Raw genomic sequence first — 236890 nt, forward strand, 5'->3', positions numbered from 1 at the left:
GTTGTGAAGACATCTAAGAAATGCCTAAACAAGAAGTGGTCGGTTTAAAGAAAAACAGTCGCACTTGGTGATTGGAGGTATGTAGACAAAACAACCAATTGAATTGAATCATTCTCTTTTCTGTAGGATGGAGTGGCTTTGAAGTTGGGCAACCACGAGTTTACATCTTAACTCTGCTGTTTACTAGCTGTGTGATCTTGAACAGGCTTTGTTTTGCCTCTCTGAGCCTCAGTTTCCTCATCTGCGAAATGGGGATAATGGTAGACCCTATCTCACAGGATGATTGAGAGAATGAATGGGATTACACATTTTCAACGTGAAGTAACACCTTAATAATTAGGAGTTGTTACCGTCATCATTAGCATCATCATCTTTATCACCATTAGCATCATCATTATCATTTTCATCCAATAAAGAGAAGGCTCTTGTAATACCTGCCATGACTCTTGAGCTTCATGGTGTAGGGGAAAGACCATGAGTTTGGATTCAGGTAGCTCTCTAATCTGTGCCACTTATAATGTATGCAACCTCAGGCAAGTCATTATATTTCTTTCCTTATTTGTAAGGAATTTTCAGGGGGATGTTGGGAATGTGACAAGGGATGCGGGTCATGCCTGGCATGGAGCTAGCCATGTGAGCCATGTTGATTCTCCATCTCGAATATCCAGTCCCATCCGCTCAACAGATTGCTTTGGTGGTGGTGTAGCTCAGGCATGTATAGAATATAAAAGCAAGAATCTCCAGGTTTCAAATCACAGCCTTCACTCAGAGGCTTTTCTGTGCTGCCTCCTGCAAGGCCCGTGTCCCACTGTCATGACCTTAGTTGCCGGGAAGTGTTTCTGCCATCTGTGTACACAGAAGAGATAGTAGAGCTCATCAAATATTCCATGTGGTCCCCTGAATTTCCCAGCCTCCCTCGCAGTTGGAGTGAGGCCGTGTGACTCCTTCTGACCAGTAGACTGTGAGCAGAAATATGTCACTTCCGTTTGGAGGCAATTAAAGAGCGGTGGCTGGGAAACCACATGTAGAGATAACAAAACTGCAAGATGGAAGTTACCAAATCATCAAGTCACTGCAGGGAGGACAGCTGTCCTGGAGAGCAGTGGAATCCCTGTTGGACTTGTGTGAGTGGAAAGTAAACCATTGTTGCATTAAGCTACTGGAAGTTTGAGGCTTCTTTGTTACAGCAACATAACCTAGCTTATGCTGATTAATACAGTGATGGGTCTCTGCCATGAAATCCACTTTTTTGTTTGTGCCTCTTGCTCTGAATGCACTAATGGCTTGTTGGCTATTGGCCATTCTCAGACTGACTGATGCGCCTTTTTTCCAGAACTGATTTTAGGTAGACTGGAGGGGAACTGGGGCTTCTAAGTTCAGAGATTTGCCATAACGCTCATGCCCATCGATGCAGCCTACAGCTGGCCCCTCACTGTTCGGACAGCACAGGTGACTGGGAGAAACAAACATGGAAAACTCAAAATAACAGGGTCCTTGCATGGGTCATTCATAGCCGCATAGACTCCTGCCCATACTGGGGTGCCTAATGGAATTGATATGTCAGATATCATGGGCATCTAGTGTTTCCCCTGACCAGAATTCACGCCCATCTTTATTTTGGTATCAACACTTAGTGTTTTTTTTTGAGACCCACTCATCAGATTCCGGCTTGGTGGGCTTGTCAATCCAGAGGCTTTACCCTCTTCTGTCCAAGAAGTGGGCACATGACCCAACCTCGGTAGTGATTCATACCAAGTGCAGCCTCTTTAAAGGACTCGGGAGAGTCCCAGCTTCCTAGGTCCTTAGAACTGCTGTGATGCTGTCCTCAGACCTGCTTTCCCAACTCTTCTTTGGTCTGTGAGATACTCCTATTCTTCTGACAAAGCTCTCCCACCTTTTTCTGGATGAATTTAGCCAGAATCAGCTCCTTTTCATCAAAGAGTGTTAAGTAATACATAATAATGAATTCCATCCAATATTGACAAAGCCCCTGTCATGTGCTGGGTACCATGCTGGACTCTGTTGCCCTATTACTCTAAGTTTGGAATGACGTTTATGATTGATGGCCTAAGATAACAAAACTCCGAGGTTAAGTAAAACACAGACTTTTAAAAAATAATTAATTTATTTATTTTTGGCTGCATTGGGTCTTTGTTGCTGCGTGTGGGCTTTCTCTAGTTGCAGAGAGCCGGGGCTAGTCTTCATTGCAGTGTGCAGGCTTCTCATTGCGGTGGCTTCTCTTGTTGCGGAGCACGGGCTATAAGCGTGTGGGCTTCAGTAGCTGTGGCACGTGGGCTCAGTAGCTGTGGCTTGCGGGCTCTAGAGCACAGGCTCAGTAGTTGTGGCACATGGGCCTAGCTGTTCCATGGCATGTGGGATCTTCCCGGACCAGGGCTCAAACCCATGTACCCTGCACTGGCAGGTGGATTCTTAACCACTGCACCACCAGGGAAGTCCCAGTAAAATGAAAACTTATTTATTCATTCAACAAACATACTGTGAGTGCCAATTATGGGCAAATGAACATCTAGGTGCTGGGGATACAGGACTGGAAAAAACAGACCAAAATTTTGTTTTGTTTTGAGAACCACTCATCAGATGCAGGCTTGGTAGGCTTGTCAATCAAAAGGCTTTACCCTCCTGGGCTTCCCTGGAGGGGAAGCAGCAAGGAGGACTCAACGCAGGCAAAAAAAAAAAAAAAAAAAAAGGCTTTACCCTCTTCTGTCCAAGAGGTGGTCACGTGACCCAACCCGGGTAGTGATTCATATCAAGTTCAGCCTCTTTAAAGGACTTGGGAGGGTCCCAGCTTCCTAGATCCCCAGAACTGCTGTGATGCTGTCCTCAGACCTGCTTTCCCAGCTCTCCTTTGTGAGACTGATATTCTGTTTGGAGGAGGCAGGTGTAAATAACACAGACAATAAAAATATAGAGTAATCAGATGCTCAGAAGTAGTATATGGAGAAATAAAGCGGTACAGGAGGATGGGTAGCATGTGGTGTCAGGGGTGGGATAAAGAGGGCTTTCAATTTAAAACTCTGGTCAGGGAAGACTTCACTGAGATTTGAGCAAAACCTGGAAAATGGAAACGTGCGTTCTCTTGTTCTTGTATTCCAAAGTCCATTTTGCAGGTGACTTGGTTTATAGGGCTGTTGTGGAGACAGGACTTGACACTTAAAATGCACACAATAAACATCAGCTGGAAAACAAGTACAAAGAAGCCATTTGGATGCCAAGTCAGCACTGTGTGTGGGGAGCACCAGCACTCATGCTCCAATCCTAAACCATCACCCTAGGGATGCTGCATCCCAGCCCTGAAAACTGCTGAGGCTGTGGCCTCACAGGGTGGTTTGTAATCACCAGTCCCCTTCCCCCATCCCAGCTCCCATGCTGCTCTAATTAGGGACCTCGGGCAGCCCCAGCTGCCGGCTGTTTCTGCTGCTCCCAGCCACTGCTCCAGAGAACTGGGGGTGGGGGAAGAAGGGAGAGAGACAGAGGCGGGGAGGCAGGGAAGGAGAGAGATACAGACAGAGACACACACAGAGAGAAAGAGAGAGACAGAGGGAGGGAGGGCAGGACGGCGGGAGAAGAAGAAGAGAAAACAAGGAACAGAGAGGGAGGGAAATGCATTACCCAAGCCTGAGAGAGGCAGATGGAACTCCTCTGCAGTGAGCTTGTCCTGGGTGGCCAGGGTACTTCTAACATCTGCAGTTCCTCCCAGCTGCCCCACCCTGCCTACATTCAAGAAATACTCAAGGGCATAGGCTCTGGACACTGGGTTCAGATGGACCTGGGTTCAAATCCTGTCTCTGCCATTGCCTGGACGTGGGAACACAGGCCGTCTCACAAGTATCTGAGTCTCAGTTTCATAATGCCAACTTCATAGGTTAGAGAGAGGATTCTGATGTGAAGCGTGGAAAGCACCTAGCCGCCTGCCGTGCACACAGTGCAGGGATCTTGGCTCAGTCCTGGCTCTGGGTCCTTGGACTCCGCCCGCAGGAGACCCTGGTCCCACACATTCACACAGAACCGTGATTGGGACTCTGAGAACCCTGAGCCCAGTGGCTCTTTTCCCGGCTGCACCCTGGGATCACCTGGGGAGCTTTAAAGAACACAGATGCCCGAGTTCTCTCCCCGAGAGAGTCTGATGTAACTCACTTGGGACGCAGCCTGGGCATCAGAATCTGTGAAAGCTCCCAGGTGATCGCAAGGTGCAGCGAAGGTTGAAAGGCACTGCTTTGTCTCAGGGTGTTGATTTAACCCCCCCCCCCCATTTATTCCCAAAGAATGAGAGACACTCAGACAACCTCTCAGACCAGCTGCTTCTTCCTTTTCTAATTTGGTTCGACAAGCATTTATTGAGCATCTATCTGTGCTCCTGGCACACTGTTAAAATCAAGCACTGTTCCTGTCCTCCAACAGCGTGGTGTCTGGGTGACCATATCCTGCTACGCTTGAGGGGACCATGGGAAAAACTGGGAGGAGAATATCTCACCCAGATTGCGGGATGGGTGGGGAAGGAGGGAGGTTACGGGATCAGACCTAAACTGTGACTTGAAAAACTGAGTAGCAGCTGGCCCAGCAGAGATGTGGAAAGAAGAAGGGTAACCCAGGTGGCTGGAACAGTACGATGTGTGAACCATCAAGGGGAGAGGGACAGAATGAGGAGGGGAATTACCTCCAGGCAGGTCTATGAGACAGGAGGACAAAGGGCAGGAGTGGAAGACAGCAGAAGCTTTACAGCCATGCCAAGACCCCTGGCCTTCACATTATTGGCACTAGGGAGCCGTGGCAGGCTCTAGGTTATGAGGCAGTTTTGATCCCGTGCACAAGTATTGAGAGTGCGGCTGCCTCTGAGTGCTGGGGGGTGGCGCCTCCAGAAGAGGAAATAGCCTTTGTTTGGCAATTTTTCCACAAGCAATTTTATTCCATTCCCTTCCATCCTGTAGAAACATGAAGTTATCCAGAGAACATCACTGCCATGGTAACGGTAAGAGAAACAATGCACCCATTTGTGTAAAACTGTCCATAAAGCCTGTTTATTTTTCATACCATTATTTTAATAGATGGGGATGGCAGTGATGGGATGGGGAACAGCAGGCTTTAGTGGTGCCGCTAACGTCGCCTTTTCTTGAAACAACTTGAAATGCTCACAGGCATTCAGACATTGGCACTCAGATCATGTCTCCGGCTAGGAACTCCCGCTGCTTTAGAATCTTACGGCTGGGAAGCATCCCCTGTTCCCGGAACTGAAAGGCAGTATGGTCAAGTGGTTATAGCCTCCCTCCTTGGGTTTGAGTTCCCGTTCTGTCACTGGTTGGTGACTGTTGGCAGATTTCATTACCCCTCTGAGCCTCCGTTTATTCACCTGCATCATTCATCCCCCTTAGAATCTAGGGGGAGAACACAGATTAGTACACCTGGAAACACATGAGGAAATAAGAAAGATGATTTTAGAGAGTGATACGTGCTTAAAAGGATTTAAAACTGAGGAAGTTCTCTCCAAGGGGGTGCCGTTCTGGCTGACCACAGGATGAGAATGAGCCACGTGTGTACCTATCAGGAGGAAAGACCTCCCAGGCAGGGGATCAGCAATCACAAAGAATAAGAGACAGACCTGAATTTGGAATGTTTGCAGCTGGACCTTCGTAAAGGGAAGCACAAGAAGAGGTCAGAGAGGGCAAAGGGGCCAGATCTGGAGGACCCTGTAGGCTAGGGTAGGAGTTTGGGTTACAATGATACAAACTCCTAGGGTGGTTGCAAGGATTAAATGAGATATTGAACAGTAAACTCCAAAGCAGCTGCTTGAAAACGTCAGCTTATCTTCTCACCAGGATACCTGCAGCCCATCATCTCTTGGGTGTGGAAGCTACTACCACAGAATGATCGAACTGCAGACCTGGGAGGGCTTTCAGAGATCACTTTTCCTAATTATTTTCCTTTTTCCTATGTGTGAATTAAGGATCAGAGAGGGCAAGGGACTTACAGACATCGCACAGGAGTCAGTGGGACAGCCTCTGGGCTCTCCGACTTCTGCCCACTCTCCCTTGGGCTCCTGGACTCAAGTCCATCCATGATCTCTAAAGAGAAATCCCTTGGTCTCTGTTCCTGCTGGTGCCAGGTGGTTTTCTTCCTGGGGAACAGTGTGGGGTAATGGAAAAACACAGAGCCTCAGAGGGTTATCAGACATTAGTCCTCTTCTCCCGCCCTCTTGTCCTCCTGGGAACAAAGGCTGGGCTTTGGCTGGGGAGCTGGAAGACAGGTCAGGTAATGGGTCAGCAGGGACCTGACAGAGCCTGGTATTTCAATATTCCATTATGAAGAGAATGGTGAGATAGGAGAGGAAGGCGAAGGGCTAGAGGATGTTTCTGCAGCTGAACAGAGCAGTACCGCCTTGCTTAATTTCAAGTGAGGCGAGTCACATGGAAAATGAGTTAGATTGGCTAAGTCCCTGATGGGCTTGGGTGTTTTACTGATTCTAAACCCTTAACCCCAGCTGGACTTTCCTCTGGTTCTAGGCATACAGAAATACACTTAACAAATCCTGTTAGAGAAGAGCTTTTTATGGCATTTGGGCCATGTCTTTTCACTTACAATCTGTATAATACATGATAATTCCTCCCGCTTACTGAGCACCTACTACAGCGTGGGTACATGGTTCAGCACTGAACATGCATCCTGTCTCTTACTATTACAAAACCTCGGAAGTAGTTCCTAACATCCCTTGCTTCGTATAGACAAGGAAACTGAAGTTCAGAGGTGACACACACAGGAGGGAGTTCTGACTCCCTCAAACTCAGACATGTCTGACTCCAGGTAAACCTGCTGATTCCAAAGGACTCAGGTGCTCATAGGGTCACCAAATATGAAAGTCTTAGAATAGCGCACAGGTGTGTACTTCTGTGCAGCTATAGGCTGTTCTTCATGGTCTGAAAAATGCGTGTCGCCGTTTATAGTGCCAGCAGAGTATATAGATATACACAGTACCTTTTGTTGGTTTTGTTTTCTCACCTTTGAGACTCAAAAACCTAAACCCGGGGAAATCTGCCGGCTGGGTTTGCAGGAACTTGACCGTGGGGGCCCCATCAGATCCTATATGTTTGTCCCTCTCCTTCAGCCTCCTTCCTGTTTCTAACAGTTTTTCCTGGTTTTCCTTCTTGTCTGGCCAGACAGGCCTCTGGAGAATGCACATCCATCTTGCAGGCTCACTTTGTATTCTGTAAACTTTCAGTTTGAAAATAAAGGCAAATCTCTGCTGTGCAATGGGCATTTCTCAAGAGCCAGCACAGGTGATAGAGACAGATCCAGCATTTTCAGGAAAATCAAATAGGCATAATTGCTTCTTTCCAGGTAATGCAGATGCACTGGATGGGGGCGGCTGTGTCACAGTTGATCATTCCCTTGTTAGCATCTGACCAGAGTGATGTGATAGCCACGGGCTTTCTGCCTGGGGGCTGCACAGGCTCAGCTTATGAAGATCGGGTTGAAAACACATGATGAGAAGATGCTGGTTTGATGCTTTGCCTGCTTTTCAAAGACCCAGGGTGGATTTGTCTCCTGGACTTTACTCTTGCTGGGTTTTTTTTTTTTTTTTTCCTTTTTACTAGCTCCCTCTCTTTCAGTATGTCTCCTTTATATTCCATTTTTACTCTAAGACAGAAGATTTTTTCTCTTTTTTATTTTCCTCCAGTGATAAAGACGTTTCCAATTCCGGATGTTCCTAGGGGGAGAAATTGATGCTGGGTTTGGGCGGGGCAGGACTGTGAATAAAAATGGACACTTCCTATATTGTATGTTGATGGGGAGAGTAATTACTGAGTATAGACTACCTGGCACACTCACAGTCAAGCCCCTGGTTAATTATGATCTGCGTAGACAGAAAAATGGCATCAGAGAAATATGACGACAATGGCTAGCATTTATCGCCACAGCCCTTTTTCAATCTCAGAGCCTTGCACTTGCTGTGTCCTCTACTTAGAACATACTCTTCCCCAGATCTTCATCTGGTTACCTTTTTTGCACCATTCACTCCTCTGCTTAAATGTCTCCTAGCCTGGGAGGCCATCCCTGATCACTCAAAAGGAATGTGCCTCGTCTACTCTCAACTCATCTTGTTTTATCTTCCTCATAGAGCTTTCTGAAATTCTTATCGAGGTTTTACCGTCTATCCCTCACCTGACATGGTAAGCTCCAGAGAGCAGGGACTTTGTTTTATTCATTTATGTATCCCCAGTGCCGAAAATGGTATCTGGCACGTAGAAGCTGCTCAAAAAATATTTGTTGAAAGGATGGATAGATGGATGGATAGAAGGATAGATGGAGGGATGGGTGGACAGATGAATGGAGAGTTTACTACATGCTACGTGCATTATCCTAAGTGCTTTATAATGATTGTCTCATTTAATCTTAAATGACAACCTTTCATTGAAGCAGCTTCAGAGAGGTTAAGACAGTTGTTAAAGGTCACACAGCTGTGTGTAGGAGAGAAATAATTCAAATTCAGTTCTGTCAGGTTTCAAAGCCCACTTTTAACCACTCTGCTTCCCCTGGCATAGAACATTAATCTTGAAAAGGATCTGGGCACTCAGGTTACCAGACTTCACTAGACTATCAGCTCTAGAGAGCAAGAGATGGAGTCTGCTGTATCCACAGCACCTTGCATAGAGTTTGGCACCTAGTAGTCACTCAATAAATAGTAGATGCTCAAACAATATTTGCAGATAGATGGGATAGATAGATGGAATAGATGGATGAGTGGGTGGGTGAGTGGGTGAGTGGGTGGCTGGCTGGCTGGCTGGATGGACAGATAGGTGGATGGGTGGATAAGGAAACAGAGTCCCAGAGAAGCTGGCGACTCACCTAAAATCACACAGCATATCAGCAGGAAAGAGATCGGAACTCAGGACTCCTATCCCAGTACTGTCTGGCTCACAACACCAAACATTTGAGGATGAAATTGAGTGTTTTCCTGGTTTGCACTGGGCTAAATGCTCTAGTTTATTGGTTCAAGGGATGCTCTCTGTAACCCTATAAACTAAGTGCTATTGTATCTCCTCATGTCACAGTGATATTATCCACTTGTGTCAGTCACCTCACATGGTAAGTGTTATTTTTATCCCTACTCCTCAGAAGAGGAATATAAGGCTCAGAGAGGTTAAATAACTTGCCCTTCTTATCCAGCAGGAAGAGGTGAGGCTAGAATCAAACTCTTTGTCTCCACTGGACCAATATTAGCTGCGTAAGAGCTGATTTATCAAGTGGCAACATATAAAGTAGACAGAGTTGTGAGCACACGTCATCTGCTCTGCAGAGAATCTGGGATTCTAGGCAGCAGTGGGTAGCAGGAAGTCCACCCTGACGCCAGAATCGAGGCCAGAAGTGCCCTATGGTAATAGAGCATAAGGCTGAACAAAAGGTAGACCAAGTACATGATATTGAGGGGGTCATTTTGCCTTCCTGAACCTCAGTTTCCTCATCTGTGATATGGGTATTGAAATTGTGCTCGGGGAAGATTTTCATCTGCACGCTGCTCTGGTTCCTTGTAGAATTCTATCCCTATCATGGTATTTCTTCTTGGGGGAAAAAAAAAAAAGTCAATATTGCTCTTAGAGAATCCCCTTATATTCCCACCATCCAATTTCAGATTACTGGGTCTGTGTCCCATTCTCTCAGGACTTTGTGCCATGTTTCAGCTGGCAAATGGAATGAATAAATCCCTGCCCATGTGTTCAATGAGTTAAGGGTTTGCAATGTCATTTCTGCCACATAAGACACCTGCATGCAAGCAACTGATCTTCGAGAGGCCCCGTGACTTTACCAAAAGGAGTGTCTCTGATGGTAGACTTTTATTCACTCTGGTCTCCTGGTAACAAGGAGGTGTGGAAGCACCAGGGAACATCCATGGAATCATAGCATAGAGGTAGCCATCAAATACCTGGGAAATAGCATATTGAGATGCAGTGGGTTCTAACTCTGGACTCAGGCCTGGCATTGAATCCTGTCCAAGTGACCTAAGCTGGGTTGTGCCGCTCTCTAGGGCTCAGGTACTCGTCTGTCAGATGGAGACAATCACACCTCACTGGCAGGATCATTGTGAAATTATATCATTATAGCACCTGGCAAACAGTAGCTGCTTATAAACATTAGTTTCCTTGCTTCCATGTGTGGAGCTGGCCTATCTCTGTTTTCCTCTCCCTTGCTTTCTCCCTTTTCCTTTTCCTCCGTCTTTCTTGCTTGTTTATGTTTCCATTCAACAAGTATTACTGTGAGCCTGCTGGATGCTAGCACTGTGTCAGCACTGAGCGGATGGTGATGAGCAAGACAGGCAAGGCCACACCTTACAGAGCCCCCACCCAACCCAGCAAAGCAACGGAGATGCTTCATCTTCCCCAAAGGAGAAATCAGCTCTTGGGCACCGTGTGCCTCAGCCTCCCCCTTTTTTTCTTTTTCTTTTTTGAGGTACGCGGGCCTCTCACTGTTGTGGCCTCTCCCGTTGCGGAGCACAGGCTCCGGACGCGCAGGCCCAGTGGCCATGGCTGACGGGCCCAGCCGCTCCGTGGCATGTGGGATCCTCCTGGACCGGGGCACGAACCCGCGTCCCCTGCATTGGCAGGCAGACTCTCAACCACTGCGCCACCAGGGAAGCCCTCAGCCTTCCTCTTTATCAAAACTGATTGGCTTTACTGCCAGGAATGGAAACTTCTTGCAGCCACTGATGGGGTTTTATTGGGGGCTCTCTACCCCCCAGAACCTGATGCAGATCTGGACCTGTAGTGAGGACCCTGTAAAAGAACACTGAATGCGTGAGTGAGTGGGGAGGCTTTGGGTGTGGAGGGTCTTTTGGAAACCTGGACCAGACTGCTCCCTCCCCCCTCCTTCCTCCTCCACCCAGTCAGCAACTCCCCCACCCATTCTTTATAGGGACTCCCAGCTCCTCCACTCTGCTGAAGGCATATTCCTCCCCGCTGCTGCCTGCAACCTTCTCTCCATCTGCTCCTCTGCCTGCTCAGGCTGCAACGTGGGGATAGTGTGGCAAGGTGGAGTGGAGGGAGGGAGAAGGAGGGCTTTCTAAATTGGGGTGACAGGCCTGGGAAGCTGGCTGGGTCTGCAGAAGTAGTCCACACAGTGAGTCTCCAGGAGTGGGTGCAAGCTTGTCCCCGTTCCAGCCACTGCCTGTGCCCAAGCATCTGCCTGTGCCCCCCCATCACCCCTATTTGTGGAGAAGAGACAAGTTGCTGAGAATCAGGACTGGGCAAGAGCAAAGCGGATGAGAGTAGGCCTTGAACTCCAGCTCAGATGGGGGAAGGGAGTACAGCAGGGCTAAAGGACTGAGCTGAGAGGAAGCCTTGGTGAGCTCTGGTGCCCCGTTAACAATGGAAATGTGAGAAACGGTGCTCAGATTAGAACATGGATAAATTTTCAGGTTGGGCTTCAGGGGTGTACAAAGCCCCCGGGTATTGGATGCACAGTTTTGTGGCCATTTGTATCCTTCTAGGGAGATTGACAGCTCCCATCAGATCCACAGAGTTTGAGACTTTCTAGGTTATGGGGACTCACTTTGGAAATGCGGAGGGCTGTCAGGGAAGAGGCTGGCTGGGGCCGAGAGAGCTGAAGTTGGGATCTCTCCGAAAGGCTGAGCAATGGAAAGCTCTAGGCTGCGCACAGGCTGAGGGCTGCGCTCGGTTTTGAGGCCTCCATCTCACCTTCCGGAAAATGGTCAGGACGCTCTCCAGCCTCGCCTCGCCGGCGCAGGGCTGCAGTGAGCATCCGCCAAGAGGAAACGCTCGGCCCACAGGACGCGAGGGGAATCGGCGTTAAACTTTGCAGGGCCGACGGGCCAGCGGCCAGAGGAGGAGGCTGGCACCCCGGGCGCGGCCGGCCCCTCGCGCTCGCTGCCCGCCCGCCCCCTCCCTTCCTCCCCGCACTGGCTCGGCACAGACTCGGCCCCAGCCCCCTCCCTCCTCCCGCTCGCGCCTCGCTCGTTCGCTCGCTCGCCGGCTCCTCCTCACTCGCCCGCCCGCGCCCGGCGCAGCTTGGCCAGAGCGTTCGCGGGGCTGAACGCGCGTCCGCCCGGGGGGCTCCGGCGGCTGACCCCGGCCCGCGGCCCCCTCCCCGGCTCCCGCCTTCCCTTCCTCGCTCGCTGCCTCTCTCCTTCCCCGGCTCCCGCGCCGTCCGCCCGCCCCGCAGCCCGCGGCTCCGCGCCCCCCGCAGCCAAGATGCCCGCGGCCCGGCCGCCCGCCGCGGGACTCGGCCGGATCGCGCTGCTCCTCGCTCTGCTCCTGGGAAGCCCCGCGGCCGCCCCGGCAGAAGGTAAGCGCCCAGAGGGGCGGGGCGGGGGAGGGGGCAAAGTTGCCGCGAGTGCGGGGCGGCTGGGGGTCCTAGCCGACCCAGACGACTCGCTCCACGTCTGCCGGGATGTGGAGCGGGGGCGGCTGCCCAAATTCGGGACTAGGAATCGCGTCCCCTTGGCCCGGGCTGCTGGGAGTGTGGAGGTGGGGATGTGTCTGAAGGACTCGGGCGCTTTCCTGCCTCGGCCGCGGGCTCCCTTTCTTCCTTCCCGGCTGTGCGGCTGACTCCCCTGTGCAGCCCCAGAGAATCTCCTTGGAGCGGGGTCGCCTCCAGACCCCAGATTCCCGGAGCTCTCTGCAGCCGCACCCGGGGCCGGTTGCCAGGTAATTCTCACCCTTTCGGGGAGAGGACGAGAAGCGGGGGCAGCTGACCCGCCGTGCAAGTGAGGACTAGACTCGAACAGTGCGTCTGGGGGCCGTCGCAGTGCCGCGTCCTCCCACGCTAGGACCCCTTGCTTCCTTTTGGTTCAGGCTGCCCCGAGGGACCGGGTCCCTGGACAGATCCCAACCAAGTGTCTGGAAGCCGAACTTGGGTGTGGCTTTCGCCTGGAGGCCAGTGGAGGGGGCTCCGGGTTCTCAGAACTTAGCGGGGGAGGGAGAGGAGATCTTAGGTCACAGGCGGGAACCTGAGCGGACTCCCCCCTTTCTTCTCTCTTCAACAGCCGGGTGTCTCTTAACACTACTCTGAATTGGGGGCGGGGCGGGGGGTTGCTAGTTTCACCCGGCACGTGCTAGCCGGTTGGGAAGAAGGCGGGGTGGGGGGGGGGTGTCCAAGTTTAGCGGAGGATGGCGGCTCCTTCTTCCCAGACCTGGAGCCGCACCCTCTCCTCCACCCCGCTGAGGTTCCCCAGGGAAAATTGTGGAGGGTGGTCAGGTGTGTGGGGCTTTGAGATGGAAAGGGGAGTATGGCGCCGAACTCATCCAAAACTAACCCGGAGAGCTTCGAGGGTTTGATGAGGCCACTAGGAGACCCCAGAGTGGTGGGAAGCGTTCGTAGACCTCGCCTTTTGAAAGGTCCAACTCCTGTTCCCAGTAACTCGCCCCTCACGTGGGAAAAAGCAGGCAGTGCAGGGTCTCCCCAGGCTGAAGACAACCCGGAGGGCACACACTCTGTCCATCTGGAGCCCCGTGTTTGGCTTGGACCGTCTTGACCCCGAGCTAGGGGACCGACGGTGTCCCTTCTCCCTGGGGAATTCTGGACCCCTGGCGCGCGCACCTGCTTTCAGCACCGAAGACCGCGGACAGCTCTCCGCTCGGGGGCACTGGCCCTGGGTCTCCTTCTCTTCAACTCTTCCCCACGGCCTGGAGTGCCCTCCTCAGCATAAATCAGGCATTTTATCCCCCACCCCTTTCTCTTTAAATGTGGAGCCCAGAGTACAGAGCAAAGGAAATAACTCATCACCTTTTGTTTAACAAAGCATATCGTTAAAGAACCCCCCTTTTATGAGGCAGTAATATTCACAATTTACACCAGGTCTGGACAGTTTCTCTGGGAAAGATGGGAGAAGAGAATCGGCTTAAATAAGTCGTCTCCACCACAGCATGCCCTTTCTTAATTAGCTGTCTTTTCCAACAATGGCTTGGTGGCCTTGAACAGAGTCCAGATCTCCCTCCCTCACCCCCTTTTTGAATCTGAAAGCTACCCAGTGGCTTGCTGGCTTTTCTAAAGTGATTCTACCTCTGAGGACGGCACTCTCCGATATACCACCCTCCAGGAAAAATGTCTTAACGGCACATATTGAATTGTCATCCAAGACAAGGATTTCATATCCTGCTTCCTCCCCTGGCTTCAAACACAAAATGTGTGTGTGTGTGTTTTAATTTTTAAGACATTTTACATTATTTTTTCCAACTGCTCGACTCTGTAGCTAGCCAGCATATATTTTTAATTAACTTCAGGTCATTGCCAAATTAAAGTCAACCGGTGTACTACTTCAGAAGGTTCATTAATAACGGTGTGGTTCTGACTCCAAGACTGTGAGTCATAAGGAGGGAGTAAGGATAGCCTATGAGCATTTGGAAACAATTGACCTTCCACAGTATATTCTGTTTTTAACGTGGAGCCCAACTTCCACTAATATCAGATGGAGACCCATTCGTCTCATGCCGTGTTGCAAGCCGGTCCTTCTGTTTGTGGTGCGGTGAGGAGATTTGTAAATACAGTACTTGAAAGAGACTTGTTGCTAAAGTCTTAAGTAGGTCACGTGATTCTCTGGGCCATTTTGCCGTAAGGCATGAATAAGTATAAAGTATAACTTGTTTTTGAAGAGGCTTCTTCTTGTCTAAGATATGCACATGGGGTATAGCTGTAACTACATGCCAAGACTGCAGAACCTGAGTGTAATTTCTTTTCTTTTTCCTTGAATTAATAAAGTAAATTCAGTATTGCTTAATAAGACTCAAATGTGCGGCTTCCTCCAGTCTCTAATGTACCCCGTCGTTAGATTCACTTAAGGACTATTTTCATGATGGATCGGCTTTTTTTTTTTTTGAGCTGTGGAGTTTTAGCCGCCCCTGCTGGGGCCACCTTATCAAAGCCTGAGGGATTCTTGGGTTCGCAGGTCTCAGCTGGACATTAGGAAAATAATGTTATATTCCTTTCCTTCCTCTTCCCAGGCAAAAGGATGTTTCCTGATCAGAACGGTTTGTTTTCTAGTTTTGCTTACAAGTTCATTCCTGCTATTCAAAAAGCGATTCGAAAGGGCTCCATTTACAGGTCCTCATATTCGGTCCACATTCTGCAACATGCCATTGGCACAGACCTCCACTAGGGGCGCTCAAGCTACGGTTGGTGATTGAGGGCAGAAGAGGTGAATTCTGACCTTTGGAACCACCAGGTGTGTGCAATGCCAAAGGTCAGTGAAATGGAGCTCTCCTATTTCTAAGAGAAAAATTACTTGATGGTGCTTGATATACGCAGTGAAAAAGAGGAAGGAAAGGTGAAAAGAGGGAGGGGGGATGCCCCAAGGAAGGCATCATTAGAATACAGAGTCTAACTGCCCTTTTTTTTAATACCAGTTTGTGGTTTCTTTCATGGAGCCAGATTGCAAAACACCAAAGAGGCCATGGCAAGGCTGTTCTGAGGAGTTTGACTCAGCTGGCCACTGGGATTAGATTCCAGAAAAGAAGTATGTGGTTTTGGAATCGGAGCGACCTGGGTCAGGCCCAGCTGCGTTGTTTATGAACGTGTGACCTTTGTCAGGTCGATCTTCTCTGGGCCACCATTTCACTACCTGTGGGATGGGGATGGAGGTGGGGTGGGGATTAATGGTCCCAGTCTGGAAGGATGGTTGCAGTGATTACATAGCACTTATACCTGTAAGGCACCTGGCATGTAATAGATGCTCAAGTAATGTTTTCTCCCTTTTCTTCCCTACTTTCCAAAGAGCAAATTGCCCCTCCTGGTAGTCACCTGGAAAGCAGATCCTTGAAGTTGGTGTTGGAGATGTTGGAATAAATATCTGGATAATTTAGGCCCAAGTCGAAGGGTTGGAGGTAGGGTAACGAGTAGCCCAGGCGAGAAATTTTCATGACCTGATGCAGACTCCCTTTCTTTTCAAACTCTCATACTGTATCTCTTTGAACCTCAATATTACCACCAGAAAGCAGAGTTCACCGTACCAGAGATATAGGATAGCAGGATAGTGGTTGGAAGGAAGACCTAAGAAGAGAGTCTTCTGGAAAAAACAGTGATCCATTCATTCATTTAACATTTACTAAGCACTTCGTATGCATGCAGCGGGCCCTGTATTGGGTGCTGGAGACACAGAATAATACGATGAGGTCCTTATCCCGGTAATGGCAGCCTAGCAAGAAAGACACTGGTAAATCACCAGTGTCTACACCATGGGATACGTGTTGGGAGGGGGTGATTGTAGTCAGAGTGCAGGGATCTCACAGGTGGGTGTGTTTAATTCTGGCCGGAGGTAGTCAGTGAAGGCTTCCCTGAGTTGATAGCATCTGAGCTGGCCCTAAAGGGATGTGACAGGTACCAGCGGCCACGGGAGATTTCTTCTTTGGGGCAGTGATGATCCTGAAGAAGGCTTCACTTTCGGAACACATCACACACCTGTGGAATTGGGGAAACAGGAGCGAGTGGGCAGGGAAGGGAGGCAGTCACGCACGCACACACGTGAGAAGGATGGAAGGATCCTGGGATCTGCCCACCCTTTTGGCGTTCCCCTGGGTTGCATGGGCCGCTGAGGAGGTGAGAGCTGGAGCAAAGGCCTGTGAGCCGCGGTGTTCACTGTTATCCACTAGAGGTTGTGATGACACTGATGGAATCCTCTCCGAAGACAGCCGAGCCCAGATACTGAGTATAGACAGCAGTGCACAGCCCTGGGTGAACATTGCTTTACAGGATTTGCATATTTGCATAATCCTCTGGTTACTGTAGTTCCTCTGAAACCCTTTGGTGGTGGTGGAGGGTGGGGATTGGGCAGAGAACAGGGCTGCTTTCAGGGGAGGTTAAAAGGGTGATGCATTGGGCTGAGGTCAGTGGACCCCTGTGACGTAATTTACTAGACCATGGCTGGGACCGTGTCAGCGATGAAAACAGCATTTATTGAGTGTTGATTTCATTCCAAGCCTCGTGATGAGTGGTTTATATATATTTGTTCAGAGCATCCTCACAACAGCCCCGTGAGGTAGATGCTGTTATTTTCCTAATTTTATGGTCGGGGAAATCGAGGCACAGAGAGGTTAAGCAATGTGTTGAAAGTCACAAAGCCAAGAAGCGGTTTCAGTCTGGCATCAAACCCAGGCCTGAGCCAGACTCCTTTAGAGCCATGCCCCACTACTGCCTCCTCCTTGCAGCATTCCCCAGGCTCATGTGCAGATTCTGCAGACCCCTGGGTGGGTTGGGGGCAATAAATACTTGTCAGGTGTGTGTTGGATGTGTCTCCTGTGTCTACACAGTTCCTGGCACATCGTAAGCACTCAAGTGAAACTGGTCAAATTGAAGTGAGTCATAAAGGGAAGTAGGCTACAATTAAAGTGTAGGCAATTGACTCATAATCATTATATCTAACGAGTACTTAATATATATTCAGCCCTCACATGGGATATTTAATCTCCACCATTTCTCTGCATTGTGTGGATGAGGGGCTGTTGTCCGTTCAGGAAGCTCACAGTTGTTAGCCAGGAGGTTGCAGAGGTAGGATTTGAATCCAGGTAGCCTAGCTGCTGCGTTTGTGAACTTGACTGCTGGGCACAGCGCCTTCCAAGCTGGGTCCTGCTGTGTTTCCAAGTGAAATGTGTACAAAGCATGCTTTCACCGTTAGTGTGCAGCCCGGCGGGGTGGGTCCAAACCCCAGCTCACCCAACTCCAAAGACTGACAGGACAGAAACCAAAATCAACTAGGATTTTCCCAAGCTCTTAATAGCTCTCAAAAAAAAAAAAAAAAAAAGAAAAAGCATAGGGGTTATTCTTCCCAGGCAGGGAAAGGAGACTTCATGAAAGAAGGTGGGAGATACAGCTAGTTCATTGGTTGATTTTGAAGCTGTGGCTGTTTGTAATTTCTCATGTTCCCAGGCCACTCAACCATCCATGGAGAACTCACAGTGTAGCTTGGTTTCTGTAAGCCCCTGAGTTCAGGACCTAAGCTCAGCCATCTCCTAGCCATGAGCCTCAATTTTCCCATCTGTAAAATGGATCACAGTAACCACTACCCCGTACACAAAGCTCTCCTCACAGAGCTGGGATGAGACCCAGGAGTCAGGATGCTTTATGCATGCCGGGAGTTCAAGCTTCAGGGAGATGGGTGCTGGCACGGAAAGCTGAAGACCCCAGACACCCACCATGTGTTTCTTCCTGGGCTTGTTATGAGAGAATTACAAACTATAACGTGCTATTTGACACTGAGCGTGCGCTACTCTGTGCCACAGGACCGTCCACGTGCTTACTCTGTATTCACTCATCTGATCCTCACCCAACCCTATCAGATGATGTCACTAACTACATGTTACTGATGAGGAAGCTGAGTCCTAGAAACATACAGGTGTCATGGCAATGAATGATGGAGTTGCTTAAGGTGTCATGGGCAAGCAATGATGGAGTCAGGATTCAAACCCGAGACTGGTTGATTCCAAAGCCCAGGTTTGTACTACATGCTAGAGTATGAGCATATAGGTGTCACATAGCAATGGCTAAATGAAGAGCTGATGCAAATCCAGAAATCAAGGCGGTTTGACTGGCCTCCAGGAGGGGAGATGTCTCACCCAGTGGCAGATGCCAGGTATCTCACAGCAGATCACAAAGAGGAGAAAGAGTTCGTACCCACCCTGATGGCTTCTGGGTGAAGCACCCTTCTTGTCTTCTCATGCTGTTCCTTCATCCTGGACTGTCATCCTAGGAGGCTGAAGGAGTTCAGAGAGGACCAGATTAAATTCCCAGATAGCTGATTTAGCATCATGATCTTGAGCTATTTGCCTTAGCATTCTGAACCTATTCTGGCCTGGTATATAAAATGGGAGGGTCGTGTCTCCCTTGAAAGACTGTCAAGAATGTATGTAGCTATGTGTAGCCCGTAGCAAGCACTCAATAAAAAGTTGCCATTATTGCTAGTATTGTTCACCTGGTGAACTTCTATTCATCCTTCAAAACCTAGTCCCTAATTGTCTCTTTCTATAAGACCTTCCCTTGCCTCTCTCCTCCTTATACCAGTTATGAATGATCTTCTATCTCCCCGCTCAACGTGCTCTATTCCCCTATTATGCGTAACTCACACACTGATGTGTTACCAGTTTACATGCCTCCCTCCCACTAGACAATGAACTTTCCAAAAACCTCAGCTGAATCATACTCGTCCATAGCTCTCTTAGCCTGTATCTAACCCAGTGTAAGTGGTTACGTTTACTCTGTTAAATGACCTTTCATCTTAATCTTAGCGGTGAGGTGGTAGAGTCCTGAGATCTGCATTTCATTCCCGACTCCTCCTCCTACATCTGTGTGGTCTTAGGCAGCGGGTATGAGCCTTGGTTCCTCATCTGAAAAATGAGACTAAAAATAGAGTCCTACCTCATAGGATTGCCATGAGGAAAATCAATGAGATAATAGATGTGAACTCACTGAAGAATTCTACAAATAGGAAAAGGAGAAAGGAAAATTAGAAGATGAGGGAGGAGAGAAATTTTGTAAAGAGAAAAAACCCACCTTTGTGCAGACACGTGGCCACAAGATGGACCATTCATTGAGTGCTTGCTGAGGGCATCTTTCTTTCCAAGGGGAATATTGGTTGCAATTATTTACCCTGTGGCTTAGCTCACTTAATTTTAGGAACTTTCTGGACACCACACTGGTTGTTGTAGACTCTGCCTTCTCTTGGCTCCCTGGCAGCTGCAGAAACAGCAAATGCCCAGCTGAAAACTGGGAAAGAATAGCAAAGTGAATGAAAACCCAGGCTCTAGAGTCAGAACAATCTGAGTGTAACTCTTGCTTTTCATTAGATGTGTGACCTTGGACAAGCTGCTTTGTCACTCTGAGCCAGCATTGGGCCTCATTTGGGGGTAATGGTCTATTCTCTGCCCACTTCCCAGGGATCATGGGATGGAGGGGGGCTTGGTATAGAGATGCTCTGCCACAAAAATAAACAAGCTGCCCTTCCTGGGATCTGTACTATTCATCAGACAGTAGCAGTTCTTCAGGCTCCCCACCTGCCTCAACCCTCCCCCGATATTTTCATTTTATTGAGGAAAGAGACCCAAAGATGAGAAGGGACTGACTTACTCAAAATCCCACCGCAAGTGAGTGGCAGAGCCAGGACTGGAACCTCTGACTTGTGTCTTCTCACTTCCATTCTAAAGTGACTGCCTCCTCTTTAAGACAGCCGTAGAATCCCAGCTGTCCTCAAGCGTATGTTCTGAGACCCAAGGAGATGTGGCAATGAAAGCCTTAAGGGCATCTGTCTCCGTTAAACCAGTGGCATCCCTTACCCACATTGGATATTTACATTATGTGGCCATGGCGGAGTGGCTGCATTAAAGGAGCTTCAGCAGAAGCTGAAATCAAGCTCTCCCTCCCTCCTGTGCTGACTTGGCACCTGAATCTTCGAGGCATCAGTGGACCAGCTTGCACCTGGGAATGGAGCCATCCGAGCAGATGGCTCGAGTCAAGCAAGCAAGAGTAAAGCCAGGGAGGCTCAGAGAGGTGCAGGTCCCAGGCCAGGTGCACCTCCCGGGCTTCCTTGCCCTCACCGTGGGTTGTAGAGAGTGGCTGATTGAGAAACCCAGCGTGGGGCGTGGGGTGTAGAGAGCCAGGGAGGGGTCGCAGGAGGCATAGATGGTGTGGTCAGGACCAGCTTTGGGCAGAAAGGACACCAGGGATGATCCAGGGGCTGGAGGTGAGGGCAAGGTGAGTGGATACAGTCTAATACATGGGATCTGGAGCTTGGGATAAGTCATAGAAGGAAGAAGGGTGGGTTTGATCCATTGGGTGACAGCTTCCTTGTCTCACCCGTTCCCAGCTTGGGGGTAGGCACGTGCCAAAGCTTAGCTCCTAAATCAGTGAGTTCAGGATGCTGAAACGAAGCATTGCCCCAAGATCAGGAGCGCCACTGGGCAAGGCGGTGTAGTGTATTAAAGAGCACAGACTCCAGAATCAGAGATGTCCATTGCAGCCTGTGTGATCTTAGGCAAGTCACTTCACTCTGAGATGGTGGTGATGATTCGTTGCTGCTGCTGTCGTTGCTCTGAGCTGATTCTCAAATTCCCAAATCCGTGCTGGCTCCCAAGGGAGGAACCACGATTTCTTTGGGCTGTACCGAACAAAACTTGCTCAGGCTAGCTCGAGAATAAGAAGGCTTGCTCAAAGGATACCTCAAATATTGGACCAAGGCTGTTCCAGGGCCTGGCTCCTCTCTGCATTTCTCTTTCATGGCGTCTGCTTCTCTCTGTGCATCTGTTGCCTCTGACTCCCTCTCCTCTGCCTGTGCCCCCTTCTGCTCACTCACTGTGCATCTCCCTCATCACCTCCACTGACATGTGGGCCATTGTGGCTTCACAGTGGAGCCATCCGAGCAGATGGCTCGAGTCAAGCAAGAGTAAAGCCAAGGAGGCTCAGAGAGGTGCAGGTCCCAGGCCAGGTGCACCTCCCGGGCTTCCTTGCCCCCACCATGGGTTGTAGAGAGTGGCTGATTGAGAAACCCAGCGTGGGGCGTGGGGTGTAGAGAGCCAGGGAGGGGTCGCAGGAGGCATAGATGGTGTGGTCAGGGCCAGCTTTGGGCGGAAAAGACACCAGGGATGATCCAGGGTCTGGAGGTGAGGGCAAGATGGGTGGATACAGGGGCTCCTACCCACCCTTCTTCCAGCTCAGACTCTACAGGTGTGCCGCCTTCTGTGGCAAACACTAGTCACGTGTGGCTATTTAATTGTAGATTTGAATTCATTAAATCAAATTAGAATTTGAGTGCCTCAGTCCCACTAGCCACATTTCAAGTACTCAGTAGCCCTGTGTGGCCAGCGGCTGCCATATTGGACAGCATGGAGAAAGAAGGTTTCCATCTTGACAGAAAGCTCTATTGGATGGTACTGCTCTGGACCACGGCAGTCCAGACACACCTCCCGACACTCAGCCTCTTCATGTTTCCTGGTTCAGGTTCCTAAGAGGAACATGGCTTGTCCTGCTCAGGCAGAAGTTTGGCCGTTTGTGTTTGATCCAATCATGTGCGGCTGGGATGGTAAGCATGCATGGGGCATAACATGGGGCCGTTCAGGTCTATACTGTGGGTTGAGTAATCACCGCTAATGACATTTCACACACTTGCTCCGCTGCCCTCCACAGTTGCTTCCTCAGCCCTTCTCACTGCGAGGATGTGGCTCTGGAACTCGTTTTCCAGTACATCCATATTCATCAAGCTGTGACCTCACGGATAAACACATCCGAGGGAGCTGGAAGGAATCACAGTGTGTTGTAAGTGTCTGTTGATTGGGTTGACTCTTATTATCTCTCTATGCTCAGCTGTTTTGTTGAGTGGATGCGTGAGAGGAGGGAAGGAAGGAAAGGAGGAAGGGAGGGAGAAAGGAAGGAAGAGAGAAAGGGAGAAAGAAAGAGAGAAAGGAGAGAAAGAAAGGCATTCTTTGGCCATGAATGGCTCAGATTTGGGGGGCATAGGAAAAAGCATATGTAGGAAATATACAATCTTTACATCATGTGGGTAAACTTAGGAAAAAACAATGTAGGGCGGGAGTTGATGAGAGGGGTCCTCTTAAACTGGTGTATTTAGGCATTTCAAGGTGATCCATCATCTCTGAAAATCAAGCTAGGGTAGAAAGTGAAGAGAAACTTCAAGATAGGGTCCCAGGAGCCCTCCCCATCCTTGTGAAAGGGTCTTCCGGAATGACAACAATGTCTTTAGAAGCAGTGATGGAGGCCAGTGGGAAAGCAGGGTGTGCTTTTTCAAACATGTTGTTCTATGGGTGGTTTTATTAACACGGCTATTATATAAGGTTGTGATTTCTCCAAAGCTTTAACATTATGGAAACGGGGAGGAGGTGTTTAAAAGAACGTACTCAGAGTGAACTTTCTGAGAGTGGTGAACTCAGCCCTGGGTTAGGACTGAGACAGGCGTGAATGTGGATCCCAGCTCTGGCATTTATGTGCTGTGTGATGCTGGAGGAAGTCCTCTCATCAGCTCAGTTCCCTGGTTTCCATCTGCAAAACGAGAATAGAGTACTTCCTCAGCCTCCCTCCACAGGGTAGCTTGTGAGAATGCAATGCGTGTGGTCACTTCCATGCACAGCTGCAGGAGGCGCTATTCATACTGTAGTGTCTGTGAAAGGCTCCCCTGAAGTTAAGCAGTGCACAGCGTATGCAACTGTACGTGGCAGCCCTGAATGTGGAAGGGCACCACTAAACTATAAAGCGATTTGCACAGGGAGAGGGCCAGTGCTTCTCCCACTTCTCATTCCCTAAAGCCTGCTGATCAGGCCTGCACCTCTGTGCCCCTCTTTAGAGCAGGTTTACTGAGTTGTAAAGCTAACTGGGGGCCAACCACCTTGGAAATGCATGCAAAATATGTGGAATCAGGCCTTATTTTCCAGGGCTTTGGAAGGGAAATTTGCCTTCTTTATGGCATAAATAAAAAATGATGTGCTGGAGCTAATTTGCATACTGTTACTTGCACTGGCATTAGAAACAACATTTTCTTGTGGTTGTTTTTAAAGAAAACCTCAGACCTCTCTTGTTAATTCAACTGTGTAAGTTTAGGCAAGTTATTTAACCTCTCTAGGTTTCAGTTTCCTCAACTGTGAAGTGAGCATGACAGATGGACCCATATCATAGGATTGTAGCAAGGAGCCATGAGTTAATCCTATAAAACTTGTAGAACAGTGGTTGGTACCCATAGTAGGAACTCAATAAGCATAGGAACATATACGATATAACATACATCATCGTCACCCTCCTCATTAATTAAACATGTATCTAGACCTGCGGTTGATGTCCCAGGAAAGTCAGAAGGATGCGCTATCAGTGTGTACCCACACGGAGTGATTTCGAGTTCGGGACCTAGACTTGCGCCAGGACGTAGCAGGTGTCGGTTACGGGATGCACGATCAACGGATTATCATCATCATTAATCACTTCCCACAGATGCAGGCATTGGAAAGCCCTTCTCCCCTTCAGGACAATGGGGTCCTCCAAGGCAGGGAATAGATCGCATTTCTTCCTCAGTCCCCACCTCGCAACAGTCCATCTCCAGAAAACAGAAGCTCAGTAAATGCACAGTTGTTGGTTGAATGGCCGCTGAGGTGTCGTCGCTCTTAATTAGTGCTCAGGAAGTGCTTAATATCCGCACGCCTGCTAAGGCGTGATGTCTTCTTCCCAGACTAAGAACTCCTCAAGCCCGTGTCGCCAACATCTGGCTCAGAGCATGGCACGTCGTGCAGTCAGCAGGTGCTCGTTGGGTGTAGGGCAGTGGCCGAGAGCTCGGAGTTTAGGGCCGCAGAGACCAGAGTCTGAAAGCCAGCTTCATCACTTACTAGCTGCATAACCTTGGCAGGTTGTTTGTGCCTTGTGGAAAAAGCATGGGCAGGGAAAATAACTGTACCTTTTTCATCTATTTGAAATAAAGAAAGAATTGTTCATCAAGAGCTAGCACGGTGCCTGACACAAATTAGGTACTCGATATAGATACAGCTATGAATAAATGAATGAATGACCTTTCCCAAGAGTCTCGACAGAGGAAGAGGGACTTGGTGTATAATTCACCTTACCAGTGGGGACAGAATTCACAATTGCATGAACCCCACAGATAAAACGGTGTGTTGGAATTCGCAGAGGTGTACTGACTTTACAGCACACACTTCTAAACTATGCTTCCTGATTTAAGGTATTTTATTATCTTACTTAATAAAATTGAGGTTCTAAGCAGAATGCAGGGATCTGGGTGGATGAAGCCGTCACTCCCTGGCCAGTTTTTTATGAGCAAGGTTCATCTCACACCAGCCACAAAAGCCCAAACAAGGAACAACTTGGGTGTGGCCTGGTCCTCTGTGAGGCCTCTTGCTGTCAGGAGCTTCCAGAGGGCAAAGTCTGGGTCTTATCTGTCTGTCTCTCTGCTGTGCCCCTGCCCTGTTTCCAAAGAAAGTAGACCTCTGGAAAGGCTGAGAAGGAAACAAGCTCCTATAATGCCCTAGAATCCCTGCTCTGGCTTCATTTGTAGGATTTTGCTTAATTATTAGCAGAACTTGAAAGGTGACTGTTACAGCCATTTAGTTATAGGTTAGGAAGCTGACTGAGGCTCAGATGGCTAAATGGTGGTGGATTAGGATTCATTCATTCATTCATTCAAGACCACTTTCTCATCCTTCAAGACCTTCTACTCTGTATCAGGTACTTGGCACGGGCTAGAGCTAGATGAATAAAACGTATCCTTGTCCTGAAAGAACTTAACAGCTAACCATTCTTTTCTGTTTTGTTTTGAATTAATTTATTTTATTTTATTGTTTATTTTTGGCTGCATTGGGTCTTTGTTGCTGTGTGCAGGCTTTCTCTTGTTGCAGAGCACGGGCTCTAGGTGCCCGGGCTTCCGGAGTTGTGGCTCGCGGGCTCTGGAGCACAGGTTCAGTAGTTGTGGCGCACAGGCTTAGTCGCTCTGCGGCATTTGGGATCTTCCCGGACCAGGGCTCGAACCCGTGTCCCCTGCATTGGCAGGTGGATTCTTAACCACTGTGCCACCAGGGAAGTCCCAACAGCTAATCATTCTTCAAACTCAAGTGTGAGTCAAAAATGCAAGTTTTTCTTCTCTCCTCCATCCTGTCTTGTGTTACCCTGATGATTTCCAGGCAAGCGGGCAGCTCTCTCCAAGGGATCAGGGCTGGGAGCCGCCAATTCCCAGAGCACTGCCTGCGGTCCTGGCTAATATCTACACAAAGCAAACTGGCTTGGTCTCACCCACCCTCATTTCTAGAAGAAGAAAAAAAATTAGTAGGTGCTCTTTCATGGGCCACATAAGTGTGCCACTTGAAGAAAACCTTCAAGAACCATTCCGGACTTCATAGACACAGACAAGAGAGCTCCGTCAGGGCCTGCTGAGAGCAATGTCACTGATTTCACTTATGGCAACTATGTTGGTGCTGCATTCTCTTAGGCATGTGGGAAAATACACCCTGAATTGCAGAGAATTATATAGATGTACCTGGGTGTGTGTATATATGTAAATTACGTACCCACTATGTCCATAAAGCATAAACTTGGACAATCAGTTGATGAGGTTTGGCCACAAGCAAATGACCTCTTTCAGGTCCTGGAGTAGTTTTATTCTAAGTAGTAATAAAAATAGTCGTTTACTTGTGTGCATGTGGCAGAGGGTGCCCGTTATTGTAGTAGATGGTCACGAACAACTTTGAGAGGCTAGTGATATTGAAAATGAGTCCTGGGCTTCCCTGGTGGCACAGTGGTCAAGAAGTCCCAGCATATACACTTTGAATTCTTACAGCCTGGTACCATGCTCTCCATATTGGTCCGTAACTTGCTTTTCTATTTCTTGGGCCTCTTTTCTGTGACTGGAACAAGGCCCAGAATTAACCCAAGTCAGGCTGTCTTCACTGGTTCCCTCCCCAGTCTCCAATACCGTGTACCCACTTCCGGGTTCCCTTCCCTAATGCGTCCCCTCCCCCTCCCTCTCCCTGTGCTGGCCCCAAGGCCCCAGACTGGCACCCCTGCTGTAGTAATAAGCCTATACTAGTCTCAGTTTTTATTTAAGCATCTGTCTTTCCCAGGAGGGTGCTGGAAATTCACTGATTCCACCACAAACAGCAAATATTTAATGAGTGTCTACTGTGTAGGCTCTGCTCCAGGCCCTGAAACAAACACCAGTGCCAGCCCTCAAGGAACTTACTCTCGGTGATTTTTCATTTATTCACTGATTCAGCACATTCATTGATCCATCAAATATCCATCCATGTGCTGGGTGGGCTGCATCCCCCGCAGCCATCACTCGTTATTTGCATAGTGGGGTAAAAGTGATGGCCCAGCCCTGCAACAGGAGAGAAAGGGTTCAGCTTGTCAGTGTGTGATAATAAACAACATAAAGAGTTTCCGAAGAACTTCAGATATTCTCCTGGGGCGCTGTGTACATGAAGAGGTTAAAAAGGGAGCTGGGGACCCTGAGAGTATTTATAACCTCTGAAGAGTATGAGCTGAGTACGTGAGCGCAGCCCTCACACTGCCCACGGGGGCTTAGCCAGAGCCAGGCACCTTGGTTTAACCTAACTCCTTGGCATGGACTAGCAGAAAGACCACCCAACCAGGGGTCAGACATCTGCATTCTGGAGCTGTGTGTGTGTGGAGATGTGCTGTGTGACCTTGGGCCCATCGCTGTCCCTCTCTGGGCCTCAGTTTCTCCATCTCTAAATTTAGCGTCCTGGACTGAATCAGTAGTTTTCAAAATGGACTTAAGAGGGAGTTAAAATTCCTTGGGGAGCCTTTAAAGACACAAATACTTGGGCTACACGCCTGCCTACTGCCTCGGAAGCTCTACCCACTGTACCTGGAGATTTCTGATGCATCGATAAAGTGTACCTGGATTATTTGACCCCTAAACCATGACCTTTTATGATTCCTTTGTTCATGATAATTATGCTTACCGTTTATATGCCAGACACACGCTACGCCCTTTACTCCCATTTAAGCCCCCATCATGTCCAGCGGGTTAGAGACTATCATGCCCATTTGACAGCAGTCACCACTGGGGCTTGGACAGGGTCAGGGATTTGCTCAAGGTCGCACAGCTCTGGAAAGACTCTGAGCTGGGATTTCTATTTGAGTCTGAGGGACTTTAAAAGAATCCACTGCCTCTCTGTGGTATATGGGTGCGGTGGGAGTCTACTCTGTTCCCTCCCCAGGGGCAGTCCCTGTCTCCCAGCTCTTCTCTTCCTGGAAATCTAGTTAACTCCCTTAATGAGCCAAATAAATGTGCCCCGTGAAGCATGGGATCGATCACACCCAGCCTCCTGCCCACCAGCCCAGGTTTGCCGTGCACAGGGCCGGCCTCCCTGACTTGGATTATCCCTGCCATCAGCCCTCTCCCCCACCTTTGCTGTTGCAGGGGCCAGGCTGAGCCAGGGATGTGTTAGCCGCCAGGATCTCGCTCTGGCCTTGGCCAGGGTAAGTCGCCAGAGTTTGGGGCATTCAAAGAACTAACGGAAAGCCGTTGTGGTCAGAGTGTTGAGAACTGAGAAGAAAGTGGGCATGATGACATTAAGAGGTGGTGGAGCCAGATCCCGTAGGGCAGGGAGGGCTGCCAGGAGACACTGGGAGTTTGTTCTCTTGTGCTTAGAAGCCATGTGAGCTGGAGAGTGGCCTGATCTGTTTTGGAAAGCTGTTGATGAAGTGGAGGAGGGTTATTTAGGAAGCCCTTGCTGGTAGGACTTGAAGGAATTTATCCCACCCCCTCACGCCCCTACCATGAGACAGGCCCACCTGTCTCCTGCCTCTCTGGAAGGTCTGGAACCATTTGAATTCCATTCAGCCCAGCCCACCCCTCCTGGCACAATCTCTCCAAGCACAATGGAAGTGAGGCTGATGCTCTGAGTCTGCTCAGAAGTCCATGGATTCCCAGCCCTTGACCCTTCAGCAGTGTTTCAGACCTCCAACCAATCCACACACTTGCCTCCTCAAACCTGGTCAGGTGCTTTGGAAGGCTTTCTTTGTCCTCCCTGCAGTGGCTAGAACACAGAAAAAGCAGAGAGCAGAGGAAAAGAATATAAATTTGGACAAATGATGATTAAATGCCCCCCTCCCCTCCTTTCAGTCCCTGATCAAACTGTCCAATAAAGATCTTATATGTATTATCATTGGCTCTTGGTTTCATGGAGGCCTGACATTGCAGGGTAAATTAAATGACATAATATAGCTTAACTATAAAAAATGTGCTTGGGGCAGAAATTAGACATACCAGGACTTTTCCAGCAAAAGACATTTTTATAAGTGCGTGAGCACCTGAACAAATTTGGAGGCTCTGTCATTTTGATTTAAAGCCGGGGAAGTGGGGCTGATCCCTAAAGAGGAGAAACAATTATTCAGGTGAGAAAAGATTTAAAAATCCTGGTTCTTGTCACTTATCCGCCTTGGACTCAAAAGCATCATGTAGAGAAGAGGCTTGACTCGTGTGAGAGCCAGGGCCCTTTCATGCCAGCATCACCCATAAATCCGGTATGCCTTCACATGCTGTCTCTTCTGGGAAGCCATCCCCACCCCTTGAAGCTGGGTTAGGAACATCTCACTGGAGCACTGACATCACTTTGTTTCAGTTACCTATCGCTGCATAAAAAACCACCCCCCAATCTTAGTGGCTGAAAATAGCAACCATCTATTATCTCAAACGATTCAGTGGTTTAACAGGGCTCAGCTTGGAGATTCTTCTGGTCCATGTACTGTTGGACAGAGCCATGGTCATCAGGCAGCTTGACTGGTCTGGAAGGTCTAAGGGGCTCATCCGTATTTTGGGCAACTTGAGCTTCGTATCACCAGAGCACCTTAGTTTTTCCCTCACGTGGCCTCTCCATGTGGCTTGGGCTTCCCCCAGCATGGCAGCTGGATTCTAAGCAGGAGTGTTCCAAGAGCAAAGGCAAAAGCTAAAGATCTTGCAAGGGCTGGCTTTCTGTTGGTCAAAACAAGTCACAAGGCTAGCTCAGATTCAAGGGGAGGGGAAACCAACCTCATTCTTGATGGCAGAGTCTTGGCCGCCTTCTTTAATCTACCTCTCGTACTCATTCACGATATAGAATTTATTGTGCAATTGCCATGTGCTTGGGAACTGCTATGCTAGGTACTCACCTCTCTATACTCAGTTTATGTCTGTATCTCCTCATGCCAGGCGACCCTTGTTAAATTCATTTCAGGTACAAAGGAGGTGCTATTGGTTCAGGTTCGATAGAGAGGCCACAATTCTGGGTGTTCATTTCAAGTGTGGTCACTCTTAAATTTTTTTTTTTTTTTTTTTTTTTTTTTTTGCGGTACGTGGGCCTCTCACTGTTGTGGCCTCTCCCGTTGCGGAGCACAGGCTCCGGATGCGCAGGCTCAGCGGCCATGGGTCATGGGCCCAGCCACTCTGCGGCATGTGGGATCCTCCCGGACCTGGGCACGAACCCGTGTCCCCTGCATCGGCGGGCAGACCCTCAACCACTGCGCCACCAGGGAAGCCCAAGTGTGGTCACTCTTAATCCAGGAGGTTATCGTGAAATATTGCAGGAACCTAAGGACTAATATTATATTCTTTTATATAGTAGCAGCAGCAATAATAATAACAGTAGTCATAATGATGATTAATGTACCAAGTATTAACAATAGTATAATTCCTACTGCCCTAGAAGTAATAGCTGTACCTTACACTTAAGTAGCATTTGGCCCCTTAAAAGGCATTTTTATTTCTGTTATCTTACTACTCTATCCAGCAACCTTGAGAAATACCCCAGGAGGACTCCTGTTATAATCCGTAGTTTATATGTGAGGAAACTGAGCCCGAGAAGGGATGGAAAACTTACCATTGGCCAATCATAATGGATATAATTTATCAACGACCTACTATATGCTGGACACTTTATACAAACCATTTAATTTCCTTCTCGTAGCAATGGTGTGCGGTAGATACTATTATTGCCATCATTTTACACATGAGGAAACTGAGGCTCAGAGAGGCAAACTCCTTTACCTGTCAGTTTCATGGCTGGGATTTGCTTCTAGATGAGTCTAACTCATGAGTCAGTGACTCCACAGTGCTACACTTGAGTGCCTCCCAGATTGCCATTTTCTAAATTACTTTAAGCTGAGAAGATAGATGACGTTCATGTAAAAATAGTGTGCAAAATCAGAGTGAGGGATTCTTCCATGGATAACTTCCGCCAGCTTTGGCGCCCACCCTTTGCCATGTTTTTTACTGTAAGCTTTCATTTTTCACTCGTTCTTAGTTCTTAGCAGCTTCCACTTAGCTGAGGCTACCAGGAAGTAAAGTTCCAGAAAAGTGAGTTGTCGTATGTATGAAATGACTTGAGGTCATTCAGTCCAATTCACCGAGGATTAAGTCACTTTGAAGCTGTAAACTAAGCACTTAATGGGAGCAAACATATATTTTTTTCAGCATCTATGATAAAACCCATCAACTGGTATTTTCGGAAGACAGAGTATACACCAAATATTAAAGGCAGGATATTGCAGGATTAGGCATGCTGTCTTGAAATCAGGCCACCTGGGTTCAAGTTGCATCTCTGACATTTATCAGCTCTGCAATCTCAGGCAAGTTATTGAATCTCTCCATGCCTCAGTTTCCTCATCTTTAAAAGAGATTTATAAGGGTACCTATTTCACAGGGTGGTAGAGAGGATTAAGTAGGCTAATATATGTGTATACCATATAGTCAGACTTGGTTTATGTGCTCACCTTTGAACCAATGACTGGAGCTGGAGTGATGTAGGACCTGATTGGCCAGGGCTGAGCTCCCCCAACACATGGATTAAGAGGGAGGAATGGAGGCCTCCCAAAGGAAAATCAAAATGCTGTCACCAAGAGAAAAGTCACAGACAAGTCCAGTATGTTGGGAGACCAAGAGCTTCTTTTTTTCCTACCATGTTTCAACTGATACCTGAAGGACTCGGGAAGGGACAGAGTATGTGCTAAGAATAAGATGGCATGAGCATGAATCAAGCAGAGGTGTTTCTCCTGAGCAGAGTCTACAAAGTAGACTCTGTTGTGTAGACACAACACTGCCATTCACCATTCTGCCTTTTTCAGGAGACAGCAGGGAAAGTGTGCAGGAAGGATTGTGGGGCTTGGCGAGACAGAGACCTGTCAGTTTAGCAGCAAGTTGCCATCAGCTGTGAAACACTATCCTATAAATACGTAGGGTGCCTGAGAAATAGGCGTGTGCCAGGTCTCTCCAAGTGGCAAACATTTAAATAACAACCTCCTGCTTGATTAGAATAAAGGAAATGTGCCATCAGCTGAGTCTCTTCCTTTCTCTGACCCTCAGTTTTTTCATCTGTAGGATGAGCAGGTTGTACTAGGTGATCTCTCGGGACCCTTCCCGTCCTTGTGCTTGAGGAACTGTGACTAAATTTAAATGGCTTTAATAACAGCTTGAAAGTGAGGAATCAGGGCACATCCACTAACTCACTGAGAGATATTGGGCAGGTAACTTCATCCATCCATCTATCTGTCTGTCCATCCACCTGTCCTACCAACCATCCACCCGTCCATCCACCTATCCATCCATCCTTGTCCACCCATTCATCAACCCATCGATTTATCTGTCCATCCATCCACCTATCTGTTCATCTGTCCTTATATACAGCTGTCCATTCATCCAACCATCTTTTCATCCATTCACCTGTTGATGAATCCATCCATTCATCTGTCTTTCCATCCATGCATCCATTCATTTGTCTTTTCATCTATCAACTTGTCCATTCATCAGCTCATCCTATGGAAGGCCATTTTAAGACCTTGGTTTGCCCTAAGAAGTCTTATTTTGGAGCCCCAAACTCACATCGCATCATACAAATTAAATGCATTTTTTATTATTTATTTTAATTAATTAATTAATTAATTTTTGGCTGTGTTGGGTCTTCATTGCTGTGCATGGGCCCTCTCTAGCTGCAGCGAGTGGGGGCCACTCCTCATCGTGGTGCGTGGGCCTCTCACTGTAGTGGCCTCTCTCATTGCAGAGCACAGACTCTAGGCACGTGGGCTTCAGCAGTTGTGGCTCACGGGCTCTAGAGCGCAGGCTCAGCAGCTGTGGCGCACGGGCCTAGCTGCTCTGCGGCATGTGGGATCTTCCCTGACCAGGGCTCGAACCTGTGTCCCTGCATTGGCAGGTGGATTCTTAACCACTGCGCTGCCAGGGAAGCCCTTAAATGCATTTTTATTATAACATTTTAAAGGAAATATTAAAGTTATACTTTTGGAATTATTTTGTTACCACAGTAACTCTCTCAATTTACGTTTGTCTGTAATTTCTTGAAAAAATCATCACACATACTCACATTTCTTATGAAATGAGACTTGAACCCATCAGCTCTTTTCAAATTTAATGAAACTTTGTGACACGAAATTTAAAAAATACTAAGATTGACATAATGGTATGGTTATGGAGCCGTTTCAGTTGAGCCTTTATTAATTTTGCTTGTGCAGTTTTATTACTTTGGAGCCAATATATTATTTTTAGCTCCCAGATGTTTTCATGGGCTCTTAAAAAGCTTGTAGGCCTCAGGCCTTAATGGGTAAAATAGGCCCATTTCCCAAGTCCTCTATTATGCCTCCTATATTTTTTGTTTCCTAGTTGAATGAAAGGAAGGGGTGGTCATACAAATGAGCTATCTGGTCAACCCAAAATAATGTGATTTGTGAAAGAAACACAAAATGAAGCATAAACGTCACACCAAAGAGATTTCTTCACGTTCACCCTCCACCCCTTTAGGCATTCCTGTCCTAAATAGAAATAATAATTCTGGACAGATGAAAGAGGACAATAAAAGCAGTTTTCAGCCCTCGCCATAAATTGTAATCAGTACCTACCTAGTAGGGAGCATTTTGATTACTTTCTGAAATGTGAAATAGCAGATTTATCTCCTGTGGTCACATCAGGAACAGTTTTTTTCCATATAAAAAGTGGTTTCAAGAATTGCTGAAAGCTTTAGGATAATGAAGGCAAATTGCTCTTACAACAGCAGGGAATTGTGAGCAGTTTTGTGCGTCTTTGAACACGGAAAAATGAGACAGTTCCCCAGGGGAAAAAAAAACCCTTTCATTTGTCACCAGAAAATCCATGTGAAAAAAACATGGCTCGATGCCTGAGGAATGTATATGCATCAGAGCACTTGGTGAATACCCTGGTCCATCTCCCTTACTTAAAGATGAAGCATGTAGGACCCAGAGAGGGCAGATAACTTACGCAAGGTCACAAAGCGAGTTTGTGTCAAGGCCAAGAGCTCACCCTGGCCTGATGTTTTTCTTCAATCCTGTTATTTTACATTGTCCTAAAATAGTGGGAAATGCATGAACAAAAAAGGTACTATTTTTACAGTTTGTTTTTTTTCTTCATTTGACATTTTTGAACATTGAGGAGATGTGTAGAGAAAATTGGTTATTCCATTCCCACCCCACCATGGCATTAGACTGACTTGCCATGGCGTTCATTTTGCTCAGTTCCCTGTGGCTGTTTGATTCAAATTCTCCCAGGAATAATAACCGTGCTGGAGATTATGGTGCTGTGTGTACAGTGCACCCGTGCTGGGTGTTTCTTGAGTGTCAGGAACCGTGCTGGCTGTTGAAGGAAAGAAGTTGTCTAGGACAGAATCCTTGCCCTCAAGAGTCTCAGAGGCTGATGGGGAGGTTGGATGTATAAGCAGACAATTTTGACACATAGCAGTGTGTCCCAGGATAGAAATAAGCCCCAGAGCTCCAGGGATGCACGTGACCCAGACTAGGGTTTGAAGGCAGGCGGGCCTCCCAGAGGAGGCAAGCCCTGAGCTGAGTCCTGGAGGATGAGTAAAACTCAGCAGAGACAGGAGAGGGAAGGGCATTGCAGACTCAGAGAAGAGCAAACTCAAAGGCTGGAGGTGAGAACTCTGGGACTAAAAGCAATCTTAGATGCAACTAGACCCTATTCCTGAAATTCCTATTTCACAGATGGGAAAAGCAAGGCATTTTTGAGGTTAGGGGGCTTTTATACAGGCTAGCTCATTCTGTTGACCTTCTTGGCCTTTAGAAGACAGTGGTATTGTCAAAGATGATTATCTTTGATATAACTGGATCTTTGTTATAACTAGTGCATCTTGAAGCAAAGGAGATGTGGATTAAATGTGTATGTGACTGTCTCTCCCCACCCCTGAGTTCAGAGAGCCTTACCTTACCCTCACTGGTTGACGAGCTTGGACTGCACATCCATTGTCTGTGATCCACAGTACCTGTTTCATCTTGGCCATTTCATGGTATTTGGGAATCTGCATATGAATCTACCATTGGGCAATGCAATAGGTCTTTAGAAAAGGGTTGGGGGCTCATGGGATGGGGGTATTCCTGATGGTATAGGAAAGAGAATTCTGGATCTTTACCTACCTCAGTGGGAACCCCAGATCCACCACTTACAGGCTGTGCAACTTGGAGCAGACCCCTGTCTCTCTCCATCTTCTCACCTGTAAAATGGGGATAGGAAGAGTTCCCACCTGAAAGGACTTTGGGTGGATACAAATCCATGTAAGGATCTTCACTGAGGGCTCAGAACATCCGAACAAAGAGCTGTTTGCATTATCTTACTTTAATCCAAACCAAGTTCCCTCCGCCTGCAGAACTGTTTAGGGCCAGCTACTTCCACCGACATATTCTTTTTCATCAAGGTTTGTGCTGGGCATAAAGCAATAGGGAGATGCTCCGTTCTGCAGAGCATCTCAAATGTCCTGCAAAGCCTCCCACGCACAATCGGGGGTGACTCGGTGAGGGGAGTTATTTTCATTCGCCCTTTGTCTGCTCTGCTCTGGTTGTTCAGATAACTGAACTTTGCCTGACTTTACAAGACTGGCCAGACTGAGCTCACCTGAAATGCCATCTCAGACTCTCAAGCTACCTTTGCTAGGCCTGCTGCCTATGGGTGAAATATTCCTCATACAGCAGAGTAGGGAAGGGTGAAAAAAGCATCATAAAACTCCTCAAGGTATTAGGAATTCTATAGTGATTGAAAAGTCCAGCTTTGGGAGTCAGAGTAAGCTGAGTTCTAATTTCAGCCTAGCCACTGATTGCCTGGCTGTGTGACCTTGGTCCTATCAGCTCTTCTCTCTGAACCTCAGTTTACCATCTCTAAAATGGGGATAGTAACACCCATCTCATTGGGTTATCATTGAAGATTAAATGAGATTCTATGTTAAGTGCTTGGCATTGTGCTTGGGAAGTTGTAAGCACTCAGCAAATTCTAGCTATTTTATTATGTTATATTCATTCACTTAGAAAATATAAATATCTAAACACTGTCTATATATGCCGTGCTCCAGGACAGATGCTGGTGACATTGTTGGAACCAAATAGATGTGGTCTCCGCCCTCATGAAGCTCAGTCTATAAGAGGAGAAAAACAACAAGCAAGTTAAGTATATATATTTATACACACACACACTGTTACCGAATCGGGTCCAGCTGCACGCTGCTCAAAAATCAGTACTTGAGAGAGAGAGACAGATGTTCGTAGAAAGGAAAGTTCCTTTTATTTATTTATTTATTTTTGCAGTATGCGGGCCTCTCACTGCTGTGGCCTCTCCCGTTGCGGAGCACAGGCTCTGGACGCGCAGGCTCAGAGTCCATGGCTCACGGGCCCAGCCGCTCCGCAGCATGTGGGATCTTCCCGGACCGGGGCACAAACCCGTGTCCCCTGCATCAGCAGGCGGACCCTCAACCACTGCGCCACCAGGGAAGCCCGGAAAGTTCCTTTTAATAAGAATGCCGGCAATCTGGGGAGATGGTGGACTCAGTGTCCCCCACAAACCTGCTCCAAAGATTATGCTCAGGCATGAAAGTTTTTAAAGAGAAAAAAGGACATAGTCTAAGTTAATCATTCAGATAGGGGGTCAGAATCATTGCTGTACCCCACTGTGTGCAGGCTTGTCGACTTCTTCTGATTCTTTTTTTTTAAATATACTTATTTATTTATTTTTGGCTGCGTTGGGTTTTCGTTGCTGCGCGCAGGCTTTCTCTAGTTGCAGCGAGCGGGGGCTACTCTTCGTTGTGGTGCACTGGCTTCTCATTGCAGTGGCTTCTCTTGTTGCGGAGCATGGGCTCTAGGTGCACGGGCTTCAGTAGTTGTGGCACACGGGCTCAGTAGTTGTGGCTCATGGGCTCAATAGTTGTGGCGCACAGGCTTAGTTGCTCTGCAGCATGTGGGATCTTCCCGGACCAGGGCTCAAACTCGTGTCCCCTGCATTGGCAGGCAGATTGTTAACCACTGCACCACCAGGGAAGTCCCCTGTTTTTAAATCAAAGTCAATAGATTTGTTGGATAAATGTGGGAAAAGGGGAGAAAACAGAATCAAAGTGTCCCCCAGGTTACTGCTTGAGTGACTGGCTGGATCGGATGATACCATTTACAGGGATAGGAAAGATTTCTGAGATTGAACAAGAGCAGCTCTAGAGCTCTTGTCATGCTGTCACTGAATGGAAGATATCTGTCAGCCTCAACCCGGTGTGTCCAGAATGTGGACACATCTCATAGATGGATAAATTTAGGTGGGTGCATACAGATAGCTGTAGATATAGATACACCCCCTCCTACATGTACACTAGGCTCTTTCTATTACGTCCCCTTATTTTATTTCCTTCAAAGCACTTATGAGAAACAGAAGCAGCTTGTTTATTTCTTTCTTTCCATAGGTACCATCTCTCTCCCCAACTAGAATGTAGGTTCATCAGGGTGGGGCATTTGATGATTTTGTTTACTGCCGATCCCCGGTACCTAGCACTGGGTCTGGCACCCAGTAGGTGCTCCGTGAATTCCTGTTAAAAATGTAAGTGTGTACGCTGATGTGGCAATGTGCATTTAACTTCTTTTGCTCGCCAGGTGTTCAATTTCATGTAGCTAAAGTGACCAAATGGAGTCTCAATAGATTCTGTCCATGGGCCGGGGAAAGCCTGAGGCTGGCCTTACTAGGTAAGCTGCACACTGTCACCTATGCAGTTCTGGTGGAAAGAGAGCCAGGAGGGGTCCTGGTGTAAGGACAGATGAATGTCATGAGCTTTCTGTTATGGAAAATAGGGTGGCTGATGGCCTTCCAGGAAGACTCAACAATGTCAATTGACTGCAGGAAGAGTTAATAAGTCCTCCTAGCCCAGCCAACTTGGCTCAGTTGCTAAGCAACCACCTCCCTGGAGTTATATAATGTGTAAGAGAAACTTTTTTTTTGGCAAATGGAACGCAGGCTTTCTAGATGACAGGGGCTTTTCACCGTAATGTTTCTGATCTGCAGTTGGCTCGGGCAAGTTAGACAGGAGAGTGGCCTTGCAGTGGCTTTCAAGCCCCTCTGACTAAAGAGAATGCCTTCATCTGATAAGGGATAGATTTGGAGAGAAGGGTAAAAGGGCCGTCTTTCCTCGCATGGAATTCCTGGGGAATTCTGGCATGGTCCAGCCTCCCTCTGTGGATACTCCAGAGGGCTTTGGTGACTTCGGATTTCCCCCGAAGCTTGCACCAGACTCGCAGCTGGATTTGGGCAAATAGGGAGAAGCTCCTGGTCCACCCAGGGTTTCATTAGCTCATGGAATTATCCATCTCTTTGGTCTTTGAGACTACAAACGTGTATTGAATAAACGAAGAGATGACTCATTTCAGTAATCACAATGCAGTATTAGAGAAGCAGAGGGGTTCAGGAGTGAATCACAAGCTTTGAAATCAGACCAAACTTAGTTCAAATCTGGGCTCCCACTGGGGAAATTATTTAACCACTCTGAGCCTCAGTTTTCTCACCTGTAAAATGGAGGTGATGATGATGGTAAAACCAGCCCTAAGTGCTTTGCAGTGCTGTGGCCAAGATCTAGTGGGATGATATATATGAAAGTGCTCCAGAAAGCCCATAAAACTAAGCCATAAGACGTTACGGAAAAAAAACCAAACGAACTTTTTGGCCAACCCAATATGTAGGTATTAGTTATCACTGGAATCAGGCTGAGACTGTAACTTAGACTCAGGGGTTCCTCCGGAAGCTCATGCTGTGAACAGTGATAGCCGGAACAAGCATGTATACAGAGATGATGGGGGAAAAAACAAAAGAGAAACAGAAAGGGATTGCAAGGTAAGGACAACTCATCCTAAAGGTGTGGCTGTATTAGCACGATAGGCAAATCAGGAATTGATTTATAGAAAGCTCTCCCCCTAGATTCCTTTAATTCAGTGGTTCTCAACTACTCAAGGAACTGGGAAAGTTTTATTTTACTTTATTTTTTTGGCCATGCCACGCGACTTGTGGGATCCTAGTTCCCTAACCAGGGATCAACCCATGCACTACCCACCTCCCCATGTCCCCCCTCTCCCCCGCAGTGGAACGCAGAGTTCCAACCACTGGGCCACCAGGGAGTTCCCTTGGAAAGCTTTAAAATGCATAGATACCAAGACCCCACTCGAGACCAGTGGAGCCAGAATCTGTGCTGGTGGATTCTGGGACATTTGTTTTTTCACTTCCCAGATAATTCCATGGAATATTTATGGAGTGCTTTACTACAGTGCTAGGTACCAAGCTAAGGACTTTGCATTCAGGTCTCAATTAATCTTCACAAGAATCTTGTGAGATGAATACAAACACCTCCACTTTGTAAATGAAGAATATGGAGGTATAGAGATGCTAAGTAACTTGCCCAAGGCCACACAGATAGCAATAGAGCTGAACTTCACTTCTAACTCCCAAATCCTACTCTTGACTACCCCAACATACTGCTTCTCTGAGCACTTTGAAAATGTGATTGAAGGCACAATAATTCCATTTACTCACACATTTCCACAATCTTATTATTGGGTAAAGCAAGACTCACCTCTACAGGCTGCATAAGTTATTAATAATATTGGGTCAACTGCTATGTCAGAGGGATCAAAATATACCTGTGGCTTAATTAAGACAGGACTCTGTTTCTCTATCAGTGTGGATGGTCCAGAGATAACAAGACAGATCTGGAATCTCCAGGGACCCCAGGCTCCTTCCAACTCAGAGGATGCTCTGGCATCCTCAGCTTGGACCTTCCTTCACATCTTCAAAGACAGCTGTTCCAGCTCCTGTCCTTATACCACCTTCCAGGCAATGGGAAGGGGTAAAAATAGGGAGTGGTGGACACTTCTTTCTGAGGGCTTTCAGCGGAGTCATACCTATCACTTCCCATTGGCCAGAACATAGCCCCATGGCCATGCCCAGCTGCAAGTGAGGCTGAGAATTGTAGTATTCAATATAGCCTAGATGGCCTATCTGCAGCTAAAATGTGGAGATTTTATAATTAAAGAAGAAGGAGGAAAAATCTACTGAGGGAAACGAGTTTCAGCTTCCCAAGTCCTAGGGGAGTTATGCTCAAGAACCTGGAAGGACACTGGAGTGATCAGAGAGTCATTGGAAATTTCATAGCAAGTCTAGACTATTGAAGACAATTTAGAGATTATCAGCTCTGGACGGGTCCTTAAAATCAGAGTTGTCTGACCACTGGGAAATGAGAAAACGGATTCCCAGAGAATGGACAACACTGGCCCAAAGCACTTGCAAATTAGTGATGGAGAAAACCAACCCATTGCCTATCTCCAGCCAACCTTTTGTACCAATCACTGTATTAGAGCCTGTGATTTAAAAAAAAAATGTAGATGGAGAACCGCACCCAGGTCTCAAGTTGCTTGGGATCTGATGCTGAGCAGGGGCTGTGGTAGCTACCACCATCCCGCTAGTGTTCACCCTCTGGGCTAAGCTCAAACCTGCTGTCTCCAGAATAGACAGCCTGGGAGGGAGGGGATGTCTGGGAACTGATTTAATTTGTGTCTATTCATCCGAGAGGAAACCCGCAGTGTGATGACATGGGGAGCCACTTTGCACAAAATGATAACTTAAAAGAGGGGCAGAACCATTCCCTTTAATTACCTTGGCTTGATTCGTCTACCTGATGCTTTTGGGGAAAGGTTAATTTAATTGATTCTCTTATGTGCAGTCCCATTACCTCTGAATAGTTCCAAAACATGTTTATGCGGCAAAACTTAAGCGAAGAGTGGTACATCCAGGGCCCGAGGCAAGGATTAATTTCAAACTGTCAGTGCGGCTTTTTAGCAGTTTGGTGAATCCTCTTCTGCTAATTTGTACTTAGCCATTGGGTAGAGTCCTCCTACAGCATGGCAAGAATGGAAGTTGTGTAGCGTCAGCCCCCATGGGTCTTTAGACTTAACTAAACCCGTGAAGATAAGGAAGGAGAGCTGGCAGCTACGGGGGACCGCTCGCACACCTGTGAGCCTGACACTTCTTGTACGTTACCACTTTTATTTGTTTTGTTTTGTTATTTTGCGGTATGTGGGCCTCTCACTGCCGTGGCCTCTCCCGTTGCGGAGCACAGGCTCCGGACGCGCAGGCTCAGCGGCCATGGCTCACGGGCCCAGCCGCTCCGCGGCATGTGGGATCTTCCCGGACCAGGGCACGAACCCATGTCCCCTGCATCGGCAGGTGGACTCTCAACCACTGCGCCACCAGGAAAGCCCGGCAGGCGGATTCTTAACCACTGCGCCGCCAGGGAAGCCCTGTTACCACTTTTAATCTGTGCTTATCATGAGCTCGGTCCTGGGCCAAGCACCTCATCTGGATGGATTCCTTGAAATTTCACGACAGTCCTCTGAACGTGGTACTGTTATTGTTATTTCCGTTTCATGGATGAGGAACTAAGACCCAGTGGTTAAGTTCCTTAGCCAAGATCTCATTGATAGGAAGTGGTGGGGTGAGATGGAAATCTAGGACCTAGAACATTGTGGGTACAGGAATATGTCCCACAGACATTTGTTGAGGAATAAATCAAGCTGACACTCAACTTGCTTTCTCTCATCTCCATGCCATACACCTTTGCCTGGAATGCCCTTTCCCATCTCTCACCTTCACCTGGGTGGCCTGTCCTTACATCTCTGTGGAGCCTTTCCTGGAACCCTCCAGATTCACTTAGGTGAGACCTTTATGCTCCTTTAGTCCCAGGTATCTCCCTTCTTGATAGCAGCCATGATGCATGTTGTGACTATTAGCTTATATCTCTGTTTCTCCCACTAGTCTCTGAGCCCCTCAAGGTGAAGGCTGTATCTTGTTCATGTCTTTGACAAGCAGTAGGCAACAGAAGGGTTGGTACAAGCCTCTTGAATGGATGCATCAAATCACTCGTTTTTGTCCTTTGTCACAACCCTTCCTTTCCTGGGATTAGTTCCTCTGTGTAAAATAAGGATGTAATAACCACAGGAACACTTACTAACCACATACTGCATGCCAGGCAGCACTTTATCATCTCAACTTGTCAACAACTCTAGGATATGGACACTTTATCACCTCCGTGCTATGATGTGGAAACAAAGGTCCAAAGAGGACTTGACCAGGGTCCCGTGGCTAGCCGGGATTGGAAGCCAGGTATGTTTCACTAGAGACCTGAACCATCGCAGCATCCTGCCTGCCCCGCCTCCAGGTGAGGGCCAGGCTGGGCTGTCTGCATGATGTAGAGGCCAGGAGCTGAGGGGGAACAGAACTGGAGAGAGGGAGAGCATAAAACGATGTTTCAACCTCTCTTTCTGATTTTTGACAAGGAGGGCATTGTGATTATGAGGCAAGAAGGGTTTTACTGCCAGGATTTGAGTGGAGAATTTAAAAATTTCCAAAATGCCTCCCCAAAGGTTCCAAATTTTAAGGCACCTTAATTCTAGAACCGACTCTGCAATCCTAGTACCCACTCCCTCTGTGGCCTTGGGAAAGTACTTTCCATCCCTATGTGTCATTGCTTTCTCATCTGCAGCATGAAGATTTGGTTAGATACACTCATCCAATACATATTTTTTAGTATCTAGTATGTGCAGGGATTGGAATCACAGCGGGACACAATGCAGACGTGGTCCCTCTTGGGGTCTTTAATCTACGTGGGGGTCAGCCATGACATAGTTGCTCACACACATAATGATTACTACCATTGTGACAAGAACACAATGCTTGGGAAAAAAGTAGTCCAGAGGGCTCTAACATAGCTGTGTCACCAATGTAGCATTTGCTATGTGCTAGTCATTGTTCTAAGCACTTTACATGCCCTAACTCAATTAATAATCACATTAAATTATGAAGCACATGCTATTAATATCATCCCCATTGTATAGATGAGGAAACTGAGGCTCTGAGAGGTTAAGGCATTTTCCCAAGGTCACACAGCAGCTAAGTGGCATAACCTAAATCTAGGCAGTTTAGCTCCAGAGCCTGTGTTCTTAACCACCTGGGTTTATTGCTTGGAGGGCATCTAAAATGGGCATCTAATCCAGTCTGGGAGTTGGGAAAAGCTTCCTTGAGGAAGTATCTTTCTACTGAGAGTAGAAGGATGTGAAGCAGTTTACTAGGTGGAGGGTGGAAGAGTGTTCTGCCAGAGGGAACAGTATATGAGAAGGCTTCAGGCAGGTGGAGCTCATCAAGTTTGCCAGAGACTGAAGCAGAGATGCTCTAATGAGCTGTAGTTCCAGGATCTTACCTTCTGGATCCATTTTCTGGACCTTCTAATAGCTTTCTTAAGAAGCTTCACAGAAATGCCTGTGGTTCTGTGTCCTGCCCCTTCCCAGCTCTCTCTCTCTCTCTCTGGTAAAAGGTCCCACTTTAAACCAGCGTGACTCGTGAGCTTCCAAGCGAACAGACTCGTATCATGTAACCAAGAGATCTCTGAACCACCAGACCTGACTCCCTCTTGCCTTCGTTTGCCCCCCCATTATTCCTTTCCATCGGTATAATTGGCAGAGCTAACTCAGTGTCAGATCTAAAGAGAGGTGGAACTCCATTTATTTGGTGGATTTCACAGCCTCTCCTTGTTCAAGAATATATGGCTGTTGGGCTTCCCTGGTGGCGCAGTGGTTGAGAGTCTGCCTGCCAATGCAGGGGACACGGGTTCGAGCCCTGTTCCGGGAAGATCCCACATGCCGCGGAGCAACTGGGCCCGTGAGCCACAATTACTGAGCCTGCGCGTCTGGAGCCTGTGCTCCGCAGAGAACAAGAGAGGCAGCGGTGGTGAGAAGCCCGCACACCGTGATGAAGAGTGGCCCCCGCTTGCCACAACTAGAGAAAGCCCTCGCACAGAAACGAAGACCCAACACAGCCATAAATAAATAAATTAATTAAAAATATATATATATATATGGCTGTCGTTGGCACCTCCCGTCCGCTACCACCACTGCTTACCTAGCATTCAAGCTTCTTTCAAGTCTGGTTTCTTTTTGCCCTTCAAGGTTATCCTCAATGAGTTAACATCTGCCAGGATGGTCTTCTCGTTGCTGGTAAATTCCTCACCTGAATGTGTTCCCCACTCCTCCTCTCCCCCTTTAATAGTCAGCTCACAAGTGACTTTCTTCCTGAAGTGTTCCCTGATTGCCTAACCCACAAAGCCCTTGCTTCAATTTAGTCTTGTATGGCTTTCTAACTGCACCCTGACTGTCACTCTGCTTTCCCTAAATCCGTTTTTCTCAAAGTGGGAGGTCTGGGTCCCCTCCCTCAGATTCACCTGGGGCACCTACTAAAAATGTGGTTAATGGTTTCCCATCGTAGCCTTCCTGCACCAGAATCTTTGAGGGAGGGGACCTGGAATTTGTATTTTAACAACTCCTCCAAACCAATCACACTGACGTTTAAGAACCATGGCTCGAACCAAATTGCTTTCTTCTTGAATTAATTTTAATTCTCCTGAGAGTCCTTTCAGAAATCAATTTAGCAGAATCTCTTCCTCTTCAGGAGAATGAATCAAGCCTTCTTTCTCTTCAGGTATTTTTCGGCGACTAGTTAGTCGTCTCTGGAGTGATTTTAAAGTCCATCCTTTCTCCTTCCCCCTCCACGGCCACTACCCTGTTCAGGTCACCATCCTCGCTCTTGGGAACCATCATGCCAGACCTTTCAGACTTCTTCAGGCCTCCTCGTTATGCCTCTGGAATGCATCCTCCACCCTCTTGCCGGAGTGCTTTCCCCCAGAGAGCCTACAGCGTGTCCCTGTCGGCCTTCGGCATCTTGGCAGCCTCTCCTGTAGAATGGGTGCTCAAATCCTTCACTGCACAAATAGGCCCGCTCACAGCCTCATCATAACATAAGTGTCCAGTTTTCTTCCCATCATTCCAGACAGTGTTCTACCACAGAAGCCTTTGAAAATGTTCTTACTACTCTGGAATCATCTTTCCACTCAACCCACTTAGAAAACTACCATTCACCCTTTAGAACTCAACCCAAGTTGTCCCTCCCCTGAGAAAATGTACAGGACCATCTCCTTTTCTCTCAATTCCTACCCCAGGCCAGAGATAGTAGCTCTTTCCTCTACCTATGGCGCAACAGTTCTGCATAGCGTACAATTGTTTTAAACTTTTAATGAAGTGTGTCCTATATGCCAGCCACTTTATGTCTTTTACATCCATTATCTCCCCTAAGCTTCCAAAAGTCCTATGCAGTCGGTACTGTTATTATTGTCTGCACTTTGAAAATGAGAAAACAAAAACCCAGAAAGGGAAAATTACTTGGCCAAAGTTACACAGCTAATGAGATGGAGAGTCAAGATTCAGAACTACAGCCATCTGACTAGCACTAAGCAGCCACCAATAACACGCAAAAACTCAGCAACCCAGAGAGAACAGGCTGAACACTGTCTGTGTCAAGACAGTGAGATGGTCCAGCATCCACACTGTATTGTCTTTATGGTAAATGAGGGTATGGTAAATGAGGGTAATCAGTACGCATTTGAGGTGCTGTCACATAACCTAGAGAAACTTGTTTTAAGCTAAACTATCAGAGAAAGATAGAAGAACCCAGAGAAACTGAGCCATCTCTTTGTGAACAGAAAATTGAAAATGGCACTGAAGCATTGGATTTAGAGCTAATCTCCGATGCCTGATGAAGCCACAATAATTTATTTTGAAAACTCCAGGGACAGTTTATTCCTAATAGGTATCTATGGAATGAATCCAGTGTTTTTTGAACCGTGACAACCCTTATTTCCTTCTTAATGCATCTAAAATTTTGTTTAAAGCAAAAAGCATAAACTTTAATATTAGCTCTACGAGGGGGTGTTATATGAGGTCACTCACTGAAGGTAGATGTTGGGACAGGTATTTTCTCTTATGCTGCTCTTTTCCTGTTGTTTTTTCAAGTCACTTATACCCACTGTAATTGTCATGAGGTAGTAGGAAGGAAGAGGCAATGCAGCACTCCGTTTTTCTTGCTCTGACACCACAGTACTGATAACCACCCTAGAGGAAGAATGCTATAGAACTATCAGAAGCTTTGCAGTTAGACCTAACATCTTGGTTCTATTAACATCACACTTTAGGCAAGACATTTAATCTCCCTGACCCTTGATTCCTTCATCACCATGAAATTGACTGTTTCTCCCACAAAGTTGTTATTAGGACCAGATTAAATAATGCAGATAAGTCACCCGGCACATAGTAGGTCCACAGTAAATGGTGCCTGTCGTCATATTAACATTTAAGGTATGTGTTGACGTGGGTGAATTTGAATCTTCTGTTTTAGTAGCTTTATTTGTTTGTTTTTTTTCTCTTTGTTTTTCCTTCCTCTGTTCCTCCTTAGACTAAAAGTTTTTCTTGGAGTTTTGGCTTTCCCAAGTAGCACTGACTTCACCCTGCTCTAAAGCTAAAAGCCACAAAAGCAAACAATTGAACCCTTGTTTATTTTACTTCTTTCAAGTTTTGACTCTCTTACAAGTCTGTGTATTTTTGTTTACCTTCCAGCGGCTCTGGAGTTTATAGGTGTTACCTGAGGGAGGGTCAGTTATCCAACATCATCACTATATTATTACATTTTTTAAAGTTTTCTAGTCTTCGATCTTTGAAGGATCATTCTTGGGCTCTGACTTAAAGAAGGGTACTGTGTATGAGCCACAGTAGCACGCGTGTGTGTGTGTGTGTGTGTGTGTGTTTAACCCACAATCTTTGACACTGATATTTTTATCTCTATTTAAAGATGAGTAATGAAGCCACATGGGCTGGAAATTGGGGTGAATTGAGTTCCAGCCTGACCCCAGGACAGGACTGAGTGGATTTCTGAAAGAATGCCTGGGCATTCTTTGCTATAATCACTTTGTCAATGAAGGCTAGGTAAACATCTGCTTGTGCAGAAATGGCCCAGGTAACTGAAATTGTTATGAGTCGTGCGTGTTGGGAAGATGGGAGTTGAGGTGTTTACTTCTTCAGCTGACCAAATCATTGCCTCAGTTTGAATTGCCTTGTCTATGAACAGGTAATGCTCCACATAGAAAAGTCACACCTTATATCCATGGTCGAGGCTCTAAGGTCGGCTTATAAGGTTAAAAAAAATTACATAGCATGGAGCCACACTGGAGAACCACACATCTCCTCCCTATCTGTCCAGTATGGCTGGATTTTAATCCAGTTTTGCCACAGATGATCAGTTCTTCGTTTGGTGAAAGAGCTGATATACTAGTTAGGGTAGGTAATGCAAGATGCTATAATAAACCCCAAAATTGTGTACTTAGAGCCTTAAAAGTTTATCTTGCTTATAAAATGTCTATTGAAGACATTCCAAGTCAACAAGTAGCCTTCCTCATGGACATTCAGGCATGTAAATTCCTTCTCTCGTGGGGCTCTACCGAGAACCTTGGGTCTTGAGTTCCTTGATGAGTCCTCAGCATCCACCTGGAAGAGAAGTGAGTAATACGGAGGATGACACAGGGGCTTTTAATGCGTTGGGTCTGGAAGTGACGCAACCACAGGCAGGACTCACTCAGTACCTAACTGTAAGGGAGGCTGGGATGTGGAGTCTAGCTTTATGCGCAGGAGGAACAGGAAATGAGTTTTAGTGAAAACCCACAGTCCTCCACCACACTTTTCTAACATTGAGATCTAAAATCACTGCCTCTTTGCAAGAGGCTCACACTTGGAGAGGTGCAAGAGGGTGGAGACTAAGAGAGTGGCAGATATTCGTGACCTATTGCTTAGTCAGTAGTCATCTTGTAGAACGTTAAGCCAAGTTGCCCAAATTATTTAACTTTCTTTCTGTATCTGAGCTCATGTAGATGGATTCATGTCACTTAACTGTGCAGCTGATGTGATTGAATTAGGTGTATCTTATCCCTTCTGCCCAGCACAGTGCCAGAGAGGGAGAGAATGCTCAGTAAATGTTTACTGAATGAAGGAGTGGATGGAGAAAGAGGAAGGGGAAGGAAAGGGAAGGGAAGGAAAGGAAAGAGGGAGGGAGGGAAGGAGGGAAGGAGGTCAGTCAGTGGAAAAATACATCCTGTGAAGCTGCAGATACCATGCACCTATTTAGCAAAAAATATCATTCATTTGTGAACCAAGGTGGGAGCATAACACAGTCCCACCACCTGGAAAGCCTCTCAGTAAATATAAACCATTACCCTACCCCCACCCTCCGCCCCAATGCACACACCACATATTTCCATTGGTTCTCCTCTGAGATCTGTCAGGTCAATTTCTGTTGGAGGAAAGACAAAGCAATAATAAAACAAACAAACAAAACTTTTGCGTGAACTAATCAAAAGCCTTAGTCAATTCTCCCTGTTTCCTTCTCTCCCCCAGAGAGGAAGAGGGAGGGCTCCCATTCAGAGCACTCATTTTCCTCAGTGGATTCTGATCAAGGACAGAACATTAGGTTTCTTTCCTTTAAGAGAACATAGCACTCCTTTTAAATTCATTGAGACATTTTGGAACACAAACAGCAACCGTGGAAGGCACTCCAGTGGTGATAATTGAATGCCATTCCCATGTCAGTGACACACCGTGATGGCCTAGTCAGCTTCCCTGGAAGCAGTTTCTTTTGTGTCTTGCCTGGGAGAGTGGGTGTCCGTACACTCATACGCCAGCCCAGCGCCCTCACCCACATTTCCTCTTTTCCCATCCCCTTTCTCACCGTTCAAAGGACTCCTGGGGAGGCAAAGGAAGTTGGACTTTTTTCCAAGCTTCTAATCAGATGAGGGAGTCTACAAGCCAAAACTAACCCACATGCATTTTTAGCTTTGGCCAGGAAATATTTTACATTTTCAATGAATTATTCCAGCATTTAACATGGAAGACGTTTGCATGAAAAATCGCAAGTTCAGGCATCCCTAGAAAAATCAGAAGAGTTCACAACCCAGGACCCACATTCCCGTGCTGTGAATAGGCGAGCATGCCCCTTAATTTGGCATGGGTTTTTCCCCTGATATGCCATACTGTCCACTTCACTCATACGCATTTTCTCTCAGTTTTTATAGGCATCTAACCTTATGAACACTGCCCGTAAGCTTCGTTATCCCCCAAGCTCTGATCTCCCCCATAGATTTGCCCGGGTTTTTCCATTTCTTGGAGAAGAGAACCACAGAAGCTAACCGGAGCTGTACTGTTGTAATGGAAATTTCCACCCCATGAAAGGAAAGACTAGTTCAAGATTTTTCATTTTTTCATTCAAGAGGTTTTGCTACAGTCAACTTTCAGTCCTGCCAAGGCATTTAGTTGATGGAGTCGGTTGGAATGAGATTGGGCTGTTAGTGGTGTTGGCCAAAGTCTTTGCCATTTCACTGAAGAGCAGTGTCATCGGAAACAAGGCTATGGACAAGAATGTCACCCAACCCCCCTCCTGCCCTAGATCCTGAGCTGGGCCCAGAAGATAAAGTCTAAAGGAAGGAAGACCCACTCTGCCTACCTGCCCGTCCTATTTCATTGTATATGCACTAGGACTGCAGAGTTCTCGAAAGCTTCGGGCTCAAAAAATACAAGTGATTCAGTCCAGGGGTTTTTCCATCAGGATCCGGTGGAAATTGGAGAAGTCAATGGTCAGCCCAGGGGGCTTCTGAGCTTCCCACCACATTCAGGCTTTCATAAAATATTCATCAAAGCTATTTTGTGACGGGTAGACAGTGGTGAGCAAAAGTAGACAGAATCCATGCCCTCAGAAAGAAAGTCAGACATAAAAGAGGGGGGAAGGGCACTGGGGCCATGCATTCGTATGTCAGAGAATCCAGTCTGGGTTTGGTGGCTGGGCTTGGTGGCTTCCTGGTTAAGTGATAAAATCCAAAGGACAAATGGAAACTAACGAGGTGAAGGGGAGCAGGTAGGGAGCGCTTCAGAGAAAGAGGATGGCGGTTTCAAGAGCTTGGGGTGGAGGGAACCTGAGTCGTGTAAGGAATTAGAAGCAGGTCAGTGACTGAGATAAAACAGGGAAATGGGAAGGTTTCAGGCCATGCAGGGCTTTTCAGATCATGGTATGGGCCCTGGGCTTTATCCTAAGAAAAATTTAAAGGTTTCATAGCCCCCGTGGAGTCAGCCAGAAAATCCCATTTTTATCATCTTTCTATGCTGCGATTCATGATCTCACTGAAATAGTGGATTCTGTAGTTTAAAGCAGTTGGAAAAACCATTGCTCCGGCCACCGCTTTATTTGTTTTTTATTAAAAAAATAAATATATATTTTTTATTTTAAAAAAAATTCTTTCTTTATTATTTTTTGGCTGCATTGGGTTTTTGTTGCTGGGCACAGGCTTTCTCTAGTTGCGGCGAGCGGGGGCTACTCTTCGTTGAGGTGCGCGGGCTTCTGATTGCGGTGGCTTCTCTTGTCGCGGAGCAAGGGCTCTAGGCGCGCGGGCTTCAGTAGTTGTGGCTCACAGGCTCAGTAGTTGTGGCGCACCGGCTTAGTTGATCCGTGGCATGTGGGATCTTCCCGGACCAGGGATTGAACCCGTGTCCCCTGCGTTGGCAGGCGGATTCCCAACCACTGCACCACCAGGGAAGTCTCCAGCCACCGCTTTTAGAAGTGAGGAACCAGGCTCAGAATGGGACATAACCAGGCACAGCCCGAGAAGATAGGGGGCTTTGAAGCAGATGGTCCCCCTGGAGAGAGAGAGAGGTGGCAGGTGGGGTGCGGCTGGAGATGAGAGGAAAGGCAAAATACAGTGCCTGGAGAGGAAGATTGCAGATGGTGGCCAAGTATCAGGGTGAGATTAGAGCAGGAAGCTGGACCCCAGCCTTGGGTTCAGCACTCTGGTCCTTGAGACAGGGATTGGCAAGACTAAGCAGAATTGATAAGACATGGGCTGAGCCTGGGTCAGAGGCAGAAGCCCTGTTGCCAGAACCAAAGCCCAATGCAGTATTAGTCATCTGAGAACCCAGGAGGACTGGGTCCTAAATCCCAGAGTGGGGGTGGGCTGAGGGGCCTTAAGCCCCTCCCACCAGTGGTCAGAAGTACTTGCAATGAATTGTGTGACTGCGATGAGGCTTAATTTGTCCACATAACCCTCTCCTTGACCCCCAGTTTGTTTTTAAAGCAAAATAGCTGTTTCGTCACGGGGAAATGGTCTTTCACTTATCCCTGGCTGATTGCAATTCCAAAAGAGAACAGCAGAAACCTAATACGAGGAAGTAAGGAAACGGATTCAGTTCCTGGCGGTCGGCACAGGCTGGATGGCCCTGGACATGTCTCTTTACCCTGCTGGGTATCAGCTTTCCCGTCTGCAGGGTGGAAACAATGATGCATTCCACTTTATCTTGAACTTCATGGGAACTGTCATAACACATGTGATTTGTATCTGTTTAGAGGACCATAACCAACTGAAAGGGATGGACACCATCACCCCAAAATGCACACACCCTACACCACTGGGCATATAATTTAGTTGGTTCACAGACCACATCCCCCCAAAGCCTATCCCTGCAGCCCAGGTTAAGAACTCCTATTTACTTTTTCTTTGTTTTCTTCCGTGAGAGCAGAGCTTCAACTTCCCTTTCTCTTCCTAGCACCCAGCACACAGCTGGACTCAGTCTAAGTTCCTGAGTTAGGGGGGAATTGAATAACTCAGGCAATAGCATGGATTGGGCCCATGTGACGTGTCCAATGTTGTGCAAGGCCCAGAGGCAATGCAGGGGCTACACGATGCCATTTTCTGCCCACACTTTGCTTGGAATTTAGTTGTACCCACAGCACTATCGTGAGGACCAAAAAAGAAACTGCAAGAGAAATGGATGACTTTTGGGGGTCAGCGACCTCCTAAAGCATTGAAGGAGGGGGAAGTTGTAAAGTCTGGTGGTTAAGAAAGAGGCTTTGGAGCAAACTTTATTTGAAACCTAGCTGTGTGTCCTTGGGCAGGTCCCTTCACCTCTCTGAGGCCATCTGAAAAATGGAAACAGTGATAGAGCCTGTCGCACAGAGCCGTTCTGCGGATGAAATGTGCTGATGTGCATGAAGTACTTAAGGTAGGGCCTGGCACATGGAAAGAGGCAATAAATGTTCGCCATTCTTAGCTATTCACATCGAGACCTGTTTGCCCAGATATGCTGCAGGACCCAGGATTCAAGGTTATAGATTCTGTGATGAAAAAGAAGAGGGAGCTAAAACCTGGAACTATACAAAGCAGGAATATCATTTGGAGGATGACGTATGAGAATTTGCTGGCTGGAGCTCAGAGGGAATTTCAGGGAGGAAGCAGCTTGCCCAGAGGAAAGGTGTGAACAGACAGTAACACCTTGTTTTTAACAAACCTCAACAAAAGGAATTTGGAGCCAGTTGGCTCAGATTTGGAAGGGAGGGAAAGAAGAGTGGGCAGCTTACACTTAGAAAGAGAGAAAGGAGAGATAAAAGTAAAACATAGAATCGTGGTTTGGGGGACAGATAGGGGCCGGTTGGAAATTGAACTCTTAACATTGATGAACAAAATCATATGCCTGGAGGTCATGTGTCTGGATCCTGGTCCCACTTTTCTCTCAATATTTTGCTGCTAGCCCTTTGGCCGGTCATTTGGAAGAGGAAGGGTTTAAAGTAGGTGACCTACAAGGTTATTTTGCTAGATTTCCACAAATCTAACCATCCAGACAGGACTAGCTCTAACAATTTAGGCAAGATCTGTTGACCTCAGGGCCCCAGGGGTGGACACAGAGTTGGGGGACTGAGGGCCTGGGGCTGTGCAGGAAGAGGATGTGAGCTTGAATCCTGGCTCTGTCACATGCTGGCTATGTGGCTTCACTGTCTGAGCCTCGGTTTCCTCCACTGTAAAATATTTCATCAACTCTAAGATGGCATTGGTTATAAGATACCTAATATTTTATGGGTCACTAAGGAATTTTAAAATGTAGCCAATGGGACAAAGACATACTGTGTGTCCAGATTTCAGAGATGTGTCTCATCTCAGATGTTAAATTGTCAATCAATGTGGACCTGAGAATCGGTGAAATACAGTAACACCTACTTCATGGGGTTGCATGGGTGATAAATGAGATGACGCGTTTAGAGTGCCTGGCATATAAGTGCTGAAAGTGAATGACGAGGTATAAATTAGGCAGGCCCTCAGTATGTGTTTATTGAACTAAAGAAGTGGTTTCCTCAAAGGAGGAGAGCAAAATGGTTCAAGAGAAACATTTCCCAGAACCGAACTTCTATCAATTTTTACATGGGTGGTATTTGGTTAGAACTGCATTATATATGTGTAAATACCTATTGTAATTTTTTTTAATTTTAAAAATTAGAATGTTAAATGAGATCATTGTATGGTTCAATTTTGGCCTTAGATACAGTTTTGCATATCCAGGTAAGGCCCTGATTTTCTTTTCCTCTGCCTGGAGACCTTTCTTGATGGACTACTCCTGCCATCTTGGATTGGCGAACCAACACGGCAAAGGCAATTCCTCTTGTTCTCAAAAGAAAATTGGCCCCTAATGGAGACACAGGAAGAGATAAGAGAAAGGAAGAGAAGGAGAGACTCCATTCAAAAGGGAATTGGAGAGCAAAGCTGTGAGAGCTAGGGAGAAACCCCATAAAGAAGTGAGTGATCCTAAAGATGCTACCAGAAAACTACTAGAGCTAATGAATGAATTTGGTAAAGTAGCAGGATACAAAATTAATGCACAGAAATCTCTGGCATTCTTATACACTAATGATGAAAAATCTGAAATAGAAATTAAGAAAACACTCCCATTTACCACTGCAACAAAAAGAATAAAATATCTAGGAATAAACCTACCTGAGGAGACAAAAGACCTGTATGCAGAAAATTATAAGACACTGATGAAAGAAATTAAAGAGGTACAAATAGATGGAGAGATATACCATGTTCTTGGATTGGAAGAATCAGCATTGTGAAAATGACTCTACTACCCAAAGCAATCTACAGATTCAATGCAATCCCTATCAAACTACCACTGGCATTTTTCACAGAACTAGAACAAAAAATTTCACAATTTGTATGGAAACACAAAAGACCCCGAATAGACAAAGCAATCTTGAGAACGAAAAATGGAGCTGGAGGAATTAGGCTCCCTGACTTCAGACTCTACTACAAAGCTACAGTAATCAAGACAGTATGGTACTGGCACAAAAACAGAAAGATAGATCAATGGAACAGGATAGAAAGCCCAGAGATAAACCCCCACACATATGGTCACCTTATCTTTGATAAAGGAGGCAGGAGTATGCAGTGGAGAAAAGACAGCCTCTTCAATAAGTGGTGCTGGGAAAACTGGACAGGTACATGTAAAAGTATGAAATTAGAACACTCCCTAACACCATACACAAAAATAAACTCAAAATAGATTAAAGACCTAAATGTAGGGCCAGACACTATCAAACTCTTAGAGGAAAACATAGGCAGAACACTCTATGACATAAATCACAGCAAGATCCTTTTTGACCTACCTCCTAGAGAAATGGAAATAAAAACAAAAATAAACAAATGGGACCTAATGAAACTTAAAAGCTTTTGCACAGCAAAGGAAACCGTAAACAAGACCAAAAGACAACCCTCAGAATGGGAGAAAATATTTGCAAATGAAGCAACTGACAAAGGATTAATCTCCAAAATACACAAGCAGCTCATGCAGCTCAATAACAAACAACCCAATCCAAAAATGGGCAGAAGACCTAAATAGACATTTCTCCAAAGAAGACATACAGACTGCCAACAAACACATGAAAGAATGCTCAACATCATTAATCATTAGAGAAATGCAAATCAAAACTACAATGAGATATCATCTCACACCAGTCAGAATGGCCATCATCAAAAAATCTAGAAACAATAAATGCTGGGGAGGGTGTGGAGAAGAGGGAACCCTCTTGCACTGTTGGTGGGAATGTAAATTGATACAGCCACTATGGAGAACAGTATGGAGGTTCCTTAAAAAACTAAAAATAGAACTGCCATACGACCCAGCAATCCCACTACTGGGCATACACCCTGAGAAAACCATAACTCAAAAAGATTCATGTACCACAATGTTCATTGCAGCTCTATTTACAATAGCCAGGATATGGAAGCAACCTAAGTGTCCATCAACAGATGAATGGATAAAGAAGATGTGGCACATCTGTACAATGGAATATTACTCAGCCATAAAAGGGAACGAAATTGAGTTATTTGTAGTGAGGTGGATGGACCTGGAGTCTGTCATACAGAGTGAAGTAAGTCAGAAAGAGAAAGACAAATACCGTATGCTAACACATATATATGGAATCTAAAAAAAAAAAAAAAAATGTCATGAAGAACCTAGGGGTAAGACAGGAATAAAGACACAGACCTACTACAGAATGGACTTGAGGATATGGGGAGGGGGAAGGGTAAGCTGGGACAAAGTGAGAGAGTGGCATGGACATATATACACTACCAAACGTAAAATAGATAGCTAGTGGGAAGCAGCCGCATAGCACAGGGAGATCAGCTCGGTGCTTTGTGAACACCTAGAGAGGTGGGATAGGGAGGGTGGGAGGGAGGGAGATGCAAGAGGGAAGAGATACGGGAACCTATGTGTATGTATAACTGATTCACTTTGTTATAAAGCAGAAACTAGCACACCATTGTAAAGCAATTATACTCCAATAAAGATGTTAAAAAAAAAGAAGTAAGTGAATGGATAAAAGGAATTCCTTAGGCCTTCATTTCACAGCCTGAAGTTTAGGCCCCTGCAGCCTGTATTGGGCTTAGGATCAAGTTTTCATTTCCAGTGCCTTGTCAGGGATCATTTCAAATATGTTCACCTCTAAAGAAGGGCCATTCATTCGGCTGCTGGCGGTGAGCAAGGATCTGAGGAAAGATGGAGGGCAGCTTGTCTGATTAGCTGGGCCTTATCTGCAGAGCCAGATACCATGAGCGAGCTTTGCAAGGTGCTAAACCATCCCGACTTCTCTCTGACACCAGCAAAGCTGAGGTCCCAGCTTCTCCTTATCAAGTGACAGGAGCACTTGGTGAAGCCACAGAAAGTGGATTTGAGTGATTCCCATCCTCCTGTCTCCCTGCCCCCAACCTAGAGCATTCTGATCAGCCCGCTAGTTAAAGGGACAGTTCCTTTTGGGAGCAGTGCCCAGAGAGGAAGAAACAGAGAACCCTGGAAAGCCGGGGCCTTGCCAAGGCCACACGATCAACTGGTGGAGGGGCTGGGAAAGGAATCCAGTTCTTCTGGCTACATCAGTCTTTCCCTTGTCTTAGAATTTTTCCCAAGAAATCACTCAACACCTGACGGTACAGCTGACCCATCCCCAAGGTTCTGGATATTGCATTTATTGTTCTAAGAAATGATCTAGGAGGTAGAGGCATTGCCCTTAATGCAAATAGAACTTGACCACAATAATAATAATAGTGGCCATAACTTATCAGACATTAAGCTGCTAATTTTCATTAAATTCATACAACGACCCCATGAAGTAGTTCCCATTATTGTACCCAGTTTGCAAATGGGAAAACTGAGGCTTGGAGAGGAAAGGTCACTTGCTGAAGGCCATGCAACTAGGAGGTCAGTGGCAGGGTTTGGCCTGGATCCCAGGTTTCTGGTGGCAAAGCCAGAGCTCTTAATCAATGGGCTCTTCTGCCTGCCCAGAGGGGTACATGAGCAGAATCAGGATTTGAACCCAGGACTCCTGACTCTTAGCTCTTTTGACTAGTGATGACTATAGTAACTTGTTAATTACTATCTCATTTACTCAGCAACCTCAAGAACCGGTGTGATGACCTGCAGTCACCCAGGGTCACACCACTAGTCAGCAGGGCTGGGACTCAAAAACTCCCCTACTCCTCTCCCCCAAGCACCACAGGGATATTTTAAAACCCCCAACCTAATTGTGTCAGCCTTCTGCTCACAACCCTCCTTGAAACCAAACCCAGACTCCTCCTCGGGACTTCAAAACATGCATGATCCAACCCCTGTTTCTGTCTCCAACTGCATTGCTAACATCCTCCCTTCACTCTGTTTGCTTTGACCATGCTGACTCCTCCCACCGCAGGGCCTTTGCACCTGCTGTTCTCTCTTCCTAAACATTCCCTTCATATGCTCCTCCCTGCCTTTTGGCCTCGTTAACGTCTCCTCCAGATCTCAACCTGTCACTTCCACAGAGAGCTCTCTCTCTTACGCTGGGGTATCCATCCTTTTGTGATTCCACATTAATGATGGGATTATTTAATTGTGTAATTAGTTAAGTTCCCACCCAACCAGTTCCTATTTGTGCAGCCATGAGCCCGTCCTTTCCCCTTTCTGGCCCTCACTCTCTTAATCTGTAAAACAGATGACAAGCCTGCAAGGGCTGGTCCGAGATGGGCTCCCGGGGCCCTGAGTGGGCCTGGCAAACGTGCTTCTATGGGAAATCTCCTCCCCAAGGGATTTCCACTTAGACTTGCCATAGAACAGCTTCTAAAATCCCTTTGTCACCTGTTGCGATAGAAGGCGAGGAGCCTGGCTTTTTCTCTAAGAGGTGAATTGAATCCTGAACGTGGGAGGCATTCTGAGGCAGGTGCTGACAAGAAATGAACACAGACGTTCATTTCACTGCTCATTCTACAAACAGTTCCTGGAGATCAGTCAGTCTCCTGGATGCTGGGGCACAGAGGTAAATTAGACATGCTCCCTGCCTTTTATAAACACGCAGTTGAGTAGGGAAACAGATGCACTGGTGCAAATAACCATCAAGTAGGAGAGGAAACTGAGGTCTCCCCTTTGTTGAGGGCATGTATGTTTCAGGCAGTGCTAAGTGCTTTATAAATACCATTTCATTGTCCCTTTTCAACTCCAACCAAAGCCCTCTGAAGTACTAGTAATATCCCCATTTCACAGATGCAGCAACCGAGGCTCAAAGAGGTGAAGTAAGTATCCAGGCCCTGCGAAGAGCAGTGGGCTTTGTTCTGTTTCTTTGCCAAAGATGACTCCCTGGCCACAGCCAGAATTCTCACATGTTTTGATGGGGGCAGCATGCTATAATATTGGAAAAGTCCTGGATTCAAGTCCTGGTTCTGGCACCAACAAGCACATAACTTTTCTAAGCTGACAGAGTAGGGATCCCATCACCTTTCTCGCAGGGTGGGTTTTTTGGTTTTGTTCTGTTTTGTTTAAACTCTTTTTTTTTAATTTATTTTTTAAATTCTGATAAAATATACACAACATAAAAGTTGCCATTTTAACCATTTTTTAAAACATCTTTATTGGAGTATAATTGCTTTACAATGTTGTGTTAATTTCTGCTGTATAACAAAGTGAATCAGCTATATGTATACATATATCCCCATATCTCCTCTCTCTCTTGCGTCTCCCTCCCACCCTCCCTATCCCACCCCTCTAGGTGGTCACAAAGCACGGGGCTGATCTCCCTGTGTGATGCAGCTGCTTCCCACTAGCTATCTGTTTTACATTTGGTAGTGTATGTATGTCAATGCTACTCTCCCACTTCGTCCCAGCTTACCCTTCCCCCTCCCCGTGTCCCCAAGTCCATTCTCTACATCTGTGTGTTTATTCCTGTCCTGCCCCAGGCTCTTCAGAACCTTTTTTTTTTTTTTTTTTTAGATTCCATATATATGTGTTAGCATACAGTATTTGTTTTCCTCTTTCTGACTTACTTCACTCTGTATTGACAGACTCTAGGTCCATCCACCTCACTACAAATAGTTCAATTTCATTCCTTTTTATGGCTGAGTAATATTCCATTGTATATATGTGCCACATCTTCATCCATTCATCTGTCAATGGACACTTAGGTTCACAGGGTGGTTTTAATGTTTAAGTGAAGCAAATCTTGTGAACGTTTCCAGTTTCTCTTCATAGAAGACGGGGAAAAAAGTGTAAGTTTTCCTCACTCCTGGCAAACGTCAGTGGGAAAGCAGGTAGGATGTGGATAGCATCACAGTGGAAACATAAACAAGATAGAGTCCTGTGTGCCTTTTTTACAGAATCTGTTCTATATAAGGCCAATTTGAAAGAATTAAGCAATTAGAACTTGTCATTGAGCAAATGACTTGCTGCTTTGTTTTCCATATGAACTCTCGTCTCTGATGTCAACAACCTTTCCCTTGTGAATCTGTCTTCTGAGCCCAGGGAACCTACATAAGCCGGGAAATCCGCCACTTTCTAAAAGCATTTTTTCTTAATCCCATGCCATGAGAAAAACCAATAAAAAGAATTAGGCAGAAGCCCAAGGGGTACTCATTAAAGCTTCTGGCTGTGGGAATAGGGCAAATTTGTCCTTGGCAATGAAGAGGGACATGCAATGCCCAGTGACAGCAATGACAATGATTAGAACAATGTCCGTCCACCAGGGCACCATGTAGGTGCCGAGGAGGCTGGGCGAGTGATACCATTGAGTTTTGGTGGTACAGTTAAGCCTCACAGCAAGTGGAAAGCGCATGAATGCTGGCGTCTAATGGCTCTAGTGAGAACCCTGGGTCCACCACCTACTTGCTGTGGGACTGTGGATGCGTGCCTCCATTCTTTCTGGCCACAGATGCCATATCTGCCAGATGGAAATCATCATACACTCATTCGTTCATTCAACAAATATTTACTGAGCACCTGGTATGTACCAGGCACTGTTCTAGGTACTAGGGCCGCAGTGCTGAACAAGACTGGCAAACCACCACCAGTGGAGCTGACATTTGCATAGAATCTTAAGTCAGAGATAGTAATAATAACGAACCTTCACTGACCCTGTCCTCTTCAATCCCCTCCACATCTCTTTGAGGCAGTCAGAGCAGCTGTTGTGTCTTCACTGAACAGATGAGGAAACCCCCAGCATTAGGGTGTGTCCTCCCAGCTCTTTCCACTCTACCAGTTGTCTTGGGGGGAACCAGATCTTATTGCCAGGTGAGATCACGGGACAGACACTATGCAGGCTTCTTCCTCAACCTGAAATTCATCCCTGGGATGTCACCCTATGTAGCGTGTGCAGAATCTGTGATGGGAATTGGCATGTAGTCCCACAATCCCCTGCCTCTCTCTCCCCCATCAGATTGTGAGGTCTTCCAGGGCAGGGACCATTGTATCCCCAGGGCTTAGCATGAAGTCTGGCACCCAGTAAATGCTCAGGGAATACATGTTGAAATAGAAGAAGGGATGAAGGAGGAAGAAAGGAAGAGAGGGAAGGGAAGAAGGAAAAGAAGAGGAATTTCTGGCTTATATCACACAATAAATATTAGACTGATGGATTGATGACTGGATGGATGGATAGATAGAAGGAAGGCAGGATGGATGGGTGGATACATGGATGGATAGAGGATGGATGGATGGATGGATGGATAGAGGGTGGATGGATAGGTGGATGAATAGATAAATGGATGGAAGGAAGGAAGGAAGGAAGGGAGGCAGCATGGATGGATAGATGGATGGATGTATAGACAGGTGGAAGGATAGATGGATGGAAGGAAACGTGGGTGGGTGGGTGGATGGATGGATGGATGGATGGATAGATAGGTGGATGGATAGATAGATAGATCCATGGGTGGAAGGAAGGAAGGGAGGCTGCCTGGCTAGCTGGATGATAGCAGAAAGAGAGGAAAGAAAAGAAGGGAGGGACTTCCCTGCTGGTCCAGCGGTTAAGACTCCACACTCCCAGTGCATGGGGCCCGGGTTTGATCCCTCGTCCGGGAACTAGATCCCACATGCTGCAGCTAAAAGATCCTGCGTGCCATAACTAAGACCTGGCACAGCCAAATAAATAAATAAATGTTTTTTAAAAAAGAAATAGAAGGGGAAAATGAAAGGAGTAAGAATGGAGAGAGTGAGGAATAGGTGAGCTTCCTTTGGAAGAGTCCATGAATGTTGAACAAATAAAGAATGAAATGCAACTCAAATTCCTTCTGTCACTCCCACAGCTGACCCCCTGCCCTTGCCCATCTGATTCTCCCCACAGCCTTCAAGGCCCCATTAAATCTTCCCTCTGCTGTCTGTTCCAGCCCACAGAGACTGGTCTTTTTTCTAACACGGTGTGTTCCCATTGTCTAACTGCCGGCGATCATCTTGATTACCCAGTGTCACTTGCCCTGATTGAAACCAGCCATAGTGCTTGTTAGCATTGGGCAGTGGTTAATCATGGGGCTGTAGGAAGAATTCTGGCTCTGCCACTTCCTAACAAAATGACAGAAAGTTATTCCAACTCCTGAAGCCTCCGCTGTCCTGTATGTGAAATAGAGACACTGTCACTGCCCCGTAGAGGTGTCAGGAAGACTGCCCATGAGAAAGTGTGCAGCGAGCTTCCTGAGAGACTCAGGGCATAGCGAGCCCTCGCTCAGGTTAATGGCCACCGGTATTATTGTTGTGATCTGTGAACATCTCTTCAACCCAACAACATTGTGAGGTTTTAAAAGACAACTACCATCTCTCCTCCGCAGGACACACACACACACCCACCTAGCACAGGGCTAAGAATCCACAATGCTCGTTGGTTGATGTCTGCTTGGACCCAAGTCCAGGAGGTTTCGTTTCTAAAGATCTATGTTAGGTGAGGTTCGCTTTGCCAAGAATTTTATCCAGGCCAACTTTTCAGAAACGAGTGTATTGCAGAAAAGAACGAAAAATCAGTGCACGTTCTCAACAAGTTTGTGGAGCCTCTGATGCTCTTGGGTTATCAGTAGGTGATGATAGGATTTCCCAGAGCGTGGGCCCAGAACCCCTTCCATCAGAACTCCCTAAATCAGAAACACTTAAGCGCTGGGCCTGGGAACCTGCATTTTAATCCGTTGCTTAGGTGATTCTAGTGCATGCTTACTTAGGGAACTACTGCCATGCACAGCTTTGTAGAAACCTACAGTTCAGAGCTTGGGGCCCTTTGAGAGTTTCTAGTCTAACTTCTTCACTTTACAGATTGGGGAAAGTGAGGCCCAGAGAGGGTAAGTGACCTATGCAAGGTCACACAGCAAGACTGTGACAGGGCCAGGACACACACCAAGAGCTCCAGTTTCACTGCCCCACTAGCTTTCCTTCATTGCACCACTTACCTCTTCCTCTGGAAGGAGTCCTTGCTGGCTCAAGGGGAAGAAGGAAATTAGCATTTATTGAACCTTTACTGTATACCAGGCACTTGACATAGCACTTTCCAGCAGTCCTTAGGGCTAGGTATTATGCCTGTCATTCTAGAGAAGGAAGCTGTGAACTGGAGAGAGAAACCATCATATTTGCTGAGAAACAAAACCTGCTGGTGTGTAAGAACAATTCCAATATTACAGGGGAAATTGAGGGGAGCCTTCTCATCATACATGTGGTGAAAATGATTTTAAAATGGCTTAATAGGAAAAAAATATTTTTTCATTCATGGAAACAGAATATACTACATATTGAAACCCAGTAGGAATCCCTAATAACACTAGCACATGACATGCTGTTGCCATTATAATTTTATTCGTAGCAGTGGTTCTCAGCTGGGGGCAATTTTGCCCCCCGGAAACATGCAGCAATGTCTAGAGACATTTTTGGTTGTCACAACTGGGCAGCGACCACTGGCATCTAGTGGGTAGAGGCCAGGGATGCTGCTAAACTTCCTGTGGTGCCTAGGATTGTCTCCCAAACCAAGAACTGCCAGTCCAAAATGCCAGTAGTGCCAAGGCTGAGAAACCCTGATCTGTAAGATGTGAAGTTCTTCCTTTGGTTGTGATGTCGTTTGTAGTTGTCTCTACCATTAGGAGGCAGTACAGCCTCTGGTCCTGGCGGCTCACCCCAGACGTGATAGGCTTTCAACTCTTCCCTTGGATGTTTCATCTTCTATCCACAAAATGAGTCTGTTAGGGTGGTGTGAGATGAGGTGTGTGGAAAAAGAGAGAAAATAGGTTATATGTGAATGAAGTCTCCTGGCAGAGATTATGCAACTGCTAAGAAGTTAGATGTCAACCCCAGGTCTGTCTAAATCCAAAGGTAATGATATTTCAAGTACTGTCTTTTGCCTTATAGCTGAAATTCTCACAAAGCGAGATGTTGCAACATAAGCCACAGTAATTCCTTTGTATCAAACACAATCTATTTTTTTTCATAATATATATATATATATTTTTTACATCTTTATTGGAGTATAATTGCTTTACAATGGTGTGTTAGTTTCTGCTTTATAACAAAGTGAATCAGTTATACATATGTTCCCATATCTCTTCCCTCTTGCATCTCCCTCCCTCCCACCCTCCCTATCCGCCCCCCTAGGTGGTCACAAAGCACAGAGTTGATCTCCCTGTGCTATGCGGCTGCTTCCCACTAGCTATCTATTTTACGTTTGGTAGTGTATATATGTCCATGCCACTCTCTCACTTTGTCCCAGCTTACCCTTCCCCCTCCCCATATCCTCAAGTCCATTCTGTAGTAGGTCTGTGTCTTTATTCCTGTCTTACCCCTAGGTTCTTCATGACATTTTTTTTCTTAAATTCCATATTTATGTGTTAGCATGTGGTATTTGTCTTTCTCTTTCTGACTGACTTCACTCTGTATTTTTAATTACATTGTAGAGTAACTTGAGTTTCTCAAGTTGAATTTCAAGCATAATTTATGACACAGAATATCTGCTTCTCAGCCTCTCCTTCAGTGGGAGGAAGTGTTGCTTAGGGACGGAGAATGCAGATTTTATGCTCAGCCCGAGTCTGAATCGTGGCCCTGATGATTCTTAGCTATGTGACCTTGGGACAATCCCTTCATTTCTCTGGGGCTAATAATAGAATCCACATGAAAAGATTATTGTGAGTTTTAATTCAGATAATTCAGGTAAAGTGCTTAGTATAGTGTTTGGTACATGGAAAATAATCAATGTTGACAGTAATAATTATTATCGTTGTCCTCATTGTTGCCATAATTAAGTCCCCAGGATAGAGAGAAGGTGGGAAATTGAGAGTCTGGGGCATAGCCGGCATTTGTAAAGCAAAGCTGGTACTGTCTGGGTCTGATAATTCATAGCTCATTAAATCTGACCTGTCATCTCTGCTTTTAATGAAAATATATTCAATATCAGAATTAATTACTATTCAAGTGGCCTTGTTATTAAGCACTGAGGGATCAGTGGCAAACCCAGTGGGTTATCATCATTGAGAAAAACATCTCAAGGAAAAAGAAAAAAAAAAAAAAGCTGACTTAATGCACCATCCTGAATCCAACTGGAAAATCCCTAACAACACAGGCTGCTGCTGACAATTAATGTAAGGAGGCCGTAAATCGTGAGAGAGCTTTTGGAGGCAGAAACTGAGGTGGGAGGGAAATGAGGAAGAAGCCGACTTATCTTCACTGTCTTGGATGTTTCTAAATTGGCAATTCTGCAACCAAGGAGGAGTTAGGGAGGTTTGAGCACACTTGTTACCCTGATGAGCAGTTACTCTCTGGAGCAGAAGGAGAACTGGACTGGGAGTCGGGATGGCGGGCCCTGCCCCATCTCTGTTCTCTGTAACTAGGGGTGACAGAGAAAGAGAAACAGGCAGTATTGGAGAGGCAGGCAGGGACAGATCACCTCGTGCCTTCAAAGCCATGGCAAAGAGATTGAGTTTTTTTCTAAGTGCAGTGGGAAGTCTCTGTTGGGTTTAGAGCAGCGGGTGATTTAATATGATTGTTTAAAACTCACTTTGGCCACTGGCTGGAGAATAGACTGAAGAAGGGTAAAGTGGGAGAAGTAGGAAGTTACCACTATCATCCGGATAAGAGTTTAGAGATGTTTGACATAGGATTAAGGTGGTGGCAGCGGTGATGGAGAAAGCACACAGATGCAAGGTATGTTTGCCTCCCCTAGATTAGGGATTAAGTAGCTAGATGGATGTCAATACGTGTATCAGTCAGCTGTTGCCTTGATAATGCTGCATAACAAATCACCCCCCCCCCAACTCAGGTGGGTCTGCAGTCATCTGAAAATCAGCTAGGCTCTAAGAAATCTGTTTTAGGGGACTTCCCTGGTGGCACAGTGGTTAAGAATCCACCTGCCAATGCAGGGGACACAGGTTCAAGCCCTGGTCCAGGAAGATCCTACATGCTGTGGAGTAACTAAGCCCATGCACCACAACTACTGAGCCCACGTGCCACAACTACTGAAGCATGTGCACCTAGAGCCCATGCTCTGCAACAAGAGAAGCCACCACTATGAGAAGCCCGCGCACCGCACCATAGAGTAGCCCCTGCTCACAACTAGAGAAAGCCCATGCTCAGCAACGAAGACCCAACGCAGCCAAAAAATAAATAAATTAATAAACAAATTTCAAAAAAATCTGTTTTAGATATGCCATTAACTATTACTGCAAAAGTTCTACAATGAACACGTTTCACTTTGAGATCTGAAAAGAACTTACTAAAACAAATACGCTACTCTAAACAAAGGGGACAAATCAATGCTTTGAAGAGTTTGTGGTGGAATGACTCTAAAGCTGCTTGAAAAGGTTTGTCCCAGCCATCCTACAATTCAGGGCATCAGAGGATGCTCCGATTTATCCCAGACTCAAGCAATTTCAGTTTTCTGATTAGCAGGAACTTTGCATGGCTAGCAGTAACTTTGTGGGATAGATAGCTTTTCACGCCAAACACAGGACGAGCCTGTCGCTGGTCAGGAAGCTGACTCAGTCAGAGAGATTAGCTTGCTTCCCCTAATCAATGCCATCCACATAACAATAAGAATCACAACCACTGCCAAGCCAGTGCGTGCCCCTACATTACTGGTTTCGAACAGTGGGATCACTCAGCCTGTCAGAAGCCATTAGACTCCGGGGTTGGCTGATTTTGAGAAGGAGGGTGAGGGGTCTTTTCAAGGACAAGCTGAACATATAAAAGGAGAAATAGACAGTGACCCTGGTCCAGCATCCACGGCTAAGGTATTAAGTGACTCCAGGAAGGAAGAGAACCAACAAAGTGTTGCTTTTAGCCATGTTGGGGTAATGCATCAGGAGAAAGAGGGATTAGGGATGCCCTCGAGGAAAATTATTGCCATCCTAAGTGGCAATTTGCAATCTGGACAGAAAGTAAGTAAATGGGACTCAACAAGAACCCTGAAGCAGCTGCCTTTAGGAACAAACGGGGCTAAGTGTGGCTGCCTGAAAGGTGAAAGATTTGCAAAGAAAGGATGGCTTCTAATTCTAACGCAGTACCAACCCTTCACTCGGCCCACACTCCTCAAGCCACTGTTCCCCCCCACCCCGCTCCATGCCACAGACCTGGTCCTCTCTCTCTAGTGTTTGCTGGCTTAGTGAATGGTGCTGCCATATGTGCGCTTGAGCAAGACAAAAACTTGGAAGTCATCTATTACTCCTTGCTCTCCCTCATTCCCCTTATCCAATCCATTTCCAAGTCCTGTCCTTTTTGCCTCCTAAATATTTCTCCAAGCTGCTCACTTTTTCTCCATCCCTGCTGCCATCCTCTGAGTTGTAGCCACCATCAGCTCTCACACAGCCAATGGCAACAGTCCCCTTGCTGGTCTTCTGGTTTCCAACTTTCAATCCATTCTCCACGCTGCTGCCACAGCCATCTTTGCAAAACACAGATCTGCCAACGCCACCTGCCTGTTTTAAAACCCTTCTGTGGCTCCCCATTGCTTTCAGAATAAAGACTAAAATTATGAATATAATCTACTCTTCCCAGTAGGGTCTGGGTCCCTGCCCACCTCTCACTGCTGCAAAAGCTGTCCCGTCAGCCTGGAACATACTTCCCTCCTACCTTCACCAAGTTCACACAGTCGTCCTTCAAATTCCAGCTCAAGCATCAATTCTGCAAAGCAACTGTGTGCCCTTTGCCTTTGAAATCAGAAACTTAAATATACTCAGAGCATCATATTTCATTCTTTCAGAGCCCTTACCTCAGCTAGTAAATGCACCATCATTTTTTTCTGTGATTATTCCGTTAAAATCAGCCTGAACTCTGTGGCTGAAACTATCGACGGATTTACCCAACACTGAGCCCACTCCTGTCCTCTCTAGCCATTCTCTGCTATGGTTGAATTCCCAGAATTCCTTGCAGGTAGAAATGGCCATGTGACACTGTCTGGCCAATGAGATGCAAGCAGAAGGTGCTGTTGAGACTTCCAGAAAAGATTCTCCAAAGAGGACAGATTCAACTTGGATGCCATTTGCCCTTTTGCCTCTTCCTGTTGTCCCTGGCTAGAGTACAAACCCAGTGAGGACTGCTGCAGCAGTCATCTTTCAGCCATGAAGGGTGGAGTCACACAAAGACGGGAGAGCAGAAGGAGAAGGAGCTGGGGTTCCTTGTTGCCACTGTGAGGTGGCTGGATCAGCCCTGGTCCACTTACCACTGACCTCTTATTGCCATGGGCTGTGGCTTCGTGCGACTAGCGGTAGCTGAGTTAATTCCATAGGACTTGCACCTTATTCCCTAAGATTCTAACTGATACAAGCTCCGTAAAGACATGAACTGTGAATATTTTTGCTCTGCACACATCCCTAGCATGGAGCCTGGCACATACACTCAGCAATGTGTACTGAATGTGGATGGAGAGAGCACTATCCTTGGAGTCCAATAGATCCAGGCTCTGATTGCTGCTCCATTGTTGATGGCTGTGTGGCCACTTAACCTCTCTGAGCCCCAGTTTCCTCAAGTGGAAAACCAGGGAAATAACATCATCCTCATCTGTGGGTCTAATGAGGTGATGTGTAGAAAGTACCAGAAGTTCAATAAATGGGAGTTGATGGTATTATGATTATGAGTGATTGCCTCTGTCACATCCACCTGCCACTCTGAGTGCTGACTATATACAAGACTGTGATAGGCACTCGGGCCAAGGTCTGCAGGGTGGCTTCTGCCCTCCAGGATTTGACAGCTTGGTTGGTGAGAAAAGATTCAAATGAACATGTGGTGAAGTTGAAGTGCCAATGACCAGGGGAGGGGCAGAGACCTCAGACTTACTGGGAGCGGAGAACAGGGAACAATCAGATGCATTGGTAAAGTCGTTCCTGGGTACAGCGTGGGGGCGGGGAGCCGGCTTCCTCTCTGCTCACTTGGTTAACAAGCTCGTATTGGTGCTCCCACCGTGGGGCTAAGCGCTAGGATAACACAGGCACGCTCCCGCAGAGGTGCAGACGTGATTACATGCAGATTCTTGCCTGTCTGAACAATGGACTAAGCGAGCAAAAGCACAAACAAATGAACTTCTGAAGAGAAACGAATGAGCTAGAAAATAGATGTAGGTGTTCCCGAGGAAGTAACCACGTTCCGAAAAAAGTAAGCGTCTGGGGAGATGGAGGGCCAGGCTTGCAGGCTTGTGACCCAAACCAGAGATGGGGAATGTGGTCAGGAGAGAAGGTGAATGAAGGTGTGGGCGGAGTCAGGGAGGAAAGATAAAGCTTTACAACACCCCACCCCCACCTCAGTGTCTCGTAAGTGCTGGCCAGCATGCCATTTGTCACTTCACCCATTTTTATTGAAAGCCAGGTACACGCCAGCATGGTACCAGGCCCTGGGCACCCAATGGAGAAGACAAGACCACTCAGCCGTTTGCACCCCTCACCCTTCCCAAGTATCTCTCTCCTTTCCAGTTCTGCCCCCTCCTCTCAGCCCGCCATGAGAGTGGAGGTGATGGTGGGTCTAATATTAATGACGGTGCTGATGGGGGGCTTACTTTCAGCAAGGTGCTCTCCAAACATCTCCTTCAATGCTCCCAATAACATTGTGCATTGGGGACCATCACAATGAAGAAATTGAGCCTCAGAGGGGAGGCAAGTGCCCTGGAGTCCCACAGCTGGTACATGGCAGCACCAGAACAGGAACCCAACTCTCTCAGAAGCCAGACTCTGCCCTCTTAATTACTGTGCTCACCTGCTTGAGTTTTTCTTCTGAACCAGTAAAATTCAAAGTTTAATGTGCATACGCAGAGACCTCTGGGGAAAATGTATAGGTCCACTATCTTGACTGTAGTGGTGGTTTCACAGATGTAGGTGTATCAGAACGTAGCAAACTGTACTCTTTAAATATGTAGTTTATTGTATGTCAGTTACACCACAATAAAACTGTTTTAAAAAAGCAATCAAAACAATGAATGTGCGTAACCATCACCCTGCTTATTAGAAGATGTAGACTCTTGGACCCCACCCGCCACCCACAGAGATTTTGATGCAGCAGGTCTGGGGTGATGCACAGTAATCTGTGATTTAACAAGCATCCTCCAGGTGATCCTGACTCAGCTGCCTCAACGTAGGTAACCAGTGGTCCTAAACTGCAGCTATGCCTCAGCATCACCTGGGGAGCTCTTACCAAACATGAAGGTCTGGTTCCCACCCCAGATCAGTTGAGACAGACTCTCTGGCAATGGGGAATGAGGGATGGCGAGGTTCTGCAGGTCATTCAAATGTGCTGCCAGGACAGAGAAGGTAAGAAGCCCTTTCATCGCCACCAGACTGGGGCTGTACAAAGCCAGGTGCAGGTGCTTATCAATGCCCACTGCTCCACCAGGATAGGCAAGTCAGGCCTGCAGATGCTCCAGAAGATGACAGAAGCCCAAAGAAACCTCACTAAATTAAGCCCTCCTTCTCTGCCCTGGACTTGTTCTTCTTTATTTTTTTATAAATTTATTTCTTTTATTTATTTTTGGCTGCATTGGGCCTTTGTTGCTACGCGCGGGCTTTCTCTAGTTGCAGCAAGCGGGGGCTACTCTTCGTTGCGGTGCATGGGCTTCTCATTGCGGTGGCTTCTCTTGTTGCGGAGCACGGGCTCTAGGCGCCTGGGCTTCATGGGTTGTGGCACACGGGCTCAGTAGTTGTGGCTCGCGGGCTCTAGAGCGCGGGCTCAGTAGTTGTGGCACACAGGCTTAGTTGCTCCACAGCATGTGGGATCTTCCTGGACTAGGGCTCAAACCCGAACCCGTGTCCCCTGCATTGGCAGGCAGATTCTTAACCGCTGCACCACCAGGGAAGCCCTGCACTCGTTCTTAATGCACACAGTATCGCTTTTGGCCATAAGCTGCCAGGCGCAGTCCCTGACAAGCCATGTACAAAGCCCTCGGCTGCCGTGAAGATGTGTGCCACATAGGAGCCAGGCTGAGCTGTGGCCCTGGCATTGGCATCCCCAGAGCAGGCAGTCCTCCACTTCAGCCCACAGGCTACAGCACCAAGGATGACTAAGGCAAGAACCTGCTGTTTCAAAGATTCCAGAATCAGAGCTGGTGGCCCATGAGAATAGTGTCACCAAGCCCCTGCTTGCGACTGGGGAAACTGAGTGAGGAGGAAGGTAACCACTTGAGGGTTTTCCTTGATCATAAAGGTAGAAGAGACAGAAAAGGGTTTCTACCCCATGCAGCTGGCCCTGATTATACCACCTCTCATGTGCTGTGGGAGCTTGGGTAGGTCATGCATTCATTCAACAGATATTTATCGAACACTACTCTGTGCCAGGCCTGGGGCTGGGGGCTGGGATGACAGGGGTGAGGAAGATGGGCAAGATATCGGTCTTTGTGGCCCTTCTATTATAATGGAATAAGTCAGATAAGAAACATGAAACATACAGCTAGAGGAATAGAAAGTGCAACTGGAATGAGGACTTTGAAGAAAATCCTTCAGTAAAAGTGAAATGGAAACTGATCGGAGTGACCAGTGACCAGAGTGGCCAGGAGAGGCTCCAGAGAGACATTAAAGCAGAGGCCTGAGTAAAGAGAGGGAGGAAGCCCCGGAAAGAACTGGGGAGGATATTCTAGGGAAGGGAGCCGTGAAAACAAAGGTCTTAAGAAAGGGACAAGTTTGGGGTGTTCGAGGAACCTGGGGGGACCAGTCACCCCCAGGCCAGGCTAGGAGTTAGTAGTGATTGATTGGCGTATAGCTGATTTACAATGTTATGTTAGTTTCAGGTGTACAGCAAAGTGATTCAGTTATACATATACATATTATTTTTCAGATTCTTCTCCTTATAGGTTATTACAAAATATTGAGTATAGTTTCCTGTGCTATACAGTGGGTCCTCGTTGATTATCTGTTCTATATATCGGAGTATGTATATTTTAATCCCAAATTCCTAATTTATCCCTTTCCCCTTTGGTAACCATGTTTGTTTTCTATGTCTGTGGGTCTATTTCTGTTCTGTAAATAAGTTCATTTGTGTCTTTTTTTTTAGATTCCACAGGAGTTAGTTCTATCTCCAGTGCGCTGGGAAAGCTATGCAGGGTTTTCTGTTTTAAGGGGCCCCTCTGTCTGACCAGCAGTCATTGTCTAGCGTGAGTTTGCACTACGGGTGCAGTTTCTACTCCACTAAAGAATGGCCCTAGAGGTCGATTCGTTGCCCAAATTGGTTCTCTTCACCCCTCAGTGTTGCCTTAAAGCTAATGGCTCCAGAGCAGGCCATCCATCACCCCCACCCCCCGCCTCCCATCTCTGCATCTTGGTGGAGACAGAAACCATTCTAGGCTCCCCTGCTCTCATGGGGCAGAAGGTCCAGCCCCTGTGGCTAAGCAAGTGGCCGCCAGTCAAGGTCAATTCCAAGCCCAGCTTTGGCCCTTAGCCCTTACCTGAGCAGGTGTGGGGGAGATGGAAGACCCTGGGAGCCAGCTTGGTGTCCTGTGCCCTGGGGGACACATGTATGGGGAGGAGGGCTGCCTGCCAGAAGGTCCCCAGACAGCACTCCACGAAGCACTCGGACAGACCTGGGGTTGAATCCCAGCTCTGCCACCTCCTTACTCTGTCACCTTAAGCAATGACTTAGCCTCTCTGAGCCTCAGTTTCCTCAGCTGTCAAATGGGCTCATGGTGCCTTCCTCCTAATGGCATGGATGAGGAGATCAATGGGAAGCCTTAGCAAGGTGCCTGGCACCTAGTAGGCACTCGTTCAATCAGAATTCCTGAAATCCTTCTAGCATCAATTGGGCAAGTTCCCAGGAAAATTCCTTCCCTCAGTCAAGCCTCAGTTTCCCCATCTATGAAAGGAGGTGGCCCTGTCAGCTGACCTCTGAGATCCCTCCTGCCCTAAAAGACATTAAGTCACATGCATGTGCCCACACATACACACACACACACACACACACACACACACACACACACACACACACACACACACACACACACACACACACACACACCTGTGCATATGCCAGGAGCTCAGACTCTAGAAAGAGAGAGACGTGAGTTCACATCTCAGCCTGCTCTGCCCTGAATGTATCACCTTGCCCAAACTACTGCATCCTGTGAGCCTTAGTCTCCCCGTCTGTAAAATGGGGATGTGGCCATGTCAGGTAGTGGTCTGGCACTTCAGAGGGATACAGCAGGTTCGTTCTCAGCACAGGGGTTTTAGAAACGGTGTCTAAATATCAGCCGTTAGGCTCTGTCCTCCCCCACGCACCCCCCTCATGGACTCATTGGCGCTCTGCCACAGGTTAATCTAAGATGGGAACAGAAACACAAATTTTCCATTCCAAACCCACAGACCATTTTTGTTCCGTAATAGATTTAAACAAGGTTTTCTCTCACAGCAATCTTCCCTAATCTCCGATTGTTCCCTTTTTAGAGATGCAGTGTCCTTTTGCGTCGAGTGGAGAATACAAATTAGAGATTGTCTGAAATCTCCCCTTGTCTCTCACGGGGTTTCTTCATCAGGGCCGTCTCGCTCACTCTCTTCAGATGCAGACTCTTCTGGGAGCTGCCTCATCCTGTCGTGTGGAGCGATTCTCCCCAGAACATCCTTGCAGATGGAAGGTGGATGCTTATCTAGGATTGGGAGCTCAGAGGGTCCTGTAGTAACTTCCCAGGTCCATCTACCAACCGCTCACAACCAAAGAAGAAATACTACTACTAATAAAGGGGGCTATCATATATTAAGAGCACTCCTTATGCTCAGCCCCATGCCTTCCAACACCATGGGGAAGGGAAGTTTATTATGCCCATTTTATAGATGAGCAACCTGAGGCTCAGAGAAGTTAAGTACTTGGACCAATGTCACACAGCTTTTCTCCAAGATTGGGGTGAATGTGCCAGATCAGACGCCCCTTCCTCATTGCACCTGTATTTCCTGAGTGCTTAGTACATACAAGTCTCTGATCTAAACACGGGATGCAGATGACAAACGAGTAAAGCCACAAATAAGCGGGGTGATTTCAGACTGTGACCACTACAAAACAAGTGGGTTGTAATCATGAGCGTCGGGGGCATGTATGTGTGATATCTGACAAAGGTGGTCTGGAGCCCCTCTTAGAAGGTGCTCTTTGAGCTGAGACCTGGGCAATGAGGGGCAGCCGGCTGCACAGGGATCTGGGAGAAGAGGGTTCCAGGAAGGAGGACCAGGCTTGGGAATGAGGATAGGAATGCAGGAGGCAGGGCTGAGAAGCTGGGAGGAGCCATCCACATGGGGCTCTGAGGCCAGTGAAGGAGTTTGATCTTATTCTCAGTGCAACCAGAGGCCACGAGGGGGGCACAGGGCCACCATTTGACATTTTAAGAACCCCCTCCAACCACCTTGGGCAGCCTGGGTGTCAGGACCCAGGAGCAGGGAAGCCTCCCCAGCCTGGGAGGCACCAAGCAAAGACAGGCTGGCTAGCGGGGGAGGGGAGGTGGAAAGAAAGGAGGCAGGACCAGAAGGGAGCCCAGTCATCCAGGGGCAAGCACCCCAGTACGCTCGGTGCCCTGGGAAGAAGCTCGGGGGTGGGGGACGGGCCTCGACGCTGGTCAGTCCCGACTCTGGGGAGTACAGCCCCCAGTTACTAATCAGACAGGAGAGGGGTGGTGGTACCTCGTGCAGGAGGGAAGTGTGGGATGGGTGGGTGCCTTGTACAGTGTTACATAGGGTCAGGAGCTGTGTGGGAGAGTGGTGAGTTTAGGGAAACCGACTCCCCTGTTCTCCTCAGGTGTCTCTCTCTGTCTCTCCCTGTCCCTTCCTCCCTTTCCCTGCCCCCACCTCTGTCAACAATGTGGATGCATCTCAAAAACCATTATACTGAGTGAAAGAAGCCAGAGCAAAAAAAATAGACTACACACTACATGATTCCATTTATAGAAAATGGTAGAAAATGCAAACTAATGCATAGTAACAGGAAGCAGAGCCATGATAGTCTGGGGAAGCTGGTGGGGTGGAGAGTGATGGGAGGAAGGAATTCCAAAAGACATGCGCGTGCGCTCTCTCCCTGTCTCTCTCTCTCTCTCTCTCTCTCTCTCTCTCTCTCTCTCTCTCTCTCTCTCTCTCTCTGTGTGTGTGTGTGTGTGTGTGTGTGTGTGTGTGTTTCTCCCTCTCTTGTTCTCGCTATCTCTGTCTCTCTCTCACCTTATGGACGATATGACAGATAACATGACCCACTGGGAGCGGAGGGCAGACTGGCCTGGCGATCGAGAAGTGGGACTTCTTAGTCACCACCTCCTGGCTTTGAGTCCCAGCTCCACCACTTACTAGCTGGGTGATCCTGTGCAAGTGACCTAACCTCTCTGAGTCTCGGTTTATCCTATAAAATAGGAGTAAAATACCATTGCTTTACTCCTCATAGGTTTTTTTTTTTTTTTTTGCTAGATTTATTGAAGTATAACTGGCATTCAATAAACTGCACATGTTTAAAATGTATACTTTGATAAGTTTCAAGATACACATACACCCATAAAACCATCCCCACAATCAAGATAATGAGCACATCGATCCCCCTAAAAAGTTTTCATACCTTTTGTAAAAAATTCCTCCCTCTAATCCTTCCCCTCATCTTCTCCAGGCTGCCACTGTCACTATATATTAGTTTGCATTTTCTAGAGTTTTCTATAGATGGAATCATGTGATATGTACTCTGATTTTTTAATCTGTCTTCTTTCACTCGGTATCGTGTTTTTTGAGATTCATCCATGTTTTTGTGGGTATCAAGAGATCATCCCTTTTCCTTGACCCACAGTTTGTTTATCCATTCACACGTGGATGGATAGTTGGGTCATTTCTAGTTTGGGACTATTATGAATAGAGCTGCTGTGGACAAGTGTATAGGTCTTTATATGGACATAGGTTTTCATTTTTCTTAGATAAACACCTAAGAGTAGAACTTCTTAATCACATGGTAGGTATATATTTATCTTTTTAAAAAATTTTCTGTTTTCCAGAGTGGTACTGTTTTACATCCCACCACATACATGTGAGAGTTCCAGGTGCTTCTTTTCCTTGTCAACACTTGCTACTATCTGTCTTTATTTTTAGCCATTCTGGTAGGTGTGTCAGGGTGTCCATTGTGATTTTAATTTGCATTTCACGAATGACTAATGTGTTGAGCATCATTTCATGAGTTTATTTGCCATCCATGTATTTTTTGGGTGCCACAGTGCCTGTTCAAATATTTTTCCCCCTTTGGGGGATTACTTATTTTATTACTATAGAGTTTTGAGAATCATTTTTATATTCTGGTTATAATTCTTTATCAGATATGAGATCTGCAGATAGTTTCTCCCCATCTGTGGCTTGTCTTCATTTTCTTAATGGTGTCTATCAGAGAGCAGAAGTTCTTAATTTTAATGAGGTTCAGTTTATCCATTTTCCCTTTTATGGGTATTTTTTTCCTCACAAGGTGTTAAGATAATTCAGTGCCTGGCACATTAGCAAGCACTTAACAAATGTTAGATGCCATTGTTATAACTATGAAAGGGAAAATGCAGGATACTGAGTGAGGCCCAGGGGCCCAGCACCTCTCACCCCTCTTTGTGTGGCCCAGCTAAGCTCTCTTCCCCTCTCTGAGCCTCAGTTTCCTCTTGTGTACAGTGGAGGAGTTGCATGGCTCAGTGATGTTTGAGAGCCCTTTATCTTGGACAGATCAGAGTGTTAATATTCTCTAAAGGTTGGAAGGGAATATTGAGGGAGAAGGATTGGGGATTGGGAGCTAGGATGGGGAGGCTCCTTTCCAGGGATCAGAAGTCCTGCCTCCCTTTTGAGCTAAAAGCATCCCGTAGGTGGTTTCAGATCCTCTGTGGCTACTTGGGAGATGCTGGCATGGAGGGCAATGGAGAACCTTTCACCACAAAGGCCTCAGTGCTTTCCAGAACTGCTAAGATATTAGGATTCTATAGGTGAGGAAAGGAAGGTGCAGAGAGACATGGTTAAGAAGTGGCAGAGCCAGAATTCAAACCCCAAAGCCCATGCTCCCTCGGCTCCCACCAGGCTGGACCCTGGTGAAATGGGAAATGATGGGGCAGGCAGAGAGAGGAGAACTTCAGCCAAAGAAATGTTCCATCTGAAAGTCACAGTACATTCCCTCCCAAGCAGCTGCGAGTAAAAAATAGAGTGGGTCGGAATTAGAAGACCTTTTTTTTTTCTCCTTTTTAATTTATAGTTTGTTAGTTGACAGGCTCATTGGGAGAACGTCTTGGTCTCTGGCTTGGCAGCCAAGTCAATGACAAAGTAGTGACAGCCCAGAACAGCCTTCCTCTTCTGTGACCTGTCATGACTGGGGGTGGATCTCACCTGTACCCTTGGACATCTCAGCGGTGGTCGTCCTTACACAGGCCTCTCCCAGGTTCCAGAAGGCAGGGAAACCCCACTGTTGGCTTGAAGGCTGCAATAGTTCTGTTCTGATATTCATTTCCCCAAACATTTAGTAAACCACTCGTTATTCTCCAGGAACCAGAAAAATAAAGGCAATTAGGACACAGACCCTGTCCTCAGGCTGGAGGGGAGACAGTCATGTATACAAATAATTACAGGATGGTCCAATGGAAACTGCAGCAGCAGAGAGAAGGGGCAGACTGAGCCTGGGTTGGGACATCAGGGAAGGCTACTTGGAGGTGGTGATATTTAAGCTGGATTTTGAAGGATAAGTAGGAGTTTGACAGGGTAGAGCTACCCACAGTGCCTGATGCTAGGGTGTGTTCAATAAATGTTTCTGTCCTATTCTTTTTTCCAGTGGTTGCTCAGATGTTGCTCTTACGTGATTTGCCAGATTATAAACTTACTAGGGGCAGGGATTGTGCTTTTGCCTTCTTTCCCATTACCTACAGCAGTGGATGCAGGACCTGACACACAGCAGAATTTCTCAACCTCAGAGCTATTGGCATTTTGGGTTGGATAATTCTTTATATGGGGCAAGAAGGGGGCTGGGGGCATGTCCTGTGCATTGTAAGATATTTAATAGCCTCCCTGGTCCCTCTCCCCCTGCTCCCCACAGTCATGACAGACAAAAAAAGAAGTCTCCAGACATTGCCAAATGTCCCCTGCAGGCAAACACACTGGAGAATCACTGTCATGGAAACTCCATGTAGTCATTCATTCATTTAATTTTTCATTCATGCATTCAACAGACCTTTACTGAATACTTACCACGGTAGGCATTAGGAACACAAGAACGTGTAAGACACAGCCATGGCCACTGTCCTCGGGGAGTTGTCAGGCCAGAGAGGGAGAGATACAAACCAATAGCTATGATGGGAGAGCACAGAGGCTATGGGAGCATGGGGGGGGGGTGTATTCAAGGAAAGCTCCCTGGAAGAGATGACAGCTGTACTGAATTTTAAAGATAAATAGAAATTAGCCAGGTGAAAGGGAGAGAAGGCATTCTAAACCAAGAACATGGGTTAAGCAAAGCCCTCGAGGATGGGGAAACCTGGCCCCTTTGGGGGAGTACAGCAATTCTGCATATGTGGGGCATAGATCTTGCCCTGCCCTCCAGGTTCCCTTCGCAGAGGAGACATTTCGGTCTCCCCCTACCTCTCAATGGCTCTGTCTCCATGTCATCCTCGCCACGCTCTGCAAAGGCCACCTTGCGGTCCAGCAGTTTCTCCGTTATGACAGTCCCTCCGGGTTGACATAGGGAAAAGTTTAAGCTACCTCTGCTTTTAGACCTGTCATCCAGCCCCTGACTGTGTTTGGAGTTTGAAGACAGACTGGGATATGGTACGAGGCTCATCTCCGGAGAGTCACAGCTGCCAGCCCCTTAGGTCTCTGGAGCTGAACAGAGAGGCTGACCCTCTAATTGCTTGAGAACTTTGGTGTCATTGAAACTTCCTCATGCCTGAATGATGTATGATCTTCCCAGTGTGGCCCCGGCGTTTCTAGCAGCTCTCCAAAAGAGACGACCTTTTTTTTTTTTGAAGTATAGTTGATTTACAATGCTTTGTACAGCAGAGTGACTCAATTATATACATAGAGACATTCTTTTTTTTCATATTCTTTTCCATTATGGTATATCACAGGATATTGAATATAGTTCCCTGTGCCATACAGTAGGACCTTGTTGTTTATCCATCCTATACATAACAGTTTGGATCTACTAATCCCAAATGCCCGATCCATCCCTCCCCCACCCCCCTCCCCCTTGGCAACCACAAGTCTGTTCTCTATGTCTGTGAGTCTGTTTCTGTTGTGTTTTTTTTTAACATCTTTATTGGAGTATAATTGCTTTACAGTGTTGTGTTAGTTTCTGCTGTATAAAAAAGTGAATCAGCTATATACATACATATATCCCCATATCCCCTCCCTCTTGCATCTCCCTCCTACCCTCCTTATCCCACCTCTCTAGGTGGTCGCAAAGCAACAAGCTCATCTCCCTGTGCCATGCGGCTGCTTCCCACTAGCTAGCTATTTTACATTTGGTAGTGTATGTATGTCAATGCTACTCTCTCACTTCGTCCCAGCTTACCCTTCCCCCTCTGAAGTCCTCAAGTCCATTCTCTACATCTGTGTCTTTATTCCTGTCCAGCCCCTAGGTTCATCAGAACCTTTTTTTTTTTTTTAAAGATTCTATATATATGTGTTAGCATACAGTATTTGTTTTATGCTTTCTAACTTACTTCACTCTGTATAACAGACTCTAGGTCCTTCCACCTCACTACAAATAACTCAATTTCGTTCCTTTTTATGGCTGAGTAATATTCCATTGTATAGATGTGCCACATCTTCTTTATCCATTCATCTGTTGATGGACACTTAGGTTGCTTCCATGTCCTGGCTATTGTAAACAGAGCTGCAATGAACATTGTGGTACATGAATCTTTTTGAGTTATGGTTTTCTCAGGGTATATGCCCAGTAGTGGGATTGCTGGGTTGTATGGTAGTTCCATTTTTAGTTTTTTAAAGAACCTCCATACTGTTCTCCATAGTGGCTGTATCAATTTACATTCCCACCAACAGTGCAAGAGGGTTCCCTTTTCTCCACACCCTCTCCAGCATTTATTGTTTCTAGATTTTTTTGATGATGGCCATTCTGACAGGTGTGAGGTGATACCTCATTGTAGTTTTGATTTGCATTTCTCTAATGTTTAGTGATGTTGAGCATTCTTTCATGTGTTTGTTGGCAATCTGTATGTCTTCTTTGGAGAAATATCTGTTTAGGTCTTCTGCCCATTTTTGGATTGGGTTGTTTGTTTCCTTTAATATTGAGCTGCATGAGCTGCTTGTGTATTTTGGAGATTAATTTGTCAGTTGCTTCATTTGCAAATATTTTCTCCTATTCTGAGGGTTGGCTTTTTGTCTTGTTTATGGTTTCCTTTGCTGTGCAAAAGCTTTTAAATTTCATTAGGTCCCATTTGTTTATTTTTATTTTTATTTTTATTTCCGTTTCCCTAGGAGGTGGGTCAAAAAGGATCTTGCTGTGATTTATGTCATAGAGTGTTCTGCCTATGTTTTCCTCTAAGAGTTTGATAGTGTCTGGCCTTACATTTAGGTCTTTAATCCATTTTGAGTTTATTTTTGCGTACTGTTTTAGGGAGTGTTCTAATTTCATTCTTTTACATGTAGCTGTCCAGTTTTCCCAGCACCACTTATTGAAGACGCTATCTTTTCTCCATTGTATATTCTTGCCTCCTTTATCAAAGATAAGGTGACCATAGATGCGTGGGTTTATCTCTGGGCTTTCTATCCTGTTCCATTGATCTATATTTCTGTTTTTGTGCCAGTACCATACTGTCTTGATTACTGTAGCTTTATAGTATAGTCTGATGTCCAGGAGCCTCATTCCTCCAGCTCCATTTTCCTTTCTCCAGATTGTTTTCGCAATTCGGGGTCTTTTGTGTTTCCATACAAATTGTGAAATTTTTTGTTCTATTTCTGTGAAAAATGCCATTGGGAGGCTTCCCTGGTGGCGCAGTGGTTGAGAGTCCACCTGCCGATACCGGGGACATGGGTTCATGCCCCAGTTCGGGAAGATCCCACATGCCGCGGAGTGGCTGGGCCCGTGAGCCATGGCTGCTGAGCCTGCACGTCCGGAGCCTGTGCTCCGCAACAGAAGAGGCCACAATGGTGAGAGGCCCGCGTACAGCAAAAAAAAAAAAAAAAAAAAAAATGCCATTGGTAGTTTGATAGGGATTGCATTGAATCTGTAGATTGCTTTGGGTAGTATAGTCATTTTCACAGTGTTGAATCTTCCAATCCAAGAACATGGTATATCTTCCATCTGTTTGTATCATCTTTAATTTCTTTCATCAGTGTCTTTTAGTTTTCTGCATACAGGTCTTTTTACCCTTAGGTAGGTTTATTCCTAGGTATTTTGTTCTTTTTGTTGCAGTGGTAAATGGGAGTGTTTCCTTAATTTCTCTTTCAGATTTTTCATCATTAGTGTATAGGAATGCAAGAGATTTCTGTGCGTTAATTTTGTATCCTGCTACTCTACCATATTCACTGATTAGCTCTAGTAGTTTTCTGGTAGCATCTTTAGGATTCTCTATGTATAGTATCATGTCATCTGCAAACAGTGACAGTTTTACTTCTTCTTTTCCAATTTGGATGCCTTTTATTTCTTTTTCATCTCTGATTGCTGTGGCTAAAACTTCCAAAACTATGTTGAATAATAGTGTGAGAGTAGGCAACCGTGTCTTCTTCCTGATCTTAGAGGAAATGGTTTCAGTTTTTCACCATTGAGAACGATGTTGGCTGTGGGTTTGTCATATATGCCCTTTATTATGTTGAGGTAGTTTCCCTCTATGCCTACTTTCTGGAGAGTCTTTATCATAAATGGGTGTTGAATTTTGTCAGAAGCTTTTTCTGCATGTATTGAGATTGTCATATGGCTTTTACCCTTCAGATTGTTAATGTGGTGTATCACATTGATTGATTTGTGTATATTGAAGAATCCTTGCATTCCTAGGATAAACCCCACTTGATCATGGTATATGATCCTTTTAATGTGCTGCTGGATTCTGTTTGCTAGTATTTTGTTGAAGATTTTTGCATCTATGTTGATCAGTGATATTGGCCTGTAGTTTTCTTTTTTTGTGACATCTATGTCTGGTTTTGGTATCAGGGTGATGGTGGCCTTGTAGAATGAGTTGGGGAGTGTTGCTTCCTCTGCTGTATTTTGGAAGAGTTTGAGAAGGATGGGTGTTAGCTCTTCTCTAAATGTTTGATAGAATTTGCCTGTGAAGCCATCTGGTCCTGGGCTTTTGTTTGTTGGAAGATTTTTAATCACAGTTTCAATTTCAGTGCTTGTGATTGGTCTGTTTATATTTTCTATTTCTTCCTGGTTCAGTCTCGAAGGTTGTGCATTTCTAAGAATTTGTCCATTTCTTTCAGGTTATCCATTTATTGGCATATAGTTGCTTGTAGTAGTCTCTCATGATCCTTTGTATTTCTGCAGTGTCGTTACTTCTGCTTTTTCATTTCTAATTCTGTTGACTTGAGTTTTCTCCCTTTTTTTCTTGATGAGTCTGGCTAATGGTTTATCAATTTTGTTTATCTTTTTAAAGAACCAGCTTTTAGTTTAATTGATCTTTGCTATTGTTTCCTTCATTTCTTTTTCATTTATTTCTGATCAGATCTGTATGATTTCTTTCCTTCTGCTAACTTTGTTTTTTTTTAATTAATTAATTAATTTTATTATTGGCTGCGTTGGGTCTTCGTTGCTGCGCGCAGGCTTTCTCTAGTGCGGCAAGCAGGGGCTACACTTCATTGCGGTGCTCGGACTTCTCATTGCGTTGGCTTCTCTTGTTGAGGAGCATGGGCTCTAGGCACTCGAGTTTCAGTGGCATGTGGGCTCAGTAGTTGTGGCTTGCGGGCTCTAGAGCACAGGCTTAGTAGTTGTGGCGCGCGGGCTTAGTTGCTCTGCAGCATGTGGGATCTCCCCAGATCAGGGATGGAACCCGTATCCCCTGCATTGGCAGGCGAATTCTTAACCACTGTGCCACCAGGCAGTCCCACTTTGGTGTTTTTTTGTTCTTTTCTCTAATTGCTTTAGGTGTAAGGTTAGGTTGTTTATTTGAGATTTTTCTTGTTTCTTGAGGTAGGATTGTATTGCTATAAACTTCCCTCTTAGAATTGCTTTTGCTGCATCCCATAGGTTATGCGCCGTTGTGTTTTCATTGTCATTTGTTTCTAGGTATTTTTTAATTTCCTCTTTGATTTCTTCAGTGATCACTGGTTATTTAGTAGCATATTGTTTAGCCTCCATGTGTTTGTATTTTTTACATTTTTTTCCCTATAATTGATATCTAGTCTCATAACGTTGTGGTTGGAAAAGATACTTGATACAATTTCAGTTTTCTTAAATTTACCAAGGCTTGATTTGTGACCCAAGGTATGATCTATCCTGGAGAATGTTCCATGGGCACGTGAGAAGAAAGTGTATTCTGTTGTTTTTGGATGGACTGTACTATAAATATCAATTAAGTCCATCTTAATTGGAGGGGTTGGGGTGGGGTGGTGGTGTGATGAATTGGGAGATTGGCATTGACATATATACACTAATATGTATAAAATGGCTAACTAATAGGAACCTGCTGTATAAAAAAATAAAATTAAATTTTAAAAAAATTTTAGGGCTTCCCTGGTGGTGCAGTGGTTGAGAGTCCGCCTGCCGATGCAGGGGACACGGGTTCGTGCCCCGATCCGGGAAGATCCCACATGCCGCGGAGTGGTTAGGCCCGTGAGCCATGGCCGCTGAGCCTGTGCGTCCGGAGCCTGTGCTCCGCAACGGAAGAGGCCACAACAGTGAGATGCCCGTGTACTGCAAAAAAAAAAAAAAAAAAATTAAAAAAAAGAGGAAAAAAGAAAAGAAAAAAAAATCCTTGTCTGTGGGGGTGGAGTTTGGGGGGGGCGTGGGGGGGGAGGGTAGAACTTAGGCAGGGGCGGGGTTTAGGGTGGGGCGGGACCTAGGCAGGTTGGGGGTGATGTTTGAGCATGGGGCGGGGCCTAGGTGGGGCAACGTTCAAGCATGGGCGGGGCCTCTGCTTAGGACCTGCGCAGAAGGGGAGAGACAGCACATGGAAAGGAGGGCGTCTGGAGTGTGGAGTTCTGGAGTTTAGAGGTAGGGCCCTGAGTGAGGGTGTGTGGGTGGGGTTTAGGCCCAGGGGTTGGAGGGGGTCTCTGATTGTAGAGGTGGGGCCCTGGGTGGGGGTGTAGGGGCGGGACTTGGGATATGCGCGGCAGAAGGGAGGCTCCGAGGGCAGAGGATTAGACCTGGGAGCCCAACAGTCTCCCCGGTGCCTAAGCGGACAGGGAAAGCACTGGCCCCGTTCGCTTCTGTTCCTTCGCGCCCCTCCCCCAGGGCCTCCCCTGCCGCCACTGAACCCCCGAACCGTGGGTGGGTACCGCTGGGTGTAGGAACTCCTTCCCTCCCCCAACCCCTCAGGGGCGCCAGTCCCGTCCCGCCTCCACTTATCCTCCCCCTTCACTCCCCCCCACACCCCATGTCCTACCCGGTCACTGGGAGTTCCTCCCGTCCCCTTAAGTGTCAGTGGTTCGCTACCAGTGCCTGGTAGGTGCCCCAGTTGTGAGGAGACGTGAATTCCGTGTCCTCCTAGTACGCCATCTTGACTCCGCCCCTCTGTTTCTGTTTTGTATATAGATTCATTTGTGCCCTATCTTAGATTCCACATATAGGTGATAGCATATGGTATTTTTTTTTTTTTTAGTTTAGTTTATTTTTGGCTGCGTTGGGTCTTTGTTGGTGCACGCGGGCTTTCTCTAGTTGGCGGCGAGCAGCGGCTGCTCTTCGTTGCGGTGCCCGGGCTTCTCATTGCGGTGGCTTCTCTTGTTGTGGAGCACGGGCTCTAGGCGCGCGGACTCCGTTGTTGTGGCTCAAGGGCTCTAGAGCGCAGGCTCAGTAGTTGTGGTGCACGGGCCTAGTTGCTCCGTGGCATGTGGGATCTTCCCAGACAAGGGCTTGAACCTGTGTCCCCTGCATTGGCAGGCAGATTCTTAATGACTGTGCCACCAGGGAAGTCCCTGTCTTTTCTTCCTGACTTACTTCATTTACTATGATAATCTCTAGTTGAGTCCATGTTGCTGCAAATGGCATTATTTTGTTCTTTTTTATGGCTGAGAAGTATTCCCTTGTATATATGTATCACATCTTCTTTATTTATTCATCTGTCGATGGACATTTAGGTTGTTTCCATGTTTTGGCTATTGTGAATACTGCTGCTATGAACACAGGGGTGCATTTATCTTTTTGAGTTATAGTTTTGTCTGGGTGTATGCCCAGGAGTGGGATTGCTGGATCATATGGTAGTTCGATTTTTAGTTTTCTGAGGAACCTCCACACTGTTCTCCATAGTGGCTGCACCAACTTACATTCCCACCAGCAGTGTAGGAGGGTTCCCTTTTCTCCACACCCTCTCCAGCATTTGTTATTTGTAGACTTTTTAATGACAGCCATTCTGACCCGTGTGAGGTGGTACCTCATTGTAGTTTGGATTTGCCTTTCTCTAATAATTATAGATGACTTTAAAAAGAAACCATTTATTTATATATTTGATATATATACATATATATTATGATATGCCTAGGAAGGGAAACATTAAATATTAGGAATGGGATTGGGATGGGGGGGGTCAAACCTTTTGAGCTTGTGGACTTGATTAATTCCAGTTGTGACATTTCAAACAGGCCACTCAAAAAGGTATCAGCTAAACCGCCAGTTTCCGGGCTGGGGTCCCCAGATCCTAATGGTCTTTGAAAAGAGTGATGGGGGAGGGTCTGAGAAAAAGGGTAAGGGTTTTGAAAACCCTGCTGGGGATTCCATGCTTAGCAAAACTAAGGCTGAATCAGGTTATTCGAGTTTAAAATTTGTCAGTACTGTCTGCAGGATGACAGCCTAACTTTGACCTCTGAGGCTCAGCTTGGTATGGGCACTGCCAGGCTCTAGGACCTCACTGCCACCATGTCCCTTCCAGCCTCACTCTGCTCTCTTCTCATCGCTTCTTGGCCTTTTGGCTAAGATCAAGTGCTCTCTTCTCTGCCACACAGAAGCCCATACACACCGGATCCGCACACTCACCAGCCCCCCCCTAAACACCCCCTCCTACACGCCAGCCCCCCATACACACCAGCCTCTCTCACATCCAGATTCTGCTGGAGACCCTTCCCTGCTCCCCGTTCATCATCTGCCTCACCCAGTTCTCAGCTCACCATCCTGCCTTCCAGAAGCTTCTACTGACCTTCTAGACCCGTGTCCCGGGGACCCTCTAGGGAGTGGGATCTTGAGTTACACAGACCTGGCTTCAAATCCCAGCTCAGCCACTTCCCTGAAGCATGAACGCAGCTCTCTGGGCCTCCGTTTCCCCACATGTCAAACAAGGATAATAATGTTTCTACCTCACAGGGTTGTCACGGGGATCTAATGGAATTGTGAAGGCTCTCAGCACTGACTTGCCTCTGAGATAGTACTCTTCATGTCAGCTGTGGCTTCCTGTCTTTGTTTACAAGTCTGCTTTCCCCACAGCATCCTCAAGGGGACAGGGACCAGGTCTTGGATCGTTGTCCTCAGATTCTGGTGCAACACCTCACAAATAGGAGACTCCCAGTACATGTTTGCATGAAGATGTCCAAAGACATCAAGGAGGGAGCCGGAACCACTTACCAGATGGGTGAACCCAGGCAGGTTATTTTCTCTCTCTGTGCTTCAGTTTCCTCATCTGTAAAGTGGGTATCACGATAATAGTACCTACCTTGTAGGGTTGCTGGGAGGATGAAATGAGTTAATACATGTAAAGTGCTTGGCACAAAGCAAACAGTATTTAAGTGTTACTCTTATTATTTGAGTAATAAAACCAGGGAACTGAATGACTTATTACTTCACCAAAGCACTGTGGAAGACAAAACATATTTCATAGTATACAGTGGGGTGAGGGGGCCATTAATGTTCAAATGTTTGTGGCTCTTAAGGGGGTCCCATCTCTCCCCTAACCTGTCCCTCCCACTCCCCGGCCTCCAAGCCAAGCCAGTGACTGCGGGGAATAAGGATTTGGGATTTCTTTTTTAATCAGCAGAGTGAGGGTGTGCTATTTCACACACCACCTGTTTAAGTGTATACCTAGTTACAGCTGACTGCATTGGATGATTGGTTGAGGGGGCCGAGTTCCTGTTTGTCCCCAGTCAATCTGGAAACTGAAAAGCGGCCAGAATATTCATTTTCCACCATCAGGCCGCAGCCTGGGATTATTCTGGATGGAGGAGCTGTTCGACCCAAGGTCTTGAGAGGAGGGTCAAGGGCTGTGGGGTCTTCCCGATAACACAGGACGGTAGGTAGATGGACAGAGGCGGGGGCTTGAGCAAACCATGTCCCCGTTATTAATTAAGGGGCAGGCACCAGTCAAAGGGGCAGGAGGGCTAACTAAGGTGGCTTAGGTGTGGCTTGGAGCCCTGTACTGTTGATGTCAAGGTTATATCCTTGACACAGTGTAGCCCAAGGTAAAGCCCAGGCATGTAGGCTGGTATTTCATAGGCACCTACTGTGAGTTTCCACTGGGCAAAGCACCCAAGAGAGGAAACACAGACGCAAGCGTCAGAGCTAAAAATACGAGTTCCATCTGGAAGAATGGAGAAGTCGGGGAACTGTGCTTATAAAGATGGTCCCACGACAAGATGGCTTTCATTCAATCACTCCTTCGTTTACTTCGAAACTTGGCACCTTACGAAGAGGCGGGCACGGTTCTGATGAGTTGCAGATTGTAGAGGGGAGTAAAACTCAGGCCTTGCTTCCCCGGGAGGCAGCTGCGTAAGAAGCGAGATCGAGAAAGTGCACACAACAACCACGACGAATACAATCAGAGCAAAAGTAGTGGCCGTTGATCGGGTGCTGACAGTAAGCCGGGCTCCGCGCACTTACTTCATTTATTCTCACAATAGCTGCGTGAGATAGGTCCTGTTTTCACCCTCGGTGTGCGAATGGTGAACCTGGAGCTCTGAGGGGGGTGTGTGCCTCAATGGAGGCCCAGGCAGCCAGGAAAGAATCACGAGTCAAACCAGCCCCATCTGACCCCAAACCACTAGGTTAGCCTGCCTCTCAAAATAACTGGAGCATGTCATTCGGTTCTTGTTTTTAGAACACATCGTTTTAACTGCTGAGTAGGAACTACAGAAAGCATGCACCCAGTTTGGGGGTGGGGTGGGGTGAGCCCTTGGCAGTGGCTTTAGCACCCCGTCCCCAGCACACACCCTAGTGTCTTGCACATTGACTGACACGTTCATTCAAAGCCTTTCTGAGCACCATCAGGCAGGCGTCTGCCCCCTGTTTCTTTAATGTTCACAGAGCATCATTTTGTCCATCCAGTCCACGAGGAGGGACCGTGCTAACCCTCACTTTGTAGAGGAGGAAACAGAGGCTTGTGAACCCAAGCCCCCAGGACTCCGGAGCCCAAGTTCTTTGACTTTGCATCCACTAGAGGGATGGATTCAAGACAAGACCAGCCCCCAGCCCCCAAATCCTTCCAGTTCCACGTGCTGCCTCTTCCTCAGACCCAAGGGGCAGTTGATCCCACTTGGGTGTCTTATCAACATGAAACCACCGTGGTGTCTGATGCCTGAGCCACGGAGGTCATAAAACATTCTCTCGTGTCACTTTGCACATTGGAGAAATGCACCTGAAACCTGCCGGCTTGACCTTGGGCTGCTGCATGCAGACCCAAGCAGGAAGCCATTCATTTCAATGTCATCCTCTTCCCTCTCCGACCTCCCACAGCGCCCCCTCGGGCCCCCACCTGCAGCTCAGCCTCAGCTTAACTCAGGGAGGGCGGCTTCCCTCCACCAGCCAGGGGCTGGGGCTTCTTGAGCTACAAATATCATTGAATCATGGGATTTATTTTGTTCCTTCCTTATCATTCACTGGTGTCTCTCAGGCTCTGTTTCTCCCCCTGGCAGGGGTGGGTCTCCTTGGGGAGCCCTCACTGTACCTTCCACAGGGCGGGGCCCAGAGTAGACGCATGAGAAATGCGTCTGGCTTGACGCCCATGCCTTTGCTCACGCTGTTCACTGTGTCTCTTGTGCCCTCTCCCCTTCTCGCGTGTTTGACTCCTCCTTGCAAAGGCTGCAACAACCCACCCCTCCTCCTTGGTGGAAGGGAAGTCCCATTCATCAGGGGCCTTCTCTGTTTGGGCAACTGGTAGACAGGGCTGGCCCTGAAAAGGGGACTTGGAACTCAGGACAGAGTGATGTGGAATCAGCCCCTGCCTCTTGACAGTTGTGTGAATGTGGGCACGTTGTCTGTCTTCCCTGAGCTCCATCAAATGGGGTGATAACGGTACCTGCCTTACTTGGTTGTTGGGAGGAGTGGGAAGGTGATTCATGTAGAAGCATCTGGTCCTGTGCCTGGCAGGCGGCAGGCACTTAATGTAACACTTTGAGCAATTTAAATACTAACTTTCATGCTGCCATTTACAGAGCCGCTGCTGTGTCATGGGCCCTAGGGTAGATATTCCAGAGGCATCATTTAGTCCAGAGGAACCAGGCACTTACTATGCGCCGGGCACTGTTTCAGGCACTTGGAATTCATCAGAGAAAGAAAAATACAGATGATAAAGCCTCGCCCTCACTGGGGACTGGGAGGTGGTCAGGGAAGGTCTCATGAAGGTGTGATGTTTGCTGTCCGTGTCCACCAGTTCCCCAGCACCAAGGACCTTGCCACGTGCAGACAGAGGAGGGTGACTGTTGCAGCAGACCGTTGAGGAAGTGAGTCACGTGGACACTTCAGAGATGGGCATCCCCGGCTGTTCATTCATTTCATCCCCACGAGCTCTGTCGGGGTATTATGATCCCTGTTCGAGAGTTGATGAGGCTGACGCTCAGAGAGGCTGAAGATCACAGAGCTAGCAGGGGACATCCTGGTAGCTCCAAAGTCAAAATATAAGACCTTGTTATGAGCCAGAGGTTAGTGCCCCAGGGCACTCTTGCGCCCCTCCTGTGCTGCCCCAGCCGGTTCCCAGCTCCTATCAGCTCTGCTTCCGGGAATCAAGCACAGGTGTGTCACACGCCCGTGGCTTTGTCTTATGCCCTCCAAGGGGCCCGGCACTGGATGGAGCAGAAAGAAAGGGAAACATCACCTTCTTGCTCTGGGCTTGCCTCCTCCATCTTCGAAAGCGAGTCTCAGAACATCTGCTCAACCAAGCCCCAGCATATTAAACAGCCGCCGAGAATGTATTGTTACCTCCTTCAATACATAGCAATTACATGGCGTGGTTTGCTCATTAGCGAGAAATTGACACAGACGCAATCCTGCTTTTGAAATTGCCACTAATCTTACTGCACCTATTTGGGAAGAAGGCGGGAGGAGGAGAAAAAAAAAAGTTGGTAATAACCATTTCATGATATTTTAAAAACAAACACTTCCAGACTCCCTTAAAAATAGCTTTTGGGGCTTTCAGGCTCCTGTTTTATTTTAAGAGGAGGCCCTTTGCCTCATGCCACAGGCTGGCGTTACTCTCTGTCAACGTCATGGGCTCAAAAGTCATATGTACCCAGGCACAAGGAACAAGGGAGCCCCGGGGTCCAAGCCTGGCTTCCTCGAGGCTATTAAAAGTGAGATGCTGGGCTTCCCTGGTGGCGCAGTGCTTGAGAGTCCGCCTGCCGATGCAGGGGACACGGGTTCGTGCCCCGGTCCGGGAGGATCCCACATGTTGTGGAGCGGCTGGGCCCGTGAGCCATGGCTGCTGAGCCTGCGCGTCCGGAGCCTGTGCTCCGCAACGGGAGAGGCCATGACAGTGAGAGGACTGCGTACCGCAAAAAGAAAAAAAAAAAAAAAAAAGTGAGATGCTGTGATTAGTCAGGTGTTACGGGATTGGTGTACACATCAATGACAACCATCATACCTAAGAGGCTTGTGGAAAACTGACTTTTGGGGGGTTGATGGGGGGATGCAGATGCCTTCACTGGTGTCCCCAGGGCTCAGAGAGGGGGAGTCAGTTGCCCAAATCACACAGCTCTCCCTGAAGCTGGCATTCAGACTTGCTGCCCAGACTGGCTGCTAGGACCACAGTGCTACATTTCCCACCTCTGTCTCAGTCCACAGGGCCATGTGCCATGCCCAGCACAGAGGCTCACTGCACAGAGTGGGCACTCAATAAACATCCTAACGCTGCCTCCCGAGGCTCTCCTTTGCCGATACCCTCCAGGCCTTGGGTCTGTCTCATTCTGTTTTTGTTTTTTTCGCTGCACCGCGTGGCACGCGGGATCTTAGTTCCCTGACCAGGGATCGAACCCATGCCCTCTGCATTGGAAGCGTGGATTCTTAACCACTGGACCGCCAGGGAAGTCGCGGGTCCATCTCATTCTGTAGGAGGCAGGCTGCCTTGGGTTGAAGCCCCTCTTTGGCTGGGCGATCTTGGGCAAATCTCTCTACCTCTCTGAGTCTTTTCTTCCTTATTTGGAAAATCGAGATATTGATGATAAATACATCTTGAGTTTGTTGGCTGATTGGTGAGAGCCATGTGCAGTGATGGGGCCGAAAGTGCCTGAGAACCTGGCAAAGTGGTTTAGGAGTCATGCTATTACTCTGGAATTGATCACTCCTTGGAGAACATGCTGGGGCTCAGTCTTGGGTTAACGAGAAACTTCTTCAGAGCTTAGCACAGGACTTGGTTCTCAGTGAAGACTTGCCAAAGGAATGCATTCGTTCATCTGAAAAAGTACAGATAGAGCACCTACTCTTGCCAGGCAGTGGTCTAGGAGCTGGGGATGCAGGGAACAAACATATGGTCCTGTCCTCATGGAGTTGATATTCTAGTGAAGAAGTGTGTCTGTGCCCAGAGCTGCTGTCGTAAAGTGCCACAAACGGGGAGGTTACAACAACAGAAATGTCTTTTCTCATGGGTCTGGAGGCCAGATGTCTGAAATCAAGGTATCGGGAAGGTTGATTCCTTCTGGAGGCCCTGAGGGACAGTCTGTTCTGTGCCTCTCTCCAGGTTTCTGGTGGTCGCCAGCAACGCTTGGCATCCCTGGCTTGTCGATGCATCATTCCAGTCTCTGCCTCTCTGCCATCCCACGGCATGCTCGCCTCTCTGTCTGTGTCCAAATTCCTCTCATCTTGTAGGGGCACCAGTTATTGAATTAGGGTCTACCCCAATCCAGTATGACCTCGTATTAACTTGATGACGTCCTCAAAGACCCCATTTCCAAATAAGGCCACATTCATGAGTACTGGGGGTTAGGGCTTGAGCATATCTTTTTGGTGTAGACAATTTGACCCACTGTGAGGAGACAGAAGGTAAACAAACATACAGAGAATGTGTCAGAGAGTGGGAGGTTCCACCTTACTTGAAGACAATTAAGAAGGACAATTAAGAATTAAGAGGATTTCAAGTGATGAATGGGCAGAGGAAGCCTCTGGGAGGAGGTGACATTGAGCAGAGAGAGTGAATGAATGAGGGCATGAGCCATGCAGATACCTGAGGGAACAGCATTCAGATTGAGAGAAGAGCAAGTGCAAAGGCCCTGAGGCAGCATTGTGCTCAGGATGTGCAAGGAGGCCAGGGCGCTGGAGCTGAGAGTGAGGGGGCAGATAAGATCAGCCGTGTGGGGCAAGCTATCATCTTAGAGACCAGCGGCTTCAGCTGTTATTCAGAACGAGAGGGAAACCATTGCAGGGTTTTGAGCCATGGAGTGACTTTGTTGTGTCTGAGGTTTTATAAGCATCACTCTAGCCGACGCATGGAAAACAGATCGCAAAGGGATCAGGGATGGTAGCAGGGCAACTAAATGAAGAGGAGAGAGAGCACTGAAGTTCATCAGAAGACTTGGTCTGGTGATTCTGTTTAACCCATTAAGGCCCCCAGAGAAGAAAAATCAGCAGAGTGGCCCATCGCCCAAGTGGCGTGTGGGTGGAAGCTGAGAAGCCCTGGAATGAGGGAAAGTCACAATGGCCTTTGATGCAAATAAATCCAAAATATATTTGCTTCCTGAGCACCAGTGACTAGAACTTACCACCACGAGGTGCTCAGGAGGTAAATGAAGAGTGCAGGCTCCCTAAACTCAAAGGACTTACAGAGAAGAGGCAAAGGTGCTTTGTACACACACAGCTCGCCCCAGTGAGCTTCCAGAATAGAGAGACATTGGTTCTAAAAGGGGAATCTAGGAAGTCTTACTGGAGGAGGTGGTGGCTTAGCTGAGCCTTTTAAGGATGAGTAGGATTTTGGCAGAAAGAGTTGGGATGGAGACCTGCCTGGTCTTGGAGGAGGAACTTTGAGGAAGGATGTTGAACTTGACTTTGTCTCATGGGCGACTGAAGCAGAGGGTCTGCTAAGGGTAGGAGAAATCGGCGTTTTTCACTTTTCATTCCCCTCTCTTCCTTTCCTTGCTGAGTGTCTACGGTGAGCCTGGAGCTGTGCTAGGCACCAGGGAAGCAACAATGAACAAGGGAGACCTGGTCCATCTTGGAGCCCATGGACTGATGGGGTTTTAATGCTTGTGTGTTTTTATATTATGAAGAAGGGGGGCATTTTTAATATCAGAACAAAGAGTTTGTGCTTGCTTTGTCAGGCACTGGGGCTCCATGGCAGGTTTTAAGCAGGGGAATGACATGATTTGAACTGGAGAAGAGATAATCATTAGGGCAGCATGTATAGGATGGATTGGAAGGAGGCCAAAGGCTGGGAGACAAGTGTGCATCAAAGGAAGGCCTGCAGTTGTGCCCTGCCTTTAACTGGGCTTTCTGGTCAACCCAGCCCCTTTGTGGAAAGGAAGCGAGGGACAGAGCATCAGGGGAGGGACAATGGGCTGCAGGTCTGGGAAGGGATGAAGGGTTTCCATGGCAACTTTTGCTTGCCCGTAGCTAAGGTAGCTCTGCAATTCCCCAGGCATCATTCCTGTGGACCTTGAAGCCAGCATCCCTGGCAGCTGAAAGCTTGACTTTAGATAGACTGGAATATAGTAGGATTGGAAGAGGAGAGGTAGAGAGAGTCGGGCAAAGCTGTTCTGCTGGAATTGGGGTACGGGCTTCCAGGCAGCCCTTGAAATGCCCCTGTACCACTTCTTCCTCCCTTTTCCAGGCAGGGATTCTCCCAAGCCTGCCCTTGCCCCTGGGCTTACATCCTACCCCATGGGGGCTTAGGGCATTTGGAAAATGGGCTGACGGTGCCTCCTTTCAGGGTTCTTGTGATGACTTGCAATACTGTTTGCCAAGCTCCCTACACAATGCCTGGCCCAGGGGAATTAGCACCAAATGCTGGCGGTTATTGCTTTCTTTGGCATTGTTATTAAAGAATGCTGGCCTGGGTATCAGGATACCAGGTCCTCCTCTCAGGCCGGCCACTGCCTGGAGTGTGACCTTGAGAGAGTCACTTCCCTTCTTTCCGCTGTCCTTCTGCCATATGGAGATGTTACACTTTCCTATGTGCTGCAGGCTTTTAGGCTGATTATTATTGTTGTTGTTACTATTATTATTGTATTGTCGCTAGTATTAGTACTATTATTATAACCCCTATCCTGTTGGTCCCTTCTGCAAAGGGCAAAGATCATGAGTCCTACAAGCAGTCCCCTTAGTGGAGAATGTGAATTATTATACCAAAGCAGACAATGCAGCACCCTTTCGTCTTCCCTTTTGAGACATAATTAGAGGAAAGAGCTCATGGAAATTAAATACTGTATCATATATACATCAAGGCAGGATTGCTTGTGGGTATTGAGAGTAATTAGGCAGGTTAATCCTTAAATGTTCATTTGTCTGAGTCTTAATAATTGACCCAAATCTTCTGTCCCTGAGTTCCCACACCAGGTCTGGGTTGTATATCCATTTCCAAACTAGATGATGCTAAATTCGATTGAGAATCCCGAATTCAGACACTTATGAGACATGCCCTCCACCTCCTGTAGAAGAAAAGCACATTCATAGAACAGGTTTAGTTCACTGCTACATTCTTAACCCTCACCCAGTGGCAATAGGTGACACATTGGTTGGAAGGGACAAAGAGAGGGAAGGGGGGGGCATGTTGCTTTCTGAGCCGTTAATCTGGAGAGGAAAGTAGAAGCAGACCCTCTCATATGTGTCTCAGTGGAAAAGCCAATTATTTTCCCCTGGCCCCAGTCTTTCTTTCCTTTTACTCAACGACGCCCAAAGGAAGAAAGTAAATATGTCTAAGATGCGAGAGCATCAGAACTGCAGACCTTCTAGCACTCCTCCTCACAACAGAGTCAATTAACTGATGACATTTCTCCTGGGTTGTTGTCGTTAATTGAATTAAATGAGATAATATTGGTTGAGTACTTAGCACTGCGCCTGGAAATGTTTATTGCACAGAATTGCATCGGTAACGGGCAGCAACTCTTAGCGTCGTTGTTGCTGTCCTTAATTAGTTATTAATAACCCCCTTCCTTAGCACAGCACTTTGGGACTTCCTCCATTTTCCAACGCATTTCCTGATGACACCATCTGGGTCTCAGTTTTCCCGTCAGACAAGTGGGGTTGACAGTGCAAACCACGTGAAGGTGTCAGGAGGCCATTCACACGGGGCTACGTGTGCGAGTGCATTGCAAACTCTGGAGGGGTTTACAAGCATTGAGACCGTGTTGCTTTTTGCTGTCTGAGTGGAGAGGCAGAGGTAGCTCTGTCATAACTGTAGGGAGAGCCCAGAGTCTCATCCCATGGTGTGAAATGACTGCCTGGCTTTCCTCTTTTTGCCCAGACTGTTTTTGACTCAGGCGCACACGAGACCCAAGTAGACAAGGGGCATCGGTAGGGCGGAGAGGTCCCAACTCTGTCATTAGTGGAATAGCTGAAAGCACAGAGTTGGGCTTTACAGAATCTGGGTTTAAGCCTGAGCTCTGCCACTTCCTCAGACACATCACCCTCTCTCCTGGGTTAATCATGCCCCCTCCAAATTCATGTCGACCTGGAATCTCAGAATGTGACCTTACTTGGATATGACTTGGGTAGTTGGGTCTTTGGAGATGTAATTGGTTGAGATGCGGTCATACTGGACTAGGGTGGGCCCTAAAGACATGTGTCCTCCTAAGAAGGCCGTGTGCAGATGCAGAGGAGATAGGAACACTCAGGGAAGAAGGAAGCAGAGACTGGAGCAATGCAGCTACAAGCCAGGGAGTGCCCAGGATGGCTGGGAGCTCCCGGAAGCTGGCGGGGCCAAGCAAGGAAACTCTTCTAGAGCCTTCAGAGGGTGATTGGCCCTGCAAACACCTCGATCTCAGACTTCTAGCCTCCAGACAAGGAATGCTAAGAATGACTGGGAGCTCCCAGAAGCTGGCAGAGGCCAGGAAGGAATCTCTTCAGAGGGTGACTGGCCCTGCAGACACCTTGATTTGGGTCTTCTGGCCTCCAGATCTGCAAGAGAACAAGTTTCTGTTATTTTAAAGCACCCAGTTGGTGGTAATTTGTTCCGGCAGCAACAGGAAATGAATACGCCCTCTCTAGGCCTCGGGTTCCTATAAAATGGGGACAAGATAATACAGGCTTGCATGTGGCTAGGTGGGTGCTGTGAGATGATCCATGTAAAGCTCTTAGAATGATGCTGGGCACATACGTGGTCGCCCAGTGATCATGCCTGGACACCCGACTCTGAGCAAGACGACCAGAGCTCCGCTGTGCCTCAGTCACAGGCCGCCAGCCTGGACGCAGAAGCCGCTGCGTGTCCACAGGATTGCAGGGATGGGCGAAGTGACAGTGCAATAGCCGGACAGAGGCCCTGACGACCACCCAGCAACAGGACCTACTGTGCCCCAGGCACTTTGTACACATCGTCACACCGAACACCCAGAAAGCCCTTCAGTCGCAACGTCATTACACTACCTTCCTAATCTGTAAAATGGGAATAATGACGTTACTACCTCACAGAGTCACGATCCGGGTTAACTAAGGAAACATAATGCCTTGCACATAAGTATTTAATAAGTGGGAATTACTGTTGGTATTTAGATTATTATAATTATCTCTTTTTCACAGTTGAGAAAGTAAGGTGCAGAGAGGCAGAGTAACTCACCCCAAGCTGCACAGCCATCAGGCACTGGACCTGGGACCTGGGCATAGGATTCTGACTCTGGCCTCTTGCATCTCAGGCCGTCTCTGGAGAAGCGCCTTTTCTCCTGCTTGTAGCAAGGAGATGGGATGTTTGGGGTTGAGGGTGGGGTTTTCAGTTGAAAACCAAAGGTTCAGCTGATGGTGCATGAAATGCCAACCCTGTTTTTCGGGGTGTTGATGGAAAGGAAATCTGGTTTTGAGGCCAAGAACCCCATGTGGTGCTTCCTACTACAAGCTTGGTGCAAACCGCTCAGTGGCAGAAGTTGCCCTGCAAGGCTGCCCGGCTAGTGGATATGAACCCCGCTGATACCCATGATTTCTAATTCAGCACTGCGTCCCCAGAGGCTACCCCAGGGCCTGCAAAGACTGGGAGGGAGTCAGGCATTGTGCTGTGTGAATATTTGAGGTCAGGGGGTCGGAGCACATTCGGAGTCAGCTCTGCATTCAAATCCCATCTCTGCCCCTCCAACAGAGTTTGGGTCCGTATGCTTCACCTTCCTGAGCCTGTTGCCTCCTCTGCAAAATGGGAATATGGCCAGTGCTGGCCTATCTCAGGATAAATGCGTGGTAAGACAGAAAAGTGCCCTTAGTCGGTGGCCCCTGCAGAGGGGCTGTCATTATCGGGACGCGGTGGTGTTTGTGGAGTTGGAAAGCCTCACCCCAGGGCCAGGAAAACTCACACTCCCTGAGCCAGGGAGGGCCTCTGTCTCCAAACACATGTTCAGATCTTGTCTGTTGGAGCCAAGGGGTAGGTCTGTATGCAACCACTTGTGCACTGGCACAGTTGGGGTCTGCTCTCCACTCCCCCGCTTCATCCCCTGGAGGCTTGCAGAGTCCAGAGCTCACTCCCATCATCTGAAGCACCCCCATGTAAAGCGATGACCTGAGATCACCCACCCCCATGGAAACCCACGGGGGCAGCCTTACTCTAAGGGTGGTCTGCAGCACATCCCCTGGGAAGTAGTTAGAAATGCAGAATCTTGGACCTCATCCCAGACTTACTGAATCAGAATCTGCACTTTAACATGATCCCCGGTGAGTCACGTATACACGTTGAAGTTTAAGAAGCACTGGGCTAGAGAATAAGAAGAAAGGAAAGGGTTAGGGAGAAAAGAACTGTGGAATTGAGTTTTTTAGTGATTTATGTACTTACTTGGTACTTATTGTGGTTTCACATCTGAAGGTCACACTCTACCCGAGACCCTTGAAAAACCTTTTGGCAGAGCCATTCCTCACCAAGTGTCTGACAGCCTGCAATGTTCTTGAAATTAACACAGTGATATTAATAATGGTAGCAAACAGTCTTCGAGCCCTAACTCTGGGCCAGGCACTGTGCTAAGAGTTTTGGGAGCATTATATCATTTAATCCTCGTACCCTCCTGGAGGGGTGGGTCTTATTAGTCTCCCTCATTTTACAGACTTGGAGTCCAAAGTGACGTGGCTGGTTCAGAGTCACACAGCATGTCAGTTACAAGCTGGGCTTGGAACCAGGTCCTCCTGCCGCTAGGTGCCCCCCCCACCTGGCTGACCATCCTTATTTACTGGGAGGATGTCGCCAGTGTAATCCTTGGTCCAGCTTCTGCTCCTGCGTGAAATGCATCTGCTCACAAACCTTTCACCTGCTTTATTGTCATTGCCGCTACTATTGTTGTTTGTTGTTCGTTTGTTTGTTTTGATTGTCCCCAGACCTTTCTTCAGGCTGTCCATCCTACCTCCCACTTACAGTGCCCTTTCTCAACATCCTCATCTGCATTAAAAATGGCAGATGAAAAGATATTAGAACCCTTGCTTTCTTCGTTTTTGGATCCACAGTGACTAAGTTGTTGCTGGTACATAATAGGCACCCAGGAAATGTTTGTTGAATTTAGTTCATGTCTTTAGCTGAATTATTATTTAGTTCGGGATCATTAGTTCATTATTACTTCACTAAACTATTTAGTTGAATTTAGTTTGTTGCATACATTCTTAATGAGGGCAATATTGAACCCAGTGGGACGAAGATTAGTTCTTGGGGTCCTGTGTATGTATAAAGCACAGACCTACATACAGTACATAAAGAGATATATAGTCTAGCTGCAGGATTAAATTTTCATGGAAAAAATGATCTTAAAACCCTGCTGGGATGGGTGATAATGAAAAAGAAAAGATTTGATAAACACAGGTTTATAATTTATTCAGAGTTATCCTTTTAAAGATCTAGAACACAAATAGAGTGCATAATTACGTAATTCACCAACATGAACCATGAGTAGAAAACTCATGGGAGACGTTCATCCTTCGTAGAGGTCAAGTAAATGCATCTGATAGTGTCCTTGAGGGACCACATTATGCTGAATAAATTAGCTTAAAATGTTTAAACCAATAAGGCTGGGTGCTGGCAAGGTTACTGTAACATTGGTAAGCAAGGATGTTTGTAATTTGAAAGACCCCTTAGGAAGGCAGTGTGGCAGTTTCGTTCAGCTAGAGCTGTAAAAATCTTCATGCCCTTTGACCAAAGAATTCCATTCTGGGTCTGTGCTTGGCAGTGGATTTGATGGTAGCAGAAGTTGTATGCGTGAAGATGCTCATTAGCTAAAGCTAGCACTGGAAAAGGAAGAGAGGGAAGGAGGGAGATGTGTCCCCCCAAAATCAACACGTGATGAAGCATCTAGCAGAGTACTGAGCTGAGCACGTGGTAAATGCTCCAAAGGCAGTGGCTTCCCCTGGACCTCCCCTCCCAGCTAGCAGTCAGTTAGGAAGAATTGAGTATCTGTCCCATCTGCGGGGTTTTGGGAAAGAAGTACAATGTCAGGGGTCATAGGGAGGAAGGTCTGGAAGACAACCCCAGCAAAGCTAGAACCCTGGACAGCTGCCGAGGCAGGGGGACATCCTACATGGCTCTTTGTCGGTGGGTGTCTCCAGGCATGAATGTGAGGACTGTTTCCTGACCTCAGAATTCTTTTTTTCAATTGAAGTATAGTTGAGGACTTCCCTGGTAGTGCAGTGGTTAAGAATCCGCCTGCAAATGCGGGGGACACAGGTTCGATCCCTCATCTGGGAACATCCCACATGCCACAGAGCAACTAAGCCCGTGCGCCACAACTACCGAGCCTGCGCTCTAGAGGCTGCAAGCCACAACTACTGAGCCCACATGCCACAACTACTGAAGCCCGCGCGCCTAGAGCCCGTGCTCCGCAACAAGAGAAGCCACAGCAATGAGAAGCCTGCGCACCGCAACGAAGAGTAGCCCCTGCTCTCTGCAACTAGAGAAAGCCCGCGTACGGCGACGACGACCTAACGCAGCAAAAAAAAAAGCATGCTTACAGAAGCATCAAAAGCAAAACATAACACACACACACACACAAAAAAAGTATAGTTGATTTACAATGTTGTGTTAATTTCTGCTGAACAGCGAAGTGATTCAGTTATACACACATATATATACACATTCTATTTTTATATTCTTTGCCATTATGGTTTATCATAGGATATCGAATATAGTTCTCTATGCCATACAGTAGGACCTTGGTGTTTATCCATTCTATATATAAAAGCATATATCTGCTTAACCCCAACCTCCCACTCCATCCCCCCAACACCCTCCCCCTCAGCAGTCTGCTTCTGTTTCATAGATAGGTTCATTTGTGTCATATTTTAGATTCCACATATAAGTGATATCATATGGTATTTGTCTTTCTCTTTCTGACTTCACTTAGTATGATAATCTCTAGTTGCATCCATGTTGCTGCAAATGGCATTATTTCGTTCTTTTTTATGGCTGAGTAGTATTCCGTTGTATATGTATACCACATCTTCTTTATCCATTCGTCTGTCGAGTCCTGTCCTCAGAATTCTACTACCTGGTCCCCCGAGCTTGTTGCTAGTGAGAAAGTCGGAGCTTCCAGTTTCTACAGTTAACTTGCGTTGGTTAACTTGGGTTAAGGAGCCAGCATGGGGTGTGCTGTGCAGACCAGTTCTGAAGAACACTTGAGAATTCTCTCCCACGGCCCATTTTCCTCTGGCCTAGGGATATGAAGGTATCATAAGGCATTGTCCATCTAAAGCCCAGGCATCTGCATTTTACAGACTTGCCCTTTGCTCCTCCTAAGAGTCTGGTTAATGCTTTAGGAAGTCTGTGCTAATCCCCTACAGCTTTCCCACGTGGGGAGGCCTGGAAGGCCTGGAGAGAGACCTGAAATCACCCTGTTGGGTAAATGTCAGACAGCTTGACATTTCAACATCCTGGGTTGAAATACAGCAGTTGAGACCAGCTTGAGAAATCGCTCTTGACTACCAAGGATAACTTTTGCCAAGATAGTGGGGATTAGCCTTGTCTCTGTCTTTTCCAGGTAATTTCACAGTCAGTCTGGGCCCACAGTTGCTGGGAAAGGAGTCCTGGGGCTGTCACTTCCATGTCCGCCAATCGCCTGCACGAAGGCCCTTGCCAGATGCAGACGGGGGAGGGTGCCCTGTGGCAGGTGTCCAGGCACGCTCGCGGCGTTCATTCAGCACAAGGGCAGGCGCCGGGCTAGACACTGCAGTCCAGTGAGAGCAAAAACAGACAGGGCCCCTGCCCTCACGGCGTCACATGACAAACAGTGATCACATAATTTAAAAATCATTGTAAAATGACATCTGTGGGAGCTGTAGGGGTATAAGTGCACATGAGAGGGGTTCAAGCTGGTCTGGGAGATTAAGGAAGGCATGATGACTCTGAAACCTCAAGGAGGATTAGGAGCGGGGGAGGGTGGGAAGGGGGGCAGGAGAGAGAGTTCCATGTGCAGAGGTCTGTCATCCTAGTCGTCCAGCTCCTGCCTCCCTGCTCGAGATCAAGACAGGAAAATAAAGGAGCGAAGAGAAGAATGGGGAGGAGAATGAACAGGTAGGTGGGCAGGAGGGAAATGAATGAGACTAGGTGAAGAGTGAGACGCAGATAGGCAGTGGGGTACTAAGGGATGAAAGGGGCGTGTGCAGGAAAGAAGAAACTAACAAAGACACATGGGGACAAGGAGATGAGCTAACAAGTGAACCAGCGAAGTGGATAAGAGGCCAGTTGAGTGAGGAGGGGACCAACACACGAATAGAAAACAGGCTTCTTCCATTCCAGCATTTCCCCACGGCCGGCATGGTCCAAAGGCTCCTTTTGAATGAACAGAATGTAGAAAACATGGAGGAGGTGCTCACAGCTCTCCCTGTGCCGTAGGGCAGAAGGTCTTGGGCTTGTCTGTGACACTGGGAGCTTTGAGAAACACACGTGCCTTGTGCCACCCTGAAGATGCTGATGTAGCGGGCTTGGGTGTGGCCGAGTCACAGGAGCTGGTAAAACCTCCCCAGGCGGCTCTCGGGTACCGCCGGGGAGGGGGCCGCTGCCCTAGGGCACCAGTTCTCAGAGTCTGGCCCCAGCATCACCGGGGACCTTATGAGAAATGCAGAATCTCCAACCCCTCCCGGACCGGCTGCAGCAGAAACTCTGGGAGCGGGACCCGGTAGTCTGGCTCTTAACAGGTCCTCTCAGGGAATCCTGATACCTGCTCAAGTCTGAGGTCCACTGCCAAGGAGGGAGCTTGTCACCTGCTGAGAGTCCTTCAAGGGCAAACATGCTCCTGGTGAAGGAAAGAGTCCAGACTCCTTAGCACGATTCTCAGGCCTCCACCGTCTACGCCAGGAGTTCTCCAGGGGGGTGGAGAGCAGCTTTGCTCCCCAAAGGACGTATGGCGATGCCTGGTGAGATTTCTGGTTGTTACAACTTGTTTGGGGGCTGCTGCTGGCATCTCGTGGGTTGAGGCCAGGGATCTTGCTAATCGTCCTGTAATGCACTGGACAGTCCCCTGCCCCCATCCCCACCCCCACAAGGAATTTTCCTGCCCAAATGTCAGGAGTGCTGAGGTTGAGAAATCCCAATCTAGGTGAATACGTCTAGCAAGGCTCTAGCTTTAGAAGAGAGACGTCCATTGTGAGTTGCTCTCTTCCGCATCTCATTCCTGTAAGCTCATAGACAGTGGACTCAAAAGGAACCCCAGAAAATCCCATTCAACTCTCTCCCTTTACAGGAGAGCAAAGAAGTCAGAGAACCAAAACGATTCCCCAGGGTCTCCCAGCACTCCCAGTTCCTATCCATTAATCCATTCCATGAATATTTATTGAGGATTTACTATGTGCAAAGTACTGTGTTGGCACAAAGGATATAATGGAAGACCAGACGGCGATGATTCCCGCCCTTGTGGAACTCACAGTAAACGGGGCATCAGTAAAATTATAAAGACTTCTTAACTTAAGATGGCCGGAGAAGGCCCTTCTGAGGAGGTGATGTTTCTGCTGAGATTTGAAGCCGGCGGAGGGGCAGCCATGGGAAACGGGAGCAGGGGGTGCCGAGGACCCACCATTTCCGTGACTCCAGCCCGCAAGGAGAGTCCGGTTTTTCCCCTGCAGTCTAGGTGTGTCTGCAGCTCGCTGATCTGGAGGGAGTGGAGGGAGTTGCTGGGACTCGGAGAACAGGCATTTAACTCCAGCCAGCATACAAAGACTTAGAGAAACCCCGGAGAGTTTATCACATCTAGGACCCTGATAGCATCTGTGTTAGAAACGAGAGTCTGACCAGACTGCTTATGAAAGGTTAGCTTTAGTTCTTTCAGAATGAGTAGCTTATACCAACTCTAGCTGGCTTTATCAGCGGGCTCCTGCGAACCGGCCGCCCCTCCCTCCATCAGGATGGCCGCCGCACAAGGACTCCTGGAATGAGTCTGTCGTTTCCAATTCAGTTGAGCTAAAAAGTTTTTTGTGAGCATCCACTCTGCCCAGGTCTGGGTGGAGAGCTGCGGGAGCGGGACTGGGAGAGAAGCAGCAGCCTCTGCCTTCGAGATACACACAGCCTCGTAGGAGAGTTAGATTCTTACATGTCCATTCATCTGACAGATCCTACCCAAGTGCAGGCCAGGCACTGAGGATGGAGAAGGGGAAGATGCAGTCTCTTAACTCACACGGCATGTGTCAGATGCACAGATGGTTACAGGACATTGTGAGAAGTGAATAGGGATGGGGGAGTCATTAAGCCAGCCCAAGAATCCAGAAAGGCTTCCTGGATTGAGAGTTCAAGAGGAGGAGTTAGCAGCTAACCAGGTGAACAGAGGGCAGAAGCGCCAGAATGAAGCAAGGCACGTAACACAGCATGTGTGATGATACTTTTTAAGAAGGTGTGTGCTATGCTATGACCTTTGCGTGAATTATCTCATTTATGCTACGACAGCCTTCTGATGTAGGTGCTACTACATTTTTTTTCTATTTTTTTAACATCTTTACTGGAGTATAATTGCTTTACAGTGGTGCGTTAGTTTCTGCTTTATATCTATTTTTAAATGAGGAAACGTGTACAAGGACATGACATAGAGCTAGCAAATTGCAGAACTGGATCCCAGCCCAGGCAGTCTGACTGTTGGACCTATCTTCCTAACCACTATTCTTATACTCCATGTATCTAGAAATGTATATTTAATTCTGTATCACTGAATAGTTGAATCATAAAGGATCTGGGGTAGGGACCCAGGGGGAGTTGAGGCTGTAAATGCAGGCTTCGACTGGAATTGAAGGACCTTATACACAATGTTCGAAAGAGTCAAACCATATTTTGAGGCTAAAATCTGAAGGATTTTAGGCAGCAGAGGACTATGGTTGTATTTGAATTTTAGAAAACTCACCATGAAAGGAGGATCTTTTGGAGGGAAAGACTGGGGTGAGGGCCACCAGTGAGGAGGCCATAATAATCACCCAGGCACAAGGTGATGGTAGCTTGAGCCAGTGGGCATGGCCGGATGGGGATAGAGGAAGTGGTAAAGTTCGAACAATCACAAGACTTTGTGGTTGACTGAATATGGAGGGACCAGAAGTGGAAGACTTCCAGAATCTTGGCTTCTGTTAGGACTACCCCAATCGCGGAAGTGAGAAGAAAATTATATTTTCATCCCAAATGAGAGTAATAAAAGAGCACTGGGTTAGGATTAGCGTTAGAATATGAAGATGAAATTGGCTGGCACCGAGAGGCAGGATAACGATTACTATTTCCCTCTGTCCTTGACAGACTTGGAGAGTTGGGGAAGAACCTCCTGTGTCTACAATAATGAGGTTCAAGATAGAGTTTAGCCTTGAAAGGCAGCCTGAGGTGCAGGTAAAGGCGAGGAACCCGGGGAATCACAGCTGCAAGACTCCTCTGCTCTCTCTGGCTTTCCTTCTTAACTCAGGTGGCAAAGCCTACCCAGGAAGAGCAGAAGCACAGATCATTAGGGAAAAGGCAAAAACTGAGTTCTAAGAATGGGACAGCAGGAGAGAGCGTGGCAGGAAAAGGGGTCGGGAGGGTAAAGGGGAGAGTGGACTTGGAGAGACACCCTGAAGTGTCTTAACACAGGTAGGAGGTCTTAAGGGCACAACGCCTTCAAGTCACTATCTGCTATAGGAGCTGCCCACTGTTTAGAGGAGGCGCCTGTTGTGGGGGGCGGGGGGGGGTGGGTGGGTGGGGAGCTGCTGTCCTTTGTCCTGAAATATCAGTGTGCTCAGGGTACCAAAATACCTTCTAATTCTAGAGTACAGATCATGTCTCTCATCTCTCTCCCAGAGCTCATAGTTTCTCTCAACTTCTTGAAAAAAAAAGGTTTTTGATCTCTGTGCTATTGAAGGAAAAAAACTGAGCCATGGCTTATGCGTGACCATGCAGGTATTTAATTTTATGAAGGTTTGATTATGCTTTGAACAATTACAAGATGATTTCCCCCAACCCTGGGAACTTGGGTAGGGATCTCATCCCCCCGGCCCCCGCCCATAGGCTGATTTGTCATCCTTAGGGATCTAAGTAGGGAATAAAAGATACACAGTGCAAAGATAAACATCAGAGTGGGGCAAGTATTTGGTGTATTCATAACGAACACTTGTTGTTGATTCTGCAAGGGATCAGGAAGCAGGGGGTGTGAAGTTGAATCAGGTCTCTGCCCTCATGAAATTTACAGTCTAAGGGGGAAGACAGACATTGAACAAGTAGCTACAGGTGGAACGGGTGCTACGTACAGGAGGTTAGAACCATGTGCCCACTAAGCATACGGCACTACTTGCTGTAAGAATACAGAGTTGGCCAAGACGAGGCCTCCTATTCTTTCAAAGAATATAGTTGAGGTAGTAGGGTAGACACAGACAAAACAACAAAAGCGATGGTTCAGACAGAATGGACACAGGTATTTCAGAGAAGTCAGTTTGGACTGGGGTGATTGGGGATGGCTGTGAGGAGGAGGTAGGGTTGATCAAGGAACAGCAGCAAAGGGGACCCCAAGATTTCAATCATGTGAGTGTGCCAGGGGTGGGGAAGTGGGAGCCTAAGTGGTCAGGAGTCAGAAGGAGATAATAGTGCAGAGGTTTGTTTGGTCCAGGACTGGAGGGTCTGAAAAGCCTAGGGACAGTATTTGGATTCTCATCTCCAGGGGGAGGGAGCTGGGTTGTACTGGGATGAAAGAGGAATTCCAGGAATAGTCATCTGGTGGCCAGGGCTAGAATGATGGACATTTTTTAGAAAGGAATCCATGACCCTCCTGAATTAGAAGGTAAATCTGAGGCTTCTGGATCGTTGTAGTAGATGTGAGCCTCAGCCACTGTCATCTCAGGCAATCTGTAGAAAGCCCTGGGGGGAAGGGAGGGAGAGATACGAATCCAGATGTTGGGGGGAGCCAGGATGAGGTATACAGATGCATCCATTCGTTTGTTTGTTCAAGTATTTATCCTCTTGTGTGTGCCCGCCTCAGAGCTGCTACTAGTGCTAGTTTTGTAAAAATAGATATTGTTTCCACTCTCAGGCTTCTTTCCAAGGGGAGAGACAGATGTTGAGCAAGTAATTAGAAGCACGGGAGCTCAGGGAGCATGAAATGGGGACTGACCTAGTCTAAAAAGCTGCAGAGGTGATGTTTAAGCAAATAGTCTGAAATCTGAGTGAGAAAGGTAGCCCATGGAGACAGAGAGAACCAACGTGTTCAGAGTTTGAGGGGAGGTGGGGGTTGCCAAGACCCCAAAATGTGAAGCCCAAATTATTTATCATGACAATGCTCAGTCCCTAAAGAGAGACCAACTTGAGGTCACTAGAATTCCAAAGCAATCAGAAAGAAGAGGGGATGGTTTGAGCACAAGACAAAGAACTTTGGTTTCTTTTCAACCTACACAACGACTAATTTTGTATTGTAGAGCTTCCACAGGCATCTTCCCCTCTTCCCATAGATGTCCCCTGCTAGATTGACTACGATTCTGACTCAGATCTAACGCCACCTCCTCCAAGAAGCCTCCCAGGGCACCTACCCCTTGTTCCCCTAAACTCTTATGGGAAGGACTTGATACCACTCAGCACTTCCGTGCCCCCTGTGGTCTATACTGGGTGCCAGACACCACATTAGCCCTTCCCTTGATCTCATTCTCACAACCACAAGGGGGTGGATATTATTACCTGGATACCATGATCACTGTAGAGCCCTCAGGCCTGGATTCAAAGTCCAGCTCCACTGCTTGTGGTGGAACCTGGGGCTGGTGCCTTCTCCTCTCTGAGCCTCGTGGGCTTCATCTATAACAAAAGGCTGGCAGTAGTAGGCTCTACCTGCCAGGGCAGGCGTGAGGGTCAGTGGAGACAGGCACGGGACTCACTTAGCACAGTGTCTACCTATCCCTGTGTCCGTGTCATCAGAGGAGGAACCAAGACTCAGATAAATGAAATAAAGTATCCAAAGTCACTTGGTGAGTAAGTGGCAGCCTCTGGATTTGAACACCAGTGTCTCTGACTCCAGAAGACCCTTTCTCTCCATCCTGCCACGTGCGTTTGTTGAAATCCTTTCACTCTCATGAGCTGCATGTAAGGAACACTGCGTGCTCAGCTCCGCACAAACATTATCTCCCGTGTTCTTCCAACAGCCAACTGAGATAACCATTTCCCCTTTCTGCAGTGACCTACATAACAAACCCGATCTTCCTCCCAGCACTAGTCCTCCTTCAGCATCTTCCTTCTTGGTGATCCACCAGCCTGGGCATCATCCTTGTCACCTTTCCCTCTTTCAGTCCTTCCCCTCTCTACATCCAATCCAGTCCCAAGACCTCTTGACTCTAAGAAGACCTATCTTAAATTTAAACCCTTTCAGCCTCCACTGCTAGCCAGACCTCATCATCTTTCACCTGGATTGGTCTCTTTGCTTTTAACGCTGCCCCATCTCCAAGCTCCAGCCAGAAAGTAGAGTGGTCTTTGTAAATCTAGTTATGTCGCCTCTACGCTGCATGTTTAAAACCCCCCATTGCTCTTGAGGTAACACCAAACCCTTCAACATAGACAGCTGAGATGACCTTTGGCCATCTCTCAGATCAAGGATTCCCATCACAAAGTTTACTGCTAGTAGCCCAAAGAATAAACCCAGGGTCATCTCATTTCGGGATTCTTGGCAGACTCTGAGGCTGCATTTGCTAGAACAGCACTGAGGGGGAGGATGTTAATATTCGGTGACTTCGAGGGCACAGAGGTTGACAACAGAGCATAGATTTTGTCAGGGCTCCCTGGGAGGAGCCACAGGGAGCGAGCGGGAAGGGTAGTTACCTTGGAGTTGGGCTCCTGAGTTTGTGTCCTAATCTTGTCACTTTCCAGCTGTGTGACCTTGGGTAAGTCATGTCACTTCTCTGAGCTTCAGTTCTGTTTACTGCACAAATACAAATGAGGAAGATGAATGAGGCAAGCTCTGCAATCTGTGGAGTTTTAACAGTAAAACAGAGCATTAGACTGAACCACGTGAAATTGCCAGTATTTTACCTTTTTCTTCTTTTCACGACTAAAATGGTGATTTCACATATCCATACTTCAAACCAGAGGCTGGCAAACTTTTCCTGTCAAGAGCCAGATAGTAAATATTTTAGGCTTTGCTGGCCGTTTAGTCTCTGAGACAATTATTCAACTCTGCCATAACAGCGTAAAAGCAACCATAGACTCTATGTGAAAGAGAAGACATTGCCGTGTTTCCATAAAGCTATTTACCATAACAGACGGTGAGCCACGTTTGGCTCATGGGCTGTGGTTTGCCTACCTCTGCATGGGTTTCCCTTTGCCAGTGATAGTTTCTAATGTGCAATTTGCACAGAGGAGCTGTGAGTGCCTAGCAGGGTGTTTGGTGAGCAGCTTATGTAGGTTCATTTCCTTCCTCGTACCATCTTGCCAAGAAAGGCAATTTAGAAAGAACTGCCATGTGCACTCGTATTGCGCTAGATGTGTTTTTAGGGTTGGAGGAATCATATAGGACCATGCATCACTGACCCCCTCCTCCACTTAGCCCCTACTCTCAATGACGTCATAGGCAGTGCTGCAGGACCACAGGTCTCACTCTCTGGAAGATCCTTCCCGTGGAAACACGCTAGAGGAGGTGAGGAAGGCGTAGTTGGGGCAAGTTTCCTTAAATTTGCATCGTGTGCACGTCTCTGGTTGACCTGAGCCTTAGGCTCCTCACCCTTCCAGTCCCCTGGAAAAGTCCTCTGAGCCGGACACAGATTCACATCTGCTTTGTGCGAGCAGAGCCTCGTGCATGCAAGTTCTGAGCTGGGAAGGAAATGAATGCTTCCACCAAATTAGGCCAAGTAATACCTGTTTTCTCTAGTGGGAAATTATTTAAATAGCATCGAAACCAATTTCCGTGCCATTAAGTATTCTGGTCTGTGTTTTAACTGAGACGATTACATATTCCCCAAAAAAGAGAAGAGCTATTTGAAGAATTGTGTCTTTTCTCTCTCGCTCTCCCTGGAACTGACAAGGATAGCACCGCGGAGAGCGGCAGACTGCAGGTTAGCCTGTTTCTGTTCCTGTTCATCTCCTTTAGCACTAACCTGGTTTATTATTTTTCTTTTAGAAATAAAAATGGAGCTCTGAGAGGCACCCAGGGCTCTGGGAACTCTGTGTTCTTCAAATAGAATAAACCAGGTCATTCTCTCTTCTCCTCCTTAAGGAATTGGGTTTTTGATATTCTAAGTGGTAGATGTCCCAGTAGCTGGCAGGTATGTTTGGTCAAAGGGGACAGAGGGATGAGGGTCATTCCCAACCTCGGCTGCTCCCAGGCCCTGCCCCTATTCAGTAAACATTTCAGGTGCATCTTCTAGGTTCCAGGCTTTCAGTCAGGCTCCCTGAAGTAGCTCCCTGTCTGGTGGGGGAGATGTGCCTGAAAACAGATCATTAAAATGCAGCATTCTAAGAGCAGGAATAGAAACCAGAGCCCTGGTAAGTGTTCCCATAGCTCTCATCCTGGCGGCAGTTAATTTTCTGTGTCATTCTTTGTTTCACATCTGTCTTTCCTTCTAGACTTTCAGCTCCAGGAGGTCAGAGACCAAATCAGTTCTGTTTCCACTGTGTCCCCAGTGCGGAGAATGGCAGGCACAGAGCAGGGACTCAGTTAAATTAAATGAATAAAGGAAGGAAGGAAGGCAAACAGGCGGGCCAGCTGGTGCAGGAGAACAGGGCAAGGAGCACCTGTGTCTTCCAAACAGATGTAAAGAGGGCTCTACAGAGAGATGACATCAGAGCCAAGACATTTAAGTTGGAGTAGAGGTTTACCAGATGGCCAAGAAGTGGGAAGGTATTTCCAACAGAGGGGATAATGTGTAAGAAGTTATAACAGTATACAGATCTTTCTCGACTTAGGTTGGGGTCATATCCCAATATACCCATTGTAGGTTGAAAATATCATAAGTTTAAATGCATTTAATACCCCAACCTACCAAACATCATAGTTTAGCCTACCTTAAATGTGCTCAGAACACTTAACATTTGCCTAGAGTTGGGCAAAATCATCTAACACAAAGCCTATTTTATAATTGTTGAATATTTCACGTAAGTTATTGAATACTCTACTGAAAGTGAAATCGAGATGGCTGTATGGGTACTAAGTGGTCGTAAGTGTATTGGTTGTTTATCCTTGTGATCGTGTGGCTGACTGGGAGCTATGGCTTGCTGCCACTGCCCAGCATCATGAGAGAGGATTGGACCACGTATTGCTAGCCTGGGAAAAGATCCACATTCAAAGTATAGTTCCTACTGAACATGTATCGCTTTTACACCATCGTAAAGTACAGAAATCTTAAGTCGAACCATTGTAAGTTGGGAACCGTCTGTAATGAAATCAAGAGCTAACATTTATTGAGGGTCTACTATTTTCTAAGCTTTTTACATACATCTGCTCATTTAACTCTCACAACTACCCTGTGAGGTGGTGCTCTTATACCCATTTCATAGGTAAAGAGACTGAGGTCATGGAGGTTAACTCTGTCAGCTCACACTGCTAGGAAATGTCAAAAATACGACTCAGTGATTCATTGACTCCAGGCTTAGTTGTAAACACTGTATTTTACCGCCTGCCCTTCCAAAACATGGGTTTGGGGAAATATCAAGGAGTTGGAAATGGCTGTAGGGTGAGTGCTTGGAGGATAGGACATGAGGCTGGCCAGGTAGCCAAGAACCTTTCCAGGAAAAGCCTTTTGTACTTCTCTATAGATTACTGTTTCCCAGCCTGGAATTCTGTGGAAGCCTATTTTACGAGACATAAATAGTGAGATGTGGATAAAGGCAAGAGTGGGAGGGGGATTCATATGCAGATGGTTTGGGAAACATGATTTAAGTCAAGCTGGACACATTTTCTGTTTGCCGCAGGATTTGCTAGAGCCTTTACCAGGAAAGTGGGCATTGTCCAAGAGGAGGAGAAGCATCTCCGAACTTACTTTTGTGGCACACCTCTCTGTAGCCGCCAGAATTTGGGGATGGCTGACATAGATGCCAGAGGTCCATGGAGGGGGGTTTCAGGGAGGGGAAGGTGTGGTCAGATCAAAGAGGGTCACCAGGACTGCAGGGAAGGTGCCTGGAGAACGGAAGGGGCAGGAATTAGATTTGGAGGCTCTGCTGAATTCAAGACCCTTCCAGCCAGGACGTGAGTGAAGACCATCAGGGCCGCTGGCTTGCATCTGGCCTACTGGCATCAGAGAGGGGCTTTTACTCACAGTGGGTCCAGTGGGGAAGAAACTGAATTCACACCCATGGCATTATCCAAACAGAGCCATGTTGCTTCTGTGTAGAACAATGGGCTGGCTTTTCAGGGTAATTTAATGGCTGTGGCATATTGCCTGGGCCGTCAATTAAATTCCAATCCAGTTTCCTTCCAAAACATTCTCTGCCTTGGGAGTTCCTTTTTAATGTGGAGCAACTCTGGCTGATGAGGTGGGGAGAGGGATTGGCCGAAATGCACAACAGTTTTGCCTTTCATAAAGCCAGACTCAGATCTTGTCTCACCTTCCAAAAGAGGTCACCCAGCATTAACAGAAAATTAGGCATAATTAGATCACAGGACACGTTTAAAGTGATATGAAGAGTCTCATCTAGCCTAATCGCTCTACGCCTGTCCTACCTAAGTGGAAACTGAGGCTCAGCGGGGAGGGGGCGGGTAGCGTGGCCAAGGTCATGCAACGATTAAATAAGCTGCCTAACCTGGTCTCCCAGAATTTACTTTTTCTTCATTACAGTCCATGCTCACTGCGGCAACTAGAGGGATCCAGAGCCCAAACTCTCCAGAAGCACCTCAGTGAACTTCACATCTGGGTGGGACAAAGTAGGGGACGTAGGTCCAGGTTCTCCACGTCGGCATTACTGACGTTTAGGCTGGATGTTTCTTGGAGGTGGGGCTGTCCTGTGCACTGCAGGGTGCCGAGCAGTATCCCGGCCCTTACTCACTAGGTGCCAGTGACTCTCCCCACCCCAGCTGTGACAATCAAAAATGTATCCAGACTTTACTAGCTGTCCCCTAGGGGGCATAATCACCCCCAGCTGAGAACCACCAGCCTCGGGCAAATCCCAGAGAGCATGGTGTGTTGGAAGGAAAGTGAGGGAATCAACGCTGGCTGCTTTGCGTACTGGTAGTAAGGCCTTTGGCACAGCCCTTTACATATCTGAGCCTCAGTTTCCTCCTCTGTAAAATGGGAAGGACAATTTCTTTGCGCAAGATTGTTCTAGGGCCAAAGAGGACAATGGATGTGAATTTGCAGTGTACATGATAAAGTGCTTAACTGTAACACAGTTAAATGCAGTTTTACTGGTGTGATGACATGGTTGTGGGGATATTATGGGATGTAAGTTTCTCCATGCCCAGAATTCCCAAAGGCAATGATTCTTTTTCTTTTTAATTGGAGTATAGTTGATTAATGATGTTGTGTTAGTTTCTGCTGTACAGCAAAGTGAATCAGTCATACATATACATATATCCACTCTTTTTTAGATTCTTTCCTCATATAGGCCATTACGGAGTATTGAGTAGAGTTCCCTGTGCTATTCAGTAGGTCCTTATTAGTTATCTATTTTATATATAGTAGTGTGTATGTTGTCAATCGCAATCTCCCAGTTTATCCCTCCTCCCACCTTATCCGCGGTAACCGTAAGTTTGTTTTCTACATCTGTAACTCTATTTCTGTTTTGTAAATAAATTCATTTGTACCATTTTTTTAGATTCCACATATAAGCGATATCATATGGTATTTGTCCTTCTCTGTCTGATTTACTTCATTCAGTATGAAAATCTCTAGGTCCATCCATGTTGCTGCAAATGGCATTATTATTTTTTATGGCTGAGTAATATTCCATTGAATATATGTCCAAAGGCAATGATTCTTAAACATCAATGAGCATGTGGCTCATCTGGGGACTTGGTAAAAGTGCAGACTCCTTTTGGTCCCACCCCGCAAAAAAATTCTGATTTACTGGGTCTGAGATGAACCCAGGAATCTGCATTTTAAAAAATCAGCCCAGGAGATTCTGGTGCAAGTGATCTTTGGAGAAACACTGGTCTCAGAGAAGGCAATGCCCAGGGCTGTCTGGCAGAGGATCGAGAACTTTAATGAAGGCATAAAAGTGTGGGGAGGTGCGGCCGACACTGTCCCAAGGTCAGCATTGGAACCCTAGCCTCCTAGTTTGGAGGTGTAAGTATTCATTGTGTTTTCTGTGTCCCTTTGGAAAACGGAGTTTAACCTCCGTCTCCAACCTGCCAGCCCCTGCCACTGACTACATTTTTCATTTGCTACTTATACAGCGTGACCGCCTCCCAAACCTATTTTGATACTAACATCACCCAGTCTCTGATCAAAAATTATGGTAAAACATTGTCTTATCATGAGGCTAATAAAGCATGCTATCCTGCTTGTCGCAGAAGCTGCCTTACAGATGCTGTTTGCTATCCGCCAGGGTCCTGCATTAATCTCCCTTCCACTCGGCTACAAGGAATAGAGTCTACCATGGGAAGATCAGTATTGTATTATTTCATCCACCAGTGTCGTTCCATTGGTGGCCAATGAGTTGTCAGTCCTGTGTTACAAGCCTAGTACACAAAGGAAGAGAGGGGGTGAGAGGCCTTCCAAGGAGGAGAAGGATGCCATCAGGAAGGACAGCCCTGGGAAGGTGTCAGAGAGCCAAGAACACAGGAAGTCCTTAAAAATACTTGCCCTAGAGTTGGACGAACCCATGGACAGTGCTAAGCCTGTGTTCAGAAGCTTCAGGATAATAATTTCATTTTTCTGAACCTCGGTTTCCTTGTCTATAAAATGGACAAAACACAGGACCTGACACAGAAGGATTAAGTAAGATAATGCATGGTGGCATGTTGAGCCCAGTTCTTGGTACATAGTAAAGGTTCAATTATTATTAATGAGATGTTGTTATTATTGTCATTGTTGTCATCTTCATTACTTCCTGGGTAACACTGGATAAATCACTTTTCCTCCCCGGCCTCACTTTCTCCAAGGAAAAAATAAGGATTCCTTTGCCTCTATAAGAAAACAACACAGTAGTAGCAAAAGCAAGAGGCTTAAGTTGTAATCGCAGATGCGGCAGAGATTTTGGAAACACATGTTGGTGCTGATGGTTGTGATGTGTGTGTGCGCTTCTCCGTGTCAGGGAGTTAAGAATTCCTGGTGGAAGAACGACACCAGCAAAGACAAGGTGGCAAAAAAAGTAAGAGGCAAGTGTGCCGAATAGAAACTGTGGATGTCTCCGGTGCCCTGAAGAGGGAAGATGTGGATTAAGACCTCTTGGAGATTTAAATTCAGACCATTGCAAATTGCCCAGTTTCATCTTCGTACCCATCTCTTCTTCATTCAAGAGGAGGTCGAGTTGGTACATAGGGGGTGCATTGCCTCCAGCGTAAAGCCTGATTGCCTAAGGCTGGCTCACATGGAGAGGCCCGCCCTGGTGTCTCCGGGACGCTTGCAACTCCTCCCATGCCTGGACCCCTGCCCCCTGCCTTCCTGCCCCTCTACATGGGCAGCTGTCTTGAAACCTCATTACAGGCGAGCCCCAGCCCCCTGGATTCATTTTATGCTTATTTAAAGAGGGAGCTGCAAGAAGCAATCGCCATTCAAGGGTATAATGAAATGTCCACTCATGGCCCAGCCCACCAAAATGAGGAGGAAGCGTGGCCAGCCAGCCCTTGGAAAATGGAAATTGATATTGCGGTAATGTCCGGTTGGCCTCTCTGGATGTGCTGTTGGGTCAGGTTTTTATCCAAACCATTCATTTGGTGCTTAGCATGTGCTTTTGTTCCCAAGTCATGGAAGGATAGGAACAACAGAACAGCAATAAAAATAGTCATTATTAGTAGTATTTCTATAAACAACATTAGGTTGCTGTTGGTCTACTACTTACAGCGTCATAGGAAAGCAGCTGAATAATTTTTTCATCAAAGTTGAAAGACTTGGACTAAATCTTTGGCAGTATCTACTAAAGATGAACATGCCATACTGTGCAACTAGCATTCCGCTGGGAATATACCCAGCAGTAATGGGTATACATGTGCACCAAAAAACCATGTAATACAATGTCCATGGTTGTACTGCTCATAATAGCCAAGGTCTGGAAGCAACTCAAATGTCCAACGGCAGTAGCATGGATAATGTATGGTATAGTCACAAAATGGAATACTATGCAGCAATAAAAAAGGAATGAACTACCACTATAAGCGATGACGTGGATAAATATAATGAGTGGAAGAAGCTGGTTACAAAAGAGAACATGTTGCATAATTACCCAATGACTTCGTAAACAGGCAAAACTAATCTTCCACAATAGAAGGCAAAATTGGGCTTACCTTGAGGGAGGGTGTGATGAGAAGATACCATATGTACTGGCAGTGTTTTGCTCCCTGATCTGGTTGCTAGCTGTGCAGGTGTGTCCAGCTTGAGAAAGTTCATTGAGTAGACTTTTCTATGCATAGGTTACACTTCAAGTAAAGTTTATGAAAAGGATGAAAAAATAGGTTTGGGACCAAGAGACTCAAAATATGGTCTGCATGACCATCCTCACTGAGTGTTGGGCACAAGAGACTCGAGCTCTCACCCAATTCTCTTATCACTTGGTGAGTCTCCATCCGGGTATCTTATGCCAAGTGGGAGATTCAGACTGTCCGGGCAGAGGTCAGGGACAAACCTCAGGTCACCCTTTGCTCCTGATCCCATAGCCTCAGACAGATGTGGGTGCTTTGAAAGGAAAAGCAGAGGCTCTGGAGTTAGCTCTCCTCCCTTTCATTTCCACCAGCTCTGAGAAGAAAGACTGCTTCCAACATATTGTATACCTCCTTCCACATCTCTGAGCACAGTGCCTGGCACCCAGTGGGTTCTTGGGGAGTTTGTTGAATGACTGTATGAGGGTATGGATGAATGAACAAATTGCTACTGTGAAAATTAAATAAGATAATGTACCTAGAATGCTTTAAACAGGACCTGAAATGGAAGAGAGCTAGAAGTTAAGGGGCTCATAGGTCACACAGTCCTGGTTTTGAATCCCTGCTCTACCACCCTCTCCCAGCGTGTTCTTGGGTGAGTGAATTTCCCTCTCTGAACCTCAGTTTTCCTCAGCAAAATGGGGAGACTAACAGCCCCCTTATTGCAGAGTAGTTCTAAGGATTAAATGATACAGTGCATATGAAACACAGCACATCATAAGCTTCCAAAAGTGGCGGCCATTACTGTCATTAGGTGAAAATTAGGAGTGGTACTGTGAATGAAGCTGAGGTCATTGTTCATGAAAAGGAGAGACTGGCATCTGTCCTCCTTCATCTCTCTGCATCCATCTCTCTTTCCCTGTGTCACAAGCCCCACATGTGCTGAGCCAACCTTGGCAGAGTTGGCTGCTGAGTGAATAAAAGGCGTCTTCCCCCCGCCACCCCAGGGAGATGGCCCGGCGCCAGTGTGTGCAGGCACAGGGCCTGTGAAGGGGGCCAGGTGGGCGCCAGGGCACTGAGGCTCTCTGTGCGGTCTCCGCCAGGCTCGGGGGCTGACAGTGGCCACTCTGAGGACCATCAAATCCACCCACTCTGGCGCTTCCCCCAAGCCCCGAGCCCACCACCTGCCCAGCGGGTGGGCCTGGGAGTGAAGGGAGGCTCTGTGCACTGCCTCGGCCTCAGGCCCATGCACACCCGAGGCATTGTTCTTGTTGGCTGCAAGAGCTCATTAGGCTCTGGACAGAGGCTGGCTGGACTCCAAGAGGCAGACATCAAGGCTCAGGAGTTAGAGAATGGAGGAGCCTAGAGCTTGGCATTGGATGGTGCCAACCCACTCCCCAGGATGCACTGAGCTCATCTGCCTGGAGAGAACCTTGACCTGTGTGAGGCTGAGGGTAGAGGTGATGTGTTGTGCATCCCTGTATCCCCCCCAACACACAGTGTGTGCTCAATACCTCATGATGGGTTGGGATGGGATGGGATGGACTGAATTGGAGTGGGGTGGAATAGGATGGGTGAGATGAGATGAGATGGAATGGGATAGGATGAGAGGGATGGGATGGGTAAGATGGGAGGGGATGGAATGATATAGGATGGGTAGGATAGGATAGAATAGAATAGAATGGAATGGCTTCTCCTATTCCCAGCCCAAGTCCCTGTTGAAATTGACCTGGAAGGTAGCAGGTGTGGACCTGGCATGGACAAAGGCACCTGAAAGAGAGCAGGGGAGAGACGGGGGATAAGTAGAAACTATTTCTTCCTCCAAGCCACAGAATTCTCAACCATGGCCCCCAAAGATAAATTGTCCCTTAAAATCACCTATCTCTAAGACATCAGATCTGGAAGGGATATGAGAGACCATCCTTCCAAGTGCTTTACAAAGTATGTTCAAATCTCAGCCCCACCAGCTACTAGTTGTGTTGCTTTCAGCAAGTAAACCAAACCTCTTTGAGTCTCAGTTTTCTCATCTGTAAAAGGAGGGTGGGTGGGTAATGATGCCGAAACGTGGCCTCTGTGCACTGGTGCCAAATTGAATCTTGGAGACAAAGTTTTGGGTGGAATAGAAAAGAATAGCTTTGTTGCTTTGCCAGGCAAAGGGGGACACAGCAGGCTCCTGCCCTCAAAACTGTGTGTCCCAACCCAGGGGAATTTGGTGGAGTTTTATATCAATTGTTCAAGGGTGAGTTGCTGTTAGGGATCAGGGTGTGTGCAGGGCCTGTATTCCTTTAACCTGGCCTCAGGTGGTCTCCTGATGCACTTCTCTGGGATGAAGAATGCTTCATCAAGTAGTTAGCATCTTCCGTTTGTTGGGGGTTTTATTTCTGCAGAAAAACTCAAAGATATTGTTCTGTGTATCCCTTGAGGTGGAACCAGGACCTGCCCCAAGGCTGCACTATTGTTTCTTGACTGCTCTTCCCTTGTCTCCATGTCCCCTCCCTTCCCTGATTAGCAACTGCTTGAACCTGCCCTTTGGAACTCAGGGAAGGTCATGGAGGCTGAAGCCCATTTCCTACAAACAGGAAACAGGGGACACAGAAAGGCTTCCATGCCCAGGAGCCCCACAGGGTCCTGCTAGGTTTCAGTAACAACATTACCCACGTCCCAAGGGTGTTGAGAAGAGTAGGTGAAATGATCCAGGTAACAGCATGGATGTAAAGGACCTGGCATGTACTACTAGGCACTTAGCACCTTGAGCTTGTGTCGTCTCCTCACCGTCATCACCAAAGGGATAAGGAAGAAGTTCAGGGGGCAGCTCTCAGACTGCCACCCCCACTCCTGATTCAATCCATGAGGTCCCTTTTCTGGCTGATCATGGGGGTTCAGTCATCCCCAAGACAACCCTCAGGTTCAATAATTTGCTAGAAGGACTCATGGAACTCAGAAAAGCTATCATATCCAGAGTTCTGGTTAATTACAGTGAAAGGATACGGACTAAAATCAGCAAAGGAAAAAGGCGCAGAGGGTGGAGATCAAGAGAGCCCAGGCACAAGCTCCCAGATGTCCTCTACCAGTGGAGTCGCGCACACAGTGCTTACTTCCAGAAACACCGTTATGCAACACCCAGAGTATTATCAACCACCAAAGTTCACCTGAGCCTTGGTATCCAGGCATTTTATTGGGGGTTGATCACTTAGGTGTGACTGACCATCCTTGCGGCCGATCTTAGTATCCAGCCCCAAGGCCCCCACCATAAATCACATTGGTAGCATAGAGTACACGGTGAGGCCCAAAGCCCCCAGCTAAACAAATATGCTCTTATCAGGCAGGATATTCCAAGGGCTTAAAGGTTACGTCCCAGGAACCAGGGGCAAGGGCCAAACCTTTCTTTGGAATGTGCAGAGTATGGACAACCTAGACTGGCTGAGTTAATCCTTTACTGCACAGTTATACATTGTCATTCCTCTTAAGGTTTTATTTGAAGAAATGATTCCATTAAACAGAGGATAAAATTGAGGCCCAGAGATGAGAGTAGGTTTACCGAAGGCCATAGGGTGAGTTGACAAGGCACCCTGACCTTCCTAATCCAGAGCTTTTTCCTTTGCAACACAGGCCTCAGTTTGCCCACCTGTGAAATGGGAATGCTGGGGCATCTTCCCTGCCTCTTTAGGTTCTGCCTTTGTAGAAGCCATTCTCCCACTTTTCTCTGTAGTCCAGGCCTTAGGAAGAGCAACCAGTGTTCTGCTATTCATGGGGCACAGCCAGCATCCTCCTCCATCTCTGGGGACCTCTTAGCTGGAGTAGATCCTATGCTAATTTGTTGGTAGTGGGTAGCCCTTGACATTTTCTCTGGAAAGCAGCCAGGCCAGGGTCAGGGGTCGGCTGGAGGAGAGACACAGAACAAATATAGGTATGGGTTTGAGGGCCAGACAGCCCTAGTTTAAATCCTAGCTCTTTGCCACTTACCCATGTTTCCTCATCATTAAAATGAAGACAACAGGGCTTCCCTGGTGGTGCAGTGGTTGAGAGTCCGCCTGCCAATACAGGGGACACGGGTTCGTGCCCCGGTCCGGGAAGATCCCACATGCCGCGGAGCGGCTGGGCCCGTGAACCATGGCCACTGAGCCTGTGCGTCCGGAGCCTGTGCTCCGCAACAGGAGAGGCCACAACAGTGAGAGGCAAAAAAAAAAAAAAAAAAAAAATGAAGATAACAATAGCTATGTTTCAGGAAAAGGGGGGGGGAAGCATTTTAATGCCTCAGGTAAAGCCATGAAAATGTTTTGTTTGTCCCCAGCAAATAAAGCCACTGCTGTCCATATTCTGTCTGAAGAGAGCCCTGCCCTCAGCTCTTCAGTGAAACAAATTAAGCCTCACAGTTGTGAAACTCAATCCTATGCATTACTGCACCTCCACATCGCCCCAATTTTGTTTCCTTAAGGTTGACCAGGCAAAGATGACTGTCTTAACTTCACGGAGCGAGAAACTGAGGCTTTGAGAGATGGAATTTGCCTAAGGTAGATAGCAAAGTAGTGGTACAACCAGTGCCTGAACCCGGGTCTCCTGATTCCCTGCATCTTCTCCACTCTGAGCATGTCTTAGAAGCATCCCAGGATGCCAATCTATTCTTTTTTTTTTTTTAATAAATTTATTTTATTTATTTATTTTTGGCTGTGTTGGGTCTTCGTTGTTGCACATGGGCTTTCTCTAGTTGCGGCGAGCGGGAGCTGCTCTTCATTGCGGTGCGCTGCCTTCTTATTGCTTCTCCCGTTGCGGAGCACGGGCTCTAGTCGCCTGGGCTTCAGTAGTTGTGGCACGTGGGCTCAGCAGTTGTGGCTCGCGGGCTCTAGAGCACAGGCTCAGCAGTTGTGGTGCACAGGCTTAGTTTGCTCTGTGGCATGTGGGATCTTCCCGGACCAGGGCTCGAACCCGTGTCCTCTGCGTTGGCAGGCAGATTCTTAACCACTGCGCCACCAGGGAAGTCCCGCCAATCTATTCTTTATTCTTGTCTGCAGATCTGAGCACACAGGTGAAGGGAAATTGTGAGCTTACTCATGATGTCTTTAAACTCACTCACGGACCATCTGGATTCATTCCCAAGTATTATATTTGCCTGTGCGAGCATATAGGTAATTGAATCTAGACAGATTTCCCACTATGAGTTTCCTCTCGGAGCTGTCTTGTGTGTCTGTCTCTCAGCCCTCTCTCAATGACTCACTGGATTTCATGTACACAAATAAATCACAGTGTGTTCCTCTCCCCCTCGCTACTGGTAAGAAATCGCATGGCAGCACCATGAGATGTGAATAGAGTTGGGGTTGGAGGGAGGGGGATGGAGGTGGGAAGGGAGAAGAGCGTTTAAATGCTAATCAGTTGGCACTGATGTCAGCCACAGTTAATCAGATTGTTAAAGACAAAGGCAGGATTGCACCCCTGTGCCAACAGCTATCTGGGCTCATTCACGGGGAAGATGGATGCGCCGCCCAGCCTTCGCTCTGATGAGACGCAACTGGACATAAAAGAACGTTCAACGCTTTCTGAACCCAACATGAATTACAAAGGAGGCCCATTTGTGGGGGAGAAGCCAGCTCACAGAGGACAATTATCGGATAATTACTCTTGCAGCCGAAACACTGAAAGAGTCTTTTCTTGCCTGTACAAACTTGTCCTTCTAACACCTGCTCCAAGTCCCCTGCAGCCCCCTGGGCTTCTGCTCTAGACCCAGGGGGGTTGGGGTGTCCCTGGGCTTCTGCTGCAGACTGGGGGGTGGGTTCAGAGTGTCTGTTCACAGGTGCAGTTGGTGTGCTCTTTGGGGTGATACGTACATCACACCAAAATCTCCCCTCCATCTGTATGATTATGGCATATTGGGCTGTGCCAGGGAAATGAAGAGACAGACAAACAAATTCACGAGGTGGGTTTCTATTTGCCCTCCCACTGCTAAAGCCAACTGTGTGATTGATGGGAATGGGCCGCCTTCCTGCTCTCTGTACCGTGATGAGATTATCTTCTGTAATTAGAACGAGTAGGTATGTATGTTCATGGAGAACAGCTCTCCAGCCTCGAAATCTTAGACCAAAGCATCTTTGTTGACTAAGGATTTCCCTTTATGGTAGCCAGCAGTGTTAGCTGCCTGCTGGTCTGTAATCCCTCACTTAAAGAGGCGGCCTTGATCTAAGACCCCCAGTCTTGTTCTTCACAGTGCTGCAGGCACAACCATGATTCATCAAGTAGCTATTGATGAGGGGCCTCCTGTGTGTCAGGCTCATGGTCATGGAATAAGTTCTAGGGTGACAGTGACGAATAGGGCAGGCGTGATTGCTGTCCTCGGGAAGCCTACTTCTAGTACGGAAGAGCGGGAGAGATGCCAGGCAAGTACGATGGTGCGACTTACTTGTGGCTTATCTTTTTGGTAGGAGTTAAGTTGAGAAAATGCAGGAGTATCTTTTTGATAGTGTTAGGAGTTAAGGGAAGGACAGAAAATCCGGGAGAGACTACCGGCCACTAGAAGGGGGTGGTTTAGAAAGAGCCCTCTGGCTGCTGTGGGTAGAGTGGGCGGAAATGATGAAGCAAAGTCCGGAAGAGAAGCAGGGTTTTCATAACCATGTTGTGGGAATAATAGGATAGCTAAAAATATCTTTTTAAGGTACAGCTTGCTCGCTTTGCATCTTTCATGGCGGCCCTCAGGTTCTCTGGTGCCTTGTGAAAACGAAAAGCCGAGCTCATCTGCCTCCCCACTGGACTGTGTGGAATGGAGCCCTGGTGCCTGCCCTGGACGCTTCCCATGCTCTGTCTGCGACTACTCAATACTCCTGGAAATAATCTCCTTAGATGATTTTTTTTCAGAGTGATGAATGTCTGAGCCTGGTGGAGAGGATGGCTAGATGATCTGGGTTATGCCTATCCCATATTGAGGGATTTTCCTTCCTCTCCTCTGCTGGGGGTCCTGGGCCTTTCCTGTGCCCCCATGATGGAGGTGTTGAATCATGGATGGTCAGTCAATGATCCTAGCCTCCTCCCTTTTTCCTGGCACTCATTCCCCTGTCAGTTAACTCATCTCCAGGTGGAGGGAGGACGTGGGATAGAAATCTGTCCATTTCAGTCCTGAAGAGAAAATTGGTTGAAAAGGAAGGAAATTACTAAAAAACCAACGGGTTAACGAGGAAATCAAAAGGGAAATTTAAAAATGCCTTGAGACAAATGACAATGAAAACACAACCATACAAATTCTATAGGATGTGGTAAAAGCAGTTATTAGAGGGAAGTTCATAGCGATACAGGCCTACCTCAAAACACAAGAAAAATCTCAAAGGAAACAATCTAACCCACCACCTAAAAGAACTGGAAAAAGAAGAACAAACAAAACCTAAAGTCAGCAGAAGGAAGGAAATAATAAAGATCAGAGAGGGAATAAATAAAACAGAGATTAAGAAAAGGAAGGAAGTTAGAACAATGGACCTATGAGAGGCTGAGAACTGGACCGGAGGAGCTTTCACCACAGTGAGGCCAGGGCACTTGGCCTTCGTTAGTAATGTCTGCACCCTGCTACCCACCGCCCAGGCACGGCCACATTCAGAATTCTAGAATTTCTGGATTTGAAGGGAACTTCATTATCTCCTAAGCTCTTGCTAAGTGTTCCAAAGCACCCTTTCTCTTCTTCACCCGCTACATTCATTGGACGTCTAGCGTGTGCAGAGCTTGCAAGAAATCCGAAGATGCGGTGCCTACCCAGCTTCCCTCTTTTCTCCCCATCCTTCCCCGTTCTCCTCACTCTTCCCTCTCTACCGCCTTCCTTCCTTGATGAATTCAGTACATGTTTTCACGATGTCTTCTCCATAGAAGACACTATGGTAGTTGGTAGGGGATATAATAGTGAGTAAAATAAATAAAGCTTATGTACTTCTACTGTGCACTCAGCACTGCCTTAACTTAGCTTTTCAAGAAAATACAGGGGCTACCAAACCCAACACAGAGGACAACAGTGTAGGGGGCTCTTGTGGTTCCCAGACAGCTTCTGAATGTCACAGTCATTCTACACTTGGGACACACGTATTCATGAGAGGTGACATTGCATGAGTGTGGACCGTCTTGTGGGAGACAGTGAACATGAGAACAAGTCACCAAGACCAATTCAGGTTGTGAGAAGCACTCTGAAAGGAATGATGCAGAAAGTGAAAAGGGGGATTTTGGAGAAGGAGAGCTGAGACCTGGATGACCAGAGGAAGCCAGCCAAGCAAAGATATCAAAGAGAGTGCCAGACTGAGGGAACAGCATGTGCAAAGGCCCTGAGGTACAGAATGAATTTGGAAGTTTTAAGGAGAAAAAAGTGCATGGGATCACACTGTAGTTTGAGGGGAAGCATGGTAAGAGATGATGTTGGCCGGGGGGCTGAGGGGGTGGTGGTCCAAGGCTAGGCCCAAAAGGCTTTGAAGCCCACTGAAAGGAGTTTTGATCTTATTCTCAGTGTTATGGGCAGCCACTGATGGGTTCTAACCAAAGAGATCCTATGACCTGATTTACATCTTAGAAGTACTACCCATCCACTCCAGATGATTTGATCATTTCCAAGGACTCATCTGGTACAAATCTTGATTGGGGATCGATTTTTGAGGTGTGGTGGGAAATCTGCAGTGGCTGACAGTCTACCTGTGTATGAGGATTCCCATCTGTCTTGCCCAAAATAGAGGACCACCATGGGTCCCTTGATATAACTGCAAAGTCAAGACTTCCTTGAAGAGTGTGAAGTGCTAGGTGAAGTTCAGGTGACTTGTGTTTAACCTAAATGTTATTAATAAGCAAGTCAGTGAGGCCCATGCAAAGTTTCTCCCGAGTCTCTGGGCTCTAATTAGTCAGCGCAGAGGGTGGGGATGGTCGTCACTCCCCTCAGTGGTCCTCTTCGCTGATTTTAACCAAGTGGGAAAAAGAGACCCAGGGAGCCAGATGGGACCAGCTTGATTACTGAGGAAGCTGGGCTGTAGACCATAGATGGACACCTACACTCTGTCCTCCCCAAGTGACTTTGATTCAGCCTACCCAGGCCCAAGGAGAGAAGTCTGGAAAAGAGGGGGGACAGAGGGGGAGACCCACTGCTGGCTTTTTGGTCCAGTGCTGTTGCCCTGGAAACGGGATGCCATGGATATCAGATATCCCAAGTACCTCCCTCCCTAACACCGCCAATCAGATGGCCCCTCCTCTCTCAGGAGAAGTGAGGGAGAGATGGAGCAGTGGACACTCCCTGCTGGAGTGACGCACATTTTCCCCACCCCCTGTGGAAATGTGAGGGCCATCTGCAACCCTGAGAAAGGTTGGGGTTTGTTCTCTGCCCTCCTCTGAAACTGGGGTGGCAAACCTTAGGGAGTTAAGCACTATTACTAATTAGTATTGCTATAAAAATAGCACACACATGGCAAATCAATGAAATTATTAAAAAATGATGCACAGTAAAAAGTGGTTCCCTCTCCCACTGCAAGCCTCAGTCCTGCTCTGCTAAGGCAATTCCCATTACTTTGCTCAAGTGTAGTCCTTTCACTCCCATGAGAGCTGTTATACCCACTGCTCTACCTTGATTTTTTTCACCTCACACTGAATTGTGTTGGCACATAGCTCTGCTATTCTTTATGTTATTTTTAAATTAGTTACATAGTTGTTGAATAGGTAATATTTTATCGATACACACACAGCTATGTATGTATATATACATATACATACACATAGATACATATGTATCGATGTGAAGGTATGTAGTGAAAATTCTCCTTCCCACCATTACTCGCCATCCTATTTCCAGTGTCCCACCTCCCCTATAACCATCATGATTAGTTTCTTGTGTCTCCTTTCAGAGTTTCTTTATGCACATATAAGCAAATGCCAACATATCTAGCTTTATTTTCTTTCCCCATTTCTACACAAAAAGCAACAAATTCTGTGTACTGTTCTGCACTTTGCGTTTTAACCTAACACAAACCATGGCCGTCTCTCCTCTTTGGTCCACAGATAGCTTCGCCATCCTTTTCTCGCAGCTGCACAGTCTTCTGTCTGGATGTTCTGTAATTGATTTAACCTTATTGATGGATACTTCGTTTGTCTCCAGGTCGTTTGCGGAGAGTGCTGCATTGCTTAACCTTGTATGTATGTCATTTTGCACGTGGGCAGACATCTCCCTGCAGGATAAATTCCCAAAGTGGACTTGAGTCAAAGGGGAGGTGTAATTCTGAACATTCTCGCCAGGTTACTCACCATGTAATTCACCAGGGACTTCATCTCATCCGTTTGAGCCCTGCGTGTATTCCATCTTGTGTTTCTACAATCATTTAACTAGCCCCCTATAGATGGGCAGGTAAATTGTTTCCAGATTTTTGCTAATAGAAATAATACTTGGTACTGTGAACACTTTGTACCATCCCACTGGGTGTCATGACCGTAACTGTCCTTCTGTTTGGGGACCTGACCAAGCAGCCCATCTACCTAGAAATCTACAGCTGTTTAGATGGAACTTCTTTTGCTACCAAGCCACTGCATCCACACTCTCTTGCTAGCCCTCATGTGCCACAAATCCCCGGCCTGATCTGTGACACAAAGTCTGGCTGCGGTGGGGTGGGCTTCCTGGGTGCTCTGGAGTAAAAGTGTGGTGAGGCAAGCGAAAGGTCGACCAACCGTGGGCACACCTGCAGCAACAACTAGAGAAAGCAAGAGAGCACCTTGGAATCACCTGGCGCGGGGTGGGGTGGTGGTGGTTGCATTGTAGAAACCCACTATGCCTGGATCCAACTGCCCCAGATTCCAACTTCGATGGTCAGGTTAACAGTCACCAGAAGTTAAGCATAGACAGAGCTGGAGGGCAGCAGCACTCTTGTGTAGAGTAGGTGTCAGGGTAAATAAACAAGTTTAGGTTATTCTGGAAGGTGTTTTTTCAGCATCAATCAAAATGTTAAATATGTAAGTCTTTTGACTGAGCAATACAACTTCTGGTACGTGTTCCTGAAGAATTACCTGGACATGTTCACGAAAGGTGTGTCTTTATTGCAGTGTTATTTGAGAAGACAGGGTGGAGAATAACAACCGGAATATGAATCGATTAAGAGCCTGATTCAGTAATGTATATGTTTATATTTTAATGTAGCCATTAAAAAAGCATGAAGTGGCCACATATGTGCTGACAAAAAGATGGATTTTAAGTGAAAAAATGGTGGTGGGGCACTAGTGTAATGGAATACTATACAGCAGTGAAAATGAATTGATCAGAACTACACTTATCAACATGGATGAATCTCACAAAATGTTGAACGAAAGGAAAGGAAAGGAAGGAGCAGGTTGCAGGAGGATTCATATATAAAGTTTTAAAACAGGCTGCACAATATATTGTTCAGAGATACTGACACATAATAAACACATGCACACAATAACTAATAATAATAGTAAAATATACATAATGCACATAATAAATGAGAATGCTCAAGGCCAAATTCAGGACGGGAGTTACTCCCAGGAGGTGGAGAAGAAGGAGAGGGTGGTAGGGAGGAACAAACAGAGATTGCCTGTGCTGGTTTGCCTGCTGTTTCTTAAGCTGAAAGTGTGCACACATGGGTACTGTTGCCTCACTCTTCAGCTCTTTCTGAATGGCTGGAATATTTCAAAGCGCACTTCTTACTGCCAGAGCAATATATGCGATGTCATAACTCTGTGAATGTTCAGATTGACAGTGACAACAGTGCTTTATGAGGGCTGACAGCTGCTCTGTGAGCCGTGCTGTACACTCATGGTCTCGTCTTACTCTCTGACAAGCCTAAGAGATAAGGCTGGTGTGATCCCACCTTACAGATGAGAACAGGGAGGCCCAGAGAAGGGAAGGGACTGTCCAGGGTCTCGTGGGCAGTTAGCAGGCTGAATCTGGAACCCAAGCAATTCTGACTTCAACCCCACACGCCTATGTGCTGTCACACCTTTTAAGGTGAAAATGCTTTATTATTTTTATATCAGTACATTTTATTTGGAGATTAAACAAGATCCTATTAACAGGAGTTCCCTTGGGAAGGCAGGACTGGTGGATGGGTCGGGGTGGTACAGGGCGGACACTTCTGATTTCACACCTTTCAGGTATTCTTGCATTTTTCAAATAAACTATTTTATGTGGAAAAGAGGAAAGGACACAGGAAACAAGGTCAGAACGTGTCTAATCCTACCCCAATTTGCTCTATGATCTTGGACAGGTCACTTCCTCTTTCTGAGGCTTGATTTTTATTTTCATCTATAAAATGGGAAAAACAAAATGCCAAGTTCACAGCATTGTTTGGAGGTTGGAATGAGATCGCAGCTGGGAATGCACTTGGCAGAGTTTCAGTCGCCGTCTGAGTGTCAGTATTGTTAGCCCGGGCACAGGTAGAGGGCTCTGACTGAGCACCCGAAGCCCACCCCCATCTCTGCCCTTTCTGTCCCAGAAAGTCTTCTCAAAGTCCAGCGGGTCCTTGTTCCCGCAGGACTGAGTGAGCTGGGTCTGGCTGAAGGGAATGGGTCGTATTCATCAGCTCTGACTGTTTGCTGTCCAAGGTGGACCTCTGGATGCCAGCACCTGCTGCCTGTGTCTGGCACATAGTAGGTGCTCGCTGAATGAATGAATGGTCAAATGTGAGTGGGAGAAAGAAATCCAGCCCTCACTGATGTCAGTGTCCTTATCTGTAAAATGGGGATTAGCCTAAGACCTTCTCCGCCCTAAAATTCAACGATTTAAGCAGAGCAAAGCACATCAACCCCAGGAATGGGAGGGAAAGTCTGTTCAGTTCTGGGGGCAGCACCGATGGGCATCACTTAGAGGGGCTTTTGCTCCCCCCGCCCCCGCCCAAGGGACATTTGGCAACGTCTGGAGTCAGTTCTGATTGTCACACAGGGGGTGGGGGGAGGTTGCTACTGGCCTCTAGCGAGTGGAGACCAGAGATGCTGCCCAACCTCCTGCAATGCACAGGACAGGCCCTTGCCCCACAGCAGAGAATCATCCAGCCGAGACGTAGAGGGCACGGAATGAACTGACATTCTTTGTTTCTGGTTTTGTCTGATGGGCTTTGATGTGGTTTTTCAAGCCTCAAATAGCCTTGTGTTGTTATGGCTGCCAACATGCTGTGTGACCCTGGGCAGCCCACTTTCCCTCTCTGGACCTCAGGTCCTTCCTCTGGGCACTTTGTAACCAGGAACTCTGCGACACTTTCCATCTGTAAGAGGTGACATTTTGTATTTGGTTTTGTCCCTGTGAGGGCCAAGCAAACCCACCAGCGTGGGCTGAGCAAGTCCTTATTGTGGAAGGTGAAGGTACAAGAAAGCACCACTGAGTTAGATATGAATATTGTTGATGAGAACAGTGACTAACGTTTTTGTACTGCCATTTATCAAAAAGATATCCATTGATCCACCTGCCATTCCTACTTCCTAAAAGTAGCCACTTTGACTACTGATTCACGAGTCCAGCGAGAGAAGAGTTATCGTCATCCCCACTGGGAGACTGCATCCCAAAGGGGTTCAATGACTAGTGAATGAAGCAATTCTGTGATTACAAATGTTTGTCTCCTTTCCCTCCTCCTCTCCATCACAAGGCAGCATTTAAACCCTGCTCTTTTCATAAAATTTTTTTCACTTAAGAAAGTTTTGAATACTTCTTATGCACATTTTAGAAAATGTCAAAAAGTAGAAGGAAGAAAACACACCACTGAAAGGCCCACCACCCAGAGGCAACCAGGATCACACTTGGGGGCCTTCCCTCCAAGTCAAAAAATGACTCTCTGATTGCGATTTGTTTGAGTTGGTTGTGTCTAGTCGTTTGCATCCACACCATAGAATTTTACGTCTTGCTGTTTTCACAGAACATTATAGCAGAAGCATCGTCCGGCTTCTGCTTGCTCCACTTCTCCTTCTATCCCTTCGTGCCTGTGTGATGTGCTATTGCTTAGAATCCAGGCTGTTCCTGGCCATTCTGCAGGCATTTAAGATCTTCAGCTTCAGAGCCTCAGAACTTGTGCTTTTTCGACTTCAGTGGGATGCTTCCCAGTCTAACCTCCCATCTCCCCATCAACGTCAGAGAAAAGACAGAGGGAGATGTGTTTCCCCCACAACTTGGGTAGCAGAACAAATGCTCAGTTGCCTTCAGCGTTGCTCCATTCTGTCTTGAGAGAGAGAAGCAGCATAAGGATATAATTAAAGCTCTGTCTCTTCGGTTTGGTACCCGTATTGGGTTATCGCTGTGCGTCTGCCTTCCTAACTTCGTTGTTTTTTTAATCGAAGTATAGTTGATTTACAATGTCGTGTTAATTTCTGCTGTACAGCAAAGCGATTCAGTTATATATATTCTTTTTTTTTTTTTTGCGGTACGCGGGCCTCTCACTGTTGTGGCCTCTCCCGTTGTGGAGCACAGGCTCCGGACGCGCAGGCCCAGCAGCCATGGCTCACGGGCCCAGCCGCTCCGCGGCATGTGGGATCTTCCCGGACCGGGGCACGAACCCGTGTCCCCTGCATCAGCAGGCGGACTCTCAACCACTGCGCCACCAGGGAAGCCCTGTATATTCTTTTTCATATTCTTTTCCATTGCGGTTTGTCACAGGATCTTGAATATAGTTCACTGTGTTATACAGTAGGACCTTGTTGTTATGCCTTCCTAACTTCTTGAATGCAGGGACCATGTCCTAGAGTGTTGACTCTCTCATGCTGAGGGTCAACCAGCCAAAAGAGTCAGCACCCAGTGCTTTCACTCATCAGTTGATGGACAGCATTCCAGTGGGGCACTGAACACACACGATAAAGGGAGAACCAGCCAGACGTGACCACGATGATTGAAAAAGTCAAGTGCTATGGGAAAGAGGAGTTAATTTAACCGGGTGGTCACTGGGGCCCCAGGAAAAGCTGGCCTGTTTGAGCAAGTGAAGTCTCTGGACCTCTGAGGCCATGGAATCCAATTCTGGCTAATTCCCACTGGGATGTGGTTTCACATGGCACTCATTTGGCCAGCGTCCCAGCTGAGAGCAAAGGCCGGGTCTCACGGGCTGCATGCCTTGCAGATCACAGAATACACTCATCTGTCTTGAACGTGGCCTTCAGTTTGGAGCCAGCCAGCAAGACCCCAGCGTGTGTGAGCTCTGAAGAGTAAGAAGAGGCATCGGGGGCAGGGAGATGAATGGTGTGTGTTGCGACGCTTCTTGGGAGTCAGGTGTTCAGTGAGAAAGGGCTGACGCGGTCCAGTGGATGCGCTTCCTAAAATGCTTTCTAGCTGCTGAGCTTGGCACCAGTTTTTCCCCGGGGGACCCCGGAGGTGGAGCAGTGATTGGGGGTGGGGAGGAAGTTGACTCCAGGGTCCTCTTTGTTGTATATCCTGCTGCTTTTCTTGGCTCTGCTGGATCTCCGTGGGCTCGGAGGGGATCCAGATGTGATGGGTCTGCCACAGGAGACCAGACCCATGCGGTCTGGTTAAAATTCGTATTTTAACCAGGAACATGTTGGTGTTGCGGGGTGCTCTCTGGGGGGTTGAAGGACGCTGTAGCCCACCCAGCAGAAACGCGAACAGACCAGGGGCTTAGGAGAGAGGGGTTTTGTGGGGAGAGGCCAATTCAAGCCGAGGAGAGGCTGCAGGTGATAATACTCCGTATTTCTTGAAGGCTGGCAGCGTGGTCTTTGCCATCAGGAAAACCAAGGTTTGAAACCCAGCTTTGTTGTATGACCTTGGAAAGTTACTTAATATCCTAGAGCCTCCACTTGCCCATCCGTAAAATGGGAATAATGATTTCTAATTAGTAAGGGTGAGAAAGGTTTAGGTGAGGTAATGAATACAAAGCGTGTAGCACATGCCTTGGCACATATTCGGCACTTGGTAAAGTCATCAGAAACGAAATGTTATAAATACCACTCTTATTACAGCCAAGGCACGTTGATGTGCTTTATGTCATGTGCAGTCTTTTATCACCTTTGACACAACTTGTTTTCCAAGTATTTCTATCTCTCACTCCCTCTTCCACTTCCTCTCTCTCCTCCAGCCCCTTGTGATCAAGGGGGCATTTTTGTGAAAAGACTGGCTGAAACGAATGTAGCCACAGGACCCAACAAAACTCACAAGCTAGTGTCAGGACTGAGGTTGTCGCTTGGCCCTTTTTAGCAAGATTACCAACAAGCTCTAAGAATAATTGCCAGTTACCTGATTGTTTCAAAAATCAACAGTCAGAGCTGGAAGGACCCTTAGATTTTATCTAGTCTGGCTGCCCATTTGACACACAGAAGAGGAAACCCACCCAGTAATGATGGGGAGTAGTGGCCAAGACAGGACCACTATCCGGGTCCCCCAACCCCTGCTTGCATCCAAGCTCTGTGCATCAAACCACAGCTGGGTCTTGGGAGCCAGGTGTCCTGAACCCTCATCCGCGATTGTTCTTGTCTTATCACCTTCTCACTTGACAGTCTACAAAGATGGTCAATACCAATCATTTGATAAAAGTGACCGTGAGCATAAAAGTCACAGCTTTCAAGCAGGGCCACAACTGAGCTGATCCTATGAGGTAGATGGAGTGTCTCTACTACAGAAAAGAGGCTTAATGGACTTGCCCAGGTTCACGCAGCTAGTAACTGTCAAAGGCAGGATTTGAACCCAGGTCTAACCCCAAAGCCTCAGCGCTTCCCACCTTGGACCAGGAAACCTGCCTGGCACCTGAATGACCTGGATCTGTCCTCAGGTCAGATCTGGCCCCAGGGCCATCGTCGTCCTGGAATGTACACGGGCTTGGTAATCAGTGTCACACGACAGGAATATTTGTTGATGCCAGTTGCACACTGTTGCAGTCTAGATAGATCAAGCCACTGCCGGTGCTGACTCGTGAAAGTAAAAGAGCCTTTCCAACGGCTATGGAAATAAATTTAAATGACAGTGCGGAAGGGACCCGAGACTGTGGCTGAGTGAGTGTCTTTTTCTGCGGAAAATTGACAAGGACAGCTATCAGTCCTTTGTCCCCAGGACATAATTCCTCTCTATCTCAAGATCATCATCGGTAACATTCTGACTGCTCCAGCCCCCTGCTGAGGGCACGATTACAATGACAAGAGTATAAAAAACAATGACGGATACAGCAGCGGATACGTACCAGGCACTCTGTGGGTGAGGGACCCACATGTGCATACATGTACGTATGCTTTCCATAATCAACCTCTTGAACGATGAAAACCCTATGAAATAGGGACAATAGCCCCATTTTACAGCTGAGGAAACTGAGGCTCAGAGAGGTAGAGCCATTTGCCAGCTTGCAGTTGGCAGAACTGGGTCTCAAATAAGTAGATGCAGCTGTTTTCAGGCATGAGTCTGCTAAACAGTAGCCTGGGCCAGCCCTTATTTAAAATTATTAGGTGGTTTTCCTTTCAAGGCAAAAATAAATCACAAGGAGTCAGCAGGGCATACAAGGCCCACCAGAGACTGGCCCCCACCTCCCTACCTCACCAGCTCTCTCTTTAATCACCCTCCACCTCTGTCCCCTGTTCTCTTTCATTCCTCTTTTGCGCTCACCTCAGCCAGGCCTCGGGTCTTCCCACACCCCTCTGTTCTAAACCTGCCTCACGATTCTGGATCCTCAAATCTTTGTGAGTTTCCCACAAGGTCACTTGTACATTATTTAGTTAAAACAAAAAAAAAATCAAACTCCCCCAATCCCAGGATAATATAGCCCTGAGTCAGGGCACACAGCTTAGAGAAGAGACTGTGGGTTGGTTACAGCCCCACTCATCCTCTTAGTGGGATAGCCTTGTGCAGTGAGCAACCTGCCCAGCTGTACATGGTGGTTCTGCCCCACAGACTGGGTGAGGGGCCTGTCCTCTTAGCACACAAAACTTTTCTCTTTCTAAGCGTTTATCACATCAAATATGATTATTTCTACTTTCTTATTCCCCCTCCCAGGGCATATGTAACTGGACTGTGAAATTCTTGTGCCCTTGGTTTCTGTACCTCTAATGCTTAGCTCAGGCTGGCCATGATCAACCCCAGTCTCCCTGGTTGGGAAAAGGAAGTAAGAAAGGAAGGGAAGAAGGAATGAAAGGAGGCAGCCCCACATTGGTTGATTGGGCTGTACCAGCATCCTAGCAAGACTTGGGTACCACCTCAGGGGTGCCACCGTCAGAGTCTGCCAGTTGAGGACCTAAAGCCCCTGGCCCCAAGCTAACTGGTGTCCATTCTCTTTCCAAGATGCGCCACTGGAGGGAGATGCTGGCCCTTCAGGTACTTACTTTCTGCCCTTGGAAGCCCTGGGGAGCAGCAGTCTGAGCCACGAGACCCCCAAAGAGAGAGTGACCACGGCCCCTCTGAATCCAGCGCAGTCAGGGGACGAGCTTCACAAGCCAGAGTTGGAAGGGATGGTCCCCTCCGCACCTCAAGACTCCGCGGCCGCGTCCATGCTGCTTCTGCTTCCGGAGGAACCCGGCACCGGGCATGCCTTCCCCCCGACGAAGAAGCCGCCTTCGCTCAAGCAGGTGAACTTGACCAGGAGGCAGCTGAGGCCGAAAGCCACCACCGCAGCAGCTGTGCAGAGGGCGGCGTCCCAGCCAGCATCCTCGGACCTGGTCCTCCTCTCCTCTGCCACGGAGAAGCTCCGCCCACCTGGGGACCAGGACCCCGTGGCCTCCGCAGGGGAGGAGACCCACCCACTGTTGCTGTCATCGGAGGAGCCCCTCTGGCTGGAGCAGAAGGAAGGTGCAGTCCCCACGACGCCCGCGCCCCTACAGATCGCCCCCTTCACCTCGCAGCCGCTGGTGGCCCACACGCTCCCCCAGAGCCCCGACCCCGGGGCGCCCGCCGTGCCTGAGGAGGCCCACGAGGCTCCCCCAGGGGATGCCAGCCCCATGACCCTGATGGACAAATGTGAGAACGAGCTGACCGGGTCGGCCTCGGAGGAAAGCCAGGAGACCACGACGTCCACCATCATTACCACCACGGTTATCACCACTGAGCAGGCCCCAGGTGTGTAGCCCCCAACCCCTCCAGCCCTCCCAGAACTGCGATGAGGCACCTGCTGTGTGCAGGGCATGGGAGAGGGGGGCCGGGGAGGTCCACGTCCCACCATTGGTTACCATCTATGGAGCCCTAGCTATGAGCTTGACCCTGTGGCCCAGAATTAATATCCCTATTTTAGAGATGAGATCCCTGAGACCGTAAGACATCGAGTACCCTGCCCAATGCCACACAGCTAAACAGCGGGATTCAAAGCCTTTCATCTTGGAACAGAATCCTTTTGTCTGCCTAGAAGGCCCTGGCCTTTCAAGGTGCTTTTGCTTTTACCGTTACTTGAACTTGATAAAATGCACGTCTGTGTTCCAGTCTTTCTTCTGCCTTTTTTTCCATCTTCAAACACAGAGGAGAGACATCAGCTGTCAATCATACATTGATTTTGGACAAATGCAATGTGGCCGCTCAGGAAAGAGTATGAGCTCTAGGTTTGACTCCTGCTTGCTGTGTGAGCTTGGCCCAGATGCGCACCCTCTCTGAGCTTTGCTTTACTTAATCTCTGAGATGAGAATGAAATATCAGTCCCTCTGAGAATGAATGGGGTCACCCCTGTAGACCGATGAGGTGCCTAGCAGCATGTAGTAAGTTATCATTCTGTGTCAGATGCTGCTATTTGATTATCATGTTGATTCTGGAGCTGAAGGAGAATGAACAGCAGTGGGAGGAGTGGGGACAGGAGAACACAGGTGTCCCCAGAGGCCCTGTTCCAGCCCGCAGCCCATCTGAGAGATGACATCTGAGCTGTTCTCTGTGTCCTAATGACAGTGCTTTTCTCCAGCTCTCTGCAGTGTGAGTTTCTCCGATCCTGAAGGGTACATCGACTCCAGTGATTACCCACCGCTGCCCCTCAACAACTTCCTGGAGTGCACGTACAACGTGACAGTCTACACTGGCTATGGGGTGGAACTCCAGGTAACCCCATAAAGGTGCCCTGCAGTGGCTGCCTCTTCCAGCAGGAGGTCTCTGAAGGATTGTCTGAGTCAGGCTTGTTTTTATCATCCTAACCAGTTTGGTTCTGGCTTTGCCCTAATGGGGCAATTTAAGCTGGGCTTTGGTGGATGAATAGGAGTTCCTAACTCAGGGCACAGCTGAAATAGCTTGGCACACATGGAGGGAAGGGGATGTGTTGATAAGTTGTGAATCATTACACCCAGAAGGAAAGTCCTCTGATATCCTGCTTATCAAACACACACATAGTCATGGAAGCCCCATGTGGCTCATTTGATTCATAAACTTTTGGCTGCAAACTAAGAATGGAAAAGCAGGGTAGCATAGTGCTCAAACATCTGGGTTTTAAGTCGCGGCTCTACCAGTTAATGCTATATGACTTTGGGTAAGGGACTCCAGCTCTCTGAGCCTCAGTTTCCCCATCAGTAAAACAGATGAAAATGTTGCTACTTTACAGAGTTTCAGGGAGGAATAAATATGACAGTGCACAGAGGGCATTCATCCAGAGCCTAAGGGAGAGACAGCGGGCACTCAATGCATGTTACCAATTATCCCCACCCTAGTTCCAGGCCATCCCCAACCGACCTCCCCATCTTTAGAAGCACTTTTTGGTATGAAGTAAGATGACATGCCAGGAAGTGGTGAACTGTCCAGTTCACTGTCCCACAGAAGAAAGGGTGGACGTGAAGCCAGAAAGCCACCAGAAGATTTCAAGCAGAGTCAGTTGTATGACATAAGCAGAACTTTACTTTAAGAAGGTTTTCTGATTGCATAGGGAGGATGAAAGGTAAGCCTCTCGGCAGAACTCGTGTCCAGAGCTTAGCACAGCACGCGGCACGTGGTAGGTACTTCGTAAACGTTCATGGACTTAACCTGGAGAAAAGTTGCAGTCCAGCTGATGCTGGCACTTCATGAGCACTTCCTCCACTTGAACAGACCCACTCTGTCTAATACTGTACGGAGCTTTTCATCAGGCACCGTAGAATTCCTTCATTAGCACCTGCTCTGTACCAGTCACAGCAGTGGGGGGCAGGGTGATATGTAAAACTGCTGCAGTGCCTGCCCTAAAGGAGTCTGCTGTTTCGTGATTGAGATAGACACACGTGGAAGACATTGGGATGCTTCTCCCAATGGTCTGTAGTAGATGTTCATAGTGGATGTTGTGGAATCACAGTGGAGAGACAGGCAAGCTCCTCGGCAGTTAGGGAAGGTTTCACGGAGAAGGGTAATTTTAGTGGGGCTTTGACGAATGAGTAGGCATTCATCAAAGAGAAAAGAGAGTAAGGTGTATGGCCTGAAAGAGGAAAGGCTTGTCAGTAATGCCTGCCTTGCTTACACAAGAGACAAGGGTCTGGGGTCCCAGGCCCCACTAAGAGAAGCAGAAATACTCATATTGGGAACTGGGGACTGACTAAGGTCCCCACCCCACCCCCGCTCCATTTGTTCAGCATCCTTGTCTGCGAGTAAAGTATCTCCCTTCTTTCTCTCCCAAGCCTGGAAAGTGGACTAGGCAAACCAAGTACATGGAGCTTTGAGGAGCCTCTGCCACTGAAGCCACCATTGAGGAGGATAAGAAAGTGGGCCTGAGAAAGCCCTAGAGATGAGGCCCCCCACCCCCTCACCAGTTTATGCAGAAGGGCAAGAATGTATTCAGTCAGTCCATAAAGATTATTGAGCACGTACTACGTGCCAGGCACGATTTTAGGCCCTGGGGACCCTGAGCAGCACGGAAAGTTTCCTGCCTCCCTGGAGCTTACCTTCTGGTGAAATGCCTTCTGTCTCCCTGGAGATGGGACCTCAGGCACAAGCTGATCAAACCCCTGCCCCCACCTGCCAGCTCCAGAAGACTCTGTCTCGGCTGCCAGCATCCAGAAGCCCCTTTCATGGGACTCAGATAAGGGGGCTAACAGATGCCCTGTCCCAAACACGACTCAGATTCTGTCTACCCCTACCTGTCTCCAGGTGAAGAGTGTGAACCTGTCCGAGGGGGAGCTGCTTTCCATCCGTGGGGTGGACGGCCCCTCCCTGACCATTCTGGCCAACCACACCCTCCTGGTAGAGGGGCAGGTGATCCGAAGCCCCACCAACACCATCTCCGTCTACTTCCGGACCTTCCAGGACGATGGCCTTGGGACCTTCCAGCTGCACTACCAGGGTAAGACAGGCTGGGGCTGTTGAGATGTCGCTTTTGTCTCCCTTTCTCTCTGGAGCCAAGGATTCTCACCCTTTTTGTGCCAGGGACCCCCTCTGGCAGTTTGGTAACACTGTGAACCCCTTCTTAGATTTGTGTTTTTAAGAGCATAAAATATGTACAATTCAAAAGGAAGCCATTCGTATTTAATAGCAGTTGTCAAAATATTGTTTTCATCTATGACATCATAACCTCTGTGCTTCTTGATTAACACATTAAATAATATTTCCCAGTGGCTCTGATAATTACTGTAATTTCAAAGGAGCATAAGAAATATGTCAAGATACTCATTTTGATATGAAAATATCTATGATTTCTCTTGGTGACAAAGTCACATGTTCTGTGACTATGTTACACATTGTTGCCTACATTTGTGATTGAAGGAAATACCATTGTTAAGTGAAAGGTTAATGAAGGATGAGCAAGCCCCCTTTTCCCGTTCAAGTTCATGTCTCCTGAATCTGACACACAAATCCCATGAGAGTCCATGGGTTGCTGGGAAACAGCCTTTGCTACTGGAGTCCTTCTCTCTTTTTTCTTCTTCTCCACTGTTTCTTTCTTTCCTTTTTTGTCTGTTTCTAGTCTCCTCTCTTTTGTTTTCTGTTCACCTTTCTCCTCTCTTCTCCTCCCTCTTTTCTTGCTTCCTTCATATCTTTCTTTCCTCCCCTCCCTCTCTTCATTCCCACCCCCATTCTCTCTTCCTTCTCTCTCTCATTTCAATGTCATCCCATTTTCCCCACCTCCTGGGCGTTTCCCAAGATCTCCGGTTACTTCCCTTACTAGGAGCTCCCCCTGGATACTTGCCAAGTATAAGATGGGGAAGGGGAGCCCTTAGCCACACGTTGGGAGGTCAAAAGCCATCCACATTTACGTCACATTGACTAAATGTCTGGAAAAACAATTCATTTAAAAATTTCCCCTTGGATGTTTCTGAAACAGATGGGTGACTGTATACAGGAGTGTCCGTTTCCTCACACCTTCTCAATATGCAGACTACCGTCTGTTGTCTTTGTTAATTAAAAAATGGAAAAAAAATAGCTCATTGAGCCATGAGCTTGAATTTAGTCCTCCTCATGGGAACTGGGAATGCACATATCCTAGGCTGCAGGAGAGGTCAGACCATAGTCTAGTGGTGGAGCTAGGATGGGTTCAGCACCCTCTTATGAAAATGAAACTCAAGGAGCTCAACGTGGTCACGTACACCCTTCTGCCACCCCATCCCGTGAGCTCTGTGCACCAGATATTGGGCTAAGGAGGCTCTTCTTTGGCATTTCACATGTAATCCTTACTGCCACCTGTGAAACAGGGACGATCACAGAGAGGAGAGTGAAGTTCAGGGCACTGTGTCAGTTTCTCAAGGTCACACGGTTTCTGAGTGATGGAGTAAGAGAATGTAAACTCACATTCATCACCCTCAGAGCCCAAGTCCTTACCTCCCAGGACGGTTGTTTCCAAGCTTTCATATCTTGGGCATTTCCTGAAGAACTGGTTATTCTAACTCTGGTCCAAGAGCCTGTATTTTTATCAGACACCTAAGCTGTTCGTGCAGGTGAGACTAACCTACCTGGGTGATCCTGTCCCTCCTGTGCTCAAGGAGAAGGCCGTTGTCTCCAGGGAGAGATGGGAACACATTTGTCGCCCCAAACCTGCTGTCTCTGCTTAGGCAGGGTGGGGAGCTTTGAGCCTAGAAAAAAGCGCTCATCTGGCAGTCTCAGCACCACGTGATCAACTCGAGTCACGAGAATACCCTCCTCCAGCACTCCAGGGGCCTCAGGGGCCTCATCTTTTCTCCTCAGCAAAAATTGACTCCCAGGATGTGGGTCATGTTCTTTGTCTCTGCCTCTGAGAGATGACTGTCTGCCCCTGCATTTCTTCCCAGCCTTCATGCTGAGCTGCAGTTTTCCCCGCCGGCCTGACTATGGGGATGTCATGGTGATGGACCTGCACTCAGGTGGGGTAGCCCACTTCCACTGCCACCTGGGTTACGAGCTCCAGGGTGCCAAGACGCTGACGTGCATCAATGCCTCCAAGCCCCACTGGAGCAGCCAGGAACCCATCTGCTCAGGTACATGCCAGCCTCAGCCAGACCAAACACGATGGTCCTCTTAAGAGGGGAGGGGCCAGCCCCCAGGGTATTAGCATTGACCTTAGGGAAGGGACTCCTCCAAATACAGGTGGCTGCTGCCGTTTAACGTTTTGTTATATGATAAAATTGACCATTAGTGACACTTAGTACATTCACAACATTGTGCAACCATCACCGCTATCTTTATCACCCCCAAAAGGACACCCTGGACCCAGTAGCAGTCACTCCCCATTTCTCCCTGTCCCCAGCCCTTGGCAACCACCAGTATGCTTTCTGTCTCTATAGATTTGCCTATTCTGGACATTTCACGTACATGGGATCGTACAATATGTAACCTTTTGTATCCGGCTTCTTTCACTTAGCATAGTGTTTTCAGGGTCCATCCATGTTGTAACGTCTGTCAGAACTTCATTCCTTTTCATGACTGAATAATATTCCATAATATGGATAGGCCACATTTCATCTGTTCATTCGTTGGTGGACATTTGAATTGTTTCCACTTTGGGGGTATTAGGAATAATGCTGCTATAAATGTCTGTATGCAGGTTTTTATGTTTTCATTTCTCTGGGGTATATATACCCCAAAGTGGAATTGCTGAGTTATATGCTAATACCACGTTTAACTTTTGAAGGAACCGTCAAACTGTTTTCCACAACGGCTGCACCGTTTTACTTTCCCACCAGTCATGTATGAAAGTACCAGTTTCTCCACATCCTCACCAGCACTTATTTTCGATGTCTTCTTTTTATTATTATAGCCATATAATAATGTGGGTGTGAAGGTATCTTACTGTGATTTTGATTTGCATTTTCCTAATGGCTAATGACATTAGTATCTTTTCATACGCTTGTTGGCCATTTGTATATCTTCTAGGGGAAATGTCTATCCAAGTCCTTTGCCCATTTTTAAAATTTGGTTGTTTGTCTTTTTCTTGAGTTGTAGGAGTTCTTTATATATTCTGGATACTAGACCCTTACCAGATATATGATTTGAAAATATTTTCTCCCACTCTGTGGGTTGTCTTTTCACTTCTTGATAGTGTCCTTAATTTTGACAAAGTCTAATTTGTGTAATTTTTGTTTGTTGCTTGTGCCTTGGATATGACAGCTGCCATATTTTGAGCCCAGTCCATATGCCAGGGCTCTGATAAATCCTCACAGCAATCCTACATGGTGGGAACAATATCCCCATTTTACAGATGAGGAAACTGAGGCCCATGGAGGTGAAGTTTCTCCCTCAAAGTCACCAGATAGAAATTGAACTGAGTCCAGAACCCTTCTCTCCTGAGCTCTTTTCCTTACACCTTCACTGTTCAAAGTGCAATCTGCAGACCAGTGAGTTTATTAGAAATACACAATCCCAAGCCCCATACAAAACCAAGCGAATCAAAATCTACATTTAAGATGCTCCTTTTGTGGTTCATGTGCACATTATAGATTGAGAAGCACTCTGTACCACACTCTGTCTGCCCCAGTGGCCATAACCTTGACCATCCTCAGTTATCAAGAGAGCAAATCTCTATTAGATTCTCAAAAGTCCTGACCATGGCCAGGAAAGCGTAGGCTGCCCACATTAACTGAGCACCTTCTCTGTGCCAGGCCATGAGTCACGTACAAGGAGAATACTGGGAATAAGAAAACATCACTCCTGCCCTCCAGGCATTCATATAGTCAGTAGAATTCAAAATGCAAATGAGAGCTGATGATAAATTCTCAGATTTAATTGTTGCAGTATCGTTCCCCCAAGGCCCTTCAGAATTTTTCTTTTTTTTTTTTAACAAAGAAAAAAAATTCAAACCATAGGGAAGTTGGTCTCCATGCCTCCCTCACGTTAATTTTTATCTATGTATGAAATCAGAGAGGAATTAAGCCTCAATTTGTGCGAAGAAAGACGGATGGGGAGCCGCGGCTGGCAAATTGAAACCAGTCATCAGTCGGCTTAATAAGGCAAGGAATGGGAGCAGAGAGGCCGCAAATGAGTGGCAGCTCGGGGAGGACAGATGGCCGACGCCTCCCACCAGGGACAGTGTCCATCTCCTTGGCTCCTGAGCTATGGGGCAGTCATGCTGGCTACACTTTGAGCACCTACTCTGTGCCAGGGACAGTGCCAAGCCCTCTACATGCAGTGTTGCATTGACTTAACCACCACAGTCCCATAAAGAGGGTGGAATTAGTATTAACATTTTACAGTGACCTAGAGGTTCGGAGATCTTCAGTGGCTCGTCCTAGATCCACAGCAGATAAGTGGCGCTGGCCAGATTTGAACCTTCACTTTTGGATGGGGATTCAGGAGAGGTAGCTGGAGAGCCTGCGTCCCAGTGCTCTGTCCGTGGTCCTGAAAGAACTACGGTACAAGACCTCTTGGTAGTGTCTTTGCTGTAGGTCACAGCAGAGTCCAGAGCAGAGAAGGGAGCTATCTGCCTTTCTCATCAGTGCACGTCCTTATTAGTCATGCAGTCATTCAGCAAACATTTAATGAAAACCAAATATCCTAAAAATAAGTCTACCTCCCCACATTTGTATAACTCTTTCTAGTTCACAAATCACTTTTTAATATTTATTAAATTTTTATGATAAAAGTAATACATGGCTCTGGTAAAAAAAAAAAAATTCCAAGAAACTGTTGAAGACTGTAGCAAATCACTTTTACATTCCTGGTCTCAGTTGATCCTTGCATATAGCTCATTGAAATGGATATAGCGGACCATTTTCTAGCTTCTTTTTTCCCACGTAAAATATAGTGAATATTGTCCTATGTTCTCAAGTTCTTTGAGAACATGTTTCTTCAAAACTATATGAATGACACGTATTTATTTCACCAAGCATCTGTACACGGACATTCATGTTCCTTCTGTTTTTTGCTCTTAGAGGCAATCTGGCAGTGAACATCCTCATTCATACATTTTTGTGAAACTCTCTAAATCTTTTCTTAAGGTAAATTCCCAGAACCTTAATCACTAGGTCAGAGTGTTTGAACATATTTTCCAGAGTTTTCATCAGATTGCCCTCCTGAAAGGCCACAGCAACTTGCAATCTAACCACTCCTGAATGAGAGTGACCATTTCCCATCACTGGAGATAGCTTTCCAGTTCATTGCTGCTTTTTATCTTGACCAATTAGGTGGATAAAGATAGAATATAGTTTAGATTTGCATTTCTTTTATCACCAGTGAGGCTGTATTTTTTTAGTGCTTACTGAGTAATAAAAGTATATTTCTTCTTTTGAGAACTGCCTATTTATGTCCTTCTTAATTACCATTTTGTAGTTAGGAATCAGGGCACAGCCAGCGCATGGAAGAATCCTTAAATCACAGCCATTCATTCCCCACCATGGAACGCACATGGCAATGGTTCTAATCATGGAATTAGACCACCTGTCAAACAAGATGAACCTGTCTCAGGAGGATGGGACTTTTCCCATGGTTTCTCTCTTCCCCAGCCTGTTTCCTCCCATGAAGGGGTGGGGAGTGGGGAAGGATGAAACCCTCACTTCCTCTCTCTCTCTGTCTCTCTCTGCAATCTTCTCACTGCCCACCCACCCCTACTCTCTGACCCCAGCCCCTTGTGGAGGGGCGGTGCACAACGCCACCATCGGCCGCGTCCTGTCCCCAAGTCACTCTGGAAATACCAATGGGAGCCAGTTCTGTGTGTGGACGATTGAAGCTCCAGAGGGCCAGAAGCTGCATCTGCACTTTGAGAAGCTGTCACTGCATGAGAAGGACAGGTAAAACTCTGAGCGTCCCCAGCCAGCCTCATTCCTTCCCAGAGTGTTAGAACGCGGCTTGGGATTTGGAGTCTTGAAAGGACTAAAATGCTGCCTCATGGACGTCAAGAAAGGAGGAGCTGGGGAGGGTGGCAAGGATATTAGAGACCATCACCTTTGATCTCTTCCTTTTACACATAAGGAAACTAGAGGGGAAGGGACTCACCCTAGTCACACAACAGGGTAGGGGGAGAGACAAGAAGGGAATCCAGTTCCCCGACCTCGAACTGCCCCATCCCTTCTCTTGCGCATCCCTTTTTGCAGTTGAACAAGGAGGGAGTGTTTACTGAGCATCAGCTCTGTGCCCAATCATGTATTAGCCTCCATGGAGAACAGGAGAGAAGTAGGAAACATTGGTTCCTGGCAGTTGAGATGGAAAAACCAGACTTATGTACAAGAAGGAACTAGAGAAGATACAAGACAACATCTAAGCAAGAGTATGTCTGTAGATGCTAAGTTATATGCACAGAATCCAGAATCTGAAAACTCTGAGAACTTATTCTAGAATATTCTGGAATGTTCTAGAAAATTAGGGTCTTAGCTGCTTAGACTTGCTGTCTTAGGTTGAGTTTCCTTGGAAACAGACAGAGTGACAAAGATGTGAGAGAAAGTGGTTTGTTTGGGAGCTGATCTTAGCACCAGGAAAATGAGCAGAGAAGGAAAGGGAGTAGATACAGTATGTATTAGTAGGCAGGTGACTGCAGAGACAACTGGGTCTCTATCTTCTGCGGGCCTCCAGGAAGCTGCGTTGAGCAGGGCTCAGAGCGTTCCTATCGGAGGGTGAGGGAGCTGGGTATTTATCCACCCCCACCATCCATGTTGGAGGAGGCGTGCTCCTGGACACACTGACTCCCCAACACTGCCTGCCACCCTTGGAGCTGGCTGATTCTCAGAGACTCTGGAAGCCAGCCGAAAATGGGTAAGGAAAGAGTGCTATGGGGATGTGGGTAGGGCACCGACAGAGTGTCGGCACCTTAGAATTCTGGAATTGTCCGATGTTGATCTTAGAATTATATAGTGTCCTGGCTTCTTTGAAGCTTCAAATCTAGACCATTAACCTCTAGGGAAGGATTCTGAGAGAAAATACCAGAAAACTGAATAAGTTACCAACTCTGGAGTCTACTTCCTTCCAAGTCATCCAGCTTTATCCTGAACAACTCCATATCAATAAATCACTGCTTTAAAGTACAAGGTGTGGGGCTTCCCTGGTGGCACAGTGGCTAAGAATCCGCCTGCCAGTGCAGGGGACATGGGGTCGAGCCCTGGTCCGGGAAGATCCCACATGCCGCAGAGCAACTAAGCACGTGCACCCCAACTGCTGAGCCTGCGCTCTAGAGCCCGCGAGCCACAACTGCTGAGCCCACGCGCTGCAACTACTGAAGGCCGCACACCTAGAGACTGTGCTCTGCAACAAGAGAAGCCACCATAATGAGAAGCCCACTCACCACAACAAAGAGTAGGCCCCGCTCATCACAACTAGAGAAAGCCCATGCAGCAATGAAGACCCAACGCAGCCAAAAATAAATAAATTTATTAAAAAAAAGAAATTCTCTTCCACCTGGGAACCCTGGGAGCCAGTGTAGACACACACACTAACTTCCCCATTCCTAGCAGCGAGAGAGCAGAGATCATTGTCCCTCATCTCCCATCAGTTGGATGATGGCTGCTCTCAGAGTTTGTTAATTCCCTGACACACTGGCCTGTCACCTGTGCCAGTAGCTGGGGCGCTCCCGGGAAAGCCTGCAGGACAAGGAACACAAGTGCAGAGAAATGGTAAGAGCCTTGAGGAGCAACTAAGCACATGCGCCACAACTACTGAGCCTGCGCTCTAGAACCCACGAGCCACAACTACTGAAGCCCGCACACCTAGAGCCTGTGCTCCGCAACAAGAGAAGCCACTGCAATGAGAAGCCCGCGCACCACAACGAAGAGTAGCCCCTGCTCACCGCAACTAGAGAAAGCTCAGTGGGTAGGGAACTGGGGACTAAAAATTGGGACTCCTGACTGTAGGCACGGTGGTCTTAGGAGATAAAAATCAGTGATAGAGTGCAGTAGGGGTCCAATGCTTGGTCATTTGACTTGCATACCGACTTTGTCCTGTGCACTTTATATCCATGGTCTCTAATCCCCACACTCTGGTGTAGGTGTGCTTGTACCCATTTTACAGATGAAACAGAGGCTCAGTGAGGTGCAGTGTTTTTGTCCGAAGTCACTCAACTCAGAAGTTAAAGTCGGAACTCTGTCTGATTATATATATATATCAGTGTTTCAGGAATGATATTAGCCCAATCATCGCAGCTTCTCAATTAGTAATAATAATCAGTATCTATTAATTCATCTGGTCATTACATCACACCCAGCACTTTCCTTAAGAGCTCAGAATCTATCCATGAATCTGGGACAAGCAATGTACAGAAAGGGAGACAAATTCGAATAGATGAAGCAGAGTGCGCGGGCGAGTATGGGGTGAAATCGGGATGTGAGTCTGGGATTGAGGCCGCGGAGTGGGTGGTCACAGCACACACCTCCCACTGCTGTGTATCAGCGGCCCGAGAAGACCTCATATTGGCTCTTGTCTCCTTCCCCACTGCCAGGATGATGGTCTACAGTGGGCTGACCAACAAATCCACTCTTCTCTACGACTCCCTCCAAACCGAGAATGTCCCCTTTGAGGGCCTGCTGAGTGATGGCCACACCATCTGCATCGAATTCACGTCTGACCAGGGGCGGGTGGCCTCAGCCTTCAACATCCGGTTCGAGGGTGAGGGTCCCGGAGGCTGCCCCGTCTCCTAGGGTGGCAGCGTGGGAGCAGGGGAAGCATGGCGGGGCCGGGTCATGGGAGGTAGAAATCTGACCTGCAAAGGATTGGGGAGAAGCCGTAGCTAGAGTGACTCTTGGACTTCCCAAGGCCGCCTCTGCAGGGTTGGGAGAGCAGAGGTTCTTGTTCCCATTTTAGATAAGAAATAATGAGGCCCGAGAAGCCAAGTGAATGGCCTAAGGGCCCTCAGCAGGTCAGTGGGAACTGGAATGTGGGGTCTGGTACCCGTTTCCCTTGGGGCTTCCCTGAACAGCAGGAGGGGCCCCTGCTTCTGAGACACAGCCCTGTGAGCCACCCCTGACTCATTTGAGCGGCTGCCCTCTTTTGTGTCCTGGCCCCAGCCTTTGAGAAAGGCCACTGCTATGAGCCCTACATTCAGAATGGGAACTTCACCACGTCTGACCCGACCTATAACATCGGGACCATAGTGGAGTTTACCTGCGACCCTGGCCACTCCCTGGAGCAGGGCCCGGCCATCATTGAGTGTATCAACGTGCGGGACCCATACTGGAACGACACGGAGCCCCTGTGCAGAGGTGAGTGGGTCACAGCCCTCCTCCCAGGGCACCCCAGAGCCCTCCACCCCTTCAGATGAAAGGCCCAGCTTATATACCGATTTTAGGAGTAGAATCCTTTCTGGAGCTCACCCTCCTTTGGGTCAGGTTTGCTGCTGGTCCTTGAGAAAATCACAAAATGGGTAAAATTGAAAAGTTGCCTCTTCCTCCAGGCACAAGACCCCATCATGCACAGCTTGGTGAGAAGATCGCTGCATGGATTTCAGCTCCTACCTGTGCTATGCAGACATGTGCAGTGCACAGCCCGCCCAACAGCACATGGCAGCCCTGAGTCTAATTAATGATAATGATAACAGTTGTTAATAGGAGTGCAAAAAACTGTGTTTTTGTGCAGGCACTGCACAAAAACTGTGCAGGCACTCTGTGCCTTATCTGATTTAATCCTCGCTACAACCCTGTGAGGTGCATATTATTATTGATCCCGTGTACAGCTGAGGAAACAAGCTGTGACGTGACATGCTTCAGAACACACTGAGGGTAATTGGCAGAGGTGGGAATGGAACTCAAGTCTCTCTGTTCTCAGAGACCTGTGCCCTGAGCCCCTTTGGACAATGTCAGCTGTGTGGAATCCTCATCTACGGGGACTCCCAGTGCCCTGCCCTCCCCTATTTCTCCGTGTTCAAGGCCACTGAGCCACCCCGAGCCTGGACCCATGTGGGGAATGTGGAGTAATGAACAGAGCCCTGGCTCCCGGCAGCCGCCACCTGGATGGTGGTTGGCGTGAAATCACAGCCTTGCCGTGGTGAGGGATTGATCCCTGTATTAAATGTGCTGGTTTAACAGAGTGGAATTTATTGGTGCTTTGGCCTCTGCCACACTGAGAATTTTCCAAAGCAGTAAACACAGAGTGAAATTTAAAGGGCCAGGTGCCAGGTGCGGCCACATCTCCGCTTCCAGTTCAGAGCCAGGGCGTTCCACAGTAACGTTAAGAATTACTGAACGCTTACCTTGTGCCAGGCGTTGTGCTGTGTTTGACATCCATGAGCTCACTTAAGCCTCAGAATAACCCAGTGAAGTCAGCACTGGTGTTTCTCCCTGCTCTACAGAGGGAGGCATCTGAGGCTCCAGGAACTTATTACATGCCTTGTCACAGAGCCTTTGGTGGCAGAGGCAAGACTCGAACCCAGGTCCATCTGACTAGAATGTACCATCTCTAGTTACTATTCACCCTACTCAAGGGGAGGGCTATTAAGGATGCACTTGAAACTTTGAACTCTGTCGTTCGTCCTGAAAGAACTACAGTCATCCTTCAGTATCCACAGGGCACGGGTTCCAAGGCACACCCCCCCACGCCCCCAATACCAAAATCCGTGGATGTTCAAGCCCGTTATATAAAAGGGCACATCCTCTCATATACTTTAAATCATCTCTAGATTACTTATAATTCCTAATACAGTGTAAATACTGTGTAAATAGTTGTAAATACAATGCAAATGCTATGGGAATGTCCTAAATGCAATGTTAACGCTATGTGAATAGTTGCCGGTGAGTGGCAAATTCAAGTTTTGCTTTTTGAAACTTTCTGGAATTTTTTTTTCAAATATTTATGATCCCCTGTCGGTTGAATCCATGGATGCAGAACCCACAGTACGATGTCCTTGCCCCACCTTTGCCAAATTTCAGCTAAAGGAGGCAGGTGGCCAGTCCTAATTTAATCATTCCGCACACATGTATGGACTGTCTGACTTCATAGACCACACTCTTAACTGTTACACCAGATCTGCTTCCTTATGAGTAATGTGTGTGTGTGTGTCTGTGTCTTTACAGCCATGTGTGGTGGGGAGCTCTCTGCCGTGGCCGGGGTGGTGCTGTCCCCAAACTGGCCAGAGCCCTACGTGGAAGGTGAAGATTGTGTCTGGAAGATCCACGTAGGGGAGGAGAAACGGATCTTCTTAGATATCCAATTGTGAGTGTTTATGATGGGTGGACCCCCCAGGCCAGCCAGTTGGGGAAGAAATTGCTCCTGCTTTATTATTTCAACCAATATTAATTAAGCATCTACTGCGTGTCAGGGACTGTGCAAAGAACTGGTGTCCTTATGGTGAGGAAGTGACAACATCATACACACCCAGAAGGAGTTCCTGTCCTCAGAAAGTCAGTTGTCTAAGGAAACAGGCACTAAGTGAGGAATTGCAGCGATGTAGCTTTGTTAAGCACTGTAAGGAAAGGTGCCTGATGCCATGAGATTCTATAACGGGGACTTGATATAAAGAGGAAGGTCAGAAAAGCCTTCCCTGAGGACCTGACAAAGCTCAGAACTAAAGGATGAATTGGAGTGAATTCATCCAAGAAGGAACAGAGTATGCAGAGGCCCTGTGACAAGAGCAGGCACAGCATTTTCAGAGGACCGAATGGCTAGTATGGTCAGGAGGAGGAGGGAAATATAACATGTACACTCTGTACCACAGTAGTTTATTTTCCTATCTATCTCTCTCAACTAGACCAGAAGGTCCTTGCAGTCAGGACCTGGTCTGATTTATCTCTGTTTCAGGGTCTAACACAGAGCCTGACACATAGTAGATGCTCGGAAAATGATTGCTGAATGAAGAAATGCTGTCATGAATGGACTTACCTGGCTATGTGGCTGTTTCCAATATTCAGTGGGGGTACCTATTAGATGCTCCATCCAGAACTTTCCCTAACTCCCCAGGAATCAGGAGAAGGGGACAGAGACACACAGTGGTGGCTAGAAAAGCAGAAGAAAGGGCTGTCCAGCAGATCCAGACACGTGGCTGGGACAGTGAGGGGATGGCAAGTTTGGAAGAGCCTCTCTGGATGCAGCCTAGGGGTCAGCTCTCCCCTCAAGCCTGAAGTAGAAACCCACTTGTGTGGGAAGCATGACTTGGGTGCTGCTTGGCTTTGCAGAGGAGCCTGGCGAGAGGGAAATTATTTGCAAGATTTTGTGCCAGCACCCTACTGTTTTGATTACTGTAGCTTTGTAGTATAGTCTGAAGTCAGGAATTGTGATCCCTCTAGCTCCATTTTTCTTTCTTAAGATTGTTTTGGCTCTTCGGGGTTTTTTGTGTTTCCACACAAATTTAAAAATTTTTTGTTCCAGTTCTGTGAAAAATGCCATTGGTAATTTGATAGGGATTGCATTGAATATGTAATTGCCTTGGGTAGTATAGTCATTTTAACAATATTGATTCTTCCAATCCAAGAACACAGTATATCTTTCCATCTGTTTGTGTCATCTTCAATTTCTTTCATCAATGGCTTATAGTTTTCTGACTACAGATATTTTGCCTCCTTAGGTAGGTTGATTTCTAGGTATTTTATTCTTTTTGATGCAATGGTAAATGGGACTGTTTCTTTAATTTCTCTTCCTGATATTCTGTTGTTAGTGTATAGAAATGCAACAGATTTCTGCATACTAATTTCATATCCTGCAACTTTACTGAATTCATTGATGAGCTCTAGTAGTTTTCTGGTGATAGGAAACCCCATTCTAAAGCTCCTTCCTCCAGGAAGCCTTCCATGGCTCCCCACTGCCCTCATGACAAATATAAATTTATGGTCCCAGTTGATGAGCACCCCGCCACCAGAAGTTGCTGGGCAAACCACCTCAGTCTTCAGCCAGGAGAAGAGGAAATCAACTCCTGATATCCTGGCTTCTGCTGAAGGTCCTCCAGCTCCATGCCCCAAGACATGGTCTGTGGTCCCCTCCCTTCTGCCCAGCTCAGCATCCTCTCCTCACAGCATGCATCCCTTACGGGTGGTTTTGCTTCACCAAGACTGACCCACATCTCCCCTTGGTGTCAGAGGCTTGAAAGAGGAAACAGGAAAATGGGAACCCTGCTTTCATCCCCTCCAGGCATCAAATATTCAATTAACCTTCATCTCAACATGGGATGGGGTTTTATTTCCACTACAAAGCGCACGATGCAGCAGCCCATCCAGGAAACTGGAGCATTTAAGCAGAAATACTTCCCCAAAGCCAGGCCACCAGCAGCGTTAGCGTCAGAAAAGGAAGCCTTGCAGGGGGCGCTTTCTTCTGATCATCTTGGCAACTCTAGAAGTGAGTGCTGGCTAGGAGGGAGGACCCCTGGGCTCCCTCCTCTGTGCCCTGACAGTGGTCCCTGAGCAGCTCTGGACCCGTCACCCAGCCTCTCTGGGCCTCACACTCCTTCTCTGCAAAGGGACGGGTTGCCTTGAACAGAGAGGATGCAAACGCTGACTCCTGCAAGGTCAGGCAAGTATCATAAAATGGGAAGTGGGGCTGTGTGAGATAATGTAGAGCTGGGGGAACTGTGTTGAAGTGGGAACTACATCCCCACCTAACATCATGTAAATTCAAATTTTTAAAAAGTTTATTTTATTAAAGTATAGTTGATTTACAATGTTGTGTTAGTTTCTGGCATACAGCAAAGTGATTGTTATATATACATATATATATATACACATATACATGTATATGTATGTATACATATGTATATGTGTACATGTATATGTGTATATATACACATATGTACCTATATATGCACATATGTTATATATACATATATATGTATATGCCACCATATATACATTCTTTTCCATATTCTTTTCCGTTACAGTTTATCACAGGATATTGAATATAGTTTCCTGTGCTATACAGTGGGACCTTGTTGTTTATCCATTCTCTCTATATAATAGTTTGCATCTGTTAATCCCAAACTCTCAATCCTTCCCTTCCTCTATCCCCCTCCCCCTTGGCAACCACAAGTCTGTTCTCTATGTCTATGAGTCTGGTTTTGTTTCATAGATAAGTTCATTTGTGTCATATTTTAGATTCCACATATAAGTGATATATGGTATTTGTCATTCTCTTTCTGACTTACTTCACTCAGTATGAAAATCTCTAGGTCCATCCATGTTGCTGCAAATGGCATTATTTCATTCTTTTTTATGGCTGAGTAGTATACTCTGTGTGTGTGTGTGTGTGTGTGTACGTGTGTGTGTGTGTGTGTGTGTGTGTGTATATATATATATACACACACACACACACACACACACACACACCACATCTTCTTTATCCATTCATCTGTTGATAGACGTTTAGATTGCTTCCATGTCTTGGCTATTGTGAATAGTGCGGCTGTGAACATAGGGGTGCACATATCTTTTCGAATTAGAGTTTTGTCTGGATATATGCCCAGGAGTAGGATTGCTGGATCATATGGCAACTCTATTTTTAGTTTTTTTTGAGGAACCTCCATACTGTTCTCCATAGTGGCTGCACCAATTTACACTCCCACCAATAGTGTAGGAGGGTTCCCTTTTCTCCACATCCTCTCCAGCGTTTGTTATTTGTAGATTTTTTAATGATGGCCATTCTGACCGGTGTGAGGTGGTAACTCATTGTAGTTTTTTTTTAGTTTCTTTTTTGGCTGCATTGGGTCTTTGTTGCTGCGCGAGGGCTTTCTCTAGTTGCGGTGAGCGGGGGCTACTCTTCGTTGCTGCGTGCGGGCTTCTTGTTGTGGTGGCTTCTCTTGCTGTGGAGCACGGGCTCTAGGTGCGCGGGCTTCAGTAGTCATGGCATGTGGGCTCCGTAGCTGTGCTCATGGGCTCTAGAGCGCAGGCTCAGTAGTTGTGGCACACAGGCTTAGTTGCTCCACGGCATGTGGGATCTTCCCCGACCAGGGCTTGAACCCATGTCCCCTGCATTGGAAGGCAGATTGTTAACCACTGTGCCATCAGGGAAGTCCCTCATTGTAGTTTTGATTTGCGTTTCTCTAACATAAATTCAATTTGTTAAAATAATGCCCCCTCCCCTCCAAAAAGTATCTGCTGGTCAGATTCAGACTTGAGGGACCACAAGTCTAGATCCTTTCTCATGGAGGTGATAAAGAAAGCCATTTTCATCATTGAGCACTCAGTGTTTGCAAGGTTCTTTCCAAATGTTAATTAATTTACTCCTCAAAGTTCTCCTAGAAGGAAGATGCAACCATTATATTCAACTTATTCCACCTGCCTTCTTACCTCTTACTTGGATGTCTAAGAGGCATCTCCAACGACGTGTCCCCAAACTTAAACCCTTGATTCTCTTTCTCCAAACCTATTTCGCCTCATCTTCCCATCTCAGAAAGGAGTCACCCATCCTGCCTGCTGCTCAGACCCAAAAGATGCGGAGTTATTCTAGAGCAGGAGGACACTGGTCAGCATTCCACAACGGCTTTTCTTGACAAGTGGGGTGGGGAGCAACTTCCTGATTTGCAACATTTGCCAATTTCCATGGTGTAAATACTCCCACTGTGACCAATATTAAGCAACCAACACAAAGCCAACAGGGTCACCAAATGCCTGGACAGTTAACAGTCAGCGCACATGGCCCAGTAGGAGCCACCGGCTCCAGCACACTCCCTGTGAACAGGATTCTTCCCGTTCTCCTACACCTGTACCCAGGGCCTCAGTACATCCCGTTGATTCTACTCAAGACTTCAATCTGCCTGGAGTTGAAGCATCTCTGACACCCCCACTGCCACCACCACTGTGGTCTAAGCCCCCGCTGTCTCGTCCTCAGTTGTCTCCCTGCTCCTGCTTTTGTCCCTTTGGGGGCTGTTTTTAACCCAGCACCCTCCCTGGGTGATCACATCATGCTCTGCCTCAAACCCTGCAATAGCTCCTCATTCTATTCGGAGTAAAAGCTGAAGTTCTTACAAAAGCCCTCTGTGATCTGACCCTGGCTACGGCTCCTGCTTCACTTCTTTCCACTCTCCTCCTTGGTCTCTCCTTTTGGCCGCACTGGCCTCCTTGCTGTTCTGTAAACATACCTCAGGGCCTTTGCACTGGCTGTCTCCTACCACCCCACCGCCACCCCGCCCTGGAATGCTCTGCCCTGAATATCCATATAGCTCACTCCCTAGCTTCCTACAGGTCTCTGCTCCCATATTGCCTCCTCTGAGATGTCCCTCAACACCCTTATCTAAATTAGCAGGGGGCTTCCCTGGTGGCGCAGTGGTTAAGAATCCGCCTGCCAATGCAGGGGACACAGGTTCGAGCCCTGGGCCGGGAAGATCCCATATGCTGCGGCGCAACTAAGCCCATGTGCCACAATTACTGAGCCTGCGCTCTAGAGCCCGTGAGCCACAACTACTGAAGCCCGCACACCCAGAGCCCATGCTCTGTGACAAGAGAAGCCACTGCAATGAGAAGCCTGCGCACCGCAACGAAGAGTAGCCCCCACAAGCTGGCAAGTAGCAACGAAGACCCAATGCAGCCAAATAAATAAATTAGCAGGACCTGGAGAAAAAGCTTTCCTGAGAAAGCAACTTTTCTAAGTGGGCGGTTCTCAACCAGGGATGATTTTGCACCACCCCCTGCCCCGGGACACTTAGCAATGTCTGGAGGCATTTCTGGTTGTCATAGTTGGTATGTGTTGGGAGGGGGGAGATGCTACTGGCTTCTAGTGGGGAGAGTCCAGGGATGCTGCTAAACATCCTGCAATGCACAGGGCTGCCCCCACCGAGGAATTAGCGGACCCCAAATGTCAATAGTGCTAAAGCAGAAAAACCCTGATCTATGCTGAACCGAGACCAAAGGACAGATAGAAGATGAGCAAAGTTGGAGGGAACAGTGTTCCAGCCAAAAGGAACAGCATGTGCTAAGGTCCAGAAGCAGGAAAGCGTGACTCTCTTGTTATTGGTCTGTAATATGGAATATATGCTGAGCGTTTAATGCATCCCAGGCATTCACATCCCAGGCACCTTCACAACAAGCACATGCAGTGGGTCCTCGTATTATCTCCATTTTACAGAGGAGTAAACTGACGCTTATAGAGTAGAACAGTGACTATGATCACATGGCTGGGATTCCAGCTCTGCTTGCCCTGTCTCCAGGGTCTGTGTTCTTCACCAGCTCATGAGAGGAGCTAGAGGAAGCCCTGTGTGTCTGGAGCTCAGAGATATAGGAGGCGTGGCATCAACAAGGAAGCAGTAGGATCAGGCAGGGCCTTGAAAGCCACATGAGGAAGTCTGGCCTTGCCCAAACTCGGCAGCAGGGGAAGGGGTTTAGGAGCTCGCAGGGTTGAGCCTTTGCAGAAGGGAGCTGAACGCGTGGGTCCCAGCCTGAGGCTCCCCGGCAAACCCTGGCTCACGCTCGGCAGAGTGGCATCTGGGCCTGGCACCCCCTTCCTCCCACTGAGGGAGTGAAAATAGCGTCTCGCCAGCGAAGAATGCACGAGGCCCAGGAGCTGCTGGGTTTAAATTATCTTGCTCGGTTTCCGCTGACAGTTTTAGTAAACTAATTTGGGTTTGATAGTAAAAATAATTCCATCCTCGGGGCCCCTCACGTGGCCTAAGTGTTTGCAGTTGTTATTTATCACGTTGGCGAAGGGGAAGGAGTTTGCACTGCTGACCGAGCTGGGTAGGTCGCCCATAGTAGGTGCTGGAATGTTTGCTGAGTCATGAGGATATCAGCTGAGTGTGCCACGTGAGAGGGGACTTTTCTTCCCCTCATCCACTGGGCAGGTCTGTGGTGCTGTGGGTGTTAGGATAACGGTTCTAATTAGCCATCATTTATGAAAGACCTACTGTGTCCTAGGCCCTGAGCTGCATCGTTTATACCCATGAGCAATAATGAACGTGAACATTATTACACAGAGATAATAATTACATAAATTAGCGCTAATGTGAGTAGAGATAATTACAGAGGGGTAATTACCCAAATTTAGAGATAATGTATGCAACGCACATCACGTGGGGTCTGGCACCTAGTTGGCACTTCGTAAATGAAGACTGCAATTGCCAGGAAGCCTCATGAGACAGCTGTTCTCATCACCGCTTTATGGTTTTGGAAATGACAGCACAGAAAGGTGAATCGGCTTCCTCAGGTCACACAGCTAATGAAGGACAGAGCCAGGGCTTGTGCACACACTGTAGCGTCTACTTTCATTGACTTGAACGGCCTTTGGGGGCACCAGCTATATGTCTCAGTGATGAAGCAGGAAGGCTCCCAGGCCTCCAGCAACTCAAAGGTCAGGAAGGGAAGTAGGGCCATGAACAAGATGCAGGCAAAGTGCTGTGGCTGGAGGAATGGGGCGGGGGGTGGGGGGCAGTATGGGGCACTGGATTTACCTCTGCGCATTGTGGAAATGTCACAGAGCGGGTGACATCCAAGCAGGATTCTGAAGAGTTGTCAGTTGGTCAAACTGTAATGGAGGAATGGCATTCCCCGAGAGGCCCTTGTGATCAAAGGACCCAAGCAGTGTTATAGTGACCAATAAGCACCCAGTGGATGCCCTGAATTGCAGCATTAATTAGAACCCTCTGCCTTGTATTGTCAGTATTACAGATAAGAAGGGGTGGGTGCATAAGGTGAGTCAGGAGCCCCCAGGCTAAACCTTCTTCCCACCCCAAATGCCTAGTCCCTAACTCACCATGTACCTCCCAGCTCCATCAGGAGTCTGCTGCTTACCCTAAAATGCAACCAAGCATGAATCTTTTACATCCTTAAGCATTTCTTAAATCTCTCTTCTCTCTTGCTCTTGCTCTCTCAAAGTGTAAAACATAGAAAGGAGAATAAAAGAACTAAGGAATGGTTGGAGAAGACATTCTAGAATGGAAGAGCTGGGAGGTGCCCAGAGAGGGGAGGTAACTTGCCCAGCATCGCACAGCAAGTCAGAGTTAGGACCTGAAAGATAGCCTGAGTGTGGCCACAAGAGCCAAGCCCAGGGGCCAGCCTTGAAGATGCCACATGCCAGAGGAGACACGAAGGTTCTAGAGTCAAAAAAAGATTGCCTTTAAAGCCTGACTGTACTTCTTACTGGCTCTGTGGCCTCAGGCAGATGACTGAAGGTGGTGATCCCTGCCTCACAATGGGATGTTTTATTTACTTTATCCCCAGGGCCTGGCATACAGTAAGTGCTCAATAAATATTTGTTGAATGAAAGAGAGAGAGAGATGGTGAGTGTGTATGTTAGTTAAACAATACGTAAAGTTCTTAGTAAGGTTTCTGGCATAAAATAGGCAAATAACCATCCCTACTATATGCCAGATTTTTGGTTAAACATTTGGCAGGAATTATTACATGAATGATAATGGCAGTTATCATCAGCATCAAAATCATTGTCTAAATTCATTGAGCGCTTACTGTTTGCCAGTCACTAAGTGCTTTCCCCATGTAAAGTCATTTAACTCTTCACCAAGAAACCTATGTGATAACATTATGATTACCCCCATTTCACAGATGGGAAAACTGAGGCTCAGAGAGGTGAAGTCACTTGCCCAAGGTCACACAGCTAGAAAGAGGCCAAGTCAGGATTTGAACACAGGTCTCTGAGGCCAAAGCCGGTGTTATAACCACCCAATAAATGGTAATGAGGTGCTCCACAAGGGAGAAATCCCTTGCCCCATCTTACAGAAAAAGAAATTGAGGCTCAGAGAGGTGCCTTTCTCCCATTTCCTGGACACCTACATATGTTTCTGGAAGAACAGAATTTCAGCCAAGCTCCAGCTTGCCTTTCTTAGCTCCACTGTGGGGCACAGCCCCAAATATCTCCCTGTTTATGGGCCACAGCACAGTCCTCCAACCAGGAAATAAAAGAACCTAATGACAAACCCCAGTAACCATATGATTGATAGCTGTGGAATATTTCTCTTCAGCTGCTGCCAGCCTGTTCTGTGCTAAGTTAATTCCAAGCCCTAAAAATTAAGTGCCTGTCCGGAGGCACTTCCGTCCATCAAACAGAGATATAGCTGCTTTGGGTGGAAAGAACTCAGCTCAAGAGCCAGACAAGAAGGGAGAGTCAAGACTTGAGGGCAGCCCGCCAGCAGCACAGATATCCAGACACCAACAGAAAACATGGGAGAAATGGCCACAATAGAAATGAAAGCTTTCCAATCCATTAGTGGAGGGAGAAGGGATTTCCCCAGAGCCACACATTCTAGGGAATCTGAGAGTCATTCTAGGGAATCTGAGAAGGAACAGCACAGTTCATAGGGCCCAAATTCCATCCTATTGCAGATGAGGAAACTGTGACCCAGAGATGGGAAAAGACTGTCCCAAGACCATTCTATCAGTCAGCTATGGCCATGTAACAAACTACCCCAAGCTCAGTTGTATTATTTCTCATGAGTCTACAGATCAGCAAGGTGGTTATTCTGGTCTGAGGTGGCTCACTCCTGTGTCTTTGGGCAGCTGCGGGTTAGGTAGGTGGCTCCGTGAATCGTGGCTGGCCTTTCTTACATGTTTCTTACTGGCTGTCAGACAGTCTAAGCAGCCCTAGCCTGGGATGGCTCACCTCTGCTCCACGTGTCTCTCACTCTCCAACAGTTAGCTCGGGCTCCTTCCTGTGGCGACTGGCCAGGGTTCCACAACCATGAGCAGAAGCATTCAAGGCCTCTTGAGTGAGCCTAGACTAGGAATTTTCTCAGCATCATCTGCCGTATCCTATGGCGAGTCACAACGCAAGGGCCAGACCAGATTCAAGGGGAGGAGAAACAAGCTCCACCTCTTGGTGGCGGATGCTTGGAAGCCTCCCTGCAAAGGGTATGGACAGAGGGGCAGAGCTTTGAAATCATTTTCACACTCAAGCTACCTCAGCCAAAGAGGAATAAGGGTTAGAGCTTGGGTCTCCTGGTCCTAGTCCAAAGCTCCAAATGACATCCCTGTGCACAACTGACCCTAGGAGGTGGCCATCATTATCCCCATTTTACTGATGAGGAAACCAAGGCTCAGAGAAGTGAAGTAACTTGCCTGCAATCCCACAGCTAGGAAGTGAAGGAGACAAGATTTCTACCCAGAGCTTGGTGCCTGGCATAAAGAAAGCTCAGAAAATGTTTCTTTCTCTACCTGATGCTTCCTACTTGTGGGAGGCACTCTGGAAAGATCCTGAGTTTTTTTCAGGAAGAGGAAAAGGCTTTTTTTGCCAGTGATAGGAAGTCTGGAGTTCAGGTCCTAACTCTTCTACTTATTGGCTGTATGACCTTGGATAAGTCACTTTACTTCTCTGAGCTTCAGTTTCCTATCTTTAAAAAGAATAATACTGTGGTACCCACCTCTTAGAGTTCTTGAGAAGGTAGAACTCTTGGCAAGGGCCTGATACCGTGCACACACTCAATACTTTAATTGGCAGCTCTGATGGTGAGGGTGATTAATTCCTTCCATGACGTGTGAACAAATTGAGCTCCATTATACAACTACACACACACACACACACACACACACACACACACACGTTGCCCCTGACCATGGGGTTTTGGTTTGACACTGAGGGATGAAGTGGCTTCATCCTAAGGCGCTCTCCAGGCACCCCACCTGATTGAACACTCCCCTTTCCCAATTTGCAAGGGATTGTTGTGGTCAGTGGTAACTTGGAAACACAAGCTCCAGGACAGGTCCTCCCGCAGCACATGCCTATTCTCTGCTCCTCAGCCATGCCAGGCTCTTCCCAGCCTTGGTGTTTGCAGCTCTGGGAGGGGACCACCCCCTGTCTCGAGCCAGGCCCTTGCTTTGCTGGTGCACACCTAGGAGCCCACGGCATTCGGATGCAATTAGATCCGACATCCTGGGAGCTGCGGCTGCTTGTCTGGTAACTACCTGACGTACAGTGGCCCCAGCACTTACTCTCCAGCAAGTGCTTAGTGAGGATCCACCACCACGCGCCTGGTGTTGCGTTAGGTTATCCGAGGCCTGGAGATAACAGTAACTCACTGCGTGCCAAACTCTTCTGAGTGCATCACGTCCATCAACTTACTTAATTCTGTAAACAACTGATGAGTTCACACGATGATGTTCCCCATGTCATAGCTGAGGACACAGATGCTCGGAGGGCTCAGTGGCTGCCAGGTTTGGACCTGGCTGTCTGACACTGAGCCCACGTCCTGCATCACCTCCCAGCCTCGCCTCACCTCACGTAGTGGGACCACATTGTCCTGATGGCAGCCAGCCTCCCTGGAGATTCTGAGCAGGCCAGTGACACGGTCAGACCTGTGGTTTAGACAGCAGACGCTGGCAATAGGCGGAGGGTGGAGGGAGGGATCAGGCAGCCGGGTGGCGGCAGAGGCCCTGGGCGTGGTCCTATGATGTGTGGCCCGGCCTGGGGAACCCCTGCACGCCCATCTTGTGCCTCCGGGGTGAGCTCAGGTGAGCCCTCGAGGTTCCAAACGGTTCGTTTTTTTCCTGGAGGACAGTTCCTACCACTCCCTGAGACTGCCCTCTGTCGAACAGGGAGTGTTTTGGCAGCTCAGACGAGCCACACCAGGCTGCACGAGGTGATGCCTTCGAGACTACGCGTCATGATGGGGATTCGAAGTGACAGGAAACGCATGTCCAGCAGCTGTCACTCCTGCTTGGCGACAGCGTGGAACATCTTCCTTCAGTGATGCAGAGTCCTGGGCCCACCTCCCTCTGCACACGTGTGTGTGTGTGTGTGTGTGTGCGTGCGTACTCACATATCACACACACACCATACACATCACACACGCCACACACATCACACATACCACACACACACCACTTACATCATACACACCACACACAACACAGATATCACACACTGCGAACAGACCACACACACACCATGCACATCACACACGCCACACACATCACACATACCACACACACACCACTTACATCATACACACCACACACAAACACACAGAACACAGATATCACACACTGCGAACAGACCACACACACACCATGCACACGCACACCATACATAACACATACAAACCACACACACCACATACAAACCACACAAACACAACACACACACGTACAAACATAACAAATCCCAATCTACCCTTAATTAAGCTGTAATTTACTTATGCTTTAATTATACTCTCTCAAGTTCAGCTCTTTCACCCTGACTTAGAGGTTCTGAAATGAAGAAGGCCTCTGGTCCCACCCACTAATTTTATAAATTTGGGGAAACTCATATCCAAAAAGAGGGAGAGATGTGGGCATCTCCACAGAGGAAAGTCAGGGAAGGGCCACCCTTGGGTCTGAGAAACCCAAGCTTCACCAGCCTGTGTCTGAATCCTTGAATTCCCAAATCCGTCCCTTAACTACTATCGAAGGAGGGGGTAGGGAGTCCAACCTTCTGAGTAGAAGGAAACTGTAGCCACTGTTTATATTTATATATATATATATATATATATTTTACAACTCATGGATTCTGAGATTTTCATCTGGGGAAACTGAGGCCCAGGCTGGGCAAGCGACTTGTTCATAGTCACAGAGCAGAGAAGCGCTGGGGGGGTGGAGGAGGAGCCCTCAGTGAGATCTCCTGATACCACACCTTCTCTGCCCTGAGCAGGCTGTATAGTTCATTGGAAATATATTTTTTCAAAGACAAACAATGCTATGTTAATTGAATTCCTGGCACTAATTATGTTAGTTGCCGCTTTCAAAAATATTATCCCCATTTTACAGGTGAGGACATTGAGGATCAGAGAAGTTAAGTCACTTTCTCAAGGTCGCCCAGCTAGAAACCAGCACACTTAGGATTTGAACCCAGAGTCCATTCTCTTAGCACTGCCTCTCAAGATGGAGCAAAAACACCAGGGTGATTGAGGACTGATTTCTTTCTGCTTTCTCAGCAAAGCAACTGAAAAGTGTTGTTGGGTTTGCCCCTGGTCTGCAGTGCTGGGTGGGAAATGCCTTGTTGACCTTGCTGAAGTTTTGCCCACCGCATTCTTAGATGGCTCAGTCCAGGGATGTGGCAGCTCAGCCCGTGAGGTGGTCCCAGAGGAAAGGCACATCTGGTGAGGGGATCTCTTTCTTCTCTTTCTCTTTGGGGGAGTTGGTCGAGGAGGGGGGAAAAGGTGGAGGAAAAGGAGGAAAGAAAGGCAGAACAGAGGTGAGGTCTCATCCACACTGAAGCTTCCAGGGCAGTGGCTTTCAGTCCTGGCAGCCGGCACAACCTCCTCGGGAATTTCAGCAACACTGATGCACAGGACCCACCCCCAGAGATGCTGAGGGTCCAGTTGGCCTGGGGTCCAGCCTGGACCTCACTGCGAGTTTTTAAATCTCCCCAGAGATTCTTATGTGCAGCCAGGACTGGGCGAGGGCTGGGTCTGAGCCCGGCACAGACAAGCGCTTGGGGAGTATCTGGAGGAGAAAGAAGAGAGGAAGGAAGGAAAAGACATAGGGAAGGACAGAGAGGAACTGTTCATTTTTTACGCTTTAACGGGTCCTTTTGGGGAGCCAAAGAGATTGGTTTTCTCTGTGCTCCTTGGAGGTGACATGGTTTCTTGTCCCACCTGCCATTTTATCAAATTAAATTGAAACCAAATTAGCACTGGGCCAAAGGGCCCCTCAGCAATTCCACAGTGCGGTGAAGCACCTGGTGCTGGCTGTGCGGCTTCGTGCAGGCGCAGAGGCCTTGGGACATGGGCCTTCCTGGCGTGAGTTTACTCATCTGTGAAATGGGATTAGGACATTTTCTTGGACCACCTCACCATGTGGCTGAGGGGATGTGATGAGAAAATGAATACAAAGCAATTCTAAACAGGTCTTTCTTTAAGGCCTTCAGAAAAAATATAAGTGTTTTATAAAAGTTTTGTTGCACTTACAACTGCATTTATGGCTTCTGCTTCTCTCCTGTCCCTTATTTAAATCCGGTGTATTTAATCACCCATCTCTGCCGTCCCGCGGAGGTCCTGCCTTGACTGCAAGATGGTGTTTTCTTGGGAAAGTCATTGAACCCCTCAGTTTGCTCACCTGGAAAAAACAGATAAATTCACCATAATTCATCCGTGTAAATGACATCTATTTCACCTGTGCCAAGCCCTGCTGGGCTCCAGGGATACAGGGCATGTGCCTGCAGGGAGCTTGCAGCCCGACATGGGAGCTGACACGGGCGCTGACCTGGGCAGGTAGAGTCCTGTGGTTCAGAGCTGGGGTCTTGCCTTCCAGCTACGTGGGTTTAGACTCTGGCTCTCCTGTATGACCAGCTGTTTGAGCTTCAGTGTGCTTCTCTACCTCTGGGTAGCTCAGTTTGCTTATCTGTGAAACAGGTGAGGACAGTAGTCCTTAGAGTGTTTGTCTCAGGATAAAGCGAAATGGTCATCTGGAGTGCTGGGAACAGCTCCTGGCACCAAGGAAGCCTTGTGAAGCCTTGGCTAGTTATTATACGGCCATAAATACAGGAGGGTGTAAGGAGCACAGAAGGACCTATAAAATGATGTCAAGCAGAGAGGAGAGGAGAGGAGAGGAGAGGCATTCAGATACAGGGGACCAGCCTGGCTAAGGCAGGTCTAGGGGCTACAAAGGATCTGGTATCCAGAGATGTTTGAGACAGCAGAGGTGGGCTGGGGCCCATCTGTGGAGCTCATGGAAGTCTTGGAAGGCTGAGAAACTGAGCTGTATTCTGTGGGCTAATTTTTGCCATTTCCACAGTCCAATTCTACTACCAGCTGCTTTTTATTTTCCCCTTCAAATTGGCTTGCATTTTTCTCTTGGCTTCCTCTAAACAAAATAATGTCCGTGAAATTAGAAGTTGGATGTGCAAACCATATATTTATATATTTTTCTAATTCACATTTAAATAAATGCATAACCATTAGACATTTCCAAATTTGTTTGTCTACCTACAATCGTCTTATGAATGCTACTCAGGAAAGACTTTGAAAGGCAAGATATCTAAGCAAGGGTCAGATGTTTGTTGGGAGGGGAATAAAGAAAAGCAAGGTGCTCATCATTTCTTTCGACACCTTCTGTGGAATATTAACTGCAGCTCACCTACCACCTTCTCCCCGCTTCCAGGGTCCTGGTTGGCTGGGGTAAGGATGGGAAGGCAGGGGCGCCCTGCAGAGCAGCGGCCGCATATGCCTTGCTTAGGTGCACACTGCCTTCTGCTGGCCAAGAGAAGATACACTTGCTGATGTGTGTCAGGTTCAAATTTGCCTTCCATCGTCACCTCTTTGGCTCTCTAGACCCTAGTGAAAGCCATAATGAGCGTCCCTCGGGCTGTTTTTATCCCTTTTGAAAAGGTACAACATTCACATGATTCAAAACCCAAAGGTACGAGAGGGTCTACTGTGAAAGCCGTTCCCACCCTTCCCCAGCAAACAGCCCCTCCCTCAAGGCAAGCGCTATACCAGTTTCTTAAGCATCCTTCCCAGACTCTTTTAAAATATTTCCAAAGCCATAACAGAAATCTCATTCCACTAAAATAAAGCCACCCAGACTAAGCAACCAGTTTAATGCTGATTTTATCACATTCTCTGTCGTGTGTGATTGGCAACAAAATGAAATAAATTGTTACCGAGAAATGTAAAATGTTTAGGAGACCAAAAAAAATGTCTATTGGAGTAAAATTGCTTTACAATATTGTGTTATTTTCTGCTGTACAATGAAGCGAATCAGCTATGTATATATTATATATATATATATATATATATATGTAAAATACCTATATCCCCTCCCTCTTGGACCTCCCTCCCACACCACCCATCCAGGTCATCACAGAGCCCTGAACTGGGCTCCCTGTGCTATACAGCAGGTTCCCACTAGCTAACTATTTTACACATGGTAGTGTATTTATGTCAAACCTAATCTCCCAGTTCGTCCCACCCTCCCCTTCCCCCCGTATCCACATGTCTTTCTCTGTGTCTACGTCTCTATTCCTGACCTACAAATAGGTTCACCTGTACCATTTTTCTAGATTCCACATATATGTGTTAATATACAGTATTTGTTTTTCTCTTTCTGGCTTACTTCACTCTGTATGACAGACTCTAGGTCCGTCTACATCTCTGCAGATGACCCAGTTTCATTCCTTTTTATGGCTGAGTAATATTCCACTGTATATATGTACCACATCTTCTTTATTCATTCATCTATCATTGGACATTTAGGTTGTTTCTGTGTCCTGGCTATTGTAAGTAGTGCTGCACTGAACAGTGGGGTACATGTGTCCTTTTGAATTATGGTTTTCTCAGGGTATATGCCCAGAAGTGGGATTACTGGGTGATATGGTAGTTCCATTTTTAGTTTTTTAAGGAACCTCCATACTGTTCTCCATAGTGGCTGTATCAATTTACATTCCCACCAACAGTGCAAGAGGGTTCCCTTTTCTGCACACCCTCTCCAGCATTATTGTTTGTAGATTTTTTTGATGATGGCCATTCTGACTGGTGTGAGGTGATACCTTATTGTAGTTTTGATCTGCATTTCTCTAATAATTAGCGATGTTGAGCAGCTTTTCATGTGCCTCTTGGCCATCTGTATGTCTTCTTTGGTGAAATGTCTATTTAGATCTTCCACCCATTTTTTAATTGGGTTGTTCGTTGTTTTGATGTGGAGCTCCATGAGCTGCCTGTATATTTTGGAGATTAATCCTTTTTTCCATTGCTTCATTTGCAAATACTTTCTCCCATTCTGAGGGTTGTCTTTTCGTCTTATTTATGGTTTCCTTTGCTGTGCAAAAGCTTTTAAGTTTAATTAGGTTCCATTTGTTTATTTTTGTTTTTATTTTCGTTATTCAAATGAACTTTATGTATGACATTATGAGAACAAAAGGATACAGGGTGGCAGTGAAACAGGGCTTCCTCATCCTGCAGGCTTTATTTGTAATTTTAAATTTGCATTTTCTGAGGTAAGACTGAACCTGGGCACACTTTTTTTTTAATTGAAGTATAGTTGATTTACAATGTTGTATTCGTTTCAGGTGAACAGCGATTGATTCAGTTGTATTTTTTTTTCAGATTCTTTTCCCTTTTAGGTTATTACAAAATACTGAGTATAGTTCCCTGTGCTATAAGTAGGTCCTTGTCTGGGTACACTTTTCGGACACATGTGTCTGTGGCTTTCATGGGACATCGTATGAAATAGTGGTTCCTATCTCAGGCGTTGGCTTGGCAGGCTTAGGTTTGAGTCCTGAATCTGATTCCTACGTGACCTTGGACAGGTGGCTTCTCCTGGCTGAGCCTCAGTTTCCTTATCTGTAACACGGGGATGGTTGTAAGTCTTAGCTTGCGGGGTTATTGTTGTTTGAGTGCTTAATACTCAGTAGGCAGTGTTGTTGTTCAAAAGCTACATGAAGTCTTGGTAGACCTTTTGTCCCCAAACACCCATGGGACCGGTGTTTTTACAGCTCTGATACAGGGCAGAGTTGAAAGAGGAGTTCAGAAGCGGAAGCGGTGGATGGCGTGCCCACAAATGCTTGCTCAGGCACTGGATAGGTCTCGGGATGTGCCTGGAGCAGGGTCAAGGTGGGGGAGGGGAGGAAACTAGAACCCAGCTGGTCAAGGTCATGGGTTGACATTGAAGTGGCTTATCAGGCATGTAGGGGCGTCGTGGTATCAGGCTTGATTCTGGTGACCTGCATATCTAAGAAGAATGGAGGGTGTGGGCAACAGGGGTCCAGGAGGCAGGTGGGGCAGAAATCATTGGGGGCAGCTCCCATCACTTAGGGCTTTCAAATTAACCTCTGGGAGCACGTCCTAAAAGCAGCCAGGGCCAGAGAAGTCCCACTCCCAAGGCTGGTACAGGTAAGAATCCATTTGGGGTCAGGGTCCCCGGCAGAGACGGGATCAGAGCCGCAGTCCGCCTTGTGTGGGAGCTGAGGCTGAGACCCGGACAACCGCTCTGGGCTGCTGCCGATTCACCCAGCACACACTCAGTGCTGTGCCAAGAGCTGGGGACACAGCTGTAAGCAGGCACACGTGCTCCCCAGCCTCAGGGAGCCTCTGGTCTCATGCAGACATGCCAGACCACTGGGGCACGAGTGCTGAGCTCTGTATGAGGGGTGAGCACGGAGGGGCTCCCAGTCCAGACTCAAGGGGGAAGGGGGGAGCTCTACGCGTGAGCGAATCTTGAAAGACTGAGAGTAAAAGATGGGAGGGGTTACCCAGGTTTAGAGAGGGAAGGCTAAGGAAGGATACAGGGTCCAGGGAACAGCATGTCGAAAGCCCCAGAGGTGGGCAAGGGCCACATTCTTTGGCGAGATTGACAAGTAATTCAGTCTGGCTGGAGGGTAAAATATTTGGGTTGGAATATTGGGTTGGAGAGATGAGGCTGTGAGGAGGGGAGGGGATGAAAACATAGATACAGCCTTGACACTGGGATCAAAAACGTGTACTTTACCTAAGGTAAGGTAGCTTTTTTTTTCCATTGAGATGAAATTCACATAACACGTTGTGAACCGTTTTATCATATACAATGCAGCGGTATTTAGTGCATTCACAATGCTGTGTAACTACCACATGTTCATCATCCCCGAAACAAACCCGTATCTATTAAGCAGTCCCACTCCATCCTCCTCGCCTGTCTCCCTAGCCCTTGGCGATCACCAAGTTGCTTTGTGTTTCTGTGGATTTACCTCTTCTGGATATTTCTTATAAATGGAATCACACAACATGTAGCCTGCTTTAAACTTTCTCTTTTGTAAGGCTCATCCGTGTTGTAGCGTGTGTCAGTACTTCATTCCTTTTCACGGCTGAATAAGACTCCATGGTATGAATAGACCATGTTTGCTCATCTGTTGAACTGTCAAGTGAAGGGTCCAGCTTTGTGTTTCGGAAGGATTTCCCTGAGTGCTGATGGGAGAGGCATTGGGACCAGGGAAGGATGGAGGTAGTAAGCCGTGAGGTCCTGCCCCACAATCCAGCTGAAAGATGGAGAAAAGCCTATGGCAGAGACCAAGGGAAAAGGGGTGGCTCGTGGTGTAGGAGGAGACACAGAGGCTGAGGTCTTCTGGCAGGAGCTCAAGACCCTGTGCCCAAGGAAAGCCTTTCCCTCTGGCAGTTAAGAGGGGCTGGCACATGCAGGGGCTGGCCTTGGGGAGCTCTGTCTTCCTGTGGAATTCTCCCTGTGGGGGACCTGCTCCACCCAATGCCAGTCAGATCAAACCCACCTGCCTGCCGGAACCACTCCATTTCCCATTAGTTCTGGAGTAAAACTGACACCCTGATTTCTTGGCGCCTCCTCAGATTGTATCTGGCTGACATCTCTCTTCCCTCCTCGGCAAAAAACCCTGCTCTGCCCTTTGGCCAGTCTCTCTGCCTTAATAAGTCTCTGCATTTTCCTCTCAGCTGCTGAGGATGGCCCAGCGGCAGGGACCCTGGTTGTACTCAGTATATCAAACACAGCTGGATGGACCAGCAAAAACGCAGGCTCCTCTTTGGATCAGGACAGAAAATGAAGTATCAGCATTTGTATATATCATGGGAACCAGCCTCTCAAAAAGATGGACCCAGAAGGATACAGGAGAGAGTAACTTTACTCTTTCTCCCACTGCCCTTCCTGTACCTTCTCCTTTTTTTTTTTTTTTTTTTTTTTTTTGCTTCTCAGGCTGAAAGTTTTGTTTTCATGGGTCTTTAAGAAGTGTAGTTCAGTCTGCTAATCATACAGCTCTAAACATTATTCGTTTTCGAAAGCTCGCCCCTCCCTCAGCAGGGCTTCTTGGGCTGGGAATTCTGCAATGAGAGAGGGCCTTGTGCGCTGCTTCTTTCTCACAGGACAGTCTAATGTCACTGCACTGTTATATTATGGAAAATGTAGAATGCTGATTTTTTTTTTTCCTCTCTCTTACGGGGCATGCTTGATATGGGCAGAGCCTGGATGCACTTGACCTTCGCCTCTGCTGGATTCCATCACCCTTTCAGAGTGGGACCATTTTTAAGGAGATGCACAGTGGCTGCCTTCATTAGGGTTCACATCTAGACCTAGGAAACATCCCCATTCTCATCAGTGATGGGTAGCTCACTCCCAGCACCCCCCTTTCTCCCTTTGCTCTGCCCCCAGGTAGGCGGGCAGCTCCAGGCTAATTTTTCTCATTCCTCTTTTCTTGGTGAACATCAAATGCAGTCACTGTCAAGCCACCAAGAGTGTCTTCGAAGCCCTCTTCACCAGATGAGGGTGTACACCGTCTCCCCTCCCCTTGGTTCCCTCCCACAGTGACCTGCCCCTTAAGGCAGCCTTTCCTGCAAGCCTCTTCGATCGCCCAGTGAATTCCTTGCCTTCATTAAGCTAGAAGTGGGTGAAGGGCTCAGATTGAAAGAGCTGCATAGATGGTGGTAGCAGATGCCACTGGTGCCTTATGCAAGCCCTGTAGCCCTTGCCACTGTGTACTCAGGGTGGCTTCCTACTGCAGCCCTCTTCACCTGAAGGCTCTCTCTGGTACCACGTGGGCAAGTCAGAAGTGCTGGAGATTTAGTACCCCAGTAGCAGTCCTCAGCCAATGAGGGATGGGAGCCGGAAGATAAATACCCCAGCTCCCTCTCCCCCAAGGTGTGTCTGCACCATGTCTCACAGTTCCTGCAGGACTGAGCCCACTGCCCACAGTGGAACTTGCCCATCTACGCACCATGCACTGGCTCATTCCCTTCCTTCTGTGTCACTTCCCCACCAGTGCTGCTTGGGGTGGCCTCCCAGATAAGCCAGACTCCAAGAGACACTCACATCTTTGCTCAGGCTCAGCTTCTGGAGAACCCAGTCTTTTTTTTTTTTTTTTAATAAATTTATTTATTTTTGGCTACATTGGGTCTTCGTTCCTGTGCACAGGCTTTCTCTAGTTGAGGCGAGCGGGGGCTACTCTTCTTACGGTGCACGGGCTTCTCATTGCAGTGGCTTCTCTTGTTGTGGAGCATGGGCTTTAGGCGCACGGGCTTCAGTAGTTGTGGCACGTGGGCTCTAGAGCGCAGGCTCTGTAGTTGTGGCGCACGGGCTTAGTTGCTCCGCGGCATGTGGGATCTTCCCGGACCAGGGTTCAGACCCGTGTCCCTTGCATTGGCAAGTGGATTCTTAACCACTGTGCCACCAGGGAAGTCCCGAGAACCCAGCCTTAAACAACGGCCACGTCTATCCCTTTAGAAAGTAGGAATGCTTAGTCCCTGTTGGCTTATTCTTAGCTTAGGGGACTTTGAAATTCCAGGATGACAGGAGAAGTTGCATTTAATAGTTTGTTGCACACAGTTTACAAAATGCATTCCCATAAATAAGGGTTTCTCAGCCTTAGCACTGTTGACATTTTGGACCAGATAATCGTGGTCCAAATTCTTTATTTGGGAGAAGGCTATCTTGTGCATTGTAGGATGTTTTAACAGTCTCCCTGACATGGACTCACCAGTGGCATACCTCCCCCGCCCCCCCGGGACAACCATGTCTCTAGACATTGCCAACTGTCTCCAAGGGGCAAAACCACCTCTAGCTGAGAATCACAGACATAAGCCGTCTGATGTCATTTGGTGTAAATGGCAATCCAAAGAGAATGATGGTGATGGCGGTGGTGACGGTGGTGGTGACAGTGATAGTGATGATGATGGTGGTGGTGGTGATGATGCTCATAGTAACATTACAACATGACATAACATTCAAATGACCTGACCAGACTTGTTCAGGTGCTACCAGTGAACCTAGAGTCTCATCCCAGATCTTCTGCCTGCCTTACCTCACTCTGAAAGCCCATGACATAGACTGGAAATATTAAGCCCTATTCGCAGACAAGGAACTTCAGAGAAAACACATGCCCTCCATGAAAGTGTCGAACCAAGAATGAAACCAGAGCTTTCTGATTTCCAAGGCTGTGTGCTCCTTCCTGTTTTAGAAAGAACGGAGAGTTGTGCTAGGGTTTTCACATGAAAGCTGTTTGCACCCTTGAAGATGCTTCTACTGCATTGAGATCATTGAAATGAATGATAGAATAAAGCCAAGTTGTACACTGTCTGCAACCCACTGTTACCAGCGGATCGGCTGTGAAGTTGGCTTATGGAATATATCTGCCATCTACCACGTTTCGCACTAGCCTAATCCAGCACTTTCATGAGCTATTGATGTTTTCATGGTACTGGAGTTAAGAGGCTCTTCCATAGTTCAAAAGCTGACATCAACCCTACTATTTCTGTTGTCAAATAGGGTCTCCAGCAGACTCTTTCATAGCATAGCATTTATTGAGCACCTACTGTGTGCAAGAGAAGGTGGCGACTCCAGAATGTCAATGTAATAGGGCTTTAGCGGCTGTCGCCTGGTTGTAAACTGGCGGGGAGTAGGTGGAGTCTCGGAGCTTAGTCTGGAAGCCCTGTGTGCAAAGCAAGCGCACAGCTTTTGTTAGGAGAGGATGTTTGGGGGTGGTGCCGGGGAAGCTGATGGAGGTTATGGGGACAGTTGGAATCTCCCTAAGCCACCTGTTGGGACAACTTGACATGAGGAATTATGGTAGATAAAATATGTCCCCTGCCCTCTGGAAAGAGACCTTCAGCAGTGTGCCTTGTGTTTCTGTTGCTTTGTTCTTACTACTTGAAGCACCAACAACATGGGTGGTTTCCACATCTCCTCCCTGCTCCTGGAGTGGCAGCAAACACCGCCCTTGGGCAGTGGATGAAGCGGGGGTGTGGGAGGTGGGGACGCCTCTCCTCTGGCAGTGAATTGCTCAGTCAGGATGCTCCTGTTTAAAATCCTTTACTGTCTCCCATCCCCAGTAAGATGACATCCAAGTGACCTAAACTTGTCTCTCTAAACCCTTCTGACTCCTGCTTCCATGTCTATACCCAGAGCCAGGCACACTGACCACCAGGCAAGTTCCTTCAGGAGTTATGACCCCTCTTCCTTCTTCTCTGCCTCAGGCACTGCCCTCTCCCCCCCACCTCCTGTTTATCTGCCTAGTGGTTCCCTTCTCTTTCTTGAGGATCACTTCCTCCAGGGAGGCCTCTCTGAAAACCCCCATCTGAGTTAGACACACTTCTCTGCACCTACCTTGACTGTAACTCCTACCACAATCCCTGGCTTTCTCGTCTAAACAGACCTCTGCTCTGTGACTCCTTGTGTCCTCTGAGCACAGCACGGTGCCTGGCACATAGTAGGTGCTTGGAAATATTAGGGAGGGGATACAAGTAAAGGAGAAAGACATAAGAGAAAAAGGGAAGAAAGAGAGAAGCGGAGAAGGAGAAAGGAAGGAAAGAGGCGTAAGTTAATATCTGTCCATGATTGATGCAGCCGAAGTTGAACTGTCTGGCGTTCCTACAATCACAGATCAATTTTATCCAGCACACCTAACATAGCACAGGTTTCTTTGCCGTACTGAAGTGACTTATGGATTATTAACTGTCCATCGCTGTCCAAATATTTAGTGTCAAGGTACTCTGTTGTGTTTGGGTCTTTAAAAATGTGTCATCCTGTGATGCTATGAATAGTGGTGGCAGGTTGGAGCATATTTCATGAATAAGTGCTCCATCCCATTCTCTGTTCCGTCCCCTAAACATAATAGATTAGCTGGTTGATTTTGAGGAATTTGCCAACATAAGTGGAAGGATCATTTCACCTTGTATAAGAATGCAACTTATCATTAGCAAGCAGTCAGCTTGCTCTGCGTCACAGAAAAATGGAAGACCCATGTCACACCCCCAGCAGGTGGCTCAATGCCCAGCACTTAGTTTCACCCAGGAAAAAAAGTTGTTAATGACAGGGGTATTGAAGGCAATTCTACAGACAATGCAGCACTTGACTCTGCAGTGAGCTCCATGCTGGGAAGGTCGTTTCATGAATGAGTCTTCAAAGGCCCAATCCATCCACAGATCTGTGTGCGATGCTTTTAGAAGGATCAGCACATCCTGTTCACAGGTTCAGTCGATGCCTTCCTCACCCCCAGTTCCTAGCTTGGGATCTGACGCATAGTATATCTCAAGAAAATGAGTGTTGCTTGAAAAAAGAAATCAAAGGCTTGTTGAATGCCTGTTAACTTGGCTTCACAAAACCCCTCCTCTTCTCTCTGCCCCCCAAGCCTGAACCTAAGCAACAGCGACATCCTGACCATCTACGACGGTGATGAGGTCATGCCCCACATCTTGGGGCAGTACCTTGGAAACAGCGGACCCCAGAAGCTGTACTCGTCCACGCCGGACCTAACCATCCAGTTCCACTCAGACCCTGCCGGGCTTATCTTTGGGAAGGGCCAGGGATTCATCATGAACTACATAGGTAAGTATTCTAGCCAGTCACTTTTTCTCCTTGGGTTTAGGTGCAAGTTAAGACAATTTCTTCTAGATTTGTCTTTTGGGGAGGGTTGTGCTACATGAGTTTTTTAATATATTGACATGGTAAATATACGTCGTTTTTTTTAAGAGGTTGGTCTCTCTAGCCGGAAGGACAAGGGTTCAAATCTTAGGATTATCATTGATGACTGGGTGACCTTGGGCAAGTCACTTAACCTCTCCGAGCCTCTTTTTTGTCATCTGTAAAATGGAAATAGTGATACCTCCTCCACAGGGTTGATATCAGGACTTAGGAGATAACATCTCATAACTTTAAGACTCATCATTTTTCATTTGCAGTCAGCTGTGACTTTATATCATCAACACACTCTTCCATATTTGCAACTTCTCAAAGCATTACCTATGCCATCTTGCCTGAACTGAAGCTTGGCTCTCCCCTAAGGACTCTTCTTCTCCTGCAGCCCCATCCAACCAAGACAGCCCTTTCTCTCCTACCTCCCATACTTTATTTTTTTTAATTTTTATTGGAGTATAGTTGATTTACAATGTTATGTTAGTTTCAGGTGTACAGCAAAGTGAATTAGTTACACATATACATATATCCACTCTTTTTTAGATTCCTTTCCCATATAGGCCATTACAGAGTACTGAGTAAAATTCCCTGTGATATATAGTAGGTCCTTATTAGTTATCAAATTTATATATAGTAGTGTGTATATGTCAATCCCAATCTCCAATTTATCCCTTCCCCGCTCCCCCCCCGGTAACCATAAGTTTGTTCTCTACATCTGTAACTCTGTTTCTGTTTTGTAGATAAGTTCATTTGTACCCTTTTTTTAGATTCCACATATAAGCAACATCACGTGGTATATGTCTTTCTGTGTCTGACTTACTTCATTCCATATGACAGTCTCTAGGTCCATCCATGTTGCTGCAAATGGCATTATTTCATTCTTTTTCATGGCTGAGTAATATTCCATTGTATATAGGTACCACATCTTCTTTATCCATTCCTCTCTTGATGGACATTTAGGTTGCTTCCACATCTTGGCTGTTGTAAATAGTGCTGCTATTGGCGTTGGGGTGCGTGTGTCTTTTCGAATTATGGTTTCCTCCAGGCATATGCCCAGTAGTGGTATTGCTGGATCATATGATGGCTCTATTTTTCGGTTTTAAGGAACCTCCATACTCTTCTCCCGTACTTTAGATTCTTTCTTGCTGCTCAACGTGTCTTCCAAACCTTTTCTCTTCCCATCACCTTTAAAAAAAATCCTGCTATAAAGTTCAAACTGAGTTCACACGTGAGCATCCAGTACCCGCTTCTTAATTATTTCATCCACCCACACCCTTCCCCCCTCCCTCCTCACCCTGAAACTCCCCCTTATTCATTCCTGGCTCCATCCCCCTCCTCTGCTCAAGCTCTAAACCTTGGCGGGTCCTATCCTGGACCCTGTCCTGCCTTCTATCTGTGTGCTGTCATCCAGGCCCATGGTTTTATCTGTATTCCATTGACCCCTAGTTTGTACCTACAGCCTTGACCTCTCCCATGAACTCCAGATCTCTCCAACTCCCTGCTCACCGCGCTCTTGCATGTCCCACTGGCAGCTCAAGTTTATCACGGACAGAACAGAGCGACCTCTTTGCCTCCCTGCCCTCACCACCTCTCACTGCTCCTGCTGTCTGCCCAGTCCAGGAGGCGGGACCACAACTCTCCTGGTTTCTCAGGCTGCTTCCCCTGTATCCAGTCCATCGTCTCAACTCTACTGCCACAATATATCTCAGATGCAAGTACTCTTCTCCATCTATCCACGTCCACCACCCTAGTCCAAGCTGCTATCCTCGCCAGCAGCACTGTGAAGTCCCACTGATCCCAGCCCTGGAAGGGACTTGAACTTACAGAGTGTCTGGTCCAGGCCTGTCTCATCACAGCACAAGAAGCCCTGGACCACCAAGGATGAGGGACTTGATCATCAGGGGCGGACCTGAGGCTCACACCCAGGCTTCCTGGCTCCCAGCTCTTAGGGTTCTCTACCCCCAATATTTTTGGCAATAGCAGAGAACCTGGGAGACGCAAAGAGGTAGAGAAGCCCTGACTTCTTTCAGCATCCAGGTTGGTGGGTGCTTGCCTCCTGGGGGTTTCAGTGGGCAGGATTCAGCCAGCAGTTAGGGGACCTGCTTGCACCCCCCAGGGAAGAGGTTGACATCTTGATTTCCAAGAGGGAACCGGGGAAAGGAGGACTGATCCTGCCAAGCCTCTCTGCCACCACCAAAGACCCTGGCTTGAGCACAATTCCGTGTCTTTGGTTCTTCCCCTTGGCTTGAAGATTTGCCCATCTCTAGCTAATACAAAGTGTTCTCTTTGTATCTCCTACTGCCTCCAGAATACAAGCTAGTTCCCTGACCATTGGCTGTCTCAAGGAGCCTCATGCATATGAAAATAAGTCCCTTGCTTTTTTTATTTCCGGCTGGTGGACACTTCCCATCCCCGCTCTGCTCTGCAGGTACCTCTCAGAGAAGCAATCACAAGTATTGATCTTTTTTTTTTTATGTTACTCAGGGGCCTTTTTACCCTTGATGGCGACACTGGGTATTTTCAGGGTGTTACTGCTGCCACTTTCCATGCGTTCTTTACTGGGTGATGCCCTGGGCAGAGGCTCTCCAGGCGACGTGCCCTCCAGAGTCAGCTGCCTTTGGAGGGAAAGTTTCTGGTGACTTGGCTTCAGTCTGTCTCCTTAGACCTTTCCTCCCCGCCTCCCTCCCTACTGGAAGATGAGGTCATAGTTTTGCTCATTTGTCTCCTCTGGTGCCCGAGTCAGTCTTGCAAAACTGCATTCAGCTTGATGGAAGAAATACGACTCTATCCAAGGCTGCCCAAGGTTGACCAGAAAGCCTGGCCATTGTTCAGTTTGGCAATATTTTGAAGAGGAGGTGCTTTTGTTAATTGAAGCTGAAACTTAGATTCGTGTGACAATTTGCAGTTGGCAAACACTCTTACATATATTATTTTATTTCATCTTCAAACGCATTATCTCCATTTTCCAGAGAGTTTGGTTCACAAACTTTCATGCTAGGCCCTGTCCTAGGCATCAGGATACAGGAATGAATAGAATTCTCTCCCTGCCCTTGAGCCAGTTAGTGAAAATGGAAGAGTCCCATTAACAGACAATATCAGGATCATATGCTGATGAGCACAGGATTTCAGAGAGTGCTTCCCAGGGGTACACAGCCTGGCTAATATGGGTAACACAAAAAGAGAGAACAGCTCAACTTTTTTCTTATTTCTCTTAAAGAAACACAGGTTAATTTCACAGAAAAGGAAAGTGGGCCTTTGTATGTCAATGTTGATGTCAATCAATTGCCCATGACTACCTGGGTTGAAGACCTTGTTGTTTTCAGAGGAGGCCATGCCTGAAGTCAGTGGAAAAGAATGCCGTGATTGATTAGTGATGTCTGTCATGGGCATGGGAAAGGTATTTGCTACCCTGGGTCTAGATTTAACAAGACACAGATGCAACTCCCATCCAGTAGAGGGATCAGATGGAAGGGTTAAGGGTTTCTGTTGTCATCTAGAGAATCCGTTTTTTCTTTTTTGGCTGCATTGGGTCCTCGTTGCTGCGTACGGGCTTTCTCTAGTTGCGGCAAGCGGGGGCTACTCTTTGTTGCAGTGCGCGGGCTTCTCACTGTGGTGGCTTCTCTTGTGCTGGAGCACGGGCTCTAGGCACACGGGCTTCAGTAGTTGTGGCTTGTGGGCTCTAGAGCGCAAGCTCAGTAGCTATGGCACGCAGGCTTAATTGCTTTGCGGCACGTGGGATCTTCCTGGACCCGGGCTCAAACCCGTGTCCCCTGCATTGGCAGGTGGATTCTTAACCACTGCACCACCAGGGAAGCCCCTCATCTAGAGAATACTAAAGCTCCTACACTGATCTCAAGGCCTGACCCCAGCTCTGGAAAGTGGCCGGGCTTATCTGCTCTGGCTGCTGTCAGAACCTTCCATAGGAACACTGGGCTTACATGGTTCTGACTTCCCATAATTCTCCTTTGCACAGACAGAAGCAAAGACCCATTCTTCTCACTGCTTCTTATGTTTTGCTGTTGTCTGTGGTCAAGTGCATGGGAGGGAAGGGAATTAAAAAGCAGAGGTAAGTAAGCAGTGTTTTTCAAAGAGATATTGGTCACTTGTATGTTTATTCCTCTAATCCCAGGATAATAAAAAGTTCCATATTGTAGGTCAACTCCAATCAATGACAAATGACAAATGTGATGAATGCTACGGAGGAGATGGGAGGGCCCGTGGAAATGTATAGCCATGCCGGCTCATCTTGAAAAGTCAGACAAGCAAACCTTTCTCAGTCCCAAAGCATCTGGTACAAGGCAGACCACATAGCAAGTATTTGCCCCCATTTCTCCTCTTTCATCCAGAGTTTGAACATTTGCAGCTGTGTCCCAAATCCAGGGCTTGGCTGATTTTTCAAAGGCCTAAAAATAGAGGCTCCTGTCCCCCACCAAGCACTTCTAGAAGCCATTTCCCGCTCCCCTTCTTCTTGCAGACACCCAGGAGATCTCCTTCCCCCAAATAAAATCATGATGAAATCCCTGGGAAAGCCATTGCTTGTTTCTCAGAATGACTTTCCTGCAGACAATGGAGGTACTTTGCTTTCCCCAGAAGCACATTAGAACCGCAAATTAATTATAGGGCATAATTAGCCCTCTTCTCAGACTCTGCGCAGTGGGCACTTGGAAGCGAGGGTGATAGTAGTGGGCTTTGGATTGCTGCCTTAGGGACGAAGGTTTGCAGGAGGAAAACAGAGTTATCCCAGAGGAAGATTCTGTGACGGTAAGCTGTGTGTAGATTGTCCGGAGTGTGGTTAATGTTCACTGGTGGTAGGCAATGTGATTGGAAGAATGCAGCCAATAATTATTTCTGTCTTAATAGTTACGTGTTTATCTTAGTCTGCATTACAAAAATGTATATGCCTAATCTATCAAACCCATAGACTTATGGACATTCTTAGGATAAGGCTGAGTGTAGTAGCAACCTATTGCTACATAACAGATGACGCCCCGCAAAATTAGCAATAAACGTGTACTGTCTCACAGTTTCTGTGAGTCAGGAATTCAGGAGTTAATACTGGGCGGTCCTGATTTGGGGCCTGTCATGAGGTTATAGTCAAGATACCAGCTGGGGCTGCAGTCCTCTGATGGCTTGGCTGGAGGTTCCACATCCAAAATGAACAGAAATCATTGTAAAGTCCCCCTAGGGAAGAGTTCTTGCAGGTTAAGGGATTTCAGAAGTTGTGTTGCTTACTTCTGGGGGCTTTTTCTTCTATTTTCTCTTTCCTCTGACATTCATAAAAGGAACCCCCAACAACAAGGCCACCTCCCCATCTAAGGATGATGTTTTTGTTTTAAAGAGGTGTCAAGGAACGACTCCTGCTCAGATTTGCCCGAGATCCAGAATGGTTGGAAAACCACTTCTCATACGGAGCTCGTGAGGGGAGCCAGAATCACCTACCAGTGTGACCCCGGCTATGACATCGTGGGGAGCGACACCCTCACCTGCCAGTGGGACCTCAGCTGGAGCAGCGATCCCCCATTTTGTGAGAAAAGTAAGAGTAGTCTTGTTGTTTTCCTCTAGGTCATTGGATGGAAAATCCCTCCCATGGAGTATTTTTTGCGTGGATGCAGAGGAGCTATTCAGTGTAGAATCTGGCCTCTCTTCTACTCCACCAACACACTGGTGCTGTTCACCAATGTCATTTTGTAGCCCAAGGGCAAGGATCTCAGACCCAGGTGGTTTCAAAAGCCTGGCAGATAATGGAAATAAGTAAAGCAGGCTGGGTGTGAGACATTAGGGAATGGTGTGGACTGTGGTCAGCAGGAATATATGTAGCCTGTGTAAAAACATCATTCAAATTCAAGTCGTTAAAATACCTGCAGAAGCCAAGCAAAACAAATCTAAGTTGGCCCTAGGGCCCCAGTTCAAAACCCCTATGGTAGGTAGCCAACTTTTTTTTTTTTTTAAGGCACGTGTTATTTTCTCAACAGTTCCAAAATGGAAATAGTTTGATCGATGATAATTTTTTAAAAGAAGTGGCTTGAATTTTCTGGCAATGCCTTAGTGAAGGTGTCTAGAGAAACAAGAAAACGTCTCCTTGTTTCTAAACCTTCAGTGGTCTTTCTCTTGCATTTACATTGAAGTAGACACTGGTAGGTAGCTGCCTTTATCCAGACAGCGTCCAGCCCAGTCTCCTGGTCCCTTCTGCCTGCTCCCCTAAGTGCTGGCCTGAGTGCAGGCCAAGTGTGTCTAGTGGTAGCTGAGTTTCGCGTCTTGAAGAGGGGTAGCGACAGGAAGTGCCTCTGATGGTTTCTACCCTGATGTCTTAGTATCGGGGTGGGGGGAGCTAAATTTGGCCTCTCCCCTCATCCATTTGCTTCCCACCTCCTACATAAAGCTCTAGTCTGCAACCTTCTTCCTGGGAATCCTTGGATCCTTGATGATACTTTGGTAGATCTGTTCAGCATGACTTAAATCACCAATTGCCCAAGAAGAAATATTAAGTGCAGCAGAGAAGGAGGCTGTCAGGGAAGGAGAGCACGGGGGGCCACATACAATTCCTGTCACAAACATTCCAACATCAAGGAAAATTGTAACGGTGGGAAACAGGAAAGAACTCGCTGAGGATCCCTAAAACCGGCTACACAGACACATCGATTTGTTCTGCAACAGGATGTGGGCTGTGTGCATGTGTGTGGATTGTGATAGAAAATAAAAAGGGACCGTGAGCTGTGCAGTTAGGAGAGATCCGTCACGAGTCCACCAGTGCGATCTGCATCATCGTTATTATTCTTTAAACATTTTTAAAGGCTTGGAGGGGACATAACTAGCTCTCTATGGGGGGATCCCCTCCCATGCCTCAATTTTTGCCAAGAAAAGGCCCAAAGTAGAGCAGATAAATGTGTATTGGGCCTGTTGTGTGCCTGCGTGTTTATGTTCCCAGGCTGGGTGCCACGCTCACTCTGCGTTCAAGACACAGACCCACCGAAGCGCTTCTCTTCTAGTGAAATGAGAGCAGAAGAACCTCCCAGAACAATGGGGTCCCACCTAGAAGTCCCTGGATGTTATAGCCACCTTTCATTGGTTAAGCTCCACTCTTGACAGTAAAAGATGTAAATATATGACTATATCTTAAAGTTGTGCCGGTAACAAACACGGTAATCAAGTGGTGGCAAAATAATGAGGCAGACGGTGAGGACCCCTTACGATCTGCTCTCAGGAGTTTATTCTGTTTTATTCCAATTGCATATGTTTGTATGTGTCTGTTACACACGTACGTAAATGTGTGTGTGTGTGTGTGTATTGTCGAGATATATATGGCTACACATACAGACATAGCTGCAGAGACAGATACTTTACCATAATAGGCATCAATTGCTAGAAACTGCCTTGCAACAGCTTTTTTCTTCAACTCAGAAATAGACATCTTTTCATATCACACATGTGATCTACTTCATTCCTTTTTATTTTTATTTTTGCAGCACAATGAGAAATAGGTTTTATTTAGTCTTAAGACGTTTCCTTTCTGCATAAATATTAACAATAGTGTATCATGAGTCACAGTGTAAGATTTACATTACCGTTGTCAATTTAAAACCCAGTTTCTCTCTTTTCCATACTTCATTCCTTTTTAATTGGTTTATTATTTTCCTTTTATCTATATTGACTTTTTAACTTAAAAGTAATGGACACTTAGGACTTCCCTGGCCGTCCGGTGGTTAGTACTCCGCGCTTTCACTGCCCTGGGCCCGGGATTCGATCCCTGGTCGGGGAACTAAGATCCCACAGGCGACACGGTGAGACCAAATAAATGAATGAGTGAACGAATGAAAGAATGTAATGGGCGCTTATTTTCCTGTAGTTAAGTACTGCAAAGAAAGCAGTGAGAAAGAGCTCTTTGTTCTCATTAGTGGTTGGTCAGGATTTCATGGAATGGTTGCCGCATGATATTTAACTCCTCTTATGTTAAAGGATTGCTTTTTAACCATTACAAATATAATATTATTATGTGCAGTGTGCAGTCTTGTATATGGGTCTTTGGGCCCTGATGCAAACGTTTCTTTGGGCAAATTCCTAAAAGTGAAATTAAATTCAAGTCTCTTTTGTCCTGGCCTGTTTTCCAGCCGCATGCAGTGTCTTTCAGACAGGGAAAGAACTAAGTGAGGAAATGTTCTAGATCATTCTGTAGTTCTCGGCAAACCAGTGGTCATCAGGCCCTAACACCCACCTGGTTTGGTTTCATCTCGTGTAGTTATGTACTGCACCGATCCCGGGGAAGTAGACCACTCGACCCGCTTGATTTCGGACCCCGTGCTGCTGGTGGGCACCACCATCCAGTACACCTGCAACACGGGCTTCGTGCTGGAAGGGAGCTCCCTCCTGACCTGCTACAGCCGTGAAACCGGCACGCCCATCTGGACCTCTCGCCTGCCCCACTGTGTTTGTGAGTCCTCGTTATTGGCTTGAGCCTCCGGGATGCATCTGGGGGTTGGCTTCTTCTTATTCCCGGTGGAGGGCTGGGCTGCTAGGAGGCGGTACCCACTCTTGGGAGCGTTTATCATCACTGTCCCCCAACAATAGCTACCAGGGATTGAGGGCATGGCTACTCTAACACTCATGGTAAGTTTATCAGGCACTGTGCTGAGTCCTTTACCAGATTTCCCTCTCTTCTTCCCTGGGTAGCTTCGTGAGCATGGCAGTACTGTCTCCATCTTCCGAAGAGGATACTAAGGTTCAAAGAGGCAAAATCATTGCCCCAGGTCACACAGCTAGTTAGTTAAGAAGAAGGCCAGAGGCAAACCCAGGCCTGCGTGACTCTAAGTGATTAAAATGGAGCCGTCCGAAGGGCAGTAAATAGAGTGATTCAGACTCTCTTTGACCTCCTCTGTGGGGCCATCAAAGCAAACGTTTGGTTAAAAAAACACTTTGGGGGGTTCTCTACCATAAAAACTCAAAAAAAGTCTTCCAAGGTCACTCTGAGAATGGAAGAGTAACTGCATATTCTCACCAGGCAGAGGAGGTGGAGAGCAGGGGTCTTGAGGGGGGTGGCGGGGTCTCAGCCTCGATGGCACATGGAAATCATCTAGGATGTTTTAAAACGCCCTGGAGATTCGGATGCAATTGGTCTGGGGTGTAGCGTGAGTTTCAAAAACTCCCCGAGGTTTCTGACGTGCTGACAGGGATCGGACCCATTGCTTAAGAAAAGCTTGAGGCTCTGCAGAAGGAACAAAGCCTCACACGATACCTGGGGTTTAGAGATGTCAGCTGCACTGCTGTTTTATGAGTGTGTTTTGAAGAGATCCATTAAGGGCACAGACAGCCCAAGCTCCCAGAGCTACACTGAGGTCTCGATAGTGCTGGGGAATCAGACTTTAAACAACAACAAAAGAATAGATGTTTATTGTATGTTTATGTTTATTGTAAACTACATCTTATGTGATGAACAGAGTGTAACTTAAGGACGTGGCTCTCTCTTGAAGTAGCTGTTTTGTCACTTCTCACAAGTATCAAAACAGGCTTCGTGGAGTTTTTTCATGGCCACAAACAAGCAGCCCTGCCATTTAGATGGATAAAAGCATTCACGGTTTGGAAGACAATTGGAAAGCAAGAAAATCCTTGTCCTTTTCCATTGGATAAACAGATACAGGCAGACCTCAGAGATACTGTGGGTTCAGTTCCAGACCAACACAATGAAAGAAAATATTGCAATAAAGCAAAATTTTGGGTTTCCCAGTGTATATAAAAGTTACGTTTAGCCTATACTGTAATCTATTAAGTGTGCTATAGCATTACGTCTAAAAAAAAAAAAAAAGTATGTACCTTAATTTTAAAAGACTTTATTGCAAAAAAAAATGCTAACCCTCATCTGACCACGCAGGGTTGCCACAAACCTTCAATTTGTAAAAAAAAACCACACACAGTATCTGTGAAGCGCAGTAAAGCAACGTGCAATAGAACAAGGTGTGCCTGTACTTACTGAGCACTTATTGTATGCCAGGCACCGTTCTGAGCAGTCACATGCATTAATTCACATTCACATAATTAATTAATAACAGAGATGTTTGTTGCTTCTGATAAAGAGCAGAGCATGGTCAAATTCAAACTCTGGGGAGACCTTCCTCTCTTTCTATTCATGAGGCAGCCAAGGCCAGGGTCCCCTGTGGTAGTCCATGAATTCAGCTTTCTCAGCCCACAAAATGGATTTATCACACAGACCCAAATAAATGAAAAATTTAAGTGTACATCATCTACTTCATAGATTTTCCTTAATTGACATCTGATTCCTTTATTAGAGGAAGATTTATGTTTCTGGGTTCCCATTTTCTCTTCTCAAAAAGGGGGAAGGCGTGGTAAGAACACAACATGAAATGGACCCTTTTAGCAAATCTTTAAGTGTATAATAGAGTATCATTAACTCAAAGGCATGGTGTTGTACAGCAGATCTTTAGAAGTTACTGACCTTGCATAATGGGAACTTTATGCCTGTTGATAAGCAATTTCCCCATTTCCCCTTCCTCCAGCCCCAGGCAGCCACCATTTCACTCTCTGGTTCTATGAATTTGACCTTTTTTTAAAAGATTTTTTTATTGAAGCATAGTTGATTTCCAATGTTGAGTTAATTACTGCTCTACAGCAAAGTGATTCAGTTACACATATATATACAGTCTTTTTTTTTTATACTCTTTTCCATTATGGTTTTTCATAGGCTATTGAACATGGTTCTCTGTGCCAACCAGTAGGACCTTGCTGCTTATCCACTCCATATATAAAAGCCTACATCTGCTGACCCCAGCCTCCCACCCCATCCCTCCCCCAGCCCCCTTGACAACCACCAGTCTGTTCTCTATGTCCATGAGTCTGTTTCTGTTTCCCAGAGAGGTTCATTTGTGTCATATTTTAGATTCCACGTATACATGATATCATATGGTATTTGTCTTTCTCTTTCTGACTTACTTCACTTTGCATGATAATGTCTAGTTGCATCTATGTTGGCCCAAATGGCATTATTTTATTCTGTTTTATGGCTGAGTAGTATTCCGTTGTATATATGCACCACATCTTCTTTATCCATTTATCTGTCGATGGACATTTAGGTTGTTTCCATGTCTTGGTTGTTGTGAATAGTGCTGCTATGAACATAAGGGCGCATATATCTTTTTGTATTATAGTTTTGTCCAGATATATGCCCAGGAGTGGCATTGCTGGATCATATAGTAAGAATTTGACTATTTTTTAAAATAAATTTCCATTTTTAAAAAAATATTTATTTATTTATTTAGGCTGCGCTGGTTCTTAGTTGTGGCACACAGGATCTTTGTTGCAGCATGTGGGCTCTTAGTTGTTTCATGTGGGCTCTTAGTTGCGGCATACAGACTTCTTAGTTGTGGCACACGAACTCTTAGTTGTGGCATGCAGACTCTTAGTTGCGGCCTGCGGACTTCTTAATTGTGGCATGTAGATTCTTAGTTGAGGCATGCGGACTCTTAGTTGCGGCATGCATGTGGGATCTAGTTCCCTGACCAGGGATTGAACCCAGGCCCCTGCATTGGGAGCGTGGAGTCTTACCCACTAGACCACCAGGGAAGTTCTTGAATTTGACTATTTTAGATGCATCCTATGAGTAGAACCAGACAGTATCTGTCCTTTTGTGACTGGCTTATTTCACTCAGCATAATGTCCTCATCCATGGTGTCACGTATGGCAGAATTTCCTTCTTTTTCAAAGCTGAACGATATTCCATTGTAAGTATATACCACGTTTACTGTATCCATTCATCCATCAGTGATGTTTGTTTCCACATCTTGGCTAGTGGAAGTAGTGCTGCAATGAACACAGCGGTGCTAAGATCTCTTTAAGATCCTGATTTCACTTATTTTGGGTAAATACCCAGAAGAGGGATTGCTGGATCATAATGCTTGTTCTATCTTTAATTGTTTGAGGAACCTTCACACAGTTTTCCATAGCGGCTGCACCATTTTGCATTCCCACCAAGGGTTCCCTCTTCTTCATGCCCTCACTAACTCTTGCAGTCTTTTGTTTCTTTGATAATAGCCATCCTACCATGTGTGAGGTGATATCTTATCGTAGTTTTGATTAGCATTTCCCCGATGACCATAACGTTGAGCATCTTTTGTGTACATGTTGGCCATTTGTATATCTTCTTTGGAGAAATGTCTATTCATGTTCTTTGCCCTTTATTTTTTTTTTTGCTGTACGCGGGCCTCTCACTGTTGTGGCCTCTCCCGTTGTGGAGCACAGGCTCCGGACGCGCAGGCTCAGCAGCCATGGCTCACGGGCCCAGCCGCTCCACGGCATGTGGGATCTTCCCAGACCGGGGAACAAACCCGCGTCCCCCGCATCGGCAGGCGGACTCTCAACCACTGCACCACCAGGGAAGCCCCCTTTGCCCATTTTTTAATTGGGTTATTTGTTTGTCGGCTATTGAGTTGTAGGAGTTCCTTACATATTTTGGAAATTAACCCCTTATCAGATACATGGTTTGCAAATATGTTCTCTCATTCAGTACACTGAAGATTTTTCTGATTGTTTTCTTTGAAATTGGACCCTTATCTGACACCATACACAAAAATCAACTCAAAATGGTTAAAGACTTAAATGTAAGACCTGAAACTGTAAAAATTCTAGAAGAAAACATAGGGGAAAAGCTCCCTGACATTGGTCTTCACAATGATTTCATGGATATGACACCAAAGGCACAGGCAACAAAAGCAAATATAGACAAGTGGGAATTCATCACAATAAAAAGCTCCGCACAGGGCTTCCCTGGTGGCGCAGTGGTTGAGAGTCCGCCTGCCGATGCAGGGGACACGGGTTCGTGCCCTGGTCCGGGAAGATCCCACATGCCGCGGGGCAGCCGGGCCCGTGAGCCATGGCCGCTGAGCCTGTGCGTCCGGAGCCTGTGCTCCGCAACGGGAGAGGCCACAATAGTGAGAGGCCCACGTACCTCACACACACACAAAAAAAAGCTCTGCACAGAAAAGGAGAGACTTTATTATTCTGTTTGCACAAGTAACAGGGAACCTTGGACCACACAACCCTGTGTTCCCATCTGCCTTATTCCTAGAATTTCAGAGCTGAAGGGAATCTGGGAGATAAAATGCAATTGAGGATAACCTTGAGATAAAACACAGCTGCCCTCATTTTACAGATAATAAAAATAGTTGTTATCTATCGACTGTGTAAGACATTTTGCTAAGCATGTTATATGTATTTGTGAACATATATGTATATATGTGTACAGTATGTGTGTATATACACGCACGTATACATTAAGGAAACTAAAGCTCAGAAGAAAATACAGATAACAGTAGTTATCATGTATAAAATACATTGCTAACTAAATTATATATATATGTATTTTTGTGAATGTATATATGTGCACACACACATATATAAATGCGTGTGTGGAGGGGGGTTTGTAAAGGAAATTGATTCTCAAAGGGAAGTATGACTAAGGTCACAAAACTTCTTTGTGGGCAGAGCTAGGATTCAGATTTAGGGCTCTGATCTCCAAGACCAGCATCCCTTCCACCAGCCTGGCACCGCCATCATTTCACCATGGGTGGCAGGGCACAAACTCATACAGGGCTGTCCCAGTGGAATTGTAGTCTATGGTCCTAACCCCTTAGCCACCACCACATCCCTTCCCAGTCCCCAGACCTATGGGCTAAGTTCTGACACTGACTGGTTGGTTCCTGTTTGGGGCTTAATTGTGTCCCCCCAAAAAACAATGTTGAAGTCCTAACCCCCAGTGCCTGTAACCATGAGGTTTGGGGAAATAGGGTCTTTGCAGATATAATCAAGTTAAGATGAGGTCATACCAGATTACGGTGGGCGTTAATCCAGTGACTGGTGTCCTTACAAGAAGAGGGAAATTTGGCCTCACATGGAGACACAGACATAGGGAGAGCATCGTGTGATGACAGAGGCAGTGACGGGAGTGTTGTACCTGCAAGTCAAGGATGCCAAGAATTGCCAGAGACCACCAGAAGCTAGGGAGAGGCAGGGAAGCATCCTCCTTCCGGAGGTTTCAGAGGGAGCAGGGCCCTGCTGCCTCCTTGAATTCAGGCTTCTAGCCTCCAGAGCTATGAGACAAGGAATGACTGTTGTCCTGCGACCCCTGTTTGTGGCACTTTGTTACAGCAGCCCAGGAAGCAAATACAACTCCCATTTCCCCTTTAAAATACTGAAAGGTGGAAATATTTTTTAAAAGAAAGAAAAGGCACCTCACTAATGAGGCACAGCCTCCAAAGACCCTCTGGGCTGCAGCACCTGCTGGGTTTCCGAGAAGCAGCCCCAGTCCCTCCGGGGCCGCCGCCTTTCCCCAAGATCTGCAGAGCTCTGGTGAGAAGGTGTCCCTGACACCCATGCTAATGAGTTCACGAGTCAAGCTGGGTGTCAGGAGACACGCCATCCTCCTCCCACATGCCAGGAGAACCCAGCATGGGGTTCCAGCATTGATCCAGGCAGATGAGGCCGACGGGAGATGACACACGAGGCAGGAGAACAGTCAGATTCTAGCAGCGAGGTGCCCAGACTGAGGGGGTGGTTGTATCTGGGTTCCGAGAGTATTTTTTGTTTGTTTGTTTGTTTTTGTTTTTTTTTTGTGGTACGCGGGCCTATCACTGTTGTGGCCTCTCCCGTTGCGGAGCACAGGCTCCGGACACGCAGGCTCAGCGGCCATGGCTCACGGGCCCAGCCGCTCCGCGGCATGTGGGATCCTCCCGGACCGGGGCACGAACCCGTGTCCCCTGCGTCGGCAGGCGGACTCTCAACTGCGCCAGCAGGGAAGCCCCTGAGAGTATTTTTAACAAGGTTATTGGACATAAAACAGCTTTATTTATTTATTTTTTTAAATTTATTTAGTTAGTTAGTTTTGGCTGCGTTGGGTCTTTGTTGCTGCATGCAGGCTTTCTCTAGTTGTGGCGAGCAGGGGCTACTCTTCGTTGCGGTGCGTGGGCTTCTCATTGCAGTGGCTTCTCTTGTTGCGGAGCGCGGGCTCTAGCCAAGTGGGCTTCAGTAGTTGTGACACGCGGTCTCAGTAGTTGTGGCTAGTGGGCTCTAGAGCACAGGCTCAGTAGTTGCGGCACATGGCTTAGTTGCTCCGTGGCATGTGGGATCTTCCCGGACCAGGGCTCGAACCCATGTCCCCTGCATTGGCAGGCAGATTCTTAACCACGGTGCCACCAGGGAAGTCCAATAAAACAGCTTTAAAATGTTTCTTCTGCTGAACCAAGGAAACAGCACTGATTTGATGACCACCTTGGCTGTGCCCAGCCCTTCCCCAACATTCACACATTTAACCCTCACAAAACTGCATGAATGGTTTGCGTGTCCACTTAAGAGCAGGCAGAGAAGGCCCAGAGAGGGTTAGAAGCTTTCCTGAGGTCACACAGCAGGGAAGGGGAAAACCCAGCTAAAGCCTGCCTAACCCCCAAAGTGTCTTCTTCCTACCTCGGACTCTGCAGCCCTGGTTCCCGGGTGAAGCTCTGGGGCTCTACTGTTGACCAAGACTTTCCACCAACAAGCAAATCGTATAAGCTCTGGACATCTGCAGCCTCTGTTCACAGTCACTTGCCAGCGCCATCGTTCAGTCCAGCTGGGACTCAAAGCCATGTCTTTACACTCCTGGTCCGTTTACCCCAGGCCACTTCAAGAACAGACAGGTCAGGCGTAGGTAGAGGGAAGAGTCTGAAATTTGCTGTCAGACCCACCTCCAGCTCTGCTGTGTGACCTTGGACCAGTAGCTTGCCCTCTCTGGACCTAGGGCCCCCATCTATGAAAACGGATTACTACTTCCTACCACGCAGGTTTGTTGGATGTAATTCGGTCATTTAACAAGTCCTCTTATCTGCAGGTGCGTGCTAGGACAGAGGTTCCCAAACTTTCTCAACTCACAGTATCTTTGGAGTGTCAGGATTGTTTCGTAGATTTCCTAGGCCAGAATACCTAACAATTCTATTTATTAAGCAGTTGGGTCCAAACCACTTAATAAGCAGCTGTATCCTGACAACGTAGGAGCTGCTTGAAAAAGTAATGCACATAAATTGAGAGAAAAGATTGTAAAATTTTTATTTCGTTCTTAAGTAATACTTATTTACAATTACAATTTACAGTAATAATCCAACTACGGCTGCGGGAGTGTGTATGCCTCCTGGGCTCTGCCACACTTCTCAAACTCTTAGCATCAGACTGGACTCTGCCACCTGCATCTCCTGTTCCACACTGATTTTGTCACAGTTCTTGCTTTTTAGCACAGCAACCACAGAAAACCTAGCTTTGCAAAGATGGGGCATCATCAAAAAGAATGCAGCTCCATTGTGAAGCAGTTATACTCCAATAAAGATGGTAAAAAAAAAGTAAATAAACTACAATCTATATGCAACCAAAAAAAAAAAGAATGTAGCTCAATCTGATGTTAAAACTGAACTTTCTCAAGCTAGGAGTTCACATGAGGCTGGAAGATGTCACTGTGTCTCCTCAACATGTTTTAAAAATCTCACAACACCCCTGTGAGTTCATGGTGGCACCCGGGGGCATCATGGTATATAGTTTGGGAACAATGGTGTTAGGTCCTGAAAATATGGCAAAAATGCAGCAATATGTAAACAGACACAGTCTGCATTGTCAGGGATCCTGGGGTATATTGAAGATGGGGGAGGAGAAACAAGTCTATGAAAGAAATAACAATGGATCCACAGTATCACCTCCTCCAGAAGGGCCTCCCTGACTGCCTAGGCTAGGTCATGTTTCTCTCATCTGCACTCCCATGGCTCCTATAGCTACACAGCACTTGCTGCAGCTTATCGAAATGATCTGTTTATATGTTCAGAGACTCAAACACATACCTTGCTTGCTAGGAATATATCCAATTGGTTCTTGTATCCCTTGGGCCCAGCAGGCTCAAAACATGACAGTATTTGTTACTATTACTGTCATCGTCCTTGTTAGCAGTACTAATGCAGGCTTTATTGAGTTTCGTGGCTTTGTTGCAGCTTCCTTCTTTGGTGGCGGCATGATAGATGGCTGCTGGGGGTCCCATCCAGAAGACATAAACCACAGCATGAAAAGTAATGAGACTCTGACAAAGACAGCGAGGGTTTTATGGGTGGGTCTCCAGAGAGGCATGTACGGATTCCCCAGGAGGCCCTGGCCCTTCACAGCCCTGCCCCCAGAACACCACAAGTACAAGATGTGGAGATTTCCTGACCTGGATAGAACCCACATGGCCAGACGGTGGCCACAGTAAATGTTTCCATTGATGAGTCATCCCCAGCAGCCTCACCTCGGCCAGCATGCCAGGCTCTAGCTGGGTGCCCTTCTTCATTTAAAAATTCCTGTCTCTGAGGAAGCAATAGCTCAGAGCAATTCACGATAGCCCAGGGAATTTGGGCAGGAGAAGGGCCCTTCATTATAGCAGAACCGTTAATTGCACAGGACTTCAAATCTAGCAGGTCAGGTTTGCATCTCAGCCCTGCCACTTGCCAGCTGCGTGACTTTGAACAAGCCAAAGCCGGTGTCCTCATCAGAAAGAATGATCATGCCAACCATCAATATAGACGCTCATAACAGTGTGTCTGGTATATAATAAGTGCTCAGTTAACATTGGTTGCTAATTACCACTCAGTTTCACTGCTCCACTACTGTAGAGTATATTACAAATCATTCACAGCAATAACCAAGAAACCTGATTTTGAGCGTTTCACACAGATGTGCTCTAAAAATGTACATTTTTTCCTATACTTAAAGAGAGGGGGGAAATGGGAGGAACATAAAAATGAGGGTAGGTTTGTGATTATGTCTATAAGACCATCAGTCCAAGTCACTTGAATTCCTGGGAGAGAACAGGTTGAAATCACACGGATTGCCGTCAGAATTGTTTAAACCTTAGACACGTGATTCTCAACCAGGGGTGAATCTGCTCCCCAGGGGACAATTGTCAAAAGCAATTTCTAGAGACATCTTTGGTTGTCACAACAGGGGAAGAGGAGTGCTACTGGCATCTAGTGGGCAGAGGCCAGGGATGCTGCCCAACATCCTACAGGGCACAGGACAGCCCCACCACAAAGAATTACCCAGCCCCAAATGCCAACAGCATCTAAGTTGAGAAAACAATCTTATTTCGAAGTGTGGGTACCTCCTCGGTGTAGGAATGTCATTGACCAGCCACCAGCCACATCTCAGCTTAAGAGTGGGGTCTTGGTCCAGTCCGTATATGTAGCAGGCAGGAAAAAGTGAAGTCCAGAGACATTAATTGATTCACCCAAGGTAACACAGTGGATCCCGGCCTCCAGTTTCAAATTCAGGTCACTTCCTCATCACTTTCCTGCCATCTTCTGGGAGCTGAAGATAAATACAGATGCCTTCAAAGACAGCTGGTTTCTGCCAGAAGTGGAATTCCATGTGGAATTCTTTTCAGACTCTTACTGATGGTTGGATCAAAATTGAATTGGATTGACTTTGGAGGCAAAGACTCAAATCATGACTCAGCCACTTCCTTCTTGTGGGACCTTTCGCAAGAGACCTTCCCCTGAGCCTCAGTTTCATCATCTGTAAAATGGCTGTATGGTGCGGTGATTAACAGTGGACTCGGACCACTTGGATTTGAATCCTATCTCTCCCGCTAACTAGCTTGACAGGTTACCCAGCGAGACACCCAACAGTTCTGTGCTTCATTTGCACCGATATGAAATGGGGAGAGTCATAACAATGTCTGTGCCTTGGGGTTGTTGTAATAATTAACTGAGTTTATAGGTACAAAGCTCCAAATAGTGCCTGGCTCATAGGATGCTCTCAGTAAACTGGCTATTCTGGTCAGTACTGTTACCATCTTTAAAGATTTAGGGGAGGATTAGAAATAATATCTGCAAATCATCTGGTACAGAATGGATATTTGAATATTTTGGAAATCAGTGGATTAAATTATTAATTTCTTAACCATGTCAAGACACCTGAGCTGCAGTTCTGAGCCCTAAACCCTTCAGCCCTAAAGTTCTGGCTGGACTTTAAGAGTCTATTTCTGTTTTGTAAATCAGTTCATTTGTACCATTTTTTTAGATTCCACATATAAGTGATATCATATGGTATTTTTCTTTCTCTGTCTGACTGACTTCACTTTGTATGGTCATTTCTAGGTCCATCCATGTTGCTGCAAATAGCATTATCTCATTCTTTTTTATGGCTGAGTAATATTCCATGGTGTGTGTGTGTGTGTGTGTGTGTGTGTGTGTGTGTGTGTGTATTCCACATGTTTATCCATTCATATGTTGATAGACATTTAGGTTGCTTCCATGTCTTGGCTATTGTAAATGGTTCTGCATGTATCTTTTTGAATTAGAATTTTCTCTGGGTATGTATGCTCAGGGAGTGGGATTGCTGGATCATATGGTAACTCTATTCTTAGTTTTTTAAGGAACCTCCGTACTGTTTTCCATAGTGGCTGCACTAATTTACATTCCCACCAACAGTGTAGGAGGGTTCCCTTTTCTCCACTCTCCAGCATTTGTTATTTGTAGACTTATTTTTTTATTATTATTATTTTTTGCGGTACTCGGACCTCTCACTGCTGTGGCCTCCCCCGCTGCGGAGCACAGGCTCCGGACGCACAGGCTCAGCGGCCATGGCTCATGGGCCCAGCCACTCCGCGGCATGTGGGATCTTCCCGGACTGGGGCACGAACCCGTGTCCCCTGCATTGGCAGGTGGACTCTCAACCACTGCGCCACCAGGGAAGCCCATTTGTAGACTTTTTGATGATGGCCATTCTGACCGCTGTGAGGTGGTACCCCATTATAGTTTTGATTTGCGTTTCTCTAATAATTAGTGACGTGGAGCATCTTTTCATGTGCCTCTTGGCAAGCAGTATGTCTTCTTTGCTGGCTGGACTTCAGAATCACCTGGGGAGCTTTAACAAGAATATTTGGGGGGACTGATTAAAATTCCTTAGGGGGCAGAGCCGGCTCACTGAATAACCTAGGGTGATTCTACTATGAAACCAGGTGAGAACAGCTGAGGACACCTCCCCTTCATCTTCCGACCTGCTGTCAGTCTCTTCCTTTACCTCCAGATCTAAGAATTTGTCCTTTGTCACTTTCTATCTCCGCAGGGCCAGGACAGTGCCTGGTACAGGAAATATTGTGGAATACATGAACATTAAGTTACATGAAGGCAGGGGCCATGTCTGTCTTGCTCATTGCTGTATGTTCAGGGCCTGGCACATAGAAGGTGCTCAAGAAATATTTGTTATACTCATTAATCTGTTCATTTATGAAAGAAAATTCCAGGGGAAGTTTGTAGGGAAATCCTTCTGCATTGCCACTGCCACCTGCTGGGCACTCTGCTACACTGCAGGTAATACACTTTTTTTTTTTTTTTTTTTTTTGTCTTAAGGATTTATCTTCTCTTGAGGATCACTTACTAGGAAGCTGGACTCCCAGGAGGATGGAAAGCCAGGGAATCAGATCAGCACTTACCTGGGGTCTGAGTCTTCACTCTCTCCCAGTAGAGCACTGGATTTCCAGGTTTCCTCTGAAAACCTTCCCTGACCTTCCCACCTCTGACTGACTCAGTGAGGTTTCTGCTGTGTTTCTCCCATCACAGCTGCTACCAAGCACTGGGTTGTAATTACCTGATAACTGTTCCTCTCCCCCACTAGACTGAGTCCTGGGAAAATCGGAACCATGCTTCTTTAGTTCCCTACTCTATACCAGCTCCTAGCACAAGCCTGGAACATAGGGACAGAGCAAATGTCTGCTGGACTGAAATTTTTTTTTTTTAAACCCAAAGAGTGAATTCTAGACTCTGGAAGTTCATAAACTGTAAAGTGTAGTGCATGGGGCTGCATTTCCCAAGGAGTATTATATACTCCATTGGTGATACCCATGTGGCTTTAGGCAGTGCCCAGATTAACTTTTCAAGGTTAAGAAAATCTTTAAAAATAAAACTGACATTTGAAACCTGTGATTATAAGAATGTTATTATTTGGGGTGAGGCTAAATTATGTAGCACTGTTTAAATGGAAAAATAAGTTAATAGAAATTTTTAAAAAGATTAATAAAGTTGGGTTGAAAGTATGACCAAAATTGTAAAACCCAGAAAAATAACCAGCGTTTACTGGGTGCTGCTATATGTTGCTCACCCTCACGTGCATGAGCTCACTTCATCATCCTAGCAACCCTACGAGCTATCCCATTTCACAGATGAGGAAGTTGAGGCTCACAGAGGACAAATATCTTACCCACAGGTGCATAACTAGGATCTGAATCCCAGGCCATTAGGCACTTGAGCCCAAGAACTTCTATTCTGTAATCTTCTTTCAGTTGAATTGATGTAAGGTCTTTTAAGAAACATTTATTGGGCACCTACTGTGTGCCAGACTGCTGAAGATACAGCAGTGAGTAAAAGCCAACTCCAGCTCCACAGAGCCCAACCAGGTTGAAGAGCAAACTTTCAGAGGAATCATTAGGACTTGGGTGCAGGGTTTGGGTCGTGATGTTATTGCCTGTGTGTATTATAAAAGTAAGGCGTGCCCAACCTGTTTTTAAAACGATACATCAGTATGCTATATAGGACTATAAAATGTCAAAGGAAAATTTTCCCTTCCTACAGCTCATACCCCAGGCACACTCCGCAAGGTTAATGATACCTTACCAGTCCTTCTAGGTGTCTTCCGTGGACGCATAATACAATGCTGTCTTTAAGGGTTCCCGTGATTGATTGAAGGAAGACATTGTGGTTTGACCGGGGGCCCAGACATGGTAACATTGGCTGTTCTCAAGTGCCCGTGGGTGAACTTCAACCATAGAGATGACCTTGGTTTAGTGGAGGGATTAGCTTTGGTCAGGCGTTGACTGAACCACCTGGTGCCTCATTTCTGGGAGTGTGAACTGAAGGGAATGCTAGTCCATATCTCTGCCTCTCTCTCTCAGCTGCTCTAACAGCCCCGCCCCCGCTGACTTGGGGGTCTCCTCCAGGTGCCCCTTACTCTTTTGAGCTTCTCTCTCTGATAGCAGCTGCCATCTCTTTTTGTTTAATTGTCCATTTGCATTTGTTTGCTTAAAGCACTGAGACCACAATCGGTGGAGGGCAGGAATGGCGTCTGATTCGCCTTCTGGCCCCACTGCTGGGTGCGTTGTCTGGCATGCAGTAGACACTTGCTAAATGTTTTCTGAATAAAAGCTCGAGCGCCTGCCAAGGTGCATCTGCATTGTTGTAGCCACCTAGCGACCCAGCAAGTCCCTTTCTACAGGCTGGCTTCCTGGATTGCAGGTATGGGAGGAAAACAGTTCTTCACCCCTGACGAAGGCTGTTATTGAATTACAAAGAAAAAAACCTTTCAACCTCAAGAGGTTGGAACCCTAGGAACCTTCGGAACCTTCTAAGCCAGGTCCCTGTCGACCCACCCATTCAAAGAGATCAAAGCCCCAATTCCTCATTAGTGGTGATTACTGTCTCTAAGGCATAGTCATTCATTCATTTGTTCCTTGGAAAGGTGATACATTAAAATGCCTTCCTGAATGTCAGGCAGGTACCATGTGTAGAACAGTAGGGAGTGGTAAGGATTGTGGCTAACTGGGGAACATACTTCTTATCTAAGGGGGACAGCTTCTACTCAACACCATGTGAGTTGAGTGCTTGGGCTCCAGGTCACAATCATTGCCATGTAGTTATGTGAGCCCAGTATTATCTTATCTTCCAATGTTTCAGAAGAAGCCAGAAATTCAGATTATTACATGAAATACCCTGATTTGCACAAGCTAAGCAGAGCCCATGTGTAGGTCAAATTCACAGAGAAATAGGGTCTAGTTGGGACTTCTGTTATACTATGTGCCATCCACAATTTCCATGGGGCGAGGGGTTATATCTGTTTTATTCACCTCTGTGTCCTCAGTGCTACTTATGTGTTGGCACATAATAGGTGTTCAATAAACATTCATTGACCCAATGAATGAATGAATGCTTCCTGTGATGCAGGCAAGGTGCTAGGCACTGGAATTCCTGGCATGAACGTAAGATGAGTTTCCAGCCTGGGAGTGAGTGGGCAAGGTGAGAATCAAACAGTGCCATAAAAGATTCTGAGGCTGTGTTGGAGGTCTGTGAAGGTTATAGAACAGGGTTCCAAGAACAGGGCAATTCATGCTGCTGGGGACAGATCTGGCTCCTTGGGGGAATTCTTGAGATCTGCCTTGTAAAATAAGGTGCTTGAAACAACCCATATTTATTATCTTACAGTTTCTATGGGTCTGGAATCTGGGAACAGCTTAACTGGGTCCTTTGGTTCAGGATCTCTCATAAGAGAGACCTGAGTCTCATCTGAGGCTGGAGATCTCATCTGAAGGCTCAATCAGGGGAAGGATCCACTTCCAAGCTTTGGAGCTCCTACTCCAAAGACAGTGGAGAGTCTGCTAGCAAGACAGAACTACAGTCTTATATAACATCCTCATGGAAGTGACAGCCCTTTGTCTTTGCTGTATTGATACTTTATTGGTTGGAAGTGAGTCACAGGTCCTGCTACAAAGAGCTGCAAAGAGTGTTAATACCAGCAGGTGAAGATTATTAAGGGCTGTTTTAGCCTTTCCACTGCACTCTCCTTTATTTTTTTTTAATTGGAGTACAATTGCTTTATAACGTTGTGCCAGTTTCTGCTGTACAATGAAGCGAATCAGCTACATGTATACGCATATCCCCTCCCGCTTGGACCTCCCTCCCACCCCCCTCCCCATCCCTCCCCTCTAGGTCATCACTGAGCACCAAGCTGAGCTCCCTGTGCTATACAGCAGGTTCCCACTAGCTAGCTATTTTACACATGGTAGTGTATTTATGTCACTCTCCTTTAGATAGGAAGGGGAAGGGCATCTCAGACAGAGGGAACAGCGTAGGCAAAGCACAAAAGGGTGAAACAGAGTAACCCATCTGGCAAAATGTGACTAGTTTGATGTAAACTAAGGAACCATTTGAGAGGGAGGCAGGAAGCAGATGGACAAAGCCCTAATAGCCCAATCTGGAGACCCTGCCTCTTCTCCAAGCGCAGTGGAATCACCAGGTGTGAAATAATAAAAGACCCACCTGCTCCACGTTCTAAACCGAGGGCCTGCAGAGTCAGGATGATGGCAAGCTGGGGGATTACACTAGTAAATTGTAAAAATCACTCAGATATTATAGGAATCCTTCAGGTAAAAGAGGCAGCATGTCATCTCTTCCGAGTTTCACTAATCAACTGAGTATTGGAAGCTGTGGACAGAAGCTTGTTTCTCTGAAACATGTATGGCAGGTGCAGCTGTGATATGTAAAGACTTGGGTCTTTGTACAGCAAAGCAAGATCCAGAAGGAGCAAAATGTTTTAGGATTTGGCATAGAAAACCCCTTGTTCTCTGTTTGTGGGAATGTAAAATGGTGCTGCCACTGTAGAAGACGGGATGGTGGTTCCTCAGAAACTTACATGTAGGATTACTGTATAGTCCAGAAATCCCACTTCTGGGTATCTACCCACAGAATTGAAGGCAGGGTCTCAAAGAGGTATTTGCACACCCATGTTCATAGCAGCTTTATTCACTATAGCCGAAAGGGGAAGCCATTCAAGTGTCCATTGACAGATGGATGAATAAACAAAATGTTTGTCCAGCCATACAATGGAATATGATTCAGCCTTAAAAAGGAAGGAAATTCAAACACAAGCTACAACATGGATGACCCTTGAGGATATTATGCTCAGTGTAATAAGCCAGTCGCAAAAAGACAAATACTGGATGATTCCACTTATATGTGGTCCCTAGAGTAGTCAAAGTCATAGAGACAGAAAGTGGAATGGTGGTTGCCAAGGGTTGGTTGGGAGGGGAGATGGGAAGTTAGTGTTTAATGGGGACAGAGTTTCCATTTGGGAAGATAAAGAGTTCTGGAGGCTGATTGTACAACAATGGAACTGTACAGAATGAAACTACTGAACTGTATACTTAAAATGGTTAAGATGGTAAATTTTATATTATGTAGAATTTTACCCAATTTAAATTTTTTAATAGTAAGACTTTTTAATGTTTCAGGATGTGTAGTCTTGTGTGCACAGCAGTTTTTGCTGGCTTTCCAGCCCATCCAGGTGCTGAAAAGGAACTAGATCACACGCTGGCCCTGGAATGGGTCAAACTGTCAGGTTCAACTCTCCAATAAGTCTTAAGCTAGCAGGTGTCATTTATGATGCTCCTACTGTATATGTTAGGGTCATTTGTGTTCCTACTGTATACCAGGCCCTGAGCTTCCAGCATGCCTGAACAGGCTCATCTCCAGTGAGGGAGACTGGTAGTAAATAATTAAATACAATACAGTGTATGCAATGCTGTGGTGGAGGAAGAGCCGGAGAGATTAGTGACTCAATTAGGGGTAGGGGGCATCAGGGAAGGCTTCCTGAAGGAGGAGATATGAGGACTGAGTATTGAAAAACAAGACTTATCCCGGCTGTGTGGACAGGTGAGGTATAAGGTGAGAAGCAGGAGGAATATTTCATAATTTAGCGACACCACCGTCCATTATTTACTGAGTACTTACATTTCAAGGGCGTGCTAAAGCATTTGCACGTTATCTTGTTTAATCTTCCAAGTCCCTGTGAGATAGGTACTGCTATTATTGCCATTTTACTGATGAGGAAACTGAAGCTCAGAGAGGTTGTGGCCCTTGCTGGAGGTCACACAGCTAATAAGTAGCAGAACCCAGATTTTTAACCCAGATTCCACAGCTCAGTATATCCTACTGTGCCCATGTGTAACCCATGCCCAGAGGTGGGAGAGGGAAAGGGGAGTTTGAGGAGTGGGCAACAGTTCAGTTCAAGGTGGGGATGCAGAGAAATGATGCTGGAGAGACTGGCCTCAGATCACACAGGCTCTGAGTAGGAGTCCCCAGAGATTTACATCGTCTCATCAGAGCTCCTTTTGGCTTGCATTTCAGCGGAGGAGTCCCTGGCATGTGACAACCCAGGGTTACCTGAAAATGGGTACCAAATCCTGTACAAACGACTCTACCTGCCAGGAGAGTCCCTCACCTTCATGTGCTATGAGGGCTTCGAGCTCATGGGCGAAGTGACCATTCGATGCATCCTGGGACAGCCATCCCACTGGAATGGGCCACTGCCCGTCTGTAAAGGTAAAGAAACCACCGCCTCCCCACCCCCGGAGTCCCGGGGAATGAGGGACCCAGAGATGTAAAGACTGACTTGCAGCGATTCTAAACTTGCTCTAAAAAGCCAGGCTACTGTGTTTCACTAAATTTAAGACACCACCGTTATTGTCTGCACTGCTGAGGAAGGACATGGCTTCCAATTAAACTATGACACGGTGCCTTCTCCTTTCTTAGCATTTTTGTTTTTACTTACTAAAAGAGCTTAGGTTTTTATCATAAAGGAGAGGCAGCCTGCTTTTGACTCCTGCTTGGACAGCGTGGCTGAAACGTTTCCCGCCTCCTGCACCCCCTTCTCACAACCACTTGGTTCCCAAGGGTGATGGGTGTTCCCCTGTCGCCTCTGGGCGTTCTCCCAAGATGCTCACACCTATCCTCCAGGTACTGATGGTCCTGGGCTGATGATTGCACAAGCACAGGCATCTTGAGCGCCACCTGGTGGCAGCGATTGTAATACCCCAGTGATTGTAAGACACCCCCCATCTCAGAGATGGTGAAAAGGGGGGGAAGTGTATTTTAGAATCAGTGAACCACTCATCGTTGAAATTAAGTTAGGGCACACCTAGTGAGATTTGGATCCATTTATCCGTGTCTTTGAGGTGTGAAATTCATAATCATATCCTAAGTATGTTCAGCGCTTTAGGCAAGTGGATTTAACTTTTTATGGTGTTGGTACCCTTTTGAGAATCAGGCAGAAAGCTCTGAATTCTCTCCCCCGGGGGAACTGAAACATGCAGTTTTACATTTCTACTTGGGAACCCGTAACTTCAGCGGATCCCCAAATGCTCGTTCATGAAGTCCAGCATTAAGGCTTAAAAATACTTTCCCGGCCAGAATTTCTACTCCTGGGTATAGGCACAAAGTAATTGAAAACAGGTATTCAAACCAACACTTGTACAAATGATCGTAGCAGCATTATTCACAAAAGATGGAAACAACCCAAATGTCCATCAGCTGGTGAATGGATAAGCAGAATGTGGCATGTTCATATAAGGGAATATTGTTCAGCCGTAAAAAGGAATGCTATAACATGGATGGACCTTGAAAAGGTGATGCTCGGTGAAAAGAAGCCAGACACAAAAGGTCACGTATTACATGATTCAATTCGAATGAAATGTCCAGAGTAGGTAAATCCGTAGGGATGGAACTCAGATTAGAGCTCCCCAGGGGCTGGTGGGGAGGGAAGAGTAACTGCTTAATTGATACCGAATCTCCTTTTGAGATGATGAAAACGTTTTAGAACTAGATAGAGGCGATGCTTGCACAACATTGTGAACGTACTAAATGCCCCTGAATTGGACACTGAATTAAAATGGTTAATTTTATGTCATGTGAATTGTACCTATAAAAAAAGATTTTCCCTGCATCACCCCATTGAAGCCTCATGACCATACTCTGAGAGAGGTGAGCCGTCATACCCATTTCACAAATGTGGACAGAGAAGCTCACAGAGGTTAAGTGACTTACCCCAAACCACACAACTGGTATAAGACAAATTTAGGATTTGAACCCACTTCTGCTAATTATAAATTCCCTGCCCTTGAAACCCCACCGGGTGAGGCAGTGCTGGCCCCTCAGGTACAACAGACCGTCTAGCAGGAAAGACATTGTCTTGGGAGACCATTGCCCTTTTCTCTCCTCTCCACTTCCACTCCTGTGATCCACCCTGCCAACTCTGTAATGAAATAATAAATCACTTCCTCTTCCCCAAAAAAGTGGGGTCCATCGTTTGTGGTCTGGAGTTGGAGAAATGACAGAGCACCAGTGTGAGACCACCCCCTGGGACTCAGGGGCCCTGGGTTCCCAAGGACACTGCCCTGGCAGGTCCAGGAAAGGGCCCAGGAAGCTGCCTCTTAGCACGTGCCCCCGGGGCCCACTGATCACACTCAGAGGTTCAACATTTCCTTCCATTTCTAAGATTTCATGGAAGCTCATGCCCTCCCAGACACGCAGTCAAGGTCCCATTCATGTCTTGGGTAGGAAGCATCTGCCTTAATCTTTCCATGTTCCTAATGCCCTGGCTCCAGAGATGTCTGCAGTCAGTTAGTTAGCTTTCTTGTCGGCTGGTTTTGTTATCATCACATGATAACGATGAAAGTCAGAGAGTCACTTTGACCGAAGCTCTAACTAGGAAATCTCCGTATTATGTAGGACACCGCTATTGCTGGGCCTTTGGGGGGCAGCTCCTCCCACGACCTTATCATGCAATCTTTCCATCGAAGCCCTTCACTCTGGGGGTTTTGCATCCCTGAACCCCGTCCCTGTGGGTATATTTTTGTGCTGAGGTATCATGATGACTTTGATGCCAAAGCGTGAAGACACCAGCCCCCATCATCCTGAACTTCCAGAGGAGTTGTACAGGGAATCCAGGGGAATAAACCAACTGCAGAGAGTTCCAGTCTATGGCAATGAAGGAATGAAAATATGGAATAAAAATCCTATATTCCAAATCAATATGGAATAAAAGTGAAATTAGAAAGGTTCATATAAATGTATATTTCAAAGCAGGAAAACAATTTCACCTCTGGCTGGGCTCAGGATTTCGGATTTGTAATTTTGTCTTGCCCCTCACCATTCATCAGCCTTGGTCCGACGCAAAAACACTGAAGAGACCAGGACTATGTAGTTCAGAGCAAAGGCCCAAGAAAGCCAAGCAAGTTTAAATCCTGCCTCCATCACTTAGGAGCTGTGTGGTGTCAGAGAAATCACTTCGCTTCTCTGAACCTCTGTTTGCTTATCTGTTAAATGGGGATGAGAATAGTATCTACCTAATGAGATTGTTGTGAGTGTTAAGTGAGCAAATATATATAAAGCTCTTGATGCCCAGTATCTGACATATGGTGAGTATTCAGTAATTATTGTCCTTTTCCTTTCATATCTGTCTCATCTTCTCTCAGGAACTTAGGAAGGGAATGAGGCATTTCCACTAATTCCGGTAGCCTAAGATTTAAAAAAATAAACAAAACCACAGCACTACAGCAAAGCATGGAATGGACTTTTGCACCTAATTTGGGGGGGGGGGTGCTTCATGCAAACAGAGTGAATTCACTTGACATTGAGCAATGCTCCAATTTCTCTTTCAGTTAATCAAGACAGCTTTGAACACGCTTTAGAAGGTGAGTCCCATGAAGAAAAAAATCCCATAAACCAAGCTAATAGCAGAAAGCAAGGGAAGGTCCTTGGAGATCCTTATCGAGGCATTAACAGAAAGTTAAGCAAAAATGCTGCCTTCACACTGCTGAGGATAATTTCAAAACAAATGACATTGTAAAGAAAAAAAAAATCATTGAATTTGCAACTTATAGTCCTAACTATGACCTAAAAGAGATTTGACGCCTGTTCTGTTCATGATGACGAGGTAAAAACATCTGGGAGTTCACGTGCCTGAGAAACACATACCCTCTTGTAAAACTTTTCAGCCATGTGGTGCTATTTGGGGGAGCTAAATCCAGAGATGCCTCACCTTTCATGCTGAGCAAGCTCCTGGTTTTGGGAGGGAAAGGTCTTCCCCAGGGGATGCTCTGTGGTCTGTTTTCCCCTCCGTCTTTTTCTTCCCCAAAATAGCTGTCCCTGGATCCCCCTTGTTTTCTGTTCTTGTTAGAAATTACCAAGTGAGATTTATTAATGTGGAACAGATGCTAAAAGTGATCCACGATTTTGTTTTATCTTCCCTTTTCAGTGCATCCCACACGTAAAATGTTCTGCATTCTGTATAACCTTCGTTCAGTTTGGTACAAAACCACTCACTGGGCTGTCGTGTCAGGAAAAAAATAACATATTTTGTTTAAAAAAAGTTTTAACTAATTGGACAGTTTTTTATATTATTTTTGGAGCCATTTATCTTTCTGACAATAAACTGTTCACTCAGAATCTGGGGCAGTGGAAATTACATGTCATTAGTTGCTCTCTTCTGCAACAGATGACATTTTAATCCAAGCAGACAGAGCTGGAGCTCAAATACATGTGTAGGCTGTGGGGAGCATGTATCGGGCACTCCGCTAGAAGAAGAAGGGCATTTGTGGTGTTAGGCTCTATGCAGGCCCTTCCTTCGCTGTCTTGCAACGGCCAATGGACCATGAGAACATCTCAAAGGCCTGGGTTGCTCAGCGGGTGTGATGCCATCGTAATGTTCTGGGCTCGCACATTTATCGTGGGTATTAAGACTGATTTTTCAGACCCAAGGAGTGGTGGCTAACGGATTGCAGATTTGCATAACGCCGAGCTCTGTTAGACGTGGCTGTGGAGAACGGCAGAGTGTGTCCAGAAGGGATGTGGAGTCTGCCTTCAAGCCTTTCTCGGAAAACGCCCCCTTCCCCGCCTCCACCTCCACAATAATCATCATAGTTCTTGTGATTTCCTCTAACCACTGGGAGGTAGCGGGAGGCCCCAGGTGAGGCCGAGAGGGTTGCCTGAGAGTGTGCAGCCATGGCCTCTGAGGATGAAAACTGTGTCTTCATGGTTAGGGTGTCATGGGGTGTGCGGTGGGGGTGTCATGAGGTGTGCAGGTACCGAGCACTGACCCAGCTGCTCAGCACCCTCTGCTGGAGGGTCTGATTGAGCAGGTCTGGGAGGGACCTGCCAGTCTGGACACAACTCTGTCTTCTCCATGGACTGTCAAGCAGATCTGCCTTTCCAGTTAGCACGTTGGGGATTTTCTCCAGGTCTTCCCTGGAATTGGATTTTAACCAGATTTCAACTGATGACCACCCCATCCAAGAATAGGTCTGGGGCTCTGTTGCCAAGAACCAGCACCATTTCCTTTACTCTTTGCCTCTTCTCCCTTCTGGAGATGGTTCTCCAGTGGCTGGCTCTGTGACATTAGGTCTTGGAGTGGGTGCGGGGCTGGGAGGGCGGGTACTCCCCTGGGAGCCAGGGGCCTTCACCGGCTTGTGCATTTAGTAGCAGAAGCGGCAGCCGAGACATCTCTGGAAGGGGGAAACGTGGCACTGGCTATCTTCATCCCGGCCCTCCTCATCTCCTTGCTGCTGGGAGGAGCCTACATTTACATCACCAGGTACGGGGCTTCGGGTGGGAGTGGGGCTCTCACCCACTCGGCGATCAGCGTGCTGAGGGGCAGGGCTCGTCATGGACCCTGAGCCTCAAGGTCTCCACTCTTGGGGACAGTGGCATTTGTGTGATTGAAGGGATGGTGTGATTCAGTTCAACTCTGAGAAATATTTAGATCGTGCGCCTGCCAGCCCTTCATGGTAGGAGGGCTGAGCATGCAGCAACAAATCAGACAGACACGCTCCTGACCCCACAGAGCTAATGCTTAATGGGAGAGAGAGACAATTCCTATTGCCAGGCACACTGACTCATTCTTCCCTTCATTCACTCATTCATTCCCTCACTTATTCAGCATGTATGCATTGACAGTCTAATGTCATTGTCCCAGGTGTCGGGGATCATAGAACGTGCCTTTAACAAGGAAGGAAGATATTCATCTATGGCTAGCATATTCACTAATTCGTTCAATTTCACAATTATTGAGCACCGACTCTGTACCAGGCCATTTTCTGGGCTCTAAGACCATTGTCGTGAACAAAACAAAAAGAAATCGTTGACATGTGGGGCACAGGTTCTAATGGGGGAAGAGAGACAATAAGTAAAGTATAATATAAAAGTAAGTAGTACATTAGAAGGTGAAAAATGCAGGGAGAAAAAGAAAACTTAGAAGAGAGAAAAAGGGAGCTGGGGTGAGGCAGTGGTTGCATTTTAAGTGGGGGAGGGGTAGAGGAGGCTCCAGTGAGAAATCACATTTGAGTAAGAGCTTGAAAGCAACAATGAGTAAACTATGCAGATACCTGGGAGAGGAGGATTCCAGGCAGAGAAGCAGCAAGTGCAAAGGCCCTGAGGCAGGCATTTGCCTACTTTAAATGGTCCCTGTGGAGCTCACAGTCTGGAAGGGGGAAGAGGAGAAATACACACATTATCACACACTATAATAAACACAATAAAGGAAAGAGACAGGGTGTGGGAACAGAGACCAGATCTAAATAGGTGGTCAGGGAAGGCTGCTCTGAGGCAACACAGTATATGCTTAATAAATGCTCATTATTATTGCGCTTGCCCTTTGCATTAAAGAGGGACTTGTATCATCTTACAGGAGAAAACACATTAAGCTCCAGTAAGGGGAGGTCCGGGGTTTTAAGGATCACCGACTGGGTTAGAAATTGAGAGCGATTATGATTTCAGCTTTTACCCCACTCGGATTCTCACCTACAAGAGGCCGTCTCCACACATCCTCCTTGTTATCCATGGAGGTGCCCATGCTCAGGAAGTGGCACCCACCACTCCCCTGTGGGACTGTAAGGTGTCTCCTCGTCCAGGAAAAGTAACTTATCTTCCCTTCACCGTCTCTTCTCCAGATGCCGCTATTACTCCAACCTCCGCCTGCCCCTGATGTACTCCCACCCCTACAGCCAGATCACCGTGGAAACCGAGTTTGACAACCCCATTTATGAGACAGGGGTGAGTGGGTCTCTCTTCTCTCCCTGGTGCCTCCCTCTTTGCTCTGAATCCATCGACGTCAAAACGGGAGGTTTAATTTCCTTTTGCTCACGATGCTGCTGGCAGAAAGGCATGGCCAGTGGTCCTCCTGTCTCATCCCCGCCAAGACCCCTATTGAGGTAACTGCTGGAGAACTCAGCTCGTTCTAGGAATTGATGACAAGCCTGTAACTCTTTGTTCTTAGCAGAATGGCCACAGAAAGAAGGGGCTGCACCAGAGACCCATGGAGAGACAGCTAAAATGGGTCCGAGCCCAGCGGTGGCCTGGTGGCAGTGGGCAGCATTCCCAACATCTTATTAAACTATATTCCTCATTGAATGGCAGTGCGCACCATCCCCACACATTTGAGCAGCAGCCTTGTGTTGGTACTAGGGACACAGCTGAACCAAATAGACACAGTCCTTCCGTTAATGAGCTTATAAGCTCACAAAGGAGACAGATATCAATAATAGTAGTAGTAGTAGTAATGGTAATAGTAATATTATGGGCCAGGCGCCTTAAATGCATAATCCCCTTGAATCCTTGTAACTCTTTGTGATGGATTCTCTGGTTATTTCTGATTGGCTGATGAGGACATTGAGGTTCAGGGAGAGGAAAAACGATTTGGTCAAGATTGCACACAGCCAGAACACACAGCCTGCAGCCAGGATGCAACTCTGTTAGCCTCTCTTGCCTCTCCTTGAACCTCAAACAATCAAATATGCCAGTGAATATCTTGATTGCAACAAACCGTAATTTTTAAGGGCCAACCATAATTTTTAAGGGCCATGAAAGGAAGTGGACAGGGTGCTATGAGTGTGTGATGGGATGGGAGAAGGCCATCTCATCTCATCTTTGAGAAAGCTGAGTCATATAAGGTGGCTGAAAAAGATGCCAGGAAGACAGGAGAGCACGTGCAAAGGCCCAGAGGCATGTGTGAAGAACAAGAAGGCTGGTCACGAGTTTGCAAAACCACAACCTTCAAATTCACTGTGTGACGATGTACAATCATCTCCCAATATTGGGGGCATAAACTTGTTCCGTGTCCGTGCTAACCTTGCAGCACTCCTGCTTCCTCTGACCTCCTGTTATCAATTGATGTGTAATAATATTTTTGCAAATTTAGGAGCCTAAAGGACACACATTTATTACCCCATAGATTCTGTAGGTCAGGAGTCCAGGCACAGCTAACGTAGGTCCTCTGCTCCAGGACTCACAGGCTACAATCAAGGTGTCAGTCAAGGCTGCAGTCTCATCTGTCGCTTGACTGGGGAAGGAACCACTTCCAAGCTCACATGACTGTTGACAGCATCCAGTTTCTTGCAGGTCGTTGGACTAAGGGGCTCAGTTTCTTGCATGCTGTCAACCTCAGTTCCTTTGTATGTGTCCCTCTCCATAGAACAACTCACAACATGGCAGCTTGCTTTTTCAGAGTCAGCGAGAGAGAGAGAGGTCGCAATCCTACAAAATACAAACACGGAAGTGACATCCTAGCACCTTTGCTGTATTCTGTTGCTTAGAAGCAAATCATAGGTTCTGCATACAGTTAAGGGGAAGGGATCATACAAGGAATGTGAATACCAGGAGGTTGGGGACCATGAAGACCACCTTGGAGCCTGCCCCCCAAACTTGCATCTACCATGAAGCACAGACAGAATTGCATATCTGTGTTGACCCAGTGGGAACTGTAGACCTCCATTAAAGCATGTGACAGTGACATGGGGCCGAGCCTATGACTTCTTATATCTCCCTACTCCTCTGCCCTGGGGGCCTGGAGTATATTACACACACTCCACGAGTATTGGAGAAATTGAACTGGTTGCTGCCTACGTGTTGTGGTCATTTTAGATATGGCACTGGTAAGACAAGGTCATATGTTATTTTACATTGTGTATAGCTTGTTTCTGAATCCTCAGAGAAGGTCAAGCTGATGAAAAATAGCCCTTTAGAAACTAGACCTTATTAAGACTTATTCGTGTATGTATCAGTCACCTAGCACTATGATAATGCTGAGTAACAATCCCAAAACTCAGTCGCTCAAAGTAACAAGCGTTAATTTGCTCATCAGTCCATGGGACAGTGTTTTCAGCTAGTTTCAGCTGGGTGGTAGTCCTGGTTTGGCAGTGCTCACTCACACATATGTGGTTGGCTGATGACTCAGCTCTGCTGTCCATGACTCTCATCTTCTTGCCGGCACTAAAGGCCATCAAGGCATGCTCTACTCGTGGTGAAGGCAGAAGGGCAGGACGCCAGCAGCAGAAACACACAGGCACTTTTCAGGCCCCTCTTATGACCCACTTTCCCATAACCCATTGGTAAAAGCAAGTCAAGTTTAGAGTAAAGAGCACTGCAAAGTCCTATGTCCAATATCTTGGATACAGAGAAGGGTGAAGATCCAGAACGATTCATGAGTCACTCTGCCACACAAGGGGTCAACAGATCTGTGCTTCTCTCTCACACAGGAAACCAGAGAGTATGAAGTTTCCATCTAGAGAGAGCTCCACGTGACAAGGGAACTTACAGATACAAACTCAACTACAGCCTCCTCGAGAAATTCATCCAGAGACCATGTGGCATTTGATGGAAAGCCCAGAGTGTCGGCTGTCTTTTCTTTAGACTCTTTACTGAAGACTTTCTGTTTTCTTCACTGTATTTATTATATTTAAAATCGAAATAGGTGTGGTTGGATGTATTGCAGCTGCAGCCAAATTTGTGGTACAGCCTCAATCCTGAAGGCAGGTGGAGGACCTGTAAAATAGCAAACACAGCAGTAGAGGGAAAAGGAAAAAAAAAAAAACCAGCAACAGGCTGTTTCTCCTATCAGCAATGCCGTGCTACGGCTGCATCAACTTGCATGCATCTTCAGGATCCATGCCCATGGTGTTTTTCGTACAAATCTAAGTCCCAAGATTAGGTTGGAAAAGGGTATTTCTTGTTGGATTAACTTGGGTTGAAATTTAGCACAGAGACTTAAACAGCACTACTCCAAAACCAGTCTGTTTTCTCCCTTCCATTTTCCTCAGCTGCTAAAAGAACCTGCCCCGTCCCCTCCCTCCCATGCCCCTCTGAAGGCAGCAAAGGTGTTACACAAACATTCTCTTTCACCACCCTGGCCTCGCTGGATGCTGGCAAACTAAGAAAATGTTTTCTTTCTATAAAGGTGACAGGTGACAAAGGAAAGTTTTCAGAGAAGATGAGAGATCTGAGAGTCCCAGTGAAGAAGTGGATGAGGGGCAAAGCTGGCTAAGGGAATCGAGAGAATAAAATGATACTCTTTCAACGATGAAAGAGCAGGTAATTTATGCTCCAAGGGCCAGAATCGATCACCTTGTTCAACAAGGCCACCCTCAAGCCGTGATGATAGATCCGTAGTCTTTGCAGGCGTGAGCAGTACCGCCCGGAGTGTTAAGAGGCTTTGGGTTGCAGGGGAGAAATCCAGGGGTGAGCTCTGTTTCCCTCCCAGGGTGCTGCACTGCCAGAGCCCTCAAAATAGGGGAGACTCAAGTGCACTGTCACTCTAAAAGGTGGCACCTTCAGAATACACTTGCAGTCAAGTATTTGGGAGGGAGGGAGGGTCCTATGAGAAGAAACCACTTTTCTATTCTCTGAAGCTCTGCCCGGATGTTGGATGGTGGCGTGAATGCTTGACCATAGAGGTGCCGAGGAACAGGAACGGGGGGCTTAAAGCCACAACGGCATCCACATCACACGATTTGAACTCCAGTGAGGAGAGAAGGAGGAATTTTAGGCCAGAAAGGAACTCTTAGCATCTCATTAATCCCGCATCCTGGTATTTGATCAGAGTCCTTTCACCTCAACCCAGTAGGACTGGTGAGTGTGTGATTATCTGGAAGATTCTTTTCTAAATATAGGTGTAAAGAGAAGGCAAGGGGTGAGGATGCTTGGAAGGAAAAGTGCACGTGAGGCCAATTCATCTCCCTAGTGTCAGAGTGGCTCAGAGAGGCACGCCGGCCCAGTGGCTTTTGGGGTGCCCTTTGGAGCCTTCCCATGCTCTCTAGAATTGTTTTAAATCAGCTGGTTTTCAAACAAGACCTTTCTGGCTGCCATGCCTTTGGGAGAATGGCTGGGAGTCCATGTTTTGGTAGCTTGCTTAGGAAGCATCCGAAACAGAATATGGCAGTTGGCTTTGCGCATGCGCGCGCGCGCGCACACACACACACACACACACACACACACACACACACACACACACACACACACACACACACACACACACACACACACACACACACACACACACACACACACACACACACACACACACACACACACACACACACTCCTCCCAGCCGGGACCGTGGACCTCAGTCCTGGGGGGGTCTGAGGCCCAAATATTTTCCTTCTGCCAGAAAAGAATCCTGCTCATCTGCTCCTTCAAGCATGCATTCATGATGCACAGCAAGAGATCATAAAAGGCTGCTGTTCAGCTGCCCAAAGCCCACCCCATTATATGAAAGAACCAGAGGAGAAACGTTGCAGACCGTTAGTGAGCAACATCATGTCTGGAGAAAGACGAGCAATGCAAATAATGCAAACTTTTTTTTGAAGGCGGAATCAGATCTTCGCTTTTGTATCTATTTGATGCTGATTCTAATCCTAACCCTGGGTCGTCCAGAATGAAGAACTCTATTAATGATATTTAATTTTAGAACATACTGTGGTTACATGAACACTAAATATTTGCCTTTCACAAAGACTGACAAAATATAAAATCTTTATTCTAACCCTGTTCCCTGAAACTGGCCAGGCCATGGCCCAGGAGTTCTTATTGGCTGTTGGATGGGGTAGAGAGGTGTTGATTTTTCTTTTTCTTCCAGGATTCCAATGTCTTAGTTCTGTCCTAGTCATATAGCACCTGTGACCATGTTTTATTTTTTTAATTTTTTTTGTGACCATGTTTTAAAAGTTTGTTTTAGTCAAAAGATGGATCATGCAAGCTTGACAATGTACAGTGTGATTGAAAAGACAGGTTGGTGTCTATTTTTCTTTTTAAAATACCTGAATGTGTCTTTGTAATATGTAAAGGTAAAACAAATCATAATAATCGTGCCAAAAATTTACCAGGCATCTCATTTCAGCTCATGTCATGTCTGTTTTTAATAAGCTCAATGTTAAAACCCGCTGGGATTAAATATTTTTGAACAGGATACAATCTTAAACTTGAGAACAGACTGAACCTTCCTACAAGCTACTCTTTGTAAAACATCGGGGAAATACGTTTACAGAGATTTCGAGCTTCAAAGAATGCATGTGATGGTGCGTATTACATGCTAATTCGTATAAGCTGTATCTGCCAGCTACCACCCTGTGCTTTAAAAATGCACACACTCAACCCTCTTCAGCTTGGGACTCATCTTTCTGCTTCTTCTGGTGGTAGAGGGTAGAAATATTTAGCCAACTTAAGTATTCTGGTTGCTACTTGATGGCCATCCTTATTTAGTTCCACGGACATGCTTTAAAAATGACCTTTTGAAGTCAGCTCCTTGGAGAGCCTGCAGAACCTCAGGCTGATAGCTTGGAGACTGCCGAACAGCCCAGCAGGAAACGAAGTGGCTACGTGATCCAAACGGTTGTATGAGCAGACGGACGGGACTGGGCAAATACGTGGGTACGTGTAGGCTGAGCGTGAGCCTTGGGCAAAAATGACCTTTCTTTTGGTCAATCCGAAGGGTATGACTTTCCTATGTTTTTGAGGTCGCTGGGTCATTTGAGGTCCCGTTTTATTGAGTTGTTCGGAACCCCCAAAGGTAGGCTTTCTCCTGGGAAGTTTTCATTTCCATTTTATGCCCAAATAGAATTAAACGCAAAACAAACTTTCTAAGCTAGAATAATGAAATGAAGTCATTTTCCACTTTGTATATATTGATGCTAATAAAAGAAATGAAAAAGAGTCAAAGCTATGGGGTTTTTGTTACAAACACTCCAGGCTGGCGCTGAGTGGAATGTTTCCATTTTCTGGGGATTCGGCTGGGATTACTGAGACTTTGAATGCCAAGACAGGACTGGTTGGCTGGTGACTCGGAATGGTTCCAGGAGCATTTGGGGAATGTTTGGAACAAGACATGTCCACTGCCATCATCACATACCACCACGCAGGACATACCAGGAGCATCAGTGTCCGAGGACAGGAGAGCAGAGATGCTGCAGCTCAAGCAGACAGCAAATTCTCCATCCTCCGCCTTTTGTTCTCTTCAGGCCCTCCGTGGGTTGCAAAGATGCCCATCTGCCTTGGTGAGGGTGATGATCTTTACTCAGTTTCCCAATTTAAATGCTAATCTCTTTGGGAAACACCCTCACAGACACACCTGAAAATAATGTCTGGCCAGCTATCTGGTCATCCCTTAGCCCGGTCAAATTGACACATACAGTTAGCCATCACCGGCCTGTCTCCATTTGACAAAGAAAGCAATCCTCCAGGTGGTACCCAGAAGAAAGCAGAAAAATCCTGATAGATGACGACAAGCAAGGATACGAGCCAGGAGTGACCAGTGCAGGCATGAGCCAGGTGCGGCTGTGGTTAGGGGTGGGCGGTCAAGGAGGTGATTTTAAACTGGGACTGAAAGGAGAGTAAAGCCATACGGGGATGTTTGGGGAAGCTTCGGGGCAGAGGGAGGCCAGTGGGAGCTTGTCCCCTTTGAGGGACAGCCAGTGTGGCTGGAGGGTGGAGAGAGGGGGTTGCATGGTGGGAGGGGTCAGAGCAGCCGAAGGGGGCAGACCACACGTAGATAGGGAGGGGAGGGATAGGACTGGACTTTGTGATTAATGCTCCCTCTGGTGGCCACGTGGGGAATCCAATCCAAAATTTAGGTAATTTTCAAGGATGGGGTAAGGGGGCTCCAAGTTCACCTTATCACCTCAGGGACAACTCACAGTAAATGGAGAACGGGGTGGGGGAGGCACGTAGGGCAGCATCCTGGGTGGACGTCGGGCGTGCTCCTTCCCTGCAGCTATCCAATCACCTTCCGTTATAAAATGAAGGAGTGGGGCTTCTGATAGGTTTCCTGGAGAGAAGTTTCACCAGTGGGGCGGGGCCCCTGGCAGGACCAGGGTGGGGCTGAATCATCCATGGGCCTGTCACTCAAAATCAGGTATGGAACCGAGGAGATTCCGAGGAAGGACAGACAAGGTGAAGAAAGAAGACGGAAAGGCAGAGGGTACCCGGGATGCTTTCGGAAACCAAGATTCTGTTTCCCAGGCCTGGCTGCCTACAAGTTTAGAACAATAGTGGAGAGACAGAGCTTCCCCTGAGACCATGAACCCACCTGCACTAGTAAATGTACTTCAGACAAACAGCAGAATGGGCAGCCCTGGGCCAGGAGAGGGAGAACAATAAAGCAGTGACCAAAGAGATCCCTGCCAGGATAACACAGTAATAATCATAACAGTCATGGTAATAGTAGCTGGCGTTCGCTGGCTGCTTGCTAGTTCTTTTTGTTTTGTTTTCTACATTTTAAATGCACTTTCTCTTTTGGAACAGTTTTAGATTTCCTAGTTATTTGATGCCCTTTAATATCTCATTTACTCCTGTCAGTAAAATTATTATCATTCTCCTCTTACAGATGTGGCGTCTGAGGCTCAGAGAGGCTAAGTCACTTGCCCAAGTCCACCTAGCTCATCCATGAGGGAAGGGGACACAGGAGGTCTGGCTCCTGGTCGGTGTCCTGGGTAGGAACGCCTGAGCCAGCCTGAGCAGTGCTGGGCACCCAGAACCCAAGCAGGCTCTGATCCTGCGGACGCCCTGAGCTCGGGGACTCTGCCTCACTGTTTTTGTCCTGGGAGGTGTTTGGCTGTGTTCAGCAGTAGTGAGGAGCTGCAACTCTGGGTTTGAGTCTTGACTCCATCAGCGACTAGCAGCGTATTGGAGTGAGGGACCCCAATAGGGAGGAGTCGCCTTTCTGTGTCAGTGCGAAGCTCCTCGCTATGGGGCTTCTAAATCGCTGCATAAAAGAGGAAGGAAAAGTTACTAACTGTCCTGAAAGCAATGGAATGCTGGGGCAGACAGTATCCAATATCTGTTTCTCTTCTCTCTGCTAACGGAACCCTAATTTTGTTCAGAGCAGCCATGAACCCATCTTCCAACAAGGGGTCATGGCTGGTTTCAATTATGACAATCCTGTTACCCAGTTCCCCAGCCTCCCTTGCTGTTAGGGTTGATCTTCTGACCCATCCTGGTCAACAAGCGTTACCTGAAGTTGGCTGTGTGTGTGTGTGTGTGTGTGTGTGTGTTGGTGGAGAGTGAGGGTTGCCCTAAAAAAGTGTTTGCTTTCCTGATAAAAGGGGACAGACACAGCTGCTACAGCACCAGCCCTCTTTTCTCCTTTCTGAACCCAGTCAGTGTTCATCTCGCAGTGGAAGAGTCCAGCGTGAGGACAAAAGCAAGCCACTAAGAATGGACACTAAGTGGATAGAAAACCCTGGCCCGCTGATGGCGCCAACATCAACCTACCTGTCCCAAGTGTAAAGCATAATAATGCATGGAACCAGCTCCACAAATACAGGTGATGGTTCTGTATGTTCTGCAATAGTAGAAACAGAGGAAATACTTCACCAAAGTGGAATCTGAAAGCAAAGATAAGGTATGAATGCCACTTTCTGGAAAGTTCGATCACCACCAACCCCCCATTCCAAGTTTCTCGCCCTCCCTCTGCTCCCCACTCTTTCTCTCTCCATGTTATAACTCTGTCCAAGATTTACTAACCCTCTACCCTAAAAGATGGCGTAGGATAGAAAAAAATAATTTCGACATGAATTTCATGGCTTAACAAGTTTTAAAGAGCTACTTTTTATTTCCTTACATTTCCAGTATGTTTTTATTTGCACTCAACTAAAAAATTCCCATTTTAAAACAATGCTATTAATACTACTGTTTGCAACATGGTTGCCTGGCACATATAGGCATTCTTAAATATTTGTGAAGAAATGAATATCAACAGGGAAGCCCAAGCAAGGTATGGCCAAGGTTGCCAGCGTCTGAGTCCCTTTCAACCACCAGATGGCAGCCTCAGCCACACTTCACTGCCTCACAAGGGTTGTTCCCTTTGGACAAAGTCATCTGATGAAATGGACTGTTTCTGATACAACAACTTTCAGTTTGGAGGATGAGTGGACTGCCCTTGACTCTTGACAGAGAAAGAGAAACGAACATCGTTGGTACTTCCTCCTTGCCCATGAAATAGAGCCAGGCAGAAGGTGTTATGGTTATCAGTCGGGCTCTAACCCACGGTACTGCGGGATCCCACCTGCAGGGAGGCTCTTCTACCTGGACCTCTTCTCTACCGTGGATATCTACCCACTCTGCCTCAGTTCCCACCCCTGCCACACACACACCCCAGAGTCCCTCCTTCCTGAATTTCAACTATTTTCTACTGGAGGATTCTCTGAGCGGTTTATATAATCAAAATGATTTCATCAAATTATGTTGCAAGAACCATACTTTTATCCCCAAATCATGGCAACCAACCGTATGTCTCTTTAGGAAGACCCTGGTATATTTTGGTCTACATCCCAACATTTTCCAAAAGGAAGGTCCCTTTTTCGTGGCGGGCACGCCACATGCTGGTTGTAATGGACATCTGGGCTCCCTTCTTTTAGTAATAGCTCCTCCATTTTACTTTGGGAAACCACGAGAGAGAGGGGATCTCAGTCCACGTGCTTGGGTGGAGCCACCCTACCGCCTGACTCTGAGCACGTGACCACAGTCTGGCCAATCAGAGATTCCAGAATTAGCTCAGCGATGGTCACGTGACCCAATCTGGGCCAATGGGAAACAGGCTCACTCTGTGTGTGGAAGTTGCCAGGCTGCTGGAGGGATGACAGGACCTGCCGGCAGCCATCTTGCTGTCACGTGGGACAAACCTGGCTGTAAATGAAAAAAAGACCAAGAAAAACAAATCCCAGAAATGGAAAAAAAGAGATTCCTGGTGACGTTGTTGAGGCTCTTGGGTCCAACTGGACTGAAAGTCAGACCTACTTCCTCTTGCCTTTGCAATCATATGAACCAAAACTTCTCTTTGGGATAAAGCCAATTTGAGTTGGGTTTCTGTTCCTTGAAGCTAAGAGGTATATTACTAATGGACTATTATTTGTATGTCGGGTAATTGAGAAAATATGTCTTGTGTAGGTGCCTCTCCCCCCAAACACACACCTGCAGTCATATTCACAAAGCATCTATCTACATCTGAAAATTTGTAATATTTGTGTAGTGTACCAACAATTCTATATTTAGTAATAACTTGTATACCGAATGTCAAGACCCACAGGTAAGAATTAAATACTCTACGTGGCTTACAGGGCATCTGGACGCGCTAGAGGGATATACCTGGGAGCAGTTCTCAGCCAGTGAGGGATGGAGTTGAGGGATTACTATCCCAGCTCTTACTTCCCTTGGGAGGAACAACTGTGAGGTATGTTCTATGCTGTCCCCAGAGTTCCCAGTGCTCAATAACAATAATAAGACATTTTTATGGTCTTCCTTCCCTTCTGAGGGTTACTTACCCACTGTCCTTTGGTGCTTCCTGGTATCACCTCCCAAACAACCACTTTTAGTGGCATCTTAACTCAGGGTCTGCTTCTGGAGGGCGCCCACCAGGAAAGCTACATCCAGGTGCAGGAGAATCAGAGCTCATTCCCACCCCCAGGCTAAGAACCCCCGTTCCGGAGGACGTGACACATCCATCAGGTGGTGTCCACTGCAGTGCAAACTGACACGATGTGTTAGCGACTTCAGAGAAACAAACCACACTTACAAAACCGTAATTCCTTGCACCGGATGCTTTCACTACACATCACATGCTGAATTTCTGAACTCTGCTCATTCCCGTGTCCCTAGGGCACAGGCAGGCTGTGCTTTTGGGGCCGTGATTTGTTGCTTCCTGCCAATTCTGCCCATACCCCAGTATGTGAAAACTCCTACATTTATGTGGAAGAGCCTTCCTCCTGTTTAAAGTCTACTCCCCTTTTCATCTCTGTAATTTCCCTGCTCACCAGAAATCATGAAGCAGATGCTCCTTCCTACTGAGCCTCACTTTCTGTCTCCTGTTCCTTTCGGAAGAGCAATAGAGACAGACAGGCCTGAGAGTAAAGAATGAGGGCTCTAGGCCAACAGCCCTGGCTCTACAACTTAGTAGCCCTGGGACTTAAGCCAGTGGCCTCAGTTTCCTCATCTGTAAAATGGGACTGGTGATAATAACAGCCATGCTGTCTCGTTATTAATGAGAATGAAATGAGATAATACACATAAAATGCTTAGCACAGAAAAGTACTTGAGAAATGGAGGGTTTTGTTGCCATATTTAAGACTGTAGCTACAGGCTAGCAGTCTTAAATATCTGTTGAATGAATGAATGAAGTTAACAGAGAAACCCAAGGTAGAGCCATTGCCTCTTGCCATTCCCAGAGGCCCTGGGGTCCTCGCTCTTCCACTCACTCGCATCTAAGTGAGGGGAGTAGGTGCCCTGGCCTTGGAAGAGCCCCATGCTTGGTTTAATGATCAGCTGTCAAGGTCTTGATAATTTTTGAACAAGAGGCCCCATGTTTACATTTTGAAAATTATGTGCCCGGTTCCAGGCTGTCGGTAGCTCCCAGGGTCTTTCCAAAGTAGTGTCCTATGAACAAGCATTGAGTGCCTAGGAGAAGTGTCTACTTTGGGGCAGAAACTGGTGGGGAAAAAAGCTAGGACAGAATCAGATCCATAAACCTCTAACATAGCCTGGATACTGGGCTGGGGTTCAGGGCTTCCACAGGCATGAGATTGTTGCTAATTTGGCGCTCCACCTGCCAGAGGAAAAATACAGGAGACAGAAATGGGGAAAGGTCCTCACTGGCTAATCAGATCCCTCCCGCCCCCTCCCACCTCCTTTCTCTGCTCCCCTCAGCCTTTCTCTCATCTGTTTCCTTTTTCTCTTTAATCTTTGTCTCTTTCTCGCCTCAAGTTCTCCCTGCCTCCGCTCTTTCTCTCCGTTTTCTTGCCTCTCTCTTTTCTTTTCTCTTTAAATTAACAAATGTCCTCTTCTCTCCTTCTTTCTGTCCTCTCTCTCTCCTTCTGATTCTTTCTGTCTCTCTTTGTATCTCTGTCTCTTTCTGTTTCTCTCTCTGCCTTTCTCTGTGTGTTTCTATCTCTTATTGTCTCTCTCCCTCTCTGCTTCTCTGTGTCTCTGTTTCCCTCTGTATCTATCTCTCTGTTCCTCCCTCTGTTTCTCTCTTGGTCTCTGTCTGTATCCCGCCCCCGTACCCACATCATCCCGGCACCAGCTCCGTCTCCCGGGGACCGGATTGTCAGGCTGCACACATCTTGGGCTGCCCAGAAATCTGCCTTACACAGCCATCGCTGAATTTCTCCGGTGTCCACCTCTGTTAAAAATACCTTTTGACTTTTGAGATTCCAACAAAAAGAGCACATACACACAACTCATTCCTAAGCTTTGTGATTTTGAAAGACACACAACTGGAGGGTCTGGGAGGCCCCTGGAGGTCCCCATGGGCGTTGCCCCACACCCAGTCTTCCAGCTCCTCCCTTCCCACCCCAACTGTAGACTCCGGAGGTGAGCTGAGGTGGTCACAGCTTGTTCTCTGGAGTCTGTCAACGTGTGCAGCAGATGTGCCCAGCAGTTGCTTCTAAATCCTGCTGAGCCATTTGCCACAAATCCCTCTTTTGTCACAATTTAGCTGTGAGTTTAAGAGAGTGACAAGAGTGGGGAAAAGGGGAGGAGATCTAGGCTGTGAAAGGATCCTGGGGAGGTGTTAAGAACACAGCCGGAGAGCTAGACATCCCTAGGTTCAAGGCTGGCCAGACACATAAGGTCTGGATAACCTTGGGCAGAGCGACAGCTAACAAGTGGTAAGCACTCACAACGTGCCTGGCGCTGTGATAAGCTCTGTAGAGATGTTCTCATTTAAGCCTGCCAGCAACCTTGTAAATGACAAGCCAGTATAGGTAAGGAAGCTGAGGCTCAGAGAGGCTGGGTAACTTGCCCAGTGTCACACAGATAAGTGGTCACCCTTCAAACAGTCCGGTTTCTGAGCCCAGTGCCTGGAGATCTTTGGGGGAGGGTGGTTTCTGGGACCTCCCTCCCAGTGCCCTGACCACCACTGTAGTCCCCACGGGAATGTCTTGTCCATCACAGACCCGCGTCTGTGGGCTGTGTAGCTGCTTCTACTGCTGCCTCCCCCCGCTCACCCCCCCACTCCCCCACTCAGTGGAATCCGTGAAGTCTCTGCAAATCTGGGGACCCAAAGGACCCTGGTCGTCAGGAAAGATGAGTGAGTAGAGGGCATTTTCTGCAGGTGTTGGGGGAGACTGTGTCGGTTTCCTGAGCGTCCAGAGCGTCAGCCAGCAGCCTCCCAATGCTTGTCCCTAGGCCACTAGAAAAGAGGAAAGAGTGCGTGGAGAGCTAAGCAACTCTCCCCAGGAAACACGTCTCCACTCTTCAGACAGGCTCTCCTCCAGGGAGGGCAAGATGGCCAGCAATGTAAGACATTTTTCCTTTTCACGTTTGAACATTTCTGAAATCAGGCTGTATCTGACAAATGGTGCCCTTTCATAACTACTTGGCAGTACTCTCTTTACAGTGAGTCCTACAGTCAAAGACATAGCATTCTATTCCATGAACTGCGGTAGCGCAAAGGCTGGCTCTCGTTGGCCCAAGCGGATCACGTGCCTCTCGTTGGCCAATCACTGCAACTCTGGTTGTTACGCCTTCGTCAGGGGCACCTCTGGTGTTAGGGGTTGCGGTCAGCAACTCTTAGCCGGAGGACCAAAGGAGGAATGGTGGTTTTTGAGAAGAAAATCAAAGTGTTGCGGCCAGAAGAGACAGCTGTGGATTCCAGGAAGGTAGAAACAACTGCTGCCTCCTCTACCCAGAGTCATTTTGAGATTCGGTAAGAATATGTGTGTGGAACAGTGGGCCCCTACTACGCGCCTAGTACTCTTGTCTGCTATTATTATTTAAAATGTTAAGTTGAGGGCTTCCCTGGTGGCGCAGTGGTTGAGAGTCCGCCTGCCGATGCAGAGGACACGGGTTCGTTCCCCGGTCCGGGAAGATCCCACATGTCGCGGAGCGGCTGGGCCCGTGAGCCATGGCCGCTGAGCCTGCGCGTCCGGAGCCTGTGCTCCGCAACGGGAAAGGCCACAATGAGAGGCCCGCATACCGCAAAAAAAAAAAAAAGTTAAGTTGAGATGTTTCACCTGAACCTATTCAGGCTTTTAGACAAAACTCCCAGTTTACAGAAAATACACAAGATGGACAAACGGGTTAAATGACACCACCAGAAACTACTCCGGCAAATCCAAATTGTTGAAGCTAAGCGGAGGGTACACAGGTGTTCTGTGCTTTGTGTTCTTCTTTAACACTTTTCCATGTGTTTCGGAACGAGCACACGGAAAAGGTATTTAATGAGGTATTTCACACCCTCTAGGATAAGCATAATTTTAAACAGAAAATAGTAAGTGGTGGCGAGGATGTGGGGAAATTGAACCCCGTGGAGATAGTTGGGCAGTTCTTCAAAAAGTTAAACATTGAATTATAAGATGCAGCAAATGCACTTCTAGGTAATATAGGCCCAAATGAATTGAAACCAGGGACTCAAACCAGTTCTTGTACGTGGATGTTCACAGCAGCACTATTTACAATAGCTTAAAAGGTGGAAACAACCCAAATACCTATTAATAGACAAATGAATAAACAAAATTGGTGCATCTATACAATGCAATATTATTCACCTTAAAAAGGAATGAAGTACCGACACATCCTACAACGTGAATCAACCTTGAAAGTATTATGCTAAGTGAAAGAAGCCAGACTCAAAGTCACATATTATACATTTTCATTTATGTGAAATATCCGGAGTGGGTAAATACATAGAAACAGAAGGCAGATTGGTGGTTGCCAGGGGCTGAGGAGGGGGTGGGGTGGGGGAGTAACAGCTTAATAGGTGTGAGGCTCTCTTTTGCACTGCTGAAAATGATTTGGAATCAGATAGAGATGGGGTTGCACAACTTTGTGAATGTACTAAATGCCAGGGAATCGCTCACTTTAAAATGGTTAATTTTATGTTAGCATGTGAATTTCACCTCATTTTAAAAAATTGGTAGGAAAATAAAATTAAATCTATAAAAAGCCCTCCCAGGAATTATCCACAGGTCAGTAGGGAAATGAGTCAGGAGAAGAGAGGCAGTCAGTAAAAGGTGCAGTAAATAAGTGCATAACTTGCTTAATGAAATTCTCGGGACTTCCCTGGTGGCGCAGTGGATAAGAATCCGCCTGCCAGTGCAGGGGACACGGGTTCGAGCCCTGGTCTGGGAAGATCCCACATGCCACGGAGCAACTAAGCCCGTGCGCCACAACTACTGAGCCTGCACTCTACAGCCCGCGAGCCACAACTGCTGAGCCCGCGCGCCACAACTACTGAAGCCCGCGCACCTGGAGACCATGCTCCGCAACAAGAGAAGCCACCGCAATGAGAAGCTCACTCACCGCAACGAAGAGGAGCCCCTGCTCGCCACAGCTAGAGAAAGCCGTGCAGCAACGAAGATCCAACGCAGCCAAAAATAAATAAATAAATAAATTTATAAAAAAAAAAATTCTCTTCCACCTGGGAACCCTTGGAGCCAGTGTAGACACACACCCTAACTTCCCCATTCCAAGCGGCGAGAGAGCAGAGATAATTGTCCCGTATCTCCCTTCAATTGGATGATGGCTGCTCTCAGAGTTTGTTAATTCCCTCACACACTGGCCTGTCACCTGTGCCAATAGCTGAGGCGCTCCAGAGAAAGCCTGCAGGACAAGGAATGCAAGCACAGAGAAATGGTAAGAGCCTTGAGGATACGTGGCATCTCCTGCAGATTCTAAGTTGAGCATATCTGACAAGGCAAACAGAGGTCTTTCTTCTGTGGCCAAGGCTGATGATAAAATCTAGAGCAAAATAAATATAACAGTTTCTCCTTTTGCATTTGTGAGAGTGGCAAGGTGTTTGTTGAATCTCATTGAGGATTTCTTTTTTTTTTTAAACACACGCCACACCCAGCTCCTTAGGAAGCTGGAGAGGGAGGTCACCAGCTCTCCTGCTGACAGTGCCCCATACCTAGCCCACGTGTAATTGGACTTTTACAGGTGGGTCACACACCTACCAGGAATGTCTCCCCAAATCCAGCAGAATCTCAGGGTCTGTGAGAAATGTATGCCCCTCTCTCTCTGCTACATGCAACTATGTAAAAACCATGAATTTTTTTAAATTTACAATGTTGTGTTTAATTTCTGCTGTACAGCAAAGTGACTCAGTTATACATATATATATATATATATTCTTTTCCATTATGGTTTATCGTAGGGTATTGAATATAGTTCCCTGTGCTATACAGTAGGACCTTGTTGTTTGTCCATCCTATATATAATAGTTTGCATCTGCTAACCCCAAACTCCCAAACCTTCCCTCCTCAACCCCCTCCCCTTTGGCAACTCTCACAACTCTCACAAAAACAGACTTACAAGACTCACAAGTCTTGTGAGTCTGTTTTTGTTTTGTAGATGTTCATTTGTGTTGTATTTTAGGTTCCACGTATAAGTGATGTCATATGGTATTTGTTTTTCTCTTTCTGACTACTTCACTTCATATGATCATCTCTAGGTCCATTCACATTGCTGCAAATGGCATTATTTCATTCTTTTTAATGGCTGAGTAATATTCCATTGTATATATGTACCACATCTTCTTTATCCATTCATCTGTCTATGGACATTTAGGTTGTTTCCATGTCTTGGCTATTGTAAATAGTGCTGCTGTGCACATTGGGGTGCGTGTATCTTTTTGAATTATAGTTTTGTCTATAATTTATATTCCTGGGGTATATGCCCAGGAGTTATATGATTTCTGGATCATATGATTGCTGGATCATATGCCAACTCTAGTTTTAGTTTTTTTGAGGAACCTCCATACTGTTTTCTATAATGGCTGCACCAATTTACATTCCCACCAACAGTGTAAGAGGATTTCCTTTGCTCCACACCGCCTCCAGCATTTATTATTTGTAGATGTTTTAATGATGGTCATTCTGACCGGTGTGAGGTGGTACCTCATTGTAGTTTTGATTTGCATTTCTCTAATAATTAGCAGTGATGAGCATCTTTTCATGTGCCTGTTGGCCATCTGTAGGTCTTCTTTGGAGGAACGTCTATTTACGTCTTCTGCCCATTTTTTGATCGGGTTGTTTGTTTGTTTTTGTTATTGAATTGTAGGAGCTGTTTGTATATTTTGAGAATTAAGCCCTTGTCGGTCACATCATTTGCAAATATTTTCTCCCAGTTCATAGGTTGTCTTTTCATTTTGTTTATGGTTTTCTTTGCTGTGCAAAAGCTTATAAGTTTGATTAGGTCCCATTTGTTTATTTTTACTTTTATTTCTATTGCCTTAGGAGACTGACCTAAGAAAACATTGGTATGATTTATGTCAGAGAATGTTTTGCTTATGTCCTCTTCTAAGAGTTTTATGGTGTCTTGTCTTATATTTAAGTCTTTAAGGCATTTTGAGTTTATTTTTGTGTATGGTGAGAGGGTGTGTTCTAATTTCATTGATTTACATGCGGCTGTCCAACTTTCTCAACACCATTTGCTGAAGAGACTGTCTTTTCCCCATTGTATATTCTTGCCTCCCTTGTCGAAGATTAATTGTCCATAGGTGTGTGAGTTTATTTTTGGGCTTTCTATTCTGTTCCATTGATCCATATGTCTGTTTTTGTGCCAGTACCACACATTTCGATGACTGTAGCTTTGTAGTATTGTCTGAAGTCTGGGAGGGTTATGCCTCCTGTTTTCTTCTTTTTCCTCAGGATTGCTGTGGCAATTCTGGGTCTTTTATGGTTCCATATAAATTTTAGGATTATTTGTTCTAGTTCTGTGAAAAATGTCATGGGCATTTTGATAGGTACTGCATTAAATCTGTAGATTGCTTTGGGTAGTATGAGCATTTAAACAATATTAATTCTTCCAATCCAAGAGCATGGGATTCCTTTCCATTTCTTTGAATCATCTTCGGTTTCCTTTGTTAATGTTTTATAGTTCTTAGCAATAAGTCTTTCACCTCCTTGGTAAGGTTTATCCCTAAGTATTTTATTTTTTTGATGTGATAAAAACCGTGAATTCTTAAAGCAATGAACCCAATCTGAAATTTCCTAGCAAGACACATTAGGGTTCTTGGGAATGAATTCCACAAGGCAGGAAATGTCAGCTAATAGGCAAGTCACCTACCTTACCAGAGCTATCTCCTCTCTCTAGCCCAGTGATCACACATGTTTCGCAGACAGCAGTCACCACATCTGCTCTGCTGGTGGCTTCAAAGTGGGAGTGCTGAATGACTTGGTGATGGAGAGAGGAACAGAATACAGACCCGAAATTCTGGGGGGCGGAAAGGACTTTGTCATCATCATTCTGTTTCTCTTTCTTTAGAAGGTCAAGTTGGCCATGTCAGAGAAAGCCCCAGAAGGTGGAAATTTTGCCACTGACTTTAGCTGACATACTGACACACACTCCCCATGGTAGCTGGTTTGTGCTGAACCTGTCACCACCTCTTCAAAACGTTGCTGGTTGCCATGGAAACAGAAAAGCACTTACTGAAAGAGCTGCTGGAAATTTCAAGTCAAGATGTCCAAAACTGTCCCTGCAATATATTTTTCGAAGACCTGATTCGAAAGAGAAACAATGGCACAACTTGGCAAAGAAGACAACGGAAGATGAATGATAATAAGAATGGCTTGACATAATTTCTAGATCCCGACATCCTATCTCGATTCTATCCTTTTAAAAATAGGTCCCAGGGAGATATTGGGTGAAGCAGATTCATGGGCTCCTGACTTGAGACATGACTTTGTTATGGACGGCAAGCCTGTTTGCTGTTCTCAGCATTTAAATCTTGACAGGACAGTGTGGCAACATAACTCGGAATATACTTGCTAAATGAACCTCTTGCATGCCAATCTACCTCCTACTCTCTGAGCTAAAAAAGAGCCTTGCGACTCAGATGATTATGTATCTATTTTTTAAATCCAGTCTGGAAGGCGGTAATGTGAAACGAAAGATGATGCCTTTCTTTAACCTTTGTCAGATTGGCATACAAGAAGATGAGATTTTCTTTTAAACTCCTAAAGAAGATATTCAATTAATTTAAAAAAATAGATTCAGAAAATCATTAGACAAACTGGAATTTTGGAAATTTCTCTTGTGATATAAACAGTGTCAACTGTGTCCTCCTGTTCTGGCCTTTGGATTCTGTTTGGGCCATTCAGAAATGGTGGTCTTGTTCTCTTGGTTTTTCCCATGGTTCAAATAGTGGGAAACTTCTGCCTTCTCCATTTCACATGTTGGAATCGCCATCTTTCCTTCCAGTTACCCAGGGTAGAAACTTTGGAATCAACCTTGATTCCTTCTTCTCCCTCAACCCCCATGTATTAGTCAGCTCAGGCTGCCATAACAAAGTATTGGGTTGGCCAGAAAGTTCATAAGGATTTCCCATAAGATGTTACGGAATACCAATACCATAGACTGGGTGGTTTAGACAACAGAAATTCATTTTCTATTGGTTCTGGAGTCTGGAAGTCTCAGGTCAGAGCGCCAGCATGGTCGGGTTCTGGTGTGAGTTTTCTTCCTGACCTACAGATAGCCACCCTCTTGCTCTGGTCTCACATGGCAGAGAGGAGGGGGGTGGGGGGGGAGAGGGGGAGAGAGGAAGATAGCTCTGTTTTCTCTTCTTATAAGGGCATTAATCCCATCATGAGGGTCCTACCCTCATGACCTCATCTAAATCTAATTGCCTGCCAAAGACCCCCATCTCCAAATACCATCGTGTTGGGGTTAACACGTGAACTGGGGGGCCACAGTGCAGTGGCAGATATCTATCAGGTTCTTTTTCTCCTCTCCATCACCACTACCACTATCCTAGTTGAGATGTTTATCATCTCTTACTAAGACAATTGAAGAGGCTCCTAGCTAATCTCTCTGCTCCCAGACTTCAAATCTCTTTAAATCTACCCCTTTAAATCTACCCTCCATGTAGTAAGTAGCCTTGTCTTCCAAAAAAGTTGAGACCAGATATTATGGTCTGGAAGCCAGATATCATGGGAAGGCCTACGTATAAATGAGAAGTTCAAGAGGTAGATTGGACTTCGTGGAAAGCCCTGCCACCATCACCACAGCTGAAGTCTCCACTGCCCCCCAGTGCTGGCTTCTCTGCCTCCCCTGGAGTGAGGCTGGGATCAGACACAGCGTCTGTTGCACCTGCCATGGTAGGAGCCCTGGCAGCTCTGGTACCCAGGTCCACGAGCACACCAGACTCTTTAAGACTCTGATCCTCCCATCACGTCGAGACTTGGATGAAGCTCCATGTAGCAGGACCGGGGATCTGACCTCCCCAGCAGCTTCCCAAAAGCCCACGTGGGGACTCAGTGCCCCATGGAATAAACCTTGACCAATGACCATCAAGAGGCAGAAGAAAATTCCTCTTTCTTCCTCTCTTAGTGAACTGGTCTGAGGCACAGCGTTTCCATACAGCCTGTTCACAAATGTCCCACGTGATAGAGCATCTGGCTGTGCTTCTCCACAGCCTCCTTGCACTTGTTTCATCTCGTTCGGTGGCTTATGCGCTGCCCTCTCATGATCACCTAACTGCCCACGTGTCACTCCCTCCATATCTGCTTCCCTGTCTTCCCACCATCCCTGCCCCACAAACAAGTGCAAAGTCAGGTACCCCTTCTCTCTACTTGCACAGAAATCTGAATTGTTGAAACCGTTAGCTTTATTGAATGCTCCCCCATCACTCTCCCCTACGAGACAGTGAACTCCGCTGAGAGCTGGGGCCGTGCTTTATTCATTTCTGTGATCCGCAACACCTAGCACTGTGTCTGGAGATTCCGTGAAGACTGGCTAAACTGAAGAGCCCGTTGATGTTCACTTGGTGAGGCCTAAAATAGTACACAAGGTTTCTACAGACATGACGCTAAAGGAGAGCGTCCCTGGACACAGAGACAACCTGAGAAAATGCCTAGATGCCAGAGTAGAGGGGATAAGCCTGGCCAGGTAGGTCAGGGCTCTCTTGCAAGGGCTTGACAACCAAGCCAGTGAATCTGCGTGTCTTTTCGGTAGATAAATTGGGAGCCTTTGAAACGAGGGAGTTGCTTTAGAAAGCTGAAATTGTCCATGATATATGGGGTGAGTGGGGGGAGGGGATACTGATTGGGGAATGGTGCGGATCGGAATTGCTGTGGTAGCCAAGAGAATGGGAAAGAGGGATGCTTGTGGGCGAGACAGTGGAGGTAGAGTCCACTGGGTGCAGCAAGCACTTGGGAGTGGAAGAAATCAGAGTTAGCTTCTAGTATTCAAAACAAGGTCTCTGGGAGAACAGTGGGGCCGGCAATGGAAACTGTAAAGACAGGAGTCGTCTTTGGTTTGGGGTTGGGAGGCAGAGCTGAAGGAGTGTCAGAAGCATTTTCATAAAAGATGAAACTGCTGCAACACACACACACACACCCCACCACCACCACCAGCAACAGCGGACAGCAAGCCATGGTGGTTCTTTCATTTTTTTTGCCACTGTTTTCTATCATGAGCAATGGGCACAGGACTAAAATAACATTTCTGCAAATTCAGAGGGCAAGAGCCATCTGTCCTGCGATTTCTGCTTCACTGTAAGGTGAGTCAGCAGAGGTGAAAGTATTAGCTCCCCCTTTGATCTCCCTGCAAATTCCCATCTTTCCACATCGACCTAAACATTCATACTGTGGGCATATACTTCCTGGGGCTAACTGAATAAATTCCTTTAGGGACAGATCATGTGATTGGGGCCGGAAGGAAAGCCAAAGAGTAGTGAAGAAACGTTTGGTGAAAGTTACATAACAATAGGAAAATTCCTCTTCTCAAGTCATTGGTCTTCTAGAAAGGAAGGCACTTGGAGGCTTCACATCCAAGAGGCTGTTATTGTTACCGCTCTCATCATCATTTTCATGTTTCAGGCGCTTATGCAGTGCCCAGCTGTGGCTGTTAATTGGCCAGTGAGTTAAGAGCATTCATAGAGCAGACTCTCGGACAGCCGGCACTAAGGGAAAAATGGAAAATAAAAGTTGCAGTCCCCATCCTCCGAGAGTACTCTCTAACGTGAGTAATTCAAACACAGAAGATCATTTAGAAATAAGAGACTAGAGGCTATGAAGTACTGAACAGTAAACGGCTAAAGGTTAAAATTTAGTATTTTCATAGGGTACCAGCAAGTAGAACTCTTAGGAAGGAGTGTTTGGGGAGCCCAAGAGCAGCATCTTGGGATGGAGCAGTCTGGAGAAAGTTCTCTCTTCTTTTTCATCAAGTTATTCTGGGTGGGCTTCACCAAGGTGATGTATCGAGACATATAGAGAGAGAGAAGAGCTATTAAGTCGAGTGCTTGGACATCACAAAGTGATTCTGAGATAAGTGAAGGGAGGATAATTCTAGGAGGGAGAGTGATTGGGGGAAATCCAGCAGTTTCTAAGGCAAGTCCAGCGCGTCTCAGTGGAGTCCTCAGAATATCTGCCCCAGAACAGTCTGATTCAGCTGGTGGGAATGGGCGAGACAATCCCCGTTCTAACCCGGCCCCAGGTGATCCCGAGGCACCCTAAGTTTGAGAACCATGGCAAGTCTTTCTCCCCGTTCCTCCCATCCCTGTAATGGCTCTCATGTATTCAATCATGTACGTATTCAAATATATGTACCGAGTCTCTGCTGTGTGCCATGCTCTGTTGTAGGGGCCGGAGATGCAGGAGAAAACAAAAGAGACCAAGTCCCTGCCCTCCTGGAGTTCATATCCTAGTGAAGTAGCCAAACAACAAACCAATAAATATACAATAAATATGCAATAAATATGCAATATGGTGATAAGCACTGCAGGGGAGCCAGGAAGGACAGTGGCTCCAGTGGACGACGGATCAAGTGCTGTTGTATATCAAAGGACAAGGAGGTCCTCTCTGATCAGTGGCATTTGAGCAAAAACCCAGCCTTTCTAAGTGCCCTGAGACTGCTGGCTGATTTGCCCATTCCCTGAGTTCTTCCTCATCCTCCAAATTCATTCCTTCACCAATACTGAGGGCGTCTTGTGTGCCAGTAAGATCTCTGCAGCACCTGCTGCCCAGCCTCATCAGGGCTGCTTTGTTTTTGTTCCTGCCATTCTCAGCAGTTCCATGGTTTTTCACAGCCCCTGCTGATCGCCCAAGTCTCTCCCACACCCTCCCCACCCACTGTACTTCCAATCCATTGCTCTGAATTTCCATCTTCCCAAATCAACATGGTGCTCCAAACATCACACTCTGTAGGACACAACCCGCAGAAGGCTTGGCAAGGGCTAGATGATGGCTGGAGCTCCAAGGAGTAGGGAAGTCTGTGAACAGCAATAAACTGCATAATCACGCTGGCTCCTCTTGTGGTTAAGCAAGATCCTGAAGGCAGCAGCCTGGATGAAAAGGGTTAAAATGTGTGAATAAGGAGGCTGGGAACAGGAGGACACCGGATACCTGCTAAGCGAGACTGTGTAAAGGATTCATGTCATCCCATTGAATCCTATAGCAATACTATGAGGTTGGTATTAAGCCCATTTTGACAGGTGGACAACTGAGGCTCAGTGAGCTTAGGTAACCTGTGTCTGAGGCCACACAGCCAGTGATGGATGGAGATGGGATTCAAACCTGGATCTGAGTCTAAAGCTCCTTGCTTTCTTCCATCAAGTGAAGTGTGAGTTTGTAAAGGAAAAAATTCTCAACAGTGCATCTCAGGTTAAGGGAAATCATGACAACTTTGCCAGCTGAAGACTCAGAGGAACTTGGAATACAGCCCTTCAATTCTAGGTAGGTCGTATGTGTCAACCAGCAGGTTGAGTTGATAACAATCACGTCGTGACCTGACCACGCTCCCATGCCACTGCCAGATCAGCTAGACAGAATCTGGCAGGGCTGATAAATTTCTACCTTAGCCAGGTAGAAGCAAGGGAAAAATGCAAAAGACAGCAAAAGAGAAGCTTGCAACAAAACAAAACAAACCTAAACTAAACCCTAAAGCATCTGGTTCCAGCTGTTGCAAATTCCCAGATGCATGAAAACCAAGTTCGTTAATAAGAAATACAAAAAAGGGGAATTCCCTGGCAGTCCAGTGGTTAGGACTCTACACTCTCGATGCTGAGGGCCTGGGTTCAATCCCTGGTCAGGGAACTAAGATCCCACAAGCCATGCGGCACAGCCGAAAAAAAAAGCAATGCGAAAAAGGCTTAGCTCCATGGAGCTGTCCTATGTTCATTTACTGAGCCGGAGCTTGTAACAGTGATCAGGTGATTTCCGGTTGTGACTCCACAGTGCTCATCTCCTCCCTCTGGGAGTGTGACCTGCAACGACAAGACGTCTACTGTCTGGACTCTTCCAACATGCTGCTTTTTCCCTGGAACCCAGGAAATCCTGGCTACCTGCAGTGTGCAAAGGCAGCTGGCCAGGCAAGGAAGCTGGCGCCAGGTCCCGGGGGCCCCTCCCTGGAGGGAGCAAAGTTTGCCTCTCAGGTTGCAGCTGCAGAAAGAGGGAGGAGATTAGGGGGACGAGTTGGAGAGCCGTGGAGGCAGTGGTTTGGACATCAACTCAGTGAGTCATGCCCGGGGCAGCTTTTTACAGGAGTTGCAAATTCCAGTAACAGCACATGAGGGACATCTCTCGAGGGACTTCCAACCAATCGAAAGTGCCTCTTGCTCCATTTTGGCAGTTCTGAGTCCGCATCCAAATAGCTTACCTTCAAAAGCAGATCCTGAAGTTTTTCCTTGCATGGGTCCCTGGGCTTCCTGAAACCAGGAGGTTTTTCTGCCCTGAAGTTGGAGATGTTGGGTGATAGCCATTGTCAGCAAACACTGCGCCTGAGTCTGGCCCCTCTTCCACATAGGGATGCGATTTCCATTTCCTGTGTCCTGGAGGGTGAACTGGGTGTTTTTCTTTTGCGCCTCCAGATCCACTCCCTGGCCGCCTCCCTGTTCTCAGCCCTGGGGAGGCTGACCTGTGTGATCTCCATCAATGGGCTCCCTCTCTTGTGGTGTCCGGTTGGTAGAGCCCCAGCAGGAGATGAGAAGGCAGGCAGAGAGTGAGGTCATTCTTCCCAGCTTCCTGTATGTGGGATCCCACAGGCTGACAGGGTCCCTTATGGGAAGAGTACAGCCCTCTCTAAACAGTATCTCTATCTCTAGATTCTGGTAACCACTCTCCGCGTCCTTTCCAGCCTAAGGGAGTAACAGCTCCCCCTGTTACTAGCTCTGGGTACTGCACCATCCTTGAGGTTTCCTTAAACTTTGCCCTCTCCCTTTATCAAACCCACATCTTTATTCTGTTCCACGACAGTGATATCCACCACTCTGTCTTCCAGCTCACTTATTTGTTCTTCTGCCTCATTTATTCTGCCATTGATCCCTTCTAGTGTATTTTTCATTTCAATTATTTTATTTTTTTAAATAAATTTATTTATTTATGGCTGCGTTGGGTCTTCGCCGCTGCACGTGGGCCCTCTCCAGTTGCCGCGAGTGGAGGCCACTCCTCGCTGGAGCACGGGCTCCAGGCGCGCGGGCCTCAGCAGTTGCGGCAAGTGGGCTCAGCAATTGTGGTGTACGGGCCCAGCTGCTCTGCAGCACGTGGGATCCTCCTGGACCAGGACTCGAACCCGTGTCCCCCGCACTGGCAGGCGGACTCCCAACCGCTGCGCCACCAGGGAAGCCCCTTCATTTCAATTATTGTTCATCTCTCTTTGTTCTTTAAATCTTCTAGCTGTTTGTTAAACATTTCTTGTATCTTCTTGGTCTGTGCCTCCATTCTTTTTCCAAGATCTTAGATCATCTTTACTATCATTACTCTGAATTCTTTTTCAGGTAGACTGCCCAGCTCCACTTCACTTAGTTGTTTTTGTGGGTATTAAACCCAGTGGGAGTGTGCCATCTCCCCACTTCTGGGCACCTGAGTGATAGCAATTATTTAGGTAAAAGCCATCTTGACTCACACCTCTTCTCCCCTGCTGTTACTGCTACTCTAACCTACCTCCGTCTACAAGGACTAATAACCAAGTGTCGTTCAAGAGCCTTTGGAGCCTTTGTGGCTGTCGAGCAGAACACATGTCAAGCCACTTAGAATAAAACCCAAGCTCCTTCCCAGGGCTTGAGAGGCCTGAGCCTGCTCTCCAAACCCCTCTCCCTGCACGCTCCCTCTCCAAACCCCTCTCCCTGCACGCTCCCTCTCCAAACCCCTCTCCCTGCACGCTCCCTCTCCAAACCCCTCTCCCTGCACGCTCCCTCTCCAAACCCCTCTCCCTGCACGCTCCCTCTCCAAACCCCTCTCCCTGCACGCTCCCTCTCCAAACCCCTCTCCCTGCACGCTCCCTCTCCAAACCCCTCTCCCTGCACGCTCCCTCTCCAAAGCCCTCTCCCTGCACGCTCCCTCTCCAAACCCCTCTCCCTGCACGCTCCCTCTCCAAACCCCTCTCCCTGCACGCTCCCTCTCCAAACCCCTCTCCCTGCACGCTCCCTCTCCAAACCCCTCTCCCTGCACGCTCCCTCTCCCCTCCCCCAGCCACATGGGCTTTCTGCCATTTCCTAAACATGCCGAGATTTCTCACACTTATAAGCCTTTTGCACGCACTGTTCCTGCCACTGCCAGGTCCCAAGGTTGTCAAGTTTAATCCTCACTCCTGCAAGTTCCCAGAGGCAGAAATTCATTTTTTAAAGTTTTTTTGGCATCGTTTCGTTCCGGGAGCTACAAACTCAAGTGCCTGTGGAACATGTCAGGTAACATAAACAGGGGAAGTGGCCAAGGCTAATAAAAATCATTCAGCTCTCTTGGTCTGGCTTTTGTTTTCCCACTTTTGACAGAGATATGAAAGCAGAGAAACAGTTCTTACTATAAAAACACACACAGTGCAGAGTCAGTGATGGGGGCAAGTGACAGTCCTCCTTGGCGTTGGGGAGCAGTAGACAGCGGGTGTTGACTGCAGCAAACCTCCTACCAGCCAGTTTGCTGTTTTGCAGAAATCAGTCCCAGTATGACCAGAAATTGCCATTTTTTCATGAGAAGCTGGAAATCCTGGTTTGTATGTGGTGTCTCCTAATTTTTCAAGGTTGACAATTCTTTAAAATTAAAGTGTAGTTGATTTACAATGTTGTGTTAGTTTCTGGTGTACAGCAAAGTTTCATATATGTGTATATATATGTATGTACACAGTACATATATTCTTTTTCAGATTCCTTTCCATTGTAGGTTATTACAGGATATTGAATGTAGTTCCCTGTGTTATATAGTAGGTCCTTATTGTTTATCTATTTTATATGTAGTAGTGTGTATCTGTTAATCCCAAACTCCTAATTTATCCCTCCCCACCCTTTTCCCTTTGCTAACTATAAGTTTGCTTTCTATGTCTGTAAGTCTGTTTCTGTTTCGTAAATAAGTTCATTTGTATCATATTTTAGATTCCACATATAAGTGATATCATATGATATTTGTCTTTGTCTGACTGACTTCACTTAGTATGATAATCTCTGGGTCCATCCGTGTAGTTGCAAATGGCATTATTTCATTCTTTTTATGGCTGAGTAATATTTATATATATATATACACCCCACATCTTCTTTATCCATTCATCTGTTGATAGACATTTAGGTTGCTTCCACGTCTTGGCTATTGTGAATAGTGCGGCTATGAACGTAGGGGTGCACATATCTTTTCGAATTAGAGTTTTGTCTGGATATATGCCCAGGAACGTGATTGCTGGACCATATGGCAACTCTCTTTCAGTTTTTTAAGGAACCTCCATACTGTTCTCCATAGTGCCTGCACCAATTTACATTTCCGCCAACAGTGCAAGAAGGTTCCCTTTTCTCCACACCTTCTCCAGCATTTATTCTTGGCAGACTTTTTGATGGTGGCCATTCTGACTGGTGTGAGGTGATACCTCACTGTAGTTTTGAGGTGCATTTCTCTGATTATTAGCGATGATGGGCATCTTTTCATGTGCCTGTTGGCCATCTGTAGGTCTTTGGAGAAGTGTCTATTCAGGTCTTCTGCCTTCAGTTTGACAATTTTTAAAAGCCCCTTGTGGGCCACACTGAATGTATGTTCATGCTGGATTTAACGCAGAGGCCACCAGTACTCGATCACAGCCGTATATTCAGTGGGCACGGCACAGAGTATATGTTCAACAGTTCTGTGTAGAATAAGTAGTCTTCCCAGGTGACTTCTCAGCTTCCCTCTGTTGGGAATGTAGAAAAAGTGGGTTCAGAAGGAGAGGACGCTTCTCCTTTCTAGCTGGGAGTTTCAAGATATGTCTGCTCCTGAGCTCAGGGGCAGCCTGGATGAGTTCCGTGAATATGAGATTTCTCTACCACGTGGACTGAGGCTGACGTGGCATTGATATGGCCGTGCCTGTATTTTAACAGTCTGCAACCATTCCGATGGTTGGTGCCATGATGTACTGGTTGTTAAACAATTTTAGTATCAACCCCCACTGCGTGCACGAACGGAAGGCTATATTGGCCGCAGTGTGTGTCCACCAACAAAGGTTCTTAGAGGTGGGAAAGGAAGCAAAACACACTCTAGTTCATTTAGAGGTTGAAGTCTATTCCAGGTTTGGTAGAGGGCTGATTCTCTTCAAGACCTTATAAACCTGCCCATGCTTCTAATGGCTGTTTTTCCATCACAGAGGCTGATAGGTTCTCACACCTACCTTCCCTGCCCAGCCAAAGCTACTCCAAAGCTGCTGGAGATTGAGGAATGACTGGTGTAGTCCAGTGAGCCAGGTCAAGCGGGGGCTGGGTGGTGACCCAGTGGAAGACAGTGGCAGAAACAGGTGATGGCTTTGGGAAGAAATTTTAATTAATTCACTTACTCCAATGTCTAAGGCAAGCTATCCCAGTCTTCACAGCAGCAGGCTCACGTCTGGTTCTACCTATTTGCACTGTAAGCAGGAAGTTCACCGTCTGTTCAAACGCAAAAGAGATGTTAGCGGCACTTTATTGGATCAGCTCAAGGTGATTTAGATTTGTTCTTGGAATCCATTAAGCATTTGATAACGCGGAAGTGTGGCTCTGCTTTCTGGACAGATAGAATTACTCCTCTGTATATGCTAACCAACCAAAGTGTATCATCCAATGCGATAAAGCTATTTGGAGAGATATGCAAACTCATTCCCTAGGATTTCTGACTCAGGCTTATCCTAATGTTGCTCAGAGCAGAGCTTCCCAGCTTTTTTTTGTTTTGTTTTATTGAAGTATAGTTGATTCACAATGTTGTATTAATTTCTGCTGTACAGCAAACTGATTCAGTTACACATATATATATTCTTTTTCATATTCTTTTCCATTATGGTTTATCACAGGATATTGAACATAGTTCCCTGTGCTATACAGTAGGACCTTGTTGTTTCTCCATCCTATATGTAATAGTTTGCATCTGCTAATCCCAAACTCCCAATTCTTCCCTCCCCCACTCCCCCCAAAGCTTCCTAGTTTTTATTTGGGGTAGCCTAGGGCAATGGTATACAAACTTATTTTAGTTTTAGGAACTAAAATACAAGTACAGAAGCCAATGAAAACCCAGCTGCTCAGAGGCAAGCAACTAAGAGACCCTGGGAGTGTGCCTGTCACCCCACTATCTTCATCCCCTTTCTCTTGTTGCCCCTACCAGGGCTACTAGGAACCTCAAAGTTGGAACACAGTTGAAGCAGCTGTTCTGGAAAATCTCCAAGTAGCTCAAGTCATATTGGAAACCTGTAACCCAGACCTTTAAAAACAAAGTTCGTTTTACCTAATCAAATTGCCTCCTTGGGCTTCCCTGGTGGCGCAGTGGTTGAGAGTCCGCCTGCCGATGCAGGGGACACGGGTTTGTGCCCCGGTCCGGGAAGATCCGACATGACGCGGAGCGGCTGGGCCCGTGAGCCATGGCCACTGAGCCTGCGTGTCCGGAGCCTGTGCTCCGCAACGGGAGAGGCCACAACAGTGAGAGGCCCGCATACCGCAAAAAAAAAAAAAAAAATTGCCTCCTTATAATTTATAATTGTGTAATAGTTCAAACATTCATAGGGATAACAGGACAAACATTTATGTACCTACCACTTTCCTTTGCAAACTTAACGTTTTGCTTTGTCGCTTTGGTTTTTGAAAGGAATAAAATACTTAAAATAGTGTTGAAGCCCCCCCCACCACGTACCCTTCCCCAATCCTACTCCCTCTCCTGTATGCTCCCTCCCTAGAAATAACCACTATCCTGAATTTGCATTAATTGTCCCCATGCAAGATTTTTACTATTAATACATATATTAATGTATGCATTTTTCCTGAACGTATATATGTGTATATGTACACATATGTAACATATAATATTATTTACATATTCCCTAAACAGCATATTGTATTCTTTGCATGAGTTCACACTTAAGATCAATATTATGCTATAATACCAATCTGCTGTTTCCTTTTCCAGCTCAACATTATATTTTGGAGATTTATCCATGTTGAAACATTTAGCTCTGTCTCAAGCACTTTACCTGCTATATCATATTCCTTTGTATGAATTTATGGGTGCGTTTTCCTCTTGATAATGTTTGTTGCCTCCAATTTTTCACGAAATGTTGCAATGTATATTCTTGTATGCGTCGCACTCTGCAAACTTCTCTAGGGCAAAGGCTTTCAAATTGACCTGACTGCCACCCACTATCAGAAATGCATTTTACACTGGGACCCAGTGCAACACAAACACACAGTACTCTTAGGACACTTTCAGAAACACTCTTTGTAATTTTTGATTGTCTGTTGTCTATTTCATTGTTTCAAATCGTGGTCATGACTCACTCTGTCAATTCTACAACCATCAGTGGAACCCCCAGTTTGAAAATCAGTGCCCTGGAGCATATACCAGGAAGTAGCATGGCAGGATTGGGGGGTGCGCACACCTTCAAACTTTACAAAAGAGGGCCAAAGTAGTTGTGCAAATTTACACTCCACCAGCAGTGTACAAGAGCACCTGTTGCTCCACAGCCTTACCAATACTTGGCGTCAACTGGCCTTTCAATTTTTGCCAAGAGGATGAAAGCAAAACAGCATCTCACTGTGGTTTTAGTTTGCCTTTCCATGATGAGCAATGGGCACGGCACCTTCCTAGTTGTTTACTGGCCATTTGTGTTTCCTCTTGTGTGACTTGCCTGCTCTTATCCTTGGCTCATTTTTATTAGATAATTTTATTTTGTCTTTAGCTTTCTTGGCCCTTTGCTTTTCTCTATAAATTTTAAGATCAGTTTATCTCGTTGCATGAAAAACATTGGGATTGTCATAAAAATTGATTTAAATTTTATAGGTCAGTTGGGGAAATTGACATTTTTGTGATGTTGTCTCTTTGGGAGTTTTGCATACATTGTCGTTATTCACAATTTATTCTGTGCCCTTCAATATTTTTATTTCACTTTTTTTTCCCCCATCTTTCCCATTTTAGTTAAATTCATTCCTGAGTTCTTTACACTTTTGTTTTGTTGCTACTATGAATTTTTTTTTCAATTACTCTTCCAAATGCCTCCTATTTCTTTTTCTTGCCTTATTGCACTGGTGAAAAGGCCCAGTACAATGTTGGGTAGGTGTGGTGAGAGAGACCATCCGTGTCTTTTCCTTTTTTTAAAGTTAAAATACTTCTGTATATTTGCAAATGCACAGCATTTTCCTGGAAAAATGGGTAAGAAATTGGTTATAATGATTTTCTTAAGGAAAGGGAACTGGGTGGTTGAGGGATAGGGAAGGGTAGTCCTAATAAGTCATTTGTTCTTTTTACTTTTTGTTCCAGGAGCATTTAAATCCTTTTGAAAATATTAAATGAAGTTAAAACATTACAGAAAATGCTGGAATTCCTTTTGTCCACTGTGTCCAGTTCTCATTCCTTCTTGACGTCCCTCTAAGTTGCTTTCTCTGAGGGATAGTCTTTATATTTACAAACATTGTAGTACTTTAAGTTTTAAAA

At 46.9% G+C, this 236890-nt stretch overlaps 1 protein-coding gene across 1 annotated transcript; it reads left to right on the forward strand.

Annotated features, from left to right (window-relative positions):
• Positions 1-12212: 12212 nt before the first annotated feature.
• Positions 12213-207366, forward strand: SEZ6L (seizure related 6 homolog like; the record flags this gene model as incomplete). The annotated part of the gene is made up of 17 exons (XM_082668040.1): positions 12213-12306; positions 133105-133875; positions 134699-134832; positions 136831-137023; positions 138939-139124; positions 142703-142868; positions 145502-145668; positions 146067-146261; positions 148068-148206; positions 171943-172139; positions 177565-177759; positions 180460-180651; positions 198158-198352; positions 201469-201501; positions 203285-203399; positions 204754-204856; positions 207337-207366. The coding sequence occupies 17 exons, from the start codon at positions 12213-12215 to the stop codon at positions 207364-207366; spliced, it is 3105 nt and encodes a 1034-aa protein (XP_082524166.1).
• Positions 207367-236890: the final 29524 nt, after the last annotated feature.

The sequence above is a fragment of the Grampus griseus genome (assembly GCF_964374135.1).
Source record: "Grampus griseus genome assembly, chromosome: 12".
NCBI lineage: Eukaryota > Metazoa > Chordata > Mammalia > Artiodactyla > Delphinidae > Grampus > Grampus griseus.